The sequence below is a fragment of the Emydura macquarii genome, unplaced genomic scaffold, assembly GCF_026122565.2.
Source record: "Emydura macquarii macquarii isolate MOO-44397 ecotype Brisbane River unplaced genomic scaffold, CSIRO-AGI_Emac_v2 contig_3122, whole genome shotgun sequence".
Taxonomy (NCBI): domain Eukaryota; kingdom Metazoa; phylum Chordata; order Testudines; family Chelidae; genus Emydura; species Emydura macquarii.
Window position 1 is genome coordinate 1463887 of NW_027133259.1, and position 288358 is coordinate 1752244.

Sequence of the window (288358 nt, forward strand, 5' to 3'; positions counted from 1 at the left end):
GCAGGGGACAGCTTGGGGCCGAGAAATGCCTGGCCCTGGCCTGTAAGCCAAGTGCTCCAGGTCAGCCATGTAGATGCCTGCACCCCTCTCCCTGGCATTTCATTCCAGGCTGTGCACTCAGCTTGCTGGCTTCGGAGAATCTCTTTCCTAGATGTCTGACTCTCCCCAGGTATGTACTGGGGGGTGCCTACGTGCCTTGTTCAGCTGAGGACGCCAGTAGGCAGCAGGCCAGTGAGGGTGTCAGCATTGCAAGATCGAGCAGAGCCATGCCTGAGTACCTCTGAGGCCTGGCTTACGCTACAGAGTTAGGTCAATGTGAAGCAGCTTATGTTGACTTCACTGCTGAGCGTCCGCTAAGTTACTAAAATGTAACTTCCAGCAATGTAAGAGACCCACTACACTGAGTAACTCCACCTCCACCAGCAGCTTGGGGCGACGCAGTGAACATGTAGACACTGCATTACTTACATCGCCTGCTGGCGGTCAGCCGCCCATGGGGCTCGCAGCTGGAGCTGGATGTGATTTAAGAGCATAAATCCCATGGAAAGTCAATCACTTAGGAGCTCTTGACACTCCCACTTTTAAATTGGTTGATTTTCTTCACCAGTGCAGCCTAGGAGAGGAGGCCCTCCTGAAAGCCCTTGTTATGCCAAGTCTTAATTAAAAAGACCCAAACAACTAAAGCCGCATACGCACAGGCAGAGCTCTTGAACAGTCAGAGAAGGGGAAGGAGCTGTGGAAAGGGTTCCCTGCTGTGTGAGTCCTGGTTTCAGGCCCTGGCCCCGAGTAGGGCGAGCCCACAGTTGAAGGGCCTGACCCTTGGGCCAGGCAGGCCAGCAGACAGGAATGATCTCCCGCCCGTCGTAGGGGAGTAGGCAGTTCTGAGCCCTGGCCCTCGAGCAGCACGGAAAATAGTCACCGCCCTTGGCAGGTGAGGAAATAGTCCAAGGCCCAGCCCTCAGGCAGGGCGGGCCAGCAATGGGGAGACAGTCGCTAGCCCCAGTGGTGTGACCACGCTGTCCCAAAGCCCTGGCCGCGGGGCAGACAGTGGGGAACAGGTTCTGGCCCTCAGCGGGCAATCACCCCGAGTTGGGGTAAGGAGGGGGACGCAGGCATACCCGGCCCCACCGCGTCCCAGCCCAGGGCCCAGGCAGTGAGGGGGTGTTCCATCAGTGGGGCTCCAGCCGAAACACGCTGCCTTGGTCAGACTGCAGCCGGCTACCCCGGGGCTACTTCCTCCCACCCTCTCCCTAGGGCAGCCGGTCCCTGGAGTCAGACCCCGTCTTCGCTGCCCCAGGGATGTACCAGAATCCCTCGGCCTCAGCGCTTGACGGCAAGTCCGGGAACGCCTCGGCCTCACCCGCAGAAGGCAGCTCCGCCAGGTGGCAGGGTCCTGGGTCTCCTCCGGCTCACGGGGGGTTGGCAGCTCCAGTAGCTCCTCCTGGGCCCCAGGGTTTCCTCCAGTGCGCACCAGGCTCAGGCAGCTCCTCTGGGCCCCAGACAGCGGGCGGCTCTGGCAGTCTCTCTCCTGCAGCTAAGGTTAAGCCCAGGCCCCAGCCACAAGGGAGCAACATCCTTCTCCCTCAGCTACTATCGTCCGAATGAGCGCCATGGCCTGCCTCTTATACCTCCTGTCCCGCCTACCTGCTTCCCATCAGGTGTCGCTGTACTCCTGGGCTCCTCCCCCCAGAGGGGTTTGGCTGTCCCGCACCGTCAGTCTCCGAGGCAGGCTGCACCGCCCGGCTACAGGCTGACTGTGGAGACCACAGCGGGAATATTGGATTCCTGTCGGAGCGCCTCGTGAGTGGGCTATAAATTGGAGAGTGCAGAGAACAATCACATGAAGTGATTTAACAGGCTGAAAGACACGCATTTAATTATCTCACTAACATGCGTGGCTGGAGCTGCTTTTGCAATGTTTGATACAAGCGTCAGACCTGTCTCTTCACTGATTCATTTCTAATCAATTGTGTTTAGCTTTCCAGCTGCATAATTCTTAATTGTTCCCTGAATTAGTTTGTCCAAGTTAAATGCCAGGCAGAAACATGTGGGCCCATGTTTTCACAGAAGCATTTAATACATGGAAGGGAAATACATGCACAGTTCTTATTTACTGCAGCAAGGAATCAGAGCGGGTGGTCTTGAACTATATGCTAGTCAGCAATGCCGCACCCACTGAGAAACAGGCTACTATAATCTCCAACACCGTTACAAACAGCTACTGTGCTTAGAAGAGTTTCTACGGTGTTCTGTGAAATAGTTCATCTGATCTTACCGTATCTGCAAGAAGTGACTATTCTAACTCGCAGTTTTAAGATTGGAAAACTGAAAACCAGACAGTGTAACGTGATTTGCCAAACATTGGCATGCACCAGTGGCAGTGTGGATGACAGACGCCAGCCATGCACCTGGGGGCAGCATTTGGCCCATATAGCTTTTAAAAAAGTTAAATTCTGATACAAGTTCCTGTATTTTTATTTAATTATTTATTTACATTAGCTTTAAGTGAATAAATTCTGACCCTTTGCTGAGCAACTGAAACAAACTGTTACGAAGCTCGCTCTTTTAGTCACCACACACACAGCTGAAAGAGTGCGGTCATTTTTAATCGTCTGTCTGTCTGTCAGATACACAGCTGTGATATGGAATAAAGGGGCCCCTGCGCCAACACCTGTCATTGTTACGCATGCACTTAGTACGTAAGAGGAAACGTGACCTCTAGTGACCAATGGAGGCACTCACGCGTCAATACTTGGTGAGAGAAAGTAGCCCAGACAATACAGCCCAACGGTTACAGCTGGAGACCTGAAATAAGGCCCCTAAATAAAAGAGGCTGAGCTGTCAGGGGTGCTAAGGCGCTGTAATGCCCACTGACGGCAATGGCACTCAGTCAATGCTAAATGATGCCAACTAACCTAGCACTTACCGTACCTGACAATTCTGAATGCTTGCTCTCGGTTTGTTCCAATGAGTGAGGATATCTTAGTCCTACTCTGAACGAGCAGTAGCTGTTTTATGGGATCTGCCATCGGGCACATGCACAGAAAGGCATTTGTCCAACCCGGAATAAGGAGAACTGGATGATCCTTACTATGACTGCCGCTCCACTTTACTGTAGAGGTTCTGCCTTGACCCTTTTCCCAGCCACCTTGCGTCCTGCTAAAGTGTTAACGAGCTGGTATACGTAGCCTCAGTGTGTGGTAGGCAGTGGCTGTAAAGGGCTGGGGAACAGACGGACAGGCCCACCAAGGGACGGAGGAGGCTGAGCTGCATGGTGCCTATCTTTGCTGTGCCAAGAAAATCACAGGCACCCACACAGCCTCCCCTAGGTGCTAGGCGCCCTGTACAATGAAGGGGGGGAGGGTAAGGCACCTGAGAATGTGACCCACAAAGCCAGTATGATTGGCTTGCTCAGGTGAGCACCACCGATGGGGATTCTGATGATGGGCGTGACCCAAGCCCGGCTCAGCTCACAGACGTCGGCGAGGAGCTGCGCCAATTTCTGGAGCGGCCGTGTCTTCGATGTAACAGGCCAGGGCTCGTCTCGTGTCTAGCGACTGCCATCTCCAAACCCAGACCGCGCCGTTTGGGAAACACGGGGAGATCAATCGTGGTTACAACGAGGTTCAGAAACCAACCCAGGCTGGGAGGCCGGGCATGGCCGCCACTGCAGTTTAGCCGTATAGAATAGTGTGTAAGGGAGCTCTGAGGTCAAGGACCTAATTTTGGAGACCCCCCTCCCTCCCCCCAAATCTGAGGTAATGGCCGCCCAGAAGGCTACCGTCCACGAAGCGTGGCAGAGGGCGTGAAGCCGTGGGTTCCCAGGGGGCAGGGGGCCCTATGAGTCTCGAGAGGACCAGACTGATATCCCAGGGAGGCACTGGGTTGCAGACCCAGGGATACCACCGCTCCACCCCCTTGAGTACCCCGACCAACGTGGGATGGGAGAACGCGGATCTCCCCGCTAGCGGGTGATGGAAGGCCAAAATAGCTGCCAAGTGGACCGTGAACGAGGCCAGCACCAGACCCCGGAGTACTCCAGGGTCGCCTGCGGAGGCAAGAGGCTGGCGGAATGCCCCGGGACTCTGCCCAAGGGGTAAACCATGTCCACTTAGCTTGATACACGACCTGTGTAGAAGGGTCCCTGCTGCCCAGCAGGAGTTCTGGGACCTGCACCAGGCAGGTCCCTCTACCTCCGTCAGCCACAGAGCCTCCAGGCCGTGAGCTGCCGGGAGTCCAGGTCCTGGGAGAGACGGTCGTGCCGCCTCGGGAGCCCCATGGGCGGGGCGAACGAAAGGTCCAGCAGCATGCTGAGCCATCGCTGGCGCGGTCAGGCCTGGGCAGGGAATATGACATCCGCCCTGCCCCTGTTCATGTTCAGTAGGACCTTGGGCAGGAGTGGAGTGGGCGGGAACGCGTACCTGGGGGGTCCCTGTCCCGTTACTGAGGGACGTATCTGAGACGGAGCCAGTCTCATGACCCCGGCACAAGCCTGCACCTTCCAAACCGACATGAACAGATCCCGTTGGGGGGCACCCCACTTCTGGAGGATTGCAGCACTACCTCTGGGTGCAGCGACCAGTCGTGGTGGGGTAGAAACGATCTGTTGAGGTGATCCGCCTCGTCACTCTTCACCCCCATGAGGTGAGAGGCAGCCCAGAGGAGTCGTGCCTCACGGCAAAGCCCCTCGGACGGGTAGCGTCCTCGCAGAGAGCCGAGGAGGACGCCCCTCCCTGCCTCGTCATGTGAAATGGCTGCGGTGTTGTCCGGCAGCGCCTGCACCACTCTGCCTGTCAGGGATCGGAGGAACAGCCTGCACGCGAGGCGAACGGCTCTCAGCTCCCCCACGGTGACCTGCCAGCACCGCTCCTCCCCAGCCCACATACGAGCTGTCAGAGATTAAGGAGACCGACGGGATCAGTTCCGTGAAGGGAATGCCCTTCCCTACTGCCCTGGGGACTCTCCACCAGTCCAGGGAGGCCAGGGAGGGCGGGGAGCTGGCCCACCCAGTTCAGTGGGTGTTTGCTTGGCACATACACCGAGGCCAGCCATGCCTGAAGCGGCCTGTGCCTCAGGCGAGCTAGCCTCACTACGTACGTGCAGGCCACCACGTGGCCTAACAGCTGTAGGCAGTGCCTGGCTGTTGTTGTGGGGCATCGGTGCAGCTGGGAGATGATGGAGACCATCGCCTCGAAACCTGGCTGAGGCAGGAGGGCTCTGGCTGGGGAGCGTCCAGGGTGGCCCCAATGAATTGTATGTGTTGCACTGGGGTGAGTGGATGTCTGTTCGTTTATGAGCAGTCCCAGCCTGCTGCCCGTGGAGCAGCGTGAGTCGTGCTGTCCTGCACTGGGAACCTGGACCTACCCCCATCAACCAATCGTCCAGGTAGGGGAAGAGTTGCACACCCGGTCGCCTCAGGTGGGCCGCCATTACTGCCATGCAAGTGTGAACACCCTTGGAGCCGAAGACAGGCTAAGGGGCAGGCTGTAAATTGGTAGTGGGAGCCAGCCCCTGTTGGCTTCAGAGGATGGACCCATGAAAGTATGCGTCCTTGTAGGACGAGGGCGGCATACTAGTCTGCTGGATCCAGGCAGGGATGATGGAGGCTAGGGAGTCTTTGCTATATTTGTTCAGAGGACGCAGGTCTAGTGCAGGTCTCAGACCCTTGGCGGTGCCCCTTCAGGCTAGAAGGGCCTTAGCCTGTCCTTATTTCCGTAGCATTGAAAAGGGCCCATACGGAGGTCCTGGTCACTGCTGAGCCTGGGCCGCGACTGCCGCCTGGAAGCCTGGGGCGTGTACAGGCCCAGGGAGCGAAGCATGGCCCTGGAGTCCTTCGGGCCGAGCAACTTCGCATTGGTCTGATTGGAGCGGCGGGCCGACCATGAGCGGGAAGGTTCTGGATAGATTGCTGCACCTCCTGGACAGGCCTGAGCGTAGCAGCCATGAGCACTTCCTCATGGAACTGGCGGGGCTATGGCCTGACCCGCCGCGGCAGCAGCGTCATTGGACGTTTGCCGCGCTGCCTTAGCCACCATGATTCCTCCATGCAGGATGGTGGAATCCAACCTCAAGGTAGGACCCCCCTCCTCTTGAGGAACTCCTGGTGCGCCCTGAAATCTTCCAGTAGCGCCATGTCATCCGCGGAGACTGCCTCGTCCGGGAAGGAGGAAGAGGACTGCTGATGCAAGTCCTGCAGGTGCTCCCTGTGCTGAAGGGCTGCACCCATAGAGGGTGCCCCCCACGGGGCCGACTCCCCAGCCGAGGAGCGGTGTTTGTGGGCCTCAGCCTATGCCAGGGCACGGACTGCATCCCTGCTAGCGCGTTTGTCGCCTGCTTGGACACCTTGTGGGGGTGTCGGCTGTCCCGATGACTGTCCTGTGGGACCCAAGCCGCTACACAGGCGGCTGTCCTTGGTCCCGGGTGCTGTGCCCACGCCGGGGACCGTGTTTTCACTGCCTGCCACTGAGGGGCAGCTCCGAAGAGCCCTCGGCCTCGTGGAGAGCTGCAGCACGCGTGGAGCCCCGGTGGAGCTGTGGTACCACTGCGAGCTCCGGCCCCGCTTGGCGCTGCGGCGCCACGAGAGACCCGCTGCCGCTGGGAGCCTCGGTGCCGTCTGGAACCCCGGTATCACCGGAGCACCTCGGCACTGCCCCGGGAGGGATTTGCAGCGTCGCCGACCTGCTGGGGGAGCATCCTCGCTCTACCCCCCGCAGTGGCTGTCTGGCAGGAGATCATCCTCCCCGTACCAGGGATCTCCCCCGCCCTTTGTGGGGCACCCCACACGGGCTTGCCCCGGGACCCGGCCCCTTCTCCCTCGGCAGAGGTGGCGTAGGCAGGCCAACAAGGCTCTTGCTGCCTGAAACCCTCTGCGTTGCAAGGGGCACTCTCCCACTGCCAGGAGTCGGGGGTGGCTCCCTGCTCAGAGATGCAGACCCGGAGAGGACTTCACGGGCTGTGGCCGGTGCATCTCTGTCCTCGACCCTGCCCGTACCCACGGCACAGGGCAGTGTCTGTGCTCCATGCGCTCTCCTGTCGTCAGCACCGGGGATGCTGCTCCGTGCCGAGTGGACTCCGGTGCCGATGGTGCCGACGATGCGCTCCGCACCGAGGCGATGCACAGTGCCGAGGGGGGGGGGGGGGGGGGGGCCCGGGGTGGTGGCACAGGACGGCCCGGACACCGAGCGGAGTGCTGCATTAGGAGCAAGGCTTTAAACCTGATCTCGCCATCTGGGTCACTGTTTAAGAGCCTTGCATAGCTTACTCTGTCTTTCCTGTCTGCTTCTCCCTCCTCTCCCCTCCCCCCCGCCCCGCACTTACAGTACCGCTCTTTGGGGAGGCGGGGGGGGGGGGGGGGGGGGCGTGTTAAGACCAGAGGGCCAGGACATAAGTCCATCAGGGACGTCTTACTAAATTACACTTAACAACTACCTGAGTACTTCGACTAACACCGAGCTCACGGGCGGGACTGGCACTTGCAGAGAGCAAGGCTAGTTCCGTGCGACCGCCACGGGTGGAAAGAAGGAACTGAGGGGGGGGCGTGGGGCCGGCAGTGCCTCATATACCGCGGCATGTGCAGCGCACACCCGGGGCACCAGAGCCGGCCCTGCGGGGTCTGCTAGGGGAGGGACGTTCCGGGACCCGTGCACTGTGGCGTGCACACACCGATAGACATGGACATGAGCAATCCCTGGCAGTAGCACTACCACACGGCTAGTTTGTAGCCCCGCAGCATGCGCCTCACACCCCCCAAGCCCGTTGAAATGTGTGTCTGGGGGGGGGGGGGCGGCACTTTTTCTGCAGTGTCGAGCTACTCTTGGCCTGGGCTGGTGGGAGGCCGTCGCTCTGCTAGCGAGTCCCAAGCTGGGGGACAGGGACGGACAGACACACACACACACACAGCTGCTCCACCAAGGTGTGTGCATGGCCTGAAATAACCCAGCTGCGTTGAGAGGAACTCATAACCTTTGCCTAGTAGTGGAGCAGGAACGCACCCCAAATGTGGTTGACACCACCACCCCCCTCCCCCCCCCACGTTCACTGTCCATTCCTGCGCATGCCATACCTCAGTGGCGGAACGCCAGTCTTCCCCAGGTTGTGAATTGCTATGGGGGGGGTGGTAGGTGGCTGGCTGCCTCGCTGTGGCAGCAGTGTGCACACCCAGCGGCAGAAACGTGGGTGCCCAGGCAATTTTACAGGAAAAACTTCGGTGCCTATGGGTTTGGCAGCAGCCGAGTGGCAGGTTTATAGCTAAAAACTGGGCCTTCGTGCTGAATGACCTTAGTGGGGCCACTCTAATTAGCCCTTAATGTACCACTTTAAAACCCTTTCCTCGGATTACAGCTGTCTGTTACTGCCATTTTCTTTTAATGTGTGTGTGTTGGGGGGGGGGGGGGGGGGGGGCGGGGCGTGCGGGATTAGCTGCTAATGTGACAGGGCTGCGCGTGGGCATGGTTGGCCCAACAAACTCTAGTACGAGAAATGAAGACAATTAATTCCTGTGTCCTTGACTTCTGGCATAGCCTGTTCTACAGCCCAGCCTCTGACAGCAGGCCAGTAAGTCAGAGACCCTAGCCAGCTGAGTTCATAGCGTGCCATTAGCCAAACGGCATTACTGAGCGGTAATGACCCCTTGGCTCCCTTCGTTTTCATGGGCTGGCTCAGCTCCTGTCCTCGCGTTGGGAGCAGACGGCTGAGTAGTAGAGACCCAACAAGCCGCTGCTTGGGTTCACATTGCCTGCAGAGGAGATTCTTGGGTTTCTCCTTGTGCCTGGTGAACGCGAGGCAGCAGTCTAGGGCCGTAGTCTGGGGCAGTCTAGGGCCGTAGTCTGGGGAATGCGTGGTGCGCTCTGTGCCACCTAGGAATTCAGTTCACTACTCTGCTTTGCCAGCCACTAGTGTGCTGCGCGCCCCCCCACGACGCCAGCTGAGGGCTAGACACCACATTGAAGCTGATGTCACGCTCTGCAGCGCTTGAGTGCTGTGACTACATAACCCCCACCAAGAATTTGTCCTGGTCTCCCATTCCCACTGGCTGTTCACAATAGGCCTCAAAGGGGGCGCGGGCTAGTGTGTGTGCATCCTCTGTGACGTGGGGTATGCTTTCCTAGTAAAGCAGCCCACTGACCTTCGCCGCTTGGCGACACGTGGCTAGTAGACAGGAGGGCCGCTGGTCTGCCTCATCGGACGTGAGACCCAGGCCCCATGCAGCAAGGTACTGGTTGGTGTGTTCAGGCTATCAGCGGTACCCAGCGTTTGATGGGCTTTCGTCCCTCTGCCTCTCACCAGGGGTGTTGGTTTGGTTTCCTCAGGATGACGCCTATCGAGTCTGAACCCTGCCCCACGCTGTGAATGGTGCTAGGTGACCCGAAATATGTGGCAACCCCCGCCCCTTACGCTATGCATCAGTGTCCATTTATTCTTGTATGCCTGCTTTCCTGGCTCCTCGGTGTCCTACACCCGCCTGTGGTTAGTCAGCCAGTTTCTACTCAGCCGGGCTTGGCTGGGGGCTGGAATTGTATTTGACTGTCTAAAGCACAGGGTTCGCGTTAGAACTCCTCGTTGCATCTGTTGTATTCTTTGGCCAGAAACGACTTAGGCGCTGAACTGCCACTTTAGACACCTCAATCACAGACTCCGGCCCTGCCGGGCTGCACAAAACCCCCACTCCACTGCCACCAAATGTTGTAGGCGCCTCACGTCGCTTGGCTCCCTACAGTTTTGCTGTAAAATTTCCCTAGGCACCTGCTCCTGCCTGCGTTCGTGCTCACGCAGCCCCACGGTCGGTGTCCAGACACCGAGGGCACAGAGCGATGCATGAACCGGGGCGAAGAGAGGCATTCGTCCACCTACCTGGCGTGCAGGGCCAGTCTCGTTAGAGTGCGGAGTTCACCTGCTGGAGCGACCCCCACAGGAAAGCTCATTCAAAATGGCCAAAGGTGCGGGAGTGAGGCAGGACCTTGCTCAATTTTTAACCTACTCGTTACCTGGGGTGTGAGCGCCCTGCTTCCCTTCCCCCCTTGCCAAGGGGGAGAAAGGCTTTGTGGAGGGGGGGGGGGGTCTCAGGTGAGTAGGACATTTCCGATGTGGGCTCCCTCAGTCTCTCCTGGGGAAGTTGTTCCGCTGTAGCTAAATAATTAAGTCATGGGAGGATGGAGCCTGGTTCTCCCACCTGCCAGGTAACTGCACTAACCACCAGGCTACAGCGTCATTCTCCTGCTTGCTGGCGCTGGCTCAATGATTCGGTCATTATTTAGCCACAGTGGAACAGCTGCAAAAGAGACGGAGGGAGCCCCCCTCCAGCAGGATAGCCCATTTCTCAGTGGTCAGTACACTCGCCTGGAGGGCAGAGATCTAGTCAAATCCCTTCCCCCCGCAGGTGGTGGGCAGAGGGCAGGAGATGAGGGGGTGGGACTCAAACAAGTGGTCTTCTGCATTCTAGGTGAGTTCTCTAACCCCTGGACTCCTAAGCAGAGGGAGGCGCCTCCTTCCAGCTCAGGCTGCGGTCCGGTCTACACTACAGAAAACAACATCTCCCAGGGGGTGTGAAAAATCCACACTGCCTGAGTGACGTGGTTATACCAACCTAACCCCCCACCCGCCCCATGTGGACAGCGCTATGTCCGTGGGAGGGCTTCTCTGCTGCCATGGCTGCCTCTCGGGACGGTGGATTAACTATGCTGATGGGAGAGCGCTCCCCATTGGTGTACAGTAGCTGCATTAACGCACTACAGTGTCACAGTCAATGCAACGTTTTACGTGTAGACTGGCACCAAACTGGGCAGGACGAGGCTGAGAACAAACCCGTTGCTTTGGCATCTCCCGTTGGCTGACGTAGGCAGGGAACTAGTGGCTTCTGCGCATCCCTTTCTGAGGCACCTATCCCCCTCCTCCAGTGTGCAGGGAGCCTAGGCACCACACTCAGGCTTTGTGCAGTTCAAGGTGCCTTAAAGGTGGCCAGAGGGGGATGCTCAGCATCACCACACCTAAGCGACTTTGTGAATCAAGCTGTGTGCCTAAAGCTCATTGACAGTCAATGGGATTTAGACACCTACATCAAATCACTTAGTCACTTTTGAACATTTTATTTTGTCTAAATGAGTGTCTGGCATAACTTGTTCTTTATAACTCTGTGCGTCAATAAAATGCATCTAGCCTGCACTGCATTGATGACAATAAAAATGAGAACTGTAGCTTATCTTCCGGGGTGTGTGTGTGTGTGTGTGTGTGTGTGTGTGTGTGTGTAAAAACTTCACAGCAAAATAGTTACTTATGGAGCAGCCTTTGCCAGAACATTTCCCTCCTTTTGATACCGTGGTACCACAGTCATAGGCGTGCACAGGGAGTGTGCCCAGGCAGCTCGAGATACCCACCGAAAATAAGTACGCCGGCACTTTTGCCGGTGGCGGGGAATGACATACCCGGAGATGCGAGCTGCTGCCGAAAATAAGAACGCCGGCAGTTTTTTCGGCGGCAGGGAGGACTTGCGCGCGATGCAAGTTGCCGCCGCACATAAGGACGTTTTTCCGGCTGTGGGTAAGACACAGGTGAAATTCCCTAGGTAATGTGTGCACACCCTAACGAAGTGTGCTGCGCACGCTTATGACCACAGTTGCGTCCTCTCAGTCTTCTGCTTCTTCCAGGACTATGTAATTGCTCATAGAAGATAGTGTCCCACATGCCACATAATTAACAAACATAAAAGACAGCTGACAAGCATACTTTGATATTCAGTTTATTAAAAGACACTCTGTGATTGCAAAGCTCAGGTACACACAACTTCTATACACAAGCTGTTCTGTTTGATTTGAACTAGGCAACTACAGTGAGGCCTCAGATGAAATGTGTTGTGTTAATTCTAGATACACAGCTAAGTACGAAGGACTGCATCGAAGTCCAGAAACACAAAAGTAAAAAGCTGGCTGTATCGCCCCGTCTGATTATGGCTAAGTTTACATTTCAACATATTACACTACACATTTAACAAGACAAGAATAGAAAATCTACACTATATGCAATGTGGCTGTGTTAACTTTTATTTTGGAACTTTAATGATGAGCAGCACAGGAGAAAATGAAAACTTGTCTTCCCCCCTCCAACTTTTCTTAAGCGTAAAGAAGGCCTGAATGGTATGTCAAATGTTTTTCCTGCTTGCATAATGTTTTTTGCATTATAAATGAAGAGCTTGTGTACCCTGGCTGACTCTGGCAACTAAAGGGCTAGTGACAATAGTGCATCCGAAGAGATAAAAGCTGAGTAATAGAATGGATTTTTATATGCAGCCTATTAAATAGGTGTCTAAAATATCAAACTCCAAAGCTCAGTGAACATTTGGGTAAAAACCGTGTTTCAGAATCAACCTCCACCTCTTTTCACTGTTCAGCTGAGGTGTCAAAGCGCCTTTGAACACCTCCACAAAGTCCTCCACCACCATGGATGACTAGATTCCATACTTCTGATTTTTTTTTTAAAGTTGAAAACAAACAGTCGTTGATTGTATAAAGGCTTGAGACATTTACTGCCTTTTCATTTCCTAGTCCTTACACACTTGTAAATTCCCAGCAGTGTGACATGAGCATCTCCAGACTGGAATCTGTCCACCTCACATGACCAGGATCTGATTTTCATCATTGCTGACAAGAGGCAATGCTAAACATGGCTTATATGAAAATGTAGCTCAGAACAAACTGGTAGACCCACATCACTGCAGAAACAATCGTTAGAAGAGTTACACTTGGCTCATTATTATCAGCAATGGGCAATTTTTCTAGCACAGAACTGGCTGTAGAATATGGAGATGACGCATTTAAAGAGGAACTGACAAGCTCTGGACAAGAGAGCACGTTTTACTGCACCAGAGTGATGAAGAACATCTTTAAAGATGTTCATTCTACACAACTTATATGATGTCCCTGGCACAACGAAAATTACTGTCCATCCTATGTAACAGAAAACATCAAAACATCCTAAGACGTTACTTCTGTCCCATAGCACTTGCTGGACAACCATCCACATTTGGACAACGTAATATACTAAAGGCAAAGTTTTCATATGAATCTCAACCCAGCCTTTAAATTTATGCATGCAATTAATAGCAACTGAAACAACAAATTCTGGTACATGCCTTTTCCCAGACTGTCGACTGTAATGGTCTATTTTCAGCTTTCTTACCCTACAGGTCAAGTTGCACAGCAAGTCTATAGCAGAGTTGGAAACAGAACTATGGCTGACTATCTTCTGCGCTAACCACAAGGTTGACATTGCTTGTGCAGTAGGAGGAACTCCTCCTTTTGAGACCTTATTCATGACACCAATTTAAAAAGAACAGAATTTTTATTTTTCTAATTACTGATTTTAATCGAAACTATTGATATCGACATCAAAGAACACTACGCTGTCAAATACCAGTGAACTAATTTACAGGTCCCTTGAATTCCTTGGAAATGACAGGGTAAAACATCAAAAACGGTAGACTGGGCAACAGAAAGAGTCACCTCAGTAAAGACATTGGAGCTGAATGAATCATCATCAAGTGCACTACAAAATCTAAAAGCTAAGTACACAATCAACTTACTTATAAACTATATTAAACTAGAGTCGACAATTTTTCTCTCAGTTGAACTATATTTCTAAGGAGTTCAACACTAGAGAAAAACTCTATTTTCTAGAGAGTATTTCCAAAGTTTATTGTTTCTGCACAAAGAAGAACCAGAATGTTCCACTCCCACAATTCTGACCTCAGGGGCTACCTGAAGGTTTATATTTTATGAACAAATGACAGTAAACAGTTTGATGAAAAAGAGTAATCGCCTGGCGTGCAGGATGTTCCTCCTGCCAACCTCCTTGGCTATAGCAGTCGTAAAGGTGCTCTATTGAAAACAAAAGATCAGTATTGGACAATCTACTTATCTACAGGATAAGAAACCCTTAGAAACATGTCAAATTAGGTCTGAATGCTGCAGTGAGAGATACAAGCTGCTCTCTCCCTTATCTAAGATACAAAACATTTTTTTTCCTCTTCACTATACTCTATTATATACTCTGGGTAAATCTGATGCTTCTCAAAGATGACAAAAATGGAAGGATCCACCACTTTGTCCACACAGCTGTCGTAAAAGGTGAGTATATTAGCAGATCTGTGTGGGGGACGAACGTAGTCTGGGCGTCCTCCAACAAAGTCTCCAACGAGCACTCGAGCCACAAACATAGTCTTCCCTTTTGCAAGAGATTGACAATAACTGTGGGCATACTTCGCGTCTCTGGCAAAGTAACTTCCTAGGAATGACAAAGAAGGCACTGTAAGGATACTGGAGGTGCATGCTGCACTTTATACATCAGGCACAAAGGAGTTAGCACAGCACCATAATTAGGCTGTATTTGACTCAAGTTTCAACAAGTGAACTTTTTTATGTCTATTGGCACCCAAGTATGCACAGTGGAGATTTAACACCAGACAGCTAAAGGATTTTGCCTTACAACTCCCATTACTTTCAAGAGGGAAAAAAAGAGCAGACTGGGTTACGAAGGAGTGAGATAGAAAGGGAGAGTAAAGAAAAATAGCATCGGAAGAGGACGACATTAGATCACTAGGTACAGCACAAGGGAAAAAATTAACGTTAAGAGCTGAAGGGAAAAAGCCAGCATTGAGGGGAGGAAGTGGAAGAGACCTCTTGTCTTGATCTGAGAGAATTACCATCTTCCGCAACTCCCCTCCTGCTGAGGTGAAGGAGGTGAGAGGCTGGCAGGTTTCCCTCCACTTCCTAGGAATCAAAACATGACGCCCCCAATATAACAATTATTTCTGAGTCCCCAATTTAATTCTCTCAATCCCCCATCAAATTCTCAACCCATGCAAACCAATTTCTTTCCAACCTGAAAGAAAATCAGAGCGTCCCTCCTATCCTGTCCCCCGGGCACGAGAAAACAATCACCACAACTTTTAAACACCAATTTCCACTGTGACGTCATCACTGGGTACTGTAAAGAAAGTCTGTGATCTCATGTACACAGTCACTTCCTCCTCACCTTTTCCATAGCTTGTTCCATGGACCCCACAGATTCTCCAGTCAAAATTCTGATTGCAGATGGCTTCCAAAAGGGAACTGTTGGTTCCATGGAACAGGAGCCTCTCATCTACATTTTTCCCATCATTTTTCTTCTTCATCTGCTCTTTTTGCCTGATGTGAAAAATACATTTAAAGATACACACACACACAATGATATGGATGAGATTTCCAGCCATCTTCTGCATTCCGCTGGCAGTCAGATTAGCACTGCTAGTCTGAGAATGGCAGCAAAAATTACTTGGAAGATGGAAAAGAGAAAGTACATTTAAAAGTATGAACATTTATGTTGTCAAATCTCAGCTGGATTTTAAGAAATTATTTTGCTATGCAGGTCAGCAACACTGTATCCTTCAGGAAGGGCTCAAAAGTGACGGGGAACAAAGGCACTGGGTTCTCGCCTCCCTGCATTTTATAAAAATCTGAAAGGGAATATGCAGAAAGCTACCAGACAAATGGATTAAGAGTAGTTTTGAGGTTTTATTAAATGCTGCTAGTTGTTTTCAACGTCCGTTCTGTTAAACCAAACCAGTCCCAGTAAACTCTCTTTTGCTGCTTCGCAATTTTTATTATTGCTTGTTCAGACGATTAGCTCCATCACTGCCAACCCGAAATCGTTTTTGAGGGGAAAATATTCTCTGCCCGTCGAGGTCGGTTCTTATGTGCTCTCCCCAACCCTGTCTGCCACCGCGTCAAAGTGCTCTGACGAAACGTCTCTGCTGCTGTTCTTAACTGGCCAGCTGTGCTTAGACAATTACAACCCAAAAGGAACTACAGCACATCAGTCATAAATCACCCACGCCACAGGGATTGTAGCTCAATGTAGTTTGGCTGTTTTACACCAGGCGCCCCTAAAATGCCGTCAGGGACTTATCCCTGAGAGAGGAGTGTGTGAGACGTTGTAAAACAGCCACTGACAGAGACACTCCTGCTCCACCACAGCAGACACTAGGGAACACACTCTCCTTTTGAACCTGTGCAAGCAGCGAAGGCTCTGCTGTCGGAGCAGTTCAATATGCAGCATGCACACATGCACTTCACCCCAAGTCGGTGTGCCAGTCCATCGGTTAATTTCCATGGCGTAGCTGAATCAGCTGTTTTGCTGTAAGGGGAACGTTAAGTTTTCCAGCTGGGGGCTGGAAAGCTCAGCAGCACCCTCCCATCGTCAAACAACAGCTCGTTAGCCACCAGACGGGCCGAGAGGTTCCTCTAAGTAACAGAGCGAAGCGAGTCTGAGCATCTCACTAGGTAACCTCCAGACTTACCTCCGTTCACCAGCATGTCCGCCCCAAAGCCGGCCTGGAAAGTTATGAAAAGCACGCCCCTGGTTACTGTAACCACAGTGTAAGGTAACAACATAGATACACACCACTGAAAGACTTGCCACAGGGATGGGTTCTGGATCCTCCTCATTCTCTGGATGACATAATTGTTCATTGTCTTTTTAAACAGGCTCTCGATTGCAATGTATTCAGAGGATGTTTTAAAGATCTCCACTGCCTAGAAAACACCAAACCACAGCCAGAGGTTACAGAAAGTTTCAACTGTCTCTTCGGTGCAGGGGTGACCACGCTCTGAGAGGCAGAGCCAGTGAGAGCAAAGGTGAATCTTTGAGTGTATTCAGTGCTTGAAATCCCATTCATTAACAGAGCAGGAATAGAACAGAGAGTTGCTGTGTGAGCTCCCCATTCTGTTCTGTGCAGTGTACCTCTCTTGGGAAGGACCTCTCAGCTGAAGGAGAGGCGAATTCTAGTGTTCCTGTATGTTCTGTACTGTATCTGCTGAGGTGGTGATCTGTCAACTATAAACTAGGCTGAGACGACCAACTCCTATAATGCAGGGCTACCAGACAGACATCAGCTGGTAACAGTTTTTCAGTCACTGCTGCCCTGGGCAAATGTGAATCAAAAGACTTGAAGTGAAAGGCTCCATTTCTGACGTGTCAATGGTGCACCTTAAAACAGGGAGCAGTGGCTGTTCTGGGAGGCAATGTGAAAGCAGCAGCCCTGTCGGCTCTGTCATAATCAGAAATGAAAACTCAAACACGTCGGTGATTTTGTGAGTTGACTGAATAGGATTTAGAAGTAGCGTAATCAGATCTGTATCCTATTTACTAGAAACTTATACATTAGACAACCTCTGAATGGACAAATCTTTTAAACCAGCCAATGCTATTTTAGAATGAACCAAGTTGCAGTGGCAAGAATTATTTCTTTAGACTTATTAAAATGTCTTTGCAAGTGTGAAAAGTGCAACTCAAGTTTCCTTTATGCAAAAAATCCCACTTTACACAGCCACTTCACAATATAACCCATCAAGATCACAAAAAGAACGCTTAGCGAATTAGAACGTCCCATACGGTGAGCCCATTGTACTTCACAGCACAGCAGATCCATATTTTGTGACAAGAGAACTGCTGAACTGTGCAGCAGTGTGAATTACGTCCCTGTATTCTGGCACCATGCAACCGCAAATTATTCATTTTGTTCATGTATGAGAATACAGACTAACAGGAATCTCCAACTCTTCCTTAGCTTCAATGCCACCCAGAGAGCCTCTTTTCCCCTCCATCACACTGCCATCCAGGCTTTCCTGCATCTCCCCTGTTCATGCACCACTCGCTGCCTTGGGTGGTTCCCTTACCCAGTGCCCTGCCTTAGAAGTAAGAGAATGGATCTCTCAGTTGGGTCTGGATAACAGCAAAGACCAGGGATGCCTGGGAGAGAAACAGCTAAACATATGGAGTGGGGTCTGCACAGGACCTGAGGACTGGAGCTGCTGCAGCTGCTACAAGTTCCCCACCTCCTGGCCACACATGGCTGGAGGAGGGAAGGGGTGGTTGGCCCTGGATAATAGACTCATAGACTATAAGGTCAGAAGGGACCATTCTGATCATCTGGTCTAGTCTGACCTGCACAACGCAGGCCCCAGCACTTCACCCACCCACACCTGTAATAGACGCAGGCCCCAGCACTTCACCCACCCACACCTGTAATAGACCCAGCCTAAGACTGAGTTACTGAAGTCCTCAAATCATGATTAAAAGACTTCAAGGTACAGAGACTCCTGGCACAGCTGGGCTAAGAGCTGCTGGCACTGCCTGCTAGCTGTGTACCTGCTTCTCCCTCTACTCCCCCATCTCTTCACACACACACACACACGTCACTTGCCAGGAAACACTGTAAGTGGTCTCAGGAAAGTGTTACGATCTTACAGAAAATGTCTGAGTGCCGAATTCTAACTCGCCCATATCCAGAAAAAACAAAACACTTTGACTGCCAAGCAGCAGAGACACTGGTTCTCATATGGCCTGGATTTTCACTGGAGTGATTCAACCTACTAATAAAAACCAAAAACCCCCCAAAACATCCAGAAAATCACAGGCGCCGCGGCAGACCACCACCACATCTAAAATGACAGGCTGGCATTTTCTGTGGTATCGTAACAACTTTGCACTCGTAAGCATTACTATCCCCGTATGAGAGATGGGAGTAACCGAGGCAGAGAAGTTAAGCAACTTGCCCAAAGTCACCAATCAGGGGCAGAGCTAGATCTTCTGACTCCCAGCAGCCCTTTCACCTTCTTGTAGCACAGTGACTTTGGCCTGGCACAACAGGACTCCACACACACAACAGACAGACAGAATGGAGACAAAGCCCCTGAGATGAAGAAGAGAGAAGTGAGAGATCCAAAGACCTCTTGATGCCAACAGGCAGAGGACACAGAGATACATAAGGTTACAGGGATCCCCTGAGTTCACCAAAAGGTGTCATATAAGGTCTCTACTGAAAGCATGTGTCACATTGGTCATCACACTCATTGTGAGATGTATGTACAGAAAGTGTGAGGAGTTATGTGTATATACACTGAAAGTTACATTCTTAAACCTTGTAATGAAAGGCAGGTCACTCGGAGGTAGCATGCATTGAGACAGATTTCTCCAGACAGGAGGTGGGAGACATTTATCATCCTGGTTGACCAGTGTGTACCTTACAATGGAAGTCTATTTGCATATTAAGTCAAATGCTAACAAACAGCTTGCCAGTGCTGCAGGAAAAAGCAAAGCCAGCAGCAGGGATTGTCCTGTTTACAAGTAAAGACAATGAATTTTTGGGGTACGACTGGGAGTATGGATGCATACCCGGCCTCCTTCAGTCGGGAAAGACAAGCTGCCAGTGGGCTTGATCTGATGAAAGGAGGAACTGAGTCACCCTGGATGAAAATGCTGTGGAAAGGATTTGGGGTAAGTCATGCCGTGGGACACAGGGAGTTAAGTTTAGGCGTTAGCAAGCGTGTTATGGTTTTGTTTTTGTTTTATATGTAACCATTTGTTTCCATTATTCTTTCTTACTATCATTTGAATCTCTGTTCTTTGATGATAGATCTATTTATAGTGAAAAGAAGAACAAGTTTAAGTGCTGTGAGATAAGCGGCATGACGATCCTTAGTTAAAACTGATCAGACGTGTGCACTGTTCCTTTAGGAGTCAGGAATGGGAGAGTTCAGAGGGTCAGGGGCCGGGCACTCAAGGGAGGGATGCTCAGAGGATTCAAAGGTTGGTGTGTGCTTATCACTAACCTGTACAGAGAGACTGTGTCTTGGAAAGCCTCATGCTGCCAGCGTCTGGTGGATTCAGGGAGCTGATCCACAGCAGGCATGGGCAAGGCTGTCTCAGGCTAAGGGCAGGTGGTATTAAGGTGCTTCACAACCGTGGGAAGCATCACAAAGTGCTCTGACCCTAACATCTACTTCCAGATTTACAGGTTCTTGTTTAAAAGCATAGCATGCTAGAATACAAACTATACATATTGCAGTCAGACATTTTAAGACAACATCACAATTCACTGTTTGCCATTCATATCTTTCAACTACCAATTCCATTTTGTCGCCATTACACAAAGTAAAAAAAAAAAAGATGGAGGAGATTCACAACCCCTGATTTACTAATCCTAACAAGCTATCAAATACAGATGCTATACATATAAACCTTTATCTTGCATAGGCGTTTTCGGGTCTCAAAATGCTTTGCAGAATAAACACTGCAATCTCCAACATTATGTATAGGGAAGGAGGAAGAAAATAGAGGCCCTTCCACTAAACAGGGGAGACTTTTTATTTATTTTTTTACGTCTCTCGTAAGTGACCCTTTCCAGTGTAGCTATATTTGCCAGAACAATTTGCAATGCCAAAGTCTGAAGCACAGGAAACTCATGAAGTCTGAGGTGTCAGATGTTGTGAAGGCCACCCCGGAGACATGCAGACGCCCAGCCAGTAAAGAAACAGTGAAAGAGGAGGGTTACTGACTGTGAAAGAAAAGCTGTATGGGCCGAGAGGTAACCATCAAGCTCAGATCAATCACGCTTCTATCTGGACTCGATTTTAAGGGTTGATTATACTTTGCACTTATTTAACATCCTTAAAGCGTCAACTTAGACGAGGTACTTGACTAAGAGTCAAGCAAGGTTCTTTTTAATCTCTCACCTGACTAACACCACCAGTCTAATCTGCCAGTCAAATTCTGTGTGCAGTTAAGCCTGTGCAACCCCATTGTCTCCAGTGAGGTCAGCACAGGTGTACCTGGTTGGAATTAGGCTGTGATTTTAAAAGGAAAATAAAGATGGAATTAGGCACCCAAATCCCACTGGAATTTAAAGGGAACGGGGCACCTAACTGCCTTCGGCTGCTTTGAAAATCCCAGCCTTTGTTAACAATTCTGTTGATAACACAGGAGGAGGAATTTCCTAATTCCCTCTAAGCTGCAGTGGCAGGGATAACAGGAGCAAAGACTTATTTTTGTCACTGATTTCAGCTTTACCGCAGGCCAAATTCAGATTCCCTTCCTTGCATTGAGTAGCACCTTACTCAACAGGCTATTCAAGGTAAACGAAACCACTCAACATGATACTCAACATAAGAGTATCAGATTCTGGTCCATGCAGCCTAAGGGACAGTTGGCAGAGAACAGGCATAGTCTGCTTCTAAACCACTCCCCGCGACAGCCTGGGCACATGGGGTGAAGAGCTGCAAGGAACATAAACGGCTGGAAAGCTCTGCTTTCTGCTGTCACCAGCTGGCAGAGTGCTCCAAAATTGCTCTTCATGCCTTGGAGCCTGGGATAGAGTAAAATCAGCCTGAGAATCAGGAATCTATAATCCGCTCCTTGATGCCCCCACTTACTCTGCGCCCATCAGGAAATCTGCACCCAAGTGACTTGGCCAACTTCACACAAGAAATTTGTGGCAGAGCTGGTAACAGAGTCTGCACTTAAACCTCTGCAACCCGATTGCCCGATTGTGGCATTTGCACAGGGTGGAATGTAGGCTGGAATTTTCAAAGCAAAGTAAAGGAGGAGCTACAAAACCACTGTGTACCCAAGTGCTTGACTCTTGTCCTGTCCCTTAGCCACATATCTATTAACTAGATGATTCCAGTATTCCTTTTGTTCTCTCTGTTGAAGCAACATGCAAATACTATCAAAACTGCTAGTAAAAACGCCTATACAGCCGACAGCTCTGCTCTTACTCGTTAGCTTTATTTCTTGGTGTATCTATGATGTAGATTTAGCACTTTGTTTTAATAGCTATGAAAACAGAGGGGCAAATATTTTACAAGCTCATGTGAGGAGAGCCAAAAGTACAAGTTTCACGATATGAGAACTATTTTCAATTAACTTTTATAATTAGCAACAATCTTTAATCTCTCCCGTTCACGGAAGACCTTGGCCCATGTGCAGATCTAACAAGGGTAGAAGATGTGCTGGTGCAGGATGTGGTTAATGGGATATGGCGATTTTCACTTCTAAGTCACCAGGCTAAACTTGATCTAGTAATGACCATCATTCAATAATCATCATTGGTGGCCTATGTGGCAAGAGTTGGTAATCTCAGTCCAGTTCCTATTGAATAGAATAGATGTGAACTGCAGGGTATGTCTACATTAAAATTAAAAACCAGGCTTAATTGTGGTGCCGATATTCAGGCTTTCGGACCTTCCCACCACACAGGGTCCTAGAGCCCAGGCTCCAGCCCAAGCCCAAACTTCACAGCCGTTAAAGAGTCCCTTAGCCCAAGCCCCATGAGCCCAAGTCAGCTGGTGTGGGCCAGCCGCAGGCGTCTCATTGCACGTAGACAGACTGTTAGAAAACCCACCAGCTCCGCTAGCACTCATATCGGCAGTCTGAGGCCTCTTTGGGCCAGATTTTTTTTAAAGGTATTGGTCACCGAAGGATGCAGATGAAATCTTTGTAACTATATTCCCAACTGACAAGGCTCGGTGCCTTTCCATTACTAGAACCTGTACAGGGACAGCCCAATCTGACTGGAGTGAAAAGGAGAAAGCACAAGTACCTTATACCCCATGTCAGGCATTGCCGATTTGTCCCAGTTTTTAGGATAGTTTTGATCTGGAGTAGCAGCTGCTGTTTGGCTGTTTGCAAACAAAAAGAAAACCAGGAATGAGTCTAGGATACTTCCACTCCTGTCCTGAATATTCTCCCAAACTGACAGGGTCCCTTTGGAATAAGCCTTTTTTGGTCACTTCTCCTATAAGAATTTGACAGCTCAGATTTAATCTGGCTACTTACTACAGATTGCCAATTAAGTATCATCATGTGACTCTCGGTCCCCAACAGGAATTATTCCTCTGTTTCTGGTGGGCAACATTTCTTGGGCCCTTCTACGCTTTTGTAAAAGACAAGTTCCTCCGTATCAACAGCCCCATCTCCTCTTACATCATGTACCACAGGAACAGACAGATTCCTACTCATGCAGCAGAGGCACTGTAGCATTGCATATTGACAGTGGCACTGCTGCAACCATCTGCAAATCAGCGGAGTTTGTTACACGCACCAAAGCATGCAATACTTTGAGGTGAACAAGTACGGTTACAGCTGCAGTACAACCAACCACTATGGCCGTCAGCAAACCAGAATTCAGATGAGAACCAAGAAACGTCCATACAGGGGCCTTTCGTTTTACGGTGAAAAAAACATAACAATTAATGCACTGTTGAGTACCCTTTCTTCATCTTCTTCACATCTTCGGCGGACACAAACTTTGGTCGTCTGCGGACTCTTCTTTTAGTTTGATAGAGGACATTTTTCTGGACCATTTCTTGAAAGAGAAAAAATATATATTTATAAATGTACATATATAAACACATACACACACAAACAATTTATACCCTATCTTTCCGGAACTCACATCTCACTTACACTCTTTAAAATTTACTCTTCTAGCATGGAAAACTTTCAAATCTGTCAGACAATTTACCTACCATTCCTGGGTTTACTATATACTTAAAGAAGGGCTCCCTCCCTCATCTCCTGTCTTCTTTTCCCATTTAAGGCTGCAGTGAAATCAACATGGACGGTTAGTCCTGTGCGACGCTTGACAACAGACTTTCTGTGCGCCCTGTGAGCCGCAGTAACCCTTCTGCAAAATGGGTCTCATCATAATAATAGGACTGGGGAAGGTTGTGAGAATTTAGAATAATTTTGTAAGTCATGGAGAACCCCGGATGGAGCTACAGAAGTTGTGATATTACGAAGTTGTGATATGAGAAGTATTCCCATCATAGACTTGTCAGAAGCTCAGAATTAAGGTTGCAGGATCTGGCAGAAGAAAAAGCTGCACGTAATGCTCTCATGCAAACAGAGGCATCTTAAAACAAAATAATAATAAATAATCATAGCAAAAAACCCCACCTGCTAGTCAAGTAGCATTTCTTTTTTGGTTAGATGAGCATTTCACAAGTTTACTCTAAAGGGAAAAGCTCTCTATAAAACCGTTTTTCCCTTCTCTTGTGCACATTACCATGCTTTCTTTGTCCAGTTCCTGCCTTGTTCCGTTAATTTGCCCACATACGTATTTACACCTTGTCCGCTTTAGAGATTGCAGATTTCTCTCCTCTTACTATATTCCACCCTGCACAGGTGGACTATTTTCCCCTCTCTTGAAGGCTAGCCAGCCAGCCCTATTACAGCGTTTTCCCTCTGTACGCTTCTCCCAGAAAAGCACTGCAATGTGGCATGTGACGGCTACTTGGCTAAATATAAACTATAATGCATTGTGCTCAATTTGAACTAAAGGGGTACAGTACCTTTAAAACTGATCTCATATTGTTGGGAACCAGCCTGAAATTGTACAGTGTCATCTGGATCTGCTAGAAATAAATTCTCCAAATCATCAGAAGTTAGTGCAGAAGCCTCATGCGGCCCATTCTATGAACGGAAGGGTGAAAATAAAAAAGTAATGGTTAAACCCTTTTGTTTGGAAGGACAAAAGACTGCACAACTGCCTTTTTCATTCATTAATAAATGTGAGCCATGAATTCTGACCTCTGTTAATAAAAAATTGTAGTGCTTACATGTCATTATATACAGGTAAGTAAAGTGAGCGATCCCTGGCCACATTTATATCAGGCATAACAGGGAAGGATGGAGAGTGGGAAAATACAGTGGGAGGGCTGGAGGTCAGTTCTGGAAGACTAACTGCGGAAGTGACTTTGAAGGAGGCACTCGGGGTCAGGAAGTTTGCTCTCGACATGTTCAGGCTGAATTTCCCCCATCTAACACAGGCTGAATTATTTTGAAAAGTTTTAGCAAAAAGAGCTCAGCCATTCTGGAAAATTAGACTAGGAGGAAAAAAAAATTCTGCCATTATCCAAACAGTCTGACAGCCATTTTATTGGGACGCTCTCCAGCCCTGATTCCTAGGGAGCAAAGACTTGAAATCGGCAGGGTGGGGACTGCCCTGGGATTAGACCAGCGTCGTCTGTTGTCCTTGTGATAATCCACCTGAATCTGGCCAAGTTTGTACGCCTCTGAATATTGCCATTTTTTACCAGCTCACCTGCTTAGAAGAAGTTTATAATGAGTCTGGCATCTAATTTGTCCAAAGATTCTGTCTGAACGGGGCATGCTCCAATGCAGGGCTACAGGGGCTCAGAACGGCTTCTCCTGCACACCTTCCTCCCAGATGTCAGGGGCCAACTTTAGTGCTAGACACTTGAATTGAGATCAGAGAGACTTTCTCCTGTACTCTCAGTGCTCCACTGCTGGTGGCCAGGTAGCATGCAGGAAGAGGAAGCAGGAATCACATGCAGAAGGGAAGCTATGGTGGAGAAGAGCAGAGGAGGCAGGGACAGGTGTGGGAAATATACTAGGGGATGGGCTGAGGGTGACAAGACAAAAGGGTCTAAAACCACGAGGGCACATTCCTTTCCGCAACCTGGAACACAACTCAGGATTCCTGCATCCCAACGTTCCTCTGCTGTCTAGAAAATGCATGTATCATCACTGCAAAGTGGGTCTTTCATCACCTTCTATAGGGTGGCCCATATATAAGGATAACAGCCCACTGCTGCTGCCAGTTGCTCCATTAGCTCAAGTGGTAGATGCCTTTGCTATTCCAAACCTGTTGATGACCCATGTGAGATATTGTAATATGAGCATCCCCTTACGGTGGACAGGTAGCTACACCCACCTGGCTCCTCCCCCTTATGCCATCAAACCCAATTCTGGGTTTGTCAAGTCATTGTGAAGAGCTGTTCCTCCTGGCCAGCTCCCCAGTAATCTTTGCCCCTGTTAGGATAATGGGGAGGCAGAAGTTCCATGACGCTAGTAGGGGCTACTCCTAGGTTTGGGAACTTCTCTAAAAGTCCCTGGCTGAGATAGGTAGGGGAACCTGGACCCGCTCAGAGTGCTGGGGTCCAGCTCAGGGCCCTTGTTTGGAACAGCCAGAACCAGTCCTCTGTCCCTTGCTGTTCTTTCAGCCACCTCCTACCTCTGTAGTCTTGCCAGCTCCTGCCCTGTTTATCCCTCTTTGGAAAGTTGGTTTGTCTGGCAGCTTCTCACCCGCCTGCTCACCTTGCAGCCCTTTTATCCTCACAACTGCTGTGAGGCTGCCAGTCAGTTCTGGTGAGCAGGCAGGCAGGCAGTTGCTTTGTTAGCCCTTTGGCTGACGAACCAGTGTAGGGTGTATAGATCCCATGACAGGGTCAATATTGCTTCACATGGTGACATTTTTATTTTGTCCATTTGCTTTTCTTTTTTTTAAAAAATAGGAAATTACGTACAGAAAATTACATTCAGAGGCTGCTAAGGATATAAAGTCAGGTACTAAAAAAAATCAGGAAATGCCAGTAAGATCTGTGGACACTTGACCACTTTAGCTTTCATCTGTCTGTGCCTCAGCTCCCGATCTGTAAAATGGGGGTACTAACATCCCTTCATCTCACAGGAGTCTTGTGAAGATTAGTTCGTTAATACTGTGAAGCATTCATATACTACAGTCACCAGAGCTACAGAAAAGCCCAGGAGAAAAACGAGAATTTTTTATTAAATACCGGGTTTGGCCAATGTATAGTAAATAAAGCCTAGTCCCACAGATGGAGTGAAGAGGATATAAGTAAATATTGAATAACTACCTCTTCATTGATCACCATCCATCCTGAGCGCCGTATGAGGCTAAAGTCCTGTGGGAAAAAATAGTAGGTGGTCATGTCGTTAAAGACCGTATCGTAGTGCATGCACACAAGGGGCCAAATTAAGGTTGCAAAGGCAACTTTCATTCTGGCATTTCTTAATTTTGGAGTACTCAGCTTTGCAACTTTCATAATGTTCTCATCACATAATTTTCTTGTATATAATACATAAAAAGGGAAAAAGCATGCTACTGGAAAGGCATTCTCCATGAATGCCCCTCAAATCTTGAATGTGATTCCCCATCACTTGGTCTGCTAGTGCTTAGATCTCTTAGCCTCTTGGATAAGATGCAGTCTTGGTTTTTCTCATGTCATTTTGGGAAAAGGTAGAGAAATTGGTACAAGATTTGATCAGATACCTTTTTGAGGGGGCATCTATAGAAGCTTACAGTGCTTGCTTTGCCAGAAATAAATACCCACATACAATCAATCAATCTGGCTTTATTAACTACTGACTAAGTCATGGGAAGGGGCCCATTGTTTTCTAAATCAAAAGCAAATAAATAAGATCTATAGGTTACTATATAGCAGAGGAGACAGTATTTGTGACATCCCTCCAGAGGTGGCTCAGAGGGTATGGATGTTACATGGTGCTCACCTGTTGCCCATATTCAATCCACTGGCCTAGATCATTTTTCCAGTACCACATCCATTTGGTTGTCATTATGAATTTGGGGGGTTTTGTGACCGATGATGGCGTGGAGAGGCGTCGAACCAAAGCAGAGGAAGAGGTGATTGAGTTGAAATTGATGTTCTGATCTGCTAAACTAGAGAGAGAAATTCAGAGAGTTTACAAAGGTGCTAACTATGCGTACTTATCCTCTCTGATCACCAGCTGAAGGCTTCCAAATCTCCACATTATAGGAGAAGCTGCTGGTGCTGCCTCTAGTTACGGTTGCTTGACAGACTATTGTGACATGCACCAGAACTGTGAAAAGTGCCCCATGCTGGCATGTTATGCTTCAGGAGCTTCATTCAGCTCCTAGTGACTGAGGACAGGATTCCAGCCTGCAAAAAGAGCTAACACTGTCTCTGTCTCTGTACCACAGAGCATGCAAACTACGTGATGCCAGAGGCATCTTTGCTGACTTTCTAAATAGTTTAGGGCTACACCTAGTACTTTGGTACACGTGTTTTATAATGAAACAAATGCGTATGATGCTAGTATTTGCTTGTGTTTGTGTCCTCCTTACTAGAAGAGTATAAATTGTGTAGTGTTGGAGTTCATCAGCAATGAAAACCTGCCGCTGATCAGCATTCTCCTCACGCTGCCATTAAAGAGAGAATGGCCACATCTGAGGACTCTATCGGCTGCACCTACTCCTCAGGCTGCACTTTGGACACGTCTGCTTTTAATCCTTGAGAAGCTTTGGAATTTGATTTAAAAGAAGCCCAGGCTGGCTCAGGCAAGGTGCCTTTGAAGCCACCCTCAGCTGATGAAGATGGATAAAAGCCTTGTTCCTGTTCCATGCTGTCTGAGAACAGGCTTCACAAAGAAAAGGGACCCAAGTCTTCTGTTCCTGGGTAGGCAAGGGCCACAACTCTCCAGCAATCACATCTGGCCAGTTCTGGGCTTCAGAGAAAGCCAGTACTGCACGATCAAAGTGACGGGCCAATCAAATGTGGAGCTCTCAAAGAAGGAATGAATAGGAAAGTGGGTGAATCGAGATGACGTCCTAATGTGACCTACACCCGTGAACAATACGATCTACGAGGCTTGGGCTGTCATGGTTTATTGTTTATTGCCCATGTCCTGCCCGTTACTTTTACAAAAAAACTCATACACAATATCTTACGCTTGGTTATTACACATTTTATTATACACCCAGTCTGTGCACCAAATGCTACATGTTTCATTAGCCTATCGAATCTCAACTGCAGAGCAGAATTCCTCTAGGGGTTACTCCACTTACCACAAGAACAGGTAAACATTTTCATGAAGCCATCTACTGCCTAACTTTTCTCTCTTTTCCTGTGCACACTCATACTCTCTCTCTGGATATTCTCAGAGATCCTGTTCAGCAACCATTTATGTTACTGAGAAATCTTGAGAAGAAGCTTGAGTGGTCAATACACAGCTTTCAGCGGAAGTCTTGTCTAAGGGCATCAAGCATTCATGCCCTAAATTCTCTTGAGGAAAGGAGTTAACCAGAAACTCAGAGCTGGGCTGTCCTGGTGCTACCATAAAGCTATAGAGCAACTTTACAGAGCTTACCAAAGAGGTTTTAAACAGCAATATACCTGTCATTTTGGGGGTCACAATAAGCCTTCTCAACTACCTCCATTTTTGGAAGATCAATCCAATTGATTCCATCAAATTTCTGCCATCGATAAGGCAGATGATAATGAATCATCCTGCAGTTATCTGAAAGAGAACAACCATGGTGAAGAACTCACATAACCTTAGAACAGAGTGATGGCAAGACACTGGGATGAACCAGAAGAAGAGCAGAAATAAGCAGCAAACCCTGCCATGCATTTTTATCATAATCTCTTTGGCCTTCTCCCCTTAGGTTTGATTCTGCTCTTATTTACACTGGGGTAAATCAGAGCTAGATTGAAGTAAAACTGAAGCAAGAATTGAAACGAGCGAAGCAGCATAAACGCTTTATCTTATTGATTTTAAAGCAGAGTCCACACACCTCTCTTTGCTTAGATACGGCCCTCACGCGGAAACGGGCATGTGTGAGAGCAGTGCTATTATCACTGTGACACGTAGGCATGAGTCAGCATTTACCAGCTCAGCCCCAAACACGCAGGGGCAGAGTGCACAATTTCCCTCACAAGGTTACCCCTGGGAAACCCTGGTGCTATTTCTGGTTGTGTTTCTCCCTCGGTTTCTTAAAAACAGTGTCAGGATGGGAATGGTGAACACACCGAAGGCTTGACTGTGGTTTTTAGGTTAGGTTTTAGCTGAGGTTAGTCCTGCTTTGAGCAGGGGGTTGGACTAGATGACCTCCTGAGGTCCCTTCCAACTCTAATATTCCATGATTCTATGAAACCAAAGCAGAGGCCTGTCTGAACTGAAACGCTGCAGGGAAAGCCCCGGAAGAGGGCAGGCTGCTCGCTCCTAGGAAGCCCGCCTGCATGCTCTTCTGGCAAGAGTAGGGGCTAGATGGAGCCAAAGCCCTTGCCTCTTGCCTGCTCTCTCTGGGCCACCACATGCCCTCCGTGGAGCAGGGAAGAAGAAGTCCATGTGCTGCCCAGAGTGCAGGACTAGCAGTGCTGCCAAGCCCATCACGCAGCAGAGCAGGGCTGAGGAAAGGCGCGTTATTATTTGTATTCCTGCAGCGTCTAGGAGTCCCAGTCACGGGCGAGGCCCCCTCGGTACAAACCCAGCAGAAAAAGATGGTCCCTGCCCCAAAGAGCCCTTGTGCCCAGAATCTGAGCCCTAGCCAGGGCAGCTCCCCATTCAGCTCTGTCTCGTCTGCATTTACATCACACCACCAAACTTCTCGCCCTCCGCAGTCTAGCACAGGCAAAGCAAAGTCAAGCTGCCTCCTTCTGGCAGTACTTGGCTTGACCTGGAGACGCTCCAGAGGGAGCCTTGTTTAGACATGCTTGGCCAGAGCCCATTTCTAGGCCATGATCCTGTGGGTACGGCAGCTTAGACGGGGTCAGTCCTTCCAAGGCCCAACATCTTAAAAACAAAAGCTGGAATCCTGTTACCCAGACACGAGGAGGACTGTCCGACTCTTCTGCTGCATGCTAGACCAAGAGCCTTAGTGCAGCAATCTTTTACGTGTCGCCTGGAGCATGAGACTGGCACAAACAAACAACGTACTTCACTATCATAGAGCCTTAATCAGCAACACCGTAATGGAAACGGCCTGACATCATTCAGCTGGATCTTATAAAAGGAACTAGCTGTTGTACCACTTCAGGCCACGTATTAAAGGGCTGAATGGGAAATGAACGTGGCTATAATCTGACCCGTGTACCGGTCTGCAAGGACCATGCTTCAGGTCCTTCCAATGAGGCTCAGAGAACCTGACAACAGCCTGTGTCTGGGAATTGGGTGGGGTTTTTTTAAAAAAATATCTTTTAAAAAATTAACTCACTGAAAGTCTTAGGTTTCACAGCCCTGGAGACTGACCTACTCCAGCCACAGAAACCCGTGAGTAATGACACCGCAGTCATCCCCCCCTCGCCCCACCAGCATGCCTCAACTCCGATCGAGAGGGCCCACCTCCAAGAGGTAGGGCACATCAGCGTTTGTCTACCCAGCCTCCGGCTTTCCCTCTGCATCTCTTCACGACGCGCGGCAGCTTTTAGTCCCTGTTTTACATCAAGGCCTCCCAAAGGCATCGGCTATGGGACAGAGAATCATTACAACCAACCGCCGAAGTGGGTGTCTGCCCGCGAAAGCTTATGCCCAAATAAATGTGTTAGTCTTTACGGTGCCACCGAACTCTGGTTGTCAACACAACCAGCTGCAAGCCAGTGACCCAAAGGTGAAAGTCTCCACCGCCCCGTTCCGGAGTCTGCGCAGGGCAGGGCAGGGCAGGGCAGGGCAGGGCAGCTGCTGCTGACATGCGATGGATAACACTCAGTCAGACTCACCTTTATGTACGCAGTACCTCCAGACATAGTACAGGCAGATCTCATCGCATTTTTGAATGGCACTGCTCCCAGAAGCTGCAGCAGGAGGAACAGCTTTCACCGCTGTGGGAATGAGCAGTCTAGATCACATCAAACGTATCCCTCATGCCAGATGGCAAACAACAAGACACCCCCCCACAAAAGGAAACCGAAGGGCTTGATTCTCCACTCTGTCTGTGAGGCAGCCAGGAGCTGCTTGCAGCTGCCTGATTCAGAGCAGCCCGGGCCTGGTGCAAGTTAGGACTGCCCCGCACAGCCCGAACTGGCACCTCCGGCTTTAACACCAGGGAGGAGGGCCTGCTGGGAGACCTGACAGCGAAGCCAGGCCAGGCAGCGAAGCAGATGCTTACAAGTTCACCTGTCAGTTACATGAACTTGGCAATGGCATTGCTAGTGTTGCTAAAACACAGGCACTCCTAAGAAGTCCTAGGCACTGGGAATTCATGTAAACACATTCCTGTACAATAATCACTGGCCCAGGATCTATCATGTGTACAAAAAATACTGATGCCTGTTGCATAGAAAGGCTCTCCAAAGCACAGTCTGTGAAATGGTCTACCCACTGTCTGCTCCACTCTTGTGGGCAGAACAAATACTGAGGGCAGAGGAGGAGCCCCATGCTGTGACTGTCAATACCCAGCCTATGCTCCAGCACCAAGGAAACGGGGAAAGCAGAAAAGATAGTTCAACATACAAACTAACTGGATCCTGCATAGCTTTACCTGGTACGGTAACTTCATGTGATGTAGATGCTGCCGTAGTGGAAGTCAGCTTACATCCAATTTCCTCTTGTTTCCCAGCGCCTGCTTTCCTTTTATCTCCAAGTGGTGTCGCTCTGAGGTGTGGGGGAGGCACTGAAAGCAGAAAAGGCTGGTGGGGTCCAGCAAAGATGCAGGCAAAGAATAGCCTCAACACGTTGGAGGGAGAGGAAGACATCAGTTTATTAATACTCACTTTTCGCCTGGCCCATCTCCTTGCTGAATTCAGCGTGTTTGTGATCACAGATGATCTGGATGTTCTCCACCACACTAGTATCCAATCCTGCTGCTAGCAGCAACCTCAGGGCATGGATGTTCAGAAGGTTGTGGGATCTCTTGCACTTGGGAAACCTACACTCTCCACGGAGGAAGTGTCGGCAAATATGAAGCTTGTTGCAATTTTCTTGCTGGGTGCAAGTCCCATGCAGTCCTCCACCTTTGCTATAGAATTGGCATACCTGGGAAGAAAGGGAGAGTCCAAAAGAGGCATGCACACTCCCCCTCTCTCCCCATTAGAGTGACCGGAGAGCAAGTGTGAAAAATCAAGACGTGATGGGGGGAGTAACAGACGCCTATATAAGAAAAAGCCCTGAATATCGGGACTGTCCCCATACAATTGCGACATCTGGTCACCCCACCCCTCAGTCATTAGATTTGTCTTAACCCAACCTGAATACGGATTCTGTAATGGAAAAGCTGGGACTATAACAAAATCAATTCGACTTTGTGACCTGGACACACTTCTGGAGTGGAAGGTCACTGAGAATGGACATCTGAAGCTCACTCAAGTACTACCGCAGACTTCCAAGTTGTGTGAGGTGTCCAAAGGGCATTCCAACCTTTCCAACAAACGGCACTTCTGGCCACACCAAACACTTTGTCTGCGTTATTTATTATTTGTGTGGCAGTGGTGCCCAGGAGCACCAGGCATGGAGCAAGCCCTGTTGTGTTAGATGCGGACGAACACAGAACAAAAGGTGATCCCTGCCTCACTCAGCTTATAATATGTCGCATGCGTGTATCGTTTCCTGAGGCAGGGACTGTCGTCTGTACAGCGCCTAGCAGAATGAGGTCCTGTGGTCCAGGACCGAGGCTCCTAGATGCTATGGTAATTAAACATACCAAGTTCCAATCTGCAAAATCCAAGCCTCCTTTTCTGCCTGGATAACTGCATTTAAAGGTTTATTCTAGGAGTCTCTTACCCTGGACTGAGAAGCAAGTGAGCTACACCTTACAATTCACACACAAATTCTGCTGTCTCCCAACTGGACGCAGAATGCAATTCGGTCCCATATCAACATCGAGAATCAAGATCCTTGGATGGCAAAAGTGCTGTAAAAATGCCAAGTATGCCTAGAGTATGTTACTGTAAAGACGTAAACAGTACATCAAATGAACTCAGAATACAGTTTGAGATGCGTTACTCTTGCTTTGTGTCTGCGCACTGAACAGAGAGAAGGCCCTGACTTGGGCCCAGGATACCTACGACCATGGCTGAACGCTCTGCTGCTCTGGCAGAATGGAACTGTCCACTCTACAGGTGACGCTAGCCTGTGCAGAAGACAAAGCTTTCTTGGAGACCACCCCGCGACTGAACAGTGAAATCCCACAGGATCTTAGAACCATCTTCTGCTCCCAGGGCAATACATTTCGACAACACTGCCTTTGAACACACATGGCCTGGTGTACAGAGATTGCATAAAAAATCCCCACAAAATGTACCCTGAAAGAGGAAGAGGACATAAAACAGAAAGAACCACATGTGACAAACGCTACTTCTCTTGCTTGCTGGCTGCGTGGCATAATGCAGTGGTGTGCCGACTGTTCCAGTCGCGCCCCCCTTGTCATGAACCCATTCCATTACTTGTCATCTGAAGTATCCCTTACCTCTGCGCTGCTGCTAGTGGTGGCGCTGCCTTCAGAGCTGGGCACCCGGAGAACACAGCAGCTTCTGGCCGGGGCATTCATGTTGTTTGTGGCATGGGAGGACTATTTTTTTAATCCCACTCCCATCCCACCCCGCAACACCCACTCTATTTTTATCCTTCTCCTGCTATTATGGCAGCAAGTGCTACCGGAACTGTGGCATCCCAGTTTATTTACGCCACCCAGAGACCCTCTTGTGCTCTCCATCCCTGCATTTGCACACCTCTGGCCTAATGGATGGAGCACTGGACTGGGACTCAGGACACCTGGATTCTATTCCAGCTCTGCCACTGGCCTAATGGGTGACACTGGGCAAGTCACTTCCCTTCTCTGTGCCTCAGTTTATCCATCTGCAGAATGGGGTAATGATACTTGTACTCCTTTGTGAAGTGCTCGGAGATCTATAGGTGAAGAGCACTGTAATAAATTATCTAACTCTTGTAATTATTAATACACTTTCAGAAGATGCTCAGTGATGTGGGCTGAATACAAAACAGAGAAGCTGGAATGATTCTCAGATTGTTTCCGGAAGCCTGACCCAGACCTGCTGGGTATAGATAGAGCTGGTTAGGCTTGGAGTGGTATATGTCTGATCTGACTGCCTCGGTACAGAGCTGGAAGACCCTCAGTATTTTCTGTGAAGAATGCTCAGTGCTACTTGTTTTTTCTCTCCAGAAGAGGGTCTCTCTTCCTCACCTTCTCCCTGCTAGGTACAATGTATTTCTCTGGTTTTGTCACTTTCCCATCTCAGACTCACTTTTCCCCTCTTTAGCAGTTCCATCATCTCATGCTATCACCTTCCTTACTCACAAAACTGCCTCGCTTACATGTCAACCAACCTTCCCCGTGCTTTAAAATGGCTCCAGGACCAGGCTAACATACATTCATGTCTTGACAGTCATTTATTGGTGCTTCCCATTTCGAAAGAAGTATCCCTAGGAGAAGTTTCAGGAAAAAAAACCCTATCTGGTTTTAGCTGACAACTAGATTTTGGAACAGATCAACCCGCCTGTCAATTCCTAGGGATCCTGGGGGCAGAAGAGGACAGAGACCATTAAGAAGATTCTAACTAACTGGAATGTTAACTAGGGATGTCCTTACACATGGTTAGATTAGATTTTTGCTTTGCCAGATGTGTGTAGACCAGGACTGGAACAGTTGGGAATGCTGCAAGTCATGACTATATACTGGAGACGCTGTGGCTGTACCCAGAGGGAAAGTCAACAGACATCATACTGGCCACCATCAGTGCTATCTACCCCTCACATTTTGCGATTATGCAAAATTGGTACAAAATAAATTCATGGGACCAGTTATCACACAGGAGGGAAATTGCAGACAAATCATCTGGCCTAGTCCCCACAGGCAAATGCAAACACAGTGTCAAGGAGATAAAGTAACCTGGAACTACAAGAGCACATATCTCATGCGCAGCTGACAAATAACACACAGAACAACTCCCTGGGGACAAATTAAGGTCATTGGTCTAAATCAATGAGACTCACAATCCTTCTAGACTTTCCTGCTCTTTAATCATAAACAGACCAGGTGCTGGATCTTAGCTCGTGTAGGGGGAGGGAAGTGGGGAGCAGGGGCACAGCTCCCCCACCCCCCCAATAATGGTGGGGGCACAGAACTCCTCCGGCCAGGGCAGGGAGAGCCAGCCAGCTGCAGGACGGTGGCAGGGAGAGCCAGGTGCAGGGGGGAGAGCTGGCCCCTCTGGCCCCGGGGGGGAGAACTGTTTGAACTAGTCAGCTCTCAGTTGGTCTCTCTCGTCCTCCCCCATCCACTCTGCCTCCCTTACTGAATGCCCCCTCCCCTTGCCACAGTCTCTTCCATCTCTCCTTCTAGGGGACTGCCAACAGCGGGAGAGAATGAGTGCATCCCCGTGTGCCCGGACAGTCACGTCTCCTAGCAGTGCCGGAAGCAGCATGAAGTGGCTTTCAGAATGAAGAAAAAGAGACCCGGGCTGCCAGCCGGTTTCACAAAGGGCTGCTGAGACTACCACTCAAGCGCCGGGGCACGGGGGCAGCACTCATGCGGCAGCTTCCTTCCCTGGGATCCTTCTCCGTGGGACAACGGAAACGGAAGATAACGTCTCCAGCAGCAACGTCCGACATGCAGAAGTCGCAGTGGGCTAGAGCGGGCAGGGCCAAACCGTTATATACGGAGCATCTACCACATCAGGGAGCCAAACACTCTGATACACGGACCGCAGACATGACCGGCTAATCCAGCGGCTCGATATCATGGCCACAGATATCACTGTTACAACCCTGAGGGGCCACGAGTCTCTGCCGGCAGCCCCCCCCCCCCCCCCCGCACTGCAGCCAGACGGAAGGAGTCCTCACTGACCTCCCGTCCCCCTGCCTGCAGCAGGGAAACCGCATGCGTCCTGAAGCGCTGTGCGCTCCACCTGGGTCCCTAGGCAGACCACTTTTGGCTCACAGGCCACGGGTTGGCAACCACTGGTCTAAACCTATGGTTTTCACAGAGGTTAAGGGCAGAAGGGACCATTAGATCATCTAGTCTGACCTCCTGGATAGCACAACATATTAATTTTCAGCCAGGTACCCCCTATATTAAGCCCAATTACTTTAATTAAACCAAAGCATTTCCGTCCTCACAAAACTAATCTCTTGTGGGCCCCATGCCTAAAGCCTTTGCAATGGCAGGGAATTGACTGAAGACAGTGAATCTGGCTGGTTCCCACCTTTGTTTCGATGGTCACAATAAGAATTCAGATGTGATGGGGAGGATATGGAAAAGCTGACATTTTTATGCAAATGCTGATATTCTCACCAAGGAGCTAAACAAAATTCAAATATATTTCTAACTCAAATGAGTTTCTATTTATTGTCCATTGCACCTTCAGTGCAAACCCCTTTTGTTCAGCGAGATGGCTGAATTTATGGAGATGGCCCATATAGAGAAAGTGCTCATGGTGTGTTTTGCAATGGTTGAATGCTAATCGTGAAATCTGGACTGACAAGGTGGAAATCAGAGTTGTGGTGTTTGTGCTTTTTTGTTATAGTTAGGATGTTGGGCGGCCCCAAAATGGACCCTTTCTAATCTAGGAGGGGCACAATATTTTAAAAATAGACACTATTCTGTCACCACTTCCTTGCATAACGTCAATACTGAACAAGATGGACGCGAACTCCCTCCAACCACCATCACCTTTCCCCTCTAAAATGCTTCTCGTCGAGGTGATTTTATTTTGTTCAAAAAACGGGCCAGTTTTGACGACAGGTGTGTGTGTGTGTGTGTGTGTGAGTGAGATTACAGTGCATACACCAGTACTGTTTTGTTGAAAAAAGCTAACTTTGGTCGACAAAACAGTCTGCTGCAGACCAGGCCTAAACCTATGGTGAGCTTTCAGAAAGCAGCAACACTTTGTATTTTACAGACCCTTCTTTGGATTTCCAAGTACTGTTACCCTTTTTGGCCCAAGCAGTTAGCCAATATTTGGGGCTTGCAGGTTGTTTGTTAGGAGGAGAAATGGAGGATGCAGTCAGGTCTATCGTACAGGGTGCAATCTCGTTTATTTACAAAGAATGCACACAAAGTCCCGTTTCTCTGAACATGGCAGGAACAAACAACAGAGGACAGTCTCCTTCTTCACCATTCCAAGCCTCTTTCCAGCCAGCACGCTGTCCAAAAGAAGCTCTCTTGGCTTTCTCCCAGGGCTACCCACCAGTGCTTCCCTGGCTATCTTCTGGCTTTTTCTTGTCCTGTCTGCTTCTGACATACACAGCCACTGTGTTTCCAATCAGCTCCCAAGGGAAACCCTGCCACCCACATCACTCAGCTTCTGATCGGACTGGCATGTAGACGAGTCCCTTGAATGGTGGCTTCCACTGTCCCCAGCTCTTACTCCATAAAGGAGCTTAATTGCTTCTTACATTTATCTGGAATGAAGGGTAGCTAACGTGGCCAACCGCCTAGTGAGGTCTGCACTTGCCTGCAGTTCAAAGACCCAACTGCTCATAGCCACCAAACCCGGACTGTAAAAACAGTACTTTACAAAAAACCATTAAGCCTGGGTCTACACCACAAAGTTCTGTTGGCATAGCTACATCAGTCAGGACCTGCAAAAGCACACGCCCCTAGCCAACAGAGTTATGCTGCCAAACCCCCTCCCCACAGGCACAGTTATGCCAACAGAAGAGGTTTCTGTCAGCATCATTAATGTCATTCAGAGAAGTTGTGTTACTGTGCCAACAACAAAACAAAACAAAACAAAAACAACAACCACAAATCACAACTTCCTGTTGGCAGAATGTCTGTCTGCACTAGGGGGCTCTGCTGGCATAGCTATATTGACAACACCCTAGTCATGTAGACGAGGCCTCCATTATACATAGACATGGAAACTAAGTCAGAGAGAAGACGATTTAGCCACGTTCATAGAGCGAATCAGTTGCAAAGGAAAAAAAAAAATCCAGGTTCTGCGACATCCAGTTCCGTGCTTTAGCTTCAGCATCATCCCTCACCTCCTCCCTTCCTATCTAGCAAACAACCTTCCCAAGAAATCAGTCTGACTCACGTCAGGCAGGAGGAAAGGGTCATTCTGGAGGAGCAGGACCCGCAGCTCATTCTCGTTGAGGCCACTGAGTTCATGGGCCTTCAGCACTTTTCGGTTTCCTTCCGTCAAGATGTCATGGGAGTATTTACATGCCCTGGAAAGGAACAAAATTCAAATCAAATATACTCATCTTCAACCAGGGTGGCTCATACAAGCAACCGCACCTAAGGGACAGCGAGGAAGAAGATGAGAGTAGGAGAAGGAAACAGAGATGAGGTTAGCTTGGCAGACGCACACAGTACCAGGGAAGCTTACCAGGAAATCTTAGCTATATATAAAGGCCTTCACTACGACAGACTATGAGGTGCTCTGGTCCTTTAATATATGTATCCTCACAACACCCCGGTGTGGTAGGGCAGTGCTGTTATCCCCATTTGTTTTTTAAAGCAGACAGGGAATTGAGGCACAGAGGGGCTAAGTGACTTGCCCAAGGTCACAAAGAAAATCTATGGCGGAACCAGGTTCTCTGAGTCCTAAGCTAATGCCCTAACCAGAGTGGATACAAAAAATTAATTGTAAAAAACGGATGTTTTATCTGAATCTGGTTTTATTTCAATTAAATACAGGGTTTGTTTGTTTGTTTTTAAATAAACCTATTTAAAATTTAAAAGTTAAATTATGACAACCTACGTCAAGGCCTAAACCTACTATCATCTATTAAAATAATTTAAATTAAATAAAAAAATTAAGCAGTACATGTTTGCTGCCAAATCACTGAACTGACGGAAGTTACTGGCTCAGCCCCTGCGACCAAGATTTGGTGAAGTGCTAAACCAAACTTTGGACACCAGTAGCCTCTTGCAGGTGCAGAGGGAATATTTTCCTCATTTCAGTTTATTCAACTAGTTCAGTCCAATGACTAGTTCATTCAAAATTAAGAAACCAATCTGGAATTGAAAATGCAGGGAAGATTGTTTTTTTCCTTACAATCTATGTAAAAGAACTAGGTGTGAGAAGATATGATTTACTAAAAGCTTGAAGGACATGCTGACCACAGACACAAATAGTTCAATTCAGTAACAATAGAAATTACTTATTTTCTTTAATAAATCAGTTAATTTTAAATGAAAAACTTGGTTTGATAATTTTTTCTTATGTATCCAGCACATAAGGTAGTTTTATTTAACTAATAACTTTTTAAAATGCTCTGAATTTCCATCCAAACTGAGCTTGACACAAATCACAAGTAAAAAATTAATAATCTAGTAAACAAGAAATGCATCACTCACCATTTTCTAACACAATACAAAATGTAATCAATAAGTAGCTGAATAAGTGTAAGCTAAGATATATAATTGCTCAAATAAATGTGGATAGGTATACTGTATAGTTCCGGTTAGCAAAAATCAGCACAAAATTTAGTGTAAAGGCTATATTTAGTTGCAAATCAAAATGTTTTAATGGTTATCAAGGAATGAGAATGGAGCTTTCTTTAGGAAAACAACTACAAAAGTTCAAATGCAATACAAAATTAAAACAAGATTTCCTGCTTGCTGATTGAAATCACTGATTTAAATTAATCCATGATGGCCTTAGCAACTCTCTCCACTCTCATAAGAAACAAGATTGTGCACGGCTTAGTCAAGGACAAAGAACTTGAAAATGATGTGAGTGGAAGCTTGTGAAATGAGTCAGCGTGACATGGTCAAAACAGCAGGAGGGGAAGATTATTTTAACAAAAAAATGTGGATAGAGAAGGGGATGGTTACAAAAGCACAGAGAAGGATATAGCAAAAGCAAAGTTACAGTGATATGGAATGATTTAAAGAAAGAAGCAACAGTTTGTCAAGAGCTCAAACATGCATTCAGAATAGAGAGAAGAGTTGAATATGACAGGGACATTGTGAACTTCTGTAACAAGGAATGTAGAGAAGAGATTTAGAATATGTGTTTAAAGAAATCTGAAACTTAATCTTATGGGTTCTGTACAAAGAAGAGAAGGGAGAAATGGTGGAAGACATCAGGACGATAAAGTATTAAAAGGGGTCTATTTCTCTCAAAGCAACAACAGGACATTGGCAGTGACAATGAATGACAACAAAAGATAATCAGAAAGGCTGGGGGAATCTGGATGGAGCCATACAGGTACTACATAAACAGAAATCAGTGCTGTTAGTTTTGCTAGTCTGAAATGTGACTCAGTATAGCCCTGTAACTATGTGCGCTACAACAGTAACAAAATATATAAAACAAAACTACTTCTGTCACTGCTCAATTTAACTACTCTTCAGTGATCGCCCTTTAAGGCTCTTGTTGACTTTTGAACCTTCTGTTCACATGTTGCTATTGATCTGAACCTTCTGCTGTACAGGACTTCATCTCTACAGTTTCTTTCCTCCCAATATCAACATTATATAGTGCTAGAGGTTCGCCTGGTACTTTATTAACAAATAAGACAAAGTCTCTGTCTTAAGCAGTTTACGATCTAAGGCTGTGTTTCTCAACCTGTTAAGTAGCAAGTACCCCCTAACTGCTGAACATTTTAATAAGTTCCCAACACTCAGTTTTCCACTCTGAGAAATACAATCTTCTTCTCTTTACCGCTGCATGACTGTATTTCTCGTACAGCAGGAGAGTTCTGAGTTCTGCAGTGCTGTGTGGCTGTGGCAGATCACAAAACCCCTGCTGTTTCTCCCCTTCTTCTTCCTCCTCCCCTTCCTCCATGTAGGAGCCAAGGTCAACGCCAGCCAGTCACTATGGCCTGATGGCGGGGTGACGTGGTGTTCTCCTCACACAGGCGGGAACATAGCAGGACTCCCCATGGCCGTCCCTAGGGGGGTGCGGACCTGGGGCAAATCACACAGTGTGGGCCCCTCTTAACGTTTTTATACTGGTAAAATCTGGGGCTGTCATAGCTGTCAATGTCACTGCTCAGCTAGACCAGTGACACTGACAAGTGAGCCTGCGGGTAGAGCCCGGCTCCAGGACTGGGCAAGCCGCTGGGCTCTCCGCCTGCTTTCTGGGCACCGGGCGTTGAGCCGGGGAGGGGAGCTGCCGCCTGGGAAAGCTGCAGGTGGCTGCCGTCTGGCTGCCAGCCCGGGAGGTGGGTGACTGCCACCTGCTCCAAGCTAGGGCGAAGGAGATTTCCACGCAGGCTGGGACCCGGGGATGTGCGCACAGGGTAGGCAGCTGCTGCCCATCTTCAAGCCAGGGTGCAGGAGGCTGTTTCTCGGCTCAGAACACGGGTGGCAGCCACCAGGCTGCGAACCCAGCTCTCAGGGTGCAGGAGGCTGCTGCCGGGCTCCCACCTGGGAGCTGGGACAGGGCAGGACACAGGGCAGCTGTGGCCCGGCTTCCCAAAAAGCCAGCGGCTGCTGCCTAGTTTCCCAGGACTGGGGCGGCTGCTGTCTACCTCCCAGCTCGGAGCTGGGACCGGAGGGGAAGCCAGCGACTGCCAACCACCTCCCCCAGAAGCCGGCGGCTGCTGCCCACCTCCCTTCACTGGGTTTTTTGCCGCATACCCCCTGCCTGTGTCTCGCGTATCCTCAGAGGTATGTGTACCACAGATTGAGAAACTGTGATCTAAGGCCCCTAATTCTGCATTAGGATCTGAGAATATAGGCTCATGGGCCTGCATGGAATCCTACTTGCACTGAAGTAGCGGAAATCAGCAAGTTAATCAAGTGTAATCAAGAACAGAATTAGGTTCAAAGGGAGATGCTCATACACATTTAAGTGTAGATTTTGCCCCTATAGTCAAATTCTCTTCTGGGTTATTCCAGCCTAAACCCAAAGTAACCTGCAAGTCTACAAGTCCAATAGAATTTGGATAATTTATTGTAAAATAAACCCGTTAAAAATTCCGATGCATTGCTTAAGAAAATTAGAACTATGCGACATATTTATCCAGGAACAGATTTTATCCAGACTTTATCAACAAGCTGCCTACTTCTTTATGAACCTAAAGGAAATGTGTAGATTTGAATATCACCCTATATAGGTAAAAGAACGATAAAAATGTTATAAGATGCAGACTGTGGGGCTGATGAGTGAAAAGCCTCATCAAAAATAATGCAAAGCACAGCTTCATATAAATACAAATATACTGTAGAAATCCAGCACATTCTCTTCATCATCAGATCATCATCAGAACAATTGTACAGCTAATTCTGTTAGTGTCTTTTCTTAACCGTCTTATGTTAACAGGTGATATGAGCAAGATTGACTGGATTTTCTTACACTTGGAATATGGCTGAGAGGGGTCAGGAGAGGGTGGGTTAGCACAAATTATGCCCCCACCAATAATCTTCATATATATTTACATTGGTCATCAGTGAGGACATATTGATCACATCCAGAGCTAAATCCCACTTTCAACTGAACAAGCTTCCTAGAGGGCCTCTTATCTGCACGGGAGAGAAAAGAGCGACTCTGTCCAGTCACATAAGGGGCCTCCTGGAGGAAGGACTGTTTCGGGCGACACCCCTTCCAGCAATTCAAGGCATTAGATTACACTTGTCCACACAGTCTAGGGCCGAGTGAGCGGGGCAGCAATCCAGGGCGCAAAGCCGCGGGGGTGGAAAAACGGGGCCAGAGATGATGCATTGGTGGGGCACGTGCGGTCCCATGCCCCCTCCCCCACCCCAGACAGGCGGGGTGTTCTGCTGAGGTGTGTTAGGGGTGGCGGTGGCGCTCCCTCCCCCAGCCTTGTGGTGAGGGGCTGGCCCAAGCCACCTGGCGTCACCGCTGGCCCTCCTTTCCCCCCCAGCGCTCCTCTAGGGGGTGTGCCCCACAGGTTGAAACCTCTGGGGGGTGGTCACGTGCCCCCTTGTAACCTTTACATTGCCCCCTCCTGCCTCCCCGCACTATCAATGGGGCGGGGAAAGATGAAAAATAAACAGTAGGGATTGCAAACGGTGACCACCCATCCCGAACTGGGCGAGCCAGTCCCAGTCCCAGTCCCAGTCCCAGTGCCAGTGCCAGTCCTGGGCTGAAGGACTCTGGCACAGTATTTGTCCTGGATTCCCGGTGGCACCACCCTGCGCTTGCCTGGGCTCCCTGCCACTGCTCCCCCCAACCATCACCACAAGTCCCCACTCCCTGCTCCTCCTCTCCCCCACCTCCAAGGCCCCACCCCTGGCCAGTCCAGAAGTCAGGGCTGGGCCGCGGTGGGGAGCCCTGCACTTTCCACTTGCCCTGGGTGGTGCGGACACAGCCCACCGGCCAGAGCAGGTGGAGGGTTTGGGGCTCCCCACGGCAGACCAGGCTCCCTGAGCAGCTATTACGTTGGCCGGGCTAGGGGCGGGGCATTGGAGGAAAGAGGAGCAGCAGGGGGCGGGGCCACAGAGGGGGCGGGGTTCCTGCATGCGTCTTGCCTTTGCCATTTGAAAAGGTGGTCACCTGAGACACAGATCTGCTTGCTCACCCTGGGCCCTGAATTACTTAGTTACAGCTCTGCCCCTAAGGCCTCAATTAAGCTTTCAAAGCTTCCTTCAATGCCTGCGAAAGCACCCGTGTGGGAACATCAGCCGGTTACCATGTGCAGGCTCCCAATACCAGAAAGGGTGGAGTCTGTTAAACACTGAAACTCCATTTGTGAGCGTTGATCCTAGCCATTTGAATGGCATGCTAATCTGTCGTCCAGTCTCCTCCACCCATTACCGTGCTGCCGGTGATCTCGAATGGGAGAGTCTTTGCTTACTCAAAACAACAAACAAAGGTCAAGGTGCCAGCACAATCAGAAAGACTGACTGGAGAGTCTTCTCCCTTCCCAGCTCCCAGGGATAGAGTAGGCCCAGCGCCCTTGGATGGAAATAGGTGGTGGAACAAGGATTTGATTAGGAAAGGCTGGGCCAGGGAAGGACGGCCACAGTGGAGTGGAGCTACATCCTGTGGTGGGCTCCCTGGAGCAAGGGGTCAGCTGTTCAGTGGGGCTGCCCGGAGGTAGCTGCTGTCCCAGAGAGGAGGCAGAGCTGGTCAGAACTGGGAACCTGGATGGAGCTGCAACTTGAAAGTGAGGACTGAGTTAAAAGACTGGTTTATGTTTATTTACTACTTTTATTATGAAAATAAACCTCCTTGAAAGTGCACGTGGCAACGTGTATTTTGGAACTGGGGAGAAGCCATGCCGGTGACATACATCCTCATCTGGAATACAGTGTGCATTACAGGTCACCACACAGAGAGGTTCAGAGAAGGCCACTGAGAATGATTAGGAGCATAGAAAAATTCTCCCCGAGGAAGGAGTGAAAGGAATGTATTTATCTACATTAGAAAGGAGACATGATAAAATGATATCAAATAATGAATGATCTAGAGAATTAGGTCAGGTAAGTCTGTTGGCCCTGTCTCACACCACCAGCACAAGGGACATTCAACTAAACAGAAAGGTTGCAAATTCAAAACTAATAAAAGGAAAAACTTTTTCTCACAAATTGTGAAACTCATTCCCACAGGATGTGATTTAGGCCAAGAATTGAGCAAGATTCACAGAGTGATTTGACATTCATATGTACCACAAGAATATTCAAAGTTATAGCTACGCTAAAAACAACGAGTATGGGAAAAGAGAGTCTCACGCTTCAGGGATGCAACCAATTTAACTACTAGAGATTAGCATTAGACTTAATGTGGGGACGATTGTAGAAGGCAGAGATGGAACAGGCTTCTCACTCCTCTCAAACAGCTGGTTCAGGCCACTGTCCGAAACAGGATACTGGACTAGATGGGGCTAGTCTAGTATGGCAAAGCCTGACTCGATGTAAAGCAATCTTTCCATCATCCAAATGTTGGGCCTTACATGTCTTATTCAGGAGCAGGGTGGGTTGATTTAAATCATCTCCCATTTTTAACCTTCTGCATTTGTATTTTTTAGTTATTTTCCTGAAAACAAAGTTGATTCTCATTGGCTGGTGTAATTTAGTACTTCTTTTTTGCTAAGAAGGAGGGTACATCGTATCTAGACACATTTAAGAAATTACATAGCTTAACATGCATTTATTCAAATCCATAATTTTTGCATTTTTGTTATGAGAAAATGGCGAATGACATTTCATATTTACTAGATGATGATGGTTACTTATGATATGGTGTCAAGCTGCATTTAGATGGAAACTGAAATTCAATTAAAAATGTACAAAACCAGCATTTTACATTTGTTTACGTAGTTAAAAACAACCACCTTACATGTGCTGGATTCATAAACCTACTCTTTTTTCCTTAGCCTTACACACAAAACCTGTTGTGATAACTGATTGATTAAACAAAGGACGTCAGTGACCCTCTAGTCAGTTAAATGAATTGTCCCTGGTCACTGACCGTAAAGATTTTTTAACTGGTAGCTCTCTCTCACACCTGGATTTTACTCCGAGATTGAAAAAAGGGAACCAGCTTTCTCGCTTTTTCCACGCCCACCATGTTTCTCAACTCTGAATGAACAAGCTGGATAAAGTGAAATGAAGACATACTCTCTGTGCACTTGCAGAGGAGGCTGCTGTTATCAAAAGTTGGTTTCGCTCGTCAACAAACACTGGCTCCAGTTTAGCTAGTGACTCCCACCCGTTGGACGGTCTCACAAAATCATAGAAATGTCGGGCTGGCAGGGGCCTTGAGAGCTTGTCCACTCCATTTAACGTACTTTAACACTTCGGCAGCAAACATGCCTGGCTTAATAACAGTTGCTACTTAAATTTAAATCATTTTAACAGATTTTATTTAGGCCTTAATACAGGTGATCACAAGTTCAAGTATTTTTTATTTAAAAAAAGAAAACGACATTTAGATGTGAAAGTCCGATTTTTATGGATATAAATGACCGATTTTTATCCACCCTGGTTCAGAGCAGCCACAGGGGCTCCTTCCTCACCTGCCCCCCGCCCAGAGCAGCAGGCGTGCGAGGCACAACCACCAGGCCCTGGCGGGCGTGGCACGGGTCCCATCATGTCCTCCCCTTCCTTCCGCACCCTGGTGCCGAGCCCCCTTCTCCTGCCCCCCCCATTCCTCCTGGCACCAACCCCTGCTCACTCCCCCTCTTTGCACCGGGGGCCAGCCTCCCCCCCCAAACCCCCTGCCATGCCTCCTACCAACCCCCTGCTCCCTTCTTTGCAGCCTACTGCCCAACCACCCCCTCGCCCCTAGTGCCAGCCCCCTCCCCTCTCTGCACCCGGGTGCCGAACCCCTGCCCCCCTTTTCCCCCCCGGGTGCCAGCCCCCTGTTCTCTTCCCCTCCCCCTCTCTGCACCCTGGTGCCTGGCCCCCCCCGGGTGCCAGCCCCCTGCCCCCCTTTCCCCCGGGTGCCAGCCCCCCGCTTTCCCCCGGCACTCACCGCGCCCCGAAGTTGCAGCGGCCCATCAGGTTGAGTTTGCAGAGGTGCAGGCGCTCGCAGCCCGCGCATTCCTTGCGCACGCAGAGGCGCAGCGCGCACACGGCCAGCACCCAGCCGGAGCCGCCCTGCCCGTGCCCCAGGAAGCGCCGGGGCCCCACGTCGGCCAGGATCTGCTCCAGCTGCGGCGCCGGCAGCCCGACGTGCTCCGGGATCCGGCCGCGCTCCAGCCGGCCCCCGTGCGCGCACAGCACCTTGGTGATGAAGCTGCAGACGGCCGGGTCGGACATGGCTGGTGCTGGGTGCCGGGCTGCGGGCGCTGGGTGCCTGGTGTCTGTGCTCCGGGCGGGTCGGAGCGGAGCGGAGCAGAGCAGAGCAGGCTCCGCCTTCCCCGGCCGGGGAGAGAATCGAAACTGAAGGCAGAGCCGAGCCGAGCAGAGCAGAGGCGAGCAGAGCCTGCCAGGCCGGGGCTGGGCGGCGGGCGAAGGCAGCCCGTGAAAAGCGGGGTGCGGGGAGGAAGAAGGGCATCTTTGTAGCCAAGGGCTTGCTTTCCACAGGCGGGCGCTGCCCCTTCCCTGGGGCAGGCGGTCATTCAGTCCCCCCTGCGGAACGGGGGAGGAGGACATTCTCCCCCCATCTACGGAGTAAAGTTATCCTGGCTGCAAAGCCCAGGGGTGCAGGCTGCAAACCAGACAGACAGACAGACACTGGCGTCAGACATTCCCTTCCCCCCGCGCCTGAGCCTCCTCTTCCCTTCTCAGGCACCACGACGACCACCTGGCCCATGCACCCTTACCCCATGCTGAGCTCCATGGCCTGGGTGAAGCTGGGCTTCATGATCTGTGCAGTGAAGACGAGGATAAACGTGCCGGTAATGGGTGATAGCCCAACAGAAATGGGAAAATGCCACTCGTCCTGGGCGGGTTCGTTTGAGCCAGCAGGGTACAACCAACAAACGCTACGGCGCCCATGGCTTGTGGGCCACATGTATAAGAGGAAACCAAAACAAAAACCCAACCACCCCCAACCACCCCACCGCACGCCCTCTGGCCTCAGGTTCATCACCGAAGTCAAGGGTGTCACATGAGATGAACATCCGCAATCCCCAGCTGGCTGGCAAATGGCTGTCTTGGAACCCTTCCATGGACACTGATGTAGTCAGAAATTTCCCCCAGCTTTGTGTGCGCACGTGCCTGTATGTGTGCAGAGGTGATGCGGGGGGGGGGGGGGGTGTCATGTGGGTCACGTGCCCCCCGATATGTTTCTTGTACCCCAGCCCACACAGGCTGGTGGCCGGCTGACATGAGCCAGGGTGGAGGTGGCACTCCCTTCCTGAACCCTGTTGTGTGGGGCTGGCCCCAGCCACCTGCTGTTGCCGCTTGCCCCCCCAAAGATTACTCTGCACCCTGGGGGGTGCGCCCCACAATTTGAAACCTGTTGTGGGTGGTCACGTGCCTCCCCAGAACCTTTAAATTGTGCCCCTCGCTATCAACAGTTACTTGTCACATCTGCATGTGTCGGTTTAAAGCTATAACTTAAATAAGAAGAAGAAAAGAGATCTGTCATTCCGAAATGATACCATTGTTTATGTAGGACCTACACATCATAGTGTTCTTGCCATTCCTTCTGCTGGCAGCAGTTCGTTAATACACATTATGTGCAGAGCTGCGTTGATATAATAAATGATGGTGCAGAACCAACCAAATAAATACGTTTTGTTAATTTTCAATGGGGTTTGTTGGGGAGGAGAAGCGGGAGCAGTGGGAGGGAAACAGGCATTGAGGAGAAAAAGTCATTTGTGGTTAAACTGAGAGTTTAGAGTAAATCCATAAGGGAAGAAATGTCAAAAAATGCGCGCACGCATGCACGCACGCATGCACACACGCACACACACTGCTGAGTCACTTGTATTGTTTGATGCAAACCAATTCATCTGTATGGCATGTGAACCGTACAACTGCTCTAATCTCCTTTTCTCTTTTACCCATTCCAATGCAAATGATGGTAACGAAACAGGCTCACAGGTGTCAGGGTGGGTGTGGCTAGCAGTTTGGTTTTCAGTTACTGCTGAAAGTCAAACAGGGTTTCAGAATGAGTCATCTGTCTCTTCTCTTTCCTCCCTTCTTCCCCATCTTGATAAGATCTTTCCTTAAAAATGAAGTAAGTTAAACATAGCAATGTATAGTGGGAGGGTAGAAAGAATTATCTTTGATAATTGATCATTTTGAGACCGGTTGCTGCTACATAATTTTACTAGGACAATAACGACCAGCCAGTTATGGGTTTTTAAATGATACCTTACAAGACATACTTTGTACAAAGATTATTACAGTAGTTTGTAGGGTGTGAATACAGGGGTACATTGTGTCATATGTCCCCCATTACAAAGCTGTAGTAGGGATAGTCTTTGACTGACCTGGAAGCAGCAAGTCAGGGCCCTCTTTCCTGGATAGGGCATCTGTCACCATGTTTTCTCTTCCCTTTATATGTACAATTTCCATATCAAACTCTTGGAGTATAAGACTTCAGCATAGAAGCCTGGAATTTGAGCCTTTAGTTTAATTAATGGTGGATGATCTGTCAAGACTCTGAATTTTCTGTTAAAAAGATAGGGCGTTAGTTGCTTGACTGCCCACACTATAGTATAACATTCTTTTTCTATGGCAGAATAATTTTGTTTGGCGGGTGGCAACTTTTTGCTTAAGAAAGCAATGTGGGTTTTTTTTTTTTTTCTTATTTTCTCTTGTCTGCATCAGAGACACTTCAATGTAAAAACACTGCATTAGATAAAACCATCAAACAAGTTTACTAACAACAAAGAGATAGATTTTAAGTGAGTACAAGTAATGAGTCATAAAAGTCGGAAATGGTTACAAGAAAAATAAGATAAAACAAAACTGATGCCTAATTTAACCAACTTTGTTAAATTCAGAGTAAAGTTTTCTCACCAGCTTTCAGCGCTCTTCTTAGCTCAGGATCCTCTCTCTCCCTCTCCACTGTATTGACGGCACCTAAAGCAACAAAGTAAGTACTTGTGGGATTCTGGGAGGAGCGGTCCAGACCTAAGAAGCTTGGTCATCAATTTATCAAGACTACCTCTAATGGGAGCTGAATTATCTGTACTTTCCACGAAGTACTGCTTCACCACAGAACCTAGTACTGTACTAACACATGGAGAACTAGAAGAATTCTTCTGCTGATTCCGCCAAGAATTCTTTCACAACAATGACACCACTACCCACAATTACCATATCCCCACTGACAGTCATAAGAAAAAAGAATCATCTGACTGGACAAAACCACATTCTTAATCATAACATTGATTGCGTCAGGAAAAAAGATGGCCGTGAAATCCTTAACAAACATCACATCTACCACAATCTCTCTACTGCCAAGAGAACAATTATACAAGCCCTGAAATCCAACCACCAGATGGTGATCAAACCAGCAGACAAAGAGGGTGCCATCATAGTCCTCAACTGTAATGACTATGTTAATGAGGCCAACCAACAACTCTTTATCACCACCTCCTATAAAGAACTCAAAGAGGACCCTGTACCACAATTTACCCAGGAGTTTAAGGATATCATCAAATCCTTCCCCAAACAACTCCAAGAGACACTCTACAACCTCATCCCCCACAAACCCAACTCTCATGCTTCCCAAAACACACAAACAAGGGAAACCAGGCAGACCCATCATATCTGTCCACAGCACTCTTTACTGGAGAAATATCAGGACTCATAGAAACCATCTTCAGACCATTCACCACTCAAAGGGCCAGCTTCATCCAGGACACTACTGACTTCCACCAGAAGTTCCCCAACATTAACAGCCTCCCTCGGAGCCCTATCCTTGCCACCACAGATGTCGCTGACCTATACACCAACATCCCTCACAATGACGGCATCGCCACCTGCCTCGAATATTTACAAGAGAATGGACAACATTCAGCTATCCACCCCAAACACATCACCAAACTCATCCGTTTCATCCTCACCCATAACAATTTTACATTCAATAACACTTTGTCCAAACCCTGGGAAAAGTCCTGGCTATTAGGATGGTTCCCCAATATGCCAACCTCTTCATGGGCCAGCCACCCTGAAGAAGACTTTCTGGACAAATGCATCATGAAACCAATGATATAACTGAAATACACTGATATTTTCATCCTCTGGACAAACAACCTAAACTACCTTGGAGATTTCCATCACAACTTCAACCACCACCACCCATCCATTAAACTCTCTCTAGAACACAATCCCACACTAGCACCAACTTCCTGGATGCCTCGGTCAGCTTCAACAGTGGAATCCTACAGACAACTAGATAAAAGAAACCCATGGACCACCACACTTACTTTCACAGATTCTGTAACTACCTCAAACACACTGGTCCAGCCAGGCACTCAGATTCTCTTTGGAGCGTATTCTGAGGGAAGTCTGAGATATACAGCTTAACACACGTAAAACCACCTTCACCAAACAAGGACATTCCATCAGAGAAGTACACCGCATTATGGAACGGACCACCCAATATATCCCGAGAGAGCCTGCTTCAATACAGAAATAAAAACCCTTCTGACCACACACCCTTAGTTGTCACTAGCCACACCACACTGGAACCCAGACAGGGCATCATCAAACAATTACAATCTGTACTCGATAGGGACCACATCCCGAAAGAAATCTTTCCTGAACCTCCTCTTCTCGCCTTCAAACAACCCCCAACTTTTCCAAGCTCATCATCAGAGGCAAGCTTCTCACAGACCAGAATACACCAACTCAAAGCAGCACCAGACCCTGCCAGAACAAGTGCAAACCTCTAGACATATTTCCACTGCTATGATGATCAACACCCCCACAGCACACCTTTCAAGATCCATGGTCTTACATATGCCTATTCCAACATGTGGTGTACGTAAGCCAGTGCATTAAATGCCCCAATAACCACCATCTGGGTGGAATGAGACACTCGCTATGCTCTCAAATGAGCTAACACAGAAAAATGATAAAAGACAAAAACACCATATCACCTGTGAGTGAACACTTTTCACAAAGCGCTCACACCACATCTCACCTCTCAGGCCTCATCCTCAAAGGGAACCTGCACAACACTTTCAAAAGATGAGCCTGGAAGTTTAAATTCATAACTTTGCTAGACACTAGACATGATGGACTGAGTAGAGACACTGGATTTATGGATTATTACAACAATTTGTAAACCCCTCCTGGCCCCCGGTAACTGGAGAATGTTAATGGGCCACTTCATCTTGAATGGTCCCTTGAAATATGTGTTAACTATGTGGGCTAAACAATCTGTTCTACTTTCTATTTAGCTGTGACACTCTGAGTACATTTCCCAGACCTGAAGGAGAGCTCTGTGTAAGTTCTAAAGCTTCTCTCTCTCACCAACAGAAGTTGGCCCAATAAAAGACATTACGTCCCCCACCTTGTATAATATCCTGGGACCAACATTGCTACAACAACACTGAATACATAAAAAAGATCATGAATCAGGCACCAAATATATATATATGTGTATATATTAGATTTTAAAATTCACACATTTTGGGTAGACCTGGGTGAAAATTTTGTGGTGAATAGTTTATTTGTCAAAAAATTCAGTTTAAGATTGACCAAAACTGCTTGCAATTTTGGGTCGTGTGTGGCTGAAAAATAAGTAGGAAAAAAACACTTGAAACATTTTGTTTTGTCATTTTTTAAATGAAATGTTTTGACTTTTTATTTTGAAATAGTTTCATTTCAACATTTAGCTAGATTTAACTAAAGAAAGCAAAAAAAAGTTAAGAGAGACCTAACACATGAAACATTTAATTTTAAGTAAAACATTTAGTTCAACCCAAAAGGATTTTTTGTTTTTGCTTTTTCATTTCATCAAGAAAACAATAAGTGGTCCTTTCAGTTCAACGCAAAATGACAATTTTTGGGAGAGATTTTTCTGTTTGGACATGGAACTGAAACATCAATGATTGACCCAGCGGTAATTTTGAGTTTTATGGTCCTTTTGCTTTTTGAGCTTTTAGGGTTTACCTCTGCAAGCCTTTCTGCACAGCCCTGAGGATTAGATATTTAGCTTTTAATAACAAACAAACAAACAAACGGAATAGCCAGATTATAACAGTCATTTGACTCCTAGAGCTGGAACTTTAAGAAAAGCACCAAACATCACAAGAGTCAGTGTTGCCACCTCTCACGATTGTACTGTGAGTCCTGCGATGTTTGCTGTTACTCTCAAAGCCCTAGGCCAGGTGTAATTTAATGGTGAGAACCGCAACCTTAATTAAGTAGATTTCCAGGATTGCAGAGAAAAGCTTGAAACATGAGACCTGAGTGAATTCTAAAGATTCAAAAAACAGAAAGCAAAAAGTAAAGAGAAGTTCAGATATAGAGCTTACGTCTTGTGAATTTTTGGGACCTGACAGGTGATGTTTGAATGCTTAGAGCTGGCATAACTGTTTGTGTTAAAAGTCACAAGAATTGGCAACATTACCATCCTGTCGTCTCGCGCTGCTCTGACACGGTGGTAAAAATGTTTACACTTGAACTACAGTCCACCTCCTTCTGTTGCGGTCACTAGTGGAGAATTCGGAGTTTGAATTTTCCCAGTGTAGATCACTCTCCGGCTGTATTTACACACTAGCCTCTCTCTTTAGAATTCCTTGTCATTGCCCTTTCCTCACTGCAGCTCTACGAATGACAGTGCTAGCATGGACCAGCCACTGGTGTTTTAATTGAGCAGGCTGAGGTGGCACCTACATGATTTTCAAAGAAAAACAACAAAGTTAGGCACCTAAATCCTATTACATTGTAATGAAATGTAGGTGCCTATTTCCCTTAGGATCCTCTGAAAGTGCCAGCAGCCAGTCCACTTTATTCACTTCAGTTTGGTAAGGTTTTGCTGGCATGGCAAGCTCTACAAACATGGCCAGAGGATTAATGCCGGCAGAGACGTGGAACCATCATGGATCCATTGTAAGCAACTACAGCCCAGTACAGTGGCCCTCAGCCCTGGACTACCCAAAATTCTTTCAGATATACTTGGCAGCATGTAAGGTGTTCCAGTGACGTCAGAGGTGAGCCAGCAGTTACGTCAAACATTAGGCAGTATCGAAGACCTGGAAAGACCTGCTCCAGCCCTATGGGGGCCCAGCCCCAGTGCCAAATGCTCCAGTGGCCTCAGGGCTGATTGCCAGCCACTGTTCCGGTGGCCTGGGGACCGCTGGTCCTACACTGCTCCAGCCCCACTGGGGCTGTCCCTATCCCAGCCACTGTTTCAGCCCTGAGGCCACTGCTCCGGAGGCCATGGGGCTGACAGCTGCTCCAGCCCTGCCTCGGAAGAAGTCAAGGAGGTCCCGGAAAGTCATGGAATCAGTGACTTCCCTGATCTCCCTTATTTATAAGAAAAGATGTACCCATTGTTTTCAAAAATGCCCTCTGATTTTGGGATGCTCAGCCTGAGACAGCGCTAGCGGGGTTTGGTTTATAGAGGTGCCGAGCACCCACAATTCCCAATAGCTTCAGCTGGAGATGGGTGCACACAGCATCTTTGAAAGCAGATCTTAGGAGTCTCAGTGGCTACCTTCGAAAGTTTCAGTCTTACTTGCAATATGAGCCCACAGGGAAAATAAGGAGAGGGTCTCGAGAAGGTGGGGTGAGTATTAGGTGCCTGTCCAGCTTGTCCATCTTTGACATGCCAATAAAGATTCCAGCCAAAGTTTTCAAACCCAATAGCCTGACATTAGGATCCCAGCAGTAGGTGCACTGCACCTTGGACAATCAGGTCCCTACACATGTCCTAAGGAGACTAACTTTAGGTAACTGGGTTTCAACGGTTTGGTCTCTGCTCCTGGGTATTTAGGTCTGAGTTCCCCACTCCACTCGTGACATATGCTCACTGCATGCAGGGCTGCTCCAAGTCTAAAACCTCTTCATGGCACAGGACATAGGCCAGGCCAGGCCAGACGAACCCAGTTCCCACCTGCACTGGTTGCTGGTCTGCCGCTGGAGTTGAGTCAATGTCTCTGCCCCTTTAAGGATGGCCTGGGTATTGGCTCACACAGGAACAAAGGGCAACTGTTGCCTTCACACTGGCTCCTTTCTTCTCATGCACACACTGAGCTGGCCTCTGCTGCTGCGCTAGTTCAGCGGCTGCTGCTATCATCAGACCCCATCTGGCCACCAACCATCTCCTTCTCTCCGCTGCTCCTGGGCACTACAACAGGCCCCCCGAGCAGCTGACAGGAATTGCCATTGCAGCGGAGTTCCCCTGACTGGCTCCAGGCACTGCTCTGCGGCAATAGGTTCTGGTCTCTGCCTTCTGTGCTCATTTCCCTCCGCCCATTTCCTCTAGAACTGCTGAGCTAGTTCTGTGTTTCCTGCTCTCTTAGCTCCCATTCAGACACAGATTTATTTGTGGGGGCTTTTTAAAGCTATTCCAATCGGTATTTTTTTTAAATGGAAACATTTATATTGATATTAGCTTTTGTAAGAGCTCCCTCCACCCCCTCACCCTCCCTCAAATCTACATAGATCCCTAAGTCACCCCTCCCTGGAATTTTACTTTGGGACACAAACTTTCTTCTATTTCCCCCCTCCCGCCCCCCCCCCGGAATCTGCTGCTTTATCAGAGAACAAAACTGTCTTGACCTGCTTCTATACCACCTGGCGCAGTCAGTGACTCCTGTGCAAGTGGACGTAAAATGCTAACGCAAATCAGCACGTGTACATTTTCACACGGACTTTGCACAGCTGTAATTGACCACACAGGGTGCAGGGCAGTGAAGAATCAGGTCCTGTAGGCCCGATACTCAGAAGAGCTGAGCCCCGTGCAATCAAAGAATTCATCATAGAATTGATTAGAGAATGCCTGGCCTGAAAGTGATTATAGAAGGCCTGGCCTGAAACTGGGCACCTGAACTGTAATAGTAAAGAAGACTGCAAATGGAGAGTGTAGTTGTTACAGAAGAGGCAAAAGGACTGAGAAGCACATCTGGAAATGCATCAGGACATAACCGGACTGCTCAGGCAACACACACATGGTGCAGAGCAGGGCGACTTTCAGGCCCAAAGATCTCAGACTCAGCAGCCTTTGCAGTCCTTGGAGAACTCCATGTTTGCTGCTACCACACCACTGTTGTGGAAAAGAATCACACAGCTACATTTTAGAGTTGGATCGGGTGCAGCTTTAATTGTGACACACACACACAATCACATAACCATAGCTATGGGGAATACTATAGCCATAGGGAAAACCCAGATGGCTATAGGGAAGTCAAGCAGCATGTCTGGATGCTGGGCAAATGTACTTCCCCTGGCTACCAGATACAAAAGACTCATATAGGGGTTGCTTAGGTTCATTTACATGTTGATCGTATAGTGGAATTGATTAACAGTTTATACTTATCAGGAAAGACAATCACAATGCACAGTGGGGCACACCAGACACTTTCACAGGAACGCCCAATGAGTCACTTGAGTGTACAATGGAGTTTTCAGGGACCTTGTTAACTCCCGAAGATGGGTGGTGACACAATACCTGTTCAAATGCTAATTTGTATGGAGTGAGTTTCTGTGGGGCCGGTAAGACAAAGGGGGGCAGGTACTGGTACTTATCAAAACAGGTGAAGTCTGTTCAGACTTCAATAAGGCTTAAGGCTCATAACAGAGACTTGCCCCTCGGGTGTGGTTCAGAGACCTCTTGTGGGGTTTTAACATCTTTATCCTAATTTCAGTTGAGGCATTCTGTTAATGGTTTAGCCTGGGCCTTCTATTTCAGTTTCAGGCTACAACTTCAGGCCAGGTCTTCTATGACCAGTTTCAGACCAGGCATTCTATTAATCAATTTTATGATTAATTCTTTGATTCCACACTACCATACACCATGGAGCAATGGTGTACGTCTTTACCCCTATTACTCCTGTGACCCGTCCATGCCTAGGGTAGCCACCGGAAAATGCCAAGGTCAGGGCAGGCTGTAAAAGAAGAGCAGATTCTCCCAGCACTGGTGGGTGACACTGAAGTCAGACTTCCCAACCAGCCACAAACAGTGCTTCTGATTCCCCACACTGGTTATCAAGTCAAAATAAAAATATACACAGCCCCCTTTACTGCATTTCAGTCTCTGGCTCCCAATCAGCCACTAGGTCCAGTAAAGAGACCAGTTATTTAAAACTCTATGCTCTTTACCAAAAATGTTCTCCTGACCCCAAAGGGTCAGCCACAGCACCAGATCAATATAAGTTTGGATCTTACTAAAAGATTGGTTGGCAGCATGGTATTTTGGGTAACTACAACTAAAGGTTTATTATAAAAAGAAAGAAACAAACGATAAGAGAAATGTTAAAGGATTAAAGCAATCAGACAAATACAATTGATTTGAAAGTCCATATAGATCAGGTTTCTAATAGAATTGTGGAGTTTGCAGGCTTGTATAGTCCTTCTGGTGTACATCCAGTACCTGGATGGGTCTCAGTCCTTTGTTTCACAGCTTCAGTTCAGTTGTAGATGAATTGACCCAGAGGTAGACTGAGGAATGAAGACAAAATGGATGTGGTGCAGCTGCCTTTTATGTCCTTTGGGCTTTGCCATGCTGCTGGTGGAAATTTACAGGAATAAAATGGAGTCCAGAGTTACATGAGTAAGTCCTGGTGACTCATCAGGTATATCCCAGGCTTCTCCTCCTGGACCCATTGTACTTGTGAATTTCTTTAATGAGCCATTAAGCAGGCTAGTGCTGCAGCCATCCTGCCTGGGGTGTCACCCAGACACAGCACAATTTGAAATACTGATATACCAACCATATCCATAACTTCCATTACACACACAACACATGAACATAAACATCATCATCTTACTTAGCACATTATAGCCTTTCCAACAGTACCCGACATGGCATATCTCACGTGAATTACTATGACTTTGACACACTGATGTTAAACAATATAATAAATGTCCCCCCCCTCCAAATCCAGCCAGCGTGAGAACTCCAATGGTTTGGGGGTGGGGGGGCAGGGACGAAAAGGAGAACCATAGCTACACATATAACCACCTGTGAAAACTAGTAGCCACAAGAGACTACAATGAACTTCTGTTTACATATATGTACATAAATGGATAATGTTTTCTTGTGTTTTCACTTGGGTTTGTAAACTGTGGTTTAGCCTCTTAATAACACTAGCAAAAAAAATAATCTTGAATGTTTATTTGTACTTTCATTTTGTTAACTGCTGTTTTGAACACATTTTTGGTAAGTCACACCAAGCACTGCAGAATATATAGCAGAATGCAAAGACCAAACCATATTTATAAATGTACCCCAAGCATTACAGAGTTCATAGCAGCAGGCAAAGCCATAATCTAAAGTACATTGTGAACCATCTCTGCCGAGGGCAGCCACCTGATAATGCCAGGGCAGGCTGCGAAAGGAGAGCAGGTTCTCCCAGCACTGGGGGGTGACACTGCAGTCAGATTTCCCAAAGCTTATGGGCTTTCTTCTTCTGCCTCTGGGACTTAGCATGTACTATCTCCTCCTGGGCCAAGCTGGTAGTCTTGCTTACAGCCGAGTCCAACTTCTTTGGAGTGGACTTTGAGTAAGATTTAGTCTCATGCTTATGAGAGGACTTCCTAGCTTCCCCATTAGGCCCTGCTGTGGGCTCTGTGGGGCTGGATTCTCCCGCACCAGTGGCACGTTGCAGCAGGAGGTGCACCTCCTGCTGCAATCTGGCCAATGTAAGCAGAGGCGGGTCCCTTGCCTGGGTCTGACTGGGGCCTCAAGACCTTCTCCATGTGGTATTTGCGGAGACATAGTCCCTGCCCTTCTCGGGTACAGCTGGGGAATTATTGGCAGATACTGCACCCCGCTACCAAGTGCGCTTCCCCCAGGCAGACAAGCAGTGCTGGTGACTGCTGCTGACCGAGAAGGACTGCGGGCAGGAAGTGCCGAGTTTGAAGCCTGGAGTCCTGTGCATAGTGTGGTACATGAATGTGTCTGGGGCAGAGGGTGTCCCCCCTGGGGACTTATGCTAACAGTAAAAACCATTACACCGTTTACAAACTAGATCAATGGTTCTCAACGAGGGGTATGTGTACCCTGGGGGTACGCAGAGGTCTTCCAGGGGTACATCAATTCATCTAGGTATTTGCCTAGTTTTACAACAGGCTACATAAAAAGCACTAGCGAAGTCAGTACAAACTAAAACTTCAGACAGACAAAATGAGAAAGGAAGCCATTTTTCAGTCATAGTGCGCTGTGCCACTTCTGTATTTTTAGGTCTGATTTTGTAAGCAATAGTTTTTAAGTGAAGTGAAACAAGACAAAGCAGACTCCTGACAGGGGTACAGTGGTCTGGAAAGGTTGAGAGCCACTGAACTAGATGATTCTTATTTTGTAGACAGAAGCTGAAGCTCTGGACACTAAAGTTTCCGACCCGGACCATGCAATGGTGAAAGGGAACTGGAGAGGCGGTCGGTCCACCCTGCTCTTTTTCCCCTTGGTGGGAGGCGTGAGGTCAGCCAGGGCGCATACGTAGACCAGCGCACGTTACTTTCAAACTCTCTGGCTCCAGGCTTGTGGTGCATGTGTAACCCACAGTGGAATACAATAGGGTCCGTCACTCAAAGACGGAAGGCGTTTCAGTGCCTGGTTTTGGATGACTCCTTTATGCATACCACACACGTCATTTCAACTCCCTGACCTGGCAATGCTGTTACTTCTCTTAACTCAGCAAGTTTTACTTTTCTCTTCTATTCCATTTACCAAAGCTGAAATGTTCTGCCTTCACCAGTGGCTTTGGAGACTGGTGATTTATAGAACTTCCAGTCTCAGCACATGGCTTGTCTTCTGGTTGAATGGGAGCTGTCAGGTTATGCAGCGGCTATAAATGTTTGGCCCAGGAAAACCGCCACCTTTTTCCTTTCAGTTCCAGTCTGTTCCAGTCTCTTGATAGCGGTGGGCCAGTTCTCTGAGCTATCAAACCAGTCCATTTTCCCCAGAGAGCCAGACACTTTTAGCTCCCTGCCCACACCCGTCAAAGGGGGCAGTTCACTCAGTCCCAATGGCTGAAGGCTGCAGTGTCCTTTTAGCTTCTCCTTCACTAGACCTAAGCGGTCACTTCATTTCATTGCACTCCTGCATTGGGAGCCCAGGCTCATCACCAGCTGGTAACTGTTGCTCTTTAAACAAAATCTGTAGAAACCTCACAGGCAACAGTGGCATTCTGAAGAAGTGTTTTTACCAACCCTACACAAACATGCAAGGCCTGGCCACTTGTGTACTGTTGTCTGGCTGGAAAGAGCACCCCTGAAAGGCTCCAACTATTTAACTGGGGTCTTCCGAATTCACACACACTAGAGGGGCAAAGGCAGAAACAGGGAAGGAGGAGTACACGGTCCTCTTTACCTGGAGGGTTTGTCTGAAAGCTCCATCTGTTTTATTGCTATTACTTATGTTACCACTGACATTGGGACTCCCTCATGCTAGGCACTGTGCAAATACAGACACAGAGACAGTCTAAATAGACAAGACAGACAAACAGCGAGATGGAAAATGTCTTGCTGAAGGTCACATAGAAAGTCCGGGGCAGAGCTCGGAGGAGAACACAGGTATCCTGCCTCTGAGGGGGAGGCAGGAAGGAAAAGCTCTGGCAGCTCCCCACTATGTCCCCTGTGTCAGAGCCTGTCACTGTTTGTGTGTAGCTACACACCACACCGTCCACAGCCTAGGCACAGCTGGCTTTTATAAAAATAGAGGGCTTGTTTTAGAAACGTGGGTGCTCCTTTAGTTTACAGCCACTAGATGGAACCAACGCCCCCTTCACTTCCTCTGTTAAGTTTCAGTTTAAAAATAACCTCCTGATAATACTTTGGCTGTGACAGTTTAGTTTCATATCAATCTCTGATGTGTTCACAGCAGCAGTATGACCTGCACAAGAGCATAGAGAGCTCCAAAATGTGCACTAGACAGACAGGCTATTAATGGCTATAATCTGAAAAAATTAGCTATTGGGGAGGCTTCTGAAGGAGTACAGGCCAAGGAAGATTGTAACAGCCTGCAGCTCACCCCATTGGAACTGGATGATCAGACCTCGGGTATTGTACTTATAAAGCATGGTTGCCCCTAGGAAGGTACTTGGTCTGGAAAAGAGGCCCAAGAACCTGTCAAGTATGCTGGGATATATTCCTGATTCTGCCTTTGAGTCACCCTGTGATATTGGACAAGTCACTTAACTCATCTGTGCCTCAGTTTCCCCAACAGTAAAACGAGTTGAAATAATGCCTGCTTTAAGCGGGGTTCTGTGGGTCTTAATTTATTAAACGTTTATGAAGCAATTTGATATCCTTGGATAAAATGTGTGATAAGTACGCAAGAGTGTTAAAAAAAAAGTTGGTCACCTTGCAGCTTTGACTGTCACTCTGCTGCATGTTATGACCACTCAGCTCTCCATGGCAGCAGGCTGATCCAGGCTCTGCCATGCCCTCCTTGAATGTTCCTCCATGCCCCTCTAGGGGGGCACGCCCCACAGTTTGGGGACCAGGGCTCTAAAGAAATAGCAGATGGGGGGAATTGTGGACAGACAAGACAGGAAGCATTGAGTCCCATCTAAGCACCAGGTGACCGAATATCATTAGTAAGACAATCAAATCTTCACTTCAGACATGGGGAGCTGAGAGAGAGAGGCACATCCTCAGCTGGCAGAGACCATTATAGCTCTGTTAATAAGAGCGGAGAACCTGCCCAAGGTAGATTGCTTGTCTGACCTGAGTGCGTCACTCTCGCTGTGGTAGAGCAAGGAACTGAACGCAGTGCTATAACTGCAGGACGCTACCCTCTCCTAGGCCCACCTCCATTGGCGGAGGATCCCAACCAGCTCATTGGAGAATCCATGTTTCTTTCTATGTCATCTGAGAAGGCCTTCTGGAACTCTGCCTGCTTTCAGCCAGACATAATTCTATACTGGGGACCACAACAGGGCCAGTATTTGAAAGGGTCGTATGACAAGCTGGTAAAAGACCTGCTCAGATCAAGGGAAGAAGAGGAGGACACAAGGAAGGATCAGGATTTGAAAATGATATTAAATGGATGAAGAGTGGAACTATTGAGATCACAGAATAATGGATTCCCTGTAACAATTAATGACCAACTGTTGTTTGTCTTAGCTTACTGAATGTGTATGTTCTGCACATTACAACTGTCTGACTTTATCAGATAATTGAGTTAGTTATTAATTGAGGAAACTGCTCGTGATGAATTAGTGTCTGCAAAAGTCATTAAAAATAATTTCCCCCAATTAGCATAGGGCGATCTTGTGACTGTATTAATAGCACATGTGGCACAGAGGGATGTGAAAATATTTGATTGCTTAAACCCGGTGGGAGGCAGACACTGCCAAACACTGATTGACAGTCACTTTTCCTTCCAAATAAAAATGACTTATGGAAGTGGCCACTATATATGAGTAGGTCTGTGATTTATCTCCTGTTTTTATGGCTATTCAGCCAGTTTCTATTTGAATTCCTACACAGGACATTTAGAACCAATAAGGGTAATCAGCATACAGAAGTTACAACAGGAATGACACAATAATGATCCTTCTAGTATATGGTTTTTCCCGCTGAAGTAGCTAGAGTCTTGTACTTCAGAAGAAGGAATGCCAATCCCCTCTCCCCATACCACATCTAACCAGTTGTGCGGTGCTCTGAAGGTTAACCCGGCTCTGTGGGTCAAGGGTTGCCAACTCTCATGCTCACAATACTTGGTGTTTTTCTTAAAGTCCAGCCCCTCGGGTTATGTGATTACATGAGAATCTGTTTTCCTTTATTAAAAAGTCCTCCTTATTGTGGAGAAAAGCTTGAAAACGTGTCCCCTAAAGGCTCAAAAATCAGAAGTAAAACCACAAACTTATTATTTTTCAAATCTCATGATTCGTGGGGGCCTGACTCATGATTTTTAATGGCTGGGGTTGGATATGCTGTGGATCCAAAAACTGTCTTTGCCTTCAAATCATTCAATCAATCAATCAATCTAAAGAATGATAGAATACTTCGCAGCAGCATTTATAGAAATTTAGTTTTGCTAAGAAATGTATAAAACCCTATAAATACATTGTGCCACTTTCTTCTCTCACCTACACTGGCATCAGTCTAGAGTTCAAACAAGAAATAAGACATTTTTTTAAACACTGAAGGCAATTGACCATTGGAACAGTTTAGCAAGTGTTGTGGAAAATTCACCTTCACTTGGAGTCTTAAATCAAGACTGGCCGTCCTTCTAAAGAATATGGTTTTGTTCAACCACGAAGTGTTGAGCTAGACGCAGGGTGAAATCTATGGCCTGTGTCATGCATAAGGATCCCTTCTGGTCTTAAGGATCCCTTCTGGTCTTAAAAAAATCTGTGAATTAATGAAGCCCACAGAGTTACTCCAGATTCATGATCATGCATAATTAGGCTCTTACAGGCAAACCCACCAGCTCACTATAAATGAAATGTTGCCTTTATGTGACAAAACAAGGAGGGGTGCTCTGAATAGTAAGTCCATTTTATATTTCTTTAGCCTTGGAACTACTAGCAATAGCAATAAAAAGCAAAGAAAAATATATTAAGAGCATAAACCCTGGAGAGCTGGAACAAACCCATATGACATCTAGTTAGTAATGCAAGATCCTGCCCTCTCAATACGGGACACACAGGAAGTGATAGCGGAAGGACTGATTTTGATCTATCAACTCCACTGAGATAAATCAGGAGTAACTCCATTGAAATCAGTATGAGAGCAGAATCAGACCAAGACTTTGGCAAAGTATCAGCACATAAAGGGCAAATAGATTGAAGTCTTACCACTCTGAATTGAGCCTGGCTACATTATTTAAGAAGTGACAGTTTTACATGGATCAGCAAGATTATGAAATATCTAGAAATCAGAAGAAACAAATGGTTAGAAAATGCAACTGGGGATTAGCCATCCCAACTTTTCTTTTGAAGAATGATAACCCGCTAACACTAAATTAATGGGGTCAGATTAGTGTTACAAAGACAATAACAGCACCACAACTGAATAACTGTCCCCCAAATATTGTCAAGGAACTTTCCATATAACTACTTTGTAAATATCAAAAGAAATGCTTTGGCCTTTTGTGGTAAGTGGAAAACAAATAACCAATAGATTGAAATTAACCAAATTAGAGGAGGATAGAAACAAAGAAGAGTTGAAACTACCCAATTTAAAAATTAAATAAAATGCCTGGTAATAGGACACGGATACATTCTTTACAATTACTGTATCAGTGCCTCAGGGAAATGCAGAACAATATATTTGTAATGCCAGACACTCAGGAGACTCTTCATTTAAATCGCTTAAAGATTTTCACTCCACTAATCTCATTATAAACCATACATGGCAAACATGGAGTGAAGAACACTGTACCACAAACTGGACCCAGAGAAAGAATCAGGGCTTTGGGGTGGGTTTTTTTTGGGAGTGGGCTTTTCCTAAACAAAGATAAATGGATATCTGATATTTTGCAACAGCTGGATCCACAAAGGAATTATAACTATGTTAGAATTGTTTAACCAGGAACATTCAGATGTCTAGACAGGATGTAGTTTTCAACTAAGTTAGGTTAACCTGATTGAAAAGCCCATGTACAGTATAACACCTTTTTAAATGTTTTGAGCTGGTCCTATTTTATGCTATCTTAAAAAGTGCTAATTTGTGTTTACAGGGGTGTTAAGGTGAGTGAACTTAATTGAAAAAACCCACACCTTTCTGCCCAGGTAATAATAATACAGAGCTCTAATATAGCATTTTTCATCAGTAGATCTCAAAGCACTTTACAAAAGAGGCCTGTATCATTACTTCCATTTTACCGATGGGGAAACTGAGGCACAGAGCGGTGAAAGTGACTTGCCCAAGGTCACCAAGCAGGCCAGTGGCAGAATTGGGAAGAGAATCCAGGTCTCCTGAGTCCCAGCTTTGACCTTTGAAGGTTTTTTTAATAGATTTTGTGTGCATCACTACATTGGTGCAGCTTTGAATAGGAACCTTCTGCAAAAATAATCTCATGTGTGGCAGCCGTCAGCTCCCCTCTAGTGGGTTCCACGCTTCTATTGCCTCTAGTGGGCCAGGGCACGTCCAGTCACCCCGGCTTCCCTAAGGAGGGGGGTAGGGACCCGGGCCCACCCGCTCCTCCGGGTCCCAGCCCAGGGGCCCTATGAGAGGCAGCTATGTGCTGCTGGCACTGTTTTCCCAGCTGCACTGGCTTCCCCTGGGCTGATTTCCCCCCTCCTTCTGGCTCCTTGAGCCGGATACCTTCAATTGTCCACCGGCCTCTGTACTCTATTCTCCTCCACTTTCAATCAGCTCTCTCTCCGCTCCGCTCCGCTCCACAGCACAGCACAGCACAGCACAGCACAGCACAGCACACCTACTCCTCCTGCTTGTGCCCTGACTGTTTGGGGTGGGGAGCTTTTATGAAGCACCTGGCTGGTCCTTCATTGGCCCCAGCTGCCTCTAATTGCCCCCTGATGGTATTTAGTCAGTCCACAGGGAACAGAGCCCTGAGCATTCTCAGGCTCACATACCTTCCTTCCACCACTCTCCTGCCGTCCCCTGCCCTCGCTATCTCACACATGGAAGAATCAAATTATTTTTACTTGCATTTCTGCACACAGCGTACTGCCTCCTCATGTGTGTGAATGGGGAAGCTCAGGTACTTTCCAGACCTTTGTAGTCTATTTTATAGGACCAGAGTTGCCTGTGGAAGGTTGAGAAGGACTTAGAGACCCTGAGACTTAGAGACCCTGACACTGAATTGAAGGTGAAAGGAAAATTCACCGGTGAATTAATGTACAGTACTTGGAACATACCAACATAGGAAAGGTATTATCCTCCCCTCTTTTGCTGGGCAGTCCAGTTTTTCCCTTTCCTCCCCACAGTTTTGCTCAGCAGAGGTGGAGGAATTCCGCTGGTGGGAGGTTGCAGGCACTGAGCTCAGGAAGAGGAAGGATGGCACTGTAGGAGCACACGGCTTCTAGCAGGACACCTTTTCCAGGATGGGGGGCGGGGGCACCCCACTGTCCGGCACAACAGCATCAGCCAGTGCATCCAGCGATCACAGAAGACACATTAGCGAGGGGTTTCAGCTAAAGCCATCAGCAGCAAGTCAGCCAGCGGTCTTGATATTAAAGTCATCAGGAAGCCTTTTGGAGTTAACACTCCACTGAGATGAATGAGGAGCTGTTCCCATCTGTTTTAATTCCCTGTGAAAGGTAGCCAGGCTTTGACATGCTTGTCCATCTCTACGTCATCTAACAAGGTTCACTGCATCCAGACAACAGCATTTTTCCAGCATTACCTGATCAGACAAGTCAGCCTGTCCACATTTGATCGCGCTGCAGAACCATGTTTGAACTACTGCATTCTGGAAAAACCTGAAGAATCATCCTATACCGCTTCAGGTGCTGGTGCCTGGGTCGGAGAGTTGTGGTTTCATATGGTGCAGTGTGGTTAGGGATGCCTTCCAGCACAAACCCCTGAGAGGGACAAGGACTGGATAAACTGGTTACTGAGACACTAACAATTGTGATCCAGCTCTGCTTACAAGTGGTATTGAAACACAGAACACCTACATGATCTAACAGCTTGTGTGTGGAATCAAATCATGTGCAGAATTAATCATGTTGCACCCTGGTTACAAACCCAATAAAGGCGATCTTTACTGGAGAGATAATAACGTCGCTGTGATGTGCTTGCACCCCTGGGGTGCAGACTGGATGCTGTGGAACAGCTGTGCCCCTTAACGATCCAGCTAGGGCGGGCTCCCAACAATGGTCTGGGCCCGGTTATCACCCAACACAACAGCAGGTGGAGCCACACACCCAGATGAGTTACCCTGGCTGCTTTCCCCACTCACAAACCAGCAATGGACACACTGGCAGAAAACTGATCCACACTCTCCTCCCCCCCCCCCCACATTTTTCATTTCAATGCAAATGTTCAAACAAAAATAAATAAAAATACTTCCACCACGTTTTCTCTTTCAAAACAAACAAACAAACAAACAAACATGGACAATACCATTTTTCAACCAGGCTTAGTTTTGACCTGTACAATCTCGCACATTGTCTACACTAGAGAGGCTTTGCTGGTTTACCAATAAGCCCCCTAGTGGAGATACAACTTATTCCAGAAAAAAAAAGTTATTTTGCTGGTATTGTTAAACCAGTTCCCGGGAGGAGATAAGCTGTACCGGCAACAGGACTTTTTTGTGGGTATAGCTACACTGGTTAGAGGGGTAATGTTTTCGTGCCCCTGACTGACAGAGCTATGCTGGCAAACATTTAAGTGTAGATTAGGCTTTAGGTGATTTGGGTCCTGGCTGTCTGAGAAATGTCTCTCCCCGTGTGATAATGTGGGTGTGACCACCACACACAGTGCTTGAGTTAGTAGCGCTCTGCTTTACCTAGGAAGAGCTGGTGGCAGGTGTCTTCTGCAAGGGATCCTGAATTTGTAACTTCCCTTCCCCCACTCAAGATATGGTTTCTTTTCAATCACCCTACAAGGGTTATCTCTTTTCTCTCTCTTTTTCTAGGATGTTTAGCTCAACCCACTGGTTTGCAGCAATAAGATTTTGGCCTGAATAAGGAATTCAAGAGTAGGTTTGTCATTTGTAAACATTTTGAAGACAAAGATACTATACAAATGTAAGATGCTGTTACTCATAAATATATTTTAGCTCTGTTTGCAGTTAGGTCTGACTGGTCTTATTATTATTCCACAATATTGGAGGAGGCCCCTCCTGGGAGATTTAAGCCATTGGGGAAATGGTGTTTCAAAGGACATGCCAGCCCTACCCTCACTGCCTATGATGATGCAATAGTGAATACATTATCTGCAGAAATAGAGTCCCTAGCTGTCGTAGGGCAAGCGTGCATGTCCCCTGTTTGGGTCAGGTAGGCAGTTGCTATAACCCTGCAGCTGTTCTTGCGCTCTGATCCATACGGCCTAATGGCCATAGTCAGTATGTTGGCCCTGTTGCTGAGGACCTCAAGGCCTCGGAGCCGGAGTCAGTAGGAGGCCCTAGTTCACAAGGTGGCAAGGCCTAGTGGCCGGAAACAATAAGCAACCCCTTTGGTCAGGGCAGCGTGGCCTAATAGCTGGAGTCAGCAAAGCAGCCCTTCCCGTCAGGGCGGTGCAGCCTACTGGCCGCAGTCAATAAAGTCTCCGACCTCTATGGGATAATGTGATGAACTGTGGCATGCTGGGGAAGCAGGCCCACTTAGGAGTGTGTGGTGCCTGAGGTAGGGGGCTTTGGGCCCTCCCTGCTCCTCCAGGCCCGAGCCCAGGGCCCTGGCAGTGGCACCCATCAATGAGTCAGCAGGGCTCCTCCCAAAACACACTGGCCGATTTCCCGATTCTCCCACCATCGCAATGGTCAAATCCCCTGGGCTACTTCCTACCCTGTCTTGTGTGGCAATGATCCACAATTCCTCGGGGTCTCCGGGGTCCTCAGCCAGTGTAGCTCCTGACAGCTCAGCCCCTTCCCTGGGTTCATCTGACAGCCTGGGCTCTGCAGGCCCTATCTCTAGGTTCAGCGCCTGTCTGAGCTCCCTGGAGCGCGCTGACAAGCCCAGCAGTCTGCATCCTCCCCCTTTGGCAGCCAGCCCAGAATGAGCTGCTTAGCTCCCTCTTATACCCAGCTTCCAGCTGGAGCAGGGTCAAGGGGGCGTGGCCTTTCAGCCCACAGGTTAGCATTAACCCTTGGAGAACCAGTGCAGGGCAAGCATGCCCGTCACACTCGCATTCAGCCCACATGCATGCATTCCTCCTGTAGACGCTAGGGGAGCTGTAAGTCTAAAGAGCTGCAGAATCTGGTCCCATGTCTGGTTTACAAGTGGAACATGAGTTTCCACTAATTGCTAAATCTAATATATTTTAAAAGAGAGAACAAACTCACAGCAATGAAGACAATCAGAGCAGGGCCTAGCTACCTCTGATTCTATCAGAAGTGTTCATAATGATCTTCGTGTCTTTTGCTAGCAGATTGGATTGTGTGTGTGTTTTCAATGCAGTCAGGTTTTAGTTATACTATGGTTAGGTGCCCAGACAGTGGTCTCAGGAATTGTCTCTTCCCCTCTCATGGTCACTGTGTACCGATGGAAGTTGCTTGTTGTCTGCCCCAACATTCAATGGAAATGGCCGGCCAGGCTTCGTGGAAGGCCCTCAGCTCTCTCAGTCACTTCCACTTGCAGTTTGTGTGAACCCAGCTTTGGCCATTTGAGGATGTGATGCTAGATGCCTTCGTTTACTCTGGCTCTCTCTGAATTTGGGCAGGTAGCCGGGGTCTCCGTGGGTGGAGGTGGGCTAGGGAAGAATGAGTTGTAATGTGCAGAAGTTGTGGGTCTGAGTGCTAGCTAGCAATGGTTGGTTGTTTTAATTTTGTAACATGCATCCATACAGCAGAACGATGGGCACAACATGTGTTTTTAAAATAAATGACAATGCTTGTGTGTGTCTGAGGGGTAGATTGTGAGATTAGGATGTGTGTCTGGGGAGTTTATTTTTGCTGAGTGAGGACACACTGCCAGGTTTGTTTATTTTGTTGAGGGATATTGGCAATCAGGTGTGGGAAGGGACTAATTTATATCTTGCAAGCTTATATTCAAATGAAGAAGTCATTCTTTGTATTTTGTCCCTAATTAGGCATATTTTAAACATCTATTTTAATACATGGCCTATCTTTGATTCACAGCCTCTGGTTCAAGCCCCCAATTCTGCACCAGGTCCAGTGCTCCAGGCTCTCTCTTTCTCCTACACTACATAAGAGACTAGATCCTGTAAAAAGGGATTTGTAAAGAAAGAAACAAATAAGTGATGCCTCTGTAAGGCATGATGGGACTGATTGCCCATTGCTGTGCACCTCGTGTAGTAATTTACACTAGTACAAAGGGGGGCAGTTTTTGATCTCCATTACACCAGCATGACTCCAGAGTAACTGCACTGAAGTCAATGGAGTTATTCTGGATTAACACGGGTCTAATGGAGACGGGAGCCCGGCCCAATGAATGGAAACACCATCATTCTGATTGGATAGCATTTCACATCCTCTTTCCACAAGAGGGAAGTGTTGGCCTGCTGCATGCATGTGTGTCTCTAACTCAGCAGGTTACACAACTACACCGATTACTCTCCCTGTGCTTTGGGTTCTGAGGGTCTGTCCCTGATGAGAAACAGCATCAATTACAGATGGCACCCAAAGGGGATCTGAACTCTTGTGGACCTCAGCTGCTTGGGACAAACTTTTCTAGTGGGGCAAATACGTAGTACACTGTGTGACCCGTCCGTGCCTAGGGTAGCCACCAGAAAATGCCAAGGTCAGGGCAGGCTGTAAAAGCAGAGCAGATTCTCCCAGCACTGGTGGGTGACGCTGAAGTCAGGCTTCCCAACCAGCCACAAACAGTGCTTCTGATTCCTCACACTGGTTATCAAGAAGCTAAAATAAAAATATGCACAGCCCCCGTTACTGCATTTCAGTCTCCGGCTTCTAATCATCCACTAGGTCCAGTAAAGAGACCAGTTATTTAAAACTCTATGCTTTTTATCAAAAAGGCTCTTCTAAGCCCAAAGGGTCAGCCACAGCACCAGATCAATATAAGTTTGGATCTTACCCAAAATACCACGCTGCCAGCCAATGCTTTAGTAACTAAAACTAAAGGTTTATTATAAAAGGAAAGAAACAAACTATCAGAGAAATGTTAAAGGATTAAAGCAATCAGATACATACAAATGATTTGAAAGTCCATATATATCAGGTTTCTAGTAGAACTCTGAAGTTTGCAGGCTTGTATAGTCCCTCTGGTGTACATCCAGTACCTGGATGGGTCTCAGTCCTTTGATTCACAGCTCAGTTGTAGATGAATTGATCCAGAGGTAAGTGAAGACTGACGACTGAAGACTGACTGAAGACAAAATGGATGTGGTGCAGCTGCCTTTTATGTCCTTTGGTCTTTGCCATGCTGCTTGTGGAAATTTCCACAAATAAAATGGAGTCCATGGTCAGATGAGTAAGTCTTGGTGACTCATCAGGTGTAGCCCCAGCTTCTCTTCCTGGGCCCATTGTACCTGTGAGTTTCCTTAATGGGCCATTAAACAGCTTATTGCTGCTGCCATCCTGTCTGGGGTCACCCAGACACACAGCCCAAGTTGAAATACAGATACATCCAACATAGCCATAACTTCCAATGCAAATCTGACACATGCACATAAACAATATCATCATCCTTAGCAAACGATCACCTTTCTAGCGGTACCTGACGTGGCCTATCTCGCATGGATTGTTGTAATTTTGAAATATCGATGTTACATAGTATCAGACATGGTCCCTCTAATCCAGCCAGTACACGGACCTCTTACACATGACGTCTCCCGCTCCTGGCTGTACAACAACTACTCCTGTTCCAAAGCTACGGCGGTCTCAAGCAATAGGGGTTTAGTTACGGTGCTGAATGTCCAACATTTCATCCCTGCTGCAGTCATGGCGATGTCTGAAGCTGCAGTTCATTACACAAAGCACTGGAGAATCAGGCCCAGTGTCTCCATAGACATTGTCTGAGGGCTGGGAGCAGTGGCCTTTGCTTTACTAGCAGAAAGGGAGTAGCAAACTTTTCTACCATTGGAGGCTCCTTGTCCTTCAAGTTTGGGCTGAATTATGGATGCCTCTGTCCTAATGCACTGGAGGCGGGGGGGTGGGGGGGGGGGAATGTAATCAGCCCTTCACCCTCCCTCCCGTCAATACCCTCACACAGACCCTACCCACATTTTATCTGGAAGTGCTCTGGAATAATGGGATGGGGCGAACTGGAGAAAAAAAAGAGAGTGGTACTTTGTAGTCTCCGTCCATGAGACTCACCAAAGTGAAGCATCATTCCCAGTATTACCTCGCCTGAGCATTGAAAACTCACGAGTCAAGCCCTGAAAAGTCAGGATTGGTTAAAAATCAGATTTTTAAAACGAATCAATTTTGGATTATTTGTATTTGCTTTCTGGTTAGTAACCTTTCTGGGTCACATTGTCCAGTTTTTCTCTGCAATGAGGAGCGGGAGATACTCTCTTTAAAGACTGAACACGGGCATAGTCACACAACCATCTGACTCCAGGAGCTGGGAGAGTTGTCAGCCCCGTGCCCCCAGGACATTGTGCAGGTGTTCAAACATGATTAGCCATGCTCTAATCTCTGCTGAGTTCCTGGAGCTTGGCTCTCCTTGCTGGGGCTTGGCTATGCCAGTGGCTGTCATAGGCCCTTTGGACTGACCCCTTCTTGATTGGGGTACGGGAAATGGCGTCATCCCTCGTGCGGCACCAACTGAGACATCATTCGCAGATTACGCAGCTGTGTGCTTCCCCCTCTCTTTTCTCACCTGAGAAAGGCAATAATGAACAATACTGACACTCCGGCTGTGGCTCTACATAACAATTGCAATGCTTTAACTATACCGGGATAGCTATGTCTATACAGTCTGGGGGAATACACTATTCCTGTATAAAACACCTGCACGCTGGTGTAACTACATCCACACTACAAGTTGTGCTGGTTCAACTCTCTCAGTAGAAGAGTTAAACCTCTAACCAAAATAGTTCTACCTGTGTGTAGACCAGGCTATACATGATCATCCCTGGGCATCTAAATTAATCCCTCACTGACACCTGGGCTACACTTACAAATTAGATTAAAATACTGATGTTGCCCAGGGCTGTGAAAAATGCTGTGCCCTGAGCGATGTAGTTCGGTTGACCTAACACCCGGTGTAGACACGGCTCGGTCAATGGAAGAATTCTCCCATTGACCTACTTACCACTTCTCAGAGAGGTAGATTAGCTGCATCTCTGGAAAACTCCTCCCATCGACGTAGGAAGTGTCCACACTAAACAGTACTGGGTTTACAATGGTGCTGTGGCACCGAACCCACACTCCATCCAGTGACTGCTTGGCAGTCTTTGTGCAATGAACTGATGGTCTTAATGCGGCACCTAATGGACAGGTGTCCACAGCACAACCACCACCACCTGTGGTACCACAGCACTAGTGCCAGTGTAGGTATGAGGGTCTGAATGACCTGGAGACACGTTATCTATCTAGGTACTTTTATGGGTCCCATGTCCACACCATATTCACAAACATGAATGAGTTCATGCTGGCAACCTCCCTGTGCGGTACTGAGGGAGTATCACCCCCATGGGACAGATGAAGAGCTGAGGCACAGAATGATTAAGTGACTTGCTCAAGGTCACCCATAGTTCTGTGAAAATGAACTCAGATCTGCCGTGTCCCAGTCAATCCTTTAACTTCAGAGTCATCCGCTACTTGCCTGCCCTTGTAGAAAGTCATTCTTCAAACAGGATTTAGCCACCTTTGCAGAATGGGGAGAAAAACTGCCGGCTGGCTGGCTGTGCTTGCTGGCTGGATGGACGGACTTCAATACTTCGAGCTGTCAACCTGGCATCCTTCACCTTCATGTATAAAAACAAAGCAGTCAAAGCAGGTGTTGTGTACAGCAGCTTAGGAGGGAGTAAATCACTATCTCCGTCTTCCTAAGTACACTGAAAGGCAGCATTTATCCTGTATTCTGGAGATACCAGGAAGATGTTTGAGTTCAAGATACTCCTACCGAATGAGTTCTGGTACTGAATGTAGCCAGATGGTGGCAGCAGTGTACAACTAGAGCAAAATAGTCGCAAAAGAAGAGGGGTGAGAAGGATGTGTCAGTTAGCATGTACTCTTAATAGAGTTCTTCGTGTGAGTCCTTCATGCAAGTGGTTAACAAAGAGTACATTTGGAAGACGTGGCTAATGTCCACAGTCCTTGCTTTCCTGAAACTGCTGAACGGAGACACAATTTTGCCAGCTATTGACTAATATATCTGGCGTTTGTGCCATTCAAAGTGTTGGAATGGCTTATTCTTACGCGCATCTCCCCAAAAGTGGAGTGAATACTCAGCATTGAGCAAGGAAGCTTCCAGAGAGGTTGGACCAGATCAAGTGCTAGCTTTGACAACATCCATCAAAAACGGGTTTCAGAAAAATCTGAAGATGGAAGCTATATCTCTGGACCTGACAGCATAACACAACACAGTCTGGCACATGGGGCTCTTAAATTGTTAAATTGTCAAGAGCAGTCCCAGCACAGGGAGTCAGTGTGGTTGACCTTCTGCAACAGACATTGCATAGTGCACATGGGCGACAGAGTTGACTTACGGAAAAGGGAAACCAACGATCTACGCCAAGGCTCTGTGCTGGCACCAATGCTTTTTGACCTGTACACAAACAACCTTCTGCTCATCCAGTCCTGCTAATTCACGTACGCAAATGACATTTGCTTAGGCATCCAAGTACAGACATTCCCAGAACCCTAAACCCTGACTTGATTGAATACTGTAGTCAATGCATTTACAACCAAGTGTGATCAAGACAGTTCTGATGTGTTCCATCTTTACAGAGCAGACCAAGAACTGAATTTCTTTCTCAATGACATCTCTTGAAACATGAATTCCCCTCAGTTTACCTTGGAGTAACCCTAGATAGATCTCTCACATAGTTTAGCCACCTGAGGAAAACTGCGGCTAATGTGAGGATGTGTAACAACCTTCTAAGCCAATTGGCTGGCACTTCCTGGGGAGCAAACCCCCAAAGTCTCCAGTCATCTGGTTTAGCCCTCTGTTATTCTGCAGCAGAGTACTGTGCTCTGGTGTGGCTCCATTTGTCTCAGTCAAATTGGTTGACACACAACTAAACTCAACAACACGCACCATACATGGGGTGATTTGACCCACACCACTACCACAGCTCCACGTATTACACAACATGTCCACTGTGAGTTTGCTACAGTCAGAATGGTTGAGGAGATCGGGGCAAACCCGAGCCTACAACTATACACAGGCCTCTTCCACCACCCGCGAATGCGCTTGCCATCGAGGTACATGTTGTGAGCCCACTAGCCCTGCCCAGATAGTTCTGTGTGTCATCGATGTGGTGTGAAGAATGGTCTGCCGCTGACCTTCTGAAACCAGTCTCTTATAACTGACCCGCCTATGCGTGTACACAACTTTGATTTGCCTTGCCGCTCCTGAGGCCTAAACTGATTCTGAATGAGCCAGAGTCAATGAATGTGCAGCCAGCTTTCACACCTGGAGCCGATGAGAGGAACCCACATGCGGCTGTGGCCAAAGACAGACAATGTCTCCTAATGTATTCTAATGTAAGCTCTTCCACGGACTCACTGCATGGCCACTCTGTGTTCCCAGCTTTAAAATGGGAGTAATTATTCACCTACCTCACAGGGGTGTCATAAACATTGAACTACTGTCGTAAGGTGCCATCGCAGAGTGAAATATTATTTCATTTCTCACACTGCATTTTTAACCATTTAAAAATATCAGGTTTCACTCTGGCCACATTGTACACAAATCTATCCTCCATATAGGTGATGTCTTCTCTCTTTCTGCTCATGAAGGTTCCTTCTCCCTCCTCACTCTTCTGTATCACAGCGAAGTCTTCCATGCAGTGGGCCACTCTAGAACACACCTGGATAAAACTCTCGCTGGTTCCCTCCTATCCAAGTTACGCTTCTATTGGACTGCTCCCCCTTCCCTCTGTCTGTTGAAGGTGCCTCCTCTGAACCAAGATCCCTCCTCTCTGCAGTCCTAGAAAGGGCAGCTCTTGATTTTCCACTCTTTACTATCTACTTCTCTCTCCACTGTTTTAGTTTTACCTTTAGCTTCTGTTTCCATCACTCAGCTGGGTGTTGGTTTCTATTCTTTTAATAACTCTTTCCCATTCATCCTTGTGACCTGTCTCGACTAGCTCCAGTTAAGACTTAAACAACTTATTTTAGGTAACTGCCACACAGATCTGCTGTCTAAGGGCTTGTCTTCACCTACCTCGGAGATCCGGCGGCAGTCGACCGGAGTTACGCAAACTGCGCAAAAAACTTGTGTAACTCCCGTCGACTTCTCTGCTTCTCTTCTGCGCGCCGTCTTCACTGCACTGCGCCGACGAGAACCGCATTCCCATCGACGCAGCGCTACGCCACTTGAGAAGGTGGTCTTAATACGTCGATTTCTGGATCGACTGAGCGGGTCTTCACTGACTGCTCAGTCGATCCAGATAAGTCGATCTGACGGCGGCGAAATTAAGACATAGCCTAAGTCAAAAGTTCTCAACCTGGAAGTGGCAAACAGGTGCATGGTGGTCATGCTACGTTGCCCTTCCTGTTTTGCTAAATGGAAGCAAGGGATTTCAGCTAGATGGGTTGGGGATCCCAGTATGGAAAAGGTAGAGAACTACTGGCCCTATCTCATCTCAATTCAGACCTTTCATTTGCCTCCACTGGCTATAACCTTAGCATCATGCTTGGCTATTATAACCGTCTCCTTTGGAAATATCTTTGTTTTTCTAAGGCCTGATCTACACTGACGGCGGCGATGACAGGAGAAACGCAAGCTAAGTATTGTAGCTTGCGTATCTCCCGTCGACTTGCTAATGTTCCCTTACCGTGGTGTCTCCACTGTACCGTATTGATGGGAAACACCTTCTAGTCGATGCAGCCTTACTCTTTTTTGGGGGGTGGATTTACTGTGTCGGTTGGAAAGCACTTCCGGGATCGATTGTGTGGGTCTCCATGACCCACTCAATCAATCTCACTGCATCGATCGGTGGAGCCCTGGCAGTGTAGACATGCCCTAAGATACAACCAGGAGAGAACAACACATTTTCACATATAGTGCCTGATCTCGCTCCCACTGAAGTTAATGGAAAACTGTCAGGGCTGTAAACTAATCATTATTGAGCCAGAAAGGGTCTAAGAAATGTTAGACAAAAGTCCATGTCAAATCAGGGTATTCGTAGCAATCTATAGATCAAAAAGCATTCCCTTCCCCCCATATTTTGCAGAAACTTTTGTTGTCAGAATAAACCTAGCAGTTTTCAGACCAAATCAGTTTTCCAAGCCAGAGTTATAGAGGGTGGATACACAGAACATGACTTTAAAATAGGAACCAGTTGCCACCTTAGCGGCTTGCACTAGACTGTGGAGAGACTACTGCCTGTCCTTAATGCATGCACACTAAACTAGATCCATAAATGCCAAGTATGATTGAATAGACTATAAAATCCTACATCACGACACCGCTGGAACCATTGAAAAGCAAAGCAGATAAATCAGTACTGCCTTAGGTGTTGCACTCACACTGGTATTGCCATTCACCTGGGGCTTTATCTGGTCCTTTACTCCCCTTGAAGCCATTGAGCCTGAGTCGCCTCCTTTCCCTATTGTGATTCCATTGAAGTAAAGGGGGATACACCACTGTAAAATCAATGTCAGAGTGGAGAATTAGGCTCAGTGGAATCTGTGGGTGTGCAGCACTCAGAGGGTTGGACCCCCGGCATGGGATGTCTCACATACAGAGGATATTGGACACATACTGCAAGGAATATTGGGCACATATCTGCAAGTCAGATGCTGTGGGTACAAAGTTGTTGCTCAGATTGGATTGTGTGTATTTAATCCACTAGACAGTGTTAATCTGGCCGCAAAACAATTTATGTCACCAGTTTACTGCCAGCAAGAGATAGGGTTATAATGACATGCATGAGAGAGGGTACACCACAATGTATAACTTGCATGATGATCGTAATCCTGCCACCACCCATGGAGTGATAAAGCACAATAAAGCACCAGCAGGTGAGAACATCATGGAATATAGACAATCTTGAGGCTGATAACTTGGCATCAACTCCGTAAAGTTCTTGTGGAAGATACTAAGTATGTCAGAGAAACATGCACCAGCCAAAATAATTGAAGACACTTGATCATGCTGTGTTCTTCTGACAAAGAGCTTTTACTTTTGGTTTTCATTTTTCTGTTTAGAATGTGACATGTTAATGGAACGTAGTGCTGCTGCCTATCACAGTTTTAGTGCACGGCTCATCATAGCTAGTGATTTCCTTAAAGATCCAGCTCCTGTGGTCGTGTGATTATATATGACTGAGCATTTTTTTAAAGTAGTAATATTCTAGCCTTCATAGCTATGGAAACGACCTTGCAAATGGAAACCCTAAAGACTTGAAACCCAGCAGGCAAATAAGAACCCCACATTTATTGTGTTAAACATCTCATGCTTTTTAAGACAATCTCATGATTTCTGAATTCCTGGAGTTGCCATTATTGGTATGCACTTATTATACTGAATAATATTACAACAAAATAAATGCATATATACATTATATGGCTGATGTTTTCAAAGGTGCCAAAGGAATCTGAACTCCAGTTCCCATTACAGTGAATAGGGACTGGGTAACCCAATTCCTCAGGGAACTTTGAAAATCGCCCCCTATGTATCCTGCAGACCCTTGCCTCATCTATTGTACAATTGTGTGCAACCATCGTCCATAGCCCTGATTCATTCCACTCATGCCAGGTGAGATTCCACGTATATCTGAAGAGATCCAAAGAATTCCACTCCAACTACTTACAGCTGCAAACAGAGAGTACAGAAAGCAGGTCAGATAAGGAGCTTTTACCCTGATTGGTTCACCCACTTTCCCAAATCCCTTCCCACCTCTGCACTGCTGCCCCTTTCAGACAGGTTTCCATCGGTTCCTCTCTGCAGTTCTCCTGCTCCCCGCTTCATGTGGCCGCTGCCCCCGCTACTAGGACCCGAGTCAGGGACGGGTTCAGCCTCTCCAAGACCTCTCGTATTCCAGCTTCTCCATCCACCGCTGCTGCCCCTCCTTGGTAGATCTCCCATTCCCTGTGTCTTCTGCTCCTTCTGCTGCAGCAGGGACTGAAAAAGGCAGAATGGAAATGCTTCAGTGACCTCAACTCTCGGTGTTACTGTGTGCTTCACCATTAGCACAAACAAAGCCAGCTCAAACACTTGGAAATGTGGTCCATTTCCCAGCCACGCCTGTTCTCATTTACTCACATATGCATCTTGTTGAGTCACATTTCATTCTCCTCTTCTGTTTAAATTGCAACCAGAGCTATTTCAGTCTTTTTAGGTGTTTTGGGTTTTTGTAGTGGTCATTGCCACAAAGTGGGGCATCAGATGACGTCTGCTTGACTTTATCCAGATCAGATCATGACAGGGCTCCCCACCTTTCAGCCACCAGCTCTTGCATATTTACCACCCACTACAAATACAATGCAATGTACTTGGAGGTCTCATGGGGTGGCAACAGCATGAGAAAATAAAACCACAGAGACCAAGTGAAGAGTGATTGTTCCGAGTGGGAGGTGGTGCTCATGATGGCTGAATAGAGGTGAGTGGCTGAGGCCCAGATCCTCAGAGATATTCAACGGGAGTTAAGCACCTAAATACTTTCAAGGATCTGGGCCATTTAAACCTAAGACTCACTGACTTTCAATGAGACTTAGTCTCCTATGAGAGGAAGAATAAAAAACTTCAAGTCTGAGAGTCCCAAGCTGCAGGATACAGCACACCTAACTACTCAGACATCTGGTAGATGACCAACAGCTGGTCTTTAAAGGAATTCCTAGGGTTCACAGAGAACATCATCACGATCCAGGCATCAGAGACTCCTACCACGAGTGGCATCATCTTAGGTGAACTCTTTACCAATAGGGAGACATTGACTGAGAATATGAAGGTAACTTAGCACTTATGACCGTGAGCAACTTGACTACAGTATGTTGGGTTCATAAAAGGCTGGCTTACAGGTTACTAGGTTTCAAGAAAGCAAGTTGGGGGGAAACACAGACTCTAAACGCTGATTCTGCAACTGGATCAGCCCAGGAAGAGTTTTGCATCAATGCAAAGCCTTATTGACTTATCTGACATTCCTGGGGAGTTGTCTGTCATGCCCTAATTGCAGGTATGCTTCAATTTTTTTCAAACTCAAGGATTTTAACACTTTCTTATTGCATTTGGTTCATTAAAACCCTGATTCTGTCATTGGATCTGTGTGAGTAAACCCTTGCAGATCCCCACGGACTTCAACGCACCTAGTTGCAGGACTGGGGGCTCTTTTGAATAAAGTGCAATAGGAGAAAGTATTCAAATCTATGACTGTAGAAGAAGACTGAAGCGTCTGAACAGACCTAATAACTAAGGCACAACAAATTCAGTTTTCTAGGAAAATGTAATGGAGCAAGAAACAGCAAGTGTGCTCAACGTTTTGAAGGCAGAAAATAACCACTGATGGAGAGGGGAAAAGCGAACTAAATAAGTGAGTCAGTAAAGTTGTGCAGGGTAAAGATAAGGACAGCGAAAGAGTAGAACAAGTTAATGATAATTATGGGGTGTTGTGGAGTGGCAAGAGCTTTTGTAAACAGACAAGAGGGAAGAAAGAAATACTAGAGAGAATTTGGGTTCACTAATAAATGATGTGAAATCAGTTATTCAGAAATGGCTGAGTGTCTGTGCTACTTTGCTGAAACAAGAAAAACACAGAAAAGAGGTGGGGACAGCTTAACGAAGATAATGATAATGAAGATCTTGAACAAAGTTTTCAAAAGCAATGAAGGAGCCTAAATCCACTTTTCAAAAGTCCCAAGGCACTTCGGAACTTTTGACCATGGTGCCCTTGTTACCCAGCTGTGGGAAGGAAGTAGGTAAAGAGACGTTTAGAGAACCGTCTTTCTGCACGGAGGGAGTAGATGACGCTGGTCTAAGCTGGTGTGCAGAGTCACTAGCTGTGGAGTCCAAACTAAAAACGGGTTAAAAAATGGGTTTTTCTGCACTTTGGGGGTTTCTCTTCTGCACATATTCTGGGTCTGTTCCCAGTCCTTTTCTTGGGAGACTTTCTGACTCTCATATAGAGGACTGGCCCGCCTGACTGATTCCCCTCAGCCCCTGCTGGGCTCTGGTTCCTTGTCCCCCTCACTGCTCCAGCATAGACCACTGGGCTCCCAGGAGTGCCCAGACTCCTGCAGACCTTAGCTCACGGCCTCGCATAGTAGCCTGCTCACTGCCTGTGACAGCACTCACCGACTTTTTCCTTTTGGCCAGACAGACTTGACTGGACAGCCTAGAGCCACCACCCACTAGAATTCCTTGGACAGCTCTCCGTTTATATTCCCCTGGTCTGCCCCGGTCTTTCAGGTGCTGTAACAACGTCTTTCTAATATGGCCCCATTTCCCCAATATTTTTACTAAATAATGTAACTTTTGTTACTTTAAGCCATTTAAATGCCTCAGAAAGCTTTCCCCTTACTGTATTAAAGCTCTTACTAACCAATAGAAGGCGACCAGCTGTTTCTTCCACCTTACAGTGCACACACAGTCCGTCTTTGTGTTTATTTAGCCAAAAAACGTTGGTGTTTGAACCACAATGACCACGTAGTACTCGAAACAAAATGACTTCATTTCTCTTATCTGGATCCTGAAGTATGTCATTACCCTCAACTCTGGAGCACAATTTAAAAAAAACTTTCCTCTTTTTTCATTGATCCACATTTTTTGCCATTCCTTTTTTTAAAAAATGTCTGCGTTAGGTTTCTGAATTCCTCTTTACGCAAGGGTATCTTGCTGTCAATCCTTTCGTTTACATACAGTGCTTTGAGTTGCTTTGTCTTCCATTTCATTCCCTGTTATCCCACTATGTGCCGGGATCCAGGTTAATGCTGCACACATCCCCATCTGCACTAACTCTATCAGAAATATAATGTCATCCAGTAAGACACTTCCACATATGGAGACACCCTTTTTTATTGCTAGAAGGCCTAATATTGAGTCTGAAAAAGTGACCGCAGCTACTGGGCATACATCCCAGATCCAGTGTAATGCTAGCATGATCGCTACTAGTTCGGCTGCCATGACAGTTACAAGGTCAGATATGTTACCCTCTTTGCTTCAGTCAAATCCTTTAGTAGCTGGCAACTTATTTTAACCTTCCCTAAAGTTTTAGTTTCTAGCAGTTTACCAGCCTGCTCTTTATTTTTACATTCAGCTAAAAGATCCCCATCTCACAACTTCTGTCTCTTACCAAACACCCTATGCTTTTTCATCCCGTCAGCTACTTTCACAGGGTGAACATTACATATTCTTATTTCCTTGGCTAGTAATCTTAAAACAGCATTTTTGTGTATTTCTTTTCTCAGCTTTGCTTTTTTGGCTATGCCACCATCACAGGACTCTGCCTCTATTCTTTACTGCTGTGTAGCCATTCTCCCTCTCTGCTAAGCTAGTCTGCATTTTCCTGGATGACTTCTTTTGAAACCCCACATCTCCAGATTGCTCTTGCTCAGCCCGTTTATAAGGCCCGGGTATCCATTAAGCTATCACTTGACTCTCTTAGCCCTACCCCCTCAGGCTGGGAAGCAGCTAATTAATTATGGCACAGGTATGGCCGACCCACCCATCTCTTCCTAAAGAGACCAGTCACTCTGTGACAGGGAGTGTATACAAGGCAGTTCTGTAGCATTGCAACCCTCTTTGTGAGCCTATACAATATCCCTTCAGGGGATAAGGACCTGAGCATGGGTTGAGGAGTGGACTGTAGGTGGGAGGAGAGGATGAGTATGCTATATGCTTTATCCCCCTGGAAACCAGCTGAAGAGAAAAGCAACAAAAATGATGAAGGGGCTCATTGATTAATAAAAAAGAGGAAAAGAACTAAATCCAGTGACTATGGCCTGGTCTACACTAGGAAATGAGGTCAATATAACGATGTTACTCAGGGATATGAAAAATCCACATCTTTGAGTGACCTAACCTCTGGTGGAGACCGTGCTAGACCAATGAAGGAATTCTCTCGTCAATTTAGCTATCGCCTCTCAGGGTGGTGGATTACCTATGCCGGTAGCATAGGTCGTGTCTTCACTGAAACACTCCAACAGCACAGCTGCACCACTGTAGCATTTTAAGTGTAGACAAGCCCGAAGAAAGGATGTGATATCTGGGTACGAGTACTTGAGAGGTGCCAATATGCAGGAGGGCAATTGTTTAGGGTAGTACAATACATTGATATAACTAGGAGTCATTGGGGGAAAGTGGACAAATGAAAATGTAGCCCAAATATCTTCCTCACTATGCGACCTGTTAGACCATGAAATAGGTTCAAAGGTCCATGGTGGAAGCTCCGTATCCAGCACCAAACATTCAAAAATAAGGAATCAGGCCCTTCAAATTATGACATTTGCTTAAAAATCATGCAATTAAAAATTTTGGATTCTCTTTATTTGCCTTATATGTTTTCTGAGCCATTAAGGGTCAAACTTGTCTTGACAAGCGTGAGAGCTAGAAACTTACTTTAAAAAAAAAAAAAAAGAAAAAGAAAGAAAAAGAAAGCTGAGATTTTCATGCAATTACATGACTCCAGAACTTGGGGCTTTAAGAAAACCACCACAATATCAGGAGTTGGCAATACTGAATAGATAAATAGCTAGACAGACCGACAGTAGATACGTACCACAGGATATAGATAGAGAGTATCTCAATACAATATAATCTATTTTATAGCTGTATGAACAGTTAATAATATGTAGAATAATGGAAGTTAGAAAAGGAAAAGACCTAGTCCCTAATCGAATCCATTTTCCTGCCAATGCAGATTAAAAAACAATAAAAAGTAAATGACAACTTCTTTCTCCCTTTAGAAAAAAATAAAATCTCACTGGGATACCAGATCCCATTTGTCAACGGGGTGGAGGTAAAGCTTTGAATATCAGACTAGCCCTGGTGAGTTGAGTACATCACTAAACTCTTTCCTTCCTCTCTTAATCCTTTTGATTTTGCAGTCAATGGAAACATTTATTTTAACATCTTTTATTGCCATTACTTTTCATTTCAAGACTCACTTGCAAGCTAGCAGCTGATTCTTTAAAATGAACAGCCCTGAAACCTAACCTATGCCAAAGGCAGTTTAGTTCTCTCCTCTGAGCAGGGGAAGTGTTCCTATCCTTTCTTTTCATATGCTAAATACATATTCTCTGGTAAGGAACTTTTCCACCTCTGATTTACTGCATAATTCCCCCTCTTCTTTCCCCCTCTGTCTCTTTGGGTAAAGGATTCTTTTCTTGTCTGATCTCCTCTGTCTCTTCCCTGCCCCTTCATGCTTTTGTCTCCAGTGTGTACCTCTCTAGTCTCTGCCCAGATTTCCCCGTGTGCACTTTGTAACCCGAGCTCCCATTTCCTGGTGGATTTTCTTAAAGAGGCAACGTTCGGCAAGCAGAACAAAGCCTATTGTTTTATTTCCTCAAATCATTTGGATCCTCACGCTGTGATGCATTTTCTTCTTTAGCCCCCCCGCCCCCTACCTCCCCCCACTTTACCGTTGTCAGTGGTGTGTCATTTTGGGGGAGTTGGGGAGGGTTATTCACCTTCCCAATTTTGCAGTTATTGGAGCAAAGATCAAGGTAACATTTACCAGCCTGACTCCCCCCGCCCCGCAAATGTTTCTGCTTTTGAACAGCTCTCCTGGCAATGGGCTGTCAACAAAAACAAGCTGTTCCTTTCCTTCTTCTGTTGTCCCCTTTCCTTGTGTGTGCGTTTTGTCTGCATCCCTTTTGAGAAGGTAACTCCTTAACTCCCCCTCCTGTCCAGAGTTTCTCCATCAATTTGGACACCCTTTTGTGTCAGCAGCTTCCCCCCTCTCTTTCCTCCCCTGCCTATGCCCTGCATTTATTTCCCTGTTGCCTGGCTGTAACAAGAGCTTCTGTTTCCTGGTGGCAGGGCTCCTTTAAGAGGCAGAGCTCAGTGCTGGGAATTCACGTCAGTTTCAGCCCTGAAACTCTCAAGATCAATGAGCAAAGAGCTTTCTCTCAGTTCTGTCTTTCAGTTTCTCTCTTCCAGGAAGGAAAACATCCACGGAGCGGGGGGGACAGCGAGAACACCAGCCTCGTTCGGCTCTCAAAGCATAAGACCGGCACATTCAGTCAGACATAGCCGCCCCTTCCTTCACAGCAAAAACCGGCCCCCAGCATCACAACAAAACTATGCGGGCGCCTCTCCCGGGAGCAGATCTACCGGATCTCTGGGCTGATTTGGGAAGATGCTCGGAGTAACTTCTCCTTAAATGACCGCGTCTGTCTGTGGAGGATTTCTGGGCTGGGGAGAGGAAAGGAAAGTGGAAAAAAACTGAGAACTTCCTGATCTCTGTCTCCTTCCCCACCCCCTCTCCGTGAGACATGTCTGAGGCTGCTGCTCAGTGTGGCATCAAGGTAAAAACCCCTGTTCCCAGGCTGCGAGCTGCCGGGCGCAGGCCAGCGTGTGCGGCGTGGGAGAGCTCAGTGATTGCGTGTCTGGCGTGGGAAGCGATGCTGTGCGCTGCTGTGCGGTGTGCGGTACCTTTCCGCTCAGCCGGGCTCTCCATGTCCTTTTCTTCTCCTCCTGCTTGAACCACGGCATGCAATCCGAGTCACAAGCCCGCCGGGAAGTCCGGCCTGTCTGGCTGCTTTGCGGGTCTAGTTTGGGCAGGAAATGCTCGGTGATTATTGGTTCAACCTGATGTCCATTTGTCCCGGAACATGCAGAGTGAATGTGAACTTTCTGTGCTGTGTGTGTGTGTGTGTGGGGGGGGGGGACAGAAAGATGTCCTGCAGCAGTGTAAACAGAACATGTGGTTTATGGAAAGGATCCTTTCGCAGGAGCAGGACCGATCCGTTTTCTTAGACTCTGGTAACTTACCGCACCCTTGAACACGGTGCGCCTGCACTAGCATTTGGTGTGCAAAGGATCTACACAGGATATCTTCGCAGTGCACCACACTGCGTGTGTTGTGCGTTTGTGTTGTTGTTGAATTCTCAAAGGGGATCGGTGAGGATTTGTGTGTTTTGCCATGCGTGTAGGGCATGTTGACAACTGTAAACAAGTCTCAGACTACCCTGAGGTACACTGCCCGGGGTGGGGAATAGCGCCGCAGTTTGACAGTCAGCGACACCTTTCTGTACTTGTAAATACAGTGAGTGTGTGTGTGTGTGGGGGGGGAACCCAACTGGAGAAGTGGTTCCGAGGGAAAGGCATGCTTTTCTTTGCACACTGCGTGGTTTAAATTCAGACCTGGTACCCGGCTCGTTTGGAGACACTGGTTTTCGGTGGTTGTTGTTGTTGCTGCGGCTCTATCAAGTGGATAGAAAGTTTGCTGTCCTGGAAGGGATGCAGTGTATTTCCACAGGCCCTGGGTTCTGCTGTTCCTTTGTTTTTTAATCAATGCATTTATTCGTGTCTCCTACCTATGAACGTCGGAGTGCAGCACACTCTGATGAGGGGCCTGAGTGGGTTTCTTTGTGACTTGGCCTACTGAACATGCTCCATGGTGGAGTTTCCCATTTAAGTGGAGGCAGGATAAAGCTGAGAGGGGAAAAATTAAGTTTCCTCTCTTATCCAGAACCTTCCTATCCAGCAGATCCATATAGATCATGCTTTCTTTGTAATTCCTCCCCTCCATTGACATTTTAATTACTTTTTTTCTTCTTCAGGAGTCACTTTGTTTCACTCACAAGCTGGATATGAATGTGTTCATTAATGGCCCTGTTGGGAAACATTTTATGGCAGTCTATGGGTAGAAAGAAAAGGTGATGCCATAGTGTTTTAAGGTAGACCAGCCTGCAATACAAAGTTATTTATCCCATTTGAAAACAGTGGAACCCTTTTTGTCCTGAATATTTGCACATTTATGGTTATAGTCTTGGATTCTGTGCGATATAACTGGAATTTGAAATCTTCTGGGCATATTTCTCTTGCAGGGTAATTTAAATTCATTTCAGTGTCCTGTGAAGTCCTGGGGATTAAAGAATCTAGTTTGTCTTTTCATAACATGGACAGAAACTAGATAATAGGGTATTGTGTATTTTAATACTACGGCAAAACATTTTGATACAGGGAAAAATCTGCACTACTAACTAAGCAAAATCTTTGTGTGTGTGTATATACACACAAGTAAAAAAAAAGCCATTAATTTTTCTAACAAATCCCATAAAAACATTATATGTACTTACTGGAGATGAGATCACAAACTACTATACCAAAGCAATAGTGCTGCTAAGTGGTCCATTACTTTGTATTAGAAATGGGGCTCCTTCCAAATAAGGGAGGCTTGCTCATGCTCCCTTGTAAGTCAGTGACAAAAGTCTAATTGATTTACGTTACAGCAGGCCTGTTCCCCCACAATATCTAACATAAGACGTCATGGAGCCGTATTTTAAGGTGTCCACCACACATGACTTGTTTATTTCCCACTATGTCATACTAATAGTGAAAGTGTGGAAGTGTTTCATTATGTGTAAACAGATGCCATCACATGGATTTTTTAAAAAACTGACTAATTTGAAAAAGCCCTCCTTAAATATTATGGTCTGAATTTTTGAAAAGACCATTAACATTTTTATGAGTGTTTTTCTGCTCTCATGTTGACACTTTCAAGGATCTCTTTAGTGAGAGAGAAACTGGCTATTATACAGGGGAAGCCCTGAGTCTGACTACACACAAATGTACACAATAAACAAAATGAAAAAAAAACCCAGATTTTTTTGGCTGACTTCTCTCAGTTATAATTTTAGTTGTTCTTCTTATGCATTGAAGAGGAACGTTTGAAACAGAAATGTGAATTTCAAATAGCGGATATCCCTTTAAAAGTCAAACTATTCTGGGTAATTTTCTCTTCATTTGATTAACTGTCATGATCTTTGGACATTTGTTTCATTCCAAATAGATTCAAAGTTAATTGTAGGTCAGTAACTGGAATCAGAAGAACATCTCTAAATGACGGTGGAACATACCAGTGTGATCCAATATTTCCCTATAGCACCATGCCATGCTGCAGAGTGGAGTGTTTATTCAAGCGCATATAAGCAAGCATTGCATTGTCTTACAAATCTGCTGCAACGCTGTCTTGTACCTTGCTGCTGTAAACAGCAAATGTGTCGATGTTGAATTGTCTGAGTGGCAAAAGAGCCTATGAACGGGAAGCAGAGCTGTTTATAGATATAAGTATTTTGTTAGGGCTTTTCCCTCCCCCAACAAGGAACAAGTCAGTGTGCAATAAATTCCACAGCAACTAGTGTGGTGAACCATGGACAGCCAGAATGAAGGGAGTGAAGGAAAGTGCTTTATTTGTAGCTGAGAGGTTCCTACCTCACCAGAAAAGCACTATAAAAAGATTTAGGAAGGACTTCTGGGGATGATGTTCTGGTATCACAATGTATGTTTGTCTGCTCTCAATCAATACAAATTCACAGTCATATCTCTGTTGAATGGCTATTTGGGGATATGCGTGTATACTTATACATTGATAAATGTTGGATTTGCTGAAAGTGTGTATGTGGGTATTTCTAACAATTCATTCTCTGTGAAAGAAAAAAATGAATACTAAGGCCCTGATCCTGCAAACACTTATGCATTTGCTTAGTATGCTATGGTGAGTAGTCCCATTAACTTCAGTGAGACTAGGAACTTAAGCATGTACATAGGCCCAGATCCTGCAAACTCTGAAGTCAGCAGTCATTGAGAAAGTAGGATTTCAGGAGTCAGGAAACACAGAATTAAAGACCTTCATTTTCACTGTATTTTTATGCTTTAAAATATGGTCTTCTCTGTATCATTTTAAATTTGCAATTCATACACCAAGACTGGGAATCAGGAGATCTGTGTTTCTTTACCTGACTCTGCTACTGTAACCTTGGGAAAGTCACCCCACCGCCTTGTGCCTCAGTTTCCCCAGGAGGATAATGATATTTTTCTTTGTAAGATGGCTTGAGCAGAGTATAATTAAGTTATAGTACAGTGCATATAGTATTTAGACTTGGCTTGATTTTTTTTTTAAAAAAGATTCAGTACCCTTTAAAGTTTATGAATGTTTAATATTGAGTGACCTAAAGCGTGTGATGGTCACAAGTTTGAGATGATCTCAGCTTCTATATGAACTCTTGAGATGGCCCAGTGGTCTAAATCACACTAGCTTTGAATCAACCTAAAAAGACAAATGAGAAGGATTCAACTTGCTGATTTTATACATTCATTAATTTAAAACTACAGAATTTCTTTCTTGCAAACATACTTCTCTTTAACTGGGACAACCTTAACTCCCAGGTGTTCTTAGCTAAGACATATTTTTAGTAAAAATACTGTCTTTTTTTTTCTATATACAGATTTTGAAACTCTCTGCATATATTAATGAGTTAACCCTTGCAACCCTGTAGCCCCCAAGTATTACGACAGATAGGGAAACTGAGATATGCTGAGTTTAAAAGTGTCTTGTCCAAGGACACACAGGAAATCTATTGCAGAACCAGATGATACCAGGTACTAGAAATCAGATGTCTGAGCAACCTCTTTTTTCAGTGTTGCCAATTCTTGCAATTGCATGGTGAGTCTTACGATATTTAGTCTTTTACTTAAAGTCCCAGTTCCTGGAATTATTTAATTCTATGAGAATCAGTTTGGTTTTAAATGTATTTATATATTTATTTATTTATTAATGAAAGTTTCAGACTTTCCTGGTTGTGGATCAGAGCCTGAAAATGTGACCTGAGCACACCAGAAAGGATCAAAAACCTTCAGATGGCAAATAGAAAGAATCTAGAATGTATTATTTAAAACAGAACTCCTGGCTTTTAAGCCAATCTAATGATTTTTAGGAGCCTGACTCAATTTTTGAACACTTGGGTTGGCGAAGCTGCCTACTTTATCCACAAAGCTATTTTTCATCCCTTTTTAACAACTGACTCTGTCTGGTCTCAGGAGCATCTGGTACCTACAGTGTGACTACTTCAAAGATAAAATGCTTCCCAGGATTTTGCAGGTCGAACTGCTCGTGGTTTGAATTAGTTGAAAAATCCAAATGAAAGTTTCTACTTGCTGTTTTTCAAGGTTCAGCATGCTAAGCTTACAGATTAGAATTTGTCCAAACTTGACTTGTTATGTATATCTCATTGTGCTTAAAATGCAAGCCAGTTCTGAAGCCCACACTCTATTACAGCTTCCCGTAAGAAAGAAATTTTAACAAAGAAATTCAGCTTGGATGTTGTTTATTGATATAGGCCCTGATCCTGGAATGAGCTGTGCATGGCTCTCCTGCCTGCTTGGAGCCGTGCAGACGTTAATACAGAGCCTCATAGATGTGGGGATTCCCCTGGGAGGTGCCTGTTTTAGGTCTGGGGCTATAATTTATAATGATAAGAGGAGAGACTGTGTTTTAAATTTTAAATACAAGGACCAGCGTAAAGGCTGAGCTGTCAACTTTAACTCTGCTTTTCCAGATATCTTTTTCAGTGCTTTACTTCTATTTCATTAATGCTGCTTTTATTTTTGAAGGATTTTCCATTTTACCCCCATAATGTGGTGAGAAACCTTGTAAATTTCATACTCTGGAACTATTCAACTTGATGCCACCAGAATCCTGCCACCCTTAGCCAAAGCTGACTCATTTCTTGGGGAAAATATACCCCTTAATTTTTGCTTGGAAACGTGTGTATTAACAGCTGATTCTGCTCACTTTGATGCCAATCAGAAAACTCCCACTGAGATCAGTGGGTGCAGGATCAAACCACAGGAAACCAGACTTTAGAAACAAAAGCTATTTAACACCTGATTAATCACTTAACTAATTAGCACTAGCAAAACTTATCCTCATGAATCAAAATGTTGACCAATTCAGCATTGGTCATTTCTATTCACTGTATATCACTATATGATAGGTCAGTTTCTTGGGAGGCAAAACAACCAAGTAGCCATCCCAATCTACTATGCCCCCAATTACATAGGTTTGGTCTACACTTACCCCGGCGATTCGGTGGCAGTTGATGGGAGTTACGCAAACTACACAGAAAACCGCGTTCCCGTCGACGCAGCGCTACGCCACTTGCTGGGGTGGATTAACAGCGTCGACTTCTGGATTGACTGAGCGGGTCTTCACTGACCACTCAGTCGATCCAGATAAGTTGATCTGACGGCAGCGCCCTCAGTGTAGACATAGCCATAGACTTCGCAGTAATGGTAATTGACATGGATATAGCACCTTGTGACTCAAAGCACATTGCAAGTTACAAGCCTACAGTGCCTCTTGCGGTAGGGAGGCAGCCAAACAACATACAGGTAATAAGAATGGTGATAGGGCAGAGGAAATCTGGTGTAGTTACGCTGTGGTCCACTCCCTCTCTTACAACATGCAATAAGGGTTCTTTAATGTCTATATCGAAGAGTGCTTTCGTTTTTAAGGGCTTATATGTGGCACTCACCTAAACTGCCTGGAACTCTACCTGTCTTGAGGAAGAGTTGAGCCGACTCTGCCTACCTGAGACCCTGGCTTCGAGGAGGCTAAAAATCATTTTTTCCCCAAAGTTTAAGGCCAGAGGGGATAATTAGATCACCTAGTTTGAGCTCCCTTACCTCAGTACTAAGCGCAAAACTTGGGTTTAACTAAATCCTTTCAGCCTCAGAAAACAAAGTGGTCATCTGCTACAGGCAGAGAAGAGGGGAGACTGAGGTGCCACCAGTGCCCAAGTAAAAACAACGGCAGTCGCTGATTGTGGGTGCCTCAGGTTTTGGGTATTTGAAATGTATGTCTCGAGTTGCACACCCAAAAATGAAGCCATTCAAAATTAGTGATCACTTCTGGAAGTGTTGACCTTAACATCTCTATGCCTCCATTTCCCCCATCCATGAAATGGGGATAATAATCTCCATGGGGAGGGGGGGGTTTGAGGCTTAACTAAATATCATTTGTAATACATCGTATAAGATCAGATCATTTATTAGGACAATCAGTGGCAGAGAAGCTCCCTGATTTTGCTCATTCCTCTAAGTCATGTGGCCTTTTGGGAAGTGTCTCTTCTCCACTTCATTTTACAATGTCCTAGACCTCTAAAAGTGATTGGGATGTTTGCCAGAAGTTATCTGCCCTTCTAGATTTAGCTAGCACTTCACAGTGCTCCCAGTATTTGAAACCACATTTGAGCAGACCAACCAAATCAAAAGTGTCAATCTGGGCAATGACACTGTTCTTACGTTCAGACTGAACAGAGAAACCCAACAAAACTTTCTCCATTCATATCAACACTGCTGTCATAGCTTCCTACGAACACTGCTTATTCCTTAGAGCTACAGACCAAACCAAATTTAAACAATACACAACAGTGATTCAGCTTTGTTGAGTTGTGTGCATGTAATTTCTGATCAGAACATGAAGGGCAAGTGCTCCATTTCCTTCCACCCTCCTGTATAATCACATGCAGAGCTCAATAAGGTTGAACGGATTTAACTGAAATTTTTCCAGAAATGTCACCCTTGGGTGGAGACCAACCATGGAAAACTTCAGATGAAATGGAATCTGTTCGAGAAAGTTAAAAGCAACCATAGGACAGGGGCTTATAATGGATTTTGCATTTCAACCTATAGCTATTACTGCTTTTCTAACATAATAGAGAGAGAAGGTGGGCGGGGTAATATCTTTTATTGGACCAACTTCTGTTGGCGAGAGAGACAAACTTTCGAGCTATATTGTGTAGCTCTAAAGCTTTTCTCTCTCACCAACAGAATTTGGTCCAATAAAAGATATTACCTCATCCACCTTCTCTCTCTAGGACCGACACAGCTACAACAACACTGCATGTTTCTAATACAGTGGTACTTAACTCCAAAGGGCATTTTGGTTGGGGTATTGCAGCTAGAGAGGCTTCTTCATAAACATGATTTTCTAAAGATAATTCCTAGTTATACCCCTTTGCTTCTTTGTTCCTTTGCTTCTTAGTTGTCACAGTGTTTTGAAAGCATTACTATGGTAAAGAAAATGAGTGTTTTCTAAAGGGTCAAAACAGGGGCAAGAGAGAGAAACAGAGATGCTCACAATGGCATCACATTTGTGTCCTATGGAAGGTTTATGCATGAGAAGTGGATAGGTGGCACTTTAAATTGGATGAAGCCACATGGAATGGTGCGAGTGGCAGTGTGTGTGAACAGTGTGTGTGCGGTGTAGTGTGCCTTACACACAGTGTGAGAGTTATCCTGTATCTAATAGGCGTTAGAATGGCGCCACTTGAATACTTTCTGATTGTCACACAGTTGAGTTGTGGTGTTTATTTAATGTCAGTTGTAGCCAGGTAGTTTTTCTCTGGGGTTTTCCAGTGTTGTAATTCACCTTTCCCTCAGCCAAATTATTTGGTTTTCCTTCTCCATTTCACCCCCGTGATATCCTTTAAGATGCTGCTTCCTGTAGGCTGCACCTACACTGGGCCAGGAGCAGAAGTCAGAAATATTGCTCAGTGTTTATATTGCAGTAGTGCCCAAGGGCACCAGTCAGGGGCCAGGACACATTTTGTTGGTGCGGTGCAGACAGGCAGTGAGAAGACAATCCCTGTGCCAAAGAGCTCACAGCCTCGGCTATGACAAGAGATTAACCACAGGGGTAAGGAAGGAGGAGTTCAGAGTAAAGAGAGAAAGTTCTAGTGTATGTTAAGCAGAGGTGTGGCCCGCTCTCATTTCTATACCGACTCAGCTGGCTAGTTAACATGCAGCCACACTGGGCCAGATTTCCAAGTGCTCAGTGCCAACAATTGGGGTTGAGATTTTTCAAGAGGTCAGCTCTTATTTAGGCACCTCAGTAAGTGGCTATATTTTCAAAAATCCTCAGCCGCTCTCACTGTGATACCTATTGCCAGGTTTTCAGAAGGCCTCTACACCTCATGTACTCAGCCCTTTTGGAAATCTGGCCCATAGTACTTTAAAAAACGTCTAGTCTACGCTAGAACATAACTGTTCTAAATTCTGTAGGACTTCTTCAGAAGGTATCATTTTCCATAGATAGCTGTTTGGACCATTCTATTCAAACGTAGAGTGCTACAGAATGCTATATGTTGGTCAGATAAAGGATCTCATTTTCTACTAAATGCTATAGGTTTTAGGAATACTTCCTATGGAACACAAATGGTTTTACCTGGATTAAATTCTGTAGGATTTTCAATACAGATACTTTCCAAGCTCAGCTGTGAAATTTGACCTGGCCCAATCTGCATTGGTTGGCTAAATCGAGCATAACTCCCTTCTACTCTAACATCTCACTGTCTCTGATTCCCATGTTAAAATACTGGAGTGCACTGACTGGATTGTAACGTAGATGGATATTATGTGTAGACAGGATACCAAATCGTGTCACAGAACTACGGAAAACCAACCCCAACCCCATTCAAAGGTCATTGAGTTAGGCTTAAAAAATAATGAGATTGGTTTAAAGATCATGATTGAAGGAACCCAGTAAAATGTGAGTTATTTTTATTTGCTTTCTGAGACCTTAGAGTGCACCATGGTCACATTTAGAAGCTGTTTCTTGCAGCTGAGTGCTAGAAACTCTTCTCTAATCACATGACTCCAGGATCTGGGGCACTCAGAAAAGCACTAGATGTTGTGAGATTCATGATAAAATCCAAGAGCTGTTAACATTGGGACTTTGCTAAACTCAGTGGCCAAATTCTCCAGTCGGTGGGGTTACACTGTGGGATGCTTTTAACCTGTTATCTGTAAACCACATGCCTTTTTCTTCCTCTAAAAAAGAGACAATGTAAGGGAGGCCTAGATTACGCCCATGAGTGTTGAGAGACTCAGTTCATTAAATATGCAAATCACTTTGAGCTCCTCAAGCAGAAGTTGCACCGTGTCAGAGAGGTATTATGAAGAAACCCTTCCTGCTTTTTAGGAATTTTATTAGAGATCTGTGCCGGGATTCCTCCCCACAAAGGAAGTGATGTTTTTTATTCTGTCCAATTAGGGTAGGAAAATGCTACAGCACATTCTCCCCAGCCTGTTTCATGTTACGGGATTAACCCACACTTGGCTGAATGCTGAGTTTTACTTTGCTTATGTGGCTGCCAACGCCTCATTCTGTGCAAAGAAGCCAGAGCTCTGGGGGCTGTCAAGGGGCTGAGGGAGCGTGGGGGGCGTGATGGGGATTGGGAAGCAGGAGGTGCTGTGTGGGGGGGAAAATGGGGTGCACACATGTCACAGCCACAATGGAGACCAATGGTAGAGCCATTTCGTAGCAGCAGGCACCTCCCCTCCAGGGAAACAACGAACGGTTCAAGCTGCTCTTCCCCTCCTCCAGGAAAACAGTTGGTGTCTCAGACCCACAAGAGACCGGCTGGCTATTTCACTGGAGGTGAGGAGGGGTGTGAAGGGGCTTGACACTGGTTCTTTTCCTCTAGGGAAGGGGCGTTTCCCATGCCTGCCAGCAGTCCTGGGGTAACAGCTGGGATACTAGCTCCCAGGGACAGGTGTTCACAAACCCAGGAATGACTAGCCAAAGGCATGGCAATATTTTTCTCCTTGGCCACACAGGATGTTGTGTCACCATCAACTGACTTCAGCAAATGGAGACTTTCCAGGGGAAGCGTGGGAGGGGCCTGGCAGGGGAGAGGGTGCCGCACTTTCAAACGTTTAACGGCACGTGGCCCAAGTTATGTGTTATCCATTGCATTGCACTGGCTCTGCCAGGGTTGGCCTGAAATGCGTGGGTAATCTGACTCCGTGATCCAGGCCTGATGTGAAGAGTGTGGGAACTGAAAAGACTTTCACCGTCTCAGCGAAGAGCTAGTGCAAGTGTATGTGCACGCTGATAGCGTTATCCCACACGGAGCTGCCTCTGAGATGCAGGGGAATTGAACTTGAGACGAGCCCTTCACGTACACGGAGAAACAGTGGGGAATTGTGCAGAGGATTCCAGAAGCCCATAGGAAAAAACGATCCCTCTGGAGACTCCAGAGGCTAAAGGGGCTGTACAGCTTCCCCTTTTCTGCTACAGCCGAGGGAGAGCTGCCCTTCCTGTCGCTGGTTGGGCAGAAGAGAGCGCTCCCATGCAGCTCACCCTCGTCTCTGGCTGGAGCAGTGAGAACTTCCTCTTCTGATGGTTTACTTTCACCACCAGTTGGTCCCATCAACCCGTGAGACTAATCAGCAGCGAGTGACTCTGGCAACCTGGAGCCAAATTTCAAATAATGGCTGATGCAGTCCTGAATGAGCTTTTGGGGGAAGAAAAGAGAAAATTCCACAGGCTAAAACGCTTGTCCAGTCAGGTCTCACAGGATTAGTCTCATTAAAACTACTACTCAACATTTAACCTTCCATCTGGTCCCAAGCAAGAATCTGCCTGCGCTCCTGATCTGTCATTATCTGTAACTAGCAAAAGCTCTGAGTGGGACTCGGAATATTTCTGACTCCATAAGGGATTTTAGGAAGTCTAGTTTATTAGGCAGTGGACTGGGAGGAGGCTAGTTTTGTTGGTGTGCTTCTTCAGGTTCAAGAAAGGGAGTGAAAAAAACCTTCCTGGCATACATGGAAGGGGAATTCCAGCCCAGGCTTTAAAAAAAGCAGAAGTCTGGTTTTGAGGAAGAGGCATTGTTACTTCTAGGAGCCATATATGGGTTCAAGTATGTCTTTCCAAAGGCTTCTGCGTTCCCATGGCTATAAATCTGAAATGTGTTCCTGAATCTTCAGTGGTAGCCCTCTTATGTGCGTGGTAAATGGGAAGACAGAAGCTGGAATGGAAAATGATCTGTCTGAGAAATGGAAGGGATTGGATTTGTTTGTGGCTCTCTTTTTCCTTTGGCTACTCCGCTCCCTCCCCAAATCTCCCATGTGCAGCGAACCGATGCCCAGCTACACGCACTGTAACACTAGCCCCAGGACCATGCACCAGCTCTCCTGCAGCTTATCTCAGCCGGAGCGTGCAGTTGTGCCTGCTCCTGACTGGTGCTTTCAGAGCAGGGCATTGAAGTGGTTGCTTTCGCCATCTGGCCAGTGTTGCAAGGGGTAATTGAGCCGCCTTGTTCAGTAGCAACTGCTCCATTTGCAAAGGCCTTGGGCTGAGCTCACATGGTGAAAAGTTAACAAGAGCCCTTTTGTCCCCCTGTGTTTTCTCCTTTCTACTCAGTTTCCCGTTTTGAATCCCAGCCATGGGAACCTTGTGCCTCACTCTTGCTGGGCTGAGGTACAAGGTACAACGCAAGCATCCCCGATGTTACACGCTCAGTTGGCAGAAAGGGCATCTTGCAGACTGAGCACCCACCAGCATTTGGATGTGCAAAGATGCTACCCTAGACATAGGACTGGCCTCCTCATTCAGGATGAGTTAGTATAGTTCTGGTGGACTAGAGAAGAACAGACTTTGATTGTACCTAGGTGCTTTGAATACCGAGGGTTAACGTGCTTTCTACATTCGGTACTTATATGACCGCCATCTCCATAGTAACAGAGCGCCTCACCGTCTTCTAATGTATGTATTATCACAACACCCTAGTGAGGTAGGGAGTGCCATTAACCCCATTTTGCAGCTGCGTCTACACAGCAACTACACAACTGCCTGTGCCGGAATGAGGGCTCAGGGCTCAGGCTGGAGCCCCCCCTCTAGGACCCTGCGGGGTGGGAGAGTCCCGGAAGCCTGCGCAGCAGTGAAACAGCCCTGCAGCCCGACCCCGTCAGCCTGGGTCGACTGGCACGCGCCAGCCGCAGGTGTCTAGTTGCTGTGTAGACATACCCTTAGTGGCTTGTCTGATGTCACACAGGGACTCAAACCCAGATCGTCCCAATCCTGGGCTGGTATGCTGCCCTAACACTGGACCATCCTCCTCCCATTCTACCCAGCTTCATCCTTTGAACGAGCTGCAAGGCCTGTACCAGTGCTGAGGTGACTCCACGCAAAGCAGGAAATGTCCATGTTCGGCCATAGCTCCGATGTTACCTGCGGTGTGAGAAGCTGTCTTAGTGGGAGAGAGAGAATCCCGGACAAAAGTTGCCCCTCATATCAAATCTAGAAAGTAGAACAGGGTCAGCCTGAGCGTTTGTGGGGTTCTTTTGGACAGGTCAGTTAAACATTGTCACCAAGCCCCCATATTACTGACTCTTACCTCACCCTCCTAAAAAATGAATAGATTCATCCTCCATGCTTTTCTAACTAAGTTCGGTAATCAAGTGTCCCTGAAAACCGGGAAAGTTCCAACTATCAGCACTGGGCCCCGTCACTTTTACTGAAGTGTTTTTGTCCTGGTTTTTGCAAGCCCCAGCAGGCTGCTCACCCGAAGAAGCTGCGATGGGTAACCAGCTGAGTGGAGGGGATGGGGAGGGGAACACGCGTGCATTTCAAGGACTGTCATATAATAGGAACACAGGATATAGGGTTGGAAGGTTCTTCCTGGATCACTGAGTCCAATCCCCTGCGATTGCAGGCAACCACGTCAAATAACCCCACGAGGCTGCCCCCCTGACCTCCATACAACCTCCCAGCAGCATCCCACTGAGCCCACCCTTCCCCCGGGCAGTCACGTCGCTATTTAGTCTGAAATGGCGAGGACGGTTACGAATGGTGAGCCTGTAGGCGGTTCAGCTCCATGCACAGCTGGCTGCTGGCCCAGACGGGTCGGATGTCTGTACTTCTTCTCACCTGCCCTGAGCCGCACGTGAGAAAAGGATTGTGGCAGGTTATGCAGGAGGATGACAAAGGGAGCGAGTGGAGGGACGCCAAGGACTGAGAGTCAGTGTAGGACGAGACTGGATGGGCGTGGCAGAGGGAGCGTGAGATGCAATGGAAAGGAAGAGGAGTTAGCTAGGGAGCGAATGCAAGCTCCTGAGTCCACTGTGGACACCTCTCTGCAAAGCTGAATGAGTTCAGATAGTGCTCAGATACGAAGATACTGGGTTCCCTTAGAAATACCATTGACAAGTAGAGAAATATGTACTCTGTAAGGAAATCATCATTCAGAAGGTGACCCAATATGGACCAGGCCTTTTGAGCTATTTCTTGCTCTCCTTTTTTGCTGGTTTCTTCATCAGTAGAGATGTGACAGTGTGAGCTTAAGGAGAAATATATTTTTCAGGAACATTTGGGCTTTTATGATGACCCTTATCCCAACGATTCAGAAAATGTGTAGGGGCTTTCCTGTCCTTGATTCTGCTTCACGACCCTGACCTCCGTTCGTTGGTGTGAAATGCTTTGATCTATTCTGTTCCTAATTACCCTAGCCCCTCTTCGGAGTTTTTCCAGATCTGACTGGTGAAGAGCATGAAAAATAATCAGATCCTTAAATAATTGAAGTGCCATGTGCCGTTGCAGCCATACATCTTCTGTTAGCTGATAGGAGACCTGTCAATACAGCCTGAGGCAACACCATGTGAATTCACCCTTATTCAGCCATGGGGAAAAGTTTGCTGGCATGGCCTTAATCACTTGCAAAAAGCCCATTGAGCCACAGAGCTGTGCCATGCCCAGGATTTTGTGGTCTTCTGTGTGAGTGAAGCATTTCTCTGCTCACGCTTGCTTTGTTTAAATGCAGATGGCAGGCAACTGAAATGCGAGCTGCCAAAAGGGCAAATAAAGCCGAGAGAGAGAGAGAGAGAGAGAGAGAGAGAGAGAGAACACACGTACATTCTTTGTCAAACCGTTAAACACGTCTAATGCAGCAGCCTAGCAATTTGGTTATGTGAAAACGCAGACTCGTGGCGGATGATTGTCTTCCATTAATGGGTTGAAATGGAGCCTGCATGGAAACACACTATTAATTAAGCATCAGAAAGCATAGTAAGAAGGACGATAGATACCCATCAATGATGTGAGCAATCGAATGTGCCAAGTCAAATCTATCAGCCTGAACCATATGGCTTAACACGGCACTGCACGTGGGCAGCATTTGGTTCTGCCAAGTTACTACCTGAGCAACCCAACTACAAGAGGTCAAATACCTTCTACTGCCTGTTGGTCTCCATGGAAGCTGAACTCCACACCATGCAGCATAGGACCCGAATCCTCCACGCAATGCTGCTGCTTGCTGAAATGGAAAACAAGCTACGCACACACAGCCCCTTGTCTTCCCTGGCAGCATCTGTAAGGGACGGATATGGTGTGTCTCTTTTTTTAAACTTTATCACTGACCTACAGATACCCTAGGTTAATGGTAGAGACCACAAATTATTGACTTGTCTTTGTCCTACATCAAGTGAGTTTCCTCAGTCTGGCGGTTCGATGTGTCCACAAACGCCACACACACAACTAGCAGTGATCACACCTTCGCCTGACAGTCTTACCTGAGGGGACATCTATGCTGCAACGGGAGGTGTCAGATTCTAGGTCTGTACTCAGGCAGCTCGCCTGTCCCACTGCAGGAGCCACACTGCTATTTTTAGCACACTAGCTGAGTCATAGCTAGCATGTGTACACCTGCCTGAGCTGGGAGTTACTCTCTACCCTGCCCCAGCATGCACTAGGTTCAGTTTTAAAACTGCATAGATCCCAAGGACACACTCTTCTTCGGCTGTTCCAAAGTCCTAGTTAGAAATCCGATGGGTTGTCCTATGACATTACGCCCACTCTCAAAACATGGTTTTAAAAAATGCAAGGAAATTTTTGAGAGATGCATAAGACTCAGGGGCATGTTGTTAAAGTAAATTAGCTTTAATATTCCATCGAAACCCTGTGTAAAGGTTGCACAGTTAAGCATTCAGCAGTTAGGACATAAGCTTTCATGCTCAAATTGACCCCTGACCCCTTGTGTACGCCACAAAGTAGAACACACTTTGCAGCTACTTGATCAGATGTTGTCTCTCAGGTACTGCAGAATGTCCTTCGTTCCTCCCCTTCTAACATGCTAGCCTTTAGCATGCACACCTGTCTAATTTCAGGCTTTTGGAAGATCAGGCCATGATGTGGTGCCACCACAACCTTTAAAGTGGGGGTGAGCATACGGAGTCCCAGGAGGCTGCAGAGTCCTCCTGTTATCTGACTCAAAGCAGGAGCTCGACTAAAGTCCTTGCTTTTAAAAAAAAACCCAAAGTGCTCTCTTTGATGTAATTGTTTGTCAAGTGGAAGACAAACTCGGACACAACGGTGTTCGGCAGTAATGTGATTGTACGTTGGCAGCGGGTTTGGACCATTAATGGAGAATGCTTATTTTTAATAGGCATGTGGGTGTCAGCTCAAAGGATAATCTCAGCCTTTTTGATTTCCCATTGCTGGCAGGTTTGTATAGCAGCTACCCAGGGGAAAACACAATGCACGGATCCCAGTACGCAATAAGTAATAGACTACTTGCGTGGCTGGCTCATTAACTTCCTTCCCTCCATTTCTTGAGCTAAAGTCCTACTGTTGCGCATTGTTTGCCAATTATACAAGCTTTGGGATCATTAGGGATCCTGAAGTCCATGTACTTTTCCAGATGGAAGTCTGTTGTACTAAGGCTGCTCTGTTTCTCTCTTGGTTAATTAAGTACCTTGCTTTCCATTTGCCTGTTGGTTGTAATTTTCCTCCCATTTCCTTCCCTCTCTTTTGAGAGCAAAAGGCTCTGTTATTCCTGGTTTGCATCAGGTCCATTACCAGACTCTCTCCCTGTTTATTTGTGGGAGAGAAACTGAAGCAGAAAGTGATGCACATGGTTGCCCAGCTGGGCCAAAGCTAGTATGCAGAGGAGCACAAGTGGGATCCTTCTTTATTGCATCGCTCTGTGTTCGGCCAGAGTCCTAATAGGAATGGTGAAGCTCTGTGTGTGAGACAAGTCAGGAGAATGCTGGGCAAGGAATCATTCATGGCAGGAACGGGGTGTTCTCTTGTTGTTTGAGCAGGGGACCTAGGCGTCAAGACTCATAGACTACTGCTGGCTAATGGGCTCACTTGCTGTGTGACCTTGCCCTATTGTCCCGTCACCACTCTCTGCCTCAGTTTACCTCTCTATAAAACAGTCTAATCTTATTTCCTATTTAACAGGTGTGGTGTGAAGCTAATTACTGCTGATAAAGGGTTTTTGGGCTCTGAAAAGTTCAGTTATTACACTTAGAATTTGGGATGATTTACAGTACCGGAAATCAGCATCAACCCTGCTCTTGAAGATTCCCTTTCCTGTTCTCTCCAAGGGCTGTTCCGTTAGCTCAGGCAGAGCAGGCATCACTGATCGCTTGCAGTTGCTGATCTGAAGATGAGGGAGCGGGATGGGTCAGTGTTTGCAAGGAACCATTTCTCCCTTCCTTTAATTCCAATAATAATAATTCCTTCCAATAACTGCCAAGCGTCTCAGAGTTCAGGGGAGAGCTCAGGTTCGTTCTTTAAGCTGAAGGATACGGATGGTATTATTTTCTTGTGGTTGAATTTGTGACTCCTCATATGTCAGGATGAGTTGGTAAACTGAGGTTGTTTGGTTTGCTTTCTATTTCTAAAGACTGTGTAAAAGAATATTTCTCACAGGCTGCACTCACCGCTGGAGCATCTCCTCATGTCTTTGTCAGAGGAATTAGCTTTCATCCGCTCTGGCATCCCTTGCCATCATTCGCTGGGGTGCTCTTTCTCTCCATGACTCAGCCCTCTAGCTAGGCCACTAGATAGTCCCCCCTTGTGGGGTATCAAAGTCTCTCTGGACCTGCTGTCCAAGTGGCATATCCCACAATCCTGTACCACTTCCCAGTGGTTGGGAGAGGAACCCAGGCCTGCCCGCTACTTCAGGTTCCAATTTAGAGACCCTACAATCAGCAACCAAGGCCAGCAAAAATTCTAACCTCACTGCCTACTCTTCCTCCCACAGGCTTTCTTCTCCATCCTTATGAGGTAAATGCTTCCCTCAAGGACAGGTCCTAGGGCCCCCCCCAACTCTAGAGAGTAACCGCCAGCTTCCACCCTGCAGCCCCTTTCTGCTGCAAACTTCCTGGCTTTAAACCTTAGCCTGCTTCTCCCCAAACTGGGCTTTGTCAGTCATTAGTCATTTTCAATCAAGCCAGACTCTCCACTGGGCACAGCCTATAAGGTTAATAGGCCCTAGCAATACCATCTTAACCGTTTCAGGGCTGTCGTGGGGTGAACACTCCCTCACAACGTTGCTTTCAAAAAAAAAGGAAGCATTTGCACATTCTCAGCCCTCTGAGCTAGACTGAAAACTCTGCATACCAAACTCCAATTTTATGATTACAAATTTATGCTGCTCTGTACTGCTGATGCTTTTAATCATGCATCAAAGTGTGAAGCCTCCTTAGGTCAGGGAAGGAAGTTTGCCCCACATGATTAATCTAGAGGTCATTTCAGAGTTTCAATTACCTGTTAAAATTGTGTCCCTGAAACACGAATGGGAACAATACATTCAGTCCATGAATTTTAGCTTATTCGAAGCCCTGTTCACCACAGCTTTCATGGGAACTTGATATACACCGCTGTGGTCTCTGGGAAGGAAGATACTTGTGCTGTCATTTTCTTTCTAAAGACAGCTGGGCCAAAGCATAGATTCTGCCTTATTTCCCCCACATTGTTCTATGTCAACCTTTCAAAATGATCATAAAAAATATATTATTTGATGTACAAAACCTATTAACCCCAGAGAGGAAAGCTGATTTTGCGGTTAAGACACTAGATTGGGACTTGGGAGATCTGGGTTCAATTCATGGCTCTACCACAGGGTTCCTATGTGAATATCAGCAAGTCATTTACTCTCTGTCTGCCCATCTGTAAAATGAGGATAACAATACTTCCTTTATCTTGTCTATTTAGACCAGCATTTCTGTGGGGGTCAGGACTGTCTCTGGCATGTCCAATGGGATCCCGATCTTAGTTAGAGACATGTAACTGTCCTACTATAAATAACAATACTCCACCAGCCCTTTATCATGATGATGAATATTGAAAAAGCTAAAGAGATCATTTTTACTTTCTGAAGGGTAGAATAAAAGCATACTGAGGAGCAAACAAGTCATACTTAAGGCTGCACTATGTCTATATTCTTCCATTATCTTTCTACAAGTTAGAAAGACTTTTGTAGTATATTTTGGGATAGATTAGCTTTCACCTTGTAAGAAGTCTATTAATAATATTTTTACTTTGGGAGACTTTTTCAGTCCCCCTTTTTTCCTGGACTGTAAAGATTAAACTTCTTCTGGTGCTTTAAATGAAACACAAGGTCCAAAGAGGAGTCAGATATATAGGCGGGGTGTGGGATAGGATGTAATACTCTAACTAAATCACACCCACATTCCAAAGATTGCCCACAATCTTGAGTAGCCAAATATTTCTGCTGGGAAATGCTGATGCTTAAATTATCACCATTAGGATCCAGTGTTTACACATTCTGGAAACCGTTCATGCCTCTCTGAGCTGTTGTTTCAGTGGCTGACTTGAGAAGACAGTCACATTAGTTCATGTATGGAAAGGTACTTTCATGACTATAAGGACTATGAACTTAATTTTCATTTTAATGAAAGCTTAAAATCTGCAGAATGTCTGATCTGCTCAATGTGACCCTCCAGGCTGATGGGGTGCGTGTGTATGTTGTACTTCCAGTTTAAGAATTCCTCCCTCCTGATAGGACAGCATGGCAGGCTATCATCATTGCTCCCTGGATGAAACTTGAGAAATGATCTTCTCATTCTGAAATTACTTCTCTCTGAAGTTAAAATGGAAAGTAACTTCAGCATGCCGTTTTCAAGACTCAGTCATTGAGCAAAGATGAAATAAAGGTGTTTATTGGGACTGATCCAAAGTCCATTGTAGCCGGTGGAAAGGCTCCCATTGACTTCCGCGGGCCTTGGATGAAGCTTTTTGTGGCAGTCTGGCAAGTGATAACTAAGTAATGGAAAGTAACAATTGCCCAGTGTTAAAGCCTCTACGCAGAGCTGGTTGGGAAGGAGAATTTTTGCCCTGTGGGAAATTTTGACATTTTAAAATTGATTTCTGCTTCCAAAGTTGAAATATGCAAAACGTCATGGACTGAAAAACTCCAAAAAAGTGAAGTGTCAAGAACAAAACAGTGTTGACACGTTTAATCAAAATGAAATTATTCAACTTTTTGAAATGGTATTTTTCATTTTGCTTTTCTTAATTGCGGAAAACCAAAACATTAAATTGAAATGAACATTTCCTCCCAGAAAATGGTGATTTTGAGAAAACCACATTTTGTGACAGGACAATTTTGTCCACCAAAATTTCTACCCATATCCAATAAAATAAAAGGTAACACTTCATAGGTGAAGAAGTGATTAGTAAGGAGCGGCAGCAGACTCCTCTCAGGACTTCTGATAGACTTTAAGGCCAGAAGAGACTATTTAGCTATGGAATGGCCTTGGTGGACAGATGACAAACACCACTGGGTTCTCAGTCCTTGACCCCCATCCCCACCCCCACTAACTGCCCTTGTCTCATGTCCAGCCTTAAGCACAAGCAATGCAAGTGACTGCCTGAGACTTTGTACAGCTGCCGCAACTCCTAAGCCCAGCTATTATCTCTGTCTCGCAGTCAGTCTGCTGTAAGAGAAAAGTAACTTGTTGACCGATCCTTCCCTCCCATAGCAGGATAGCAACCAGCTGCTTGATCCCACCCTTTTCGCAGCAGGAGCAGAGGGCAGAGGTGTCTTGCTGTCTGGTTACCTGTCCTCTCCCCATTGCAAACCCTTGCTCAGGCAATTTGAGGGCCCATAGATTGTACGGTTGACCTTTACCCTGACGAGTCTGTTTTATCTGATGTGTATGCAATGTCGATGAAAGATAAGGGCGTTATTGGCACACACTCTCTGTGAAATAGACTGCCTTCCTGTGCCCAAACACATCAGACAGAGGAGTCCTTAGCTCCACTGCCCACGATGATCTTGAAAACCTAATTAGGAACCCGTCTCAAATACTGTAGAAGACTTGCTGTTTGCAGACATAGCAATACCATGTATTCATGAGGGGTCGTTGATGTGAGGGTGTGATTTCCAGATGGAGTAGATATACCCACACGAGCACTGACTGAGCTAGCTAGCCTGCTACAATACGGAGTGTAGCCATGGCCCCGAGTACAGTCTCGTCTGAGATGCCAGGTCCATACTTCAGGTGGCTAGCACTTCCCATGCTAGCTGGATCAGCGCTCGCATGGCGATGTCTCCTCTAGCTGGGAACTACGCCTCCAGCTAGACATACCTTCAGACAGCATGGGACACCATGCCAATGGCTAACTCATTCACCCATATAGCTGCTAGCCACCTGTCCTCCTGCCTTGTCTGTCTGGCTAGCTGAATTGTTACTTTTATATCTCTTGAGGAGTAAATATCTAAACTTGATCTTAAACGTATTTTCCCATTTGTTTACAATTCTCTTGTAACCTTTTCTTTGGTTCCAGACCAGAGACCTGATTCTCCACTGTCTTCATGCTTGTATAAAGTAGCTTGTAAAATGGTGAGATCAGAATGGTAGCATCTTACACCCATTTTGCCCAGGTGTAAATAAATACCAAGGTGTAAGGCAGTGGAGAATTGGGGTGCAGGTGTTGCGGCTGTCAGTGGATTCAGGTATGTGAGTTTTGGTTAACTGAAGTTGCAGGTGTACTTTACATTCGCCTTCGCAAGAAATGGAGCCACCAATGCAGATTGGTTTCGTTTCTAGTTAAAATAAAAAGAAACATCTAGACTACAAATGTTGCTAAGAGTTAATTTAATAAATACACCTCTATTCATTTTAAAACCACCACTTTTAGAACTTGCTAGTTCTCCAAACATCTAAAAGGGAGAATTTTTTTTGGGTAGGAAAACCCATGTCAAAGTGTGAAAATCTTCAGTTAGGATTCCAGTACCCGCCTTCACTTGGCCGTGGGGCCCTACCCGGCTCTGCCAGTGCTCCTCAAATGTGTCCTACAACAGTATCAGCACTGGAGCTCACTCCGCTCTGTCAATGGACAGCAGCTCTGAATGTCACCACCCCATGCTAACCCACTCTCGTGCCCCTCTTCTGTACTCCCTTACTCTTCTCGGTTGGGACCGTCGATCCTGACACATTGTTGTGGAATGTGGAGACATTTTCCAAGTGGGGGCAGCTTTCGATGCCAAATTTGAATCCACCTAGGGCCAGCCGAGAGGGTGGAGCGATGGAGTTGGAGCTGCCACCGGTGCTGCTGGATCTGTTTATCCTCCTAGGCTATTCTATATCGTCGGACTCATCTCTGATTTAGATTAGCTCTAGTTATTTTATTGTGGGATCTGTACACAGACCCATTATATCAGAAAAGGGGGAAAAGGGGGGGGGGGGTTAGCACTATGGTGGGAGGAGGGAATTCTGCATCAGGCCCTCACATCCGGCCTTGGGGTCAGTTTCCTTTTTCTCTTCCACACTACTCCCAAGACCACTCCTGCACATTTCACATGCAAGCTGGGAACGCCATATGAATCTAGAAGCAAATTCAAAGCCTCTCTGTTTAAAGCATGGGGGGGAAGGGAGAGGGGGAGAAAGACCTGGCCGGTCATCTCCCTTTGAACATTTTTCCTGGCTTGCCTTGGGACATCGCCCTGCAGAATAGTTAGTACTGAAATGCTTTGAGAAGGGGAGGGGGGTACTCCTTGAAGAGTTTCTTTTGCCTAGGGGGCCCCCGAAGGCTTTCAGCTACACTTGTAGCCGTCGTGTGCAGAGTGCAAGGATGCTACACTTCTAGGATTGGGGCCCGTTAGCACTCACAGCTTGCCTAGCTTGCTGTTTGCTTTCCTGCTACTTCTGCCTGTTGGGATCCAGTCCTGGAGCTATCCCAGTTTCTGACCACATGTGGTTTGGGGCAGAATTGCAGGCGGTTGTGTGTTGTGGGGGGAGAAGGGGAATTGCAGATAAGAAAATGAGGGTGGAAACCTTGGAAGTGCAGAGGAGAGAGGCTAGGATGTTATTTGTATAGTGCATTCAGAAAGGTGTGGGGACGGCTCCCTTCACATTTCTCCTCCAGTGTATCGTTCATGGCGCCTCGCTCCCCAGGGAGGTCCCACCAGGAACTATTCCATTGTAAATGTGCAGCAGGTAGGATTTGCCAGGACAGATCAGCTCTGGCCTCCAGCAGCTCCTGGATCCAGCTCTGTCCCCTCCCTATCAGGTGCATCAGAGGAAGGTGACCATAAAACACCTGGCCAGCTGTGGAATGGTGTCTGTGGGGCAGGGAATTCCCTTCCAGGCACTGGTAACAATGAGTCTTGAAGCATGAGACTTCACTGACTTGAATTTAGCATGACATTTATGATCCCACAGTTTCTCCCTCAATCTGTAGTTAAAGATTATGGGGCTTGAAACAGAGTCACAGCCAATCTCTCCTTTTCCTCCCTTGCTGCTCCTCCCCCAGGCAGGACCACCGTCAACTATTCCACCCCTCCCCTGCCGTGGCCAAGTCGGAGAGAGAGTAGAGAATCCTGTCCAGTCCTTGGGCTCAAAGAGCAGCTGTTTTCTCCTCCTCCTGATTACCTGGGAGGTGCCCTGACTGCTGCTTGGGATGCACAGCTGTGAGGGGAGGCTAGGAAGAGGAGCGGATGAGCCATACAGCTGCTGCATTGAGAGAAGCTGCCCCCTGAGCAGCGACTGGGCCACGATCCTCAGACCAGGCCAGATCCAAGGCAAAGTTCTAGTCATTCGCAGCCTTCATCTCTCAGACCCCCGTTCAGCAAAGCACTTGTGCACACGCTTCACTTCAAGCAGGTTGAAGTCATCGATAGAGTTAATTGTATGCTAAATCGATAGAGTGGTATGCTAAATTCCAGCCACAGGGCAAACCTACACCTGGACAAACCTAGAGCAGGTTTACACAGGCATCACTGAGGACAGAACTGGAAACCAATGGGGTTGCAGAGGTGTAAATGAGGGCAGAATTTGGCCTACAGAACCTGTATTATTGGTAATGATACATCAGATTGGGGGGGGGGGGACAGACAAACAGCCCCTCCCCTTCCCCCCCGCACCCCCTACATACAAGTTGACAGGACTGTCAGATCCCTTGTTGAACTTTGTTGATATTTCAGTCCTGGAGCTCTGAGTGGAGTTTGAAAGACAGACAGACAGACAGACACACACACACACACACACACACAGGAGGGTCACCAACTAAAACCAGGTACAGCAGCACGAAAAGACCCCACTAATCATGCCAGGAATATTTACAGCACCTTAGCTGTTTGTTTTTTAAATACACTGGTGATTGTTTCAATACCTTTTCCTGCCTCTCTTCAGAAGAGAGCCTCGGTAACATTTGTCATGCTTATACTAAGAGGCAGGCTTAGTGTCAGCAGAGGGAAGCTGCTTTAATGAATCCAAAGGTTTGTCAGCCTGCCTGGCTTTTGTACTAGGCTGTTGCCAACAGAACGATCCCCTCCAGAGATTTCAAGTCATGGGCTGTTTGTGGGATTAGGACACAGGGGGAGAGAGCTACACCTCCATTTTCGACATGAGTACACAGCATTTATGCTGCAATCCACTAGAAGATTTCTTCCCTCTCTGCACCGCCACCAGATTTTTAGGGTCCATACTATGATCCTGATCCTGCACCCTGAAAGTTAATGGGAAGTTTGCCATTGACTTCACTAGGAACAGGTTCAAAGAGTACCCTGCATGGGGACTTTGTCAGATGGGACTACTTGTGAGAGGATGAAATTCAGGATCAGCTCCCTAGAGGATATTTCTTTTCTTTCCCTACTGGTGCTGGATAGACCCAGGATTTTGTGAGCAGTGAATTCACTCTCAAAACTAGAACTTGATCCTGCTCCCACTGTAATCCGTGGGAATTTAGTACTGGTTCTATAAGAGCAGGACTGGTCCCTTAGAAGAGAAAAGGTGATTTGCTGTTGTGTGTGGCTTTAAGGTTTATTTAAAAAGATGTCTTTTCTAACAGTAGGGATTGAAGCAGGAGTCAGTGAGGTAGAACTACTGACATTTATGACCAACTCTGCCCCAGACTTCTTGTCTGGTGAGTTAATTGCACTTTCTGTGCCTCAGTTTCCACTGGTATCAAATAGGGGATAAAATACTCATACACCCATGTGAATGCTGGGAGGCGTAATTTAATTGATGTCTATAAAGCATTTAGCAGTTCTAAGATGTAATGGTCCATGTATTTTAAGTGCAGAGCATTAGCAATAATATGAAATTATTTAGTGCTTATTTGTTAAAGAAGATCATTGGGTGTCTGGGAGGGGAGGAGGAGGAGGAAGAGGAAGTTTAGAAAGAAGTGAAGAGGTTTTGAGAAAAGAAAAGTGAAGAAAAAGGAGGCAGATGGCTGAAAGACCAGAGAAAGAAACTAGAACCTACCCACAGCCAGGGCGGTTTATGGACATACCATCAAACTGGAAAGCATCAAGCTAACATTGGGCCTCCTTTTTAATTTGATGAACAAAACTGTTTAATAATTATCAAGTGAAATAATGAGCTTTTTCCCCCTTCCTTGTAGTCTTCAGTAGATAAACCAGAATAATTAAAATAAAGTAATATGGAATTTCTCATGTTCTGAGGGAATTACTATGATTTTGGGGATGGGGTGACTGAAATGTAGTGTTCAAAAGGGATTGCTCACCCTTGCAGGGCATCGAAAGATCTAATTCAGCACATAACAGAGCACTGCTGAAGACAGGTAAAGAAATGCATGCCTTCCTTAAGTAACAAAAAAAAATTGTGATGCAAGTTGAGGGTGATTCGAATTTGAGACTGACATTTTGTCTTTAATTCACCCCTATTATGCCCAGGTAATTGCAGTGCACGTGGTTTGTATCGGAGCTCAGCTGAACTTTCATAACCAAACCAGTGTTATCCTGCAAGCCCAAAGTATGGACGCAAGCCAAAACCCTGATCCTCCATTCAGGTCTGCGTAGGGAGACCACGGGGCCTGCACAGAGCCTGGCTGACTTCAGTGGGACTGCAGGTGTTCAGAGATCCACCCCTGCGGAGCTGATGGCAGGACGGGGGCGCCCTGTTAGCAAGAGTGCAAGTATTGCTCTCTTTGGGGGATGAACTTGGTGGGGATTTTGGGACTCGGCCCAGACGATTTGAAGCACTGGAACTATTTCTGTGATCCGTGGGGCAGACCCTCCCACTCTCCCCTTTTAATAGCTGCCCTATTTATGAAGACATTTATAAGGTGGTTAACGGAAAAGCTTTGTTTAGCATCACCTCCTCTGCACATTATTACCAAAGCAGCAAAACACACAGTAAATTAAGTCTAATTGCCATGAAATTTTGCATGTTCACAGATCCTATGAACAGACTTTGAGTGAACTCTGGGGCTGGGATTTTCAAACTTCCCAGAAATTCAATGGGAGTGGTGCACCTAAGTCCCTTAGACTGCTTTGAAAATCCCTCCCTGAAGCCTTGTATTAATTTTGTTCATTACATTTTGTACTTGCAACTTTCATGGTTTCTGCTGCATTCAGGGAGCAATAGGGAAAATAATTTTCCACAATTTTATTTCCAAGCTGAGGCCTGAGTTTGTTAAATCTTTTTTTCAAACCAAGAATCTCAGTCACCTCTGTATACTACGTTGCTCTTTCACTTAACTTTCCTGCTGAGGATTTCTTCCGGGAACTAGGGCCCCATCCTGAAAGATGCTAAGTGCTCTCAATTCCTATTGATTGAAATACAGAGAGCAACTGCTCATCACGTCACTGGATCAGGCTCAGAGTGATCTGATGTGGCCGGAAGCAGAGATACTGGGCATAAAAGACTTTAACTGTTTTGGTTTTCTTTTATTATTACCTTCAGCAGAGCCTGTCAGTGACTGTTATTCCTTTAGTGTAGCCCTTTTGAAAAACGAATAGCTTTTTATTTCATTGAAACATTTCCGTGACATCTTTAGGTTTTTTTCCCCAGTGAAATCCGTTTCAGTGGATGAAAAACTCACTTTCTCTCATTTTGTAAATTTTTTCCTTCCTGTTGGAAAAATGTTCGAGGTGGAAGTGTTTAAGTGTTCCTCCCACTAAAATGAAATAATGGTGTTTAGTAATTTGAATTTTTTCATTTGTTATCCAAAAATGAAAAAATGTTGACCACATTGAATTTTTTTTCTTTGCAAAATGTTTTGTTTTGGTCAACAAAGGCATTTTCCGGTGAGGGAAAAATGTTTAGTGAGTTCAACCAGCATTACTTGATATATTGATACAACCTATACTGGGGATGTACAAAGGGAAACACCCTGCCTTTGCATTGGGGACCATTTTGCTTGACTAACAAGTCTTTTCCATATCTATCATATATGATTCAATGGTGCTGTAGAGAACTTGCTGACAGTAGGACCTCCTTTTGAGAAACCACATATGCATTTAGCTGAGGATATTAGTGGAAAAGAAATGAAGGTGGTAAACCAATCTTCCAGCATATTTGAGCAACACTAGTGCATGACCTGTTTTTACATGATGGGAGAACATGAAAAACAAAGGCTAGGAACTTTGGCCACTTGAGGCTACATTAGTTGTTTTCTGGGAGCATAGAAGGACAGAAGGATTAATAGACTTTGCAAAATTAAATGCAATCTTTTAAATTATTTAAGTCACATGCACTTCAATCCTGACCTGCAACACTCTATTGCTCGTCTAGTCCCAGTCCTCACTAGGAGTCTGAAAAATACCCATTGAAGTGAATGAGAGTACTGATATTTTCATTATATCTTATGGCAGTGAGTTCCACAGATTAAGAAAATGTATTTAAAAGGAAAAAAAGAGAATTTCCATATCAGTTTTAAATTTGTCTTTCATTTTCATTAGCTGTTCCTTTGCTCTTATGTTATACTAAAAGGTAAACAGGAGGGACAGATTTACCTCCTCTAAGCCATTCATTGTTTTCTATACCTCTACTACGTCTCCTGTTCTCTTCTTCAGAACTAGACAGTCCCAATTTTTTCCTGCCTCTCCTCATGCAGAAGTCTCTGTTTGTTGCCTTTACCCATCTCTGGACCCTACCAAATCTGCTATTTCTTTTTTGGAGTTAGGGTGACCAGAACTAAACGCAGTCTTCCAGGTTTTCATTGGGTTGTCTACAGAGATGTTCAGGTCTTTTTCCAGAGGACTTACAGCTAATTTAGAATCCAGGACTGTGTAACATTAGTTCAGGTTACTCCTTCCGAAGTGCAGTACCTCGCTTTTGTCAACATTGTATTTTATCTGCCATCATGCTTCTTGTTCAAGTGCCATTAATCTGGCTAGGTCCCTCTGGAGTTCTTTACAGTTTTCTGTATCCCTGACAAACCTTAAATATTTTGCGTCATCTGCAGATTTTGCCCCTTCACTGTTCACCCTCATTTCCAGATTAAATATATTAAATGACACTGGGCTCAGTGCGCTTCCTTGGGGAACCCTATTGTTAACCTTCTACCATCTTGAAAACTGCCCAGGCATTCCTTTTGTCTTGTTAAGGGTTTGGCCCAAAAGAACTAAATGGTGGTGGTGCCTTTAATTTATAATTCCACCCTCTGATCCCTTGCCTGAATGGCCATACACTTTTAAATTAGGTCCCGTATACACACATTTAAAAGCTGTGTTTAAATGTGGCTGGGTCAAATTCACTTGCCAGGTAAGCCATATTCTAACACAGCTCTATCAAGGCCTGAACCAAAACCCCTCTGAGCCGGGTTACACGACATAGTGATAGAAATGCCTGAGCTCTGTCTACACCACAGCTTCTACCATTGGTACCTTCAGTGAACCTGCACCAGCACTAAATTACAGGTCCCCTTTTTACCAGTGTGGATTAGGCCTAAAAGACCATGGCCCCACCTATATTGAAAAACGGTGGTCTAATGTGATTTGCCTTACCAGCGTGAAGGGTACCAGATCACTATCTGGATCTCAACAATCCCAGACTTTGGGGAACTGGAACTTCCTCAGAGCTCGCTCTTAGTTTTGTCATGGCCTGGACTTGAAATCCTCCGAATACAGTTTAGCGATAGTGGAACAAAAAACGCCTTATCCATGTCGCCCCCATAGCTTCTACCTGCAGGGGTGCGCTGGTGGTGAACTGGGATTTTGCAGCATGCATGGTCCCTCCTTGTTTTTCAAGTGTTGAAGCCTCTTTATGGTTTGCCTCTGCCTAATTCTTTCCTGAAACCTTGCAGGAAGCTCAGCTTGCTGTGTCCATTGATAGCAGCTGAAGTATCGGATCCAAAGAAATGAACTGAATTCTTAGGTGTGTCATTTTTAAGTGCTCACACCCTACTCTCTTTTTTATTTCAGAGCAGTGTGGCCTAGCGCACAGAGCACAGGTCTAGGACTCAGGAGACATGTTTCCCCTATCCCCCCACCTCCCAGCTCTGCCACTGGCCTGCTGGGTGACTTTGGGCAGTCACTTTATTGCTCTGTGCCTCAGGTGTCTCCATTTTTAAAATGAGGACAATGATATTCACCGTATGTAAAACGCTTTGCAATCCACTGATGAAATGTGCTATATAGAAGCGAGGTATTATTGTATGTTGTGACTGGCTCCCTTGGTGCTAAAAATCTGTCCAAAAGTGCCATACAATTGACTGGAGTAAAAGCTCTCATTTCAGTTATATTTGGGAGAAAATGAAAGTGGGAGGCTGGTAGTAAAAAACCCTCAGGCATACTGAGAGCAGCTGCCGCTCAGCCTGGGCTGCCATGCAGCTTTACCAGCGTGGCACAGCGCACTGCAATCCTGCCCCGCACCGCACCCTGCTCTTCCAGTCACCTGCTTCTCCAGGACAGGGACTGCGTGCTGCGTAGTGCCAAATTGCACAGTGCCTTTTGTATGTGGACAAGTGAGGATTAGGAGGAAACACTTTTCTTGTGGTGTAAACCAATGGCTCTCAACCAGGAGTAGGCGGAGGTCTTCCAGGGGATACATCAACTCCTCTAGATATTTGCCTAGGTTCACTACAGGCTACACAAAAAGCACTAGCAAAGTCAGTACAAACTAAAATTTCATTCAGACAATGACTTGTTTTTACTGCTCTTTGTACATACTCTGAAATGTAAGTACAATGTTTATATCCCGTTGATTTATTTTATAATTATATGGCAAAAAGGAGAAAGTAAGCAATGTTTCAATAATAGTGTGCTGTGAGACGTCTGTATTTTTATGTCTGATTTCATAAGCAGGTAATTCTTCAGAGGTGAAACTTGGGAGTAAGCAAGATAAATCAGACTCCTGAAAGGGGAACAGCCGTCTGGAAAGGTTGAGAGCCACTGGTGTAAAGCATGGCATGGGCTCAGGTCTCCAGAATGGGAAGCCAATGCACTAACTTATTGCATCGGCGAGGCCCCAAGTTCTGCGCATGGTTGACGGGAGTATAGACTGCTGGTTTACAGAGCTGAAAGCACCTGATTCAGGTCTGTAAAAGCAGACCGAGTTTCTAGAACTGCAGGTAATGGAAATTATCCCCCAGCAACTTGAAACAGCAGATAATTCATTGCCTTGATGTAATCTCTGATCCCAGCATCACCCAAGCTGACCTGTTGCAACCGTTTTCTTAGCTCAACTGAGGAAAGTTACTGCTTTGAGGCTTGGACGTCCTCCATTCAAAACCAGGCTTCCTTGTCTCTGCAGCTATCATACATGTACTCGGAATGTTAATGTTAATTCACCTTCTCTCCCGAACCTGCAACATCTGTGCAGCTACATTTCCATCCCACTAGTAGGAAAGTAATTCTGCTGTGCAAAATGGGAGCGAGAACTGGGAGCAAAGGATGCATCGCCTTAGAGTGCAAGTTGCTTCTTGCTTCAGCTCCTTTATTTTACACTGAATTTAACTGCTCTTTAGAATGAGCAGGCTGCTCTCAGCAACAAACATAAACCACCTCTGTTTCCTGCTGATTTCATGTTTCGCTAGGAAAGACATTGCACAGGAATTGAGATAGGATTGAGAAACGAGCATGGGCGTTTGTGGAACAACCGCACGGGAGGCATGCTCATTCTCTCTCTCTCTCTCTCCCGCTCTCTTTCTTCCAACTCACTCGTTACAACCCCACCATCTAACAATAGGCCTGTCCTGGAAGGGGGGAGCCCTTCTCTTGTGCCATGGTTTTGCCCCGTTCTGAAGCTGCTGTCTCCCTGCAAATTCTTTAAGGGTTCTATGACCGAGATGTTTGTGGAGTGACACTGAAGCAGCTGTCATGGCTTTAAAAACAATACTTAGCACAATTTCTTCCAAAGACCTGCTAGTGCTTCATGGGAAACCATGGGAGACATTTTTTAAGAGAGGGAATTGTGTGTCGGCACAATGTTTTCTAGATTTCTCTTCCCTCATTTTTGAATTACGAGAGGTGTTTGCATGCAAGCAGGATTTCTGCTTCTTAAGAGCCCATCTGCTTCCACTGCTTGTTCTCCACCTGAAATCTTATCCCACTGCACGTGACATCACCCACCTTTCAACAGCAGCTCTCTGTGAAGAGCAGTCCAGTAGTTGCCCCTATGGTGAAGAGATTAAGGGTATTCAAGGCTCGCTTGATCTATGGCCCGAGCACTTTCAAAGGGACGGACACGTTCAGGTTGTCTGCAGACCTGTTCTCAGCTGAACCTGCAGGAATGGAGGCTAACGTTCAGAACTGAACTGAAGGGTCTACAAAAGGTGAAGGAAACTTACCGAATTGCTACCAATGAAAGTCAGCCTGAGATCGAATTTCTGCAAGTTTTCCCATTGGCTTCAGTGAACTTTGGATCAGACCCTGAGTGCTTGGTGAGGGGTAGCTACTTCGGGACATAAGAGGACCGCTGTTTGTACAAGCCTCTTTAGAAGAACGCATTCGTCTAGTTGAACAAGCGAGGGCTGAGCCAGGCACAAACTTTGTATCTGGAGCTGAACGTTTCCAAAGCTTGAGATCTCATTGAGGTTGGACCCATCTCTAGCACAGAGAGGGGCTACCTCAGGCTTAAACCTGGGGAACAATAAGTTGTGACAGAAAAGCGGTGCCCATTTCAGCATTGATGCCCATTCTCAGCCTCCAGGGTGTAACGTGGCCTTTCTATGTCCTTTTTTTTTTTTTTTTTTTTTTTTTTTGTAAAGCACTATATACCCCAGTAGTGCAAATAAAAGTAATCCCTGGTAAAGTCACACACGCAAATTAATGCAAACATATGCAAATTAGGCCAGCGCTTTGCAAGTTGCCTGTGCAGCCATTGGTTCTGCACCCCTGTTCAAAGAAAACAAAGATTTCATTTTCATGCTGTCCCTGTAAACGTGTGGCTGCACTTGAATGGTGGGTGGAAATCTGAGTGCTTGCCTCTTTAATGATCTGATCGGCATTAACGAGGTAGCGAGATATGCGAGTGAGCTGTCAGGTTCTTCAAGAACACTGGGTACGTCTAGATTGCCGCTGGGAGCGAGCCTCCGAGCCTGCGTAGACAGCCACACGTTAACTTTGCTGGCGCCAGTGCACTGGAAATGACAGTGCGCATGTCGTCCCACACAAGTACAAACGTGCCCACCCCGCTGGGTGCCATGCTCCAGGGGCTACCACGCGCTGCCCCCTACGCTGCGACAGCCACACTGCTCTTTTTAGTGCCTTCGCTCGAGTACAGCTAGTGTATGTCTGTCTACCTAGGCTGGGGAGCACGCTCCCAACATACCCGCTGAGCAGGAAAACAGGTGGTTTTTATTGTAAAATGTCTGCACCAGGATCAGCTAGCATAGGGTGAAATACAGGTTTGTCTGAGCCAGGGTTTTATAATGTGTCAGCTCAAATGTATCCACTGGCCTATTTTTTAAAGCACCTTTTTTGTCCTAATTTGGGTTTACATGAAGAGTTTCACTAGACTGGAGTCTGAGATCCTGTTTCAACCGGAGTTAACGAATTGTTGGTTAACTCAAGTTAACTAACGTGGTTCTAAACGCTACTCCAGACAGTCTCCAACATTTGCCGTAGGACGCACACACTTGTGGATTATTTTATGGCTGAAGCCCCATGCACTCGAGTTAAAGCATCGGGGGAACTACAAATATTTGTGTCCTGGTACAAACATTTGTGGAGTGTCTACACTAAACAGTCGGGTTAGTTCATTTGAGGTAACTGCAATTAGTTAATTACACAAACTCTAGTCCAGACAAACCCTAAAGTAAATACCAGAATGTCAGATTTCCTTCTCCCAGTGTGATGGAAGGCTAGGGATCCCTGAACAAAAGCCTCAATGCATCCCACAAACAGGGAAGAATTTTGCCACCCTCACTCATGGTGAGTGGTTTCACTAGGGCTATTCCTGGAGTAAAGTACTATTCAAATGTTCGTAAGGATGGCAGAATCTGTCCCTTGGAACAGTTAGAAGGTAGAGTTGAAAGCCTTCTGAGGATGACAATGGATTGGTCAATGGATTTGAAGATTGGGGGAATCCTTGTTTTAATATGGTTTCAGAAGCAACTGATATTAATGAAACCACTGGCTGAAAAAAGAGTCTCCAGACCCAGGATTAAGGATGACCTCATTTGAGTTACTAATTTTGCTGGGGGAAAATAGAATCAAATCCTTTAAAAGATCAAGTTCCTCATCATATTTTTCGGTGCCCCTCACATTTTCTGAACGATGAACATGAAAATGTGGGCTCTATTCGATAGAATTCAGTGGGACATTTGGTGTTGTGGTTGACCTGTATTAACTTGAATTAACTGATTGCCGATTAACTAACCTGACTGTTCATGCTGGTGTAGACACTCCACGAATGTTTATTCCAGGATACAAACATTTATAGTTTACCCTTGTTCGTTTTTTAAAGCCTGCCTGCTGTGCTTAAGGCTTTGTGATCCCTCGAAGAGAACCATGTGCAAATAAATGAATACATACTAAAAATGAAGCTGTTGTTTCACAGGCTTTTAAAGTTCAAACTAGAAGGTTGCACACTTTGTTGCTTGTGTCGGCTGAGTGTATCGCACACACCAGGGGCTCTTGTATCCCACCATTCTCCCTTCATCCCCACTTGGCCTCGCAAGCTCTCTGTGTGCCACCCTCCCATCCTGCCAAGAATTCCCTGCAGTGCCTCCCACTACTTCCCTCATGCCCAGAGCACTCCGTTCCCCCACTTCCCACCTTCCCTACTCCGCCAGGATCCTCCCTTCTCTGCCTGTGCCTTGGCCTCTGCGTGCCCCATTTCCCTCTTCCCCGTTCTCCCTCCCCCGCCTCCCCTGCATTCTGGCAGTAGTCCTGCTCTACAGAGATGATACAGCATAGCTGCATTGGCATAACCTCGTGGTGCAGACACAGCCTAAACGGACAGAAGAGTTTTTCCATCAGTAAGCACCACCTCCCCAAACGATGTTAGCTACATTGACGGAAGCCCTCTTCTGTTAGCTGAGTGCTGCAACTACGCCCCGGTAGCGCTATAGTGTAGACGGTTCATACATCGACTGCAGGGGTTCTTCCATTGATGTAGTTAATCCACCCCCGCAAGAGGCGGTAGTTAGAAGAATTCTTCCATTGACCTCGCTGTGTCTACACTGGGGTTAGGTGGACCTCACTGCATCACTCAGGGCGCAAAGTTTTTCACCCCCCTGCCCAACGTAGCTATGCTGATATAACTTTTCAGTGCAGACCAAGCCTTATTCTCCTTTCTTTCTCTTGCTCTTTCAGGGGCCTAGGCTACACTTACAATTTAGTGCTGTAGCTATGCTGACTAATCCCCAGTGTAAACACAGCGAGGTTGATGGAAGAATGATTGGCTGTGGCGTTCAAAAGTTATCATGTTGCTGACAGACAGAGAAAGGCCCTATGCAAACCTGAGCAGTAAGAGGGGTTTTCAGATATCTTTCAGCATGGCTTCCTGATTAAGGCAGCCATTTCTACTAAAATAGTATCCATGTATCTGTTTGTATATATCTGTGTATATAGCGCAAGCGCATAGATAGATGGTGAGATATCTGATCTTAAACCGGTCACTGGCAAAGGACTTGCCCATCTGGGCCTTAGAACCATGTAATTCTATGGAGGAAAATTCCAAATTTGGGTGGGGATAAAAGGAAACCTTTAAAAACAATGGCTCATGGAAGACTCTCAAAGGTTCGTAGGGTTAGAATCAGCCCTGTGGAGATGAATTTAGTAGGCAGCAGATGAGGTTGTCATTGGTGCATGATATGATGAGTGCAACCAATCACATAGATATCACCACCCCTGAGCGTGTGTGTAATTCTGTCTGATCCACACTGCAAATTCGCATTGCATATCCTCCTGGGAACCTCCACTCCCATCAGTGGAATATCTGCATATTAAACTAGTGCAGAAGGGGCACTGAAGATCCGCAATGCAGAGGACAGGTCTGTGTAAATCGGCTAAGAGAATTATCCTCTTAAATCCCAGTCCTGGAGTCATTTCTGACAGAGGCCCAGACTGCGGACCCTTTCTAGGTTTGCCAACATTTCCTATTACAAGGGACGTCCCGTATTTTTTCATCTCTGTACAGCAAGATTGGGAGCTGCTGAGTGCTGCAAAAAGCACCAAGAAGTACTCCTGGCAAATGTAGGTGAGTACTGCTTATTATTATTATTGGTTATTATTCTAATCAATAATAACCATTAATAATAATAACTAATATAAGATTGGGTGAGGGGTTGGGGCAGGGGTGCTAAGAAAACTGTCCCTTATTTTTGAAATACATTGTTGGCAACCCCACAAAATTTATCCTCACTGGTGAGCCCTTATGTGAGTACTGTTGACACAAGTGGGATTATGTAAGTGAGTAACTGTTCACCAGTGTGAGTAAGGGGTTCACACTTTGGCGTATCCAAGGCCCTGTAAATACTTAGCCTTTTGTTCAGGTAACTGTGATCAATCCCATCACGCGCTAGGTGTCCATGGTTGCAGCTATGCAATTGGGTGGAAGGCCTGTAAATCACGTGTAAACTTTTTGTAAAGCACTTTGGGATCTTTCCAGCTGACAAACTCTGTATAGACATTATTATCCTGCCCTGCTGAGATAGGTAGTCCAAATCTTTGGGAAAGAAAACGATTGCCAAAGAAGCAGGTGTGTCAGTGCAAAGTGGTCCATGCGGAGCACCTAAAGCCTGCACTTTGCCCATTTACTCAGGGTTTTATCTGATCCTCTATCATACAACCCAATGACAATGAAGATTTACCGTGGCAGTCCCTGCATAGTCGAATACGCTACTCCCTGGAACATCTCTGCGATATCTCTGCATCTCTGATCTGTCTCTGCAATAGCCTGTGGGTATTTTGGGTGCTCCCACAAGCTAGAGAACTGATTGACGGGCCTGAACATTTGAGGGGAAGAAGTGCAAGCACTGCTAGCGTAGACAACAATACCTGAATGAAGTGTGGGTACCCACTGCCCTGTGGGTAGGATGGATAGCTGGATACATTTCATTGAGTTCATTTCCTTAAACGTTTTCATTAGAGATGATCGGGAAGTGGAATTTCCATTCCTTTAGAAATTCCATCATCTGCGGGGGGGGGGAGGGGGGAGGGCGGCGGCGGGGGGGAGGGGAGAATTTGTCTGATTCAGGAAAAAAAGCTGAACTTTTCCACAAAATGAATTTTTTTCCAAAATTTAGTTTCTGTTCAGTTGAAACATAATGCATCAATTTCACCTTTGTGTGTTTTAAGTTTTAGAATAATATGAACATAAATTTCAAAACCAAGTTACTTCAGAAATAAAAAATCATAATGTTCCATTCCAAAGATGTTGAAACAGAATGATAGGACGTCATCAAAATGCTTTGTTTTGATTGCCTCCCCCCCCCCCCACACAAATGAACTTTCATCAAAATCAACATATTTGGCAAAAAGTGTTGATTTTGACAGAACCGCATTTTCCAGTGGAAAAACATGCTGTTGCAAACGTTTTGACCAGCCTCTACTTTTCATAGAGTCTTAACAAGAGGTTTGTGGGTGGGCAGTTGTGATTGATCAGTTATGGTTTGTGCAGCGCGTTGAAAATGCGCAGAGCTACGTATCTGTCTACGTATTAGTTTGGCACTGGAAGCAATGCAGACATATCCAGATACAGTAGCCTGGTCTCGGTCATGTGTTGTTTCATGTCTATGTGCAAAGGGAACTATTCGCTGGCTATGTTTACACTACTAGCTAGGGATGTGATTCCCAGCCCGTGGAGACATGCTCACACTAGTTCTCATCTGACTTGTTGCACTAAAAATAGTAGTGTAGCCTCAAGTAATGGGCTAGACGCCTCAATTACAAACCTGCTTTGACTCCTCTGGGTAAGTACTAGCCTGGGCATCTACTGTCCTTGCTTGTGCCACTGCAGCTACCCTCCAACTTCCTTTCCGTGAGCTGTGATTCACACCCCTCGCTCGTAGTGTAGACATATCCTGAGACTCAGGAGACCTACATTCTTTTCTGTGACTCTGCCACTGACCTGTATGATCTTGTGCAAGTCACTTTCTCTCTGTGCATCTGTTTCCACTTGTATCCTTTGTCTGCCTTACCCATTTAGACTGTAAGCAGTTCGAGCCAGGAAATGTCGTTCGCTGGGTGTTTGCACAGTGCAACCCTCGGCTTGGCTGGGGCCTCTCGCTGCTCCTGCGATAAAAGTAATGAATATAAATAAAAGTAAACAATTATATTCAATCATTTCTTGTCCTTGGATGATATTTGCAATCAATGCTGGGGAGGGTCTGGTTGGTTTTTTTTTAATCTTTGGAACTATACCCCCAAACTTCATTTCTTATTTACTTTCTGTTATTCGGGCATTTTGAAGGACTCTGTGGAACGAAAGCAGCGTAAAAATCACACAACCGGTTTGGTGAGCCCTATGCATACAGGAGAAATGCCAGGACAACTCATATGCCTTTGTAGCCAGCTTACAAAAAATGAAAATAAAATCCAACTAATATGGACATAGCGAGACCCTCAGACCACTACGGATAATCAGTGGCACATGGCAGGGCATGGGGTTGTAAGAGAGAATCTGATGCCTGCTCGACCTACCGTGTGTCTCTGAAATCTGGAAATGTTCCTATTTCCAGGGCTTCTCCAAAGAACTCCGTTGGTTCTAGTGTGGAGAGGGGATTTTTTGTAAGAAGCTTTTTTTTTTTTTTTAACCTCCTGTGAAAGTTTAACAGCTCAGCTCAGCTCAGCTCAGATGTTAAACAAACCCTGTTTTATTAGATTGGTGTCTGATTGATGCTGTCCCTTAAACGCTGTCTGTCCTAGTGGGACGCTAAACTGCTTTTTAAAGCATTTTTCCTATCATAGTTTAGTCCTGTAAAGAAAACCGCCTTTGTCCCTGCACTCCCAGAACTCTGGAAAGGGTTGTAGTACATCCATCCTGGTTCCTGCGGCAGGGGAGGGAGGTGATTCTCTAACATGCTCATAACACTCCTTACAAATTACTGAGGGTATGTCGACATGGCAATAAAAGGCCCGCTGCTGGCCCGGGTCAGCTGACTCAGGCTCGCGGAGCGTGGGCTGCAGGGTTATAAAATTGCAGTGTAGATGGTTCGGCTTGGGCGGGCGCCTGGGCTTTGGAACCCTGTGAGGGGGAAGGGTCCCAGAACGTGGGCTCCAGCTGAAACCCAAACCTCTACAGTGCTATTATATAGCTCTGCAGCCTGCGCCTGGGAACCTGCGTCAGCTGCCATGCGCCAGCTGCCAGTGTTTCACTGCCGTGAAGACATGCCCGGAGTGTGCAGGCAAATCCTGCTACCCAGTTGTTTCTCCAATGATTTGAGTCCATTACCTAATACTTTTTATCTCTAACGTGCCCGCTTGCCATAGCACACCAGGGAGCTGTGCATCATAAGAAACATAATTTAAAATAGGTATTAACAATGCAAAACTGACATACCACCCACTCAGAGCTTTCGGCCCCCTGTACTTGTCATCCCTCGTGATTAATTCTGTTTTGTCAATTCACCTTTTCCCTACTGCTTCCTCTTTTGGTTTCCAGAACACCACCCCCAGCCCAGCTGTAACCTGTGCTCAGCTGGATAGGGAGAAAAGACGGCCTTGTGGGTAAGCACTGGGCTGGGATTCAGGCAATCTGACGTGAATTCCTGGCTCTGCTGAAGACTTCCTTGGGCCTGGCCTGCACTTAAAAATTAGATTAACCTAGCTACGCTGCTCAGGGTTGCCAAATATTAGCAACATAGTTAGGTCAGTTTAACCCCAGTGTAGATGTGGCCATATTGATGGAAACATTCTTCTGTACTCCTGGGCCTCGAAGAGATGGATTGACGACAGCAATTGAGAAACCCTTTCTGTCGACGTAGGCAGGGTTTACAGGATAGCAGCACAGCTGCGGCACCATAGCTGCGCTATTGTTGTGGTTGTACTGTAGAAATACTCTTATTTTCCGGACCTGAGTTTCCCGTGCCTCCTTCCTCCCACCCTAGGTCTGTCCTGTCTGTTTGGAGTGTAAATTCTTAAGTGCAGGGGCTGTCTCCCACTGTGCATTCATGTCGCACTAGTGCTATGGGGCCCTGACCCAGAGAGCAGTTAGATGCTACCGCAATATAAATGCCAAGTAATGCTGGTGGTGCTAATGGGGCTCAGATCTTGCTTAGGGCCTCTGGGTGCTAAGAATGCTCCTACGGCACTGGATGGGACTCAGTAAATCTGGGTTCGATTCTCTTCTCTGCCACAGGCTTCCTCGCCTTCCTTTGGCAAGTCACTTTTAATCTCTCTGTGCATCAGTCCCTCACCTGCACGTTTTCATGTAACAATGCTTCCTTACTTCACAGGGGCGAATACTGTGATGATGGGGGTCATGTTAGCACCTAGATTCTGAGTCGGATTAGGCCCAGAAGTAACTGCACGCTGGCGCTTTTTTCTAAAAGATGACTTGGTGATTTAGCCAGTCTTTCAATCGCCGCACTTCCCAAGTTTGCATCACTCTGTGAAGGATAAAGCCATTTATGAGGCCCATCCAGCAAGAGGTCTTATTGTCCAAAAAGGTGGGCTCATTCTATGGTTTCTGATTAACTGTGATTCTGGATTCAGTTGTCAAAATGAACACAGGACAACCGAGTGAAACCACAGTGCTTCTCTTTTGCCAGGGGCAGAGTCACAGCACATCTAGAGATGTACAGAACAAAATACCAATACCTGGGAGAAGAAAAAAGTGATGCAGGAAGGGGAAGGAGGCAATAAAAAATTGAAGACAATGAAATCTGAGTGTACTGGAAAAAGTTGGAGAGCAGGAAAATAGTTACATGGATATTTTGCACTTGTTCATGCAATGATCTCAAAGCTCTCTTGCAGACTTTCTTGGGCACATTACTCATTATCCTCATTTCACGGAGGAGGGAGTTGAGGTACAGCATGACGAAGTGAGTGAACTAAGGTCACCCAGCGAGCCAGCAGCAGACCTTTTTTTTTAGACCCCGTATCTCCGGATCCCAACAACCCTTCTTTTCCTTCTCTCCTCTCACTGCTCCCTCCTACTTACTCCCTTTTTGCAGTGTTCCTCTTTCCTTTGCTTTTCTGGATAGCAGCTTCTGCTCTGTTCCCTGGCTCAGACCTGCACTGCAACATTACAGGAGATGATCCATTTCCCTCCTCTCCCACTTCCAAGGGCTGGCAGTGTCCATGGAATTCCCAAAGTAAATAAGGGCTGGGTGGGATGTACCTGGAAGGCACCTCTCATTTCCAGAGCCCTTGGGATACAATCGCTAATAGCCCTCCTCCTTAGAACACAAAACATTCAAGCTGCTCCGTGCTTTGCTTACTAGCTTCAGGCAGGAACACTGGTATGGTCACATCATTACAGCATGCAGCATTAATGGAGAGGAAACCATCTTAACCACGTTGTCAGCCCTGGAACACGGACCAGGCTGTTAAATTCAGTTCCTGTTTTCCTCCTGTCACCTATACCTGCTGAAAAGGTTGTATGGAAAGGAAGCATCAATCAGCCTCTTTTCAAAGACAGAAGAAAGTAAAATGTTTCTCCTTTTAAAACTGGAGTTCTGTGCCAGACCCAACTGCCTGTGTAAACAGACAACATATATATTTTTGAAGAGTCCTTCATGTCCTGCCAAGACCCACCGTCCTGAGCTGGAGGGAACCACCTGTTGTGGGAAATAAAGATTTTACTTTGTCTCAAGCTCTTGACAAAGGTTGTTAATGTTACTTAGAAAAAAGTAATCGATTACAAATTACCGACATATTGATCTGGAAAGGATTCATTGACTCTTTGATTGCTTTCTCTTAGCAATAGGTCACTAGCTGATTATTTATATGGTACAGAAATAATAAAGATTAGGCGTGGAAGGACCATCTGAAGGTCAGTAAGATCAGTCTTCCCTACACCTGGTACGAATCACCCCATGCCAATCCCTCTTGTGTATTGTATATTAGCCATTTCCCTTGATGTCCCTCAACCTCTCCTGGTGGCTTTTCCTCCATTACTCCAGCATCTTACGACTTGGGCGCTTTTCCTTGGTTTTTTATCTGAACTTGCTGTTCTTGAAATGCATCCTAGATTGCCTTCAAATGTCTCTTTCCCTTCCTGCTATTATTTGCTTTGGGCAATTTCTATAAATCTGTCATAATCTTTCCTGGCAAGACAGGCCTTCTGACTTTTACGATACTCGTGCTTTTCCTTTGTATTTCCTCTTCTATTGTTTATACCTTTCAGAATGAAGAGCGCGTTGTGCTGCCTGCGGTATTCCGAGTGAAACCTCACCAATTGTCTTTACTTCATCTTCTCTCGCTGGCACAATTTCTTTCTGGCCACATTGACCTCATGTTATTCTTGTTGAAGTAAGTGACTGAGTGGATCAAATGTAAATAGTGGTAACCATGCAGGGAAGGCCATAACTGGTGTTCCAGACAGATTCTGTATGGTAGAGGAGGTCAGTGCTAGGACAGTCTTTCCTCAGAGATTCTTCTGCTGTTAATACTCGAAGGGACAAGTGACCTTAATAATCCTTCTGATATTTTCTGGTGTCAAACAAATAGTTTTCTATTTCATTTCTGGACCAGCTTATCAAGAAGGTTTTGGATAATTGCATTCTGAGATGCATGTTTGTGCATGTGGGATACCCATATGTGTGTCTGTCTTCATTGCTTCTGTTCAGCTCTCATGGACACCCAAGTGGATCCATTCATTCTTCCACCCTGCATCACAGACATTCTCTGTCAAGCTGGGGAGGACAAGATTCACTCCCACTGGAAACTAGCAATGCCATTTTTTGTAATGGATCAGAGGGGTTGCTGTTGAAGTACGTGTAGCATGCTTCCCACCACTTGACTGAGTGTGTTACTTTCACAGTGTTTGCAGTGCAGGGGGTATGAGATTAGGACTGACGCCTACGGCTAGCGTTCATCATGACTCTCCCAAGACTCTCTCATTTTTGGTGTGGTTGTCCTTCATCCTGCAAATTATGCATGGAGTCCAAAGAGTCATAAAAGATTGTCATGGCCAAGGCGACGACAGCATGTCAATGCCATTTTTTCATGGAGAGTAAACTTTTAAAGGTGGCATCAATATTGGGATAAAACATGGATTCATAGACTCAGCAGCCACGCTATGTGGACGGTTTTATTTATGAAGAAAATGCACCATGGCACTCATAGCTCAATTCCCTGATTTTAGAAGTTCTTCTAAATACCCACCTCCAAACCCCATGGTTATCAATGTTCTTATTACCTGTTGCAAGAGTTAGCTGTCCTTTGTGGAGGACAGAAGAGGTTGTTGAACTCTTTTTCTCATGTTATCTGGGCATGAGATGTGTGTGTGTGATTGACCATAAACAGCTTTACTTTAATTCCTTATAGCATTTACTTTGAATTTTGGGTGTGTCATAGTCTATAAAAAGATAATTGCTGTATTTCATAGTGCAAGTTGTTTTTAAATAGATATGCATATATACACTCATCCCCCTAAAATCCAAATGATTTTGTAGAGATGGGATGGGAAGCCAATTTGGGTGGTTCTGCTAGGAAACAAAGACTGTGGCCAGGTTTTGATCTCACTTCCACTGGCGTTAATCTGGAGGAATTCCATTGCCTTTAGTGGAGTTACTCCAGATTTGGACAGATATAACTGAGATCAAAATATGGCCATTTAACATTACTCAGAAGCGTCCTGCATTTCAGAATTTCTCAGTTTGATTGCATTTCAGAGGTGACATTTCAGAGGGTTCTGGCTCTCCTTTTAGTTTCCAGCAGCTAGTATTAAAAGAAGTTAAAAATATATGAAATACGTTCCTAAGGTTACTCTTCTATGTGAGATATTGCTGTAGCGGCCACAATTATGGGAGTGCGAATAAGATGAGTTGTGTGTATGTGACAATCTCTAAGATGTGGTCCACACTGTGAAAATGCTTGTGGGCACCTGCTCTGGGGTAATCTGCCCTGTAACGTCACCTTTTAAAGAAGTTATTACTCCAGTAAAAGTACAGGAAGCCTCTCCAAGACTTGCCGAAATATAATTATGATGTTAGTCCAGTGGATGCCTTGGGCTTGCGGTAACATTGCATGTTTGTACTGGAGTGAGAACTCTGAAATGCAGCAGAGTGAAACCATTGTGTGCTGCCATCTCATTTGTGACATGTTGGGGAGTGAGTCATTAGGTGCCGCGCCCCGTTAGTTTGGGATTTGGATAGCTCCCTGGACACTGTGCTGTAAATCCTTCTCTCTGTCTTCGCAGCTCAATTTCACGGCCTCCAGAAATGTTCCAGTGAAACCATGTATCCGGGACTGCAATTAACATTAATGGGCGTTCAGGGTGTGATTCCCAGGAATGCAGGCGAGATTGCATAAGCACCTTATGGCAGTAGTTACTCCCCTTTGCAGAGCAAAGAATAGGAAAAAGATACTAAGAAACATCTCTCTGTCCTGCAGCTCTCCACTCCTGGGGAGATCGTCTTTTTACTGAATTATCCTCTCTGTGTGCAGCCCTCGCCCTGCCTTCATCTGAGCCATTTCCTCCTTGTAAATTACACCTTAAAACCTTCCTTTCCCCGCCAGCTCACAGTTAACTATCTTTGGTCACGTCTACACTACAGAGGTTTGCTGGCACAGCTATGACAGTCAGAAGTGGAAAAACACACACAGCTGTCCCGGCAAAACCCCCAGTGTTGATGCAACTATGCTGACAGAAGAGTGCTGCTGTCGATTTAGCTAATGTTGTTTGGGGAGGTGGTGTACTATGCCAACAGAAAAACTCCTTCTATCAGGATAAGCTGTGTCTACATAGCAAGGGGGTCTGCCAGCATAACTACGATGGCAAAGCATTGGTATAGTAGACAAGGCCTCTGTCTCTGAAGCCATGTTTGTTACTTTGTGTTATGGACACTATAGGAATTGAATATTAAGGAACATAGGAATTACCCTGCTGGACCAGGCCAGTGGTCCACCTACCTCAGTATTCTGTCTGACAGTGGTCACACATAGTTCAGAGGAAGCTGTAAGAACCTCCTGCCCACACCTCCAATAATGGTCACATGTCTATCGAAGGAAGTTGGGCGGAAGACAGAGTTTCCTTTTAAGCTTGTCTCTCTCACTAAGAGAAGTTGGTTCAATACAAGATATTACCTTACTCACCTGGTCACTCTCATATCCTGGGACCGACATGGCTACAACCATCCTGCACACGACATTTCTTTTTAACATCAGGCTGATGAATCACAGTTAACTTCTGCCTTGATGCATTAGGGTCACTGGGCCCAGTTCACAGCTATCCCTAGTGTTGTCATCAGTGCAAAACGGGTGTGAAATGCTACCATTCCGATTCATCGGTCTTGTTCACCCCTTTGCACTAGTGTAAATGCACAAGGTGCAGGGCAACAGTTATCCGGGATCCATCACTCCTAGACATTTTGCACTAGATAGCTAGCGTATCTGTGGATACTATTCTTACTGTTCAGATACATGACTAATTGTTTTCTGAATTCTACTAAACTCTTTGCCTCAATATTATCTTGGCGTTTTACCTTGCATTATCCCCTCACAGCCTCTCTCTTCCCTTCCTTCCCACAGATTAGCAATAGTCTCAGAAGGCAGCAACGTGTGTGTGTGTGTGTGTGTGATTTAGCTAGTTAGTTTCCTAGTTTGTATTTGCTAATTTGAGCCATTTTTGCAGTGCTCAGACAATAAGGCAACCATATCACGGCATTTTTGACAACATCATTGACCTCCGTTGGCTGCATTTTCACAACACTCGAATGCATTAATATTGCTGTCTGTAGCATTTTAATTTAATTAGAACCGTGGCTGTAATCATCTGGGGAAAAGCATTCACCCCCTTCTGCTCTGAACTGCTGCACCTCTGGTTTTCATTTGCCTGGGAAATCGCTGTAGCGGGGAATGAGACGTGAGGGTAGGGCTCTCCCGCCATGGTGCTTGGAGATTCTGGTTCAGTCCAAAGGGAGGAGGCAGAGAGGAATTGAACTCCATGAAATCACTAAGGTCACTAAAACAATCTCTGCGTTCTGTGTTCAGGAAATGAGATGCTAATCTTTTCCCAGTGCTGCTTTGCATAAGGTCCATTCCAGAGAGCTGTGTTTATTTTAATTCCTCTAATTACTGGTAGTGTGCTGATTATGCTGCTAGAGATTCGTCGTGAATTGCTATATTCATGGGATCAAAAACGTGTAGGAGTCCACCATGGAAGTGAACAAGGAGATAGGAACTGGGCAGTGGGGGAGATTTAGTTCATCCTCCTGTGCTGCAGAGCTCCTGCTTCCCTGTGCGAGGGCCTAATCTTCCTCCCTGCATGTACCCAGAGTAAACAGGCTATGGCCTGATCCGCAGCCCGTTGACGTCAATGGATGTTCTTCCGTTCACTCAGTGGACGTGGAATCAAAGTCTGTGTGCAGGGGGAAAATGCCTTGAAAAATGTCCCCAATACTAACCTTGCTGACTGGGCTGAGATACAGGGGTTCCCCAGAGCCATGTCCCCTCCTGCTCAGGCTGCCCTTACTCGGGTGACCTCTGCTGCTTGGGCCCAGTGACCCTGGTCTCCTGCCGGCTGAACTCTGTGTCTCCATTGAATGCCACTCCCCGCACAAACATACCACAACACACACAGAATAGGTCAATGAATGTGAGGTATGCGCCGCCCTCCACAAATCATCTCCTTATACTGCTCCCTTTACTCATCCCGGGCTGGCTGCGAGTGTAATCCCTGTAGGTAGCACCCTCTGCTGGGGTCGGTTGCCCCTGCACATCCTTCCTCAGGTGGTAGCATCTCCCCTCACTCCGTGCTCCCTGTTCTCTGGGGTGAGTGTGGTGTCCGCCCCGGGCACATACTCTAACAGTAGCTCCTCTCTCCAGCTTTCCCCAAGCGTTGGCTGCTCACAGAGGGACAGCGCTGCGGCTGTGTCTCTGCAGATCTCACCACGTTGGTTCCAGTCAGTTTGTGCTCGGGAACATTTTCTTTTGCAGCCATGAACGTTTTTGTTTTTTGTTTAAAACCAAAGCTTGGATTCGGCAGAAGCTGAAGGCCTCCCTGGGAACGATTCCTGCTCGCCCTGCTCCCCAGTCGCAGGGCAGAGGTACTTTTCTTCCCCACAGCCGAAGAGCAGAGCTGGAAACCTGTGCAGCAGGATGGCACTGCAGCCCCCGGACTGCCTCCCATGCACATGGAATTAGCTCAGTGGTGACTGCGCGAGAGTCCTGGCCTCTGACGTCCTGTTCTTCATAGGACAGTGACAGCAAATGTCCCTTGTACCAGATACCATCCGTGTACCTCATCCAGGAGGGATCAGCTGTAAGGATAAAAGGGTACAAAGTTCACCGGCTCTTTCCCCTCATTGGCCTCTGTGTGACAGCTAGCACAGTCCAAATTACTGTGTCTCTACCTACTGGTGAAATAAGCTCATCAGGAAAGTAGGAGTAAGATTTTATCCTTTGGAGAATCTAGATAAACATCTAGAGCAGAGAGGCAGCTCCGTGGGTGACACAGAGATCAACAGACTGCGTGGCAAGCAGACACGATACACTCCCACTTATCCGAATGGCCTGGGGGGACGTCCGAAACGTCCGGAGTACCAGGCAGTCAGTTAAATGGAAGTGCTATTTTGAGGTGCAGTTTCACTGATATAGAAATATGGGAAATGAAGCGAGTCATACTGATGTTTGCTTAATACTTTGTTAAAGGATACAAATAAACAACTTTACTGAGTTTATTAAAACACCACAATTGTGTTAAAACCACCGTGGACATCATTTTTCTGAATTATTAATTATCTGATTTACTGCTGTACGAATGCCAAGCCGTTGATTAGTGCTAACAGGTGCTAAGAGGCTAATTGAGGAGATATAAGTGGGTGATTAACTGACACACGGTTACATGAGGGACACACTGTGGATTTGGATAATTAGAATTTTCAGGTAAAGGGAATTGGGGTCACTGACATTATACTGCCACGACTGGGAGCTTTAGCTGTAGAAAGGAGTGGCCTTTTATGCAATGATATAGATTTGAAATTTGGAAATGGGCCTTGAAAATACCCTTTTAGGGCTGGTGAGCCAAGTCAGCCATCTTGCTATCTTGAAAACTACTGGGCAAGTCATGTGTCTCTATCTCTCAATTTTAAAAGGTCTGTTCATAATGCCATGTTTCCATCTCTTTCAGAGTGTCCTGTCATTGGGGTGACTTTTGCGTTTGCATACTATGTTTTCTTCAGTGATTGTTTCAGTTCTGCAAAAATGCATATTTACTTTTGTGCATGAAGTTCATGGTGGACATGGTATGAAGGGACAAAAACAGGACTGTTAGACTTTTACATTTCCTTGTGGGAAATGGAAGCTAGAGAGCATTACAGGTGAGGGCTGTGACTTCTGGGTCTACAAAGGCCTTAGAAAAAGCTGCTTTTATTTGCAACTCCACCAAAGATCAGGGTGTTTTTTTAAGTGTACAAAGTGTACTGGAAAAACAAGGGGAGTCCGGTAGCACTTTAAAGACGAACAAATTTAATTTCTGCAGGCATGAGCTTTCGTGGGCTGTAACCCACTTCATCAGATGTGTCAAAGTGTACTGGAATTCCCGCCCTCCCCCAAATATATTGACCCCAGCTGCTCTGACTTATCCTGTGGTTTTCCCCTCCCTATTTCTGGCCAAAACTTTCAAACAACCCAAAGCAGATTCCGTCCACAGAGGATTTATCCAGGCTTGTCAGGCTGAACTCAGTGCGTGCTGTGACATGACTTTTGGAGTTTAGTCACTGGTATGTGACTGTTTGTCCAGGGCACACATGATCAATAAAGCAGCACCTCACTTGATGCTTTGGTTTAAGGAGTTTCTGGTAACTGGGCACTCAACACTCAGTACTCAGATATAAAGGGAACAAAAGTAAAGGTGTTGTCTAGGTCCTGGCCTAGGCTCTGCTTCAGGGAAGCTCTTAAGCACATGTTTCAGTCCAGCCCTGGCTAGCAGAGCTCTTAAACAATTGCAGACGTTTGTCTAGTGGGACTTCAGCGTCTGCTTCAGCGCTATCCTGAATAGAGATGCATTCCTGAATCAGTCAGGAAACCTGGTATTTGGCTGGATGTCCAAATACTGCTGAGTTCCCTGTCCTAACAGACTCAGGGACAGTGGGATAAACCCCAGAGATGGGTTTTAATTAAAAAATTAATTTCTTTTAGTTGACGTGAGGTTTCCCTGGAAACTTTCCTGTGAGCTGAAGGGAAGCCTTCTAAAAGCCGAGACAGCAGGAATTGTGCCAACCTGGGCATTCTCCTCATGAGTTTATGGCTGCAGGCAAAATATTATGGAACTGTGATTTTGAAATTGTTTATAGATTGCAATTATTTGAGGTTGATCATTTTGTCACTTGCGGGATTTGGTATTCCCAATCTATCACACCAGGCTGTGAATCTGGAATGGAATAGCACTTTGCTCTTTTATAGCACTCTTCACCAGCAATCTTCCCTTGCAAACATTAATTAACGGAGCTGCAGAGAATTGATGGAAATTTGCCCAAGTTCACGAAGCAAGTCAGTGGCAGAGCTGGGTAACAGAGCCATGCATCCTGACTCCCAGTCTGAGGCTCTAACCAGTACCCCCAAGTCTCACCCGCTATAGGCATTATTGCAAAGGGCAATACTAAATTAACTGATTACTGAACTATTTATTTCCCCCTAACTATAGCATCTGGCCCTTTTAAACTGGCACAGACCAGCTCTTCAGTTGCTGTAAATCACTGTAACTCCATTGACGTCAGAAGACCTACACAAATTTATACCAGCTGAAGATCTGGCTGCATAACCTTAAAATGATGACACCTCCCTCATTTTCATGTTTTGTTTTGTTTTATTTTATAGATCCCATAGAGGAAAGTTAAGTCAATTTGGAGAGGTGCAGATCTTAAATGCATCCTAAAATGGGATGGACTTAAACACACCCTGAAAGTGTCTCTCTCAAACCAATTCAGCAATCAAATATGACCTTATGCATTCACACGTATATTTAGCCAAAGTGTTATGTAGTGGCCGAAGCACAGGGCTGGGGAGGAAACAGAAGTAGGATGATCCTTGTAGTTCCCTGTCCAGCTCTGTTGATGACTTGCTGTGTGAACTTGGCCAAGTCACTTATAGCCTCATTTCAAAGGAGCTGAGCAACCGGACCTGCTGCTGACTTGCTCAGCACCTCCGGCAATCTGTCCAGTAGCCGCTCTGCAGCGTTCAGGGAGGGCTGCGTTTTCAGGGTGCATTTGTCAGTCTGTTCCTGTAGGTTGCACTTGCTGTTCTTTTTTTAAGGTATCTTAACTCTGAAATTGCTTAGCTAATTTGGGCCGTAGTCTTTCTGTAACTCAGGGGCCTGTCTGTAAAGTGGGTTCGCTAATGTCGGCACAGTCTCTTTGATCTTTGGATTAAGGAAGGGTGCTGTAGAAGTTCATACTAGTACTATGGGAGGAGATTTTCAAAGACACAAACGAGAGTTGGGAGCCGAACTCCTGTCTGTGCATTTCAAAATCTCCCCTGCAGTTGTGGCTGTTTCACAACCTGCTGTTGTCGTCTGACGCTGTCATGGAAATACTGACTATGACAAAATGATCAAGCCAACACTTTTTTTTCATAACAACAATTTTTGGTGCCTTTTCTGCCTGTCCCAAACATCTGAATGCTAAAAACCAGTGGAACAGAGTATGTACAGAGCAATCTCTGTATGTTTCTGTGTGTTTCGGGATCAATACTGGTTAAAACTCCACAGGCTAAATGATACCTCCAAGAGATGGAGCTGTCTGGAGAGGGAGAGGATGGGGGCTGGAGGCACTATGGCGTCATAGAGCACAGCACCTCCTGGGGCTGAGGAAAGTGCAGTGAGGAGTGGATCCTGCCTGCCTCTGCGGCTCCTGGCATTGCTCCCTGCTTCAGTAAGGTGCCTACACTTGTGCCGAGGCGAAGCAGGGCTCGGGCTGCTAGCGTGGCTTGCACGACAGGCCTGCTCTTCGCGTTTAAGGTGGGAAGGGGGCTTCTTGCTGCCTCTCTTCCCCCTAGTGTGGTGCTTCCCAAACCTGCTCCTCCAAGGACTCCTTTGGTATCTTACGGAGTGTCCCGGATCCCTTCCATTTCTGGTATTACCAGAATACCAGTGTGAGAACACCCCCCCCCGCCCCCCACCACCGGTGTGACCTCGCATGGCCCCTGTGAGGATCATGCTGTGCAGAGGGCGCTATTTGGAGAGCAGGATGGGATCCTCCATGTGGCAAAAGTGCCGGAATGCTGTTCTGGCACCTTCTGGCCCTGGCTCACCCCCTCATAATTGAGGACAGACCCCCAGGTGTCTGAGGATCCCACCTTGGGAACCACTGGTCACGTGCGTCCGTGCAGGGGCAGGCAGCATTTTGGCCCTATTTCAGTAAGGTTCCTCTTCTCCATAAATAACGTTTTGTACGAACAAACTGGCCATCAGTAATGTAGTCCAGTTATCTGAACTGTGGATCAGGGCAGGAAGGGCTAGGAAGCGGATGGTCTCGTTTTCTACTGACTCGCTATCCGTTATACCTGCGCTGACTTTGAGAAGGAGCCAAGTGCCAGTGGAAGTGCAGAATTTCCCCCTGAGTAGCATGGCGGGGACCTCATTGGAAGGCAAAGCACAGAATCAGCCATCTTTGGTTGGGGCGTGAATGCCAGTGCTGACCGGTCAGACTTCACGTCCAGCTTTGTCCACCAGCTTTTTCACCACGTCAGATATCCCTAGGGAAGAAGGTCCCAGCTTTTTAACTGAAAATCCTGTGTGAACTTAGTGTTAGTAAAAAGTTCTGGAATGAAAGCCCTGGAGACTGCAGCTCTCCATGGAACAGAGATAGGCCTGGGTTTTGTCAGGAGAATCTTTCCAGCACTGCTCTGCCAATGTGCCGTAATCCCGAAGAGAAATGACATTGCCGGTAGGCATCGTTCATTCTCTGTGTACACTCAGCCCTTGGCCTGGCTGCTGAGTTTGCTCACAAAGACGCTCAAGAATGTTAATTGTAACGGTGGTTTTTAGAACATGTGTGTGTGTGTTTGTTGGTTTGTTTAGGGGGATCTGGACTCAGACTAACCATGCATTTCATGTGGCCCACTGAGCAGCTCACAGATCCTCGTCAGATTGACCTGGACTTGGTTTGAAGCTGTGGCTAGAAGGTGAAATTCCCTACTCCCAGTTCCCTTTGTTATCTAGTGCCCTTGGAATTTTCTGCTCTTAGTCTGTTAATTTCTGTTTGAATCATCTTGTCAGGAAGGAGAAGGACTCTTGCATTCCCTGCTTAGCTTGGTTACCGTGCCAGCGTTCCAGTCCACAGATGACCATGAGACTGTCATTCGGGTTCCGCAGTATGCTATTGTTTGCAAAGGAAATAACTTTCTGTTTCTTGCCACTACGTTTGTCCTTTTCCATTGGAGCGACACTGTGGTGAGGGAAGGGTTTGGTCATGGTAACTTTTACTGCATTCCTACTGAAATGATGAAATGAGCGCGCACAGCTCCGTTTGTTCACATCTTTGCTAGCTGTACCACCATCATCAAAAATGTCAGCACAGCTCTGAGAATAGCACGCAGAACCAGCAGGGGAGCATACAGCGATGATTTCTGTGCTCCTGCAAATATTGTGGCTTAGTTTATTTACAAAGGGTATGATTTGCATTGTGATTACAGTACATGTTTAGAACATGGGGGAATTTTCCCACCAGATCAGGTGAAATTTTGATCCTAGGTTTCTTGACAAACATGTTAGGGAATAAAACCAATCGAACAAAAAATTGTGGGACTAACATGACTTTTGCAAATCATCCCTCTGATAACTCTGCTTGTAGGTTATATCCCTTTCTCCTGCTCTGTGTCTATCTCGTCTATTTTTAGATCTGATCCTGCTGCGTGATCCACATGGGCACACTGCTCTGTCTGCATGGATTTTAATGGGGCTCTGTGCAGGCAGTATAGTCTGCCTGCATGAATCGCAGTGCCGGACTGGGGCTGTTCAGGACAGGGCCATGTCTCACTCTGTATTTGTGTGCATGCGTGTGTGTTTGTGTATAGAGTACCTAGTGCAATCTGGCCTTGATCTTAGTGAGATCTTTAGGCACTACCGTAATGCTGAGACCATGATGAGTAGCAATAATAATAGGAAACATCTTGTTTAACTCTCACTCTTGTGCAATGCTTGGATAAAAGTTACTGTACGTTAAAGGAAGTGGAAAGGGCTACTTTGGTGATGCTGATTTATTTTTTGTTTAGAAAAACTGCTGCAGTGCTATACAGTAAATAGAGGAGTGAACAGCAGTATGATATGGTTCTCTATAGCGATGTAAATACTACAGCAAATCAACTAATTACTCAAAGCTGGTGAAATGTTCTGAAGTTTAAAAGCACTAGCTATCTAACAATTGCGCCCAGAGCATTGTAGGATGCTGTTAGGAGATGTAGTGCCTTGAGCACTTACTGTAGAACCATGTGTGTGTGTGTGTGTGTGTGTAAAACTTATATACACAGACGCATATATAGGAACCGGTCTGATTTACATTGACTTAAAAACCCTCTATGTCATTGCCCCTTCCTCCTTCAGAAAATTTCTGAGAAAACCCGGGGAAACTTATAGGGCTTTAGCAAGATGAAAACCACCACTTTAAAAACTCGCTCTAGTCCCCACTGCAATTTGCAGGCTTGGAACTTCCAGGGATTTGAATGTCACGCCCGCAGAGCGATAGAGCAAGTGGACAAATTGCACTCTGTGTGGTTCCCTGGCCAGCCTGGTGCGTATTAAATGCTGTTCGCCCCCACCACACTTACATACTTCCTTCCTTCCACCCACTTCCCCCTCCCGTCCCCGTTTTAGTTTCACACCTCTGTTCCAAAGTTCACATTGTCCTCTCTCTCTCTCTCTCTCTCTCTCTCTCGCCTTCTTATTTTTAATAGCAGGAAAGAATTTCATACACACCTCCAGCGAGCCCAGTAGCAAACTACCCTTCCTCATCACCACTACATGTCCCAGTGCCTCAAGCGATCAGGATGGAGGAAGACGCGATCCGACTGCCAGCACACCTGCGTGAGTTTTTGCACGGTGGCTCGTTTCTTGGATTGGGGAGGGAGAAGGGAGGAGGAAGTGGTTATTCTGCAGAATGGGATGGGGGAACCCCATGCTTAGACACTGAGAAAGCACTAGCTGTTTGTCTTTTTAAACACTTATTCTGAGCAAAGGAATTCACTCAAAAACCGTAGTGCAACGTGCTTTCTCACACACTGTGTTTGCTTCATGTGGCAGGGAAAATGCAGAGGACCGAATTCAAGCATGTCTTTAATTGTAATAGGGTTACGCAGGGGATAAATTTGACTCAAGAAGATCACTGTGGGTGGGATGAATCTCTCCTGGTTGGATAACTTAGTGATGTACTTTGACCCTACGTCCACATTTCTCCAACTCTGGCCAGCTGAGGGTTTTTGTGCTGCTGCCGGTTCTCAGAGTGTTTGCTGGTCACAGTCCCGTCCCGTGGTGCATGTCCCAAGGCTCTTCACTGCAGAGTGTGAACACCTGCAGCTGTAAAGCCAGAGGAGTGAGCCTAGCAGGGTTTTCACTAGCAAGCAGCAGCACCCTCAAAGAGAGGCGAACATTGGGGCCAACACTGGAGCTGATGGTGGGGCCAGAGGCTCGTCTGGTAACTTGGTGGTCGGGGAGCAGGGCAGTGAGAGGTGAAACAGAGTGAAAAAGGAGCCAGTGGAAACAAATCTGATTTTAACGTTCACATGCAATTATCCATTTGCTAATTATCCATTATCAGGTTGCCAGGTGCTATGGCAAGACGAAGAGTAACACTGTACTATAGTTGCCACTGGATTGGTGTGGAGTGGGATGACAAATGGCCTTGAGATTTTGGAGGGGAGATGGTCCATGAGACAAATTTTTTTCTTAAAAAATGTCCCCATTCCCATAAAGCATGAGAATCCCTGCCCGAAATTATCCTTCAGGCACACTCCTTCCCTGATCCCAGGGACAGAAACCTAGTCTTCCAGCGCGTCTAGGGCCCTGGTCTTCCTCCCTCTTTGTCCCAGGGACTACTATGTCCCTCCAGGTACTATGCCCTAGCCTTGTCCTTTGTTCACATCACCTGTTACATCGACAGGAGCCACCTCTTGTTACCTGTTGCTTCTTCGTGTGCTGCCACTCAACCAGGTGATACCGTGTGTTTAGCTAGCTGCCAGAGAGAATGTGTCACTGTCACTCCAGTTCACCCCCCTCGACCATCCCGCATGAGAAATGAAGTGTGAACCTCAAGAGGTTTCCTTCTGATAGGAAACTTTTGCCTCAATTTGTGACTTGACTTTGATAGGCAAATATGTTTGAGACTCGCAAGGCATCCCTACCACTAATACCTGCATTTCTGTACCTGTCTGACTTGTTGTGGTGAGAAACCATTAAAGATTATTCAATACATGTATTTGGAAGATTTGTCTATCATGTCCATCTCTTATATAGACTGTAAACTCCATGGATTCAGGGAACACTTTGTCTTCCTTGTTCACCACACTGGAGAGCGTATTTCTGACTCTCAGTGAATAGTTCTTTTTGACCTATGTACTGCATTGCTGAATTTCCTTGGTTTTTGGAGATTAATTCATATATTATAAGAGCAGAAGGGACCATCAGGCCATAGAATTTAACTCAGTGATTTCTGCAGCAAACCCATCATTTTTGTTTGAGCTATAGCACATCTTTTAGAAAGGCATTCAGTTTGATGTACAGATTTCAGGTGACAGGGAATCCACCGTATTCCTAGGTAAATTGTTCCAGTGCCTAATTACTCTCACTGTTAAAAACGTGTGCCTTTTTCTAGGCTGAATTTCTTTAGCTTCTACTTCCAACTATTGGATCTCAGTGTACCTTTTTTCTGCTAGGTACTATCACAAGTCTCTTCCCCATGCAGACTTTTAGCCCACAGTAAGTCACCTCTTAGCCTTTTCTTGGTTAAACTATAAATAGAAATTGAGCTTCTTAAATCTGTCACTATCAGGCATGGTTCCCAGACTTCAGATGATTCTTGTACCTTTTTTCTGAAACCTTTCCAGTTTTCTTAACACCCTTTTTAAATGAGGACCCCAGAAGGGTACATGGTATTCCAGTCTCATCAATGCGTATACAGATTTAGCTAACCTTTTTGGACCTGGGGTGATAGGATTTAAATAGAATGTGGGATTAGAGATGAATAATTCCTGCTGACTCCTCTTCTATTCACTAAAGATGGATCTAAAACACAATATTTGGATCTAAACTCAGGTTGGGTGGTTTGGATTAGGCATTTTAGTTCAGTCCACAATAGAAATAGGGGTTAGTTGTGATGTTCAGATCTGGATCATGGTTTGGGTCTATCTTTGCTTTTAATCTCTGGTGCCGGGTTGAGACTCCAATAGCTGTTGATCTGCCCCTAACCCACTCTCCTTTCATAAAGTTATTTCTGAAGGCAACCGGGAGATCTGGTATAGTTCTCGGGTCACAGCCACTGCCCAGAACTATTCCCATGGTATAGTCTAATGGCGCTTAGCAAAGGGCAGGCAGAGCCCAGTCCTAGTGTTAACAGACACATTAATAGAGCTATTTGCTGCTTTCATTTACATGCCTGGCAAACCAGTGGGGTTCAATAGTGTGGCCTGGGTATTGCTGAGAGCATCATTTGCCCCGGGGATTGGTTTTGCCTTCTTTCTGCACTGGAATTTGCTCAAATACATTCCACACTTAAGGGGAGAAGATAGAACTGGAAAGGAATGCCCTTGGTTAATATGAAAAGGGCGTCCTGGAGTTAGACAAGAATGTTTTATGCCTTTCTATAACAATGCCACGATTTTCATTTTTAAGAGCACTCCTAGGGCAGTAACAGCCAAGAGTGCCAGGACAATTAGGGCAGCAATTTCCTCCATTGTTGTAAATCGGTCCCTAGTGTTTGGTGAGCAAATGGGCCTCAGACAAGCCACAGGAAGATCATTTGCTCCAGGAACTGAGGTGAGGGGAGTAGGAGTGGGGAAAGGGAAGGAGTGGAGAGCAGCTTCCTCTGGCTGGGGCGGAGAGCTCCCCCTACGGCTTTAATCTACCTTAATCCCTGATTGGCTCTCGGTCTCTCTCTGACCCTCTGTCCCCGCCTCGATAATACGGGAGCACTATGTAATAAATCTTAATTTTGTAGCTCTTGCGTACTGTGCGGGTTCGAAATTCTTTCTCCAAAAACACATTCCTCCATACGAGACGTTTGTCCTAGGCATCCAAACAAACCCCTTCCGTCTAATATTCATAATTTCTCCCCTAACATCCCACTTTCTGTTGCCAACTGCTATTATGGCATTGCCAGCCACCCATCAGCGAGGAGGGTAGAAGACCGGGTGTCCCCTGCCACGAGAATTAATGTATCACTGTGGGCCAGGGGTTGCAATTCCCTGGAGCAGGGGGAACACAGCCCTCCAGGGACTAAGAACAGTGCGGGGTGGTTAGGCAGATGCACTCAGGTTGTAACACCTCCAGAGAGGCTCATAGATACTGGTTCATAAACTGGATTCTCCAAGGGCCAAAAGACAAAGAAAGGAATTTTGGTTAAGTAGCCTGAGTTAAAACTGATGTGGGGCCTTCTTTCTGATCCTGCAAATGGATGGCGCCTTCTTTCTGATCCTGCAAATGGATGGGACCTTCTATCCAAGAGGGGTCCCAATCTTTAGGGAAGGGTTGGAAGGATTTGGCCTATTGAGGCCCCATAAGAGTTAGGGTGCTTGTTGTGAACTAACAGCTATAACAGTATAATCACCCAGAGCCCTTTTTGGAGTGAGATGCTGATCTCTGGTGAGCTTATTAGCATGAGTGCAGGTTCTTCTATTGTTTTTGAGGTGTTTTCTCTGTAATGCTTTCACGTTAAGAACAAATGTGCTGGCTTTCAAAGAGCTGTGTGGTAACCTGACTGCAGGCAATTGCATTGTTTACCATCTCCAAGGGGAAAAGCAAAGCAGGCCTGCTTATGCAGTCTGATTTTGCTGGGGAATTCACAGTATAGTCAGGGAACTGTGCAGCCTGGAAATTCCCCAGTCAGGAGTAAGAGAGGTGTGTGTCTCCACCCAAGAGAGATGACAGCCGAGAAGCTGGGCGTCTAGAGTGAGTGTCCTTGCTGGACCGTGGAGTAGGGTGACCAGATAGCAAGTGTGAAAAACTGGGACGGGGGTGGGAGATAATAGGCGCCTATATAAGAAAAAGTTCCGAATATCGGGACTGTCCCTATAAAATCAGGACATCTGGTCACCCTGACATGGAAGGAGAATACAGGTGCAGTTACACTGAACTGTGACAGAGAAAACTCAAACTGCAGAGTTGACTATCAGCTTGCAGAGCTGATAGAGAGAAAAGGTGGTCAAGTTGTTAGGGAGTGCCCGTGGGCTGTAGAAGACCCAGAGTCAGTTCCCTTCTCTGCCACAGACTCCTTGTGTGACCTTGGGCAAGTCACTTAATCTCGCTGTACCTCAGTTCCCCACATAAATGTGGGTAATAGCACTTCCCTACCTCACAGGGTGTTGTGAGGATAAATACCTTAAAGACTGTTAAACACTCAAATGCTGTGGTAATGGGGACCTAATAGATAAATGTCCTGGAGGGACTTGCAAATCCCATTCTGCCCTGAGGGATGCCACCAAAATCCAGTTTCTCTGCATTCTGTGTTTAAAAGGCTCCCCTCCCTGCCTGGGACAGTGCCTTTAAGTGCTGTCTGCTGCACTTTGGGTGATACCCTGTGACCAGTGGTTCTTAGAACTGGACAAAGTGTAAAACGGAGTACTTAAGAGAAGAGCTGGGTAAGAGAACCCTTCCCTTATGTATATCACTATGCACTGAAACATAGGCAAACATATCCTTGAAAGTAGCTTTTAATTTTCTTTAACATGCAAGAATAAAATGGCTGTATTGCCTTCTTCGCCACACCCTCTGCAAGGACTGGCTGCTGTGATGGACTGTTCTGTACCTGCCATTATTCTCTTTGTACCCCTTCGGATAGAAAGATTCTGCAGCACGAGACTTAGCAATATTGCAGCTAGAGAGGGAAAGGATCTGTTAACCTCTTCTAACCCATCCCCTTGTTAGCGCAGCATTCTGCCCTGTTGTACCTGTTCTATTGCTTTCTGCAGTTTAGTTTTAATCTCCAAAGAGTTTTCGTGCCTTCTGTTAAGAGGCTATTCCAGAGGCTAATAAGTCACAGTCTGACAGGTCACGCTGACAAGAGCTTCCTGCTGACACTTCACGTACTCCTAGTTAAACCCTCCCCTACACAGTTCCTCTCCGTTCCTCGTGTTTATGTTTTTCATGTGTTTGGAGATGGCATGTCTCCCATCACAGTCACAGTGAGGCATGCTGTACATATTTAGCCCTTTTGATGTGCATGAATCAATCACACATGCCCCTAACTCTTCGTTGTCGTTGCTCTTCTTAGGCCTACTCACCACTTGCCTGGTGTTGAGATGCTCAGAACTGAACACACTATTCCAGTTGCTGTCATACCAACATCACGTAGAGAGGAACCCTGACTTCCGTGCTCCATAACGCAAAGCATTATCTTTCTTGGGTGGTGGGGGAAGAGAGAAGCTTTTAAAATAATTGGGCCCTGTTCGTCAGAGCTCCCCATATACTTCAAAAGCAGTTGCAGGTACTCTTCAGTTCCCAGCCCTTAGTATGTTTAAAGCTCTGATTCGCTCTGATGACCTTCAGTGCTTTTTAACTGTAATAATAGTGTGTGGCATTGAAACATGTCCATCTTCAGCCAGTCAGGTTGCTTGCTTATTTAAATATGCCAGTGTCCCTTGCGGTAGCAGTATTACTAGACTGTTCCATTGCCCCTGTGGATAGGAGAGAGGAGTTGCTCATTTTAATTCTCTACAATGAAAATATTAACGAGAAGTGTTTGAATCTGAGGAAATGCTTTGCATGCATCCAATGACATCTCTCTTTGCATGAGTAGCTGAATTCTTGAGTCAGTAGTTGAATTCTCACCTTTGCATGGTCACAAACTCCTTATGGTCTCACCCAAATTGCCCATCTGATGTCACCACTCTGAAAAGATGCTTTGCCTGATCTGTTTATTAACTAAGCCGTAATGTGTGACTCGGAGTAGTAAATGGAAAGGGCTGTTGGGTCAGGTATATACTGAAGTAAAGCTAAAGCATTTACCAGACCTCAAATCAGTTTATTGTGAGTGTCTTTCTCCTGACCACACAGTATTGCCCTCATTTGTTTTTAAGTGCATCAGATTCAGTTTCAATTTTTTTTATAGGAAAGCAGGAAACAGCTAGGAGATGGGGTAGGGAAAGCAGCATGATCACAGTTGCATGGGATCCAGTTTTCTGTGTAATGTCTATTAATTATGTGAATCCATTTATTAATCCTTTGGCACCGGTTAATAATTCTGCAATTTTGGCTAGCAGTCCAAAAAGCCACTCTCAAGTGTTAGATGTATGGTTATTTTGTTACTAGAGTATTCAGTGCATTGAACTTCACATAGAAACAAAGAAAGCGAGAAAGCAAGAAAGCAAAAAAGCCCTTCACCCTAAGGTACATTTAGAGCAATAAAAATATTTGCTTTGGAAGGATCCTTGTGGAACAAAACTGATTGACGCACATTCAGGGAAATAAAATAAACGCTAAATACAAGACAAAGGGATTTTGAGAGATGCCCAGAATGTTCAATAATGACACTGGGACTAATCTGGGTCCCACTGAAATTAGTGATTTAACTCCCATTGATTTTTTTAACCGGTCTTGGCTGTGACCCTTTGTGCAGTCTTTCTCTGCCATGTGCTGAGTAGCTGGTTTGTGCCAACCCCCTTTTGCCCACTCCCTGACAGTCACTTCACCTCGGCCTGGCTCCCCACCTGTTCCTCTCACACACCTACACTCCTCTGCCCTGTCTTCCTTATGCCCTTTCCTTCCATAGCCCCTTTCTCATCATTTCTCTGTCTGTTTAGCTAACCCACTTCTAACTAACCTTCAACCCATGCCAAAGAAAAAGTCCTGGTATTAACATGACTTTTGATGCCATTGCATTGTTCACTATGTTTGCATGTTAGACCCTTCCCCCCACCCACCCCTGGTGTCTGTCTTGTCTATTTAGATTGTAAGCTCTCTGGGGCAGGGACTGTGTACTAGTCAGTGGTGGTACAGCACCTTGCACAATGGGGCCACAATCATGGCTGGTCCCTAGGCACTTCTGTGCAAAACATGATGAATAATTTACGGAGAAGGAATGAATATGTTTTAGTGGTTAGAGCTGGGGACTAGGGAGTCAGGGCTCCTGGGCTCTGTTTCTGGTGCCGCGGCTGAGCCACCCAGACTGTGTCTACACCACATTGCAAACCCGGTTCTGTGGTTTGGGGAGTTGATGTTTCCAAGCCTCTGCTTGAGCATCCGCACTGCATAGTAAACCTGGGTTTATAATTGCGGGTCCTGCGTCCCACAGCCGTGCTAATGCACCCATACTGCACTTCACAGACCTTTTGACTCAAATCTGCAGCTTGACCTGTGTCCACACTGCAAAATGACAGGGCTTGGTCCAGAGTCACAGCAGGACTCAGGCTGCGGCCCACCCCTCCAGCAGGTCCCAGGTACCGAGTACTTGCCAGCCCCAATCAGGCTGATTTGCGTGTGGAAGGAAGGGGGCTTGGGCTCAAACCTGATGCAGAGCCTGGGTTTAGTGTGTAGAGTAAACATCCCCTCAGAGAGTAAGTGACTAAGCCAAGAAGGCTTGTGCTTCATTTTCCCCATTTGTAAATGAGGATTATGCTGTAACTCCCCCAGGGATGGATTTTTCAAAGGTCCAAATAGCAGTTAGACGCCTTAGTGGGTGTGAAAATCTCCCCCAGGTCTGACGTGGGACTTGATTAATATTTGTCAAGTGCTTTGTAGAAGGCACTCGAGACTGAAGAGAAGTATTAGCCAAGGCCTCTCTCATACAGCACTTGTTTACGCAATAGAAACTACCAGCAGTTGTTTGGGCAGATGTCCTACTTCTCTCTGCTAGTCTCAAAGCACTGGGCAGATCTAAACGAATGAAGGCACACAGCTAGCCGTGGAGGTAGGAGGACTAAAGCTCTGACAAGGAAAGATAAGAATGTAATGCTTTGTTGTGTTCTTATAGGAATGGCAGTGCTACATGGATATGGAAGACATGCAAAGGGAGACATTTCATTTGCAACCAGTTTAGTGGGGCTGCTCTTTGCGTGGGTTGAGCAAGACTTCATTCTTGGCCCAACTTGGAGAGCTGTGGCCTAGGAAGATCTTCATTCGAATTTCACCTGGGGTAACCTGGGGATATGTGGAGTGAGTGGAGCCATCTTGCCATTGGGGCTGCCACCAAGGGCCTGATCCAATGCCCATTTATGTGTGTCCCCACTGACTTAAATGGGTGTGGCAGTGAACCCCAAAACTGGTCCAATCTCCTCTAATGTCTGGCCACCCTGGCAGATGCATCATGATTAAAATAAAATAAAAAATGGGGTCTGGAAAGCATTGTTGTGAGCAGGCTTTCCACTGTTCAAGCAGGTAGCTTGCGAATACACGTTGTTGTTTTCTCACCCGCTTGTGACACAAACCCAGCTAATGCTGTGGTTATCCAGGTTGTCAGCCTCCCGTTGAAATGTATAGAAAGGTGCACCCCATCTTCTCTCCCCTCTTGCCCTGATGGGAGCTCGCAAGGCATAGTTGGGAGGGGAGAAGAGACCTATGTTTCAGAGCGTGGACAACTGGCTGCCCCGGAGTCCCAGCGGTGCCAAGCCAGTCTATTACACACGTGGAAAGCCTCAACACTGAGTTATTAATCTTTTAAAAGCAACCTCCCCCACACACACATCTCTCTTCACAGAGGAAAAAGGGTGTTGTCACTTTAATCTGGGATTCAGCAGGATCCCTTGTGGAATTCCCCTAGAAAGTGAGAGGAAGAATCAGAAGCAAAAGCAGCAGGACATTTATGGTGTTACTGGCTGAAAGCATTTTTAGCTTTGAATGTCTTAAAGGGATATTGGCAAGATCAGTGAAACCTAAAATTAACTTGTTCCTCCTCCTCCACCTTTGGATGTCTCTGTCTATCTTTTACAGTTCTGCTTTGTAAAACAAATGCTTTGGGGCTTGGTTTTTTCTAAGAAAAATTCAGTGTCAACGGCCCACCACCCTCAAGTAAGCCTGCAATAAAAAAAGAAACAAGAAACTGTGTGCAAGCCACGACCAAGAGATCCTACAGCAACAAACTGGCATGTGGCAAGCAGCCCTTCAGTAAGAGTAGAGCACATGCCATGACCCCCCGACAGCAACAAATAAAGTGAGTTAGGGGCAGCCTCACAACGTCAAATGCCCAGCACTCACAGGCAGCTATATCAGAACAACCCAACTGCACACATGAGAGACAGAGGCAGGACAGTCTGTGAGGATGAAATAAACTTCAACATCAAGGGTCCAAGGGTTAATATTAACAACTGAGTTTTTAAAAAATGATGCAGAATATCTTTCGTGTCTTTTTAACGGTTGGGTTCATTTTTCCTGTGTATCTAGATCCTTATATAACCCCCGTGTCCATAGCTTCTGAGCATCTCATCAATGTTAATGCATGTAACACAGGAGGTGAGGCTGAGACACATTATTATCCCCATTTTACGGAAGGGGAATGGAATAGCACAAGCATTCAGTGACTTGCACAAAGCCACATGGGAACTCTGTGGTTGAGCTGAACCAGGTCTCCTGAGTTCCAGTCCAGTGCTTTAACCCAGAGACCAGTCTTCCCCAGTCCCTTTCCAAACACGTATGGTAGGCAAGAGCTTATGCACAACGGCTGAACACACAGCATCATTCTGTTATGTAGCTGTAACTTCTCAGTAGGTTTGTCCCAGCAACATGGGCAACAATGGAGGGTACAATTGGTTCCTGTCCCTTCCAGTCCTACTTGATAAATTAGCCAGCAGTGCAGCAGTTAAAAGGAAGTTTAGAAAATCCACACAAAATTCCCAGTCCTACCCTCAGTGGCCGCACACAATTCCCATTGAAGCTAGTGGGCTTGTACGTAGGTCTGTGAGGGGAGAATTTCTCCCCTGGTGTTTGAGGCTGACATTAACCACTCTGAATGCAGGCTTTGCTTTATGCAGACCCAGTGGTGCCTGTAAAATGCCTGCAATTCATGTTTTCAAAAAAGGCAGAACTTGTGCGTCATTCATCAGATATAACAGGGCTGTAGTTTATGGTGTGGCAGGTTAATAAATAGCCACGAAGAGCTGGGCTTTTCAGAGCCGCAACACCAGGGACAGTCATTTGGCATCAGAGATCTTAGATGTGACTAGCCCGTTGACCTGACAGGTGAGTTACATTTGTTTAGTACATCCACCTGACAGGGTTCAGTCTCCGTGCACTCATCCCACTGAACGCTGGACCTGGCTTGCATTTGTGGCAGGATCAAGCAGGTTTGCAACACGTACATAGAATAGGAAATGGAAACGCCGAATGAAGAATCAAGCAGTTACATTACATTTCTCCAGTCTGGTGCGCAGCTCATCCCCAAGCACCAAACTCTTTCCTGGATGAATTCCAAGCACGCTGGCTTTGTCCAGGAGGTTCTGCAGCAATAGATGGAAGGGCCGATGGATTCCTTCCCAGGGGCTGTTGCAAACTGCTCCCAACCACTACTGCTGGCTGGCTCAGAGGCAGCTAAGCCCTTGTCATATGGGGGGTTGGCCAGTGGATCCTTGTAGCTGCAGCTCCACTGGCCAGGTCTTATTTCTATCATTAGTTGTATTTCCCAGTAATGTTTGAGGCACTATATATGCATATAAGAAGACATGGACCTTCCTACTAAGAGCAAACAATCCTGTGCCCATCCCCTAGCTGGCCCTCACCGTATCTCAATCCTGTGGCATATGGAAGATGAGGAACCCCTGCACGCCCTGCTCAGTGGAATGGCACTGGTTCCAGGCACTGGTGCGGAGGGCAAGGGGAGAGAGAAAAGCGGGGAGAAAGCCAGGAATGGGGGACACGGTTTTCATCACAATTGGCTGATACAAAACTGTACCCGATTTGTCTTGATCTGCGCTGACTGGTCAGTCATAGTCACCACACTGTGTGAGTTAACTCTGCTCGGCACCATAATGGTTAATTGTGATGACATTTTCTAGTAAAGATATGCCCCCAAGTGCATGGATATTTGGGAAGGAGATACTGTGTGTTTAAGAATGGTGCTGCAATTGTATTATCTGAGTGTACTAGACAAAGAGGGCTTTTTTTTTTTTTTTTTTTTTTTTAACTTATTAATGTGCTCTCAGCACTTTTCTCTTTCAGTGCTTTGGAAGGATTTTATGTTTCCCTCAGGTGTCTTAAAAGCTTCTAGTTTGCAATGCAGACCTCCCAATGGGGCTGTGACCTGGTCAGAAGCACTGCCTCTTTTTATTTTAAAAACCCACCAGCAACAAAAATACACGGTATATTTTTTAAGGGAAATTTCCTTTTTGGTTTTGTGTGTCTCTGAAAGAATTTCCGATGTAGGCAGACAGTAATTCCCAGCTACATGCTTCCTGATAAGGAAGCAGCTTCAATAAATGCAGCTATAAATAGCTACCCTTTTTTATTTTAAAATAAAGATATTTGTCTATCCTCACTTTCTGCTGGCTGAAAGAGAGGCTGGCTTAGAATCAGAGTTTCAAGTTTGTCAGGTTCTAATTTCATTGACTGAGTCTTTTATCTTTACAAGTCAGATAAACTGAATTATGTAAAGTTTCAAAGATGTGTGTGTCCATCTTTTGCACAAGGTCTTAAAAGCCAATGTCCAGTCATCGTTGCATGGTGGACATTAAAGACCCCTAGGCACGTTTCACACAAGCAGAAGTTTGCCCAGTGTTTTGAGCAAAACTCAACCTGCCTTTTCTGTGTGCTGGTTTAAGTCCCAGAGTTGGCTGAATTTTGATGCAGCTGTATGTTCATAGTGTCTAAAAGTGCTTCATAGCCTTTCTGAATGAATGGCACAATATAAATGTCCTTTACTTTATGTATTTGGAGATGCCAGGTAGTGGCTCCATAGTTATGTTCATATTCTAAAATAGGCTTAAAATTGAGCATTCGTTCCTGTTTTGTTTTAAAAGTTGGTTTCCGATTGATGTGGAATTCTGCACGGATTTCGTTTTTAGGCCTTCTGAATTTCCAATATAGTTATTGTTTGGTTTCTCTTCATAAATTTTTAAGATCAAGTCTTTGAATTTGGGCTCCGGCTGAAATTTGTCCACAGCAGTCTTACTTTTATTGTAGACCAATATATCTTATAAAACATTGTCTGTCTACACAAAAATTGGTAGAGAGGGGGCCCTGAACAGATCTGATGCAATAGGTGACTTTACAAAATATTTCTTTTTTAAAGTTGGATTTAGTGTCACTTTTACCCATTGTTCATGTTACGACTGAAAATGTCTGCACTGTGCACACAAATTTGATTGTTTTATGGGGGTTGGACCCACATGAAACCATCTCCCTCAGGCGCTACATTTCACTGTCAGATTTTATCCTGTACAATACCAGAGAAGGATTCACGTGGTGCTGCTGACAGAGGAGGGCTCATGTGCAGCTGTTGATGGATAAAATATAATCTGTCAGCAGCTGCACTTCTGCAGCTCTCCCTCCTCCCCATTAAACATTTTTAAAAAAAACCTAGGAAATTAATACACAAAAACTTTGCTATGAAGCAGTTAGAACTGCTACACACAACATACCAGCCACAAATCAACAGAAATGAAAAATTAAGCCACTTTAACAGGACATACCTTCTACTCCTCCTCCTGCAAATAACTTACCACACCCACTACTACTCTACACCACAGACCAGGCACTGCAACCTTAACTGTGCCCTTCCGGGGATACCAGCCTTTCATCACCCCTTATACTGCCCTTCTGCTCACAACCCTTTACCAAAATACCCTCACCCAACACAACCAGCTACTACATCAAGCATCCACAACTGCTAGAGTTGTTGGGAAAATAATCTGGTCAAGGGGTGCATGCAGAAAGGGGACTAAAGTGGGGGCAGAGTTAAGGAATGGAAGGGGTCAGACCTACTGAATCATCCTGCTCATCCCACTAGCAAGGCGGGGTTCTTTCCTCCAGCAGCAATTCTCAGAGTTTTTGGGCAGCTGTACCAGTTCCCCAGACTAAGACCTCCCCTGCACTGGTTAGCACTAGTCTCCTTTCTCCTTTCCCAGCAGCCAGCAGATAGCGATGGAGGGAAGAGTTAGCGAGGGGTGCTGGCCAAGTGGCAGTGGCAGAATCCTAAGGCGTATCTTTGAGTGCTTTGTCCGGTCTAGCTCTTCATAGGCAGGACTAAAGAGAGGTGAGTGACTCTCTTCTTTCACTTGTTCATTTCAAGAGGTAAGCCCTAAGTATTGGCTTTGATAGACTGAGCACTGGCTGGGTGCTTTTGTGTCCCCTTTTTGCAGTACACGTGCGCCATTAAACGGCAGTTGGCAGAGCCATTGCAAAGGCTAGAGTGTGGCTTCCTAGGCTCTGTGGCTGAGAATTAAATGAGCAGTTCCGCCGGGTTCATCCAGCAGTGACTAGATCAAATCATTTCCCTTCTCCTCCCCTCAGCTACTTCACAGGGTACTATGACTTGTGGCTAATTCCTACCCAAAAAGGCACTCAGCTGCTGTTAGAGCCTCTCCTCTTGGCCCGTTGGTCCTGTTCTGGGCTGGCTCGAAGCCCAACAGATTGCACAAGGGTGCAGCTGCTGTAGTTCCCTCCTTGACCTCAGCCTTCTTTATTCGCTGAAATGCCATCCACGGGCTGAGCACTTGTCCCTTTAGACAAGTTCCTCATGTAACCTATTGAGAGTAAAAGGAAAAACTATAAAAACAAGTTACCTGAAGCTTGTTACCTCCTGGCTCCTGTGCTTTGGGGTGGCACCCAGTGGGCTGGATCTGCGCATGCAGGCCATACCATGCCTCCTCAGCTGGCCCGTGGAGCCTGCACAATTAATACAGTATTAATTAATTATGGGGAGAAGCTGCTGCTGGCACGAGAACCAAGACTTTCAGTTTATAAAGTGAATGCTTTGATGCTGAGCTTTAAAGAACATTTCCATCAGCTCAAGCCAGCAGAAAGATCCTGTGATATTTAAACCCTCCCTTCGTTCAGATCGAGAATTCAGAGTTCTGCTACCCTGGGACCAAAAAAAAAAAAAAGAAGGGGAGTGGTGGAGGGTGTTGAAAAAACACAGTGGAGGACATAAGCTGGTGATGAAAATATTCATGCTGGACTGGGAATGGGAATTGGGGTTGGTGCTGCAGCCCTAATGTAGTGGAAATAGATACCTGCTGAATGAAAACAGAGGGTGAACTCCTGGCCCATTGAAGTCACTGGGAGTTTTGCCGTTCAGTGGGACCAGGATTTCACCCAGAATTCTTCGCATCCCTGCATAACTGCTGCTTTGGACAATGACTGTGGGAAGAAAGATGTACCGTGAGTCTTGTGCAAGATTCAGAAGAATTTCTCCCTTTCTACTTCCTCCTTCTCCATATTGCAGAAGGAAGTAGCCCTGGTTCAGCAGGTCCACAAACCAGTTACTCATTTCAGTTCTGCCGCTTAGTGTAGCCTAAAGGATTTCCTGGTGGTGGAAATCTCCCATGATGTATGAAGGTTCCTCCTTCCTACTCTCTCTTTCGTTCTGATTTCTTCCAAACAATCTGTCTCCATTAGTATTTAACCCCTCGCTGGCTTTCACTTCCTCACTGCTATTCGGGGCAGGCAGCTTGTCAAAAACCACCCTCTGTGTGCACATACTTCTTGTTCCCCTATTTCTCTGTGTCACGCTTCTGATTTTGTATCCAGCTTCCTTGGAAACTTCCTGAGTGACTTTATTGCATCTGGGCCTTGAGATGCATTATTCTGGGTAGTCATTACTATGTTGTTGTAAGTCTAATTAATCACTGGGGCACCTTGATCTTTTTAATGGGGGTATTTTTCTACTACTGTTTAAAGCTAAATAACTAACTAACTATTGTCACTACGCAAAAGAATAAATGGACACAAATCAGACATAAAAAATGGTAACACCCATAAACCAGTGGGAGAGCACTTTAATCTCCCAGGACACTCTGTAGCTGACTTGAAAGTTGCCGTACTTCTACAAAAAAACTTCAAAAACAGACTTCAGTGAGAAACTGCAGAACTGGAACTCATCTGCAAACTTGACACAATCAGACTGGGTCTGAACAGGGACTTGGAATGGTTCTCTCGTTACAAGAAGCAATTGTCACTGTTCACACATTCTCACCTCTAATCAATGGTTGTGAATAGGCCTCATCTACTCTAACTGAATGGACTTTGTTAGCACTTGCCCTCCCCATTGTTGTTTCTTACCCTTGGATGTATATATTTACCTCCTATCTGTGATTTCCACTTCATGCATCTGACCAAGTGGGTTGCAACCCACGAAAGCTTATGCCCGCAGGAATTTGTTAGTCTTTAAAGTGCGACAGGACTCTTGTTGTTTTTGCTGTGTATAGACTAACACGGCTATCCCTCTGGAACTAACTGTTGATACTCAGAGATAATACGTATCATCATTATTGATCCCATAAGACCTAATTCACCATTGCCCTGCACCTTGTGGTGGTGTTTGCACCATTACAAAATGAGCATGGAAACTACTGAATCAGCACGGTCACATTTCCCACCCACTTTCCACTGACACACACGCTGCAGAGCAGTGGCGAATGGGAACACATTGCAGTGGACGTTCAGAAGCCAGTCACGTTGGAGCCATTGTGCTGGTGTTGTGCAAACACATAGTCAGGGACAATTTCTGCCTGGAACAGTTTAAAGATGTTGGCTCCTGATCCTGCAAACACTTATACCCTGCTTAACTTTAAGACCATGAGTAGTGGGACGCTCATCTGTGCGTTGGCAGAACTGAAGTGTACGTTAAGACAAGAGGCAATGAGCTAGTATGAAGAATAAGCAGAGGGATTGAAGGAGGACAGTTAAGGTAAAACCTATAGGAAGGCATGGTTAGGTAGACTGGCTATGTTCACGATTGACAGGGCTATGTGAATGAGACATTAATGATGTCAGTATTCCCTGCTGGCCCCTTGCCTACCTATTAGCAGCGCATGCATTAGCGATGGACAAACCTCAAAAAGTCTGTAGTCCGGTTTAGTTCTGCTGAACACCCAAAAGAATAATAAATAATAATGATACCTAGTTCTAACATAGCATTTTTCATCAGTAGATCTCAAGATCTTCACAATCTTTTAATTTATTTATGCTCACAATATCCCTGTGAGGTAGGGAAGAATTAGCATCGTCATCTGAGACACAGAGAGGCTAAGTGACTCACTCAAGGTCACACAGGAAGTTTATGGTGAAGCAAGGAATTAAACCCAGTTCTTCCAAATCCTAGGCATGACTGGTCCATCAGTTGCCTTCCCAGACCTGTTGGATATGCAAAATTAGGGTGGAAATCTCTTGTTTACAAGTCTTCCCATGAGGGTTCTGATAGTCTCCAATTGGGCCAGAGCTACCACAAGGAGACAGACGGTCGCACAGCCTGTTGATGCTTTGGGACAGAGCTTAGAGATGCAGCAGGAGGGCACAAAAATTAAAGCTTTTGAAAATTGAAAGTCTGGGTTTGTGTTTCTGCAGAAGTTTCTAATTTTATCTAAACTGGTTCATCCATCCATCACTATGTACATATATGTAGGGATACGTCTACACAGCAAAGCAAGACCCACTGCACCTAGTCTCAGAGCCTCGGTCAATTGGCTCAGGCTGTGGTGCTAAAAATAGCAGTGTAGACATTCCCGCTTGGGCTGGAGCCTGGGCTCCAAAACCCTTCCTATTTGCCGGGTTTAAGAGCCTGGGCTCTATTCTGCGCTTTTTAGCTCAGTGCCTGAGCCCCGTGAGCCTGAGTCAATTGACCTGGGCTTTGAACTTGGTGCCGTGGGGTTGTCTTTGCAGTGTAGACATACTGTAGGTGTTCAAACCACATGGTGATAAGCATGGTATAAATGCCTAGAAAGACAGATGTTATGCATGCATGCATGCATATACTATTTATTGCACGTCTTTCTCTTCAACTCTAATTAACACCTACAGCGAGACAGAACTATTTATCTTGTACCTAGCTGACAGACTTCTGCACTTGCTCAGAAACACCGTTCTTTCAAAAAACACAGTGGATACAGCCTGGACAAATCCCACTATACCTCTCCCGCAAGGATTCAGAGTGCCATCATATGCAAACTACTACTACTAATAATTTTAGTTATGTAAAATATGCACTGGGGAGGGAAAAATTATGGTGTTTGTGAAATAACGCTTAGATTTGAACCCATCTTTCAGCCAATATTTCACCACAGATGCTCTTCAAAATTGCACCAGAATTATCAGAAAGAGACAGTTTTGACACATAGATCAGGTGAAACTGTGGTTGCGAATGAGATCTTTTGGAGATCTTGGCTTCATTCAAACCCAATCCTCAGTGTGACACTTGGCAGTGCAAATGTGACATGCCTAAATGGACACCAAAGAAAAAGCAATATGGCCAAATATCACGCTGCCTTAGCTCCGGGATCTCACAGGGGACGAGCCCGACAACTTACAGGAAACACTGACCGTTCCAGTACTCACTACTGTGTACACTGGTGCTGTTGGGAACCTAGTGACAACACTGTGGTTCTCCAATTGTCCCTTGGGTGGTGGGGCAGTAGCATGAGTCCCCCCAGGTGCCCACCTTGCCTGACACGAGCTCTATTTGAATTGTGACGGGTGACTATGGTGTTTGTGCTGTGGAACCTGCGTCCAGTAGCCGCTCCAGTGTAGATGTCCTGTGAGCATATATTCAGTGTGTCTGGGTTGGTGTGTGAGATACAGAGACCCTGAAGGGCTGTTTCAGGTGGTAACTAATTCAGGAACTAGAGACCATGGATAAAAATGAAGGAGGGAATTTGCCTTTCAGCCGTTCTGACAAAAATGTAAATCACTTGAAGAGGAAACAGAGCAGGTTATCCAGAGAAGGAAAGAACTGAAGAGAATGCAGCCAGCCACCCGTGGGAATTTGGGGTTCTCTAGGGTGAATGGACTTAAGCCTTAGAAAAAAAAATAGAGAGGATGAGGAGGTAAGGAGTCTCGGGGTTAATATGCACAGGCCTCCCGGGGATCGTAAGTTCCCTTATATCTTTCGTTGCTCCTTGGTTCCTAATCTCTCCCCCTCAGTGTCTTGGAATATGAAACAGTGTAATTAAATTAGTTCTTATTACCCTGCCATTATCAGCAATCTAAGTGGGGACGAGATCCAGATTAATCCTAGTGCCTCCTCCATACAATATGTAATTTCAAGTGCAGCTCCACTTCCCCTATTGCTCCTACCCGAACTGCAGGCAGTTTGGTTTCCTTGTCTTAAGTCATTTTTTCAATTATTCTTAACTGTTACTTGTGATTTGCAAGTGGAAATTAAAAACTTACTGGAAGTCTGGCACTGCTTCTGATCCATGTCCCCTTTGCTTAAGGTGCTTCATGAAATACTGTGTGTTATTATTCACTTTGGTTCAGCCTCTCTTGGCTCTCAGCCACTTAGTGATTCACAAGATGTCTGTGAGAATCATTTTGATAAGCCTGGCTCCCCCGCCTCCCCACTTTACTTAAAAATCCTCACTGTGAACGTTTATTTTAAATAAAACCTCCCCAGATCAAGAGCAGCAGAAAACTGTTTCCAAAGTCCCATCAGATGAGAGCTAAGATTAGATGAAGAATCTGTCTCCGATGTCCAAGTAGGGAATTCGAGTAGACAGTTTTTGGGGGGGAGGAGGGACTGCTGTTTGCCCCCTCTTCTCCTGCCACTTCTCAGCAAGCCCATCTGTGTGTGTGTCCTGTGTGTCTCTCACTCTCCTGTCCAGAGAGTTTCAGTAGGAGCAAACTCAGAAACTCGTCTCCTCTGAATACTCCTGGGTGTCTGGTGTGTGCAGGGGGCAGGGAAGAGGGGCGTGGGAGGAAGACCAAAGGCAGTGGCGTCTCTCCACGCCCGGGGGAAAGCAGAGCTGTTGATCCCAGCATTCCGACTGCAGCGGCAGTCCAGGGCTGTTTTCAGCGCGTGCATGCCAGAGTCTCTTCAAACATCTCTGCTCAAAGGCATGAGCTGGGCTCACTTCTGAGGGAAATTTCCTTTTTGGGGAAGTTGCTGCAAAGGAATTTCCTGTGTGGGCAGACAGAGCTTCCTGACTTGAAGGCTTCTTGGAAGGGAAACCGTTTCATAATGAAATGACAAATTAAAGACATACCGGCCTGGTTCACTTCAAAACAGCTATTGAGAGAGCTCAGGCAGTGCGCCGTTGGACCCCTGCATCCTGACAGGATCCTCTGTCCTGGAGAATATCCTTCCCTCCTGCCTCCCTCGTCCCCCATTTTATTAGCTGCCCTCAGCTATCCTTCACAGCCCCTCCAGACAGCAGGCCAGGCCGGTGGCTGTGTCACTCAGGCTGCTCCCTTGGAGCTCTCTGCTGCCCTTCCCCACAGAGCAGGCAGCGTGGGTCCCGTTCAGCAAGCCCCACGGGGCGGTTGACGCCGTTTCCCTGCCCTGGTGACAGCACCTGATTGGCAGCTCATCTGTAAGGCCCGAAGGTCCCGAGTGTGACCATGGCAGCCAGTGGGGGGGTGGGCATGGGGGATCACAGGTACCTATTTCCTGTTCAATAAGAGGGGCGAGAACTTTCAGTACAACCCAGCCAGGGCACAGCGGAGAGGGCAGCATCCTTATTCCCCAGTGGGTTCAGGCGAACAGCCTGGAGTTTTCACGCGCACAAAGCAGCGTGCGCTCCTGCCCCGTGCGGCACTGCAGCATGAGACGCAAGCACCACACTCGCACTGCTGGTCTCCAGGACCTGCGGGATCACTGTGCTGCAGGCTCGCAGGACTGTCTGAACTGAGTCCGAGCACTGGGCCGTGCAGACTACCCGAAACCAGGCTCCCTGCTCGTTCTCTTACACGCACACATACGTGTGCACAGAGGGACTGGAGACATGCCTTTCAACTGGGGGCAGAGGGGGGGGAATCCTTTCGGGCATTTCCTTTCACTTTTCTGTTCCTCAGCTTTCCCGTCTGTTGAAAGGGAATGACGATAACTCCCACCTTTGTCAAGTGCTCTGCAGGCCAGAGATGACGAGCTCTACGTAAATACGCAGTAATGTTACATCCTACGGCCAGCCTTCCCTCCTCTCTTGCCAGCCTTCCCCTCTGAGTGATAATTAGAGCTGCTCTAGTTTTGTGACAGCCCCACAAAGTGTGCATACCTTATTTGGCCAGGTTGTCAAGCCGAGTATTTAGTGCTCTGGGGAAGACTCCTCGCCCCTTTCTGTTGCTACAAGATTCTCTTGGAGTTTCTAACACCCAAATCACTGGTGCAGCATTGCCCACTCCCACGAGCCTGTTGCAGATCTTGTGATGTTTGTTATTTTTTCTTAAAGCCACAGCTCCTGGAGTCCTGATGGGGGAATCTTCATGTTCATTTAAAAAAAAAAGAAAAAAAGTTTTAGCCCTGATGGTTGCAGAAAAAAGCTTGAAAATGTGACCCAGAGAGACTCAGAAACAAAAATGCAAATAAAAAGAACCCCAAGTTTATTATTTAAAAAACCCGCAAGATTTTTAAGCCAATCTTACGATTTGTTGGGGGCCTGATTTGGCGGATTGGCAGTTCTGCAGTGATAGTTTAGAGTCCGGGCTTTCACATCAGTTTGGTGAGAGAGAAGTTTCAGCAATAACAGTGCCTATTTATTCATGTAGGCAATGTGGGGGGTGAAGAGGAAAGTCCTAAACTGGTGCTTCTCTTAGGGTAACGACTGACCGTGCATTCAGCAACACCACGGAGGAGGATCTGACACAGGAGGCGTGATCAGAACTGGTTTACAGCAGCGGAGGGCGATTATGCTGCTCCTCAAAGCAGAGTAGGGCCCAGGGTGGGAAATGCCAGCCTTACAGCAAAAGCATCGGTGCTTACTGGGAAAACCAGGCATTTGCACCAGGCCGTTAGCCCTCTCATTCCTTCCAGGCTTTCAGTATCACTAGCTCCGTGTGAATAAAACAGCAAAAGGTTCACAACAGACCAGTCCTCAGCGAGCTGGGCTTGCCTTCGAATACCCTTCCTCCTGCCTGCACTGACCACAATTCTGTGCAGTGGGCCACAGGGCAGAACTGGAACTAGCTGTGCCCGGTGCCACAGACGGGCCAGGTTAGGAAGAAGGTGGCTCGCGGGGCTGAGAGATCGTGCGGCCCTCAACAATAAGAGCTATCAGGGGAGTGCCTTTAACAAAAATCCACGTTGTAAGTCATGGAGCACTTTGGATGCTGTGATGTCCTGTGCCGAAGTAGGGCTTACAATGGGGCTGGACTCTCCAAACTGGCAGCCGTCCCGTAAGTGTGCTTGTGCTAGTTAAACAGGCTTAGGGGCTAAACTAATAGTATTCTCTGAATGCGTCTCTCGGTGCCCGGGCTGAAGCACTTTGGTGGGGCCTTTTGTGGAAGCTTGCACTGCTTCTACCCATGCTATGCCTGCTTATTATTACTATGTTCTGCAGCACCCAAATGTGTGCTCGATGGTGCACAATGCAAATACAAAGAGTGAATGAACAGAGGGCTCAAGCCTTTTCTTCTGTCACCACCTTTTTGTAGCATTAAATTAATCCATTATTGAAATCAGCACACAAACCACTATTTTGTTCAACTAATCTCCATGTCAAGAAATTTCATCCAGATTCCTTTTGTGTGGGCCGCTTTGTTTAGGGTGATTTGTTCATTTATTCTTGTACTTGACACAGGCTCAAACAGTTCTGTGATTTATCACCCCTCTTTATTCCCTTGCTGAGATCCCTTAATCTCCTCTTCCCCGTTCTCCCCCCCCCCTCCAAGAATACAGACCTAGTTTGGTTTTTGAATAAGAACTAAACAGAATTACTTTTAATCCACTCAGTTCTCAAATCCAGGTAATATCCAGAAGTAGCAGCAGCCGCCACCGCAGAAGGAAATCTGAGTTAGAACACAATGGTTAAGCTGCATGTAGAACAGCACAGTTCCATTAAGCCTTTCATAACGAAGGTTTACATTGCTAATCAGGTGCCACTCCAGGCTCACTTTTTAGTTTAATGACAGCGAGTTCCAGTAAAATGCAAGGTGAGAGACTTAATTTGTGCTGGCTCCCTCAGCCCCCTGCTTTAAGGACACACACTGGTAGTTCTTGGCATGAAATCAAAACAGTGTTGGGAGGAAATGAAGTAGAAAAAGGACTTTAAAATCACAGCCACAGGTCTGGCCTGATAGTTTAGTAATTTTGTTCCGACTTCCTCAAAGAAAATCCAGATATGGTTCCTAGTGGTCTCTCTTGCTTCTTGGGTGGGCAGGATCTGGGAGTTTTGATGTGCCATTTCTGGCAGTAATGTTTTGTGTTGCTCACTACTGACTCCTCTGATTAATTAAGGAGTAGCAGCGATGGATTCTGCAGAGACTCTCGGCAATCCTTCACAGCGTAGGGTGCAACCCCATTTGACGAGAAGGTTGAATTTGGTTGAAGAAGGTTGAAGGACCCGTTATGTCATCTGGACCCCTCCCCCGCCCATGCCAGTGCAGAATTGTTCTCTTCATTGTGTGCTCCAGTGCTTTGTCCCATTTGATGGAGCTTCTGTGACTCCTTGGGAGACTAGATCCCACCAGTGGGAAGATTTGCCTGATATTCAGCCTTCATTTTCCCTTGCTCAGTTCAATCTCATTGCCCTCAGTTACGTTCACTTGGTCATCCCAAACAATCTCTGCCTTCTTGGTGTTTACACCTATCAAATATTTGCAGGCATCTTCTTTTTTTCAGTAAACTGGCGTATACATTTCCCTACCGTGCAGTGCAGAGCAGAAGCCATGTTTAGGAAAGCATGGTAGAGTCAGAATTAAAACAGCCTGGGGGGTGTGTGGGGGTGTGTGTGTGTGTGTTTGTGGAGGGATCAGAGGGCTTGTGTTTTGGGGAGGGAGAAGGATGGTCTCAAGTAGCCATTATTAGGATTATTCTACAGGCCTGACTTCCAGACTGGGCTGAGAGTAACTGGTAATGTATCTAGTTGAATCTGACCCTCATCATTTGAAAGGCTTCCTGTTTCACCTCACTGTAACTTACAATCACAGATACATTGCAGTAAAAACGTTATCAGGAAAGAAATGCACTGTGTTTGACTTCCTTTTTATAGCTATATGCTTCTGATAGAGGAGTTTATTCAATTCAAAATAAACACTTTCTGGTGACTCCTGGAAGAGAGCAGCTTTGAGTGTGGTTGATCTCTCGGGGCTCCAGACTGAAATAATACGGTGTCTGAGTCTGTGCAGGTCGGTATGGTGCCCGAGCTATCCCGAAGACAACATTTCAACACGGTGCCAGTGACTGCTTACACGAGCAGATTTTAGTTCCCATGAGAAAGTGGATTCTCACAGTAAATCCAGAGTCTGAAAGTGAAAAATATGGACATGAGTCTCCTCTCTTGCACAACCCCCATCATGGGATCTCAGCTTCGCAACCTAGCCGTAGATATAAAGTGCTTGATTCCACGAATGCCTGCTGGAAGTAGCGAGTGCACTCAGAGGATGTCCATATCTCTTCATTTGTATGGATGTTTCATTAAGGAGGCAAGCGGAGAGAAAGGTGAGTAAAGATGGCGCTCATGCTACAGGTAATTACCAGTGACTTAAGTCTAGACGACATAGCAAATTAATGCCCTAGTCTTTTTCCTGTGAAGATCTGGATTGGTAGCTGTCTTCCTAGTGCCATCCTTCCAGAGCTTCTGCATGATTTGGGACCGGGAGAAGACTAACAGTGTAATACCAGGGATTGAAAATTATTGCAAAGCTGTGTCGGGGTCCAGAACTGGAATAGCCAGAGCGCTGCACTGACAGCACCCGTCTCATCAGGGATTTACTCGATCCTTCTGAGTCTGGTAAAGATTCAGCTCTACTTAGTTATGGGGCCTGGCAAGACGATAGTCCCAGGCGGCAATGCCTATAGTTGTCTCCAGATAGTTGTCCTCCAGATAGTTCCAGAGGAACCGGGTGGAGATGCTCTCTCTTTCTGTACTCTGACTTTGGCAGCTGGTTCCCGAGCTGGCCTGTTAAAGGAACAGGATGATGTTTCATTTCTCAGGGAAATTTCCTTTCGGCGGAAGTTAGTTATGCCCCATAAATAAATAAATAAATAAAGATATATTATTTTTTCAATCCAGTGTGGGTAGAGGGAGTGCCCTCCCTGCACAGTTCCTGGGAAAGGCGGCTGTTGACATACCACTGATTAATGAACGCTCACCTGCTAAAGGCAGCTCCTTTCTATAAACTCCTTCCAAAAGGCAGGACTGCCTTAAAGGTACAGGTCTTGGATATTTCCTAGTTTTGCCTTCAAACCATTGTGAATGGGTTATTTGTATTACTAGGAATGTCTACGCTGCAAAGACAGAACCGTGGCACTGGGTCTCAGAGCCTGGCTCTATTGACTCGGACTTGCGGGGATTGGGCTGCAGGGCTAAAAATAGCAGTGTCAATGTTCCCACTCAGCTGGCACTTGGGTTCCACCCCCCTCGCTGGGTTTCAGAGCCCGGGCTCCAGCCCGAACAGGAATGTCTACACTGATTTATTTAATTCCTCAACCTGTGCGCCACAAGTCCTAATCAATTGACCCAGGCTCTGAGGCTCAGCACCGCACATTTTTCTTTGCCGTATAGAAATACCTCCTAACACTTGCAAGTTCAGGCCCCTAGCTATCAAACATTAAAGTGTCCTGAAATAACTTTCTAACCCTGCCTGTCATCATGTTGTGATATTGAGCCTAGGCAGTTCAGCATCATGAGGTGATGAATAGAAAGGAAGAAAGAAAGAAAGAAAAAAAGAAAGAAGGGAAACGCAAAGGAGACACAACGAAGCTTGTGAGCAACCCAGTCAGATTTCCCATAAAAATCAGGATGATCCTTGAATACCGAGGAAGATGGCAACACTAGGAAATTCGACAGTTCCTGATCTTGGATTAAACCTGTGGCTTTATGTCTAGATTAGAAATCCTAGGGGATGGGGAGTGCTATGGGTTCAAAGTGCTACCTACGTCCTACTGCAACTTTTCCAAGCATGCATTAATGCTGTTTCCAGAGACATCTGGGAATGGGTCAACCAAGGCACTTTTAAATGCTACCCTAACTTTTATGTTTAGGATTGTGGAAACTCCATCATCCCAAAGAGAAGGGATTGTGTTTACAATTTAGTTCAACCCAGAATGACCTCAGTGTCTTACTGGAAGTTAACGAAAAACACTCCCCTCCCCTCCCCCTTGACTTCTACCGAACAAATCATATTTTTCAGTCTTAGAATCATCATCATGCAATTTTTTTCACCCCAACAATATCAACAGAACAAAATTATGCAAACAAGGAAGTTTCCACGGGCTGAATTGCACAATGCAGAGAGAGAATCTGAGCTGTTAAACAAATGCAAGAGCTGAGCTCTTGGCTGCAGTGTGTGGAGGCTGCCTACTTGCTGCAGTTGTGGGACTGGATGGAATAAATATAACTTTCCTCCTCCCCACTCACTTACTGGGCATCCACGTGGGCCGGAATAGAGTCTGCCCCCCTGCAGTAGTGTGTGTGCATTCCCCAGCCATTGGAGTTGTTCTAAGGAGTAGTGCATGGGACCCACTGCACACCCGGAGGAGCAGAACGAGGGTAGATATTAATGCTGCAGGAGTAATTGCTAAACCTGTGCAATGAGTTTGAAGTGCTCACGAAAGGACTACATACTTTTCTGCTTAGTCCCTCTATACGACAAGCTAACTCCACGTGACAATAGCTCCAGCTTCACCTCACTGCCTTTCATTCATGTCGCAACTCAGACACTAACCCTGGCCTGATCACTATCTCCCATCCTGTGTTTAGCTACAGGCCCATACCTCCATTGTCCTAGAGAGCTCTATATTCTCACTTGTAAACTGGGAGCCCACCCACTCACTGGAAACTGTGAACCAGACTGACCCCCGCACTCCTCCCCAATAATGGTATGAGCCAGAATCTTGCCGTATCTTGCATGCTAATTTCTGTGTCTTTTCGCCTATCTCACTGGTGTGGGCTGAATGCCACATTCATTCTCTCAATATTGTATCTTTAACGATTGTGAAACAGTATGCCAGTATGCCATGGAAAGGCCAGTAATTAGGATAAATAAATAACATATACCAACCTCTACCCATGCCTGATAACACAGGACAATTCATGTTTTGTGTATATCTGCAAGGCTGGTTCACGCACATGCTGGGTGCATTTAAGTCAAGCCTACATCTGTAAAGCCAAGATTCATTGTGTTACCTTCTGCCTCCACATACCACAAATACTCAGACTATGCAAATTGTTGGTATGGGGAGGGAGAGAAGAGTGTGAGTCCAGGAAATGAGAGGCAGCTGAAGAGGGCAAAGAGCTGTATGTGGAGTTAGGAAACTAGTGGATAGATGTTTTCTGTGGAACTGGAGAAGGTCAGGGAACCCACAGATTGTCCCCGGTCAGGTCTGTGGTAAAGGGGGAGATGGTCTCATTCCCCCAAGAGGAGTTGTTATCCCCAGAGAGTAGCCATGCTCGGCACCATGCGATGCTGGAACATGAGCAGCAAATATCACTTATAACTTCTGCAGGAGAAGGAGGTTTTCTGAAGTCACAGGAAGTGAGTGCAAATGACTCCATTTACTCATGCATTCTTATTTACTGATAATCAACTGATCAGCATTATCAGCAGAGTGAGCAGTTATGGTTTCTTTATCTGGCTCTCTGAATGTTTACGTGTGAGTCTCCAGATTGTGTACGAGTTTTTCCTAGACATGCACTACTGGTTAAACTTCCCTGTTGTGCCTTATTTAACAACCCAGTGAGCAGTGTTTCTCAACCTCTTTGATACCAGGGACCGCCTCCCTATACTGTGTCAAGGAGATCTCAGGGATTGGTGCTGGCCCTGGACCGGTTGTTGAGAAACACTGGTCTAGAGGTTGTAAAGCAGTGGCCAGGGCTCCTGAGTTTGGCAAATGACTGTGCCACTTCTATCACATTGTGTGACTTACCTTCCTTATCTATAAAAAGGGAGAATTGCATTTCTTTGCTCCACAAGGATGTTGTGAGGGTAAATACATTAATGGTTGTAACACACTTCAAAATCCTCTGATGAAAAGTTCTGTAGGCCACTAAATCCAAATTATTGACCCTATTTCTAGCTGGGGAGGAAGGGAACAAGGAAGATGGGTCAAATAGCATCAACAGTCAAAAGTCTTGTTTTATGCATGTGGCCAGCCTTTAGCATGAAACACACGGAGCTGAAGTGTAGCTGGATATCTATGTAAACGAAGCTCATATGAATGTGCTGATAACTCAGTGAAACACAGAGAGCGATCAGAAATTAAGATCCCTTCTCCCCCCTCTGCTTTCCCTTTCTGCTCCAATCATGGCTTTGATTTTCATCTTCATGTTCTTTTATTGCTGTGTGTTTAATTCTTTTCAACACCCCTGCAGCACAATAGTGATTAGGAGCTGTTTAAACTGACAGGATGATGGCTGCTTTTTGGAAATGTTTGGACTTAATTACTGTAAATTGAAGACTTTTTTTTGGTAGTGGTGGTGGTGATGACAACAAGGAAAGGATGCTGGGAACTTGGGAGGGAGATGCTCTGACTCTGTTTCCTGTGTGGGATTTTGCTGTAGGTTTCTCTTCAAATACTTGAAAGAAATTCAAGAGTGCACATTTTTCAGAGCATTTTTATAAAATGAATTACAGTAATTCTGAATTCATTCTGAAAGACACTGATGGACTATTTCGGATATAAAAACACAAGGCCTGATGCTGATCTCTCTCTGGTGATCTCTCTCTACATTGGGAGTAGACTGGGAGTAAATCAATTGAGAGGAACTGGTGTAAAACTAGTGTAAGGGAGTGGAGGATTAGGTCCATATATTTTAGTATGTCTATCTCTTTTATAAGTCCTGGCATCTATTACATTTAATTATTTCCCTTCGTGGCTTTAAATTGAGACCAGCTTCAAAACCTAGGAGGCTTCTATTAACTATAATTGCTTTCCCCTGTGTAAAGGCTATTAATGAAGGCTGCTTCTCTTGAGAACAGCATGATATTGGTGATGCAATACAGATCTTTTCACCTCGAGGTTGTCAGTTTAAACCAAGCCTGGGCTAGCGGAGACTGAAAGTTGTTCCCACTTAATGGCTGTGTGGTGGTCATAGAGGAACCAGTTTGAAGGACTCAGTCCAGTTCTCAGTACACAAGTGTCCATGTTACACACAAAGCTTGATAGTTGATCATAATTAGTGGAAGGCAGTTAACATCTTTCATGCTCCGGTGTTCCCAAGAGCTTCAGGGGAGTTATTCCAGAACAGCTATTCCTGATTAACTATTTCATTGAGTCCAGACGTTGCTAGTGCTGGTGCATTAGAGGGGTTTTAGAAGATCCTGTACTTCGTCACATCCCAGGTTTACTTTAAGAGCGTTAACGTGTAGAGAGTGGAATTCTTTACAGAGTAAATAAAAGAAAATGGATGGAAAAATCCCCATTGCGTTGGAGGAATTGTTCCAAAGACCTGATCCATGTCCTCCAATGTTGATCTTCTAATGCAGCCTTTGTCTATAACAGTCATGAACTTTGGCTGAATAAGCCCCAGTGGCACAAGCCGGAGCTGTCTGTTGACAGCTTTATCTGACTCATCACATTTTTCATGAGATTTAAACCAGTTTTAGAGACTGGAATCCTTATGACTTAGTCCTGGGAATCAGTTCTCTCCTCTTCTGTTTTTCTTCTTCCTTTAGTGTAGGCTTTTTTCTCTGAGTACCTCACCCTACAAGTTTTCCCAAACCACACGTGATGGTCTAGCAGGTTGAATACAAACTTCATGTAAATATCATTTTTAATCTCAGTCATGGATGAATCTTGTTAGCACCGGTTGGCTCAGGGGATTGGTCTGAAGTCCAGCTCATGCTAGCAGTGATCATAAGTAGCTAATATTGGATAGTGCTTCAGTGGTTCCTCTTCAATGAACTGACTGTCTCAGACCAGTATTTTGTGAATAGGCATCCATATCACAAAACCTGCCATCACCATTATTGTTAATTGACATCCAGCAGAAGGATCAAAAGGCCATGGAGAATGAAATAGCTTCTTATCCCTAGAGGTGGCGCCTCCAGGTTGGGAATGAAGCTCATTGCCAGGACAGGGTTTGGTAAACTGGCTCTGCTGTTGCCCACGCTGTGCCGTTTCTAGACATGGGCCAGTCATTGCCCTCTCCAGGTCCGTCATTCTGTGCCTTCCCGCAGCTTTCATTTTTTTACCAGTAGGAAAATGTAAAGGGAAATGATGGAGAAAACTATGCTGCAGGGATAGGGCTGGGAAAGGAAGCAGAAAGCTGAGACGAACCCACCTCTTTGCATAACCACTTAAGTTGTTGTTCACACATACACTTAGTGTCCCCTCCTCCCCCCATCCTCCCTGCCATGAAGACTTTAATTATTGGTAAAGTGATAATAGGAAAATATTTACAGTGACTCCAACCGTCATCTATCATATAATTCTCTCCAGCACAGCAAGAGGCTCTTCAATCAGTAACCATTAAGAGAATAAGCCTCTTTTCTGCATTAATTGTTTGGTGTACCTAAGCCAGTTGGTCTGACATTATTTTCACAAGATTCAAAACGTTGATTGTCTGTACCTGGCACACCAACGATATTAACGCATTGGTACTGCTCTGAGTTGTTGAGAAAACAACATCTGTGATCATTTGCTAACCTAGTCTTTGGATTGACTGGTAGTAATAACATCGTATTGCTATGGTGACTTTCTTACAAAGAGCCCATAACTCTGAACACACCCCAGTATGTCATTAAAAAACCTAAAACAACCCCATCTCGTAACAACTGGTAAGTAGGTAATATTATTACTGCTACCCATTTCACAGAGGGGGAAACTGAGGCATGGAGTGATTAAGTGACTTACCTAAGCTGACCCAGCAAGTCAGTGGTAGTGCTGGACCCAGTAGAACACGAGAGGCCTCATAACCAGTGGTGGGGACACCCACTACAGTTTTGTAGGACAGAACCCTATTCCAACACATATCTCAAAAGATTAGCAAATAGTCAATATTTCAAAGTGCTCTCTCTTCTCTCAGTGACTGATTTATGGACATAAAGCATCTTCCTCACAAGTGGAAGAATCATGGAAGAAAAATACGAGGGCAAGTACTCAGCATGCCCTCAAATGTATTTCCTTTAATAGAAGCTGGCCACGCCTGATTTCCAGTTTTGAAAGGCTGTGTGGGGTAAAAGGCACTTGTGCAGGTTAGAATTTCTCAGAACTTGATCTTGGTCTCCAGTCTAGATAGCAGACTGCTGCATACAGGTAAACTAGACTGGGTTCTCTTTTTCGTCTCTAAGGACCTTGGGTTTTAATTCTTTCTGTTCTTGGCGGCACAAAAAAGGAAACCAAATGTGAAGGAATACTAATACCGTCTCAAATCTCACAAAAAAAGAACTGAGTCTTTACTACGTCTCTCTCCCCCTCTCCTTTCCAAAATCCGTGTAATCTAAAAAATCATGAAAGCTGAGATCCTCCCAAAGAAAGTTAGAATGAACATGAGTAGAAAAGGCCCCTCAGGAATGTTGCACGGGGCAGAGGCAATTTACCAGTGAGACATGGTAATGCCCGATTTGCAGACTGATAATGCAATTTAATGAGAACAGGCTCACGATAGCTAATCCAATACTAATATAATACTATTACAATGCTATGCTCACAAAACCCATAGAGATAAGTTCTCACCCAACAGGCTGTGCACAGGAGGGTTTTTTAGGAATCTTCCTCAGAAAGCCCAACTCCACTATTTTTATAGTCCATTTTATAGCCACAACCACTGTGGCTGGCGACATCTCGTGTGCTTTTCCAGTGTTCTTCAACTCATCAACGTCAGTCTTTCATTGTTTACTCTTATTTACATCGTTCATACTAACAAAACTAAACTATTATCATAAGAACAAACATAACATTCTTTCTCAGGCTAAACTATCTGGCTATCATATTACTCATGGGAAGTTTAGACGTCAGGTTGCATTTCCTAAACAGTTGTTCTTTTTGATTTAGGAAGCTAGTGTGTGAGCATGTAAGTGGTCAGTAGTTAAAAGGCTGCAGACTGTGGTCCGCGGTGCAGGACAGAGCCAGGCCCGTGGCCGGCAAGGAAGACATCTCAGTCTCCTGCTGCTGTGTGATTGCAGAACCCTTCCACCGCGACTCAGCCGCCAGAGAAGTATCCATAAAGTGAGCAGCTCAGGAAATAAGACAGTTTCACTTTTTTAGACGCGTGAAGGGGGATCAGCATCCGGCAAGTGGCAATGAATTCCACAACACCAGTCTGCCGTAGCATGTATCTGGGCAGCATGTATTTGTGTAGTATAGAAAAAACGCTAGGATGCTTTATTCAGATGACATTCTAGTATACCCAGCAAATGTGTACGCATACACTTGTGTGGTGCCTGATTTGTCATCTGTGTAAGTGGGTCCGTGCATGCACATTTAACCCTCCTTCACCATAGGCTGTTGGCAGGGATTGTCAGCTGGGTCCTTCAGCTCCAAAGGCACGGATCTCTACCTCTTGAACTAGAGGAGTGACTCCATTAGCTGCTAGTGGTAATAGGCACTGATCTCTGTGTGGCCCAGCCACTAGAAGAGGATCCAGTTCATGTAGCTAGCGCACTTCCCTTGTCAGGTGAAGCTCTTGATAAGAATTGGAGGCCCGCAGGTTGGAGTTCAGATGTCCCCGTTGGTCACCGTTTTATGATCAATCCCACCAAAAGCACAGGTCTTTGCTACTGAAGCTAAACGTTTTTAGCTCCATTGGCAACACCTGGGCTTTTGGTTCTGCTGATCCGGGATTCCATCCTTGCTGAGAGCTCACGCATGCCTGGGTGTGGTCTGGGAGGTCGTGACATTTGTGTGTGTTGTGGGCAGGGGTTTAGCGGCGGGTTTGTCACACTCTGTGTTTGGAGAGGGAGCGTATGTCACCTTTTAGGCCGCTGCCCTCATAGATTCCTTAAGATGGGCTCTCTGTGGCACCATCCGCACTCTGCTGTACAGCCAGTGCCTGGGAAGGGCTGGGCGAGCAATGCGAAGGACAAGGCCAGGAGGATGTGCATCTTTCTCCCAGGCAGAATGCTTTGGGGAGAGGCTGCGAGGGGAACCCTTGATAGCGGCCTTTAACTACCTGAAAGGGGGTTCCAGGGAGGATGGGGCTAGGCTGTTCTCGGTGGTGGCAGATGACCGAACAAGGAGCAACGGTCTCAAGTTGCAGGGCGGGAGGTCTAAGTTGGATATTAGGAAAAGTTTTTCACTAGGAGGGTGGTGAAGCACTGGGATGGGTTACCTAGGGAGGTGGTGGAATCTCCATCCTTAGAGGTTTTTAAGCTGAGGCTTGACAAAGCCCTGGTTGGGATGATATAGCTGAGGTTAGTCCTGCTTTGAGCAGGGGGTTGGACTAGATGACCTCCTGAGGTCCCTTCCAACTCTAATATTCTATGATTCTATCTCCTCCCCACCTCCCGGCCGCTTGCTGTTTGTTTTCTGCAGGAGGCGCCCCCACTTTCCTGGATTACTGAAACTGACTCTGTGGTTGCTCCCACTAAAAAACTCCTGATCAGATCCACAGCACCCTTTAAAAACATCTCCGCTTTTGTTCCAGCTCTGAATTCAGGGGGCTGCTTATAATAAAAATCGTTGACTGCCAGCACACGTCTCTGTCGACTTCGAGGACCATTGGCTGCCATGCATGCTCTCCCTAATGAGGCTCTGGGCGCAATCCTCCTCCAATAAACTCCTCGTTCATTGGTTGCCTTTTGGCAGGTTATCTGCTTCAGGTAAATACGTGGGAGGGTTTGTAGTGGTGTGTGTCACTGCAGGCCTGAGAGGCAGCCAGCTGTGTTTCATAGAGCAGAGGGGGTTATATGTCATGTAAAGGTCAGTGTGCTCAATTCACAGCTGGACTGGATGATTTTTGATTCTTTGAGGTCACGTGGGATATGTCTACACAGCAAAAAATCCTACAGCAGTGAGTCTCAGAGTCCAGGATAACTGACTTGGCCTCATGGTGCTAAAAATAGCTGTGTAGATGTTTAAATTAAGAGTGGAGCCCGGGCAACGGGGGAGGATCTCAGACCCCAGCCTCCAGTCTCATTGGGAACATCTGCACTGCGATATTTAGCCCTGCAGCACCAGCTCCACGAACCCTGGCTCTAAGACTCGCTGCTGCGGCGGGGTTTGTTTTGTTTTTTTTGTGTGTAGACGAACCCTTGATCTGCATGTGTGCGTCAGTTCCGTCAGTTTTTGGTCAGCAGGAGAAAGTTATTACTGCCCACAGTAGTTCCCAAAAGAGAGATTGTGATCAATTTGTAGGTCATCATCCACCGTACATGCCACATACCATATCTGCTGTATGGCATGCCCACTGCAAAAATTGCCACTACACACACGGTGTCTTTCTCTTGCTCTCTCAGTATGTATTTGTGGCTGGGTCTGTTTGAGTATGCATTTAAAATTGGGTGAATATGTATGCCTCACTGTCTGAGAATGGGAGAGGAAGATAGAGAGCTGCCAGTGAGGAAATAGTGTCTGAAAGTTAGTAGAGAGAAATAGTGAGAAGCCAGGAACAGTTTGAGAGAGACACAATGGGGAAAACAAAATCCAACTGCAAATCTAAACGGCCCTGAGAATTTTGGAACAAAACATGGAAACTCATCCCAGGTACTTCCATATGTACAAATGATCTGTATACCCAGCTCCAAATCCTGTCTAGATCATGCAGTACACAAGGCAGATTGTTCAAAGTGAATAAGGGTAATGACTTTTACTGGATGGGGCGTAGCACTTGTGCTTTCAACATACAAAGTGGTCTGGTCCAAAGATCAAAATATTCCAGGAAATGGTGAAACTCCATATTCAAAGAACAAGAGGCAAGCCTAATGAGGCTTTCAATCTCAATATTAGGGGTCTAGAACAATAAGTAAATACCCAAGTGCAACGAAACTGCTTGGGCCATATGAATGTCCGGGGTAAATATTGACTTAAGTGGAGTTACGCCAGGGCTGAATTTTGCTCCTTGAAGCTAGGTTAAGGGCATGTCTACATTTACAGTGCTACCGCAGTGGAACTGTACCAAAGCAGCTGCACTGCTGCAGTGCATCTGAGGAAGACGCTGTATGCCGAAGGGAGGGAGCTCTCCCGTTGTCATAAAATAACCCACCTCCGTGAGCGGCAGAAGCTATGTCGGCGGGAGAAGCTCTGGCACTGACATAGCACTGTGCACAGGAACACTTACATCGGCATAATTTGTGTCACTCGGGGGTGGTTTATTCACACCCCTGAGTGACATACATTTAGCCGACATAAGTTGTAGTGGAGACATGGCCTGACTCTTGCAACATATTGTACATCGCTTTATTTCCTCAGTGATTTGCAAATATCTGGCCTGGAGAAAATTACATATCCAAAGGATAAAAATGTGTTATTCTTTATTCTATGGGATCCATTTACTGTACAGGCTACAGAAAATCCTCTGGCTGTAAAACTAGCCTGGTTGAACTCTTTTGATCATGACTGATGTGATTTAAACTTTGATATTAGGATGTAACATTTTTCTTGGTAGTACATGGAAACCTGTTGTTTGTCCTTAGTCTCTCAGATATGTGCATGCCAAAGGCTGGACCTTGAGAAAAGTTTATAACAAGGAATCTCTCGGTAGCCCATGCTATTTGATGGCTATCCTTATTCTTCCAGAATAAAATAAAACAATGAAAGAAGCTAGATGTTGGCAAGTGCTGGGGGCTGAATTTCATTTTAGTTTTGGAACAGGCATGGAATTCCATGCATTCACCAAAATATTTCGAAGCCTGGTTTGTGGAATATTGTCTGCTCCTTTTGTTCTTCTAATTCGGTGCGGTCCGTTCAAAAGACAGTCTTTCTAAGATGCAGACAGCGACCGCTAACTCTCCTATTGCCATTCAAGAAAAATTTGAGGATGAAGTGGCTGCTGATGACAGGTTTCAAGGGCAAGGGGCGTGATTTAGAGAGGTGTGTAGGTGCCTAAAGATGCAGCTAGGTACCTAGTAGAACTTTAAAAAATGTCTAAGCAGCTGAGATGCCTAATCTGCTCTAGCACTGTTGAAAATGCCACTGGGCTTCTGCCTGTGTCTTTAGGCTCTTACTTTGAATATCGAACCGAATTCTACATGATTTTTCAAATCTTTAACCCCCTGAGAGCTTGAAGCAGCAATTTATTCACCTACTGAAATGTTGTTAGCTTAATTGTGTTCAGTAACATTGATTTATTATTGTGGGATTCTGGATGATAGTGGTGTGTGGCTGGTTTTAATATAGGAAAAACTCATTAAAGCATTTCTTCTTGAGTCCAATTTGTGTATACAGCCCCATGCTGCTCTTATACCAGTATAAATCAGGTGTAACTCTGTTTAAGTTAATAATCAAGTTTAAACACTGATATAAGATCAGAATCAGGCCCATAAATAATTACATGGGCTTCACAAATAGCTATAAGAATTCAGAGGTACTTGTATACAGAGTATCAGATTTCTGTGAAATCTGTCTCTGAAAGAGATGTAAGAAATATATTGTGTGGGATCTTGGAAAAAGTATGTTCTGAATATATTATACATTTTTAATGCCTGAATAATGTTTACGATAATAGACCTCAAAGTCAGCTCCACTCGTATTTATTTTCCTTTGAGACAGAGATTAATTTAGTCTTGCATAGTGCCCCGGCCATAACTGCTTTTTTCTGAGGCTGTTTGCTTTCACTCTGTCCGTTTCTTGTTGTTCTTACTTAAGAACAGATATTTGCCAAAACAAATGTATTTGAGTGATAAAAGCCAAGAGGAATGTCTGTTGGACCACAGGAAATTTCCTGTGCAGGAAGAGATCTTGGGAACTTCCTGTGGAGGAGTGCATTATGGGACTGTTGGCAGAAGTCCCTTTACCACAGCTGCAATTAACCAGAAAAGGGTGGAAAATGTCAGCATCAGCCTTTTGCAGTCATATAACTTGAGAGAGAGGAGTCTGAACTGCAAAAAAACAAAAAACAAAAAAAAAAAACCCCCAGCAAACATTAAATCAAAATTGTGGGTTTGCAGATGAATATATTCAGGCACGGGAATTGAGCAAATAAAAATGGTGCATAGTTACAGCTGAAAAACTAGAATAAAGCCTTGTTTTCCCCCTCCATGTAAAGTAACTGAGGGCTTCCCTTTCCCTCTCCTGAAACGCCATGCCAAGTCCCCTGTTTTTCCGGTTTACTTCTGTCGCCCAAGGATCTGCTTCCCAGTTACCGTGGCTGTGGGTGAGAATGCTGCATATGACTCTCTTTGCGGTTTAATGCTGCTCCTTGAGTTGTCTGGAGGGGGATACCTAGTAGGATGATCACATGTCCCTAAGAACCAGCTAGATCCCTATTCTTCTTTGAGTAGCGTCCCTACGGATGCTCCACTGCAGGTGCGATTGCATCTGTGCTGCTGATCAGAGAACTTTGGTAGCAGTGTATCGTTCGGCCTGCGTATGCGTTGTGTGTCCCCCCACCATGCTGTGCCACAAGGCTAGCCAGCGCCGAGTGGTCAAACCCTCCTCAACCGACCCTGGCTAGAGATGGAGCTTTAACTGCCCATCAGTGGATCACTAACTGCGTTAGAACTGTGAAGAAGAAGAAGAAGAAGAAGTGTGGTTTATGCCAACAACTGAAGCCCAGATCCAGAAAGGATGGAGAACTGAGACTTAAGCTTCTGCTAATGGAGGCAGCCATTCAGCCACCCTCCAAGCCACGCGACAACCCCACATGGCAGGAAACCTCGCCGCAACTCTCTGCTTCTCAGGGAGGTGAGCCCAAGAAGACGTCCATGAGCCACTCAAGCAAGGCCTCTAAGAAAAGGGCTGTGAGTCCCCACAGTGAGCCCCCACCGAGCCAGAAACAATCTGTGGCTCAATCAATATCCTTGGCACTGATGGCACTAACGCTGTCTAAGTCCGGTCCCCAGGGCTCACGCAGTATCGCCCCGACAGAGCACACTGGGCTGCTCAGGATCCAATGGGCACAGGCAAGGAATCATCGGTACCGTGAGAAATCAAGTGTGAGAAATTTAGAGATTCTGCCTTGGGAAGGCTGCTTCGGTATCATCTTCGGCATGCCAGGCACTGGCGGACCGCAGTGTCAGGTCCACATCACCAACTCCTTCAGTGCAGACATCTCCATTGGTGGGCATTGCTGGGGAGTCACCAGCAGTGGAGCATCGATACTAGTTTGTCTGTGTTGTCTCTGTTCTGCCTGTAAACGAACTGAACCAGGCTTGGAGGCGTCTCGTGCAAAGTCTGGCATGAGCTATAACCGATGTGCCATGGCCATGTGCCCCAGAAAATTGGAGGGCTGAATTGCACTGTCTCTAGACGTGTAGAGAGACTGAGTTAGCTTATCCCATGTGTACAGTCAAATCCAACTAGTGTCAGAGACTTGCAGTGACTGGTGGGTGCTATAAGTGGAGAGTCTGTAGGTAGTTCTGTGTTTCTAAGGTTGGCTGACGTGTGCGCTTCTCAGCTCACCTAGACTGGATTGCGGGGTACAGGGGCACCGTTTCTGGAGGGCTGAGGGATGACAAAAAGCTGAGGAGGAATAAGAACCTGAGATAAAAGTGTAGAAGAGAAAGTGCTCAGGTGATAGGATGATGAGAATGAAGGGAGGTAATGGAGGGAGAGTCAAAGGACAGAGTGAGGGGAACGGAGAGATGACAAAGTGGGGTCATTATAAGAAGAGAAAACTCAAGAAGGGTTTATTTATTTTTCTTCACAGCATGTGCAGGGCAGGATCAGATCCTAAATTAGGTAAACAAAAGTGTTTAGACATATAGGATGAGATTTTCAAAGACACCAATGGCAGCTGGTGAAAGTCAGTGGGAGTTAGATGCCCATTTGTGACTTTGAAAATGTATCCCATGATAGGTTTGGGATAGATCTTCAAAGGAGGCTAAGGGAGTTAGGGGATCAAATCCCAACATTTTTATCCATAGAACAAGCATAACGTAGGAAGCAACAATGCGGGGCTTCCCCACACAGCATCGTGTTTGTGTGTCTCATCCGTGGCCCATATCTAGTGGGAAGATGATAGTACAGTCTTCATGCTCATCCAGTCATTGGCCTCTCTGGTGGAACTGCCAGTAGGGACAAGTTTTATGTGTGTGTGTGTGTGTGTGTGCGCGCTGTATCTATCGGTGTATTAGAAACTGGACTGAAGCTATCAGCTCATTTCAGAGAGGTAAGCATCAGACAATAATGACCCTTGACCATTATCATTCTGGGCTGGACTCAGAGCACTGACCGGGAGGTGAAGGGCGTTGAATTCAGTTACCAGCTTTCTGAGCCATCCAACCCCCCCGGCTCTCAAACACAGAGGGTCTTCTGATTAAGTTCTGTTCCTGTGACCCAAACTGTTGTGTGTTCCTACCCCAAAGTCTGCCCATGCTGCTTCAGCTTTTCTCTTGCAGTTTTTGCTGTACCAGGGTTTGCTTGGTTAGTGCTTCCCCACAGGAAATTTCCTGTGGTGGAAAACTCTGAGGAAACTTCCTGTCAGATGAGTTGCTGAAGGGGGCAGATAACAAAGACACTCCAACCACCAAACCGCAGCAGCTGAGGAGGCGTTGTCACATATCGCTTTCTTCAAGTGTAGGATGGAGCGCAGGCAGAGCTGTGTGCTCTCACTGTCCAGACAGTGGAAGTGTTCACTTCAAACCAGTGACTGCGGCTTTGCATAGGGACCAGTCATTGTGCGTAATTAAACGTGCTGCCTGTATAACTCAAATTCCCTGTAAATTAGAGAATCATTGGACTTGCAAGGGACTTCTGGGGTGGGGCGTGGGTCACCGAGGTCAGCGTTTCTCAACGCTAGGGCAAGCTAGATGGGTGCGTTGCAGATCACAGCGAAGAACCAAGCACGGTTCTAGTGAGGGAAGGAGAAGCTCTTTCATCTCTCCTCTTACCCCACATCACTCAATGCTTCTATCATCTCCAGGAAGAACCAGGCCCTGTTAGAACTTTACCTATAGCCCCACGTTTGTGCTAAAAATCAAGCTGCTGCTGTCATGCCTTCGTAAGTCAGTGGTGAGAAGCTGTTCCTGGCAGTTCTGGATGCTCCTGTAGACGCCCCCCTCTAACTTTTTGGGAAGCACCCTTTCCTCTCATCTGGGGAGGAAGGGATGCGTGAGGAAGGATGGTTTGTGGTTAACACACTGTACTGGTGATCAGGAGATCGGGATTCAATTCTTGGCTCAGAATATGGCCTCGGCTTTGGCCCAGTCAAGAGGGGCTATTGGCCTGAGTCAGACTAATTTCTGTGTGGACAGAACAGGGGCTTGTGCTGAAGACTGAGCCAGTGCTCAGTGTGCTGTGTAGACATCCTCTCAGTCTCTGCGAGAAGATGATGGGAGGTGGAGAGACAGAGCTGACAGGAAGCTGGAATGCAGAGGGGTTGGTAATGGGGCTGGCTGGGCAAAGACCCTGGGAAGAAGAGCTGGTGGAGGGGGCAGGGCACTGAGATTGGGCAAGGAGCCCAGGGAGGTTGACTGGGGCTGGGAGCTAGCGGGGATGGAGACTGAGGGTGAGGGTTGGGAGGAACTGCAGGCCAGGACGGGGGGGAAGGACAGATCAGATGAGGAGCTGGAGGAAGAGGGGAACTCGGAAGGGCTGGGGAATGAGATTGGGTCTGGGACGAGAAGTTTAAGGAGTGGAGACTGGGACAGGCTAGGTTAGGAAAATGGGAGTGAGATGAGGAGCTAGGATTGGGGAAGAGACAGGTCTGAGACGGGGCAGAAGGAGCTGGGTAGAATGGGCAGAACCAGAAGAGTCCAGGCAGTAGAGCACACTCCCTCTCAGAGCCTGCGATGGAAGCCAAGATTCCTGAGTCTCACCATTCCGCTGCTGTCAGCCAATATCTGTGAAATCCACTGGCAAAGGTCCCATCCACCTCAAGTGCTGGCACACAGAGGATGAGAACCTACTCCTCCTCTAGTTATTCTATTCATGTGAGTGGCAGAGATCTGTGCAGTGGATCCACCCTGCTGAAGATGCATGGGTGTCCGTATGCCATGTGACAACATGTTCAGGTTTTTTTCATGACACAGGAAATTAACCTCGCACACACACACGAACCCCCTACATTGAAAATTATTAAAGTTGCAAAATCAGGTACTCAAAAGTCAGGAAATGCCAGAGTTAGGCCTGTGCAACTTTAATTCACGCCCCCTTCCTCCCCGTGCACATGCATTATGATATGCATTTAATCACATGCTCACATACTGTTTTTTCCATAGGGTCACTGCCTCATTCGGTGCACAGGATGGATCTGCTTTGGGGATGAATCAGGGCTGTGTAGTGGAGGAGACTGTTTTCTGTAAGACCCTTGCCTCGTTTGTTGCAGAAGTTGGAAGGTGTGTAGTGAATGAGGCAGGGGATCGCCAGAAGAGAAAGGACGGGTTCATGGTTAAGGCAGCTGAATATTGACATGGGGAATTGGATTCTATCCCTGTCTGTGCCATGGAGGTCCCCTGTGGTGCTGGATAAGTCACTTAAAACAACTGTTTCACAGGTGGTCACTAACTGTGTGTTTCTCATTTTCTGGTTGCCTGGCTTGAGACAATGGGGCCTGATTTGCAGAAGTGCTGAGCACTCGCAGCTGCAACTTAAGTCAATGGGAGCTTGGCATTGTATATAAAGTGTTATATAATGCTCAGTTCTCTGAAAAATCAGGTCCTAGGCATTTAAATGGATAGCCAAAACCCGTGGATACTTTTGAACTTAATCTCTCTGTTGCTCAATTCTCCTTCCGAAAACGAGGATAATACCACTGCTCCATCTCACGGAGGCATTGTGAAAGTAAATTGGTTATAGTGATGAGTACAGTGGAAAAGTCCATGCTTACACATAAGGGAGCCAAAGTAAGGTTGCCTGACAATATTGGCTTTTTCTAGCTTTTGATTGCTTGACTTTGCAACATTCATAATGTTCCGTTAATGTAATTTGTGTGTGTAGAAAAATGGGGACTCCAGGTGCTACGTTAATATAAATACTTAGTAATAATATACTGATAGAGAGGGAAGGGGGTAAATGTGTAGTCACAGAGAGGGCAATTACAGGAGAAAGTGATCTTCTGGTCTGCAGGATTCCGTGGCATGTCAGTGCCAAGAATGTCCTTCCAGTTCACAACTCTTTCATTGCCATACTGGTGTTTGAGCTCTGGGAACAACACTGAAAGTTGTGGGTGGGCCACTGTGGCGGCACTGAGTTCTTTATGTTATGCTTTGCAATCTATTCAGCATTGATTTACAGTTGTTTTACATGCCTCTGAGGAGAAGATTAATTGTGGTACATAAAAATAAATATATACATATATAGACGTCAGTCTCGGCATCATTTGTGATCAATAATAAGGGTATTATTGGTCTTGAAAAGGATTTTATCTTACTTGCCAAAGCCATCACAAATTATTCAAACTTTATATGGCTAAGAAGGAAACATAGAAAAAAATTGGTCTTTTATCTTATAGAGTATCTTAGCAAGAGGCATCTAAGGCAGAGAAAGGGGTCCATTTTAACACCTATTCTTATATTTCTGGGACCACCACAATTTGCATGTGTCCATCTGGCATTTGCAGGACAATTAAAGAGCTCTGAATTTGTCTGGGGCCTTGTGATGTGGCTATATTACATTTTATAGAAGCATAGAAATGTAAGGCTGGAAGGGACCTCAAAAGGTCATCAAGTCCAGCCCCCTTGTGCTGAGGTAGGACCAAGTAAACACAGACTATTCCTGACGGGTGTTTTTCTGACCAATTCTTAAAAACCTCCAGTGGTGGGGATTCCAGAACCTCCCGTGGAAGCCTATTCCAGAGCTTACCTACCCTTATAATTAGAACATTTTCCCTAATATCTAACCTGAGTTTCCCTTGCTGTAGAACAATTGATCTTGATATCATGACTTTCATTGCCAGCACTATTACCTCCTCACACACTGCAATAACAGTTTGATGTGAAGATTGAAACAATGGGATTGATCCAGCCCCCACTGAGGTCTATGGGAGCCTTTCCAATCACTTTAATGAGAGCTGGATTGGACCCATGGTGAGACAACAATGACCTTTTTGACCTGCATGAGGAATATAAGATAAAATAACATTAATAACTTCATATAGGACAGAGGATCATAAAGGATTATAAAGTCTTTAACAAACCTTTATTGGTGTTGGGAAAGAGATACATTCTATTAACTCATTTTACAGGTGGGTCTATTGAATCACAGAGACGACAAGTGACTTTCCCTAGGTCACAGAGCATATCAGTAGCAGGGTCTAGAACTGAGCTCAAACCTCCTGTTATCTGTTCCCCTACTCTAACCCTCTAGTCCACACTCCGTTCCTACAGTGGCAGCCCTACAGATCATGCTTGTGGTTCCCTACTTTTGACTTTTATGACTAAGTTTTGATTTTGCGAGGCGGTCTCTTCCTGGCTGTATTCATTGCAAATGGCCTTTTTCCACCAGAACTGATTTGCACCAGGTCATTTTGGAAGCCTATGGCAGAAACAGGAATTGAACTGAGGTTTTCTGTGCCCCTCTTCAGTGCCCTATCTACTAGACATGATCCTTCCCTTCACAATTTCTTGGACTCATCTGCCCTCTCACTCATTCTCTCAAAATCCCTGTGGCAAATAAGGTAATTGTTGACCTGGGAAAATAGTATGAGGAAAGTATTTCATGTATTTTTAGCAGTCTTCAATGCAATTTAGCAGATGGATACAAGGAGAAGAGCCAGCACTATTGAGAGCCGCCTTGATGCAGACCACCAGAAAGTGCTTTGTAGGCTTGAGCTTGAAAACTGACGGGCTGAACCATAAATGGGCCTTGAGTTAGGGCCGGGCCCTCATTAGATTGTAAGATATTCAAGGAAAACACCTGCCAATTATTATTATTAATGACGTATTGTCAAGTGCATATGATGCTATAGAAATAATAAACTACAATAATAATAACACTGCATATATACCTGGGCACATCAAACAAATACACTGAAGAAAAATCCAAGATACTGCATCACAGACACTATTGTTTATTTTGAAAAGTGTCCTTTGATTTTAATTTATGATAAACTAAATGAGTGAAATGGTCAAATGAGAGTGCCCTAAAGCGTCTGCTATTCAGTCTTTTCAGAGAAGCAGGATGAGACTGCCCAGGAGGCATATCTGAGTATCAAACTGACAGATTAGTCAATTGAGAACCGTGTTATTACACTGCAAATAAAAATGTTCAAGTTGAGCACTGAAGTCCTAAAGAAAACTTGTTTGGCAGTAAAACTTGTGGAAATTTTTTAAAAGAAAAGATTTTTTTAATTCAGAAAGCAGCCAATTGTCAACACTTGGGATTTTCCATTGTTTTTCAAAAATGTCAGACTTCTAAAAAATGTTTCCTTTCAAAAATTTCATTGAAAACATTCTGATAATTGTTATTGAAAATCTTTATTTACCCAAAACCCTGGCTTTTGACAAACAAAAAATGCTGGTAACCATTTCGATAACATTTTCAGTCCAATTTTTGAAACCAAAATGGTGAAATTTTTTTGAAAGAATGAAACATATTCAAACTATGTCAAAATGAAAACAACTTTGAAATGCTGATATTTTTTGTGAAACTGGGTTTGTGTATTTCAACCAGTTCTGTTTGGCAGGCTCTGCTCTCTTCTGAGTCTGCTGTGCTCTTTTTCACCACATTCACTCTAAAGAGCAAGATCTCACTTCCCCTAAATAAGATCCATCAAGATACCAAATCAACTAGTTCATCGCCATTTTGTCATTTCTGGCAGTCTAGCTTTCACAAGTCAGGCATTCTGGAAAAGAACAATAAATGTGGTCCTCCAAAGTTGTGATCTGTACCAGTATAGAAGTACCATAGTAGATGATGCTGATTGGGTTTTTTTTGTGTTGTATTGTAGTAGCAGCTAGAAGGCCCAATTATGGATCAAAGCCTCATTGTGGTAGGTGCGGTACCCAAAAAAATAACTGTGCTCTGTCCATCTCTAAAAACAGAGCCATACTGTCATTTATTTATAGGCATTTTGAATTTTAAGCTGCTATAAAAATGTGGGGGAGAGATCTGTATTTTTATTGAGAAGTTTGGAATGTGTCAAAATATTAGCATATTCGTTTCCAGAATGGAATGGCTAGATTGAGAGACACTATCATTTTAAAATCATATATTGAAAACAAATCCTGAGTAACAGAAGGATAGATTGTTTAACGTATACTCACATTAGTGGTCATTTACCCAAGTGAGGAGTCCCATTAAATGGGACTATTTGTCTGAGTAAATGCTCACCAGCAGAAGGGTTGCATCATCCAGTCCATAAATCATTTCACTTTCCGGTGTTCACACAATATGACTATTTTGACTGAATTTAAAACATCCCACTCCCCCTGCTGAAAACATTTCTACTAATAGCTGGTTTTCATAAAATCACTTACACCCAAGAAACTATTTTTTTCATTCAGAGGACTCTACTTTATTAGCATTGAACAATTAGGAGTTAGGCTACCTAAATTATTGGCTTTTTTAAAAATATGAATAAACATATAACTGAGTGAGTGAATATTGGGATTAGTTGTAGGTTAAGTTTTGTCTGGGCTTGTCTGACACCATGGTTAAATATATGGAATGTGCTGAACTGCAAAGACAGAGAAGAAAAAAGAATCAATGGAGAAAAAATATATGCAAAGCCACATGGGTACAGTTATGCAAATGACCTTATCAGTGTAACGAAGGCTTCTGCATTGTGTCTGCCAATTAGGAAACAGCAGCTATTGACATACTCAGCTCCCTCTTCTTGGGCTCATTGGCATTGTACAGATGTGGCTTTAGCCTGTGATGTTGGCAACCATACTGTGAAAACAGATTAAAAAATCCTCTCCTCCTTTCTGTCCTGTGAAAAGGTTGGCTGAGATGTTCAATGAGTCCTGAACTAGGCGAACACCGCAAGATGCTTCCGGTATATTACAATATAAGGCTTAGCTAATCAGAACTGGGAGAACATCAATGGTTTTAATTAATAGGTATTTGCACAAAAAAGTTTCACAGCTCCTTGGTTAATTCCCCCCTTCTCAGCCCTGGGCTACACTTAAAATGTAGATTGACCTAGCTACGTTGCTCAGAAGTGTGAAATATTCACACCCCTGAATACTGTAGTTAAACTGACCTACCCTGCAGTGGAAGAACTCTTCCATCGACCTAGCAACTGCCACTCAGGAAGGTGGATTACCTACAGTGACAGAAAAACCTCTTCCGTCAACGTAGGAAGCATCTACCTTGTGGCGCTACAGCGGCAGTGCGGCAGCTGTGCCACTGAAGCGCCTGTAGTGTAGACAGGACCTCCGTTTTGTGTTTCAGGTTCGAACAAAAAACTAAAGCAAAGTTCAGTGTAAGCCATTGTGTTTCGGGGGTGAGGGGTTGACTCGGTCCCGTAAGCAGGCCCAGGTTCTCTTGGAAGGCTGGTAAACCTAGGCTGTCTTATGATCCCTTACCTCTAGATATGTCCCTACTCTGATTAGATCCCCTCTGTGGTGTCTTCCCCACACACAGCCAAATGTCCTAGTTATCTGAAGGCCAGTAAAGCATAATGTATACAGCACTGTGCAATGTATCAGGTGTTACGATATCTACATCGATGCAGCTCTAGGCTTCTCCTCAGAAAGTCCTTCCTCTCCCCAGGTACGTTTTGTTGCTCTTCTTTGCGAGCAGCCACAGTCCCTATTAACGTCAATGGGAGATGGAGGTGCTGAGGGCCTCTCAGGATCAGGCCCTCAGGCCAAAATGTTCAAAAGGTTAGGCAGACATAAATTGTCATGGGAGAGCCCATCTGTGGCTTAGTCAGGATTGGAGCGCCCAGAGGATTTTCATAGCTGGCATTTGGTCATGCCCAAGTTGTCTGAATACCCATGGGGGCACAATCTGCGGGGGGTGGGTACCCAGGTAATATTTCCAGAAGGTCCCAGATATGCTAAGAGTCTGTTCCAGGGGCCCAAAATCAGAAGATGATGAAGCCAGGAGGCACAAGGTGCTCAAACAGGAGCCCTCATTTGCCGCTGTGCCATCTGTGCACCCTGAAAATGGACAGCACACAGAGCAAGGACCCCCCATCTGCTCACATTGGACAGCCAGGAGAGAGAAAGATCGAAGGCTTGTCTACATTTCCCCGCAGTTCAGACTACGGAGTGTGAATGGCAGCGCACGTCGAAGTGTAGCACTGTACCTCTCCCGTGCGTATGCTGCGGGCACAAACGAAAAGGTTCCTAGTCCATATTAATACAGCCTTCCTCAAACGGGATTACATTAACGTGAACTAGCAAGCTTCTCGTTTGCACCCGCAGTGTCCACACAGGGGAGTTACAGTGCAGCACGTTGGTGAGCGCAGCTATTCCCAACCCCATAGTCCAAACTGCCCAGAGACAGAAAGAGAGAGCGTGAATGTTCATCGGATTAGCCCAGGGAAGGAGGTGAAGGGCTGGGATTGGAGTAGAGGATAAAAGAGTCGGTGAGGAAGAGGTAGACTTATTAGGGTTTGAGAGGTGGGTATGGTAAGTAGCTTAGAGTCAGCCCTGGGGGCGGTGGTGGTACCACACCTTTGGGCTGCGTATCATGACACAACTCCAGGAGAATAGGCGGCGTGTAGAGGTGGTCGTGGGTCGGAGAAGGAGGTGCCCTTTTCTTGCTAACAAACTCTGTGAGCCTTCAAGGGCCTTCCTCTCCTTCACTGACACAGGCTATGTAAAGATGCAGGCTCATCCCCCACAAAGCCAGCCAGCATCTCCGTGCTTAGCCAAAGGGAGAACTGGAAAGTTCGACCTAGAGGAGCGTGTCCTCTCAGTTCTAGTCAGGGTCAGCGCTGCACCCAGCTGCCTTGTCAACCAAAAAAAAAAAAAAAAAAAAAACCAGGCCCGTAAGCCTGGTTAAGTGATGTGTATCTTTACAAAGCATGACTCAAGACATGCTGGTGCATCGCAGAAACCTTTGGTCTCCGTTTTGTGCTCATTTGCCCTCCGTGGTGCAATTCCATTCACTGCAGTGGATATGACATGGGGTTTTAGCCAGCACAGACTGAGTTTAGAAACACATCTGCTTCCGTATCACTTCTTTTCTGGGTTTCTCTTATCCCCTTCTTCATTGCTGTCACCATTTGCATGGAAACAGGGTCTTAATTTCTTACAAACCACAGCTGCAGTCTAGGGGGAGACAAAGCTATTCTATTTAGTTATGAAACACCCTCTGCTCTCTCCTTGTTCTCTTTCTCCGTCATAGCCGATTCCACCACGGTTTTTGCGGACAGACAAAAGATTCCTCTTGCCAAATGAACCCCCGCCTCCTCCTCCCTGATTTGGTCAGCAGAGCTGCAAAGGCATGACTGTGACAGCACTAAATGAATGAGGGTGAGGCTGATCAGACAAGAGAGATCTCTTTACACACACATACCTCAGTGACCGTGGGGGAGGAGGAAGGAAATTCAGAAAAAGTTCCAAATGCGGCAGTAACAAAACAATGTGCTGTTTCAAGATGGTCATAGTGGCCCTTTGGGGAGTTAATTACTCCCACTCTGTCAAATAAAACCCTTCTTAGGCACAGAGCCATTGATACTCAGTCGGACCAGTGGCCAGTACCCGCAGCTTTAGAGGAAAGAGTAAGAAACCCTCCTGTTGACAGCTATAGAATAACCTGTGCACAACAAAACTGCTAACCTTCGTTAGTCAGAGTGCGGGAGCTTTTGGCTTGTGTGCATGAAGGTTTGTATCTTTTCTGATCTTGTGCTCATTTCTTCAGAAACTACCTGTGGTGTCACAAACCGGGGCTTATGTTTGCATGCATATAATGTACAGACCACATTTAAATGATGAGTTATAGAATTTAAGGCCAGAATGGACCATAGATCATCTAGTCTGGCCACCTGTATATCACAGGCCACCAACCCCACCCAGCTCACTAAACCCAGCTATTGAAATTAGACCAAAGCACCTCAGCCCACAGGAGACTAGCCTGTTATGTGCCACAGGTAGAAAGTAGGAGGGATCGAAGTGCACCAGTGCATGGGACCCCAGCAGTGGCAGGGAAGTGATTACGTGAGATGCACCCAGATAATCCTGGCAAGTGGACCGCATGCTACAGAGGAAGGCGAAAACCTGCTGAAATCACCACCAATCTGACCGTGGGGAGTGCATGTGCTCCAGGTTTATTGCCCACCAGAGCTGGATGAGATTTACAACTTGTGATTTGCAGAGTTTCCTGGGGAAATTTTTTTGTCTCTTTGCACCTCCTCCACACCTTAAAGTGTTATTTTGTGTGAAATTGTTGATGAAACCGCTCCTTTTTTCAGACTGACAGCATCACCCAGAACTGTAGCTTTGTGCATGTCGCCAATGCAAAGCCAGAGGGCCTCTGTCACTTGAAAAAATGAACATACTCAAACAACGATTGCCAAGAAGATGGTCTCCCTCTTTCAAGTTCTTAGCGAAAAGTGGAAGGACTTCAACTTCAAATAGCTTTGGATTGGTTCTGTGCCCTGTATAACCCATTAGCTTAGCTTCCAACACGGAGAGCCTGAAAGTGGTGAGGAGGAGCACAGTCAGAGCACCCGGAGAAGCGGGGTCAGAGGGTATCCTCTCCTCAAAACAGCGTTCCTCCTTCTCCTCTCTCTTGTCCCCTCCCTCCCCATTGTGTGTGAATACCTCTATCATTCCTCCCTCCCCATTTTTAGGTCTCTCTCATTTTCCCCTCCCTTTGCTTTCTCTGTTTCACACAGACACACACGTGCTTTGGTTTACAGATGGGAGTGGAGACGTGAGTGTGAGCGTGTTATAAGTGGAACAACTCCATGCAACTCTCAATTTGACTTGGTGTGTCTTCTTTTTTCCATACTCCGGCACTCCATTCACCAAGCACCCACTGCTCTTCTTGCTTCAGCACTGAAGCGTGTTTCTGGAAGTTGCCCTTGCTGTTAGCGACTGGTAGCAAAAGCAGCTTCCAGGGGTGCTTAACTTCTGACATAGCATTCTTGGTTGATGGTGCTATACTGGCTGCAGGAGCAAATGACACAGGAACAGGAATATCCAAATTCAGGCAAGTGCTACAGTGTGGGATGAACGGATCCAAATGGCGTATTTTTCAGACATATTCTGTTATGCAACTTGTTTTTGGATCAAAATATAGGTAATTTGGGAGCGATTTTGAGTGGCTGTAGTTCTAGCAGGTTTGGGTGACTTGAAGGGCATAAGAAATATGACTTAACAGTAAAACTTGAAACTCACACATTTGCATTCATGAGTGCAGCGTGAATTACCGAGCTTTGTGAATAAGCTGATAGGTGAGCAAATATGCTTATAAACCTGGGTTCCTGCAACACAAAATATGCTTTGTTTATTTTGACAAGTGTAATTTATAGAGCTGGTGGAAATTTGCCAAAATTAGCCAAGCTAATTTTCTATTGACATTTTCATCAAAAATTTGATGAAAAATTTGAAAAAACATTTCAAATACATTTTCACTCTTTTTTTCTGCATTTTTGACCCCCTGTGGTAGTTTGGTTGCTATCACATCTGACAATACAGGATGCTAATAAATTTGCAGTCCATCATATTTTTCACTCTGCTTGCATGTGAGATCCCTTCCCACGACCCTTTGTCTGCCTTGTTAGTTTTGATTGTAATCTCTTCAGGGCAGAGACTGTCTCCTACACTAAATTTTACACTGCCTGGCATACTGGGACCCTAATCGCAGTTAAAGTCCCTAGGCAGGACTGTAATATGAATAATAAATAAAAGTAATGAAGTCTTAATAATATGTGACCTCACTCACAACCCTGTAACCTTATAACTAGTCTGAAAAGTAGCGTGAGACAGACAGTGGGTTTTTGTAGGTCTTCTGTTTCACTTTTGATTTATAACTTGATCGTAGGCTGAAAATGTATATTGTGAATGATTTGCTGTTACGGATATTCTGTTATTGGCTTGGGAAAAAATGTCATACTGATCTTTTTGGTTCTGGGAGCGAGTCTCTTGGGTCTGCCTCTCAGTGACAGCAGCAGGATCAAACCGCTCGTGGTGCTGGAATAACACAGTGGGAGTGCTCGGGGGGTTGCTTTTAATTGAATCCTTCCTGTTGTCCCATTTAGAGACGTGGGACATGTTCTAAGCCCTGTCCTCGCCCAATGCAAACGTGACGGAATTACTTCTCCACTGACTATAGCGGGTTTGGAGGCAGTTTGGAATCCGTCTCAACAGCAGTCCCACCCTAATGCAATGCACAGGAGGAGAGAGCCTTGTCTAGTGCAGTCAGAGGTGATTCTGAGCCCCTGACCACACCTGTAGGCAATGCTTCCTTGGAGAGGTGATTGCTTGTAAGTCAAAGCACTGGGAATTTGGTTCAGTAAGGAGCCCCTGAGAAACTAGGCGGAGACTAGACCTTTTACCCACTTGGCAGCTGGGCTTCCAGACTCTTGGGGTGAAGAATGTTTTGCACCATGTTACCAGTGGCCCCTTTCCCATTCTATCTCAGGACGCTGTTAGAAAGCTGAACCGCAGTGCAATCCCTGGAGCTGGAATTCACAACATTTGCAAACTGGCACTCAGGGGGTTAACACTTAATGGCAGCTGAGTCCAGGTTGGCCTTTGCATAGAGGAGAGAGGAACTCATACATTGATCCAGCCTGGCTGGCTTTCACAATCCAGCAGAAAATGGCTGTATGAACAGAGACACAAGTTCTGCAATGAAAAACCCCTGGGGTCAAGTGTGCTCCATATCTTCACCCTGAATGTAAGTGAAACCTTCTGTGCTCTGCCTTACTTACTATTTCCAGGCAAACTGAGCCATGGACCTGGCTGCATTGCCAAGTTCTGCTTTCCCAGTAGCAGAGCAAATGTGACCATGACTCAGAATGATTGGATCCCAGATGCTGAGGAAGTGAGCAAACTTCTTGTTGTCTCACAGTGGACTCTTCTGTGTCTAAAACCAGTTTCATATTCCATGGAGACAGCCTGGAAAACATGCTGCTGATGTATTATTTTTCACAGTCATGGCTGAGTTAGGAATTGAAAACCTAGCCAAAATTCCTCAAGACAAAAGGACCCAGGGAACTTTTCACCATGGTGTGGGCTTCTGAAAAGAAATATCCTTGGGAGAAGAAGGAGCTCCTTAGCACAGGGGGTTTGCGATGTCCCAATATGCCATGGCTGGAACTTTGCCAAATTATGGAAGCGTGAGGCTTGAAAACTTCTGCTCCATTCAGAATGACGAAAATCACTTCCTGGTGCCTCCTCTTAAGCACTGAGGTCTCCTTTGTGTTTGCAGCCACTGGAAAGATCCCGGTGACCAGAAGGATGACAGGTCAAGTGACAAATTACCAAAAGTGCCATCTTAAATCCAGCAACCTTATTCGTTATAAAGGCAATGTTTTCCTTTGATTTTTAGATCCCTCTGATGTGTTGTTTTAATGGCAACATGAAACAATACTTCTAATTCCACCGCTATTCTCCCTCACCTGAGCTGGAATAATCTCTTTACAATGGGAAGGAGTGCTGTTAAATGATTGGAAAGTCGGCAGCGGTCCGGGTTAGGGAATGGGCAAAGACAATGGCAGTCAGTTTATGATTTATGTCTTCGTTTCTTTGTTTATTCAATTACTTGTATTGTAGTAGCTCTTAGAGGCCCCGCTCTGAGATCAGGGACCCACTGTGCTGAGCATGTACATGTGTGATAGACAGTCCCCGTCCCAGTAAATGTACAGTCCTTGCTTTACAATAAGATACACAAACAGATTGGGGAAAGGAGGAAAATGAGTTAACAGAGAAATGAGCAAGTTCTGATTGTAGTTCTTCTGGTATAAATGTGAAGGAGTTTTGCATTTACACTGGTGTAACTGAGAGCAGAATCTGGTCCTTGGCTTCTACTCCTGATCCTGCAACCGATTTGGCGTGTTGACCTTGGGCAGGTCCCCAATCTGTTTGTGCCTCATACCTATAAAATGGGCATACAGTATAATCACTCCTTAGTGGAGAGGCAGCACAGGGTGTGTGAATGCAAATGTTGTCGTTGTTGTTATTAATAATCATCTTTAATGGTGGTAGTAGTAACCGTCTAATACTTTCTGTGCACATGCAAGGAAATAAGCAAGAGAAGACATTTATTTTGGCTCCTTTGGAAAGGGGAAGAGGGAAAGCAAAGTGTGCTCCTTGGAAAACAGCCAGAATCAGTTGGGAAGGAGTCAGGGGTGGATTAAGGCTGTAACTGGGACCAGATCCAACCAAACTTTTCCCTGTCTCCATCCCCCAGACAGCTGCAGGCACTGCCCAGCTAAAAGTCACATGACCCCCTACTGTCCTTATTTACAGTCACATTGTGACATGACTTGAACGATTGACGGTTGGTGGAGCCAAGCAAATTACCTCCTTCTCTGGGTATCGCCTCCACAGCAGGGAGAGAGGGGTGGGGGTGGCTGGCAGCAATCAGCTGTGCTGTGTTGTGTTGTCTGCAGCTCACTGATCATCGCTGCATTAGGGCCTTCTCTGAGAGTGCGAGGATCCTGCCTGGAGCCTCCCCGGGAAGAAATGGGGCTTTCAGGCTTCTAAGGGGCTTTGCAAACTGTGCAGAGGGGAGACAAGGGAACTGGTGGGGATAACACGGACTTTAAAAACGGTTTGACAATGCCTCTTTAACGAGCTCCTGGAACATTCGTAGGTCCCTGCTCTACTGCTGTGACTGCTGGCTCACTCCTCCAGCTGGTAATTGCCTGGTGCAGAATCCTGAACATCTGGCATGGCCACTTCCCTACCTAAGACCTAGGCATGTTGCTGTGAAGGATGATCAAAGCATTGTGCTGAGGTGAAACTTACACAAACGCTCACATGCACTTGAAAGACAAGACAGAGCTACCTCCATACGTGACAAATATGCACTGTGGGTGTAGGTGTGACTAGCTTCACAAACACCCAGTGAGTGAGTCGGCTGAAGATAAAAGTGTTGCTGGAATTAATGAATTGTTCCATGCTTTCTTTGAGTGCTACGATATTCGACAACAACAATCCAGAACGCTCAGCTTACAGTAGGACCGCTGTAGGCCGAGGCCTAGTCCTGGGGTGCATTTTTACTCTGGTTTTACTCAGTCCTGACTTAAGCAAACTCCTAATGACGTTAGTGGAAGGAATAAAACTGTGGGTCAAATGCTGATTTAATGGTGTAACTCCACTGACTTCAGTAAATTACTCCAGGTTTACACGGTCATAACTGAGATCTTATTCCAGCCCAGGTGAAGACTTCAGGATTTGGCCTGCATTGTTCTGGGGTGGTTACTCTGGTATTTTATTTAGAAGAATAGCATACTGTTGTGCAGTAATTTTGTAGGGCGGTTTCCTCAGTTGCTAATCTACATCTGTGAAGAAAAGTTAAACTATGGAAGGAGAAGGAATTTTTCCCCGGTTTAATTTTGGAGAGTTTGCTCTCTCTCTCCCCCACCCTTCCTTTTTCCCTGCCACATTTTGGTTTTTTATTTTTTGGTGACTTCATCTGCCATAATTAATCAGTAAGTTATCTCAGCCGGGGAAGCTAATTTAGAGTGCTGCGTGTGCATTTGATCAGCAAATGAAAACCATGTGTAGTGTCAGCAGGTCAGGAGAGGTGATGGAACATGGGATTTTCACTTCAGTTCCAGAAAGGGCCATAGCTGCTTCCAGGAAGCTGCATTTGGCACTGGGTGTGGGGAATTGGAAAGATTTATTTCCCTCTACCAGAGCTCAGAGCCTCATCGTTCTACTCGAGCATTTTCCAATCAATACGTTTCTCACAGGCTCTCCAAAGGCTGCATCAGAAACACAATGTTATCTATTTATTATTATTATTTCATTATATGACAGGGTAGCCCTATAGATCATGGTGTCTGGAGTTTGCAGGATCTCCACACAGCCAATCTGCTGAGTGAGCAGTTAAGAGCTTTTCACAGGGAGCAGAGTAAGCCCTTGGGCAAAAGTGAAAGCTGGTAATACCTGTGTGACCTGCAGAATTCTACCTCTCGTTCATTTCTCTAGCATTTGTACAGAAAAATGCAGCATGCATGGTGCGCACAGGGCTCACGAGAAGACTGTGTGCACAAAGCCTGCCCTTTACTTGTGCTCAGTGTAAACACCGTTACCAGAACTAGCAGAAGCCCCCTCCCCCTTTATTTTAGTCCCGTCTTCCGTTGCAAACAGTCTCTGAGCCCCTTCTTGGATTTCAGGCGGTTGGCCTTTGCTGCATTTCGACAGCGGCTAGATTTCTGCCAGGACTGTGCGGACGTTGTAATTAAAGCCAGTTTTACAACATTTTTGACGCTGTGCAAGGCTTGTTTGGGGAAGGCATGCTAGTCCCTGACTCCCCTCCCTGGGACTGCTCCAATCCCATCTTTCCCAGTAACGTTCCTTCCCCATCCCAGTTGCTCTACCCCACAAGACACACCCTTCGGTCAATTTTCCCTCCACCGATCAATGCGCATCCCGCAGTCAGTGCTCTTTGGGGTGGGAAGGTGGCGTATGAACGCCTTGGCTTGGCTGAGGCCTTGTCTGACGTACTCTCTTTGCCATGATACCCGGGCCTAATAGCTGGTCTCTGGGCCCCACCTGCAGGACCAGCTTTCCATAGGGGAGGGCATAATCCCTGCCTGCCAGCCGCAGCGCTGGCCCTGTTACGATTACTGTCTGAGCGACTCTTGGCAGGAGCGGGCAGTCTGGGATCACCATTCACAGCCCACTGGCCCCCGAGGGGCACTTACAGCAGTCCGTGAGCTGATGGGAAGTAGGCGTGTCCCCATTACAGGCGGCATCACACACGCTCTCCCAGTTGGCATCACACCAGCTGTCCCAGTTCACTGGTCTCCAGGCAGGTGAGCATACCCCACAGCCATCTGTCTGTGTCTGTCGCCAGCCGCCTCCTTCATCCCCAAAGAATTGGGAGTAGGAGAAATTCCCTACAAAGAGAAAAGCCCTTACCCCTCCCACTTCTCCCATCTGTGGGACACACTGTCTTACGTGGCTGCTCACCGCTCATGCTCACACCTACTGGGAAAGCATCAGCAGCAAGGACGCTGGCGCCGCTCTTTGGAACGGAGGGAGTTCAGCTCCAGTCTCGGGTCCCGGGCATTGGCGCTCGATGTGTGATTCAATTAGCTTGAGGCTACTTAACACACACGTCCCCAGCCATGGAACAGCTCTGCGTGGTTGGTGCTCTCCAGTTCCTGGGGCATTCATCATTCCTCAGAGCGCTGGGAAGCGGGAGAGAAAGGGGTAGCAGTGAGGGACCGGCGAGCAGTAGTCAACGTAACATTTTTAGAGCCTTTATAGTTTATTTTTTGATCTCCTTCTTCTGAAGCCTCTGGCATGGCCACAGCTGGAGAGGGGACATTGAACTGGGGGGTGGCAGGGCTCTGAGGTGCCACCAAGCATTCTCTCTCTCTCTCAGTGCTTGGTTGGCTTGTGCTTGCTCACATGCTCAGGGTCTAACTAATCACCATACATGCATCAGGAAGGACTTTTCCCCCAGGTCAGATTGGGGGAGTTTTATGCCTTCTTCTGCAGCACGTGGGTGTTGGTCACTTCCCAGGATTATCTGGGTCTAGCTCATTTAATCATGTCCCTGTCATTCTCTGTCTGTCCTATTCTCCGCCTCTGGCACGTAACAGTCTAGTCTCCTGCGGGTTGTAATACTTTGGTCTAATGCTGGTTGTTGGGTTTAGTGTGCGGTGGTCTGTGATATGCAGCAGCTCAAACTAGATGACCTGGTAGTCCCTTCTGGCCTTAGACTTTATGGCTCTATTTTCAGAGCACTGATAAATCCTCCATGTAGCCCTTTGCGTTTTTCCTCCCTCCATAGATGAAGAAACTGAGACAGAAAGGTGAAGTGATTTCGCAAGACCACACGCTGAATCAGTGGCAGAGCCTGAATTAGATCCCAGTCTTTCTGGCTCTTAAGCCTGTGTGTGTTCCTCCAGACCACACTACCTTAAGAGTCGCAGAAAGGGAAACCCACCCTCTGACCCCCAGGTGCATCACACACACCCCTCTCTGCCAGGCAATGTGGAATGTGACGTGGGGAGTACAGCACCTCACAGATTATGAACAGCACACAGCGAGCCTCCACTTCAGTGCAGAGTGCCTCGCTTACGGGCATCCATTTGCTATTTGTGAACGTTTCCAGGGCAGTTTTCCCCCTGGTGAATTGTTCTGTAGTCACGGCTTCCCTGCCTGATGCTGCCAGAGTGATGATTCTTGGGTCCCTGGGTGTACAAAACCAAGCTGCTGATTTGCATGCGTTGTTTGCCCAAGTGTGCTAAGTACTTTTCAGTGTGGGAGTGAAAACAATTCCATCTGCCCTCTGGAAAGGGTGAATGAACAGGGAGTCTTTTCTTTTTTCCTTTCTCTGTCTCCCCTCTTCTTCTTGCCTATAAGGCACTAGGATGGAATCTCCCAGCCTAAGCGGAACAAAAATATATCTAACGTCCTTGAGAATGCTGTGTGAGTAGCGTGTGATTTATATATTGAACCGGTGACCTCATATTGACTCATATTGGGACTAATGTGAAAAGGGCCTTTTTCACACTGTATCCTACACTTCCCACTCATGTAACGTACATCGACAAGACATGATTTACTGCATACCGTACATATATGAAACACGCATGTTCCTTCCTTTTACAGGCAGAGGGAGATACCGAACATTAGTGTTGCTAGTGTCAAGACTGGGTATCATTCTAAACGATGTGCCCTCGTTCACCCGGAAATTATGGTATTATGCAAAAATTCCTGGATGAAATTCTTTTTGGCTTGAAATATGCAGGAGTGAAGACTAGATGATCATAATGGTCCCTTTAGGCCTTAAACTCTATGAATGTATGAATTATCATGGAGCGCCTACACAGCTCAGCGTTGTTTTAATGCCCAGAGCAAGCACTTCTTTAGGGACCTGCAGTTGCCTCACTGAAAACTTTGAATGCATGGCATTTAAAATAATTTAATTCTGAAGTGCGTGTGTGTTTGTGATTTTTTTGTCCTGCTATTTACGCCAGCTCTTTCAGAGCTATTTCTGCAAAGCTGCAACATTGAGGCGCTGGGAGTGGATTTCTTTCTAACGCCACACGGTTATCAGTTTGAGCCCTGGAGCATGAGAACTGATCACCCTCATTGCTTTTATCCCAGATATTGTAACAAATGTCAGAAGCAGGACTTCAGGTGAAGAATAAGCAATAGGAATAGATAATATATTAAGATACCAAGATCCAGCCTGCAGCATCAGAAAGGCAAGTGCATATTTTTCTCCCTGTTTAATGCATACAGTGCTTCCAGACTATAAGAAGCACTATAAATAATTTTATTTTACTGATGCTAATGCTCATAAGCTGACAAACGACAGGCTAGATAGAGAATGTGATGGAGTCTGTCAGAGCAGATTCCACCATCTTTATTCACATGGAGTAATAATAACAATAATTCTAGCTCTCGTATAACGCTTTTATCCATGGATCTCAAACTCTTTACAAAGGTCAGCATCATTATCCCTATTTTTCCCCATGAAGAAACTGAGGCACAAAGAGATGACGTGACTACCCCAAGGTCATGCAACAGGTCAGTGGCAGAGCCGGCACTAGAACCCAGATCCCCAAGCCAGTGCTCTAGACAGGAGGCAACACTGCCTCCTAAGGAACCTCACTGGTTTAATTGGGAATTTTTGAGGAGAAAGCCACTGCCCAATGGACTTGGACTAATGCCCAGTGAGGTCAATGGAAGTCTTTCTGTTCATTTCAGTAGTCATTGGATCAGGTAGAACTTGGGGCTCATTTTGTAACACAGCTCTGATCTTCCTCACCTTTTTGTTTTGTTTGGTAAATGCTTTTGTTACTTTAATGTGATGCAGTAAGGAACCTTTATTAAGAATAAAGGTTAGGGGGAATATAGAAAGAGTCTGTTTTCTTGCAGTGTCCTTGGTAGTAAAGATCAACGGGAAAACAAATGACAAACATATAGAACACAGCATCCAAAAACATAAGCAGGGCTCATTTTCTTTTATGGAGAATATATGACACATGTTTTCAGGAAGTATCAGCAGGTCTGTGTAGTTAGGTTTCCTCTATGCCTTAAAACCCCCTTGAGCCACAAAGACCTTCCCTTTGATCGTTTCATGAAAAGAAAGGTAGCTGTTTTAATAAGAAAAAAGAGGAAAATAACTGTCGAAAATATGCGATACTCGCAGCCTTGTTTGTGAATGGAGCTTTCCATGAGGCGTCAGCAGCTCTTTCAGTGACGTGAGCCTGCCTCACACTTACTCACGTAGCTGTATCTGCGCCTCCACAAAAAGCCTCTCTGGAGTGAATTGATTCAGCACTGCATAGGAACTGTCATGCCGTGAACAGAGTGCTTTGAAACAAATAGTTCCACAGGAAAGTGAGGGAGGGATGAGAAGAGAGGAGAAGATCAAGGAGGAGAAGCAGTTAACCTGTTTTGTTTTGTGTCGCTCTGTAGTGTTTTGAGCACACACACTCTCATAATACCCCAGGGGTAGGAGGTAAATATTATTACCTCATTTTACCAATGGGGAAACTGAATTAGAAAGGCAAAGTGATTCAGTGTCAGAGCTGGAGTAGACGGTGCAGAGAGATAAACTATGAAATGTTACTGTGTCTGAATAACAGTTACCAACATGATGCTGAACACGGTTTGTTTTGATTTATACAGAGCAGTGAACTGTGTCTAGCACTGACTCGCCTAACATAGCTGTGTTCAGACAAGGCAATATTTAGTAGTATAGACCAGGTCAAACAGAAAACATTCACGTACCAGCTTTTGGGACCCGGGCCTGGAGTGGGAATAAGTGTTATTGTTTGCGATATACTCTGTAAAGGGATGTGCTGTAAACTGTAAAATGTGCTGATCACATGAGATTATTATATTGGTGTGGAGAGGATCTTGTATTTTTTTTAAAAAGCCACAGTCTTTTAGCAGAAGGCGAAATGCGGTTGAGAAGTTAGTGTCTTGCTTCATCTTTTGGATTTTTGATCAAAACTCTGGCTGGATTTCCATTTTACCAAAATTCCAGTGATGAATAGAGATCCAAATGCAGATATCTGCTGCTACTTGTTTTGTAATTCAATTGCACTGAGTAGCTACCCAGAGATAATCACTGAAATCGGCTTTCGAGATGTAGAAGGTCACTCCACTATCCTATCACCACTGGAGAGACTGGTTCGAAGCACAGAATAAGTCACAAGTGATTTTGATAGTCTCATTTTCCACACTAACTGGCACCACTGGAAGCCTCTGTTCAAAAGAGGCTTAGATCTCTTCCGGGTCAGGATTGAGGTGCAGTGACAGAGCTGAGTGAGGACCCAGCAGTAAACTAGCAGGGAGTGCTCCATATCAGGACTGAGACGCTTTGGAATAAGGAACTGAGAGGAGGCAGCACTGGAAGAGAAAGAAGTATTATTGCCCAGGTCTGAGGTGCATAGGCACAGCTGGTGGTAGGGGCACAAAGACTAGAGTAGCAGGGTAGCAGTTCAAAAGAGAGGCACTGACAGAATGGCATGTAGAAAGCCTCTACAACCTGCGCCCTTACTGTTCTTGGCCAGAGCCGTGCCAACTCTTCCTTACTTTGATGATCCTGGATTCATTTTTGTTGAAAAAGAAAAATTGTTGGGGAGCAGAGTTTAGTTATCATTAGAATTTACTGTATAGCTCCATAGACACACTTGGTGTTTCTCTTACAACAAAACCCAGATTCCTTGCTCTAAAGCAGTGGTTTTCAAGCTTTTTTCATTTGCAGACCCCCCTAAAAATTTCAAATGGAGATGCAGACCTCTTTGGAAATCTTAGACGTGGTCCGTGGACTCCCAGGGATCCGCGGACCGCAGGTTGAAAAGCACTGCTCTAGAGAGCAAAGTCTGGTTCTGCTACGACACCTACCTAGCACATCTCCTCCTGTAGGAGGATACACATTTAACCTTTCTTGGGAAAAGGAGCATTTAGAGACTGGAACTTTGAGGACTAAACTAGAAAATGTTTTGGAATGCAGCATTTCCTAATGACATGGTTGTATATGTAGGAAGCATTTTTGATGAAACACTGCATCCAAATACAGGAGTTCTTCAACCCAAACAACTTTCTCTCCGTGAACCAAGGATGAGATGCAAGTGCAGAAGGTCAGACTGGATGATCAGAGTGGTCCCTTCTGGCCCTAGTGTCTATTCCTCTATGAATGGAAGAGGCAGAGGAGGGCAGGCATGTTGGTTGGGGAAAAGAAACAGGCATTTAATAAATGAGGATGTGGTTGGTGTGGGAGAGGCTGATGGGAATGCAAAGAAACATTACATTGTTCTTCGGCTTTGGGGGGATATTCTCTGTGGAAGGGGAGAAAGTCACTCGTGGGTGTTTCAAGATCCGTCTCCTGTTGTGTAAAGCCCTGAATATGTGAGCTCTGTGCTGCATTGGACCCCACTTCTTCCTCCATCTCTAACCGTGGCAGTGACGATTGCCATGAGTGCTGCAGCGCACAGGCCTCAGAGCTAAACGCTGGGGTCTGACAACAGATCGTGGCCGCTGGGAGGACCTTAGGCTGTGGAATTATTCCTTGAGCCTGAGTCTCCGCACTCTTTAGACCATGGTGCACATCGATTGGCATAGACCTTCCTCTCCGGATGGAGCGACAGAAAACAGCCACATCTCGGTGGTCCCACTCTAACCCAGGACTACACTGAGGGAGGAGCAGAGAGTTTAGGTCCTCTTGCAGAGATCATTAGATGTGATTCTTCTTTCTGTAAGTGGCTCATCATACAATGCTAAGGGGGTACGTTACAGATGAAGAGAGATTTGATAAGTTGTGAGTATACCGCTGTTCAGATCAGCAGTACCTCATTTCTTTTGGGAGTCAAGTATGCCTTCATCTGTAGCTCCAGAAGTCTGCTCTCCATTCCCCTCCTGACTCAAATTCAGTTCTGTATGTAGTTTGGTGCTGGGGCTTTCCGATTAGCTGCTTTGGTAATCTGAATCTTTGCATACCAGCAGAATAGAATTCGCTATCCGTGACGTTTTTTAGTGCTGACAAAAGGGCTGCATATCATTTTTCTTTTCTTTTTTTTTAATAATCAACTAGGAGATGTGTAGTTATGCTTGCAAAGGTTGGGGTAATCAACTTCACCGAATACTGTGCCAGGCAGGAAACATCTTCCCATGTGCAACAGCATACAATCAGCCAGCTGCAATATGAGGATGGGTGGTTCATCTTGCTCTCAAGCGTAAGATTTTATCCACTGCCAGGGGCTATGTACCAAAGATCTGATCAGATATGGCAAATTTTATGTTCCTCTGCACAGTGTGAAGCTTTCCTTTCTACATAACACATTATAACAAGTCAAACAATGAGTCATCTCATAAAGGGAAAAGGAAAGGAAGCTTTTATCTTCCAGTGGATAGGAGATAATCTGCCTGCCTGTCTATCTAGGTATAAGCAGCTGCCTAAAAATTATGCTGTCTTTTCTCCATGGGAAGGAAGCTATTTTAAAACTGTATGTAAGACTGATATTTCAATCTCACTCATCCCGGGTCTCATCCTGTGCCCAATAAAATCCGTGCCAAACTGCTTTTGATTTCACTGATAGCAAGATCAGGCACCAAGACTAAACGAAAGCCTTGTCTATACACAAAAGTTGTATCGCTTTAACTATATTAGTATAATTAAAGCGATACAACCCTGCAAGTAAAGGCACAGTTATATCAAATGTGCTTATATCAATATAATATGCAGTTTATTTGTAGCCGTGTTAGTCCTCGGATATTAGCGTGACAAGGTGGGTGAAGCAATATTGTTTACTGCAGTGGCTCCTACCCTTTCCAGACTACTGTACTCCTTTCAGGAGTCTGATTTGTCTTGTGTACCCCCAAGTTTCACCTCACTTAAAAACTACTTGCTTACAAAATCAGACACAAAAATATAAAAGTGTCACAGCACACTATTACTGAAACATGGCTGAGTTTCTCATTTTTACCACATAATTATAAAATACGTCAATTGGAATATAAATATTGAACTTACATTTCAGTGTATAGTATATACAGCAGTATAAACAAGTCATTATCTGTATGAAATTTTAGTTTGTACTGACTTTGCTAGTGCTTTTTTCATAGTCTGTTGTAAAACTAGATGTAAAAATATCTAGATGAGTTGATGTACCACCTGGAAGACCACTGTGTACCCTCAAGGGTATGCAAACCCCTGATTGAGAACCACTGGTTTATCGGACCAACTTCTGTTGGTGAGAGAGACAAGCTTTTGAACTCTTCTTTAACATAGGCTATTTCTGGGTAGGAAGGGGACTAAATTATAGTTATCTAAACTAGGGGTTGTTCCAGTATAATTACGTTCTTACAAATCACACACACCCCCAGACACACCTGCTGGTACAAGAACGATGTGTAGTCCAGCACCGTCTCTGTCCAGTCAGTTGAAAGCTGTGGTCTTCTGTCTTGTCAGTAATGAGGCAGACCCATGCTGATTAATAGAGCACTTCACAGTAGGATGCTGGGGCTTGGATGTAACCTTGTATTGCCCCCCCAGACCAGTCTCAGGCTCTGCAGCCAAATGTGGTGGGTGATTCACTAGTCCTTTCCCAGAATTGCTTGCCCTTTGTTCCAGTTTCTCAACATGATCACCGTGTTTCTATTGCCCACAGGCTTGCAACCAGTTTACTGGAGCAGGGATGACGTGGCCCAGTGGCTCAAGTGGGCAGAGAAGGAGTTTTCCCTGAGGTCGATTGACAGCAACACGTTCGAGATGAATGGGAAAGCTCTCCTGCTCCTGACCAAAGAGGACTTTCGATACAGGTCTCCTCATTCAGGTGAGGCTCGTCTACACAAGGAAGGATGGAGCCACACAGGGGGCAGGGAAGAGACAGAAGCAAAGACAGACTGTGGGAAGGGAGCCATGAAAGGTGGGTTGCGGAGACAAGAAAAGAGAGCCGTTGTTGGGGTGGGAAGGGAGAGACAAGGACAGTCATGCAGACTAGGCAAGTGGGGAGGAGGAGTGAAACAGCCAGTAAAATAAGAAAGGGTGAGGGAGAGACATCCAAACACCCTTGAACTTTAAGAGAGTTTAGATCCAAATCCAAACTGTGAGTGCCTGGCCCATCTCTAGGTAAAACCTTCTGGAAAGCCGAGAGAACGATTACCTGGCAACTTCCAGCTCTGTCCTTTAAAGGCTTTTCAGTTCACAGACCCAACTGCAGCAGTGAGTTCATCAACTGCGCCAACTTCTTAAGAAGCTGGCATTAGCATTCTGCCTCATGCTGCTAAAAGCTCCAGCAAAACTCATCCCCCAGGACCTTTCCTCTATTTCACAGCTCCCGTGGGCTTTACGTCCCTTTGCCCAGACTGTCTCACGTGCTGGAGTCCAGCCCAAGGCACAGCACAGGCAGGTGTGGGAATCAAATCATGTAGTCATTTACTCACACGGAAGATTTAGAAACATGTCCGTCACCTGTCTGTTTTATATTGCCCACAGTCTGTCCCATCCAGCATTGCACGCACACTGAACCTCTTCCCTCTCCTGTGTCAGGGTTGTTTCACTACATTTGAACGAATGGTTCTAAATAAAAGTCGTTCGTTTTCTTTTTATGACCATACAAGGTATCCGCTGCTAAATAAAAAGGCTTGTAATTCAGTCAGCTCCCAGAGAGACTTGTCCAACTTGAACCGAGTGCCTGGAAAATAGCTGCTATCAGACTGCCAGTGCAAAGACACGGGAATACGCATGACGGTGCACTAACCAATCCAGATGTGGAGTAATTCCAAATGAAGCTAACCTCCCCAAAGGCACCTCCCTCTACTAGCACCCTCAGACAGGATCTGGCCCATCCTTTTTTCAGATAGGCCCTGATTCAGCAAAGCACTTGAACATGTGCTTAAGTCCCATTGATTACTTCAGAAATAAATAAATAAAGAGGTGCAGGACTACTTTTCTGGTGTTTTGTATGTAGCACCTACTACGCTGGAGGTAACTGGCCTTCCGTTATCCCCAGCACCAGCTGTCTGTGGGAGACCTGCATGTACTGTTACTGCACTTGGGATCAGCTGGATTTAAGCATCCATGGGCTGGGGACTGAATATTCCTTGGCTCTAGAATTCACTTTCTCCACTGTGAATGGAGCTCAGACTTTACTGAGCTGTGAACCCAATTTCAAATGTTATTTTACTTTTTTGATTGTAGCTGTTGACAAACTTTTGAGAAAACATTCCGTTCACACCTGCTAAATCTATGCCCCATACAGAAATAACAGGCACAGAGGTTGCTCTTAAAAACGTTTAGAGTACTATAGATAACTAACTAACATCATAGCGGTGTAGGACTGGAAGGGACCTCAAGAGGTTTTCTAGTCCAGTCCCCTGCACTCAAGGCAGGACTAAGTATTACGCAGACCATCCCTGACAGGTGTTTCTCTAACTGCTCTTAAAAATCCCCAATGAAAGAGATTCCACCACCTTCCTAGGCAATTTATTTCAGTGCTTAACTACTCTGAGAGTTAGGAAGTTTTTCCTAATGTCCAGCCTAAACCTCTCTTGCTGCAATTTAAACCCATTGTTTCTTGTCCTGTCCTCAGAGGTTAACAAGGACAATTTTTCTCCCTCCTCCCTGTAACAATTTTTATGTGCTTGAAAACTATTATCATGTCCCCCCTCAGTCTTCTCCTCTCCAGACCAAACAAACCCCATTTTTTCAATCTTCCTAAATAGGTCATGTTTTCTAGAACTTTAGTCATTTTTGTTGCTCTTTTCTGGAATTTCTCCAATTTTTTACATCTTTCCTGAAATGTGGTGCCCAGAATGGGACACAATACTCCAGCTGAGGCCTAATCAGCTCAGAGTAAAGCAGAAGAATTAACGTCTCTTGTCTTGCTTACAACACTCCTGCTAATACATCCCAGAATGATGTTTGCTTTTTTTGCAACAGTGTTACACTGTTGACTCGTATTTAGCTGGTGATCCACTATGACCCCAGGTCCCTTTCCTCAGTACTCCTTCCTAGGCAGGCATTTCCCATTTTGTATGTGTGCAACTGACTGTTCCGTCCTAAGTGCAGTACTTTGCGTGTGTCCTTATTAAATTTCATCCTATTTACTTCAGACCATTTCTCTAGTTTGTCCAGATCATTTTGAATTTTAATCCCATCCTCCAAAGCACTTGCAACCCCTCCCAGCTTGATATTGTCCGCCAACTTTATAAGTGTGCTCTCTATGCCATTATCTAAATCATTGATGCAGATATTGAACAGGACTGGACCCAGCACTGATCCCTGCAGGACCCCACTCGTTCTGCCCTTCCAGCTGGACTGTGGACCACTGATAACTTTCTGGGAATGGTTTTCCAACCAGTTATACACCCACCTTATAATAGCTCCATCTAGGTTGTATTTCCTTAATTTGTTTATGAGAAGGTCATGCAAGACAGTATCAAAAGCCTTCCTAAAGTCAAGATCTACCACATCTATCCCCACTATTCACAAGGCTTGTTAAAGAAAGCTCTGAGGTTGGTTTGACACAATTTGTTTCTTGACAAATCCATGCTGACTGTTACTTATCACCTTATTATCTTCTACGTGTTTGCAAATTGATTGCTTCATTATTTGCTCCATTATCTTTCCCGGAACTGAAGTTAAGCTGAATTGTCTGCAATTCCCCAGGTTGTTCTTATTCCCCTTTTTATCACTTGGCACCATATTTGCCCTTTTCTAGTTCTCTGGAATCTCTTCCCATCTTCCATGACGTTTCAAAGATCATCTTAGTAGTTGAAATATTTCCCAGGTATTCCTCTTTCTGAAGTATAGGGAAATGAATAATGCCATTTCTGCTCTAATGTTAATTAGTTATCTAAGGGCTTGTGTACACTCAAAAGTGGTACCACTGTAACTATATTGGTAGGGGTATTTTAGTGAGGGGTGTGATTTTCTTACCAAAACAGTTATACCAGAACAACCCCTAGTGTAGATACAGTTACAGCTGTATAAATGTGCTTATACCAGTATAGCTTATTTCCCTTCCCTATTGGGAATCGCTAAACCAGTATAAGCACCATTATACCAATATAACCAAACTCCACACAAGTGGTTGTACTGGTTTTTTAGGAAATCACACCCCTCATTGGAATCGTTATATTGGTCCAAAACTGTGTGGAGACTAGGCTTACGGCAGAGGTGAGCAGTTTTTAAGGATGAACACCGTATTCGTCCGGCATATTCTGGCACAATTTACGTTCGTGTCTCTATCTTGCGCCGAAAAAGGTGAATTATGTGGTAAAATCCATCTCTGGTCTATCATTATGTATTGAACATAGACATGACGACAGGATTCTTAAGGCTTCATATTTAATGAATTTTTCAGGCATTACAGACACTTTTAAAAGCACCCCAAAGTACCTTTATATAGTAAAAGCAGCCAAGACAGAGAAATAGAGCAAAAAGTTAGAGAATGGACATGAGGACGTGATTTAGGTTGTAATAGCTGGGAAATAAACAAAAAAGGTTCAGTGTCTTTGACTGACAGGTAGAAGATTGGAGGTTTGCAGCGGCAAGTGCTGAATATGAAATAAGAAAAATAGCAATAACAGAAAATCCAAGGTCTCTTAAATGCCACTTTTATTAAAACAATGAAAGCACCTATGAAAATTAGTTACCATTTCAGACAAAGTACTATTGTTGAACATTGTTGACTCCTGCCGGTGCGGGGAGGAGGTAAGCAAAGGTCTGCATGTGGTATTAAGATTAATCACACACCCCTGCGGCACTTAGAGCCACCTTCATTTTGTGCTTTGGTTAACTCTTTCTACTTAACTGCTAATCATTGTTGCCAGCTATGAAAGACAAAAAGCATGTCCACTGTTGCCCTGATGTACCTAGGTACAGTTAGAGGGGGAGAGTCATGGAAAGGTGAAATATTCTCACAGTAAATTAATCTCCAAATAAACAATCAGGCTTTTGGCAAGTGTAATATGTGTTCCTTTCAGGCCAGCATATTGTTATCTGAGAACTCTGACGTTATTCCCGTGCCATGCTATTGGAATGGGAACAAGACTGCTGGAGTTCGGCTAATAAATGAAAGCCCTGTACCGAGCGCTGTGTGAGCCTGGATTTACATCCACAAGATGATGGGAGTTAGGTGCCTAACTCCCTTTGAGGATCTGGGCCTGAGCGACCTGCTAAATTTACAGTGGGGAGAATTTATCAACCTTCATTAGATTTCCCTAGAATGTCATAACGTCCCAGGAACATCACTGCTACAGCACACAGACTGGTGTGGAGGAGCATCTGTGATGTTTTCTAATGGAATGTGTGTCTTCTTCAGCATAAAACCTCATTATACAGTAACGCCTAAGGAAGGACGTGTTGAATAGCGGTTAAAGCAGACGGTTTAGAACCAGGAGATCTGGCTTCTGATTGTACTTCCACCACTGACCTGCTGTAGAAGCTTTGGCTGGTGACCTGAACATTCTATGCCCATGTTTGCCCATCTGTAAAACTGGGACAATAATAAGGTGTGAGGCTTAATTAATTAATGTTTGTAAAGTGCTTTGAGATCCTCAGATAGATTTTGCATTGCCGTAGCACCTCCTATCTACCAGACAATTAAGGGCAACTGTACCGAGGTTTATATTGCTCCCTCCACCTTTCACCGCTGTTGTCGCTGTGTGATATTCACAACGTTTGCACTGCCAACAATGAGCTTTACTTAGGAGTGAGAAAGATGCAGGTTCTTCCTGCAGGCACTTTTAGATCTGAAAATGGCACCCGGGAGCCTTGAATTCATGCATCCAATGGCCAAAGCAGTCTTCCCCAGCAGTCCGTAGGTTTTCATTTCCTTTAGCTGGCTGTTTGTCTTTCAGGTGACGTGCTGTATGAACTCCTTCAGCATATCCTGAAGCAAAGGAAAGCTCGCATGCTATTTTCACCTTTCTTCCACCCTGGGAACTCTCTCCATGCTCAGCCAGAGGTCATATTACACCAAAACCATGATGAAGGTAATATTGTCTCTTTTATTACTGGAGGTGTCATTATGTCAGCAGTTTGGGTGAGGCCCTAAGGAGGTGTCGGGAGGTTTTTTCTTACTCCAAACCAATAAAAATTTCATTTTAAAACAACCTGTCTCCCTTTAGCAGTGGAACAGTTCCTTTAGCTGTTAGACTGTTCAGCTGATCTACTGAGCCAACGGGTTGCAAATTCTCAGTGCTTGATAATATTTCAGTCTTCCGCTTGTGTAAATCTCCATTTATTTCCCACTATTTTGTCCTGCTTCCAAAGCCTGTTTAAAAAAACCCAAAACCAAACAGGGGGGGGATAACTGTTCTGGTGGCTTATAGCTAGAACCCACAAAGTTGCACAGAACTTTCCTTTCCCAGCTCCTAGTTTTCTGGGAAAGAAAACTCCCCTCCCACCTCATGTACTCTTACTGCATTATGATCGGCTGGGTGTAAATTGGGGACTGGGTATTCTCAGAAGAGGCCTTTGACTCTGGGATTCATTTCCTCTCATGGATCTAGAGACTTTTGACATGTATAGCATGGCGCCAGGCCTAGTATTTATTTATTTATTTTTTGTAAGTTTCATAATTACTTTGTTTCCAGAGCAAGTCTGTTCTTCTCTATAGATGTTTCTCTTTCAAATATTGCCCCTGCACCATGTGTTTTTTGTAATTAAGCACATTTTATACATTAACAACTAACTATCCAGGGTATTAGGTCTTAGGTAAGTGGAAGGACCAAAGAGGCCTGTCATAAGCACTAGTGTCTTTTTTTTTTTTTTGTTATTGGGAAATCCAAATATCAGAGATTGAATTGAGATTCCAACATGTCGTCACCGTGATCAACACTAGAGAGATAAGAGAGACACATACATCGTTGGGGAGGTGAAAGAAACATCCCTAAAACTGTCATTGGGATTTATTTTGTTTTGCTATTGTGATAAAAGAGGGAGGTGGTATAGACAAATTCACCGGGGATATTTACAGATATCTCCCCACGGTGCATAACGTGGTATTTCTGGAGTGGATCTGCTTTTATGGCTTGGCAGATATCAGCCACTTTTGCTCCCTCTTAGAGCTGGTCAGAGTTTGGACTTTTTTCCTTTTTGGAAATTTTTCAGATTTGGGGTTTTTGTTTTTTCTGACAAAAAAATCACTTTTTGGAAGAAAACACACTTTCCAGGAAAATTTGTGTTTAGTCAAAAATCCAATTTTCCATCCTCCAAAAGTTTTGACAGAAATTTTTTGACTAGCCCGACTCTGTATCTCCCATCCTTAGTCACAAAAAGAGTTTGGATTTCACCCTAGTCCCTGCACATCCTAGAAAAAGTAAACAATTTTGCAAAATTCAAACAAGGTGTGATGCAGGACAGGATTGAGGGGCATCAGCAACTCTGAAGATTGCAGGACTAGAATAACAATAAAGTGATTCAGGTCAGGAGTAGGTTGCATTGGCAGAGCTGAATGAGGGAAACTTGCAGAGTTCCTGCCCAATATACCTGGCTTTAGGTAGAGGCTGTTATTAATCTCTCACTTTCATGAACCCTGTATTCACACACAAGGGTTTGTTGTCTTTTTAATGGAAAACTGGGGATGGGCCAGGTGAACCCTTTGTGACATTTGTGTGATGAAGAACATACTGGGAAAATTCCAGGGTTTGGAACATTTTGTGCTTTGGCAGTCAGCTCCTTTGGGCAGAATCTCTTAGGCTGGTGTAGCTTTAAGTCACAGGTATAAGAAGAGTGTAGCTGTGATTTAAAGGCGATAGATTTAACAATCTAGTAGAGTGGTTCCCACACCAAGTATTCTTTATTTCACACAACTCTCTTTGTCCTCAATGGGATCTCTTTTCCACTTGATCAGTGTACGTAACGCTCATTAACAGTAAGGGCAAACTTCCATTGATTTCTATGGAAGCAGGAATAAGACGCAGAGTGCCTCAACATCAACGAGAGAACTAACCATCTTTGTATGCCCGGCATTAGCCAGGTTCTAATGGAAACACTAAGAGCCCCTTACTCATCCTACGCTAGCAAAAGGAGGGAATGGTAGATCAGAATGAAGAGCCTGAGGTTGTGAGCACCTGGTTTCAATCCGGAGCGACAGAAGATTTCACGGTGTTATTTGATTAGATCTTCACCTGCTAACCCACATCTACTTGTGTCCTTTAAGACCCCTCTCTTAAGGTTACTCCTAGCACTATTTTACTTGGTCCTTAGCGCACTCAGTGCTGTGACTTGGGTTCCTTTCTTCGTACTCGTTTCCAACCACTACAATTAGCTTCATTTTATTATTTTTAGTTTGATACAAATGGAGGAGCATTTTGTTTTAATCATGGATTCCCAGCCACAAACTCTGGGCAGTGAGAGAAGCGCTTTGTGCCAAGAATTCATAGGCAGGTAGTGAGTGCGTCTTGCATCCGTTGCCTCTTTCCCGGTGCCTTCCTGTCTCACGTTGCTGCGTGAGGAACTTGCACAGCTAAATGTAGCACCTTGCTGCCTCTTTTTTATTGTGCTGGGTCCTCCATTGGGTATTCACCTCACCCCAGCTTAACTCACAATGCCCACAATGGAGAGGGGCCAGTAGATTCTTTGGCATCTCACCATCCTCAAGCTTGATTTTTTTTTTAAAAGGCTAGTTTTGCAGATAGCAAATTGATTTTTGTATCCCTCCCTGGTGAGGTTTCTCTCATTCTCTTCCCCCTGTGATCTCCCTCTCCCTGTTTAACTCTCCACCTGATTCTGGTGTTGCTCCTAAGGATCACCATCATTTTAACGTCTGTTTTTAAACCAGTCCATCCAAAATCAGTAGTGGCCAAGAGTTGCTACAACCTCCTGGCTCTTCATAGTCTATGCAAAGTGAGTTTAACAATCAGTTCCCAGTGTGTTCCGTTCCCAGTGAGCAAGTGTCCACAGCTCTTCAAAAAACCACCACCACAACTGGCATTGGTTTGGAACCCCGTGTTGGCAGCTTTTGTGGGGACCTTAAGGACCAAATGAGCCATGGAGACTGAATTATCTCCTTAACTCTAGTGGTCCTTCCGCATAAGCATTGAATCATGGGTTGGGATGCTGTGGAGGAAGCTAGCCCTGTTGTTGGCTGCACCTGTTCCGATAACCGATTTATTCATTTATCTATTTAACAAATTTTAGGCCCCATCGATGCTGATTGAACAGCCTTCCTTCAGCACGGTTTAAACTGCAATAACTAGGCTGGACCGTAGACAAAGCTGTGGTTTTTAAGCACTGTTTTAACATGTTTGGGGCCTTTCCACATCAACTGGCCAAACTCCGAGCCATCCTTGGCCACAATGTACTTTAAACCCATGTTTAAGCCCCGTTAGTAAACTTTGTTTTTCATCCAGAGCATGGCCTAGATCTGGAAGTCTTCTTTCCTCCTGCCATTTTGTTATTACTGCCCTAACTAGTGACACAAATACATTTTTTCCTTGTTTATGATCTCAGGTGTGTGAATCATAAACTCCAGGCAGGCATAGCTTCCTCCCAGGTCTTCACAAGGAAACTAGTGGCTGCTGCCAAATTGTGCAAGTGCCCAGCGGGTGGGTCGAGGGGTCAGTTTAAGGTCACTGAGCCCCTGCTGACTGGAATTGCATCTTCCCTGCAACAGAGCATTGTTTGTTTAGGCCTTTGCATGGGTGGGTGCCGCTTGTGTGCGTTCCAGAGTAGGCAGGGAGCCCAGAGATTCCTTTCTGCCTCCACAGGAGAGAGCAAGGAAAGTCAGCCTTCTTTAAAGGAGCAGAGTGAAGGAGTGAACAAAGAAGACAGGCACATTTACCTGTTTGATTGTTGACATGTACCTACCAGTTTCCTGCTCTTATCACCGGAGGCAAACAGGGTTGAAATTTGATCTTTGTTTTTCTAGATAAAAACCTGTTAGCCTTTGCTCTCTGTTGTAGGCAGGGCTGTTGTAGCCCTCTTGGTCCCAGGACATTAGAGAGAGAAGGTGGGTGAGGTAATATCTTTTATTGGACCAACTTCGTTGGTGAGGGAGGCAAGCTCTGCATAAGCTCAAAGGCTGCTCCCTCTCACCAGCAGAGCTTGGTCCATTAAAAGGTATTACCTCACCCACCTTGTTTGCTCTCTGCTGGTAGTTTCCTAATCAGAGAACTAGGGCCTTCATCAGACAAAATCCGTTTATTTTCTGTTTGTTCCAGAAAATGTTTTGGTTTGTGGATATGTTACCAAACTTTCCGAGTCCATGCTTCCTAAGCACTCCTTCTTTTTAAGGGACACTGCTAGTGTCAAAAGGTCCCCCCAAAAAGTACCGACTGGTTTTTCCAGCATCAGACACTCTAAAAAGTTCTCATCTGGAATGATCCAACAGGAGAAAAATCTTGGTGGAGACACTTCTAGGTGGTTTATAGGTGGGTGATGGGGCGAAATTTAGCCTGAGTATCAGGCAAAACTTCCTGCCAGTGAGATCTGTCAGACTGTGGTGAGACAAGGTGATCTAACTGGTTTTTTCATCGCTGATTTCTACATCTCTGTGATTAATATATCCAGTATTCTTCCCCTGTCTTGAGCCACTCTGCCTCCTGGCTGGTCTCCAATTTTCAATGTCCTGCAGGTTTTCAGTAACAGGGTCTTCAGGCAGAGCAATGTGAAATGCAAAACATGCACCCACGTCTTTGTAACATAGGCAGAGAAACCAAGCTGTTAGGGCAGGCCTAGCACCAGCCTTCATACGTCCCCCATTCAGCTGCCCTTATGAAGTTTTTTTTGTCACCCTCTCTGATTTCCTGCTATTAACAGAGTGCCTCCCACATACATGGCTTTAAAACCCACACTATTAAATTATTGTAGGAAAGCCAGGTTATGTTGGCGTAGGACAAATTGCAGTTCAGTTTTGAAATAGCACAAAGGGAAATGAATAATAATATAACTTGCACTTACATTGCACCTCATCCAGGGTCCTTAAAATGTTTTGCAAACAACAATTGTATTTCTTTTTTTACAGGTGAGGGGACTGACGTTCCGGGAGTATAGATCACTTGTCCAAGGTCACACAAGGAAATCCTTTGTAGGGCTGGCAAGGGAACTTAGATATCCTAACTGCCAGTTTCCTACGCTTTTAGCCAACACCCCCTTCCTCTCAGTTATAAGAAAGACTATGTTAAAATGTTTGTCAGTTCGTAGACTCGCAGAGCTGTAGTCCAGAAGGCACTACGCCTAATATGACCTCCTGTATATCACAGGCCATTCCATTTCATTCCTGTAATGAGCCCAATAACCTGTGTTAAAGCATATCTGCCAGAAAGGCATCCAGTCTTGAGTTAGGTCCTGTGGTTCTGTCACACTAGACATGACCTAGGTTTTTTGCTTTTTCTCCACAGATAACTTTGTCCAGAGACCTTCAAGACCATCAGCAGAAACAGTCCATCACAACCCCCCCACCATTGAACTGTTGCATCGTTCTAGATCCCCTGTCAGCACCAACCACCGACCCTCACCAGATCCTGAGCAGCGGTCGCTGAAGTCCCCATTGGACAACACTATCCGGCGCCTCTCCCCAGCGGATAGGGTTCCAGGGACACGGCATCACCACGAGAACAACCACCAAGAGTCCTACCCTCTCTCAGTGTCTCCTATAGAGAACAACCACTGCCCACCTCCTCCTGAAATACTTCAGAAGCCTTCCAGCCCCCGCCAGGAGAACACCAGGGTCATCCAGTTGATGCCCAGTCCCATCATGCACCCTTTGATATTGAACCCCAGGCACTCTGTAGAATTCAAACCATCACGGTTGTCTGAGGATGGGATACACAGGGAGGTAAAGCCTATCAATTTGTCCCACCGGGAAGAGTTAGCCTACATGAACCACATCATGGTGTCTGTTTCCCCTCCTGAGGAGCATGCAATACCCATTGGAAGGATAGCAGGTAAGTGCAATATTCTCTAGGCCATGCACTAACCTAATGAACCATGTAATATTGTTAACAATAACCTTTTGAGCTTCCTCTGAGCATTTATCATCTTAGAAAATGTACGGGCATCTTGTAAGTTTCACAACTTTCACTGCGGAGGCTGGTGCATGTCACTGAAAACAGTTACACAGGTAGGTAAGGAGAGGTGCAGAGTCACTCGCTGAAGATCACATACCAAATCAACAGTGGCAGAACTAGGAGTAGAATGCTGGAGCCCTGCCTCCCGGGCCCGGCTCTACCCACTTCCAATTAGTTTTCAGATAAACTCTTTGAAACAGAACTTGCCCAAATGGAGTCGTTAACGAGCCTCAGAACAGTGAGAAACAAACGTGCTAAGCTGGCCCAGGGAGCAGGAAGCCCCATCAGAAAAGCAGTGAAGTTAGAATCTCTGAAATGAAAGGTTTTATGATAATGTTAATGACCCATTCTGCAGTTTGCACAAGTCAATTAATGACCGGACAGCACTTTAAGAGCCTTTGGCTTTGTCTCAGACCTTTCACTCCTTTTTCCAGACATTAACTGACCAGTAAAAACCTCAAAATGGCTCATAATTACTGAAGTAATGCCTTCACTGTTGGGGAGGGGGATATGGGAGGAACATTCGTCTCTAAATTCTACAATTGGCACCGCTCTATTATCTGACCAAAAGGAACAACCGGCAGCCTGTGTGGCGCTTACCCCAGATTTACTTACCTAGCAATAAAAACAATAATCAATGCAATGGGTTGAGCTAATATACCCCCCCCGCTCATTCCCCTCCGAGACATTATTCCACCAGACATCCAGACTTGTCCTTTTGGGAAGGCTACCACTTTCCTGGGCAACATTTTTAAAGACTGTTGCTTGTGGGATATAGAAGAGATGGTCAGGACTGTCCCTCTCACAATGGGGTTTGATACTGCATAATACTGAGGAACTGCTGGAAGGCGACTTGAGGGGGAACTGGAGGCACTCTGCATCCTGTAGGAGGTGCTGAGCAGCTTCTAGGATCAGGCCCAATCTTGTGGGGTGACCACTTTGGGCTACATCTCTCTCAGACAGAGATACTCTGTAGGCCTGTCTGCTGTGTCTCATTACAAGGATTGTCCCCCTTTACAGATTCAAATTTACCTCCATCCCACACAAACCTCAGGCATTATCTCACTTTTCTTATCGTAAACAATTGACATCACATCTGCTGAATCAGGAAACTGAGGTTACAGAAAATGTTTTTTGTGCATAAAAGAGAATTGTAAATAGATCAGGGTGGGGGGGAAAATCCAACCGCTTTAGAAATATATGCTGAATGCCCCAAAAACCCAAGTGAAGAGGACATTCCACACAGTTGTGCTAACATAAAGCTTGCTTTAGAAAAGAAATGTCAGGTCTGCAATGTCTAGGCCAGTGAGGCTTGTATTTGGTATCAGACTTCCAAGTTGTCCCGCACTTTAAGGCCTCACTCAGTCCCAGAGTTCCTGGTATTTGTAACGGATTTGGTGCCTCTTCACTTTTATTGTTAAAAATGATTTACATCAGAAGCCAGGAAGCCGAGATTAATGAATTGTAAGGTCAGAAGTTACTGGTATGATCATCTAAGCTGACCTACTGCATAATGCAAACCGCAGCCCCTCACCCAGTTGAAAGAAGTCGTAGAGTCATTTACATTATTTTACGTTTTCTGCCTGAATGACTTGCGTATATCTTATGTCATCACACATTGTGTCCCACATTTGGCTCATCGCAGGTTGAGATGTATGCTTGGTGTCGGAGCAGGCCCTCTGCTGGTGACATGACTTTAGCACCATATCTCCCTGAAGACTTCAGCCTGTCCAGTGGGGTGAGGGAAGTCACGGGGTTTGGGTTGGGTTGGTTTCTTTGAATAGTTGCCATCCGCTCATTTCTTTTTTTTTTTAAGCTCTAAAATAAGAGATAGTAAAACTTTAGACAACTCTGTAATGTTTTAAAATAGAACTCAGAATTTCCCTCACTGCAGTCAGCCAGCTCTGGTCTCGTAGGTTCTGTGATGGGTGTGATGTCCCCAAAAGAAAGCATGCAAGACATTGCAACAAGCGTCAGCATTGGTGTTCTGTATTTTTCTCTTTAGCCAACAAACATAATATAAAGGAACTACATGGATACGAGGGGGTCCAATATTTCTGTAGTGCCTTGCATCCAAGGGTCGCAAAGCATTTTACAAATAATAATGAATCAAGCCTCAATACCCTTTAGTTATTATCCTCAATTTACAAACTGGGGAAACTGAGGCATAGGGAAGTAAAATGTCAGGATGACCAAGGAGACACAATGCCCTGTGACAGACACAGAACTTTCGGTGGTTGTGTGGTCATCCAATATTGCAGTAGAAACTCAGAATCATGGGCTCAGGTCACAGCAAATGAAAAGCCTTCAGTTCCCCTTTCAGTAATGACTTGTCTACATGGGGCAGACCGACTGACAGACTGTCCTCGTGTGGACACGCTGGTCTGGGATGAAAGTAATTTTTGTTCTGGAATAATTACTCTGTTCTCTGAGTGGAGTAACGTCGCTTTTATTTTGAGTGTCCATGCAGGAAGGCATGTCAGGAAACTTATTCTGGAATAGCTATTCCAATCAGTTTCCCTGTGTAGACAAGCCCTCAGGCTCTCCATTCAGGTATGTACTTAGCTGTCAGATCTGATTGCTGCTCCTCCCCCTCCAACTCACCTGGCAGCAGAGCAAGGGAAAGTGTTCACTTCAGTGTGCAGCAAGCCGAGATGCTAGACGGTGAACTGTCTGCCAGCTGCTGCAACTGACGGATCTTCCCTTTTTTGCCAGAGAGAAACGTTGACAGTTCAAACTACTCAGATTTGACTCTGCAGCCTGTACCCTTATCTACAGGAGGCACTTTCTGAAAAGCTACCACAGTGGTAGCAGTGTGGGAGCCTGACTGCACCCGGGGCTTTAGCTGCCAATACCATTTTCAGTACTGTGTTGGTTAGATTTCCTCCCAGTAGGGTTAGATGGCCCAGTGCTGAGAAAGGTATCAGCAGCTGGCGTTCACACTGCGGCCTTATCTTCACTGCCAAAAAAGGTGCATTGTTTTTTATCTCAGAGTAATGAACATACAGGAGCTATCTTGTGGTGAAAACACGGTGAAGACCTGCCCCTTCAATTTTACCTTGAGTTAAACGGTGAGGTAGCCTTAGAACCAGAACTCGCGTTGTTTTTGCTGTGTACAGACTAGCACGGCTACGCCTCTGGAACGTATAACCACGGTGGATCTCGTTACGTTTGAACCACACTGAGCATTTGGGGGAGAACTTGCATTTTGCCCAGGAATATTCCATCCGATTTGGATTGAGTCCCACACTTTTAGTCCCTGCTCTTTCTTTCCTGTGAAAACAGATGACAAACAGCCATGAGAGATCTGAGGGAAATGTCTTTAGGGAGTCAGTTAAATGAGTGGTTTGGCGGGGGAGGAAACAGCACCTGAAATCTACACTGGAAATACCAGTTTGGTGTGGGTCATTGTGCCTGGTCTGCAGTGCCTTGCCTTCGGCGTGCTCCTTTGGATGTGAATTCCTGTGATGCACCAAGACAAACAACACAGAGCTGAGCAGCGGTTGGGCTGCACTCCTGCCGTTTGTTTAGTCTTCAGTGCCTCGTGGGTGTGAGCTTCAGTTCCCGCGTTCCCAACTCCTGGCTCGCTTCTTACACAACCCCGATTTTGGGCTCTCTGCCGTCTTTCCACAAACACAATGCAAAGGCCAAACCCTTTTGAGCCTCCCACCCCCACATTCCCAGCAGGAGGAGCCCGACTCTCTCTGCTCCCTCATGATTGTTCACAAGACAGCAGTTCCAGAGTCTGTTTTCTGTCCTGGGTCTGTCACCCTGGTGTCTGGGTGCAAGACAAAAGCTGTGTAATGACGGTTGTATTGTAAAATCTGGCAACCTTCTCTCCAGCTGTGAGTGTGCTGAACTGCATAAACAATTGTCTGTCAAGAGCGTACACACACACACACACACACACACACACACGCTCTGTTGTAGAGAGGTAAGAAGGATGATTCCTTGCTGACTTCCCTCCTCCCCCCAATGATTATCTTCCACCCTGAAGCATGAGATTAGATTACTTTTATTATCTTATTTTACATAGCAACAGATGTTTTTTAATGGTCATGAAATTAGATAGCCCTTTTGAAAATCCAGCCTCAGTATTTGTCTCAATGCAGCAGTAACCCCCACAGTAGAATTTCCCTTTTAGAAGTACCATGTTTCTGTAATTGGGTTGAGCAACAGCCATGCATTAGTCTTGGTGTGTGGATGTAAACTGTTACAATCGTGCCTGCCCACAAGCAAGCTGTTATCATGTTAGAGACATGGTGGAAATCTGGGGGAGACCCTGAGCTGATATAAATGATCATAGCTCCAGTTAAATAAAAAATAGATTGTTCCAGAGAAACTGTCTGTATAGCAAGGGGAAGATCCTGAGCTGGTCTACATTATCATAGCTCCATTGACTCCTTCACTAAGTTTCTCTGGCATGATCTATTATATTGACTTCCAGGTAAGTGATCAATCTGTACTGAACAAACTTATGTAATGCGCGCCGCTGTGAGATCTGGGTGGAAACAGAAATATTTCTCTTTAACCACAGGAAAAAGATTTCAGATACTCAATGTGTAAGAGAGACAGCGCACACTCTGTTTCTTGGCCATGAGACCTACAGTACATCACAATCTTATCTCAAGTGAAATATCACAACCCAATGAAAATCCATACTCTGTGCACCCAAGAATCTTAACCTATGTACTAGCAGTCTTCCCAGTTCCAAGAATAGGTATATTTAAGAGTGACCTACTTATTGGTCACTGGTTATTAGTCATTGGTCCTGCGTCAGATATGTGACCATGGAACTCACACAAAAGTCCCTTTCCAATAACATAAGTTACAACCTTCAGTCCCTAGTGTCTGTGGGTCAAGGCTGACCATACCTTCAGAATGCACAAATTATCATGACACTCAAGTTTTGGGTACAATATATTGTAAATCTAAGGGAGACTAGCTGGCATTACTATCAGCTTTTAATAGATTTTAGGAAGGGTTTACATCTGACAACTCATTCATGCATATATCCAGAAATACATATATGCGGCGACATAACTAGATAATATTACAAATATACCGAGAGCTATAATCCACTTCTGTACTTCTACAGTGGCTTCTACTTGAAGAGTTATAGATGTTAATTAATTAAGCTTATGAGGCAGAGAAGTATTATCACCCTCATATTGCAGATGTGGACAATGAGGCAACAGATAGGACAGGTGACTTGCTCAGGATTCCAGTGGAAGTTTGTGGCAGAACTATGAACAGAATTCAGATCAAGAGAATGTCTGAGACAAAGCTTTTATCAGATTGCTACAAGAAACCTGTGTGGCAGAGCCATGGGTGAGCTATGTAGATTATCCTGAGCAGTTCCTAGTTAATAGCTTTATACTAGAACATCACTTTTTGTAATGCCACTTGTACAGAAAAGCTCTTTTAGAGAAATTTTATAGATTTTATAAAAATAAACCATGGTGATATAACTCCATCTGTAAAGCTAGATTGTCTTAATTACTCTGGTAATTACCTGATTACTTAATTACCGTGCCATGTTGTATAGATGGATGGGAGAGTAAAAATGTTCTTTGAGGCTCAATCCTTTGTATTTAAAACAATGGTAGTTTTCCCCTTATACTTAATCCCATCGAAGTTTAGCCACATACATATATTCATGTAAAATAGAAACAATGGGAAAGCAAAACTGTGCCAACATACCATGTGTTAGGCTACTATCATACATTCCGGAAATGAAAGATGTATATAATCAATACTATTCAAGGTACCTGAAATCTGCATCCACTCAGAATGGTTCAGAAAATAGAAGTGCCCAATAACAGAGATTCTGGAAGACACAAAAAAGTAAATCAAGGTTATATGTGAATTTTGGGTGAGCCAGACCTCAGCAGAGTCATAGAAATGTTGATCATGAGGTCTGTAATCAGAGTTTGTCAAGGCAGAGACGTGGTAATGTACTGCACACATATTCCCGTGAATATTTCCTATCCCAATCTTCTTGTCAAGGATACAAGAGACTGAAATAATCCCAGTGTCCTGGATTCAGGAATAAAGGTTTTGCCTCTTTAGTAATTCTTGCAACAATATAGATAATTCCACTCTAGTATAGAACTAAAAAAAAGGGGAACTTCTCAATACAGCTTCAGGGTGGACTTTTTGGAAGTGCTGACTGTTGACCGAAGTCTGCTTCCACTGAAGTTAACTTCCACTGATTTCAATGGGAGCAGAATTAGGTCAATGCTGTGTCTACCTTCAGAAAATCCCACCCTCCGCATTCTCCACTAGCTGCTCAAGTTCCCAAGCTTCCTGTTAGGCGCAGCTGTATTTTCACACGTGTATGCATTCCAGTTAGTGTTAAAGGGGTTAGAACATTCAGGGTTGCAGGGCTAAACATACCACGGCCCATATAGTTCACATGGTGGAACATTATATCCATGAATTATCGAACAAGAGTAAAACAATGCTCTGGAAGATCAGGGTCAGGAGGGGAGTGGAAGAAAAGGAGAGAAGAAATGGGGGGTGGGGTGATTTTTAAATTAAATTAGGTTTCCTGTATTTTAAAATTTGTTTTGCCATAGTGCCTTCCACTGAAAGAGCTCAACGTTTTTCATAAATAGTAATGAATGCTCTGGCTCTCTAGGTACTTATATGGGCCTCCACTGTTATATAAATGAGCACCTCCCAGATAATTACCAAAATGAAACAAATACAAAAATAGAATTTCCTTTCCTTCATTGTCTGTAGGAGAAAATGGGAATAGGCTGTTTAATTTATTTACATTTTTAAATCATTTAAGAGGAGGAAGCTGTGTAGGTGTTTGAAGAGTTATTGACAAAAAAGGGTATTTGAAGAACTGGGTTTTGTGATGCATTCTTGAGGAGGAGGATGGTGAAGTAGTTAGGGTGCTAATTTAGGATTTGAGAGGCTACGATTCAATTCCCTGCTCAGCCACAGACTTCCTGTATGTTCTCCTGGAAGTCACTTAGGATGGGATCCACAAAGGGAATTAAGCATAGCAACGCTGAGCATCATGGCATTTAGAAAATCACAGAAACAACACTGATCCACAAAGCAGAGACGCCTACACTCCCTAGACAACGAATAGGGGGAGATAGATACCTTAGAACGTGCTCCACAATGCCAGCACGTCACGCGTGGGAGCTGCCTAAGCCAGCCAGTGGGAGATACCAACCAGAAGGGTGTGGCCTTAGCCCTCTATCAATCTTGGAGTTAGGCCCCTACATTCAGGCTGCAGAGATGCGCCTATGGCCACTTAGCGATCCTTGAATGGGAGCCCAGCCACCTGATTCCACGCAGCGTAGGTGCCTACGGTATTTCTTGCCTGAATGAGTTAGGCGCCTGCTTCGCTCCGCACACAGCAATCGGAGAAGGAGGAGCCCACCTTATAATGTTCACCCAATGGTCTGAGTCATTCTTACCCACACTCTCTCCGGCCCAGTGCCACTTTCCATTATTTATCCGCAGAGGAGCAGTCATTGAGCCGGAAAGCGGGAGTGGGTGAGAATGCCTCTGCAGTCCAGCGGTTAGAACACCAACGCAGGAGAGCCCGTCCCCCATCCCCCTGCTGCCACCAACCACTCTTCTGTTAGTTCTCCACAGCGGAACAGCTTCAAGAGAGGAGATTGAGAGAGCCCCACATCAGAATAGCCCACAGCCAAGTGGCTAGGGCACTCGCCTGAGACCCCTGTTCAAATGCTTTCTCCCATTCTGGCGGGAGGGGATTGAACCTGGGTCTCTGGCATGGGCTAAAAGTTATTAGGTGGGTAGTGGCCAGCTGTTGTATGGGACCCAATCTAGGAGACATGCTCAGAGGCCGGGTACCAGATCAGGTCCCAGAAGCGACGTAGGTGGCCAAATGCCTATCTGACCCTGCTCTGTGACTCGCTCTGGGTGCAGGTGGGAGCTAGGTGTCCGGGCGCCTAGAGCGAGGCACCAGTGCACATGCCCAGAGGCAGACACATGGGCAGCTAGAGAGCTTTCACCCAGAAAACGTAGGCACCAAGTGATGTTAGGGATCACAGTGCAGCCAGAACTGTGACGTGGGCACCTAAACCCCAGACTTAAGCCAGGCTTTAGGTGCCTACGTATCTCTGTGCCTCAGTTCCGCACCTGTAAAACAGGAATAATAGCACTGCCCTGCCTCACAGGGGGATTGGGAGGGTGGAAGTTAAAGATGGTGAGTGGTCAGATACTGCAGTGATGGGGCCCATTTAAGTACCATAGTTCTGAATGTAGGGAGACCTGCAGATTGCTCTTAAATCCAGTGAGAGGGATGTCAAAGCTCCATGTTACGCACAACAGAGCATGCCAGCAGTTGGGTGTGGGAAATTAGGGAAAACTTTTTAGGTTTTTTCCCCCCTCTGAAATTTTCCTTTAAAATTACTTCAGTTTTTAATGAAAAACTGGTTATTATTTTTAATCAAACACCAGAACATTTCAAATGGAATGAAGAATTTTCTGGGATGGGGGGGGGGAGCCATTTCCCACCCCTAAAAAAAAAAAAACCCTTTGATAGAAAATTTTCAACCAACTCTGTCCCACATCCACAAGCCTCCGCATATCAGTCAGCATGCTTGGTTGCTTTGTTCTAGTGATCCAATGCCGTACCTGTTTTGGAAGGCATGGTCACAGATGGAGAGTCAACCTGTCAGGCACGGCCAGTCCCATGGTGGGATTGGAATATCAGGGCAGACGTCTTGGACTGTATTTAGAGAGAGGCGCACAAGGGCTGTGCTTGTGGGGATTCGTTTTGCTAAGGACCTGCTGCCATTCGCTAGTTCTGAGTACGTGGTTTTTCTCCCCTCACAGCATCCCGTGTGAGGCAGGTTACAGAGGGTGCACCGGCAAAGTTCATTTTGGTTTCAGAGATTTTCCCTAAATGTCTAAAATGGGAAGTGCTACTAAAAATACCTCTAGCCATTTTTACGATAACTCACATGTATTAGTAATATCCCCATTTCCAGTTCTCCCACTCTGCATGTCATCATCATCATCATCATCCCCCTTTTAACAGATGGGGAAACCAAGGCAAATGGGACTAGAATGACATGCTGAAATCAGTCACTTCTAGCACTGGGCCAAGAACCCAGCCCTCTTGATTCTTTGGCCTACGTTTTAACCATTTGCCTATGTTCTCTCTCCTTGCGTTGCTGGGGAGGAAGTGCTTTTCTTTTGCCTTCACAATAAAAGGCCAGTATGAGACCATCTTAGGGTTCTGCCTGCATTCTTGTGGTTTATGATATCATCAGGACTGTTCAAGGAAGTGTGAATCCATAATTCACAGTTGCTTGTTGCTATGCTCTGCCTGCCACATACACGTCTCAAGGAAAAGGGGGAGCAGCTCAGCCTCTTGGCTTCTCCTGCCTCAAGAGACTGCCTCAAAACAGACAAACAGCAAGCTGAAACTTAAATATCTGTTAGCTCTTTAATTAGTGACCAAGGAGTGTTTGCCAGGAGGACATTTTAATTCAATTACCCAAAGAGAAGGTATTTAACCTCTTGCTAGCTGTACAGGATTACAGTACTTTGATTTTCTTTCCAGTTCCTTTTTTTTTTTTTTTTTTTTTTTTTCCCTTTAAAGCAAATTTAGAACTGGTGAAAGGGGTCAGCGTTATAATCCAGAACACTGCAGCCTTCTGTTACATAGGAAAAGTATAATATTGTGCACGCTTCTACCAGTATGCCTTAGCACTGTCCTGGAGTGAGCACCTGGAACAGGCAGATGGTAATTTAATCTCCATGGCTGTAGGTTCCTTGGCTTCTCTAAAGAGACAGCCAACAAAGGGGACAAGTAGGGCTAATTTTGTTGGTGGTTATTGTTGTATGAGTACTTGCCTATGTGAAATAGCACTGAGACCAACCTCTCATTTCACATAGATGGTGAGGTGGTAATGACTTTCCATCATTATTGATCTGAGAGATATTCCGACTAGTGGCAAAAGCTTCTATAGCCCATAACAATTTACATCCATTAGCCAGGAGAGATCCAGGCCTTTACTTCAGGTTACTGTTGGTTTGCTTCATCCCAAGGGCATCAAAGTCTGAGAGCTGAATCCATAAATGGGGTCACTGTCTTTGCACTGCCAGCTGACCTGCAATCCCAAAATTCATCCCCGTTAGAAGTATTTGAATGATGTTTTCTTGCCCTCCTTTTCACAGACTGCAGACTGCTTTGGGATTACGTCTATCAGCTGCTTTCTGACAGCCGGTACGAAAACTTCATCCGATGGGAGGACAAGGAATCCAAAATATTTCGGATAGTGGATCCCAATGGGCTGGCCCGGCTGTGGGGAAACCACAAGGTAAAGAGCGGTGGGGTTTTCCCCCGATGGAATGCCATTTGTAACATTCTGGAGTTCATCCAGACAAAGAGAAAGTAAAATACTTACAGAAAGGTTTAATCTTTCATTCTGTTTACAAATCTAAAGCTTCCAAGCTTCAGTAGAAGGAACCACAGAAAGCCAGGCATTATTTAAAGACCTGGTAGTTTGGGGTAAAGACATTTAGGCTATGTCTACGCTATCACTTATGTCACTCAGGGGTGTAAATATTCCACCTCTCGAACAACAAAAGTCACACTGACATAAGCACTAGTGTGCACAGCACTATGCCGGCAGGAGAACTTCTTCCACCGACATGGCTTCTGCTGCTCGCGGGGGTGGGTTTTTTATGCTGACAGGAGAGCTTGCCCCAGTTGGCATAGAGCAGGGTGGCCAAACTTACTGACCTCCCCAAGACCTGCCTCCCTCTTAGCCCCACCGCCCTGCCACAGGGCAGAAGCTCCGAGCTCCTCACTCCAGTCTGGTAGATGGAGAATGGGGGGGGGGGGGCCCAGGGGGCTCCGTGAGCTGTACTTTAATTGTAAAATAGCTGCATGCAGCTCACAAGCCACAGCTGGGCCACCCCTGACATAGAGCATCTTCACCAGATGCACGGCAGCAGCACAGCCGTATCGGTACACGGCACTGCGGTGTGTGTAGACGTGCCCTTAGTTAGAGAATGACGTGGACACAGGGTGTAATGGTTCTGCTCCCTCCTCCTTAGGTCTGACCCTACTGAGTGCTCAGGCTAGAGTGATGTCTGGAAGGGGCCATAATGTGTCTCAGGGGTGGGTCTGTCTTAGGAAAACCACAGGGTAACAATTCAATAGACATCTCTATTTGGGGACTGACCTGAGATCTGAGACAGGTTGCTCACACAGGTTGCTTTCAGACAGCGTTCCTTGCTGTATTGATAATGCAGCTGCTGCGTGAGAGGAGAAAATAGTGTGTTGTAAAAACGTCAGACACAATCACGTTGGAGTCTTCCTTGTCCGAGAACGAGCCTGCTTTGCTTGCCTTAAAGCTAGTGCTGCTAAAGCGGGGAAGTCACATGGACAGTCTGGCGTTGGTGCGGTGCTACGTCTCTGTTACACAGACTACCATCAGACATAAGTGACTGGAGCTTCAGGTGGGCTCAGTTTTAGGTGCCCAACTTTGAGATCCCTTAAAGGGGCCTGATCAGGGCCGGATGTACACCTTACGCACCCCGAGGTGCAGCACTCGCCCCGTCCCCCGACCTACAGCTGACCTTCGTGTTTTCTGCACAGGGGGCAGGGGAAGAGAGGGACTGGCTGGGCCAGCTGTGCATGGGGCGGGTAGATGGGGGGAAGGAGGGGGCTCAGGCGACCGGCTGGGCCAGCTCTGGCTGCGGGGGAATATGCTCAACCCTCAGCTCTGGCTTCTGGCCTGGCCAGCAGGTGGGACCTCAGTGGGAAGAGAAGGAACAGGACAGCAGGACGCCAGGAGATAGGAGGAGGCACAAGGGGTGGGGCCGGTGTTCCAGCACTCATGTGGGGCCCCCAAACTGGCTGAGGCTCCTGGGCACAGGCCCCATTGGCCTGTATGGTAATCCGCCATTGAGTTGCCCCTAGAACGCCAGCGCTCCTAGGCACGTGCCTAGTTGGAAATCTGGCCCTGGTTTTCAGAAAGCGTTGAGCACCTGCTGTCTGACAGTCAGGGCCGGCCACTCTTGAAAACCTTGGCCTTAGAGAATAGGGAGACCGGGAGGAAAAGGCACTTTCGCGTTTTGGGGGAATGTGAAGCTGCTCGCTGCAGAAGGGTTTGGGTGAAGCAAACCCAGCTTCTCCAGCTAGGGAGGACAGCAGGGCTCTATCTTCTGCCACAGGAACCTTTCCGAAAGCTGCACTGAGCCACAGCGCTCAGTGAGAGAGGCAAACAGAAGGGGTCTCGTTCTCAAGCAGGGGCCTTGTGGAAAACAAAACCAGACTGAGGGATCCGGGCTCATGTAAGGAAGAGACTGACGGCAGTAGCTCACGTCAGGCATGGAATGGGCAAGCGTTGCGCAAGCTTCCCGCACACAGCTATGCCAGCGTCTCTTATTTCAGACCTGTGACACTCTGCTGTTACAGAGCTGCACCCTACCACGGCTCTGCCAAGGCAGCTCCTACTCTGCCAGTTCTGGGCCTCTCCTGAGAAGAGAGTCCCAGGGTGCCAAATTGTGTGGGTGGCTTTGTAATGTAAACACCTGCACTGTAATGGAGTTATTCCTGATTTACACCAAATAACAGAGGAGAAACAGGCTCTAGCTACTGAAATGCTTTGTAAACATTAACTAATTCGCAGAAGGGAAGTCCAGAGGAGCACCACTTTTCACAGGGAAGAGTGCTGTTAAATAAAGTTTATTAGCTGCGTTTATAAGCTGTGACAAAAGGCCATTCATTGCATTCCCGTGTAGGGTGACACAGTCTTTCCTGTTGAAGTCATTTCTGGTGAAGAAGGCCTTTCCTGAGTACAGTCCAATGTGACCTATTTAAAAAAAGTCTCACTTTTTGGAAGCCACCCTCATTCAAATCACTCTGTGTGAAACAAAAACCAGAGAAGTGTATGATGAATGCTGGAAAGGCTGGATGGGCCTACAATCCGTAGAGGAACTAAGCAGGTAGTTCCTTGAACTCGCATGGTCATGTCAGCTAGCTGTGATATTTCTACAGCTGCTTCTGAAGCTTTAGGAAGGGTGTATTTAATTGTCTGACTGCTTTTCTTTTTCTTTTGGAACAAACAGAACAGAACAAATATGACCTATGAGAAAATGTCCAGAGCCCTACGCCACTACTACAAACTAAATATCATCCGGAAGGAGCCAGGACAAAGGCTTTTGTTCAGGTAATTCTTCCTATTTTTTTCTCTCCCCCTTCTCTTCTTTAGGTGGTTTCTTTTTGATGGTAGTAGGAAGAAGCTTTGTGCAAGGTGCTCCACTGCCAGCGGTGTAACACCACTGTCAAGCTGAAAGTGGCATTTCCACACCTTCCACGTGGCTGAACTAATTTACCAGATAGAAGGCCTGATCCAATCTCACTGGAGTCAGTGGGAGTCTTTCCATCGACTCCAGTGGACATTGGATCAGGCTTTAAGACCTCAGTTGTGTACCTCCCGTTTGGTTTCACTGTTTAAGTCACACCACTGCTTGATCCACACCCAAATCTCCTGGCCCACCGACAGCAATTCCAGGCCCCCCACCCCTTATTTTTAGTAAAAGTCTCAAACAAAAATTCACAGGAGCCATGACCTGTTCATGGCCTACGATCTGTCCATACCCTTTACTAAAAATAACCGTGACAAAATCTTAACCTTCACAATCACGACAAAGAGGTTGCACGACCGTATTTGTATGAGGTGAATTGAGAAATGCTATTTTTGTTCATCCTTTTTACAGTGCAAATATTTGTCATAAAAAATAATATAAAGCAAGCATGGTACATTTTGTATTCTGTGTTGTAAGTGAAATCAATATATTTGAAAATGTAGAAAAAGATATCTCAAAGTATTTATAAATACATGAAAATTGGTATTCTGTTATTGTTTACCAGTGAGATTAAAATTGAGATTAATCACCACCATTTTTTTAAATCTTGTGATGAATTCATTTTTGAAGATCATTTGACAGTCCTAGTGCTGGGGCAGCCCGTCAGTAATTGGGGATGCCGGGGTAGAGCATGCAGAAAAGCACTGGATGCTGGGAAAAAACTGGGAAGGAAGCACAAAGGCTCTTAAATACCTTTGCGGATAACTCCCACTGATTTCAATGGAAGTTAGGCACCTAAATACTTTGGTCAGAGTCACTTGGGAGAAGTTCTGGCAGAGTATTAGGAATGCACAGGCGCTAAGGAAGCTCAGGGTCATAGTGGGGCTTAAAGGGGGAAGTCAGTGATTGACTTGTCACTTCCTTTGCAGGTTCATGAAGACCCCAGATGAGATTATGAGTGGCCGAACAGACCGCCTTGAGCACCTTGAGTCCCAGGAACTGGATGAACAAATATACCAAGAGGACGAATGCTGAAGAAACCAACATGCACCACCACAGCGGGTCCGTGGGAGCAATGTCTGCCTGGCTGGCTGGCTGGAGTAGTTTGGGAGGGGAAAATCAGAACACAGGAGCAGAGTATGGGGTCAGCGCTTACCTTGGAGACCATGCAGGACCCAAAGCACCTTAGGAAAAACAAACAAACTGGTAGAGGTGGTGGTGGCAGCAAGGTGGAGGAGAGAGAGCCTGGACTCATGCACTACTTCGTTGTCCTTAGAGTCCCCCTTGATTTCTTTTTATTTTCCTTCTGTTGGTTTGTTTGTTTCATATTTTTTCCTAATAAACATGCAGTTTGACTTTTTCTTAATTCATATAGGACAAGATGTCAGGTTTTGCTTTTTCAGAAGCCTTTCCCATGGAAATAAATGGAGTACTATTATTTTCTGTGCAAGTCTCAACATAACGTGGCACCAAAACTACAGTGACAGCAGCGGAGAAGGGTCAGCCTGCTGGTTCCATTGGCTCAGATCACATTTGCTTATGCTACCATTTGGAAGGTCTCAAGCTACCAAAAGAATTTACAATATCTCTACTAAATGAAGGAACAAAAAGGATTAAGCCTGTAACACCTTACCAGAGTATGTGGGTTGGCAATGAGCTGCTATTTACTGCTGGCATATGGACCAAATCACCTAAGTGCTCTGAGGAGGAGGGGAAAAAATAAAGAAAAGAGAAACCTCTGACAAAACACAATAGACTGATGCTGGCTTGCGCCCTCCCTCTAGCAAAGAAGCTTTTGAATAGAAGTGACACAAATGATATGGACTTTCTGTTCCAAGTCTTCTATCAAAGAGCAGGGGTTGAAGTATGTGTGATTACAAGTTGTTGTGATTTTCACACCAGCTGGCAGTTTTGGGGGATGGAGGTGAAGGGCTGTTCTTTTACATCTTTGGGGGGGGAAGGAAAAGGATGAAGACACATCAAGTTGCTTGCAATACTCAGAAGCCTCCCCAGGATCAGCTGTCACTGTCAGCTGGAGAGAAAAGTGAAATCAGACGTGTGACGATATGTGGTAGACAGCCAGAGACCGAATAGCTGTACTGGTATCCTGAAACTGGTTGTTTGATGCCTCCCACTTCCTGGCCCCGCCCCTCCCAAGGCAGCTGTACCAGCGAGAGATCGCTTTGCAGCTTACCCGTTTTTAGTATGGAACTTTTTTTTTTCTTTTTTTTAAATAAACCACCTCATTGCGTTCTTGTCCTTTTAATTTTAAGATATTCTTGTTTTGGCAGCCTGAGTTTGGTGTGCAGCCTTTGTGGCAAGAACAGCTTTGACTGCTGCCTGCTACTGGCGGAACAGTGCCTAGATTGCTGGCAGGGGGTCCAGAGAGGCAACGGTCCTTTCATCTGTATGGACTTTTATGTCCGAGACTGGAGAAACTAATTCCCTTTGTAATTTTGCATTGGTTGGTTCCCATAGAGATGAAAATTGGTGGTTTCAGGACAAGTGGTGGAGTTATCATCAGCCAGCCCTTGTTAGTGAAGGAAATACCTAGCAGCGAAATATGCCTTTGGGAAAGGAGACGAGCCACGTAAGTTTTCAACAAGGAGATTGGAGTTTCTCTGCACAGGCATCGCATGATGTCCACAGGAGAGGAAGCCTGTGTCTGTTCACTAATAAAATCTCTTTCTTAGCTCATAGAAGTCCAAAATGGAAGAAATCAAGGGGTCTATTTAACCAAAAAAGCCCAGATACAGCACCTGATCTTAGCCAAATATTTAACAGGGACAGTTGCTCCATCCAGAAAACTTTGCATATGGTCAGGAGTGGTATCCTGGAAGTGCGATTTCCCTGCAGGGTGACCTGAGCCACGGATGGCAGAGCGAATGGGTTCTTTATGGGCATAGAGTGCGACATCGTGGAATGAGAACACTTCTTGCAGTTGGGAAACTCTGCCCAGATGAAGGAAGACTGGCAGTACATTCCCCCGCTCCGCCCCACGCTTTATCCAGCCACATAATGAAGTGGGTTTTCCCCCCTGTACCCTTAGGGGATGTGCTTACAGATTACTACACTCTGGCTATTTGACTCTTTCCTGCATCAAAGAACAGCAGCAGCAGCAGCAGCAGCAGATAATCGGCAAAAGAGAAGATCACCCCCTAACAATCCTTGATGTGGCTCTGAAACCCTTTGAATACAAAAAGGGTGTGACTGGAAGGTGCCGAGGAATTTTGGCTTTGGGGCCATGGACCTAACACTGAAGGGAGAGGGAGCTGGTTTTGTTTGGTTTTAGCTAAGGAATGTGACCCTGTTCAAGAAGACAAGTGGCAGCGCCTTCCGAGGAGCTGAACTCGTGCTTAGGTTATGAGGGCAAATACCCTCTTGATTTAGCCTCAGCACACTGAGTTGGCAAACATCTAACCAAGAAAACTCAAGACAAAATACAAGGGAGACTGCAATGGAGAGGAAAACTTCAGTAAAGGAAGTTCCTTACTCTTCACTTGTTTTCTTTCTATTTGCAGATGGTAGAAAGGAAGAGTTTGCCATTTGTATCCCTTGGGGCTTTAGTCATGACCAATAGGTAAATGGCATCCTTTCCTCTGCTCCAGCTGCTCTTACAACGTGGTTGGGAGGAGGAGGAGAACTCTTATATTTAAGGGCTCTGCTAAGCTACAGGTTTCCCATGCTGGTATTTGTGTGCTGAGGAGTTTGTGACAGTTTGCCAATTTGGTCCACACACCCTGGCCATTTGTATTGACAAACATGGTGAAACTTCATCATTGGACTGGTGGAAGGCAAGGAATCCTGAATTCACACACATTCATCCTGGGGCAAAATTCACAAAGAAGTTTTGCCTTTGACCAAAAATTAAAAAAAGGTAATTGTCCCCTGCAGAAACCAAGAAATAATCCAGACTGAAAATCTGAGAAATAGGTTTCTTTTTTGGTGATATGAATGTTGGAAATTTTCTTCCATCACAACTATGGGCATATGGACCACCCCCATCCCTTCAGAGTCCACTTTCTCCTTCACATCCTTAATAAAGAAAAGCTTTGCCAAGACCCACCCAGACATACCAGTAAGAATGAAAGTATTCTTTGGTCGCACAGCAGGCCCTTAGCTAGTGAACTTTTCAGCCTAGGGTTGCCATCTTTCTATCAAGATCTAAATGGCACAGAGAGGGGTATAATGCGTGCCAAGAGCTGGAGTATGACACACAGCTGCCAGCCAATGTAAAGGGACTTGCAATATCTGAATGTGAGCTATCCTTGGGATCTTGGGGCCAATTTACCGGCTTCATTTGAAAAAGACTTCTACAGCAACTGTAAGAAATGGATTCCCTGTTGTCTCTCAGGGAGAGCGAAAAATGGAAGCCACATGGAGTGTAGGTAAAACAGAACTGAACTATAGGGCTCCGTGGGAAATGCAGGTGTGGCTATCAAGAAGAATTTTGCCCTTTTTACCTCCCTCAGCCCCTAAATCCCCCAAGGTAGGATTTGCCAGTTGCCCAGGAGCCAGGCTCTCTGTCCACTCCCTCAAGGGAAACTGGAAAAGGGAGAACGATTCCAAGGAATACCTTAACCCCTGGGAAATGGGCCTTTTCTTCAAATAGTGTGGCTAGCCAGGGCCCGCCCCTGGCCGTCAGCTTGCTCCAAATCTGAACAAGCCAGACCCTTCTGTCCATTGAGAAAAGAAAACCAAACACTATTAGGGCCACTTGCATAAACACTAAGCAACTGCAACCAGTCCGATCTCAGACGTATACTGAGCATGCATTCTTCATGATTCCTCTTCATCTGACTGCAACCATGTGCAAATCCAAAATGCATTTTCTTAAAAAAATGAATCTAGTCTGTTTTTATTGATGGCTTTTTTTTTTTTTTTTTTTTTTAAATAAAGGTGTGGGGTTAAGGGACTGAATCAAATGAATGTAAAACAAACAAAAACAAAACAAAAAACAAAAGCCTATTCTCAGGGCCAGCGAGTTGCAAATAATTTTTAAAAATGCCTGTAATTACATCATCTCAATAAAAAAATTTTAATATAAAACTGGGAATGCCAAGTTTCTGTTGATACAATCATTGTGAGATGCAAATGTAAGCGGTTGTGGGTCCAATGTGTTGCAACTGCTTTTCCATCAAGGGAATATGGCACAGAATGCAGCAGCAGTTTGCAGTCACAAAAAGAAGCCAGCAGGCGTATCATCACCAAACCCATGTGGGCAGAGGCTGATCTTTCATGCTTCCTTTGGTTTGCAATTTGAATTCAATCCCTCAGAGCATTCATTTTGTTCTATTACTTAATAAGGGATCCCACCCCACTTGTTCGGAGATCAAAATATATACCCCCATTTTCCTTTGCTGGAGCATAGGCTGCTTTGGCGAAGGGCTAGAGAAGGAAAAGGCTAAGGAACATGAGGAAACGTCATTGCAGCTTTTTTCTACGGTCAGCCAGAAAATGAAGCAGTCTGGGGACTAGGATTGCTTTTACAGATTGTTGATGTCCACAAAACCAACAGCAAGCTGACCTAGGACTATAGCAGCTAATGCTCTGCACTTGTACCACATGATAAACCCGTTCCCAAATCCAGTCTCTCGGTCCCTGGGTTGGTCTGGTCTAGGGTACGATGAAGGCAAAGCTCAGCCCTATAGAGCAGAAGATCACCCTCCTCTCATTGTGCTACCACCCTTCTCACTGGAGACGTGGGTTCTGCCGCTTGCTCAGCCTGTAGTAGGGGCACTGTCTCCCCACAAGCATCCCCTTGCAGGGGAGTGCGACTGTGCTGTGGCCTGCCTCAGATTCTCGTCTTTAATGAGGTCACGTAAACAGCCCAGTCAAGGAGAAGCCAAACCAGTTGTCTAGCTCCCGTCAATAAAGCCTTCTGAAAGGAGCACTTCTACAAGGGCACAAAAGCTTCCACCTCAGCGCCCAGACAACAGTCCTAAAACAAAATGTCTCTCCGGTCCATCAGCAGGTCCTTTTGGTCCCAGGCTTCTCCACTGCCTGGAAAACGCTCCAGTCTCCCCCTGTTTGTTTAGGGTCACGCCCAGGTCTCCTCACCCAGCAACCTTTTGCATAGTTCAGGCTCCTTAGTAGTACCCCTCGTCTGGAGAATCCTCTCACCTCAGGAGTGTGGTGCCAGCTGAGCTCTCCTGAGGCTTTTTCGTAGGCTCAGGGGCTCCTTCTTTAACTGCCTTCCAGCTACTTCGCCAGATAAGTAGGCCCAGGCAGACCTGGGGTGGCCCATTCTCTGCAGTGCAGCCCATCACAGGTAGGCTGGGCATTTGACTCGTAGAAGGGCCAGCCCACTGATACAACCACAAACTACCTCAGGGCAAGTCACCATCTGTAAAATGGGGCTAATTGTGCTTGCATACCTGTTGAAAGATAATACATGAATGGTCTTAGTGAGCAGGTTGGTTTGGCTGGCTGTGCCTGGTGCTGTCTGGGGTGGCAGTCAGATGTCAAGATAAGTTTGTGTTGTGACGTAGCTCAAGGCTGAGAAATGACCATTTCCCCCTACCCCCAAAACCATTATAATCCGATGTGGAGGGACCACCCACATCTACAGAGCTGGTTCATAGGTGGTTTTTTTAAAAAAGTTTTGACACAAAAACCAAATGCATTAGACAAATGCACCTGTGACGTTTGGGACCCTGCCACAGGAGGCTTCCCTAGGCTGCTCCACGCTTCTGGCCCCAGTGGCTGTTTTCTCGCTTGGTAGCCAAGAAGCAAATTTAACTGACGCATTAAACACGGCCTTTGGTGTGGTGATCGAAGGCATTCGGAACATTGTCAGGAGCAGCAATTTGGGGGTTATCATTAAGTTTTTGGAGTAGGAAGGAGATTGGGTCATACCAAAGAAATGAATTAAGGCCCAAAAGCTCTCCCTGCCTCCGTGAGCAGTTACATGCCTAACTCCCACTGAGGTCAATGGGGCTTAGGCACCTAACTACCTTTGAGGCTCTGGGGCTCAGTGCACCTCCATTTGACCACCCCAGCACAAAAGAGGAGTACATACTCAACCACATCTTTTATTTAGCGTTTAAAAATTAACTTAGCACTGCAGGGAGGTACCAGCCTGAGAGCTTGGGGCTCTGAAGTCATCTGCTTATTTGCAGAGTAAGAATCGCACAGGCGGCTGGCATGGAAGCTTCCTCCCCTTCCCCAAGATTGCCCAACTCTGACTAGCGGAACACTTGGAGGCTTGAGAAAAGAGGTCAGTCTCCATGCCCACCAATCTGTGGTGTCTCCATAGACCTGCCAGAGAAGGCGTCAACGATAATGGTGCTTTTTATGATGTGGACACAAGTACTACAGACTGGGATTTTTTCCAACGTGCTTTAAGCTGAGACTGGGCATACAAGACATCAGCGTCCAAGAAAATAATTTGCTGGAAAATTTATATTGATTCAGGCAATTTTTATTTCACTTTTAAACCCAAAGCTCTTCTCAGCAACCCACAAACAAAACCACCTAGGAACTGTGATTGAATCAGAAGAGAACTCACATTTTCCCAGCTGCTGGAAGCCACAGAATGAGACAGTGTTACTCTCCTCCGTGAATGACTAGTCTCCTGTGAGGTGCAGACTTGTGTGTTCATAACCCATCCAGTACTAAAATGCCCCATAGCTCTAACAAATGTACTCCACTCCTGTGCTGCAGTACCATTTAGTATCCCAGCCCAGAATTCCCACTCATCTACCAACGTGCCTAAATCCTAATGCACCACCCCGTCTGCTATTTCAGATTCATAACCATCCCCACAGCTCTACCAGCCCGCAGTCGCTCTACTAATGTAGTCCAGCACCAACTGGAAGTCATACCCAACAGGAGGGGGGTGTTAATGTTTATCAGCTGAACAAACGTCCACTAATGAAAGAACTGAGCCATCAGATGCATTTTCACTTTTGATCCAAGAATTATTTAAATGCAGAGCCCCACTGGGTCCTCTTAAGCTACTGAAGGATCTATCAAGGGCGCCATCATGACACTACCACCATGTGTCATTAAATTCTAGCCCAAAGAATTCCTTTCATATCTGGAAGTTAGACAATGAGCAGGTCCTAGGGTGTAAGGACAAGAGTAGTGTTCTAAGCACTGAGCCTAACGAGGAATACTTGGAGGTCTAATGCATATCTTCCTTTTTTTTTTTTTTTTTTTTTTTACATTATTGTTTTCTTACCATGGTGCAGTAACTAATTCACAGAACAATGCAAAATTACAGCGGATCAAGAAGTTAAGCATATTCCACAAACACGCCCAGAAGTAGCTGCTGAACACATACCACTATCAGCCCTAAGCCCAGCATAGAGAGTGTGTCAGAGGGGAAAATGAAGCCTGCTCACATGGTGTTCCAGCTATCTCCAGCTATGGAATGGTTCTTGTGGACTGGTGAAGTCAGGAGGAGTTGCGAGCGGCACTGGAAGCCCGTGAGCAGCACCAGTGAGGAAGGAGACAGAAGAGTGCCAGCGAGTCAGCAGTGCCTACACGCAGGCGCACTGAATACTGCACCCGTGCAGCTGAGGATCCAATCAAAACATCCCAGCCCAGGGCAAAGTATAATATTCAGTGAAAGCACATCCCCTCCCCCAGATTGCCTGTCTTGCTACAGGTGGAGTCAAGTTCTTACACTGAGGCAAAAAGCTGGGAATGCACCAACATTCATCAGTTCTAAGGGCAGAAGGGATCATCTCGTCTGACCTTCGGTATAAGCTAGGCCATAGCACGGTGTGGTCTGTTTTTGTCAAGGTATATTCAAGGTCCAGACTCCAGAGAAAATAATTTTCAAAGATAACGAATGATACTAAGTAAATACAAAGATTTCAGGGTCTGTTCGAAAGCATCTGGCAGTCCAGATTTGGCCTGCAGTCCACCTATTGCAGGGGTCTTCACTCTGTGGAGCAGGCCCCCCGGGGGGGCCCAGAGGAATGTTTTGGGGGCACGACCAGGCCCAGGGCCACCCCCACAGGGAGCAGGGAAGGCGCACCACCCAGCCCCGCTCTGCTCCGAGCGCTGCTCCAGGCCCAGCCATGGTCCCGGCGTCCCAGGTGCAGTGCCTGGTCCTGGCCTCGGTCCTCCACCCTGCAGGACCTGGCTTCGGGCCTGCAACCCAGTCCCTGCCGCTGCACTGCCCAGCCTCGCCTCCTAGGCCCCTGCTTCCCCCTGGACCATGGAGCCCAACCACGGCGCCCACCCCCAGGCTCAGCATCCATCCCCCCACCTCCCCCTCAGCCCCTGGCCTCGGCACCTGGCTCCCAGCCACCACAGTCCCTGGACCCCCATGGACAGCCTCAGTCCCAGCCACAGCCCCCCCCGAACCATGGCCCGGCTCCCAGCCGTAGCCCCGGCCTGACTCTTGGCCTGCTCCCAGCCGAGGGGAGAGTGAGGGTCAAAAGTTTCAGGACCACGGACCCATCGACTACCCCTGCCCTGCAATTTTTACAAAATCGTGACTTTCTTCCTTCTGTCTTCCTGTGCAAGACGTTGGTTATTTCCCCTTCCCCATCCCCATCCCCGCCACCAACAGCCGACAGCTGGATCCTAAATGACAATGTCAAATGCACACAAATATTTGCGTGTGTGTGAATGCATAGCCCTGAATGTGCTGCTGTCGAGTGAGCTGAGGAACCTGCCACTTGCCATTTCTTTAACTAGCCCAGGGGGGATCGAGGTGAGGGAAAGTAATCAGGGCAATTAAAAGGCTACTATTTTTTCATGTTGCCATAATATTTTGTCCTTGCTGTGATGCCCTTCGTTTACCTTAAATGGATTCTTCAGCTATTTTAAAATCGCTTTCGCCGACTGACCAGTCGCTGGAAGCTGGAAAGTACGATTTGTTTGTTTGCAGACTAGGTTTCCCACCACACACAGAACTCCCATTGAGAGGTTACTCATGAGCACGGGGTTGCACACAATGGTTCGTTATTGTGGGGCTGCTCTGCTAGGCATTAATTGAATTGTCACATATCTATAACGAATGGAAAGGACTGTTCAAACAATGGTAGGTCACATTTCGGGCATCTCCACCTTTAGTTAATCTCTGCCTAGACTTCGTTTTGAAAAGTTTATTTAAAAAAATATTGGCCCTGATCCTCTGGGGGGAGAGGGGGGGAATCGGCACAGCAGCATTGATTTCAATGGAGCAAAGCCAATTTACACCAGCTGAGGATCCGCTCCAAGACTATAAAGACGCTTATTGAACAGGCGTATTTCCTCATCGCACTCGATTGCTCCAGTACTGAAGAGCTGCAGCCAGAATGTGAAAGAGAACAAAGCACAGTATCTCATGTAAGACAATAGAGGTCATTATGACTGATATGATCAGTTGCAAAACCTGCAGGAACACATCAATCTTCCTTCCTCCTGCAGACATCTGTGTGTAAAGTTTTCCAGCTCCTCGAAGTTTTGGAAGAATGGCTGCAACGGGAAGAATGATCAAAGTTCAGGAATTAGAATTGATCGCACACTGGCTGATAAACATGATTAGCCTGAGGTCCTTGATTTGAAGCCAAGCTCTCTAAATGGGTAGTGTTTTCAGATGATCCCTCCTCACCGTTCATCGTGGTAGAGGGAGGTAACTGAAGGGAAGGCAGCGCTAACAAAGCAGGTATTGTTACTTTATAGTGATTTCAGAAGGGGATTCACATCTCTCGAATCTAAAGTGAGGCAGAGCAGCTAACTTGGTGCAGAGGAATTGGGGGAACTACAAAAGGATCTGAGACAGGGGACACTCACCTCCAGGGAGTCTCCCATCAGCTGGGTTTGGTTCTGCAATCTTTTGTTTACTGCTCTTGGCATCCCCTGTGAGTTGCTGCCCTCGCTAGGCAAGTCTTCAGTAGCTCAGCCCATTCACACAGTCAACAAAAAACCCACCCCTTCCACAGTAGCAAAGAGTTCACCAAACTGCCTGTCTGCCCTCACCAGGGTCTCCAGCCCTATCTGGGTCCTTTAAATCCAGCCCTTCACACAGGCTTCTAAAGGCACCTTCCCTCCTACTCAGGGTTTAGGCCACTTCAACAGTGGGGGAACCTGAACCCAGACCCACCCACCGCTCCAGGTTCCAGCCCAGGGACCCTACAAACAGCAGCCATATACTGCCTCCTGTCATTAGTTGCTGCTGCAGTCCCTTTGCCCCCACTCCTTACCTTAGGGTTACAGTTCTCAGGTACTCTCAATCCCAGGTCCAGTAAACACAGCCCATTGTGCTCCTTTGACCTGACCCGAGCCCCCTTCCTCCTCCCACTGCTCCCAGTTCCAGCCAAGAACTGCCCTTTTAAACTCCTGACCACCGTGGCCACTCCTGTTTGCTTCCAATGGTTAATCACCCTCGCTGTCAAGAATTTGCACCTAATTTCCATTTTAAGTGGCCAGCCATGGGTTCTTGTTAAGCTTTTCTCCCTAGATTAACAAACCCTTTCGTAACCAGTGAAGGTACGTAGTAGTCAAGTCATCTCTCAACCTTCTTTATGGCATTTTCTCCAGCTCTCAGATCATTTCTGTGGCTCTGTTCTCCACCTTCCCCAATATTTCAACATCCCTTTTTCCAAGGAAGGAATGGAGTCTCTCTTACGCAGCACTTCTGGAAATGGTGCTCCTAGTCAGGGAGCACTGAATGCCCATGCACCGTACCTTCTGGGCTGCTCTTCAGAGATGTGCTGGTATTAGTGACTTGCGGATGGGTGGTTACATTTTTAAAAGCGCCTAAGTGCCTTACTTAGCCTCAGTGGCAGTGGAAGCGATTGTATGGAGGGGGATAAAACGCAGTATGAAGGACCAAGTTAGATCCTTAGGAGTCTAGATATCCCCAACTTCAGAATCCAGGTTTCCCTAGCCCTCCTGGCTGAGGTCTGGGTTTCCCCACCTAGGAACAGCTCTATTGCTAGAGAATACCACAGGGCAAATACATGATAGCCGTGCTGAGATGGCAAGGATTATATGTCCTTGAGTGGCTTTGTCCTACCTTCTTCCAGGTAGCTCTTCATGTTCTTAAAAGCTTTCCCCAAAATTCTGTCTGACAGGCAAAGGATCTCACCCCTCCTCACTCCAACCCAAACAGATTCCAGGAATGGCCCTTTTCCATATCCACCTATAAAGTTCCATTGGAAGAATACAGCAAGAAAAGTTAGTTGCAGCTGATTTCCATATGCTCAGCTAGGCTTTGCCCTATGTTCACTTCTTACTATCAAACCACTCCAACCTCAACATTTCCTTGATACTCATAGGACACAGACAGGGAAGACCAGACAGGGCTACAGTTCCAGTATTGCCAATCCCAAGCATTCAGGTGAAATCCTGGCCCTGCTGAAGTCAATGGGAGTTTTGCTATTGACATCACTGACTGCAGGAAGTAACTTGCTGTATTTGATAGGTACTGGACTAACATTCCCAAAGCCTGCTGTTTAACCACTCAGCAAATACAGACAGCATGAGTAGCAGCCATACAACTTTTCCCCACACTGCTCTCTGTTCTCGCTTTGCCGCACACCTGGTCTGTGCATAAATGTACAAGAGGACAGCCATGAAAAATGTCTACAACAAAAAACCCTAACCATGGGAAAGATGGATCTTTGAAATCTTCCCTGTAAATGCAAACCTCAGTCTAGGTTCAGCAAAAGGGCTGCAACATTTTCAAACAACGAGAAGCTGAATTATGATTTTTGGATCAAAACCAAAAGGAACTCTGGTTTGCCTGTGTGTTGAGGTGAGTTTATTTGCACACTGATACACAAAGGTAAGCGACATATCTGAACTGAAAGTGGAGAATAGGTTCACGTGAATTCTTATGAAACCAATCTACTAAAGAGGACTTGACTGCCACGGGCTCTGAAGTCAAAAGGCTTTTCACCAGCACTACAATTCACATGAACATTTGTGGAAGATTAGAGCTAAGGTTTTCAAAAGTGGGATCCTAAAGTTAAACTGCTGAGTCCATATTGAGGCATGAAAATAAATGGTCTGACTTTCAAAAGGACTGAACCCCCCACGAAGCTCCTACAAAGATTAATGGGAGCTACTGGTTGCAGACTGATTTTCGAAATCAGGCCACTTCTTTGGTCTCTTAAGTCCATATTTAAGCATCTATCTTTAGGCAACCACTGCTCCCCTACATCGTATATCTTTCGTACTTGCTCAGGTTTACCATCTTACGGCCAGATCTTCTGTTGCCAGTTTTCCATGGGCAGCATAAAGCTGCTTAAAAAAGAATCAGTAGAATCCTTACACTGTTAGCCACCTGCTCAAACAGTCCTGCTGAGACCATGTCTGCAAAGACACCTGGACTGAGGAATGAGTAGCAAGGGTTCTGGCCCCAGCAGTGCACCACTGCAGCGTGGCAGGGAGCTGTAAGGACTGACCGTGCTATGGGACAGCACATCGCCGGGACTGTTCTCCCGCAGCAAAGAGCATATCTCATGCTCGCTGTGTGGTTAGGTGCTGTCAGTAATTATGGACCACATAAGTAAAGTGTACCAAGTGGCACCAGCTTTACCGACTGGGACTGTGCCCATTTCATTTCCCCAGAGTGACATTCTTTGTCGCACTGAATGCTAAACTCTGCTGTTCCTAGAGTCAGTTTCTTCATCGTTCCAAAACCCCTCCAGGGCCTGTAGGCGTATAGTATTGCACATATATGCAGTGTGACATTTATAAGACACACACAGATGTTCCAGGAATCTTAAAAATGAACATCAAACAAACCCCTGAAGTTCCTGGTGCAACTGCATAAAAGCAGCGCTGCTACTTTGTTTGTGTGCAGGGACATACAAAGTTAGTCCCTTAAGTCCCTTGCCCCAATTAAAATAAACGAGCACAAGGGAGGTGACTTTGCCTGTTCAGAACAGGTTTTATACTGTCAACAATGTTCCCTTCAGTGCTTCCCACAAGTCACTGTGAGCTAGTTTCCCAGCAACTCCCTCTCCTGATATTCGTATACCCTGACATTCCTCTTCAGGGGTGAAACAATCCCACATCCTGAAAGGGCTGAAGGGAGCATTCTCTGTTGGCTAAAGAAAGGGATTGGGAGTTAGCAGATCTGGGTTCTGTCCCATGCTCTGCCACGGTATTCCATTGTGAACATGGGCAGCTCGCTCTGTGTCTCAGTTTCCTCAGCTGTAAAATGGGAGATGATGATAGTTACCTGCTCAACAGGGATCGTGTAAGACTAACGGTGCTTTCAGCTCCTCACAGGGCAGGAGTTACAGAAATGCATAATACTATTATCGCAAGAAAAGATTTAAAACCTACTTGTCCTGCCAATATGCAATGTGTCCCTGGACCTCTTCCAACCTCATTACCTTGCAAACTTTTTAATAGTAAGTGCAGGACACCAAATTTTCTTTCATCTGTACCATGTGCAGGTTCTCTGGTGCATAAAGAGGCTTGTAGTACATCTAAAGGAAACAGGATGCGAGGTAACTATAGATGAATAATAACTGGGCATTTGTCGAACAGCTTCTGTGCTGATGAATAATTGAAATCTTTATTACAGTTGAAGCACACACACAAAAAAGTGCTCCAGCCAATACTAATGGTACGGCAGCTGTTTCAAGTGAGGGAAATGCTGTATAAAGATATTTTCCTTTGGTTCCTAAATGTCTTTGCTGGATTTGGGTTGCTAAGACAGCTAAAGGCAAAACAATAATTGATGCTAAAACCACTTTTTTATTCCAATAACAGTTACTATTTTATGGAGTCATTTTAAATTGACATTAGGAATAGGGAATGGTGAACCAATCAGGAATTACCCAAGTCTCATGCTCCAGGTCATCAACTGATCAGCAAGGGGTCAGGAGGGAATGCAGAACACCATAGGCATTAGGCATAGGGCTAAAGCATGGACCTCTGATATCATTGGAAGTTCTGGTGGGAAAGAAACAAATATTTTTTCACTTAGTTAAAAAATTTTCACTTAATTTTTCAGTTTTTCAATGAAAAAAACCAAAATATTTTCAGCTTTTGGTTTTCAAAAATGAAAACAAAAATCAGTCTTTCACAAAAAAAAAGTCACCCCAAACCAACATTTTTATTTTTGTCAAAAAGCCATTTTTCAGAAAAAAGAAAAAGTTTAAAAGAAAAACATTCAACCAGATCTTCCTGGGGGAATAGTAGAGGGGGCAGCAACATCTCTCTAACCTCTGAACCAGTAGGGACCAACACATCAACTAGGAGTGGGGAGCGGGTGAGAACCAAAGACTGACAGTCCTGGGTAGGGAGTGGATATTGGTTCATTTCTTAAAGAGCCATTCCTGTGTTTTTGATCTGAGAAGTTTTGCAATACTGTGCTCTTTCTCGTTCATTGTTACGTATTTATTTCAATTCCAATCAGTTTGTTTGGTTTGAAGGTGTGACCATCCTCTGTCCTGATCAAATATCCAATACATAATTACAACAGACTCCATATAATAATAATAATGACTCTCCAAATCCTGCCAGATCACCCCCTCTCAACTGCCCATTCCCCACTCTAGGTCGCTCATCCTCAGGAAACAAACAGCAGAATACGCTGGCTCTGCCGTGCGAGCTGAAAGTCGGTGGGTTTGGGCTCTGGCAAGCTGAGGCCAGGAGCTAGTTCCAGAGCTGAGAATCCTTCAGTGGGAAACACCTGTCCCTAGCCTCTATTACAAGTCAAAGAAGAGGTCATTAATTCAAGCTTCTGGGCTGATCTCCATTGCCATGACAGGACATGGCAGGAGAGGGGATGTGTGAGATACCCGAAGCCCAAACTGTTTGGGGGCATTTATAAGTTAAATCTTAAATTGCCCCAGAAACAAAATGGTAGCCAGCACAAATCATGGAGCATTGACTTACTCCTTACCAGAAATATCCCTCAAGTGGTAGACCAGGCTTTTGATCCAGTGGAAATCACAAAGGGGTGTTAAGGCACAGCCCCCCATACAGCATAAAACAGTAAATCCATCCTGAGGTGACAAAGACATGGGACATTGTGGCCAGGTCTGCATCTGAAAGAAGAGGGTGCAGCCTGTTGGCGAAGCAGTTGTTAAAAACCATCTTGGCCACAGCTGCAGATCCAGCAGGGACCCACGGCTGCAAACTGGGTTACAGACGGTAGGTAGCTGCAGAGAGAGACATTTTTCCATCTCTGTGACTGATTCCCTCAGCCAACCAGCATAACCTCAGTCGTATCTTGATTGACTGCAGGTAATATCTATCTTTCCAATGCCTTTAGCCTCAAATGTCATTTGGAAACTCTAGTTCCTCTAGCAGATTGTGAATGTCTTGCTGCCGTGCAGTTCTGGTGTGTTACCTTATCTGTATGCTGCCAAACCCCCTTTTCCTCGCACTGATCTGTTCTAACTTCATGATCCCTGGTCAAACCGCGATTCCAGTTCAAGGCACCTCATCTCCAAGCAAGCCTGCCTGGATAACTGAATTCCAAAGCCTTGGAACATTCGTTTATTATTCTGTAATGTGAAAGCAAACAGCTGTCTTGCCATCTAAGTGGATGTGGACAGCTGGCTGATGTCCTTCAGAAGAGCTCCATCCTGAACAATCATTTTTGAAAAACACTCCATGGCTTTTGACTGCAGATGTAGCCATTATTTTCTCTCTGTTGGTTGTTTCCTTCCCTTTCAGGGGATGACAGTCATGCTTAACAAACAGTTAAGTAGCCAACATCCAGTGCCCCTGCATCTGCTTTGCTGAAGTCGATTGCTGTCACTCATGTTCTTGGGGTTGCTATCTTTCACAGCCATGAAAGGGGGACATGATCAATAACCAGGACAAACGGAGTTCTAAGGAGGTACAAAAGAGCAGAGGACCTGTATTGCCCATTTCATGCTTCTTTTCTATAACAGACACTTTTTCCAAAAGGAAAGAGATTTCTTTTCAAATAAGCAATGGGGTATCCTCCAGTATTGTTCTCCGGAGACGGGACTGCCCTCAGACCCATCCTCAGAGATATCCATTTCAGGATAAAGTCTTCGGAGAAGTCAGTTCATTACAGCACAGGGTCTGTCTGATTTCTCCAAACACATGCTAGTCTCCAGTTGCTTTCCTGGGGATTTTGTCTTTTTCAGATCATTCAGAAACTCTGCTCTTTCTTCCTGGATGAGGACCTGGCTACAGAGATCCATGCATTTGTCACTTCCAGGGTGAACTATAAAAAATGGTAACATCCATAAACCAGTCGAAGAGCACTTCAATCTCCCAGGACACTCTGTAGCTGACTTGAAAGTTGCCGTACTTCTACAAAAAAACTTCAAAAACAGACTTCAGTGAGAAACTGCAGAGCTGGAACTCCTATGCAAACTTGGCACAATCAGGCTGGGTCTGAACAGGGACTTGGAATGGTTCTCGCATTACAAGAAGTAATCGTCACTGTTCACACATTCTCACCTTCTAATCAATGATTGTGAATAGGCCTCATCTACCCTAACTGAATGGACTTTGCTAACACCTCCCTCCCCATTGTTGTTCCTTACCCTTGGATGTATATCTATACCCCCATCTGATTTCTGTTCCTCGCATCTGATGAAGTGGGTTGCAGCCCACGAAAGCTCATGCCTGCAGAAATTAACTGGGTTAGTCTTTAAAGTGCTCCAGGACTCTCGTTGTCTTTGCATCAACTCGCCGTATCTAAAAGCTCATTCAGAATGCAGCTGCTGGCCTCCTCTATTGTTTAGACTGCCGTGAGCACATGAGTCTGTGCAGGCGTAGTGTGAATGACGTGATCAGCTGGCCACAGGCACCCAAGCAGTGTCCGCTCTTCTGATAGCTTTCCTTCCTGTGCCTACATGTGTCCTTCCTAGCAATCACCAGGTAAAGCTGGCTCGGCTTCTTGCTTAGTGCTGGGGTCCAGGAGCAGTGCAGGGACATTTTTGCATTGGTACCATCAGCTAGTGGAACAGCTGCCTTTCGAAACCCACCCCAGGCGACATTTCAGCGCACCCAGGCAGCTGCGGCACTCAGAGTGGCGACATTTTCAGAGCTTCTGGCCAGCCCACCCACAGTTTTGAAAATTCCTTGGTGTCCATATTGAGCACTCCAATGCCGTGCTGTGCGCTACCTTACTTCAGATTGCACTGTGACTCGGCGGCTGAGCCAAGAATGCAAGCAAGGGCTCCCAGTCCCCTCTTCCAACCACTGTCTTCCCTCAGTTAAACATACCGAGGTGTGTGAAATTGTTTTCCGCTTAGATTTTTGCACTGTGATCTCTGTGTACCAATCTTTGCTTGCATGAAGCGTCAGTCCGCTGCTCAGTGAGCCCTACAGAAAAACACAGGGATGTGTCAAAAACAAATTGCCTTCCTTAAAGTCTCCTTCTTCCCTTACGAAAACAATTTTCTAGGCAAGAGGATTATTGCAATAGGCGGTGTTCTCCCCGCCCACATATTTCTCTCTCTTATCCAACCTGCATATTTTCTCTCTACGCCAAAGCCACTATGCCAGGAGCGATTTTAATAGAGTTCAGGCCCCTTGAGAAGTAACCTAAACAACAAGGCATGTATCTATAAAAATGCAGCAATCAAGTGCTTCATTTTCAGAACAGAAGAGAGTCAGATGTGACCTTTGAATTGACTTTCAAGGCAGCGACAGAACTGGCTACGCTACTCCGGCAGGCAGTCCTAACAACAACGGGTTAGCTAGAGTCACCGGTGCATGCTGTTCTCCCCACCTGGGTGGAAGTGGAAAAGGGTGCTTGGAAGACATATAAAATGAAGAAGATGAAGACACAAGGAGAAAGGGCTTTATAGAAGCTCCCAGTGCGTGCCTTCACCGCAGAAGGGGGTTCTGAATGACTCAGTGTCGTTCTAGAACTGCCTGTGATTCCTTGAATAGGTATCTCCTGGTTCCCTAAAGCACCTTGCAAAACAAATGGGCAGGATCATCAGCTGTTATAAATTGCTATCGCTCTATTGAAGTCAGACACAGTGCGCTTACCAGGGCATGCTTGGATGGGCCCAGAACATAACGATTGGCTCTTACCTTCTCTGAACATTGAGGGGATTTGGAGATAGGCCTGAGGTGCGTAGTTTGGATCCAGCTGTGGGTCCAAACTTGCCCAAAGTTGCGGGGCTTCAGATCTAGTGTTCTGAGTTCGGTCAGTTTCTGCCTGAGATGTAATCTTTGTGAGATCCCTGGGGATGCCCATAGGAGGTGTTCCTCAATCCCCAGCAATGTGTTTGCACCTGAATCTGCACCAGCCTGACGGGTGCAGACAGCAGAGGAGTCCCACAGTCCCTCGCGCTACACTTCCATCTGCATCTGCACCAGCCTCACGGAGGGAGGCTTCTAACACCACACATCATGCTGCTGGCGGCCTAGCAGACAGAAGAAGCTGGCCTTAGAAACCCTTCGCTGCCCTATGCTCTATTTTCACGCCCTTCTAACCCACCCAACGTTCCTGTCAGCCACAGAGATCATTCTGCCAGTGGCAGGCCGCTGCCCATCCCATGGGTTTATTGCTCTGTCTGCTCCGATGCCTGGTAAAACATTCTGTACCTCACTGCCGGCAACGCTAACCACATCACAGACAAGGAAGACTCTGCGTAAGTATTCCAAACATCTGGAGGTTGTGCCACCACAGCAATTAACTATGCACTTGCTTTCTCACCTGGCGCCTGGAGACAGACAGACACCCTCCTGGGCCAGAGGAGGACACGCCATGATAATCGCAGTTTCCTCATTCTCAGGGTTAGGCATTCCAGCCTCAAACGTGATCGCTAGCATTTGCCTAAGCTGCATTTAGTTATGCTTCTCCCCCCGAGGGATTCTCTCTCACTGAGGATCCCCGGCACAGCTTTACACCCCTCTCCACCATCCATGGGAAGTGACAAGCCTGAGGTCTTTCTCTGCTCTGTTCCCTTTCTGCTTCCCTCCCCCCTCTTCACCAGGTTCTTTCATTCACCCACTGCACACAGGCATGAATTCTGCTCTTCAAGTAGGCCCCAATTCAGCAAAGCACCGAAGCACATGCAGCACAAAGCACCTTACGCTTTGCAGAATCGGGGCCTACTTTAAGGGCAGAATTCAGGCCTATGCCGAGGGTCAGCACAAGGCCTATGCACCACAGAGATCCCACGAAAGCCCTGTTCTGAGGATCTAAGTGCTGGTGCGCTGTACAAGAAGGAAACTCGTCCTTGGTGATCAAGAGCAGCACTGAGGCTGAAGCACTCCCAAGCATTATCTTCTCAGTGTGTGTCTGCCCCGCGAGTGGGAGTGTGCCTTTCAGCCTAGGCAGAGAGACATGAGCTAGTGCTGCTCAGGTAGGCTGCTAAGCCTAGCAGTGTGGCTGTTGCCAAGACAGTCAGGCGTGCTTGTGCATGAGCAATGAGCCCGTGCCACCATGCCCACTGCTAGTTTTAGCTCATCAGAACTAGCGTGTCTGTCTACCCGGGCGGGGAGGCAGGGTCCCAGCTGCAGTGTGTGGACATGCACTTCGTGGCCTGACCGGGCAGACCCCAGCTCTCTGTTACTTCTCTCTTCTCAGTTGCGGACCCTGGAGGAGCAGTGATGTGTGCTCGCACACAGCACCCGTAGACATAACTAGAGCCGAGTGGAAAGGTTCGGACAGAAGATTTTCCCAACAGAAAATGATGCGCCATCAAAATCAGAGTGTTCCCTAGGAATGTGTCCATTCTGATGGCACTTTAGACCAAACCAGACTGGTTCCCAATGGTAATCTGTGGCTCGCGGAGCTGTCCATCTCACAGATAGGTGGGCTGGCTGGGTTCCCAAGTGATCAGTTCCCTGGGCTACTTGGGAAGCTTGGTTCAGGGGCCGGCCAGCTCCCTGAGCTGTCCGCCTGGTACACGTGCCCCACCCTCCCGCCAACGATTTGCTGCTTGGCTTGCAGTGAGCATGCTCACACGGACCGAGCATGCTCAGTAACACTGCTGAAGCCAGCTGCCCTCACTCTGCCCATCGGCAGGCATAGGTGGCTTCTGCCCTGGCAGGAGGAAAGGCGATTGGGCCTACCTAGCTCTGCCCAACTCCCTGTTTTCGTGGCCAGCTTGAAATGTTCAAAGACTCCATTCTGGGTCTTCCAAAACAGGATTTTTCAACCGTTTCAGCTCAGTGGGAAATTTCACATTTTCACTTTTCATTCCAATCTGGCACTACCATTTTTGTTTTTGGAAATCGCCAAGTCCCCCAAGGACCGAAATTCCATTTCCTGCCCAACTCTAGACCTCATGCTATGAAAAATGCGGATTTTGTTAACCACCCGTAGGGCCTCAGGAATTTTTTTTTTTAAAAGCCTGCGTCTTATGTCTCGAAGCTGAAGGTTAGGTAGGCACGGCCCATCTCCTGGCCCTTTAAATCACCAGCCCCAAACATCCAGCCAAGGAGCTGTACAGTGATCCTCTCAGATACTTTAGTGCCACTTCAAAGACGGCACAGGAGGGTATCACTCGGAGGGTATTTCTTTTACCCACAGGGAACCTCTGCATTTTTCCTTGTCTGCTTTTGTCCAGAGTTAGTCTCACATTTAGCATTAAATTCGGGTCTCTTGCACAGCCAATCACTGTAACTGCTGGGCCAAGACATCCGGGGGACGAGCCAAAGCCCACAGAAGCCAATGGAGAGGCTCCCAATGACTTTACTGGCTTTGAATTAGGCACATGATCTCTTTGTATCTTTTAAGCAAATCTTTCCCGTCCACTTGAACTGTCCTCCACACCAGCTTCAGTGCACTGGTGCCCCACCATACACGGCCTTTTCATTATCTCTGGTTCAATTAATAACCACCATGGAGACTATCATATATTCTCTCTGCAATTGAGACTGCCTTGGTTTTATCTGGTGTACAATGGGGCCCTGATCCCTGACTGGGGCCTCTGGGTGCTGCTGCAATAACTAATAATCAACAATTAAGCAACCTGGCTACTTGCTTCCATGCTGCTGTTCTGTTTACAACTGAATGCTAATTATTGCACATGTGTAGCACCTTCCATCCGGGGGCTTTACAAACCTTAACTGATGTTCACAACACCACTGCAAGAGATGAGTATGAATATCTTCCCCATTTCACAAATGGGCAGAGAGGTGAAGTCACTTGCCATAGAGTACGCAACTAGCCAGCAAAGCCAGGAATAGAGCTTGGGTCTCCTGACACACACTCTCTTGCTCTGTCAAATAGTATTTAGAATTGTTTAGCATCTTGTTAATTAATTTCTCTATTCATTAATCTTCCCTGTGTCCTTGTAAGGAACATATCCCAATCCCAATATCACAAACAGGCAAAACTGCCATGCCGAGAGGTTCAGGACGAAGTTTTCAGAAGAGGTCTGTCATTTCGGATGCTCAGCGCTGGATACCTGCAAACTGCTTTGCAGGAGTGCTAAACACCCAGAACTCTGGCTGAAGTCAAAACCTTGTTGGGGCTAAACGTATCTGAAAATCAGGATTGAGGTGTCTACAGGTGGGCACCCAAAAGTTGAGGCACCCAACCAGAGTCCATTTTAAAGACGTGGGGGTCTACGCAGCAAGTCAGTGGCAGAGCAGTGCTCCAGTCCTAAAAAGAGAAGTGTCAAATGCACTGCCATCCAGAGGAAAAGAAGTGCCGCCAGAATGCACTTCCGATACGAACCAGACTGCCATTACAGCCCTGCAGAAAAGTGACAGGATGGTGTTCTGGGGCATTCCAGCACGACTCGAGGCCTGTGGCAGAGTGAAGATTAGAACTCAGATATTCTTGACAGGTTCCAATCCAACTCTTTCCCATCATACTTTCCTGGGGGCAACCTCTGAGTTTCTTGCTTGTTACTTTGCAGCACACTGACTCTGTGAAGTTCACATGGAGTTTGAAAACACAGCAGAAGCACTTCCTCAAATAAACCCATACTATTTACAGACTCTTGTTCCTTTCAGCAACGGTCAAAACACAGTGCAACTTGCACCTCCAGAATCAATAGGCTCTCTGTTTGACTCATGAGCCAAGCCATAAATTTTTTAAAATATCATTTTACAGTAGTCCTTGTGAGGCCTCGCTATGGGGCAAATGCTGAAGTTGAAGAGGCTTGTATTTTCCATGGGTAGGACTTGGTAAATATTGTAACTTCATGGCTCTCAATAACCCTGTCTATGGGTGGCCCTTGTGTGTTTTCTGTCACCGCTCACCAGGGCTCCAGCCAAGTTGGCGTGTTGTTGGAACAGCCAGGATCAAGGTGTTCTCAATCTTTGTGTGCTTGACATCACTCAGTGAGAGTGCCAATACAAACAGAGGTAACGGTAGATGAAGTGTCACTAGCTGTTGGCAGAATAAAGGACAATTCAATAGTTCCTGCTTATCTTGGATTCTAGAATGTCCTGGACTGTTAATTTGGAAAGTTCACCTGTGCTGCTTTATTCCAGTGTGTTGTTTCTTGGTATAGTTCCCGCTTCAGTCTCAGAGCTTTTTAAATGGGTATCTGAGTAAAATACATTTCACAGAGTTTGGAAAAAGAAACTTAATGGGCTTTTAATTTATCCAGTAATGTCTGAGTTCCGTCCAGCTGTGCCAAAGCTGCTATGTGGCTGCTTTCAAATTCCTTTTCCTTTTCTCCAGGTGTTTATCTCACGCTCATCACCATGGCCTCTGAACATCTATCTGGGTTAGTGAAGGCGATGAGCCATCCATATCAGTGTGAGAAAGCTGCGTGGGGACATGTAGGTGTCAAGAGAGAAAACCACACATCCCCACAAGGGGGAATCCAGCTTCATTGCAACAAGGAGGCGTTGAACTCAGCCACCGGTGGGGAAGATTTGTTTCCCAACAGAGAATTTTGTGTTGTTGATGACGCTGGATTGACAGCCAGGGTTCCTTACATTTTTTGTTTGTCCAGAGGACACTTAAGATATAAGCTGGTTTCACCTCAAGCCTCAGTCCTGAACTAGACAGACCACCTATCAGAATGACAGGTTCATTCGTTCTCCATGGCCACATGGTCCTGCGCCTCTCTGCTGACACTGCCGACAAAGGGGCCAGTTGTGACAGTGTTCTTTTTTTATGCACGCATACAGTAGGAACAGGACTCAAGACCATCACCTGGACCACCAAGCAACAATCAAATGGTTACTATTTTGGTAACTACTAATGCAAATTAGGGTTGCACCTATTGGTTAAAGGCTCCTTGTCTTACCATTAACCTAAGACACAGCTTCTCAAACTGGGCGGGGGAGAGGGGTCTAATTCCCCTCCCCCTCAAGGGCAGTGAGCACAGGTTTATGGCAAGATGAGTGGGGGAAGATCCTCAAAGTTTTTCTTGTTGTAATAAGGGTTCACCGCATGGAAAAAATCATGGACACTGATGTAAGTGGGACATGTTGTGGCCATGCAATTCCCAACAATTTGATCAATGGAGTAACATGAAGGTGACTGAACATTTTGCTCGCTTGAGAGAAGAGAAAAGATTAAATCATCCTAGTTGGCAAGGGAGAAATGACGCATTTGGGAAGGGACAGACATAGGGAGAAGTGCACTGCAACGAAGGGTCCCCCTAAGACAAGGAGATCCACTGTGCAACAGTCTCTCATGGGGGCACCAATGGTGCGCATTGCTGTTGGTGTGCTTGGACTTCTGACTAAGACAAGGTCTGGCAATCAATCTGTGTTGGTAGCAATGGGCTAATTTACAAAATGAGCTGAATTTACCCAATAAGAAACCAAAAGGCAGTGAGTAGCAGAAGTTCTAGTGGATGAATTGTTCACCAGATTTGGAGTCTTGGGTGAAGTACACACAGTTCAACTTAGAAACCAAAGTATTTCCGGAGGTTTGTTAGATTCAAGGGATCCACAAAACCTGCACGACCCCGCTCTCATGGGATCATGGAAAGATGAAATTGGACTCTTGGGGTTCAACTGGCTACCTTTCAAGAGCAGCGCTCAAGGGACTGGGACCAGCATAGCCTATCCCTTTCCATGGCTTACAGAACAGCTGTCAGTGAGAGCACCAAGTGTGCCCAGCACTCTATACTTTGTTATTTTTCAAGTCTTTCTTTTCTTCCTGTCTAGGCAATTGTCTACACTTAACACGCGACAGCAGCACAGCTTCAGTGTAGATGCTACCTGTTCGGATGGGGTTCTCCCATTGGTGTAGGTAATCCATCTCCCCAGAGGCACTAGCTTGGTCAACAGAAGAATTCCTCCGTCAGCCTAGCCATATCAACACAGGGACGTAGCCCTGGCCTACACTACACTACACTACAGCTGACTTTCATTGACAAAACGGTGGCGGCATACACACTGACATGCTCCTCCCATTGATGTAACTCCCCTGTCCCCTCAGGTCAGCATCGTTAGGGCAACGCAGAGTCTGTGCAGACGCTGTGCTCCTTACACCGGCTGTTGACTGTCATTCCTAGAGCCCAGCTTCCCCCGGCTGCCCTGGAGAGCTGGGCGGCTAGACCCCACTCCCTGCTGGGAGCTGGGGCAGGAAGCCCAGGTGGCTGGACCCCGCTCTTGGCAGGGAATGGCCAAGCGAACTCCTACTCCCAGCAGGAAACTGGGAGCTGGGGATGGGCAGCCCACTGACAGCACAAGCGCCTGTGGGGCAGCCAGGCTCCCGGGAGCTGACAGCGGAGCTGAGACACCGGGCTCTCAGATCCCCGCACGGCCCCTCTGTAGTCAATGGAAGCACTCAGTAAGGACTCCACCACTGACCCAGGAAGGGTAGTGTGGACGTCAGCCACTGCAGTAATTACTGCGCTGGCTGTCAGTCGATCTAACATAAATCGACTTATCTTTGTAGTGGTGACGTAACCTTAGTTCAGCTTAATTGCGCCACCCAGGGATGTGGATTTTGCATTCCCCTGAATTGATGTCATTACGCCAACCTAACCTTCTCGTATAGCCCAGACCTAAAACAAGTCTTTCAGGGTGTCCCCATTGTAATCTCCATGGAGACAATGGGCAGAGAGGTGGTGGGGTGTAGTTGTTCTGTGGGGGTTTAACAGCTGCCATCAAGGATGTCTTTGTGCTAGAGGCAATCACAGACCTCACTTAATCTGAGGGGCGTGCTAGCCACCCAACCCTTCAGTCAGGCTAAGGGGAAGAAGCAATTAAGCTCCTTTTTGGAGTAAGCTAGGTGGGGATAACGCAAGCCATCTCAAGGCTCCAGTCTAGGCCATACACAAGACTGAGCAGCAGCCAAGCAATGCAGACCACGAAGGGGTTTCACTGGAGACTTGTTGCACTCAAACACAGGGACTAGTTGGAGTTGTGTGTGTCTGAAAGCAAAGGAGAAAGCAAGCAGCAAACCAAGAGAAACATACTGGGTAAAAGACTATAATGTCGGATGGTGTGGGGGCCCCCCATCTTCCTAGGTTTAATCACAACAGCTCCTCATCTGGGATGCCTAGTGCTGTAGGGAGTGGTTCCGGCTTAGACGGCACGTGGAGAAATGAGATTGGTGGTTTCTGTCTAGTCTGCGTTGTACCCCTCTCCACATCCCCCAAAACAGCATGGCAGGCAGTCTCTTTGCTCAGCCTGGGAGCTGGCCTGGCAGAGTCAGCACTGAAGGGCACCAGCCAGGCTGTTTGGTGCCGCTAGTCAAGGTAATGGTCCATTGGGAAGGAGGCAGTGAGTGTTTGGGGGGGTGGGGGGGAGGGAACCGCAGGCTGTTCTTGCAGTGCTCAGCAGAGCAGCACTGAGGGAAGCATTCATCTCCCATAGTCATTACTGCAGTTCTGTGGGGTAAGGAGAGAAAGCTCACGGAGAATTTTTTAAAAGCCATGCAACCCGGATGGCTCTAGGTACTACGGGCAATCTGTTCAGTGCAAGTATCTCATTTCCTGCTAGCCTTTCACTTGTGTCGCTCTTTGTTTCAAATCAGCTTTGAAACAAGCTCCGCTACTAAGACTTTGAAGTCTGAACCACGTGTGCTCCAGAGATCATTACTCAGAACTGCTCAAATGGAGAGAGGATATTTTTCTTTGGCAAGGTCCTGCCAAACCTGTCCTGTGCTTTGTTTGCTTTCAGAGGCACCCTGGCCCTTCTCTGTGAGGAAGGAAGGCTACTGGATGGAGAAAAGAAAGAAAAGCAAAAGGAAGAAAGAGAGAAGGGGTTCTAACGGCATGGCAGGAAACAACATTCCAAAATTGGAAACCAGGCCTTCCCACTGGAAACTGCTGCTTCTTGGATACTCTGTGTAAAACACGTGGGGAGCTTTATATTTTCCAGGAAAAGGTCTCAGGCCCAGTCCTGGGAGATGCTGCCCTCAGCTCCAGTAGATGTCCGTCAGCGTTGAGGCATGCAGTGCTGGTAAGTCCATGCAGCTGCTCGCAGTAGTAAGCACTGCCACTGCTGTTAAGGCCACGTCTGCGCTAGTGAGCTTACAGCAGCACCGCTGTACGGAGGCGGCTGTGCGGCTGTCAGATCATGTGTGTCAGCAGGAGAAGCTCTCCTGTCCACACCGGCGCTTGTGTCACTGTAACGTGTGTCACTCAGGGGGAGGTGGTTTTCACACACCCCTGAGTGACAGAGTTATACCGACAGAAGTGGGAATGTAGACACGGCCTGAATGTTTACAGGATGAGGCAGCAAGAACCCTAGGCAGTGCCAACGAGAGCAGTAACAGACCTAGGAGTTCACAGCACAGGAGTGGAGACATTAGTGTCTTATGTGGAGCTGCATGTGCAGATCTCTAGAACGGGTTTTAAAAAGGAGCAGCTTGGATTATTTTTATGCTGCTTTAGAATGACGAAAGGGACTGCAGAGGAGAGGAGTAAAAGCGTGAGCACCCTACAGGAGGTTGGAGGAAAAGGGGCTTTAAACAGAGATCTCACTTTATAAGGCTCTCTCGAGATAACATATGCGTCTCTCTGACCTCACTCCTTGTGAGTTTCTACGCAGATTCTTTGTTTGGAAGCAGTACACAAAACCCTTATCTTCCAAGAGCAGCCTTAGATTATACAGAGGGCATACTGTCAAGAGAGAATGTCAAGGCTAATGAGTGTGGGGTTAAAACAATGCTGCAGCAAGAGGACACACCTCAAGGAAATGTTCTGCAATGAGGTGAAGCATTCAGAACACAGCCACTGTCTTACACCTATTGTTTTCCTTCTCCCTCCCCTCCGCCACTGGTTAGTTCCAGTTGCTCTGAAATTAAACCTTGACCACCCGATCTCTGAATAGCTAGACAACAATAAGACTCTTTAGAGCCGCCTGGAGTATTGAGCTCACTGCATTACTCAATGGACTGAACAGTATACCACTCTCGTGCAAAGGAGAGACCGCGGGGTTGTTCCACTGTCAGACCAGAGAGGCATGCTTTTAAAACATTTTAGTTGTAAACCCTTTGGCACTGGGGCTGTCTTCTTGTTTGTGTCTTGTATAGAATGAGCACACTGTCAGCACTTAAATCGCTGTGGTTATTTTGGTAGCCCACTAGAACTGTGGATGGGGACAGCTGGCATAAACCATGTGAGAACCACAAAACCAAGCGCCTCTCGTGTTCCGAGAAGGTATCCCTGAGTCCTCACTGGACTGCAGAGCCAGAGAAAAGATGGTCTCATTGATATGCTAGCTGCTTTCTCAATACATGCAAGAGGAAACCGTTCTCTTCTGCTTTGCCATGATAATTTTTTCACATGGTCTGAAGTTTTCACATTTTCTACCCAGAAAGCTGGAAGTTTTACCAAAATCCTGGTGGGTAAGAGTGTTACCAAACACAATGGTCAATTCCAGCCACGCTCTCGGATCACAGTTTTGAAGCTCTTGTTAGGAAAGGCACATCTGTTAGTATGGAAAAAACTCAAGCTGGTAACAACTCAGTGTGTCACCACTACATGTGAAAGATGAGCTCAGGCCAGGTGGATAAAAATAGTTTTTTTGGAGGGGGAAAGAAATTTAAAAATCAGTTTTTTATTTTGTTATTTAAATTATAAGTTTTTCTTTTTAAGAATAAGCCTCTTTTAAATGAAATATAAATTTAACACGAAATATGTTAAGGACTAAACTAATTATAATCTCTTAAAACATCTAAATAAAAAATTAATATGCTGAATCCATGAGCCTTTCTCAAAAGCTTTGAATTAAAAGCTACTTTTCTATGTAAGAAAGATCAGGGGAAAAGCATCTAAACTTTTCAGTTCAATCTATAAATATGGCACAACAGGCAATGCACTGTATTAAGGGTTTGATCCTGTGGTGGGGGGACTCAGGGGCTGTGCTATTGCGTGCAAGGGACTGGCAAAATCATCACTGGGGCTGGAACCCAGCCTCTGACTCCAAGAGACGCCATCATGTATCAAGAGACGCCAGGATCATCCCCTGAGCACACCTAGGTGGTCTGATACTCCTATTTTATAGCGTCTCCCTACCTGATCTCTAGTTGGCTCAATATTCTGAATCCACCCACCATGGAAGCAATGATTATATCAACCAATGAGAATGCATCTTTCTTTAGAAAATAGCTGAAGTACAAATGGAAACGTTGATTAAAATCAATTATTTAAATTCCGGCTTTCCACTTGGTGATTTAATTCAATCCACCCTGCCTAAGCCTGCCATATACTATATGTGAAAGTCACAAACATCTCGATACATCTTTTCTCCTTAGTATCAGACCAATTAGAGATGTAAAAGATCCGTTAGGTCACCCGTCCTGTCTATCATTCAATAAAGGATAGTTCCCTATAACACATTTTGTGGCGTTCTGTGCGCTCAGGTTTAAATGTGCCGTGGGATAGCACTTCCACCTTGCAACGCCATTTCACATCTCACTCTTGGGAAGTATTTCCTGATATTCAGTGAAGTGTTCCTTTTCTCAGAGAAATCCCACGACTCCTACTTACACCTTCTTGCACCACTCTAAATTATTCTTTTTGGTATTTACACCCTGAAGATCTTAGAAGCTGCTATCACGCTCCCATCATTTAGCCCCATTATAGATAGTATAAACTCTTAATCTTTCTTCATAAATCCACCCCCCTCCCTTGTCACTTTGGTAGTTCTTTTCTGAACTCCTTCCTAGCAACGTGGTGCCCAGAACTGGATGCAACGTTCCACGTGGTCTGACACTAAAACCTTAACGTGAAGAACCGTTACCGTTCGTGACGGATGCCTTTACACTTGTAGTCAGAATAAAGTTCATAACACTGGCCACTCCCTCTTTGAACTTTGTTACTGGCTTGCTATCATCTACTGATAGAATAACCACCAGTTTGGGGTGACTCCGCCCTGCTTCTCAGCAGTTTGTCCTGAATTCGGCATTCTCAGCTGTTACCCACTGAGGTCCGGTGACAGCACCAAAAAGCAGCCACGTGCTAAAATAGGGTGGACTTAGTCCTGCAAAACGTTTGCATGGATTCTGCAACAAATACGCACACTCAGCCTTACCCGATCGTCATCTAAGTGAGTGTTTTGGGGCCTGTCAGCGGCAGCAGCAATCCTGCTGAAGGGGGATTCCAACTACCTAGATTGGAGCTCACTGTGACTGACTGTAAATCGGTTTCCGTCCTGCCTGAATTCTGCAGAACTTTCAGTGCTTATTATTATTATTTGTGCTACTGTATGGACCCAGAGAACTCAACCAGAGCAGAGCCCAGTTCTGCTAGGCACTGTACAGATACATAGTACAAACTGGGTGGGAAGGAAGAGAAGACGAACAGTAACGGTAACAGGAGTGTATATTTTCATAGATGAGCTGCGGCCTTAATTTATAGGCACTTAGGGGGTTTTGCTTGCTTGTTTAATAGAGGCAGACAAGCTGATCAGTAGCATTACTCTCAGCTTGCTACCTGCCTTGACTCTAACAGCTGGCAGAGTTCTGTAAACATCACCTTAGAGATTAATTTTAAGGAGGGATCTCAAAGTATCGGCTTTATGGATTTTTCGTGCAGAGGGTGTTCCACACCAACGGGCCAGCGGTTAAATAAAAAACGACACTGAGAACAAAATGGAGACTATCTGCACAGGTATTAGAGCCTGAAGGAGGCTGGCTTGGACTTAGAATCTCACATTATGCTTCCTTACTGCCAGTGAAACAGATTTTCTCAGCAAGCAGCAAACTCAGAAATAACGTCACTTTCAGATTGATTTCACAAATTATGTCCATACTGAGAAGGGAATTTGGTGCATGTGACATTTCAGAACATGGGCCAAGCAAAATAGGAGCCAACTGTCTCCTTCCATTGCTTCCCTTGGGATTGCCTGAGCTCTCCATATCTTCCCTTAACTCATCCTGCTGTATACCCGCTCCATTCACTTCTCTGCATCAACACCACAGTCCTTCCAGCCAGGGAACCCAGGATGAGATTTCCCTGATCTTCTCGTACAATGGGACTCAATGAGATCTGGTCTGAGTGACTTGGATCATTCTCTCCTCAGGAGCTGAGTGTGCTGTGTACAGACACCGCCATTCCAAGAAGCTAGAGACTAGGGGTGAAATCCTAGCACGCACCGATGACTGAACACATTGACTTCAACAGGGTTCGGGTTTTACCCTAGAACAATGATCTTAGTATTTGATATACACTGTACCTTCCACCCAACCCCTTTAAAATGATGCATATGCAGCACCACTGAAATGCAGACAGCTCTGGGCTGGAGCATAACTACCGTCTGACAGCCACACTATCAAACTGTTTAAGATCAGATGTGAAAAGGAACATGCCATCCATTGAAAAGCCCAGGAGGAAGCTTAGGTAGGCAGAATGTATTCCCCCAACTTGGAATTTGGCCAGAACATGAGCCCAGGACACACTTTTATTTTTAGTAAAATGGCCATGAAGTCTTTAGCCACCAGAAGTGGTCAGATGGAACTTGATAATAGGTCCTGCCCAAACGATGAAGGGATGTTAGTGTGCAGCAAGGCAAGGTGTGAACTACAGCACACCAACTTGCCATGCAGGAACATCCCATCTGGATGCTGCGACAGGGCACTAAAGTCCTATCGTGCACCTTGACTTACTACACCGGCGCACTGTACATTTCCAGCCTGGCTTTCCACACAGTAACACCCAATGTGGACAAATTCAGCAGCACAGTGTGCCAGCAACGTTCTGGATCACTGGCTCAGTGAAAAGTGCCACCGAATGCCTCAAGAAGCCCGCTAACTGTCACGTCTTTTGCAGATTTTTCCTGGTAGGATTCCAAACCAAGCATTGATCCACCCCAACACTGCTTAGTTTCGGGCAGAATCACAGCACAGAAAGACATGCTGGAAGGCAAACAAACACACCAGAGCCTCCCATGTGAGAGTGCTGAGAACAAACCTAACCACGCCCCCCCACCCCCAGCTAGTTTGGTTTGCAGCTTCTTTTAATCTGCAGTTCCCTGAATTAATGAACCTAGCAGTGACGAATGAGGGCACACAAGCATGATAATTCATACCCACAGCACATCCACAAAGAGATGGATCAAAGCAACACGCTGTGCTGTGATGCTTGTGCCCATCTGCCAGTCTACCTGTGACAGGAGGCAGACAGAAACTCAATGCACCAAAGTAAAGGGACCAGGCACAAACTCCGTAACCAGGATACCAAGGCTGTGGCTAATGTAAGATAGTGAGTGCGTTAACAAGGCAGGACGGATACTCCTTAGCAGCATTGGCTGCTGTTTATAGCACCAGCACAATACATTTATCCAGGCTACCTTCATTTTATTATAATTGTAGTGGTGGGGCTTGTTGGCATGGAAAGGGGAAGCTATTCTGATTAAACGTACTTTGGGGGACAGCAGGTGGCAGAGTCACAATGAAAGAAAGAAGATCTGGTTTGAGCCACATTTTCAAAGAACACGTTTCAAGCGTGTGACTAGATGCCATCAATGGCATGGATAAATAGTATTGTTTCCCTATGTGCAGCATAACTCCCTGGTCATGTCATTGCCAGCTACTCTTCACAGGCAAAGACAGGGCATGGGGCCCTGGTTAAGTCAGTGGGGTCCCACACACATGCAGGGGTCTGCCTGTGCAGAGCAGCTTGCAGGAATGGTGGGAAAAGTCCAGATTTTTCAAGGTGTGTGGGCATATAATTCCCTGCCCTAAGTACTCCATGAGACTGACTATCCGGGATTGTGTGTGGCCATCTGTGTGCCTTAGCTAGGCGGTCATTTGCACATGAAAAAATACGTCATCAGGTTACTAAAATAATAATTGAGGGCCACAGTTTGGGGTTCGCAAACACGCACTCGTCCCTGCCCCTTGGTGCATTAACGTATGTGCTTCTCGTCCTAGCAGTGCGCTCGCTTGCACTGCACAAGCAGTTTCTAATGGGTTTTTTTTCCCCTTTTGCCTTCTGCACTCACACAAATCTCCAGAGCCAGAAAGGAAAATTAGTAGCAGGCAAAAAAACCAACAACTTTACTAGCTTAGCGCCTGAGCTTGCAAGCGGAACTCCCTGAAATAGTAACACTTCATTTTTTCCACATCCCCCTGTTAGTGCCTCATTTTATATCATCACAGGACCCTGGTTATTCAACTTCCTGTTCACCCCAACTCTCTAAGGTCCCTATCGCCATGCTCTCTAAGCCAGAGTCTAAACGCTTTTTTAACTTGAGATCAGCTTCATCTCTCCACCTTCACCTCCAGTTCAGAACATATGTTGCTCCCCCACTTATTCATGCCTCCATTTGTCTTAACATTTTGGATGTTCCCAAAACTCTTTGGAAACGTGTCTTGTGCTGTATCATTTGTGTTAAAAGAGTTAAATAGCCTATGTAGCCTATTAGCAGGAGAAAAATGCCCTTTCCCTTTGGTCTCATATTTTTCTGTACATGTGGTGAAAACCTCTGACACTCTTGCAATTTAGATAGGCTGATCTGGCAATCTTTGCACACTTACCTGGACATTGAGATATAATTTGATTTTGGGGTCTCACTTGCTTTCTCTCTGAATAAGTGCTTTGTTATCTGAATCAGAGTGTTTAGTGGATCAGACCAAGTATTTTTGTTGTGGTTAATGTGCGATGTCTGTGGGCCAGATGCTCAATTGACATAAATTAGCATAGTCCCATTGAAATCATTAAGCCATGCCAAATTACACCAGCCAAAGATCTGGCCCTTGTGATATAGCGTGAGCTGGAGGAGTAGGAGTGCCGTGCTGTGTGCAGGAGTGCAGAGTTGTGTGGAGGAGCAGACGGAAGTGCTGAGGAAGGTACCGGGCTCAAGAAGCCAGGAGGACAGAGGGGGGGAAATTAGCCCAGGGGAAAAGACTGCAGCTGTGAGCACGGTGCCAGCAGCACATAGCTGCTAATCATAGGGCCCCTGGGCTGGGACCCAGAGGAGCGGGTGGGCCCTGGTCCCTACTCCCCTCCCCTGGGGAGACGGGGTAACTGGTGATGCCCTGGCCCACTACGAGAGGCAAGAGCGTGAGATCCACTAGGGTCAAGCCGGCAGTTTGCCACCCCTGTATTTTGATGTTGATTTTAATTTGTTCTCTCTCTTGTTTTACACATCCTCTCACAGTTGATTGTGGGGAATTCTGTGGTTATCTTACAACTTTGACTCTGATTCAAAAGAAGGAACCTCCAGCAGCTCAGAGCTCTATGCCCGGGGACCGGGTTAGCACTGATTCAGAGGGACGAGTGACAGCTACTGAAACCCTGATTTTCCATAATCAATTCCTTCAAGGAGAGGGGATGTATTTCCAAAGGACACAGACAGAGGAGGAAAGTGTTTGCCTTTGTAACCAAGCATTTAAATCACTGGAAATGCATTGGCCCATTGTAATAGGCAAAAACCAGGGGGGGAAAAAAGGGCCTGGGCTTTCCATGTATTATTTTGTTCTCAGTTTTAATCAGAAAGGTACACAAGGAGAGAAAAACATGTTTAAAATGGAGTGGTACGCCTTTAAGAGGAAGGTAAACAGGCAATGATCCATCCTCGCTAGCAACTCGCCTTGTTCTTCCACTTCTGGCTTAGCGATAAAATGTTAAATGTCATTTCCTGTATCAGTGGTTAACCACTGGATGCTGGATCAGAGATTTACCAGAAGTGCAGTACTCAAAAGAGGACCTGCTGCTTTCAATAACCCTTTCTTACACCCTGTGGGAACGATTTAACCTTTGCAAAATAAAATTAAATTAAATTAAAAGTCTGGATTTGGATAGGGAAATGAGTCACAGGATTTGTGCCAAACACTCACACCTTGTACAGGAGGCCACACGGATAAATCCTCCCCTGGTTCCTTTTTGTTACAAATGCAGGGGGGAAGTGAAGTAGTGGAGTAAACAACGATATAGGTTATTTGTTAGCCCTTTGTTTTATCGACACTTGGAAATCAGAGAGTATGAGTCAGGGCTGTTTCTTTTGTATTCGATTCCCTGCATTAAAAGCTATGGTATTTAAAAACCAGAGTCACTGGAATCCAGAATCCATGCTTATGTTCCCTATCAGCCTTTACTTCTGATTTATTTTCATTGCAGAGTTGGAGCAAGTCATCTCTCCATGCTATACCCATTTTATTATTATTGCTATTGTCATTGTCAGTTTTGCAAAGGGTGGGAACTTCCTGTGATTAAAAATTGTTTGGGGGACAGCAGAGAAACGAGCAGATGACGAAGATCCAACCAGGGCCACATTGTCAAAGAATGCATTATAAACGTGCATTTGGGTATAATTGTTTGTGCAACTGCCTGCCCAGCAGTTAGAGAGAGTTGTTTTCTTAATTCTATAATATTTGTAAAGCTCTCAGAGCATAAAAGTGCTATTATTCCTGTAGACATGCTTGTGAGATCTGAAAACAATGGCCATAGAGTTGTGACTAGAGTTTAGAGATAACAGTCGGTTTTAAACTTTGCTGGTATATTTAATACCCATGAAGAGGAGGGCCCAATAATATTGACCATAGCCAGCTGCGTTGTGCAAACAACTGATGCTCACGCTCCCCCTTACACAGCTCTGAATTGCAATAACTCCTGCCTCTTCTGTCCTCAGCTCCCTGCCCCCCCCCCCCCCCTCAGTACCCTACACACAAACATCCAGATCCTCAACAGCATCTAGGCACCGAACTCCCATTGATTTCAGTGGGAGGATCTGGGCCAAATTGCTCTGATAATGCAGCTCACGCTTAAAACATGAATGTTTTGGGGCCGGGGCCGGTCTTTGTCTAGCACAATAGAGCCCTGATTCCTGACTGGTGTCTGGCGCCTCTCACGCATTACTACAAAATAAATAAATTGTAATAGTCTCAGATTGGAAATGAAGCGCCCATTTTTTTCCCAGCCGACAGACATCCCTCAACTCTCTGACAATTATTCATACTGTTGTAGAGCTTAGGAGCCCCATCACGAACCAGGATCCCATTGTGCTAGGTGCTGTACAAACACAGGACAAAAACACAGTCCCTGCGACAAAGAGCTTCTGCACCTCTGGCGTGACATGAACCAGTGCCAGCCTTTGCAGCCATAAGTGTCTTGCACAACTTGACCTGCAGTGCCTGTCTCCTCCATCCTTTAGTCCCCCATCACACACACAGGGAGATGGTTGGAATCATCACATCTGGATCTGAAACTTCCTCGGCAAACAGGAGCAGGAAGTGGTGCATAGGCAGCACATCTCTCCTTGCTCTCCAGTGGCACCCACTGGTCAGTAAAGCAGCAGCAACGACAGATGCCTCCCCCTCTGCTCAGCATGAAGATCTGCTCTGCCTTCCAGAGTGGGCAGTGGAAAAAAAAGGATGGATCCAAGAGGATTACCTCAAAAAGCCAGTGAGTCCTCTTCCTGCAAAGCTCACACAGGAAACCTCCAAGACACCTCATCCTTCCTAGGAATCCTGCTTGGAAAAACTAAAGAGACCTCACTGCTTTCCCCTTTACTCACATGCACACAAAGGAGCATTGCAAAGCCATGAACACCAGCTGTGCTTGCCCTTGCCAGAACTACCAGAACCACCCCCGTCTGCCCTAGCTTTCCAAGCGATGCAAGTATTTGAGAGGCCCCCTCGCTTCCCCAGCATCTGCTATAAAAATGCACATCAGATCCGAGCAGCAAAGTCTGTGACTCAGAGCCACTCAGCGGCCAGAAGTCCTGTCACCCAGCCCAAACTTGTATGTTGAAGGAGATCGTTGTAACATAGTCTGCCTCCCCTCTCCCATCGATCAAAACAGTGCAACCACTCAGAAATAGCTCTTCATTTTCTGCCCTGGAGTTGCTTTCCTTTTTCACAATTGCACAGCAAGGAGCTGCTCCTGGTCAGCCAGGGGAATGACAGATAACAGGATGCCATGGCTACACCCTCTCTGGAGAGGAAGCTGACCTTCCTTATGACTGGTAGAACTTGTAACACAGCTGAGTTCTCGAGCGTCACCTCGTAGCTAGTGCAAGGCTGAATGGGAGTCAGGAAACCTGAACTGTTCCCCTGGCTCGCCCACCTCTCTTTCCTCCTGTTACCCAATTCCTGTCAGCACCAGCTGGAACCCAGCAGGTGAGAGGTATGCAGCTGGGGCCCAGGATGAGGGAGCAGTACCAGTGTCACAGCAGGGCGGCACAAGGTCAGCACTGGAAACAGGGTGGGTGGAGCGTGAAGTAGATATCCTGCTTGAGGGAAGGGGTCCTTCGACAATCATCAGGACGCTACGGCAGAGCTGACAGAGTGGGAGTTGGATAGTTTTTTCTCCTGGGAAGGTGCAGCCCCTGGGACAGATATGGGACTCCTGCTAGGTTGAACGAGCAAATCATTCTTCATTACAGAACACCTCAGAAGAGCACAGTTCCTTTTACTACTCTGAGAGTTAAACTTCTGGCTGTATTGCCAACCCCAAACATTCAAAAGTCATGCTCTCCCCCAACCACAGAGGGAAATCAATATATTCGGGTTCTTTTGATTTGCCTTCTGGTTTCCAAACCTTTGGGATACACTTGACTCACATTTTCAAGGTATTTTTTCCATGCAGACATTAGAATTGAAAATTACCTTTTTTTTTTAAAATGAAACCCAAGAGTCTCCCATATTCACCTGACTCCAGGAACTGGCGCTTCAAGAACAAACACTAAATATCACAAGAGCTGGCCACACAGCGCAGGGTGCGATATGGTGGTGATACTGACTCGTCTCACATCCCCAACCCACCCCGCATCATTTTTAATGTTTGAAAAGCACTTTCAGGTCCTTAGCAGACAATTCAGTGAGACAAAGAGTTTCTATTGATATGTGGATCTTTGGTAGGTCCTGTTCGTGGAATGTAGTCAGCTCATCTTGGGCCTCCCACGTAACTGTAGTGTAGTGCAAACTAGAATCACCTGTGATTTTTTTTTCACACTTAGGCCTTGTTTATACCTCAAAATTGCACCAGTCCGATCAGTCTGTAAATTGATTGAAATGGGTGCAACTCCCTGTGTGGATGCACTGAAATCGGTTTAAAACTGGCTTAAGTTGAGTTAGCCAGTAACTAACCCAATTTCCCTTCCCTTGGCCTTCACATAGATCTTTCCGGACCCTCCACCACTTCTTCAGCAAGGGATCACGATGTTTCTTGCAGTAATGGGAGGCCAGGTTACAGGGAACCTGCCAAAGACACAAAGGGGGGCCAGGTGACTGCCCAGGAGCCTTTTGGTGCTGCAGGTGAAGGTTCATTTACATTTGTTTGGTTTTTTTGTCTCACCAGTGGTGCTGCTTTTAAGTGGAGACAAGAGTCAATGTAGTGGGAGCAGGGAAAGTCAGCTAACACCTAGAGTCAGCCCTGCAGACTTATCTTCATACTGATGTCATCCTGCGCTGCCATGAACGGAACTAAAAAACCCTTTGCCTCACACTGGACACCAGAAATGGTAAACAGCCTTGAGCACCTTCTCTGATTTGTGAACTGACCCAGCTTGTAAACCTCAGGAGTCTGCTTCTTGGCCTGCCGTGGTGCAAAAGTGGGATGCAGGGTATGACAAAGGCCCAAAAGAAAGGACATCCATTAGCCATGCAGGAAACCTAAAATGCTCTGAGATTCGTTCCTTTAGTATACATTATTCTCTCTCTAACTTTGGTTTCATAATTATTTCTGAAATAAACAATTTTCAGCAATTAAAAAGGGACACTAAATCTGTCTGGATTGTTGTTAACTTTGGGACTAAACTTGAGTGACAACCCTCAGAATGAGGGGCCGTAGCAAGGTCTGCTCAGCAGAGATATGAAGAAAACTTGAACTTTCTGAAAGTTGATAGAGACACTGTTAGTCCTTGGAAAAAAAAAAGGAGTTATACCTTATTGAAAAGGTCCTACATATAGAATGTCTCTTTCTTAGATCTCTTGCTTTAGTGAAAGCAAAATGCCCACAGAGTAGACAGAACGTCAGTGCCCTAATTTTTCAGGGGCCTGAAGCACACATCTCTCCAGTAGCACTCCATATAAAAGTTTGGTCCTAGTGTTCTTAACCAGAATTTCCCCTCCTTCACTGCTGTTCAGCATGCCATGTACTTGTTTGTGGTCGCTTTCAGCACACAATGTACCTGTTGGCTGTAGTCCTCCACCCCAGCACTAACTGCATTCCTGTGACTCTGTGCATCTATGGTACCAGTGGCACATAAAGCACTTCGGAATCTAGGGGAAGACAAGGTGCTATGGAAAATGTTAATTAACTTATTTTACATGAAAGCAGCATTGTGTTGGAGTGGTGGGATGTACAACAGAGAAGCAGCCCCTTCCTTGGTGATATTCTTCAGTATTGCCAGCCCAAAGTGCTCAACAATTATGAGATTTAAAAGTATATATGAGATTCTTATTATTTGCCGTCTGTTATTTGAGTCTTTAGAAAAGACAGTTTAAAGCTTTTGTCTACAAGCCTGAGGGCTAGAAAGTTACGCTTTTTTAATAAAAGCAGAGCGTTCCTTAGAATCAAATGACTCCAGGAGCTGGGGCTTTAAGGGAACAAAACCCACCGACTATTATGAGACCCGGCAACACTGCTTTCTGGTCTCTATTCACTCTGATTGCTGCGAGGTTGCATTCTTTAATAGGAACGCAGTCCCTGCATGCCTTTCTGAGTCTGGCCCTTTACATTTAATGTGGCCAAGCAGCCTCTGGTGCCCTCCCCATTCACTTCTCTGCATCCACAGAACTGCCCTTCCAGCCCGGGAACCCGGGATGAGCTTTCCCTGATCTTCTCATTAATGGGGCTTGTGCGGTGTTTCCCTGTAGTGGGTAAATACTTGTTACGTTTTCCTTCCCTTATTCCAGCAGATATGGCAGTCTCACAAGTAGCTTTGTTTCTTTGACGGTTATGTTGCTCACTCCCCCACCAACCTGAAACCATAAACATCTGCTTATGAACCACAATCATTCCTACAGCACTCAGTCTTGGTGTCCCCAACAAGGGTTCTGACTTCGGCCTGTGTGTCTGGGGTGTGGGGCGGGGGAATGGGGAAACAACCTGTTCCTAAGCAGATGCCCCCCCAGCGGTAACAATCCAGAGGGGTAGCTGGGGATGGGCAGCCAATCATCTGCAAAGAAAAGGCTTTTCTCCGCTTTCCCGGTGGTATCGGTGAGCTGTCTGAACCAAAGGAAAGCAATGTAGGCCCCCTGCTTGGCCTCCCCAAGTCTCTAAGCATGTGACAGAGAGAAAGGCTATTCAAAGCCACCTCTGCAGATGCCCATGGAGTCTGCCAAGAAACAGATGCCTTGGATGGTAAATTAGCTTCCACACGTTGGCATTTGGGGCTGCGCAATCGCCATCCAAAAATGAGGAGCTGGCGGGGGAATTCACTGGCACTGAATTCTAGCTGGATAGCACCTGGCCAGTACCAGCTAGTTCGTTAAGAAGCATTATGACATTACAGCATTAACCCATTGGGTGCCTCGGAATCAAAGCCTCCCAGCGCTGCGCAGAAGAGAGAAGATTGACTTGAGTAAAAGGAATCCCAGGTACAAACTACAGCTGCAGCCCTTTGAACTTTTCAGCAGGAATGCCCCCGAGAGAACCACCACTGGGAAATGTGTTGTAACATGACCGATTGTTCGTGTTAGTGCTCTAAAAATCTAACTTCCTACATCACCATTTGCACCAAAAATATTAACCAATCTGTATTTTCGCTAAAGACGCATACAGATCCCCAGCTGGTCAGTGCCCACAAACAGCTGCCCTCTGCTGACATCCATGCAGCCCACGATGCACATCTGGCAATGCCCATTCAGGGTTTTCTCTCTGCCCATACAAATCTCTCTTCTAGCTCACGCTGCAGGTTTAACTGTCAGTGCATTGTTACACTGAGGATCATAAATCACAAAGGGCTGCCCACTGTTCAGCCTGAGCACATGCATGGTACCTGCCTTCTTAAAGTAGAGTCTACTTGTCTGTTTTCACCATTCAGAAACCAGAATTATCTCGTGTTGTAAGCGCTTGGAGAACCTCAGACAAAAGGCTCTTCTTAGATGCAAAATATTATTCATTATAGACAAGTGACAAATTGCTTCTCTAAAAACAAGTGTGTGTGAGAAAATCATGGAGCAGGTCCTCAAGGAATCCATGTTAAGGCACTTGGGAGAGAGGAAGGTGATCAGGAACAGTCAACGTGGATTCACCAAGGGCAAGTCCTGCCTGACCAACCTGATTGCTTTCTATGATGAGGTGACTGGCTCTGTGGATGTAGGGAAGGCGGTGGATGTGATATACCTTGACTTTAGCAAAGCTTTTGATACTGTCTCACACAGTATTCTTATCAGCAAGTTAAAGAAGTATGGGTTGGATGAATGGACTATAAAATGGATAGAGAGCTGGCTAGATCATCGGGCTCAACGAGTAGTGATCAATGGCTCCATGTCTAGCTGGCAGCCGGTCACAAGCAGAGTGCCCCAGGGGTCGGTCCTAGGGCCAGTTTTGTTCAACATCTTCATTAATGATCTGGAAGATGTGGTAGATTGCACCCTCAGCAAGTTTGCAGATGACACTAAGCTGGGGGGAGTGGTAGTTATCCTGGAAGGTAGGGATAGGATACAGAGTGACCTAGACAATTGGAGGATTGGGCCAAAAGAAATCTGATGAGGTTCAACAAAGAGAAGTGCAGAGTCCTCCACTTAGGACGGAAGAATCCCATGCACAGCTACAGACTGGGGACTGACGAGCTAGGCAGCAGTTCTGCAGAAAAGGACCTGGGGATAACAGTGGATAAAAAGCTGGATATGAGTCAGCAGTGTGCCCTGGTTGTCAAGAAGGCTAATAGCATATTGGGCTGCATTAGTAGGAGTATTGCCAGCAGATCGAGGGAAGTGATCATTCCCCTCTATTCGGCATTGGTGAGGCCGCATTTGGAGTATTGTGTCCAGTTTTGGGCCCCCCACTACAAAAAGGATGTGGACAAGTTGGAGAAAGTCCAGCGGAGGGCAACAAAAATTTTTAGGGGGCTGGAGCACAGGACTTATGAGGAGAGGCTGAGGGAACTGGGCTTGTTTAGTCTGTAGAAGAGAAGAATGAGGGGGGATTTGATAGCAGCCTTTAACTACCTGAAAGGGGGTTCCAGGGAGGATGGGGCTAGGCTGTTCTCAGTGGTGGTAGATGACAGAACAAGGAGCAACGGTCTCAAGTTGCAGTTGGCGAGGTCTAGGTTGGACATTAGGAAAAAGATTTTCACTAGGAGGGTGGTGAAGCACTGGAATGGGTTACCTAGGGATGTGGTGGAATCTCCATCTTTAGAGGTTTTTAAGCTGCGGCTTGACAAAGCCCTGGCTGGGATGATATAGCTGAGGTTAGTCCTGCTCTGAGCAGCGGGTTGGACTAGATACCTCCTGAGGTCCCTTCCAACTCTAATATTCTATGAGACAAGGGCAGAAGCATTGTTTGGTGTTTTTTTGGGTCACTTTAAGAACATAAGAATGGCCATATGGGGTCAGATCAATGGTCCATTTAGCTCAGCATCCTGTCTTCTAACTGTGGCCATTACTAGATGCTTTAGAGGGAACGATTGGAACAGAGCAATGATTGAGTGATCCACTCCCTGATATCCATTCACAGCATTTGGCAGTGAGAGGTTTAGGGACACCCAGAGCACCCCTGGTGTTGCGTCCCTGATCATCTTGACTAATAGCCATTAATGGACCTATCCTCTGTGAACTTGTCTAATTTGTTTTTGAACCCAGTTATACTTTTGGCCTTCACAAAACCCCTGGCAATGAGTTCCACAGGTTAAGACTGTATTGTGTGAAGAAGTACTTCCTTATGTTTGTTTTAAACTTGCTGCCTATTAATTTCATTGGGTGAACCTTTTCTTGTGTTATGTGAAGGGGTAAATTACACTTCCTTATTCACTTTCTCCATGCCATTCAAGATTTTATAGACCTCTATCATATCCCCCTTAGTCGTTTTTTTCTAAGCTGAACAGTCCCAGTCTTTTTAATCTATCCACAGATGAAAGCTGTTCCATACCCCTAATCATTTTTGTTGCCCTTCTCTGTACTTTTTTCAATTCTAATATATCTTTTTTTGAGATGGGGTGACCAGAAATGCATGCAGTAATCAAGGCGAGGGTGTACCTGGGATTTATGTAGTGGCATTATGATATTTTCTCTCATATCTATCCCTTTCCTAATGGCTCCTAATTTTGTTAGCTTTTTTGACTGCCCCTGCACTTTGAGCAGGTGTTTTCAGAGAACTATCCACAATGATTCCAAGAGCTCTTTCTTGAGAGGTAACAGCTAAGTTTGACCCCATCATTTTGTAGGTACAAGTCATGTTTATGTTTTCCAGTGTGCATTACTTTGCACTTATCAATATTGAATTTCCTCTTGCTGCCCAGTCACCCAGCTTTGTGAGATCCTTTTGACTCTTCACAGTCAGTTTTTAACTTAACTATCTTGAGTGATTTTGTATCATCTGCAAACATTGCCACCTCGCTGTTTACCCCCTTTTCCTGGTCATTTATGAGTATGTTGAACATCACAGGTCACAGTGCAGATCCTTGGGGGACCCTGCTATGTATCTCTATCTGCTGTGAAAACTGACCATTTATTCTTATCCTTGCTTCCTGTTTTTTAATTAGTTACTAATCAATGAAAGGACCTTCCCTCTTATTCTATGACCGCTTACTTTGCTTAAGAACCTATGCTGTGGGACCTTACTCAAAGGCTTTCTGAAAGTCTAAATACGCTGTATTGACTGGATTGTCCTTGTCTACTTGCTTGTTGCCCCTGTAGCCGGGAGAGGTGGTCCCCCTCTGAGAAGGTCTCAGGGGGAGAGCCAGAGCCAGACCCCCCCCCCGCCTGCCTGGTAGAGCCCCAAAAGAAAAAGCCTGACTGGAAGCAGGGGGGCGGGTCCAGGCCTTTAAAAGCCCCAGGGACACCACCTGACCGGAAGCAGGGGGGCGGAGCCAGGCCTTTAAAACCCAGGCCTGCGAGCCCAGTCAAGAGAGGATAGCTGAGGGAGAAGGATGCCTCTCCCCCTGAGCCCGGCCCGGCCCGGCCCGGCCCGGCCACGCTACGCTGAAAGGGAGCAGCTGGTCTTCCCATAGCCTGGGAGCTGGCGGAGGCCCCACCTGAGACACCCATGGCCTGGGAGCTGGTGGAGGGCTGACCTGAGCAGTACAGGGCCTGGCACCTGGAGAACCTACCAGCCCTGCCTGGGGGCTGGAGGACCTGGAAGAACTGCCCTCTGTGAAGGAACCCATGGAGTTGCCAGAGCTGCCACCCATGGATGCGGAGGGCCTCCTAGGACTACCATGCCCCAGCAACCCGAAGGAGGCAGGTACCGGGGGTTTCGGGGAGGAAGAAGCCCAGGGGCAGCCACAAGTTTGTGGCTGAGTCTGGGGCAACCTGGGCGGCGTGTTGCGGCCGGAGCCCTGCCAACCCTGTGGCAAACGCCTTTGCCAATGCAAGGGCCCTGGGCTGGGACGCAGTGGAGGCGGGTGGGCCTGTGTCTCCCTCCCCCTTCCCTAACATCCCTGAGAGAGCCTCACCCTCCATAGCGCTCCAGAGAGCGGCCTGCTACTTGCCAGCCCTGCTGGAGGGCCTGGCGCTAGGCTGTACATTAGCCAGCCCTGCCTACGGGCCGGGCGAAAGATTGCTAGCCCGGAAAAAGGGGCTTGAGGCTGCTCCCGGCAGGAGATAGCCGGGAGGGGTGGTCCTACTCTGAGAAGGACCCAGAGGGAGGGGCCTGGATGCTGCTCCACGCTTCCAGGGGCCCGTCCACACGTGGTGGAGAAGGCAGGCATAACCCGCCCCTTGCTGTCAAGGGGGTGACCCACAAAACTATTCCCCAGTACAGGTCAGCATGGACCTGGACCAGCTCAGCAGTGGTGGGCCGCGCTCCGCCAGCAGCAGCAGGCGGCCCAGCAGCAGCTGCTGCTCCAGACTTTAGGGGCCCAGCAGCAACAACTCGTCCGAGACTTGGGGGCGCAGCATCAGGAGCAGCAGCGCCAGTGCATCCAGCAGATTGGTGCCCTGCTCCCCGCCCCCGGCAGCATGGCTGCGGGGCGATGGCAGGTCCGGCAGGGACCCCGATGCCTCTACGTCTGACGAAGCTGGGGCCAGAGGACAACCCGGAGGCCTTCCTCGTGACCTTTGAAAGGGTAGTGTCGGTGGCCACATAGGCCACCTGCAGCGAGACTGCCCCCGGATGGACTGCTCCTTTGGCCTGGTTTGCACCGGGGAAGGACAAGCCCGGAGACACCTCTGGCCCCCTGTGACGATCCCCGTGAGGCTCCCAGAGGGACAGGCATGGGCCCTGGTTGACTCCGGCTGCGAGCAGACGCTGGTCTGCCCTGAGCTGCTTCCCCCGGGCCAGCAACCCCACGGGCGGGTCCACATACTGTGTATTCACGGGGACTTGAAGGAATACCCCACCTGCCCGCTCCAGCTCACCATTGCCGGGACAACCCATGTGGTGCAAGTCGGGGTCGCCCTACCCTGTCATTCTCGGCCGGGACACAATAAAAACAGAGGCTAACTTATGGATAAGCAGTGCTAAGATGGCTCTATAGTACAATTGGCTTTTTAAATTGTCTGTTGAAATGCAACCAGCTCATGATGACCTGTGTGCATCTCAACATAGATCCAGCATTGTCTGCCGAAATGCTGCTTTCCAAAGATCACATACCACCATTCTGTGTGCAAAGAGCAAAACATCTACTTTTGGCCTCAGTGGCTTACTTTAAGTAAGCAGAACAAGCAAGGAGAGAGAGAAGTGAAGTCTCCATGAGCGAGCACAGTGCATGACTGCTGTCTACAGGCTGTAGCAAGTGTCACAGAACTGCAGCAGGAAGGGGAAACATCTCATTTTTTAGCAGTGCAGTACAAGAAAAAGCGACAAATAAGGTGACTATATTTTAAAAAGGGGAAAACTGGGACAATTTGATGTTTTAGGTTCAAACATCGGCATATGAAAGACAGAAGTGTAGTTGCTGTTTTTTTGTGTTCTGGTGTCACTACTGCTAGCTTCTAACTCAGCAGTTACACTTGCATATTTCTCAAAGTGGATGATTTTTTCCAGTAACTTTGTCCTGAGCAAACCCTGGAAAGTGTCTTTAACATGCACTCTGAGCAAAACAGCAGCTTGGATCGCGACTACGATCATTGGAGTTTTCCCTTTACTCCAAGCACTGTTAGTCACACTGAATGCTTGTTCCACTGGACTGTTTGTTCCTGGCACTCACAGAGCAAATTCTGATGCAGCAAGTCATCCTAAACAAACAATTTATAGTTATTAAAAAAAAAAAATCCAAATGTTTTGACTGACTGAATGAAAAACTGGGACATTTCAAGAGTCCCAAGATGGTGTCCCCAGAACTTCTATGAAAAACTAGGACAAACAAAGTGATTACAGCACATATAAGGTGCAAACGCAATTTTGATTAGGCTCTACAGAGAAGCTTAAGGAGTTCGGTGCCCATATCCCATTGGACTTTCTCTCCACTTTGGTACAGCAGTTTTATGCTGGTGTAGCAGAGTGGGAAAACAAGGCCTTCTCTTTTTAAGGACTTTTAAGTACAGAAATCTTATGGCTGGCCAAAGTCTGCCCTAGGGGATCCCGTTGACTTTGGGCTAGTGTGTGTGCATGCATGTGAGTAGAATTTAACCTCAAGCGTTTCGGGGAGTTAGGCTTTAAAACAAAAATGAGTGACAACACAACAAAACATACAGTCCGCACCAAAGTCAGCAGCAGAGGGCGGACATAGGAGTAGGACCTGGAGCAAGGCAGGAAACAGGAAGCGAAGCGGGGTTGGGAAGCAGGAGGGATAGGTACAGGCCGGGAGGTGGCGCTCAGAAGTCAGGCAAGTAGGCGGGATCCATAGCAGCAACCAGCCAAGGATTCCTCTAGTTGCTCGGACAGCTTCCTGTGCCCCTTTCTGGTTTCAGCAGAGCTTCCCCGCCAGTCCGGGAGGCTGGACACCTCCATCAGTCAGGAGCTTTGTGGGTGGAGCCCTTGGTGCGCTAGGGCTTCATTCTCCAGTCGTTCAGGGGAGCGGCTGCATGGAGCCATATGCTGCCTGCAGACCCATAGGCCTTGGTTTGAGGGGCCTCACAGGGCAGGGAGCCTGTAGATGCTGCTGCTGTCAGTGCAAGGAAAGCACACACGGTCTTCGTGCCGTGAGCTGTTGCTGCCACCTACCCGGCCACCCACACTGCAGCAGATAGCTCCAGATCCCCACCCTGTTGCCAAATGAAGGGCACTCAGCTGGGCTAGGCGGCAGAAGAGAAGTTTTCATCCTGGAGCAGAGGCTTGAGGGAGCCACAGCAGCCACAGCTCCTCCTTCTGCCTTGATGTGACTAGGCTTAGGCCTACAGAGAAGAACACCTGCCATTAATATCCCCTTCTCGGAGGATTTCCTGCTTTAGAGGGCAAAAGATACCCCTCCCCTCTTCTCCAGGGTTTGGGTTTCTGCTTGCAAAAAAAAGCCCACATCACTCTGTCCTTGTAGCTGAACAAGACATCGTGGTTCCTGGGTGGGTGGAGAGTGGATAGGAACAAAGGAAGGAACAGCTGATGCCAATGGAATGTCTGCGTGGTTTGGCATTCCTATGGCTACGTCTAGGGTTACAGAAAAGCAAAGCATCCCGTAGCCACATGGCTTATCGCTGTTAAAAATGCACACCTCATTTCCAGTCTGAATTTGTCTAGCTTCAGCTTCCAGCCTTTGGATCGTTTCTCTGCTAGACTGAAGAGCCCATTATTAAATATTTCTTTCCCACGTGGGTACTTAAACTATGATCAAGTCACCCCTGAACCTTCTCCGTGTTCAGCTACATTGACTGGGCTTCTTCAGTCTATCGCTCGCAGGCGAGTTTTCTAATCCTTTAATCATGCTCGTGGCTCTTTTCTGACCCCTCTCCCATTGATCAACATCCTTCTGAGGTGTGGAGAACCAGAACTGAATGCAGAATTCCAGCAGTGGTTGCACCAGTGCAAAATACAGAGGTAAAATATCCGCTCTGCTCCTACACAAGAGTCCCCTCTTTATGCAGCCAAGGATTGCATTAGTCCTTTTGGCCACAGTGCCATACTGGAAGCTCACGTTCAGCTGATTATCCACCTTGACCTCCAAAACTTTTTCAGTCATTGCTTCCCAAGATAGAGTTTCCCCATCCTGTAATATGGCCTACCCTCTTTGTTCCTAGATGTATACATTTCCATTTGGCCACATTAAAATGTATAGCGTTTGCTTGCACCAGGCTTACCAAGTGATTCAGATTTCTCTGTCTTCATTATTTACACTCCCCCAATTTTTGTGTCCTCTACAAAAGTGATGATTTTGTTTTTCTTCCAGTTTATTGATAAAAATGTTAACTAGTGTAGAGCCAAGAGCCAATCACTGCAGAACCCCACTAGAAACACACCCATTCGATTATGATTTCCCTGTTTACATTTACATTTTGAGATCTATCAATTAGCCAGTTTTTAATCCCTTTAAAGTATGGCTTTCTAGCTTTTTAATCAAAATGTCATGTGGTAGGTATCAGGGCAAATGCCTTATAGAAGTCTAAAGGCAGGTCTGCACTACCACTTAAGTCAATCTAACTTACATCACTCAGGGATGTGAAAGACACCCCCTCGAGCGATGCATGTTATAGAGACCTAAGCACTCTCCACACCAATGCCATGTCAGTGGGAGATGCTGACATAGCTTCTGCCTCTCATGGAGGTGGAATAATTATGAGGATGGGACAGTGCTCTGCCGTTGGCATTCAGTGTCTTCACCAGATATGAGACGGTGGTGCAGCTGTATTGATGTAGCTGTGCCGATGCAGGGCTTCTAGCGTAGACCTGCCCTAAGTAAGTATATTATCTTTATCAACCAAACTTGTAATCTCATCAAAAAATATAGCAAGTTAGTTTGACAGGACCTATTTTTCATAAACCTATGTTGGTTGGCATTAATTATATTACTTTCTTTATTAATCAAGTCCCTTGTCAACCTCTCCATTATCTTGGTTCAGGATTGATGTCAGATTGAGAGGCTTATGTTTACCCGGATCATCCCATTTACTTTTTTTAAATATTGGCACAACATTAGCTTTCGTCTAGTCCTTCGGCACTTCCCTGGTGCTCCAAGACTTACTGAAAATTAACACTGATGGTTCCAGCAATCTCCCCAGCCTGCTCTTTAAAAGCTGTTAGATGCTGATTTTAAAATGTCTAACTTTAGTAGCTGCTGTTTAACATCCTCCTGGGTTACTAGTGGAATGGAAAGAGTGTAATCCTATGATATGACTACACCATCTGTTTTTTCCCAAATGCAGAACAAAATATATATAGAAAACTTCTGTCTTTTCTGCATCATTCATAATTCTATCATTTCCAGCTAATAACGTTTCAGAGGCCTATAGCTGCCACACCTTTGCTATCTGTGTCAGCCCCCAGATCACAAGTTAATGTGTATATGACAGTTACCTACCTCCCCTCATCGTCTGTCATGGTGCCAAGTAATAACAATGGGGAGTGGGAAGGGGTGGGGCTAAATGGTTTGAGAGTAAAGTCTGGAGTTGGGGGGGGGGGGGAGGAATGTAATTCTAGGGAAACGTGTGAATGTATGTTTAAAAGAGGTTTCTGGCGTTGCATAAAGGCGGGGGGGAGACAGTATTCTCTGGGCATAGCCTTTAACTGTCCAATAACTCTTTCAAACACAGCTGCTGGCATGAGCATGATACCTTCCTGGACCGTGTGTCTGCAGAGGAAAGTTGCGTATCTGCTGCTCCCCTCAGGACCCAGCCACATCCTGGAACTTGGCTCCTCTGGTGCATCAGTCAGCTTCAAGCTTCCTTGGTGAATCAGAAGAAAATCCAGTGGCTGTCTGCCACCCAATTACACGGTGCATTTTTTCCAGCATGAGTGAGCCGCGCTATTCCTTTTCTGAACAGGTCGCCAAGGGGCAAACCCAAGGTCTGCGGAAAGGGGATGAGATTGCTCATGCAAACTTGGCGCCATCTGGTGCCAAGAGCTTGCCAAAGCAGCACCTCAAGGAATCCTTCATTGCTAAAACTCCCACTCTACCAGGAGGAAGTTACAGCCCCTTTTACTAAGTCTGGCTGAAAAGAAAGAGGCTTTTTGGAATCAAAGTTAGAAATCTCTGGCAAAATAATCCGGGAGTGGAGAAGAGATCCTTACATTGTCTCATACACTGGTAGAGCAAACAACAGAATAAATTTTTCAGCAAAATTCCAGCCCCTCCTCTGAGTCTGATCCTGAAGTCCTTACCTCCACTAGTTTTAATGGGAGTGTTTTGCCTGAGAAAAGGAGGCCTCGGTTGTGGAGTGTTTTAGTATCAACAAGGAAGGATGGTGCAGTGGTTACAATTTCCTATTCTGCCACAGGCTTCCTGTGTGTGACCCTTAATGTCTCTGTACATCCGCTCCCCCTCTGTAAAATAGGGATAGTAGCCCTATCTCACCTGAGAACCTCATTACAAAGTGTGAGGCGCTCAGCTATTATCTGAGTACCTCTGAAAACTCTTTTATAATGTGTGTGTTTTAAGCATTCAGTTGCTCGTGAGCCTAGAGTTTTATAGTTAGGGCCATTTTAGAAACTGACCAAACAAATAAACAAACATAGATGCAATAGTGCATCACCACTTAACAGAGACAAAGTCCTCCAACAAGTACAGGCTACGTGCCATAAAACTCTAGTTCTACGAGACAACCCACTACCTTTTGAATATAAACAATTACAAGCATGCTGCGTTTTCATTGGACTCTGTAAAATCCCCTTGTTCTGTAAGACAGCTCTTCCTCTGCTGGAACTGTTGTAGGTAGAGATGGGCCAGAAACACTAGTGGTTGGGATAAAATGGAAGCCAGATCTGAACTAGCTAGTATTCTGCTTTGGTAAAACCAGAGGGCTAATCTCTGATAGTGGTACGCAGGGATGGTTCACAGCGGTCCAAGCCTCCAGCTCCAGAATGCTTCCGGCCATGAGACCACCATCCCCCACCCCACACTAGCAACTGGAATACTAGTGAGATGTTTGCGGCGCCAACTTCACTGCTTCATGGGGCACTTTGTGCCCTGACTGGATCTATAGCAACTTGAGCCCTCCAGTGAACTGAGCAATCTCCCTTCTCCCCCCGTTTATCTCCGATCTGACTGGCGCACAGCGCACGGTTGTTCCCACCCCTGCGTACAAGTAGGCGGTTTCCCTGTGACAAGGGTGAATTATCACTTGGTATACATTCCTGACTTTGTCCACTGGCCTCCAGCAGGACCAAGCTATTGACCTTGCATCACGCTTGTGGCAATATCGTTTGTCTAACGTAGAGATAACAGGTGATTTGCCCAACTGTATCATCCATCTCTATCTTGCCTCACTGCAAATTAGCCACCAATCGCTGTCACTCTATTGTTTTATCTAAGTCACGCTTGGGTAGTTTACACAGTTAAGTCTGTTTCAGCTGACACAAAATTGTGTAATGTTTTCGACATAAGCTAACATTTTCAAAGGTGCCTGAGTGACTTAGCCACCCATGTCCTATTAAGAATTCGGCTCCAGCGTGCCGAAGTCCTGTTTGAAAATGGGAGTTGGGCTCCTAAGTAGCTTAGGTGTTTTTCACAATGTCACCCGTAACCTAAAAGGATTAGAAAAGCACAGCCAAGCCAGCCTGTCAGCTCTGCAGGGCGGGGCTGGCATAATAATGGGGCGGGAGAAACGTAAGGCACGTTCCCATGCTGCTGGAAGCAAGGCTAGTGATTGCACCCTCTGACGGAACATGGGGGCTGGTCCCGCAGCATGTTTGTAAGGAGGTGTTGCTGGAGGAGCTGTGTTTCAGATGAAATGTAGAATCAAAGGTCCAGAGTTTTTATGGGCCTTAAAGTGCTCTTGGCAGTTGTAAGAAGCACAGTGGTGTTCTGCCTAAATTCCAGCTGAAGTGTTTTTGTCTACATACATTCTGGCTGCATTGTCAAGGGCTCTGGTATCTCTACAGCATGTTGCATCATTTTGCTGTGGGCTGTTAAATAGCTGTTACCTTCCACCCCAGAAGCAGCTGTCTTTCAGGAATGGGGGAAGCGATCGCTCTAGCTAGAGGCCCCAGTGCTCCTTGCCCGCTTGCTGCATGGTGAGGAAGGGGAGCAAGACGATGGACAAAAGCCATTGTGGAAAGGGAAAAGGCAAGTGGGCAAGTGTCATGGGGTGGTCCCGTATGAGTCTCTCTCTGACCTTAGCTACAGACCACACTCACTCCAGGACACCTTCGCCACCCCCTGCTTTATTCTAGCGCTCTATCAGACTACTGCCTGACACATACGTACAGACAAGTCCCAGTCCGCTCCCTCTTACTGCTGGGGTGGGAGTAGTACTAGCCGCAGCCAGCTCTGCTTTCCTTCAGGCTCTGCAGCTCCTTCCTCTGCAGGGCTTCCTTCCTCTCTACTTATCTTCTCCCAGCTGCTGAGTTTGCGTCTCTCTCTCTAATGAGCCCTGCAGTTGTGGCCCTACTTGTTTAACTGATCCTCTGTTTAGGTCCCAATGGACCCATGTTGGTGAGGATTGCGTGACAGGCAGGAGTGCAGGCAAGGGGCGGAGTCACAGTTCATGGTTCTCCTCCCAAGCATGGCAGAGGAAGCTCAGGAAAGTGGCATGAACTGCATGCTCTTTGATTCCTTCCCCTCACGCTCAGTGAGATCATGGTGTACAAGCATGGGCTGGAAGCAGGACTTAATGCCATTGCTACGGCAGGGAGAAGCAAACACACCGCTCCGGTGCTCGAGAGGTCATCTGCAGGCCTGGGGCCCTGGAAGCGTACAGATCCCTGACTTCTGCTCCTGTTCTAGTCTCTGATTTGTGTACTGTAGTAGCTGAGCACCTTCCAGTAGTGCATTAAGCCACACGACTACACTTCTGAGAAGTGGCTGTTCACTCATCCTCTCCCCAGAGGGAGAAGCCTGTGCAGTGGCGTGTCTTGTTTCGGTAGGGTGTTTGTTTATTTATTTTTTGTTATATAAAGATACTTGTTGCTGTGTGTTTATATTACAGAAGGTAAGGTCAAAGCAATGCGCCTTGTACTTGGTGTGACCCGTCCATGTCTAGGGCAGCCACCGGAAAATGCCAAGGTCAGGGCAGGCTGTAAAAGCAGAGCAGATTCTCCCAGCACTGGTGGGTGACACTGAAATCAGACTTCCCAACCAGCCACAAACAGTGCTTCTGATTCCCCACACTGGTTATCAAGAAGCTAAAATACAAATACGCACAGCCCCCTTTACTGCATCTCAGTGTCTGGCTCCCAATCAGCCACTAGGTCCAGTAAAGAGATCAGTTATTTAAACTCTGTGCTCTTTACCAAAAAGGTTCTCCTGATCCCCAAAGGGTCAGCCACAGCACCAGATCAATGTAAGTTTGGACCTTACTCAAAATACCACGCTGCCAGCTAATGCTTTAGTAACTTAAACTAAAGGTTTATTATAAAAGGAAAGAAACAAACTGTAAGAGAAATGTTAACTGATTAAAGCAATCAGATGCATACAAACAATTTGAAAGTCCATATAGATCAGGTTTCTAGTAGAATTGTGGCGTTTGCAGGCTTGTATAGTCCCTCTGGTGTACATCCAGTGCCTGGATTGCTGTTTGCCAAAATCTGGGGATGGGTAACGGGATGGATCACTTGATGATTACCTGTTCTGTTCATTCCCTCTGCAGCACCTGGCATGGCGACTGTCGGAGGACAGGATACTGGGCTAGATGGACCACTGGTCTGACCCATTATGGACATCCTTATGTTTAAAAAAATAATAGAATTTACCTTTTGAAACAATTTTGAAATACATTGGGGAAACTGAAATTGCTTTGACCACCTCTGGGAATAAACATAAGGTCTGAATTCTGCACTGACTTACACTTGATGTAACACCACATAAGTAATTTTGAGGGTAATACTTTAGCTGTAACTTTCAAAAGCACCTAACTGACTTATGAGCCAAGTTCCATTTTCGAAAGTGACTTCGGAGCTTAAGTCCTTTTTGAAAATGGGACTCAGGCTCCCAAGTTACTTGGGCATTTGTGAAAATTTTACCCTCAGTCACTGAGCTGGCATAGGGCTGTCATTTACTAGACTTTTGCCAAAAAATTAAGACTCTGGCAAGACTGTCATTTACCCATACACAGGATATGTCTACACTGCAGACTGAAGTCGATTTACTTTAAATATCGACTTTCACCCACCAAATTTTAGAATTCGCAGGAGCGTGATCACCCCATGCTCCTTGCACCGGGCTCATGTGTCCCCACTCACCATGCTTGGGTCAACGTTCAAAGCAGTGCACCGTGGGTAGCTATCCCACAGTACAACTAGCCGCAGAGGCTTTTGGGAAGCATGTTGTCCTCCCATGATATAATGTGCTCCCTCCCCCTCCCTTCTCGTCCCAAACAAACTGCAAACGCTTATCCACACCGTTTTTTTTTGTTGTTTTTTTGCCGCATGCACACCGTTGCCGGAGAGACATAGTGCAGAGCTCAGCGGGCTCCATCATTGTGAGCATCACAAATACCTCACGGCTTATCCTGCAGTATTTTCAAAGGCGAGAGAGGAGCCGCAGCACAGAAAATAGCGATGTTACTGAGGCCACCCTGCTACAAGCCATAGCGTGAAACAATTCCCGTTTGCTGTTGGCTGTCACACATCATCTTCCCCAGTTCTGGTCCTGGGAAACAAGCACAGATTGGTGGAATTGCATCGTTATGAAGGTGTGGGATGATGAGCAGTGGCTGCAGAACTTTCGTATGCAAAAGGCCGCTTTCTTTGAACTTTGCGCGGAGCTGTCCCCAGCCCTGAAGCTCATGAATACTCTGACAGCAGAGAAACGAGTGGCCATCACTCTGTTGACGCTGGCAACCCCAGATTGCTACCGGTCAGGTGGGAATCAATTTGGAGTCGGTAAATCCACCGTTGGAGCTGCTGTGATGCAAGTGTGCAGGGCTGTTAATAGGCTTCGGTTAAGAAGAGTAATGACTCTGGGAAACATGCAGGACATAGTGGACGGATTTGCCGTGATGAGGTTCCCAAACTGGGGGGGGGGCGCACAGATGGCACGCATATCCCTATCCTAGCACCTGACCACCTTGCCACAGAGTACATAAACCGGAAGGGATACTTCTCAATGGTGTTGCAGGCCCTTGTGGATCACAGGGGACATTTCACCGACATCAGTGTGGGGTGGTCTGGAAAGGTGCATGACATGCGCATCTTTAGGAACTCGGGTCTATTCAGTAAGATGCAGGCGGGCACTTTCTTTCCCGACATAATCATTGAGGATGTGGAAATGCCAGTAGTGATCCTGGGGGATCCTGCCTACCCCTTGCTCCCTTGGCGAATGAAGCTCTACGCTGGGCACCTGGACAGTGAGAAGGAGCGTTTCAATAACAGGCTCACCAAGTGCAGAGTGCTGGTGGAATGTGCATTTGACCAGTTAAAAGCCAGATGGAGATGTCTGCTCACTAGGTTTGACATCAGTGAAAAGAACATCCCATCAGTTATATCTGCGTGCTGTGCGCTCCATGATTTGTGTGAAATGAAGGGGGAAAAGTTCCCACAGGGTTGGGCCGTGGAGGCTGACAGGCTGGCTGCAAGTTTTGAGCAGCCAGATTCCAGCACTACGCTCAGAGCCAACCGTGGAGCACTTTGGCTTCGGGAAGCATTGAAAAACCGGTTTTGCAATGAACTGCAGTAATGTATGTCTGTGCTGTGCCTTTCTTTCCCATCCCCCACCCTCACTCCAGTGGCTCCCTCCCTTTCTCTCCCCACCCAAGCGATGAATGAATGAAGACAGATGTTTTTTAATGCTACAAAATTTTATTTGTGACCCGTTTTAATGGGGGGAAAGGAGGATAACTTCACATTGTAAAGTGTCACTGTGCGAGCAACTGTGGTTGCGTGCAGTTCTTAAAAGGGCCGTCATGTCCTTCTGCTCACCTCCACTGGTGTGGAGTGCAGCACGTACTGCACCCTGCTCAGTCTCATCCTAGACAGCTTGGGGGTGGGGGCTAATAACAAAGCAGTAGGCAGCGGAGTGTTTTGGAGGGGCTGCAGAGGGAGTCTGTCCTGCTGCTGCTCTTCCTGGAGCTCTGCCAGATGCCTCAGCGTGTCGGACTGATCCCTCATAATACACAACATCTCCTGTTTGTGTATCACGCTCCTGCTCCTGTGCGGATCTTCTGTGTTCCATGTCCATGTCTAGTTTTTCAGACAAGGACATCCTCCAGGCTCTGAGCCCTGTGTCAGCAGCTGCGGAGGCGTCCGTTAGTTCGCTGAACATGTCATCCCGCTTCCTAAGCTGGGAAAGTCTTTCAGCTGGAGTTCGGCAAGGGGGGGCCGAAGGCCGAGGTGTCGACTGTAGGATAAGCACAGCACAGAGTTGCCATTGTTAGCTGACCCAAGGTACTGAAGGAAATGATACAATGTAGAAAGCACTCCCCTTCATGTTCACAAGGCTAAGCCAGACCTGCATTCCAAACCGTACATCTCGGATGGGTCAGACTGGCGCTACAGACATGTTAAGCAAGGGGCCCTGGCATCTGTTACAGAGAGGCTTCATTAGCACTAAAATCCACAATCCACACTTGAGCAAGGAGAGGGATCACGGGGCTGCCCTGTAACATGCCAAAGATTGGTTTGGGAGGAGGTGGGCAGAACAGATTAGAGGACACTGCGGGTGAATTGTAGCAGCAGAAACACAGGGCAACCAGTGTCCTGACCCATAATGCCCATTGCAACAGTTCTCGGACTAGGAACAGTCTTGGAGGTGCCCAGGGACCCCGTTCACGGCAGAGGAATAAAACGGAGTGACTGTATTGGTCAGGTACTTTAAACTTGCGCCATCTTCCCTAGGTGACCATGTGTGATATCAGTCTCCTGAGGGTAACGCAGGCGGAAAGGGAAGAGTTGCTGCAAGTATTGGGGTGCAGGCCTGGCCCTTATGCTGCTGTGCTGTGTTCCACGATGATGCCAGCTCATTTAATAGCAGAGTGGCGTGGGAAAGTATCCTATTGTGGTGGAAGAAATAAGGCTGCCCTCCCCAGAAACCTTCTGCAAAGGTTAACAGATTATCTACATGAAAGTTTCCTTGAGGTATCCACAGAGGATTCTCAGAGCATACCTCTGCACATAAATAGTCTGTTCCGGGAGTAACCCTCCACTGAAGGTTGCCATCACCCAATAAGACCCTCATCTCAAAAGCACAAACTCCTTTTAAGAAACTGGACTGGGGACATAACCGCAAAAATAAGATTTGCCACACACACTCGCCAGATGTACCTTCCCCTACATCTCGATCAGTCCCGCTGTCTTGTGTGTGGCTGGACTGCTCTGTGGTAACAAACAGGTCCTGGCTCTCAGGGAGAATGGATACCCTGCTCTCTTGCACCCTACTCTCCTCATCCTCATCCTCCTCATCCACAGAATCCTCCTCATTCATCCTGAACTTGCAGAGGTGGTTTTATTAGGTCAACTTTTACCGCGTTTAAATCGACGACACTTACATGCCAGTGGAGACACGTACGTTAGGGGGTCGACATAAGTGGCATTATGTCGACCTCCATTCCAGGGTAGACCAGGCCACAGCTTTTGTCTAGGTAACACAAATGTAAATTATTATTATTTTTCAAACAAAATAACACTAACGTATAAAGTAACGAGGCCCAGCATGTTTTACGACATAGCACACATGGGAGCAGAGCTGAGCAAAATTCAGATGTTTTGTCCCGTGGGGAATTCTGATATTTCAATGCTTGGTTTTATCCCCAGTCAGGAAGAAAAGTTGAAATTTTTCATGAAAAAAAAATTGGATCAAAATGAAACATTTCGACATTCCTGAAATAGAAATGTTTTGTTCAATTGCACTTCCCCATTGGAACACATTGCCTCATGGGAGTTGTAGTTTGGGAGCCTGATGTCCCCATTCTCCCCTATTGGCCAGTCTCCCTGTTCTGACTACATCTCCCATGATGAGAGAATGAGGGGCAGAACTACAACTCCCATGAGGCAATGTACTGCAATAGGAAATCAAGCTGGGTGAAGTAATATCTTGTATTAGACCAACTTCTGTTGCTGAAAGAGACAAGCTTTTGAGCTGAAGAAAACCTTATCTGGCTCATATCCTGGGACCAAGACAGCTAGGGCTACACTGAAAACATGTAAGAGGGAAATGCAGTTTAATGTTGAGCTGATTTGAAGCTAAACATTTCAGGTCAGTTCAACAACACAAAATACTCCATTTTGATTTTCCTGATGGAAAATAGGAAATGTTCAGCACAATTACCATTTTCCCACTGAAAATTTCCCTTATGTGGAAATTTCATTTTCCATTGGAATGATTTCCCCAACCAGGCCTAAGTGGGAGCAAGGCATTATTACAACAGTGCTCCCTGCTATGGTTAGCTAGGTATGTCGTGTCAGTAGGTGGCACTCCTGAATAGTGCCATTGTTCGTGGCTTTTATAAGACCCATAAAACCAGTTGTTGTGCACTGCAAACGGCTTCCTTTGTACAGCTCTTTACATCTGTTGTAACACAATGAAGCCTGGTTTCTGATCCTTGCTCTACCTCTAAAGATTTCTGTGCCTCACTTTCCCAGCTGTGAAATGTGGATAATAAAGCTTCTGTTGTGAAGAATAGTAAATCCAGCTTCAACCCTGCGAGTTACTCTGCACGAGTGGCCCCTTGTAGATGCTGCTGACTGCACTGGGACTCTACGGGAGGACAACTGTCCTCCCACTTGGAGTCACTTGCAGGAGTGAGCCCGTCGTGCTGCTTTGAAGATTTAAGGCTCGATGTAAGTGCTAAGTCTTATGATTAATGGAGTAACAAATGCCAGAGAAGTAGGAGGATTGGAAATGGAGTATTCTCATCTCAGAAGAAAAGGCCCTACTGCACACCGATGTCAGGCCTGAGCTTAACTGGAAAAAGCAACTTGTATTGTTCATTTAAAACACAAACAAACCCAGCACTATGGCACTAACGTCCAAAGGAATGGAGAGAACAGAAATCCCAGAGTTTCACAGCCATCCTCCTTCCTCAGGAAGTTGAGGGTTTTATTCCATGCGTTTCTTTGGGCATTATTGCCCTCGCTTAATATCAATTGGCAATAAAGTTTGAATGATGTAGGCTTATAAGTCTACCATCGGTGTCATGCGTCCACCCTCCACTCACTACACAAAGGGCAACAGTTCCGATCATTCTTGGAGCATTGTCCGCGTATGGGCCGAAGATCAGTGCTTCTCTTCTATTAGGAATATGTTAAAATATAGCCCTGCTGCAGAAATCCAAATCAAAAGAGTTCTTGTAGCTGACCCATGAGCAGAGAGTAACCATCACAGACTGGCACTGCTACTGCATCAGTCTCTGATCTCTTTGATTCGTATGGTTTCAATCAGCTCCTGGGCTTCAATTCTATAATCCCATTTTATACCATTTTGCCTTTACAGCCATCAATTACAATGAGTCAAGGGCATAAGAATGTCTTTTTAGTAGCAGTCATCTCTCCCCCCCAACGTTTATGCACAATTTTCCATTGAAAAAGAAAACAAGTCCCTCGGTCTGCACCCTTGTTTTAACTGTCAGCATTTCGGCACTGGGCAGGAGGAAGTAAAATGTTATGCACAAAATGAGAGTATGCAAAAGGAAAACAGAGTTGCTGATACCATGAGAACCTAAAGCAACGCAGGGAGCACAGGCAAACGCTTTGTTATGGGTGTTATGCTTTGTTATTGCTTCCTTATTGCACAGGAAAATGCTTTGTTATGGGATTTATCATTTATTTTTGCAGAGAGCAAACAACACACACAACGTATGTTGTCTGAAAACTGCCGAAGGTCAGACTCGAACACACTTTACATGGGTGTTGCTCAGAAAAATGCTAAGCATGAAAAGTCTCGGTGGGCAGAAGGGCCAGCACAAGTCCCCTGCATCATGTAACCCCTTTGTGCTATACTTTTCGCCAGGGCTTCAGAGGGATGTAAGTATTGCATAAGCCTCATGCTTTCCCTCTACATGATTGGATTTCACTCTGCACCCTTAACGGAGGCTTGTCCATACTTGGAATTAGTCCTTATTTCAGCCCTCAGTGGAGCTGCATCAGGGGAAAACCCTAGAATAGACAAGGATAACTGGGATGTGCGTGGATGGTGCTTATCCCAGCTTGAACTTGGGATCAGCTCCACTGGTGCCCATCCCAGCTCCCCCTGATTCCACTAGAGCATTGCACTGGTTCAGCTATGCCAGCGGCTAAAATCAAGGCTAATTCTAAGGACTGACATCAGCTTTGGGCAGATGTAGGGCTTTATCATGTGCCATGGAAGCTTTGTCAGTGGCTGCAGCATGAGTTAGCAAAGCAGGAAGTGACTTTCGAAAGGCAGTTATGTGGGCTCTGCAGCTCATGCCTGTATTTCATTACTGATCTGGTGTCTTAAACAGCTTTTTAAAGAAAATACTTTTTCAATTTCTTAAAAACAAAAGCCGTCTCACCAGGCCTCTGGAGAATCGCCCATCTCAGAGAGATCCTGGGCTGGTGAAGAGCCATCTGTGGCTCCTATACGACTCCCCTCTCCCCGCAGCTGGCACAAGGGCTACGACCAGGGAAAAGGGAAGTGACGCAGTGATTCCCAACTTAGTAGAATGGCCCGCTGGGGCAAAAGGCAGCTGGTGTCAGAATTCCAGCCTGATACAGACCGGCTGCGGAACAGGGGAGCACGAAGGTGTCTTAAAGCCACTTTTGCCTCACCCTTCCTAAGCTGTGCTGCAGTCCGGAACCTGTTCCGAAGATAATGGTGTACAGAGCTGAGCCACCCACCCCAAGAAAATCCAAAAATTAAGCTTTGGGAGTTTTTTGAGGGATTTTCTCCCCACACAGTAAAATGAATACTGTCCAGGATAGCTTTCCCCCCCTCTCTCTCGCTCTCTTCCCCTTTTCCCACTCTGTGACTTTTCAAAAGTTGAGGGAATTTTGAAAAGTTAGTGAGGCAAAGTCAGAGTTTAACTTTTTCATATGTTACTCTGTAATTTTTTCAGAAGTGAAGACGTTTTGAAAAGTTAAAGTGGAAAAAGGAAAAATGAAGAAAAGAGAAAGGGTGAAAAAATGGAGCCTCTCCCTAAACCTAGATATCAATCATTCTGTTGGGAGTGATGGGGATGGGAGAGATGGCAAAAACTTAAAAAAAAGTTTAAAAGTTGCAATTCCAAAACCTGAAATGAAAATTGCATTCAGAAACTAAATGAAAAATGTCAGATGAGGCAAGAGACTGTAACAGAACCTAACTCCTCCATACTCACTAGCATCACTCCCTGAATGTATGCAGGAATGTGTATTTGTAATCAGGCTGTCTCAGTTAAACTTTAACTAAACTTATCTGTTATTCTTCTGTCCCTTCCAAAGCCAACATCACCACCCTGCTCTGATCCCACTCAACACCCGAGTCATTGTGATCCTAACTGAACTGACTTTGTTAGCACTTGCCCTCCCCATTGTTATGTTTCTTACCTTTGGATGTATATATACACCCCCTATCTGTGATTTCCATTTCATGCATCTGACAAAGTGGGTTGCAGCCCATGAAAAAGCTTATGCCCACAGGAATTTGTTAGTCTTTAAGGTGCTACCGAACTCTCGTTGTTTTTGGTATAAAATAACCTCTCTTCTCTATGTTATTCAGATCTATAAAATTGCAATATTTCTTGACATTCTAGTGAATATCTGATCAGGTTCATTCTTTCCCAGTGGCTGACTGAACCAAATCTCATTTTGGTCTTATGAGTTTGATTGTCATGGGGATGTAGTTATTGGTTAATTTATGTAAGCTATTGATGAAGGGAGAGGCTTTTATTTTAAATACTAAAAATGCACTTCTATTGTCTGTCTGTCTGCTCAGCAGACTTGGAGCCAGAAAACAAGAGAAGGAAGTAATGAAGTAGTAGCAATTACACAACGGATAACCTCAGAAGCAAGTTTGCAGTATACTGGTATCAGAGCCATCTGCCCACCAGTTGTCACAGCTGATCCAAATCTACTGCTGATCCTGCTTTTTGTTTCTATTAAACTGTAAAACCACATCACTAAGGTGTTTTGTTGTGTGCCATGGTTGTGTAGTTGATAGGTGGTTTGGTTTGGTTTTTAACTACATGGGTATAGTCAAAGCGACAAAACAAACAAACAAACACAATTGCTAGTGTGGATACAGCTCTACGGCCATAAGTCACCTTTATAACTTTGTCCACACCAGGACTTCATGCTAGCATAACATTTCCAGTAACAATATCACGCCCACCCCCATTAAAAGGGTTCTACCTGTACAATTTTTCTCTTCTCCTCAGACAAAGATTTTTGTGTCTTTAATTGTATAGAATGGACCATTTTTGAAGTGAAACTATTTTCACAGCATGACTTCATTTCACCCTGCGCAGGTTTCACTATACCTGAACTAGCACCTTGTGCATTGCACTGCTTTGAGATGACCAGTCGCTCTCTTGGGAGCTCACTGCCAACTGAGGTTCATTATAAGAGCTCACCAGGTGTGGGGGACTTTTCTTAGGCAAACATTTCATTCAGGTGAAGGATTCACTTATACAGACTTTGCTCCTCTGCTAGTTGCTGGAATGTCATCCTGACACCACCCTGACCAAGGACACGGGTAGCCAGATTTCTTCCCCACCACCCTAAGCTGCCCAAGCCATCAGAATAACCCTGACCAAGGAGAAACCCCCTCCTCCATGCCACCCAACAACGCCCAGGTGCTAGAGCCCAGCCACTGCTCCCACCCTTGACAAAGGAGGACACTTGTGTAATATCCTTCATTGTAACAGGCAGCCTTCCTCCTAAACAACACACCAACCTAGCACAAGCCACCACAGAAAACCCTCCTTGTGTCTGAAATATATAACTAA

The 288358-nt window shown here is 46.2% G+C and overlaps 2 protein-coding genes and 2 long non-coding RNA genes across 10 annotated transcripts; 1 reads left to right on the forward strand and 3 right to left on the reverse strand.

Annotated features, from left to right (window-relative positions):
- Positions 1-11717: 11717 nt before the first annotated feature.
- LOC137141841 (protein mono-ADP-ribosyltransferase PARP12-like) lies at positions 11718-47004 on the reverse strand. Of its 2 annotated transcripts, XM_067530925.1 has the most exons (14): positions 46680-47004; positions 38379-38511; positions 32100-32361; positions 31868-31999; positions 31107-31208; positions 28785-28908; positions 27142-27310; positions 26487-26534; positions 24159-24279; positions 23074-23170; positions 22406-22484; positions 16429-16559; positions 15022-15173; positions 11718-14271 (listed from the first exon to the last, which is right to left on the reverse strand). In XM_067530925.1, the coding sequence occupies exons 1-14, from the start codon at positions 46964-46966 to the stop codon at positions 13988-13990; spliced, it is 2121 nt and encodes a 706-aa protein (XP_067387026.1). In that variant the 5' UTR covers positions 46967-47004; the 3' UTR covers positions 11718-13987. The 2 variants fall into 2 exon arrangements, with proteins under 2 accessions (XP_067387026.1, XP_067387027.1); XM_067530926.1 differs by lacking the exon at positions 26487-26534.
- Positions 47005-48125: 1121 nt separating this feature from the next.
- On the reverse strand, positions 48126-68339 carry LOC137141907 (uncharacterized). 3 transcript variants are annotated; one of them, XR_010916781.1, is made up of 4 exons: positions 68155-68339; positions 49625-49687; positions 49093-49273; positions 48126-48819 (listed from the first exon to the last, which is right to left on the reverse strand). It is a non-coding gene; the product is annotated as an uncharacterized lncRNA (long non-coding RNA). The 3 variants fall into 3 exon arrangements; XR_010916780.1 differs by having other exon boundaries at positions 48126-48824; XR_010916779.1 differs by lacking the exon at positions 48126-48819 and having other exon boundaries at positions 48868-49273.
- A 9261-nt stretch (positions 68340-77600) lies between these two features.
- Positions 77601-85142, reverse strand: LOC137141906 (uncharacterized). Its single transcript, XR_010916778.1, has 3 exons — positions 84997-85142; positions 78307-78531; positions 77601-78222 (listed from the first exon to the last, which is right to left on the reverse strand). It is a non-coding gene; the product is annotated as an uncharacterized lncRNA (long non-coding RNA).
- On the forward strand, positions 84351-230230 carry ETV6 (ETS variant transcription factor 6). 4 transcript variants are annotated; one of them, XM_067531007.1, is made up of 8 exons: positions 84351-84869; positions 137580-137709; positions 200547-200711; positions 205744-205878; positions 211231-211776; positions 222082-222224; positions 224986-225086; positions 226155-230230. In XM_067531007.1, the coding sequence occupies exons 1-8, from the start codon at positions 84837-84839 to the stop codon at positions 226258-226260; spliced, it is 1359 nt and encodes a 452-aa protein (XP_067387108.1). In that variant the 5' UTR covers positions 84351-84836; the 3' UTR covers positions 226261-230230. The 4 variants fall into 4 exon arrangements, with proteins under 4 accessions (XP_067387108.1, XP_067387109.1, XP_067387111.1 ...); XM_067531008.1 differs by having other exon boundaries at positions 137583-137709; XM_067531010.1 differs by lacking the exon at positions 84351-84869 and adding an exon at positions 85235-85326 and having other exon boundaries at positions 137583-137709.
- The last annotated feature ends 58128 nt before the right edge of the window (positions 230231-288358 follow it).

Bases quoted from the DNA above. Each gene is read 5' to 3' on its own strand.
- LOC137141841 (XM_067530925.1), bottom strand. From the start codon at position 46,966: ATGTCCGACCCGGCCGTCTGCAGCTTCATCACCAAGGTGCTGTGCGCG. The intron at 32,000-32,099 runs GTGAGTATTAAT...TTCTGCTTTCAG, and splicing joins GGAGATGGGCCAGGCGAAAA to TGCCTCCCCCACACCTCAGA. The intron at 14,272-15,021 runs GTGAGGAGGAAG...TGTCATTCCTAG, and splicing joins TGGAACAAGCTATGGAAAAG to GAAGTTACTTTGCCAGAGAC.
- ETV6 (XM_067531007.1), top strand. From the start codon at position 84,837: ATGTCTGAGGCTGCTGCTCAGTGTGGCATCAAG. The intron at 200,712-205,743 runs GTGAGGCTCGTC...TTTGTCTTTCAG, and splicing joins ATACAGGTCTCCTCATTCAG to GTGACGTGCTGTATGAACTC. The intron at 225,087-226,154 runs GTAATTCTTCCT...CTTCCTTTGCAG, and splicing joins GGACAAAGGCTTTTGTTCAG to GTTCATGAAGACCCCAGATG.